The sequence below is a fragment of the Cricetulus griseus genome, chromosome X, assembly GCF_003668045.3.
Source record: "Cricetulus griseus strain 17A/GY chromosome X, alternate assembly CriGri-PICRH-1.0, whole genome shotgun sequence".
Lineage (NCBI taxonomy): Eukaryota > Metazoa > Chordata > Mammalia > Rodentia > Cricetidae > Cricetulus > Cricetulus griseus.
The window spans coordinates 20,950,697-21,238,125 of record NC_048604.1 but is presented as its reverse complement, the minus strand read 5'-3'; the positions used below and the strand labels follow the sequence as shown (position 1 = coordinate 21,238,125).

Genomic DNA, 287,429 nt, shown 5'->3' with positions numbered 1-287,429 from the left:
AGAAGGGGAGCCCAACCTGGGAGAAGAAAAATTATAATCCGTCGGGAAAGCAGCGACCGGGTTCAGAAGCCGAGTGTCAGAAGCCAGGGCTGTGCAGCGGGCTCGGCCTCAGGAGGCCCGCCCTGCCTCCGCCACGCAGCCGACCACCGCCCCAGGCTGCCTGGGACGCGCGCCACATCCACACGCACACGCGTCCACGAGCTCGTACACACTCACACACGCCCCGCCACGTGTAGTCACCCCGGGCCAGGGGCTCGGCGGCTGGCGAGCGGAGCAGGGCGGTGCCAACGTCCCTGGGTCCCAGCGGAGCTGGGGGGCTGCAAGCCCTCCAGACAGCAGAGCCCCGGGGACCCCCCACCCCCACCCCTTGTTACCTGAAAGAGGGAGACCGAACTCGGCCGGCGACTGAGGGCAGCAAGTGCACTGTCCCCGGGGATCCCGTCAGCCGCCAAAGGTGGTAGCGACTTCTCCCTGACAGGGAGGGTGCCTCCTCCTGACAAGGGGCCCCAATGGTCGGGGCCCTAAACCAGCTGTGGCAACCGCCCACCGCTGGCGGAATGGAACGCTCCTCACGTCACCAGGTCGCTCCAGTAGTTGCCCGTCCTCCATTGGCTACACGGTCACAGAGACTCCATCCCGCCCCCACCACGTACTGCCATTGGCGACTCCTAGTGCCACTCGGTTGTGTCTCCTCCCACTCCCCCACCCATCTCCTTGCTATCAGCCCACCTGCCAAGCTACAGTCAGCCTCTCTCTGGGGCCTGAGCGCCAGCATGCGAAGTGCTCCCTTCTATTAATATAGTTATGCAAAAGCGGAGGCGAAAGGTAGTGAGGACCGGGCAGGGGAGGAGCCAAGAGCAACCTCGCCACAAACACGGCGAGATGCTGAAGCAACACTAGCTCACAAATCCGGACCCTCACCCTGAATTAGGTCTCCCCTGGACCCCTCCAGTACTGTTTGCCTTAAAATCGACCAAGGTCTGCTAATGAGCGTCTTTATGTGAAGTTCTCTGCTTCACAAGTCCCATTCAGGAGCCAGGGACTCCGACACAATCTCGAAGGCTTTGAGAAGAAAACAAAAAAGAGATGAAAAAGAATCACTGTCTCTGAGAATGTTGTTTTGTGATATTGAAAACAAGTAATTGACATTATGGGAGTTGGGGAAACTCCACTGAGACAACATAAATACTTCCAAGTAGCTAATGAGGTGAAGATTGCCAAAAGGTGGTTAATTTCCATTAGAACTTGAGATCTTGTTGGGTGTGGTGAGGCAGAAACATGTAGGTTTCTGTAGATATGAGGCCAGTCTGGTCTACAATTTGAGTTCCAGGCCAGACTGGTGCTACACAGTAAGATCCTGTTTCAAAAGAACAAAACAAAAGAACTGGATATATTATGATAATTAAGGGAGGGGCATCCAAAGCACAATTTTCATACATCAACCAGATTGGTTCTTTCCTTCTGATGGCTCCTCCGCAGTTACTGCCACTATGAGCCTCTCCTGTGGATTGCAGTGAACAACATGTCTTAGAATTTGAGACTGGAGTGAGGAAAACAGCTGAGAACCACAGCATTGTATTATAGGGTGGATGTTACAAGGCACCAGGTGTGTTTCTATGAGTATGACTGGTTCTTCCCTTCCAAATAATATGAGGGACGATTTAAAGTGGGTCTGTTCTTGCCTACCACACTCTCTAAGTTATCAGCCCAGGTTTTCTAGAGCTTGACCAAGGTTTCCCTAGGGTCACAGTAGTTGGAATTAGTAAAGAAGTGGCTGCCAATGCTTCCCAAAGGCAGCTTTGTGACAGTTTTAGTGAATGACTACATATATGGTCAAGAATTAGTTTTCCATTATAGCATTTTGGTCCCATACAATAAAAAATATTTATGATGATAATTATTCTTTTTTAACCAACTTATTTACTTTTATTTCACTTGCATTGCTATATTGCCTGCATATATGTCTGTGTGAGGGTGCCAGATCTTAGAGTTAGAGACATTTTGTGAGCTTCCACGTGGGTGCTGAGAATTGAGTCCTCTGGAAGAGTAGTCAGCACTCTTAACCGCTGAGACATCTCTCCAGCCTGATAATTATTCTTGGCACATTTATGACATCTTCCAATCAAAAATTTTAAAGGATTTAAAAATCACGACCCAGTTGTCTTACAAGAGAGATATGTTATAATTAATTTGTAGTTGAAAGTGTGTCTTTATAAACCTATTGTTCCTGAGTACTCAGGCTGACTGTAACCATCGGTTTATTCCCTATGAAGCATATGATCGACATTATTGCCTCCAGTTCCTGAAGGGAACTGGTGTTATTACACACTTGTCAAGGAAGGGACAGGAACTTCTCTTGGCCCTGTCAACTCTCTGAATTCCCACGCCTTTGCATATGAGGTGCTCTTAGGAATTGCATGCTCAGCCCTAGCTGCCATTCTTGTGAGTGTAGAACCATCAGAATGAAGAGACCAAAGCAAAACATGCTTTGGCCATTGCTCAGGTGCAGGTGAAGCCTAGGAAGTTCTGGAATGAACATAACCTGGCAACGCATTCCTGAGCTCTGCCCCTCCCTGATCTGGGTCACATTCCCTCTGGGATTAAATGGTTTTGTAAATTGGGCTTGTTTTATTATAATTTGTTACTAGGCTTGCTTACTGAAAGAAAATGAAGAAAATTGTATATGGATAAATATTTCATTGCACTCCTTTCTAAACAATAACATCATTTTACATAATCCTTAAAGTCTTAATGAAAAGTATAAAGTGGGAATGGGCTTTCCTTCCCTTTTCCCTTTCTTTTCCTCCCTTTGCTGTTTTCAACAAACTTCCCTACTTTATGCATCCAAATTAGTGTTGGCTCTTTTGAGGAGGTGTTGCAGTCATCCAATAAGCATGAGAAACACTACTACAACCAAGGGGTAGCCTTCCATTTTATAAGACAGCTCATGATTTAACGGTGTATGTTCTGACATGCTATTTTTTTAAACAATTGTCTTCATATTTATGGCATGTGTGTGCCTGTATATATGCATGTGTAGGTGTAAAGTAATGTTGAAGGGATTCCGATCCTGAATGCCACCACTGTATTGGACACTGCTTGTCAATGTTGTACCAGAAACCATCCAGAGCCGTGACCAAGAACAGACACATCAAGTTAACTCCAGGGCACATTTGAGCTCATGATAACTCCCTTTTTCCTCTCTGTACTCAACCCTATACACATGTGCCTCTTCTCACCCCACTTGTCTGACTTAATGTTCCTCTCCCTACTTCCTGGCTACTCCCTGGCTACAAATAAATAATAGTAAACAAATCACAAATGTCCTGCCCACACATGACCAGCTAGTGATCCTAAGCAAGATCTGCTTCTTTGGGGACAATAGAGAAGAAGAAGGAGGAGGAGGAGGAGGAGGAGGAGGAGGAGGAGGAGGAGGAGGAGGATGGTATTTGGAAGAGAAAGAACATAAGCCTTAAGACCAGAGAGAACTAAGTTCAAATTTGGGCTACTTAATATCTGGTGTAACCCTAGCAAGCAACTTATGTATTCTGTGCTTATTTTCTCATCTATAAAATAAAGCTACTGCAGATAGCCCTCCATATCATCCAACTACAGATATTTGAAAAAAAACTTCAGGAAAAAAATGTGCCTCTACTTAACACACAGAAACTTCTTTTTGTCATTATTCTCCCAAACAAAGCAATGTAACATCATTCATATAACATCTACAGTGCAGTCAGTATCATAAGTAATCTGTATTTAAAATACAATAGAGAAAAAAGTAAAATAAAATACATGGGAGGATTACAAAGGCTATAGGCAAGTACTGTTCCATTCTACATGAAATATTTGAGAATATATGCATTTTCATATTCATGGGGTCCTAGAATCTTTGGATAATGAGGTACAACCATACCTACTGAATAGAATTTTAAAGGGTTTAAAGGATATTAGAGGTGATATGTTCTAAATGTTTGGTGTATGGGAGAAACAATCCATGCCAAATGTCACAGTCATATATATGCAACCTGTCATCTCCCATCTCCCTCCTTCAGTCACGCTGCTGACTAGGGATAGAGAGTTAAGAATGAGATTTGCTACCATGTTTTCATACTCTCTGCATTCACCACTGAATTTAATCCTTATCTGACAGGCTGCTTGGTTTCCAAGTCCCACGTTTCACTTTAACCAGGTAGTTTGCCTGGTACTCTTAGTCTAGACATCTGTTCTTTAGCTCCATCTCTGTTTCTACAGGTGAAAGAGAAAGGGCAACTGCTTTCATTAAGCAATTCCCATGTTCACAGCACTACACTTAACTTGTTGGCTCTTCTCTGAGAATAAGCAGCACCATTAAGATGTCCACACATAGCCGGGTGTGGTGGGGCACGCCTTTAATCCCAGTACTTGGGAGGCAGAGGCAGGCAGATCTCAGTGAGTTCAGCCTGGTCTACAGAGAGAGTTCCAGGACAGCAGGGCTGTTACACAGAGAAACTCTAACTCAGGAAAAAAAAAGATAACCACACATGAAAGCCAAACATAAGAAAATCCAATAAAAACTCCCTGGCATGTCAGAGAAAATCTTCATCCATAATGTAATTGAATGTCTATTTCAGGTTCTAGAAACTGGGCGTCACCCCATATTTTCTTCTTTGTTTCTGTTGGTGGTTTTGTTGTTGTTTTCACACAGGGGCTTGCTGTGTGATGAAGGCAGTACTCAAACTTTAGATTCTCCTGCCTAAGTCCCTCAAATGTTGGGATTATAAAAACCACACCACCATGGCCACCGTCCAAACCTGGTTCACCTCCGGCTGGTTCCCAGTTTGCTTCCATCTCTAGACTGTGGCTTTCTGACTTTACCTGGAATAGTTTTAGGTGCCATTCTTGAACTTTCTACTCCTTCTAGTACTACCCTCTCATTAAACAGGAGTCACCACCGCAAAATCGAGGTCTTTTATTAAGGAGCCTCCCTGAGCCAGGAATTGTGCTAGGTGCTTGATACAGATAAGGTTCACAGATTAGGGTCTAAACTTGTCCAAGTGAAAGCAACTGATACTGACTTGGCACATCTGTAGCCTCTGACTCTGCCCAGCCCTCTCATTCCAGGAGCTGACCTCAAAACATTGTGTAGTCCACAAATATAAACTGGTTTCTTAGTCATTCACTAGGTATGTATTGATCAGTTTGCCCAGCCTCTGCTGAGCACTGTGGGAAATACCAAGGAAGTGGATGGTAGATCCCAGCCTCCAGGGAACTTAAAATATTCTGAGGGAGAAAAGATGAGCATCTGAGTAGTCATTAAAGATAAATACTAAACAGTTCAGAGTCAAATTCTCAACTACTCGTACTGCTGAGTCTCCAATTAAAGAAAGCTTGACTCAAAAGAGTACTCTCTTAGACCTGGGGTACAGCTTGGGGATTAGAGCACTTGCCTAGCACACATGTGGTCCTAGACTCCAGCAACAGCTCTAAAACAGAAAGTTTGTGGGCTGGAGAGATAGCTTAACAATTAAAAGTGCATACTGCTCTTGTAGAAAACCCAAGTTCAGATCCCAGCACCCATGCCGAATGGCTCACAACTGCTTGTAACTCCAACTCAGGGGGATCCAATGTCCCTGACCTCCACTGGCACCTGCACTCATGAGTGTGTATGCACACACACACACACACACACACACACACACACACACACACACACTTAATAAAAATAAACCATAAAAAGTAAAGGCTGTACCCTCTCAAGTGCTGTTGATAGAAGAATAAACTGGTTTTAAAATCAGTTGGGCTATTTGGAAGGATCTCCTAAAATTTATATTCTACTTAACCATTGATCCAACAATCCTACTTCTATCTAGAAAAAAAGAAAAACCAGTAAAAATGTTTGAAAAACAATGCTCAAATACAATCACTAGAACATTGTGTGTAATTGCAAAAATCAGTAAACAATAAATCCACTAAACATTGTACAGAACTACACAACTGTTAAAAATTAACGAGATTATCTGGCTTCTCAGTAGCCTGAGGAAGGAGAATCACTGGTTCAAGGCTAGCTTGGACAACATGGCAAAAAATCTCAAAAATAGTAGCAAGGATAGGGAGATAACAGTTTGTCAAAGTGCTTGACTTCTAAGCATGAAGACCCGAGTTCAATTCCCAGAACCCACATGAAAAAGTCAGATATGGTAACCCATATTTGTAATCCCAGTACTGAGGAGATGGCAACAGTTAGATCCCTGGGGCTCACTGGTCAGCCAGTCCATCCTTCTAGGTGTCCTAGGCCAGGGAGATTAGCAGGTGAATAGCATCTGAAAAAACCTTAAAGTAAGCCTCTGGTCTCTACAAATACAAACATTCATATGTATGTATACCTGCACAGAAGTCCATCTTCCTAAACATGCATACATACATTGAAAAATAATAACAATTATCCCAATAAATCATCAGATAATGACATTTGCCACCAAGCTTAATGACCTGAGTTAGGAAGGAGAGAACCACACACCAACTAAATAAGTGTAAAAAAAATACACAATATAGGCAGAGTTTTCCTGTCCTGGCAGCCGTTTCCCAGATAATCAACACAGAGACTTAATATAAATCATAAATGCTCGGCCAATAGCTCAGACTTGTTACTAACTAGCTCTTACAACTTAACCTATTTCTATTAAAGTAGGTGCTGTCCTGAGGCTCACGGCTTTTTACCTCTATCCCATTTTGTGTGTCTGCTTATTCTCCATCTAGCTGGAGACTCTTGACTCTGCCCTTCTTCTTCCTCTCATTCTCAGTTTGGCTTTCCCGCCTAACTTTATCCTATTCAGCTATTGGCCAGCCGGCTTTACTAAAGCAATCATAGCAACATATATATTCACGAAGTGTACAGAATGATTATTCCACAGCAACAAAAAAATAAAAATAGCATTGATAATTTAATTGTAATACACATACAAAAGAGCAGAACATCATTTTTGTATCTGTGCATAGTTCAATAAAAACTTTTACATTAAAGACTGGCAAAATGGCGCAGCAGTTACGTCACTTGCCTCTTAGGCCTGGCAACCTGAGTTCAATCCCTCGAACCTACATAAAGGTAGAAGAACCAGTTCCACAAAGTTGTCCTCTGATCTCCACATGCAAACCTTGGCACACACGTTCCCTCCACACACAATAGTACTGTAAAATAAAACAAAAAAGGTGTGATAAGAGATTAGAATAGTGTGATCTCATCAATGGAAATGAAGGTCATTAGCCTAAACTTTGCCTGGAAATGAAGATCATTTCCCAGGAATGGCCAGAGGTTTGCTAGTAATTGTCAAGCTAAGGAGGGTCTTGAAGTATGATGTCATACTACAGGCTCCAGCTGGAAAGGGGAGAGTTCCATTTTCTAAACATTCATATTAGGCTGGGTGTGGTGGCACAGGCCTTTAATCCCAGCACCTAGAAGCCAAAGGCAGGCGGATCTTTGTAGTTGGAGGCCAGATTGGTCTACATAGTGTGCCCTTTTCTAAAAACAAAAACAAAAACAAAAAAGGAGACATTCAGTATTAAATTTATTAAATAGAGTTGAAATTTTATAGCAGACAGAAAATCGTCATTAAAATGTTTTGCATTTATTATTTTACTATTGTGTGTGGAGAGGTGTGTGTTTGCGCATAATGGAGTGGGTACTTTTGTGTGACTGCATACATGTGGAAATCCATATGGCGGTCAGAGGACAAGTTTGCAGAGTTGGTTTTCTCCTTTCAGGTCACCAGGTTTATGTGGCTTTTATCTGTTGAGCCATCCTGCTGAACTTACTTGTTTATTTTCCTATACATACTACATTTTTTTTTAATCAGGAGGCATTTCTATTATCATAGCACTCCTGTGGAAGTCAAAGGACAACTTGTAAGAGTTGATTCTCTGCTTCCAACATGTGAGCCTAAGGCTTGAACTCTGTTCCTCAAACTTGGTGACAGACACCTCTGCCACCTGAGCTCTATGGCTGACCATCATTATTTTTCTTTTTTCTTGTCTTCTTTTCAGAGGCAAGATCTATTTATGTAGTTCTGGCTGTCCTGGAACTCTGTGTAGACCAGGCTGGCCTTGAACTCAAAAGATCCACCTGCCTCTGCCTTCTGAGTGCTGGGATTAAAGGCATCATTACTTCTTAATAAGGCATTGTTTTACCTCAACAGATTTGAGCTCTATCATTATTCATCCAAGTTTAAACAAGGCTTGGAAGTATTTATTCATGGATAGACTGGTTTTCTCTTGTCAGCTATAATACACTATACTTAAAACTCCTGGTCGGCCAGGCGTTGGTGGCACACGCCTTTAATCCCAGCACTCGGGAGGCAGAGGCAGGCGGATCTCTGTGAGTTCGAGGCCAGTCTGGTCTCCAGAGCGAGTGCCAGGATAGGCTCCAAAGCTACACAGAGAAACCCTGTCTCAAAAAACCAAAAAAAAACCCTCCTGGTCAATTAATTATATGTCATGCATTAAAATGTAATTAAAATTTTGTCACTGAATTTTTTCAGACCTCCAATTATCCTTACAGTTGATGCATTAGTGATACATATGAACACTACTGTGTAGGTCAATTGTCTTCTGCCTATTTTCTTATAATGTAAAGGAAGTCTTATCAACAAAGAACATTATTGCAGACAATTTCTTTTCTATTTTTCTCAGTGTGGGACTCAGAGTCTAACAAATTGCCAAAATACATGTTTAATATCTCATAAGAAGTATGATAATTGCCGGGCGGTGGTGGCGCATGCCTTTAATCCCAGCACTTGGGAAGGAGGCAGAGGCAGGCGGATGTCTGTCTGGTCTACAAGAGCTAGTTCCAGGACAGGCTCCAAAGCTACAGAGAAACCCTGTCTTGAAAAACCAAAAAAAAAAAAAAAGAAGTATGATAATTATACCTTCTATTTTTTTAAGCAACCAGAGTTTTTCTATCCTGTACAGCCTGAACTCAAACATGCAGCTCTTCTGCCTTGGCATCCTGAATGCTAGAATTACAGGTATGTATACGTCACTGTATCAGAAACATGATTATATTATTTCCAGTTGTAGCTGGGTAGAGATTTGGTTTAAAATCCAAAATGCTGCAGTTCTACATAGCATACTGATATAAAAATAATATTTTTGCATATCTAATATATGCACATAGAACAAAATCTTAAAGTTATATAAGGATGTACATTGACAATCAGGCCTCCTCTTCTCCCTCATCTCAATATTCTCCAATTTCTCCCTCTGAAGCAAACTACTGTTGGCAGTCTTATGTGTTTCCTTTGATAGGTAATTCCATGGTGCTTTGGCTAGGAAACAGGGTAATTGCCTGTTCCCTAGCAAGCTCTTAGTACCTGGCAAAGCAAAAATGTAGCTTTAAGGCAAAACTCATGTTCTGGGTATTGGGATGGAACAGTGTCTGTCCTTGAGTTTTCTCAACTTCATCTTCAGAAAGCATATTCTCAGAGCAGGTCTCAAGATATTCATTGTAAGTACTTCTAGTTGGATAAAATAATAATGGACACACTGACCATGAACATTCAGTAGCCAGTACATATCACAGATCCAGACATTTCAGTAAATGCTTTGGGAGGATTGTTGAGCAAGGAAGGGGGTGCACTTTCATGCAAGATGGAATTAGTGAGAAACTGTTCACTATTTTCTAAGTCGCTGGAGATTTCCTCAAGGAGGTGCTGTGTAAATGACAGAAAGTTGGCCCCTGGCTCAGTGATGAACAGACGGTGTTCCAGCAAGATTTGTGGTCCAGGGGAAATCCTGGAATTGAGATTTGGGATAAAAGGAAAAAAGGCAATATTCGGTGTTTATTTATAAAGATCAGAGAGGATAAAATTAGAATGCCGGTGAGAAGCAGTGCTGTGAGTGTGTGGCAATATGGGCTAAACCACCCGTTGCATTTGTGGATAATGAAGCCTTATATAAACCTCTGAGGGAGAAGTCAGTCTCCCTATATTTACTATGCCTCCTACATTCCTAGTGCTGTCATGGGAATATCATTGACTTTTGAATTTCTCTCAGAGGTACTAAGGAATGGATTATGGGGAACAACAGCAAGTTTTCTACATTTTATCCATCTCACAGGTTAGCCCTATTTAATAAATGGTCATGAATTTATTTAATAAGTTGTTGCAGCTATATCATTTGTACATTGCTATATAAATGTGTTCTTTTCTCCACGGAGCTGTCCTGTGCAGTTTAAGATGTCAAACGGTGTCCCTGGTCTCCACAGGACTACCCTGAAAATGTCTCTAAACATTAGCAAGTGACCCATGGAGAACTACTAGCCAAAAGCTTCACAAATCTTTCTTGTTTTCTTTGGTCTTCTGAGGCAGGGTCTTGCTGTATCAGCCAGTCTGGTGTATCCCTACATACCTTGATGAATCTTTTTGTTCTATAGAAACTTTTAAAATTAATATTTAAAAATTTTATCAAAAGATATCCCTAAAGGTGCAATAATGGCATTCATATATTGGTACTACCAAACCAGCTGTCTAATTGGACTTAAGACTTACTTAACAGGAGGAAAATCATGCCTACTACAGGAAACCTAGTTAACTACCCAGGGCTAGTAAGGTATTGGACCTTAGAGAGCAATCTACTAGTGCCACTTGACTAAGCCAGTGTAATTCCTAACTGCATTCTAAATACTTACCTTATACCCAGAGATAAGTGGAATTCTCACCTTCTATCAAATAATTTTCCCAGTGAAGTAGACAGAGACCATTAGAGAAAACCACAACCAACCAAAATGCAGAGAACAGCTGATTGTGGGTTTTCTGTCCATCCACAACACAAGTACCATACCTAAGTATGGGAACATGTGAAAGAGGGAATTTAAAGACTGTAAGAGCCAGAACCAGGAAATCTGTGAGATTGTGTCTCCTGGAAATGTCTGGGAAGCTTCATCCATGATACCTTAACAATATGGCTGCCTAAACAAGACCTGAACAATAACAAGGAAGGGTAAATCTCACAGGGCTCACCCCCAGACCAAAAAAAAAAAACAAAAAACAAAAACAAACCTATAAGCAACTAAGGACTGCTGATAGACGGAGAATTAATCTTCCCCAAGGATGAGCCCTCTAATCAATTGCCCACTATCAAGTGATCAGCCCTGAAATGACAAACATACAAACAACACCAAATGGATTCAGCAGGTTGTAGTTACAGATTTATGCACACATGAAACAATAATAATTAAAGCAAAAGTGTTCATGAATTTAAAAGGGAACGCATGAGTGGGGAAAAGTTGGAGGGAAGAAATTGCAAACAAGGAACTATTTCTAGGTTACAGAAAATGTAGATAATACAAAAATATCCTGCTATGGAAAAAAAAACCTCATCATTATAGAACAATTTATCAAAATGCTATATTCACACACATAAAGATTAAATAGTACCAAAAGGCTTAGAATGAAAAACAGTATCTCTTGCCCCATTCCTTCATGAAAGTAGTCTTACTCTCTAAAGACTACCACAATTGTTTTTGAGACAAGCTTAATGTAGCCCAGGCTGGCCATGTGGCTGGAGATGACCTTGAATTCCTGATCCTCTGCCTCTGGCCTTAGACTTGTGTCATCACAGCAGGTTTTCTGCAGTAGAGGGGATTGAGTCGAGGGATTTTTGCACACTAGGCAAGCATTCTAGCAACTGAGCTTTACCCTCAGCCCTGAGTTACCACTTACAAGCGTTTCTGACTTGGGTTTTTCTAATGGTTCGTGCCATATCCATTAACTTGTGCTATAATTTGGATATGGCTTTTCTTCCAAGTTTCATGTGTTGAGAGCTTTGCCCTCACTGTGGTTGAAGCTGTGTTGAAGGTGATGTTGTAAAAATTTAAGAGGAGATTAAGCCGGATGGTGTATCAAACGCCTTTAATCCCAGCACTTGGGAGGCAGAGGCAGAGGCAGAGGCAGAGGCAGAGGCAGGTGGATCTCTGTGAGTTCGAGGACAGCCTGGTCTACAAGTGCTAGTTCCAGGACAGGCTCTAAAGCTACAGAGAACCCCTCTCTCAAAAAACTAAACCAAAAGAGGGGGGAGAGATTAAGTCATTTGTTCCATACCTCTTGGGAGAGATTAATGTAGTTCTCAATGGACTCTAGTTAGTTCCTATGAGAACAGTTTGTTATAAAGATTGAGACTAGCCCCTGAATCTCTTTGGCTTCCCATCTTTCCATTTGATCCCACTGTGATCCCATATGGTACATTATGATAGAGTTAGAAGGTCCTCAACAGAACCCAGTAGATATTGACACCATGATCTTGAATCTCCAAAACTGTGAGCCAAATAAATTCATTTCTGTATAAAGCACACAGCCTCAGTCATTGAGTTATAGCAATGGGGGCTAATACATCCTGTTTATCCACTAATTTAAACAAACAATTTTAAGCATTCTGTTTGTTTGATAAGGTTTCCATAACAAAATACCACAGACTTAAATAAGAGGAATTTGCTCTCTAGGTTTGAGAGGCTTCAGTCCAAGATTAAATGTTATCAGGGTTGGCTTTCCGTAGGCCATAAAGGTAAGAACTGTCCCAGACCTCTGTCTTTGGCTTGTACATGGCTGTTCTTATCCCATTTCTTCACAGGTTTGTCCTACAAAGTTTGGACTTCCCTGATATCTTTTCCCCTCTTTTCATTTTTTTGTTCATTTTCAAACAAGATCTCACTATGTGGCACAGGCTAGCCTCAAAGTCATGGGAAGCCTCCTGCCTGAGACTCCCAAGTGCCACCATACTTAGGTACAATTCCCTTCTCTCTTTTTTTTTTTGGATTTTTCGAGTCAGGGTTTCTCTGTGTAGCTTTGTAGACCAGGCTGGCCTTGAACTCACAGAGATCTGCCAGCCTCTGCCTCCCAAGTGCTGGGATTAAAGATGTGTGCCACCACAGCCTGGCTACCTATCTCTTCTTCTGAGGACAGCAGTTGTATGAAACTATAGGTCTACATTATGGTTTCATTTTCATTCACTCACTTCAGAAAAGGCATCTTCGGCTACATTGTAAGGTATGAGGTGGTTCAACATATGCATTTGGGGAGATATATGCTAGCCCATACCAAGCACCTGCTGTGTAATAGTCACAGTTGCAAGCCCTATGAACAGAGCAATGAATGAAACATGAAAATCTTTGCTTTTTTTTTTTTTTTTTTTTTTTTGGTTTTTTTGAGACAGGGTTTCTCTGTGGCTTTGGAGGCTGTCCTGAAACTAGCTCTTGTAGACCAGGCTGGTCTCAAACTCACAGTGATCCTCCTGCCTCTGCCTATCGAGTGCTGGGATTAAAGGCGTGTGCCACCACCACCTGGCGAAAATCTTTGCTCTTAATGAAGCTCCTGTGAGAAAGAGAAGCAATAAGAAAGATAAATAGATAAAATATTGTCTTAGTCACTGTTCTATTGCTGTGGAGACACCATTGACCAAGGTAATTCTTATCAAAGGAAACATTTCATCTGGGGCATGCTTACAATTTCAGAAACTTGTCAGTTGTGGTGGCACATGCTGGTAGAATTTGCTGAAGAAGGCAGAGGCAGGAGGATCACAATTTAAAACCAGTCGATTTTTATCATGGTGAGGAGCATGGTGGAATGCAAACAAGCAGAATCTAAGACCTTTATTTCCCGATCCACAGGCAGAGACAGAACCTGAGCTTTGCATGTGCCTTTGAGTCCTCAAAGCACACCCCCGGTGACACAGTTCCTCCAACAAGGCCACACCTTCTAATACTTCTAATCAAAACATTCTACTCCCTGGTGTCCTTCAAATATATGAACCATATATGATCCAATGGGGCCATTCTTATTCAAACCATTACAAACATGCAACATAAAAAATATACACAATACAATAAATGAGGAGGTGGCTCGGTTTGCTGCCCTTGCAGACTTCTCAAGCTTGGTTCCCAGGACCAGTGAATCAAAACTGACTGTCACTCCACCTCTAGGGGATACAACAACCCCTTCTGGTCTCTATAGATACACACATACACACACACACAACACACACACACACACACACACACACACACACACACACACACACACATACACGGCACACACAGAGAGTCACATAAACATGAATAAAATTTAAAATATTTTTAAAAACAGTAAATGTTATGGAGGAAAAATCAGAGAAAGGAAATAGAGAGTATTCAGTCAAGGGGCTGCAATTTGAAATCCAGTGGCCAGAGCGAACCTGAGAAGTAGGTGTTTTAATAAGCGCCTGAAAGGAGATGATAGCGTGAGTCCTAACAATATCTGGGGGAAGATAATTCTAGGTAGAAAGCATAGCTGCTTCCAGCATCCTAAAGTGGAAACAGGCTTAGATCACTCAGGGAACAGCAAGGTGGCCATTGGACTGTTGAGAAATGAACCGGAGGACTAACAAGAATTGTAGGGGTGACAATTGTGAGGCAGACAATTGTGTAAAACTCAGGTAGCCATTGTAATGACACGGTCTTTTGTTCTGAGTGAGCCATGGTGACAGAGTTTAAGTTTTAAGAGAATCTCTCCGGCCGCTGTGTTAATAATAGATTAAAAGGGGGCAAAGGTGGAAGCAGAGAAACCAGTAACAGGAATATTGCAAGAATCCATTTTCTCTAAATCATTCCTTGGTTTACCAACTGTAAACAGTATCCATTGCTTCCCAGTGTGATAGATGGGGATTTAGCCCTTAACACTACAGCACCTCCCTCCTTCTCTTCCCTCTAATACATTACTATCTTTAGTTCAATGTTTAGTTCCCTCCACAACAGACAGCAGATGTAATGCACATCTTTATGTTTGTCTTAAAACAGTCTTATAAAATCTATTTCTCATTCACCTGTAGAAAGTGTCTCTGGATTTCACACTTCTTAAAATTAGAAAATTGATGTCTCTATATATCCTTATACCTCCTCTAATTCTGCTTTCTGTAAGCTTTTACACTAAATTTGTTAGCAATAAAAGCTGTTTTCACTGGGTAGTGGTGCTGCACACCTTTAATCCCAGCACTCAGGAGGCAGAGGCAGGTGAATCGCTGTGAGTTCAAGGCCAGCCTGCTGGTCTACAAAGTGAGTGCCAGGACAGCCAGAGCTGTTACACCAAGAAACCCTGTCTCGAAACACAAAAACAAAGAAACAAAAAAAAGCTGAGTTTTCTGTGATTTCTTTTCTTTAGCTTGGATTCCAAAAAGCCAATAAAATAGTATTTAGCTTATAATTATGTAAATATTTCTCAGTATAAAACCAAAGATTGTGCCATGATTGTATTTTCTTCTTTGCAATTGCAGTAATATAACCTTCTCTGCCTTACCTCAGCTTTCAGCTTCTTTTTCATTTTACATTTTTTTAAAAATGTATTTCATTTATTATTACTATTGTGTATATGTCTGCATATGTGATATGTGTGCTTCAGTATGGATACATTCATAACACAGCACATACAAAGTACAACTTTGTGTAGTTGCTTCTCTCCTGTGGTTACCTGCACAAGACCAGCATAAAGTCAATCCAGTCAAAATTCCATCATGAAAGAGTATACAAGTCCCCAACCCTAGCTGAGGAGATATTTGTAGTTGATGGTTATTTAGAACCAACTCTCAAATGTTGTCCTCTAATCTTCAAATATGAGCTCCATCCTTGGGATCCATGAAGCAGAAAGGCAGGACCAACTCTCAAACGTTGTCCTCTAATCTACAAACAAACACACACGCACACACATGGACAAAAGTAAAAATAAATTAATTTAAGCCAGGCGGTGGTGGCACATGCCTTTTATCCCAGCGCTTGGGAGGCAGAGGCAGGCAGATCTCTGTGAGTTTGAGGCCAGCCTGGTCTACAAGAGCTAGTTCCAGGACAGCCAGAGTTACACAGAGAAACTGTGTTTCAAAAAAAATTAATTTAAATTTAAAATTCTTTTCTGCCATAGAATTTCTAACTCTCCCCAGTAACTGTAATACTGAATATCATTTTTTTAAAATCAGAATTCTCCCCTTTCCAACTGTAATATGACACACCATACTTCATCTGACCTCCAGGGACCCCCTGGATTTGAGAATAACTAAGAAACCTCTGGCCATTCCAGGAAAATGATTCTAGTTTTTATGTACCTTCTCTGGGCAAATTTAGGATATTGGCCTTGATTCACCCTGCTGTCATCTCTCATCAGATTTTTTTTATTATTGTATTATTGTATGAGAGAGAGAGAGAGAAAGAGTGAGAGAGAGAGAGAGAGAGAGAGAGAGAGAGAGAGAGAGAGAGAACACATGCCAAGGTATAGAGGTCAGAGGACAATTTGTAAATTGTCCCTCTACACTCAGGAGGATTCCAGGGATGAAACTCAGGTTGTCAGGCCTATGCAGCAAGCAGCTTTACCTACTGAGCACTCTAGCCAGCTCTTCCCACCACATCTTGTTTGTAACCTTGAATTTATTTGCACAGAAGCTAAGCTGAAGAGTAATTGTCAATGGTAATGTGATTATGGTTTTTTGAAAATGTTACAGCTATTACATTTACCTATAGAAAGTTAATCACTATAATTTTAAAATTCAAAAGCTATCCTTTTTCTCATACAGGGTTTATTCCCATCTGACAATAACTTAAAACTTTAATACCATAAAAGTATGTGGCTAAACCAACCACAGTTTTAATTTCACACAATTCTAAAAGCTAAAAGTCCCAGGTCAAGGTATTAGCCAATTTGGTTCCTGGTGAGACCTCTCGTCCTTCTTGCTGAGCTTTTATGACCTTTCTTTCCTTTGTGGTGCTCTGAAAGACAGAGATCTCCTATGTAAATTAATTCATTCCTAGTCAATGAGAGCATTTTTTAAATTTAAATTTTATTTATTTATTTTTAATGTGTGGGTGTTTTGCATGCGTATGCATGTATGTGCACCACTTGCATGCCTGGTACCTGTGGAGGTCATAAAAGGGTGTCAAGCCAGGCTTTGGTGGTGCATGCCTTTAATCCCAGCAATCGTGAGGCAGAGGCAAACAGATCTCTATGAATTCGAGGCCAGCCTGGTCTACAGATCAAGTGTCAGGATAAGCTCCAAAGCTACACAGAGAAACCCTGTCTCGAAAAACCAATAAATAAATAAATAAATAAATAAATAAATAAAAATAAATGTGTGTCAGATCCTCTGGAACTGGAGTTACAGACCATTGTGAGACACTATGTGGGTGCTGGGAATTGAACCCAGGTCCTCTGGAAGAGCAGCACGTGCTCTTAATCACTTAGCTACTCCCCAGCCCCAGTAAGACTGTTTTTAAAGGGCATGGAAAAGGGCAGAAGAAAATTTACATATACTATAAAATCTATGCACACCACTAAAGCTTCTACTTTTTGAAGATAACTGGGAATCTGAAAATTCAATGGCAAAATATTAGAGTTCTATCTGATGAGGACTTGCCTATACAACCTCCTTATTAGTTCTATATTCAAATACAGTGACATGGTGGTTTGAATAGGTATGACCTTAGACTTTGTGTTTGAATGCTTGGCCCATAGGGAGTGGCACTATTAGGAGGTTCAGCATTGTTGGAAGAAGTGTGCCACTGTAGAGGGGGGCTTTGAGGTCTCATATATGCTCAAGACACACCTAATATCTCAGTCTCCTGCTGTCTGTGGATCAAGCTGTAAAACTCTCAGCTCCTTCTCCAGCATCATGTCTGCCTGCATGCTGCCATGCTCACCACCATGATGATAATGGAGTAAACCTATGAAACTGTAAGCTACCCCAATTAAATGTTTCCTTTTATCAGAGTCACCATGGTCACGGCATCTATTCACAACAATAAAAACCTTAACATAGACAAATGACATTGGGCATCAAGACTTAAACCATGTGAAGTGTGGGAGTACAGTTCAGTACATAAGAACTGGTTTAATAGTAAAGCAGAATTTCTCACTTGTTAGTAAATTAGCAGGTTCTGATATGGATATGAGAAGAATGTGTCTATCTACAAATATACAAACCATTAGAACTGGCCTAGCAGACAAGTAAGCAGTTTGCTTTGTAGTTGCTAGGAATGATGTATAGAATGCATCAGGGAATCAAGAATGATGCTAGAAATGAATAGGCAAATCATCTGTTAGAATGGGGAAAAGGGGGCAGCAGCATCCTGGTACTCATAAACTTTAACCAAGGCAGCTGTGAGACGCTAGCAAAGTCTTTTGTCAAAGAAAACCATTCAGTAAAACTAAGTAGGCTTTTGTGAATCCCCATTCTTCAAAATATCAGCTGGGTCAAAGCTCTGCCCAGCTGACTGGAATACCAACATCACCTAACCTGCCCCATCTTGATTGCAGGCTCACAGAAAAATGGCAAGTCTGTCCATTTAACTCACTCACTATGGTATTGTTGGACAGAAGTGCATTTAAATGCTTTTGATGGTGATGATTATAGAGCAAAATGAAATATAAATGGCTGGTGGCAAGTTTCATTGTAACAACTTTTATAACCCCATTATTAAGGAGATGAATATCTTCATATTCCTAAACAAGAGGTAATCACATGTCTAAACCTCTTTGCCCCTCACTTATTTTGTTAAAATGCTATTCTCATTTATTTTCTATCTTTCCCTCTTGGTGTGCATTAGTTACTATGGAAACATCAGGACATCAGAGTTTGAGTATCTCAACATTCCCAAGTTCTATTAGAGTATGAAAGCGATTTCTATCATGGTATTGGGGGAGGGAGTTACTGCCATTATAAATGAATGCAGGACAAAAAAAAAATCACATTACCAGACAAGCACAGTCTTTATTCAGACAACACAAGACAATGGTTAGGCTTCATCTTACCTGTCCACACTATGTACCAAGTCCAAAGTAGGAGGTGGAAAGAGGTCCATTTGAATGTACTATACATCTCCACCAGGATGTATCACACATTTTTAAAATTGAACCCCCATCTGTATTAGCAAAGGCTTTTCAAGGTACCCTAGAAATTATATATGTATGCATATACATATAACTTTGTAGGCAATTCCCTCATACAATTATGGACTCTGATAAGTTCAGATATACAGCATCTGCAAACTGGGGACCCAAGAGATCCAAAGTACAGTTCCAGTCTAACTCCCAGGTCTCAAAACCAGGAGAAGCAATGGTATAAATTCCATTCTGGGGGCTGGAGAGATGGCTCAGTGGATAAGAGCACTTGTCACTCTTTCAGACAAGCCCAGTTCCATTCCCAGCACCCATATGGTATCTTACAATTATCTGTGATTCCAGTTTCGGGGGTCCAACCCCCTTTTCTGTCCCCAAAGGCACCATGCGTACACATGTCACACAAACATATCCACAGGTTAAACACCCATACACATAAAACAAAACTGAAGACATATAAGAAAATGTTAATCCCATTCCAACTTCGGTAGACCAGTGTCACAGCTTGAGAACAAACAGAGGAAAACGAATTCTCCTTTCTTCCAACTTTTGTTCTCTTAGACCTCTAACAGACTGGGCATGGCTTACCTCACTGAGAATGGCCACTAGTTTCACTCAGCCCATTTTATTCCAATCAACTTCAAATATTAATTCCATCCAAACCTTTCACAGTCACACCTAGAATAGTATTTAGCCAAAACCCTGAGCACTTTGAGTTCCAATCGGGTTGACATGTACAACTGACCACCTTCCCCTCTTCCTGACTCACCCGGCTACTACTCTGCAGTCTTTCCTCGTTTGTGATCCGGCAGCAATTTAATCGCGCAATCTAAAACCCTCCATATTTACAATATAAATACAGGAACTACGCTGTGCAAAACTTACCTCTGAATAAATTCTTCAGCTGTGTCTCAGTCAGGGTTTCTACAGCTGGGACGAAACACCATGACCAAAAAGCAAGTTGGGAAAGAAAGGGTTTATCTGGCTTACACTTCCGTTTTGTTATTCATTATTGAAGGAAGTCAGGACAGAAACTCAAACAGGTCGGGATCCCGGAGGCAGGAGTTGATGCAGAGGCCATAAAGGAGTGCTGCTTACAGGGTTACTCATCATGGCTTGCTCAGCCTGCTTTCTTAGAGAATGCAAGACCAGCAGCCCAGGGATGGCCCCACCCACCATGAGCTGGGCCTTCTTCCATTGGTCATTAATCAAGAGAATGCCTTACAGCTAGATTTCATGGAGGCATTTCCTCAACTGAGGCTCCTTCCTCTCTGATGACTCTAGCTTGTGTCAAGTTGAAACACAAAAAAGCAGCCAGTATAATCTGTATTTCTTCTATTGTTGTTGTTTTTGTTTGTTTGTTTGAGACAGGATTTCTCTGTGTTGCCCTGTACTGGAACTCACTCTGTAGGCCAGGCTGGCCTCGAACTCAGAGATCCACCTTCCTCTGCCTCCCGAGTGTTGCAATTAAAGGCATGAGACACAGCCTGGCAATCTGCATTTCTTTTTTAACACCATCTATTAAATAATACTGTGGGATCTGATGTTTGAGCTGTCTTGCAGCACTCCTTCCTCTAATCTGACCTTTTCCCTTGCCAATATATTATTTATTTTTATTTCTTCTAATTGTTATGTTTTTATTTTAAATCATGTGTATAAACTTGGGTTTTAGCCAGGCGGTGGTGGTGCAGGCCTTTAGTTCCAGCACTTGGGGGGCAGAGGCAGGTGGATCTGTGAGTTTGAGGCCAGCCTGGTCTACAAAGCTACACAGAGAAACCCCATCTCGATAAATAAATAAATAAATAAATAAATAAATAAATAAATAAAATAACTCTAACCATTAAAAAAAAATCTTGTTTTTTATTTAGTTCACCATATGTCATCTCTCCTAATTTCCTATTTTACAACATGAAATCATTAGTGTACTGTTTCCTTCAACTTCCTCATCCCTTTCTCCAAACCAGTATCCATTTCTTCAACTCTCTATTTTCAGCCTTGTCCAAGCCACCATTTTAATAAGCCTCATCCTTCCTTATTTCCACCCATGCCACCTTTAAATTCTGCACAAATCTCAAATCAATACAATTTCTTTATGGCATCATTAAAAGACACAAGTTGGCTTGATAATCCAGAATCTTGTTCTGTAGCTCAATAAGTTAGATCTTATTCACTAGCCTGCTGTGCTGTTCCTTGTACAGAAACATATGTGTCCTCAAAAATGTTCTGATAGCCTTGTTTTTTAATTGTTATGGCTCGCTGTATGAAAGCTGCTGGATTTGAAACAAGTTCAATATCTTTTCTTTCAAGAATTAATGTATTTTTCTGAGCTTGAAAAACAGAAAAGGCAACGTTTGTCCTCAACTGAACCCTGTAGATTCTTTTTTCACATATAGAATTTCAAATTTCAACAAGAGACCCATTATCCTGAATAATAATATTGATACAGAAGTAAGTTTGCATGGACCCCATCCTTTAATGGAAGCCCAGTCAGTGCAACACCATTGATTATATTCTGTGCATGGCCGTAGATACCAATTTTCTTTCCCTATCATTTGTCAAGCCAGAGCCTCTTTCTTCTCTTTTCAATGAGACTGAACTCTATATTGCTGTGATTCAAGATCCACCCAAAGGCATCCTTCTTCTAAGGCCCTTCACCGTAACTATGCACCACTACAGAGTGGTGCCAATAGTTTCTGGAATATCCATGGTGTGATTGCTTAGAATCATTTTTATTCTCTCCATAGATGTGGCAAAAAAGACACACTAATCATTTAAGAACATAAATCAATTTCTTCTGGCAAAGGCAGACTTATTTCTGATCAACCATCCCATAGAAAATAAATATAGAAGCCGAATGACAAGGCATGGGGGTATTCACCCTACAATCCCAGAATCCAGGCAGTTGAAGTGGGAGCTCTTGAATATACAGTAAGACCTTGTCTCAAGAAAAAAAAATGTTAGAACGCACATATTTTTTTTTACTTGATCACACTGGAGGGCTTCCAAGATATCAAGGAATTGACAAGCTGAAATTCTGGACAGGAGGGAAATGCAGATCAAGAAATAGATGAGCCAGATAGAGATCTGGTTACATCTTTGCTTCCAAGCAATTTGCCAGTTTGAAATCTATGGATGAAATGTTAAAAACCTGTGAAGATATGGTGAAAAAATAACAGTGTCAGATGTAATAGAACTTGCATAAAGAAAATAGAGCAGAGGATCCACGAAGGAAGAGTAATCAGTAAACGCCACAAAAATCTCAGCCCATCCACTCCTAACTATTTGCACCTTATCATTGGGATAAGAGTGAATGAGAGCTAGACCAGCCTTATAAAAGCTATAAAAACCCCAGTCTCAATCTCTAATCTGATTAAGATGGCTATTTATCAATGCCTTGTATTCTTGCCAAAGGAAGAAAAAATAAAAATAAACACCATCTAGAAGAAAAGAGTATCCACCAGCAGCTCTTCTACATTTTATATTGTGTTCTCCACTCAATTACTAATGATGGGCCATACAAAAAGACAACCACTGCCCAAAATCAAGAGAAAACGGACAATAAACACAGATTTAAAGGAGATTCAGGCCAGGCAGTGGTGGCGCATGCCTTTAATCCCAGCACTTGGGAGGCAGAGGCAGGCAGATCTCTGTGAGTTTGAGACCAGTCTGGTCTACAGAGTGAGTTCCAGGACAGGTTCCAAAGCTACAGAGGAACCCTGTGTCGAAAACAAACCCCGAAAAATAAAAAAGAAGGCCGGGCGTTGGTGGTGCACACCTTTAATCCCAGCACTCTGGAGGCAGAGCCAGATGGATCTCTGTGAGTTCGAGGCCAGCCTCGTCTCCAGAGCGAGTGCCAGGATAGGCTCCAAAGCTACACAGAGAAACCCTGTCTTGAAAAACCAAAAAAAAAAAAAGAAAAGAAAAGAAAAAGAAAAGAAAAGAAAAGAAAAGAAAGAAAGAAAAATAAAAAAGAAGATGAGATATTAAAATTCTCAGTCATAGATTCTAAATAATTATAATTAACCTATTGATAACATAAAGGATACTTTCAGCAATGTATGATTGGTTACATGCTGTATTAGTTACTTCCCTGTTCTTGTAATAAAACGCCATGACCAAGGCAACTTATACAAGAGGTTATTTGGACTGTGGTTCAAGAGGCGTAAGAGTCTGTCATGGTAGGGAGTCATAGAAGCAAGGAGCAGATATGGTGGCTGGAGCAGACGCGGAGAGCTCACACATTGAATGGCAAGTATAAAGCAGAGGAGGCAGGGAGAGCACTCGTGCACTTGTGCCCAGAGAGAGCACGTGTGCGTGAAGCTTTAAAACCTCAAAGCCCACTCTAAGTGACATCTTTCCTCCAGCAAGTCCACACCTCCTCAAACAGCGCCATCAGCTGGGGACTATGCCTGAGGCTTTGGGGGACGTTCTCATTCAAACCATCACACATGCAGAAGGATTGCATTAAGGAACTGGGTTTCTTACTGTTAATCCATTGAGAAGGCCTCAGAGTAGCAACATATTAATAGCAATGAGAATAATTGGCACCTAAATCTTTATCTATAAATAACATTCTCCCCGAAAGGAACCAAGAATCTTTGCTGAAAACACTAATTCCTGAAACCCAGGAGGCTGGACCCGAATTCTCAAGCACGGATCCTGCCTTGGCCTCCCAAGTTGCTGAGATTACAGGCATGAGCCACCACACCCGACCTGAAAACACTAATTCCAAAGGGTTTAGACACCAAATAAAATAGGCTTGGAAATTCTTTTGTCCCTAAAAATAATTGTTCAAAGAATTATGGGAACATGTTAAAAAGACACAGGAGCAAATTTAAAAGGGTTCCCTCTAGTAAATTTGAACATCACAGTAACAGACTGAGAAATATTAAAAGAAGTAGAAAGCATGAGTCCACATTGACATGAATGAATGATGAGTCACTTACCTGCAGGGGAGATGTCATAATTATGAGGGTGATTTTCTGGGGATGAAGCTCATCTGTTGCACTCTGGGTGTGCTGTCTCCTGTGGTTCTTCAAATGTGGAAAACTTGACTGTATAATTTGTGGTAGTGGCGAGCTATGCTCACACTTTTCCCCCAAAATCAAAACAGTAAGTTTTATGAGTATATGCACGTGTGTGTGTGTGTGTGTGTGTGTGTGTGTGTGTGTGTGTGTGTTCATTAGCTGTAGAGATGATTGATAGACAAACACAGATAGAGTCAAAGTTACTTTGTGCCAGACATTTAATGTTGACAAAGACAAGAAAGTAACTTTACAGTAGAGAAAATCCAAAAACTGTCCCCTTAATCAAATGAACAAAGAGAAAATCACCAATAATAAAACACCGTGAGCTGGAGAGATGGCTCAGCAGTTAAGATCACTTGCTTTTCTTGAAGAGGACCTGAGTTCAGTTCCAAGCACCCACATCAGGTGTCTCACAATGAATGGCCTGACTCCAGCTCCAGGGGATCTAACACCTCTGGTCTCTAAGGGACTTATTTCAACACAAACACACACAACTACACATAATTTTAAAAAAAATAAAAATAAATGTTTTAAAAATAATAAAACAATAAATAATAACATGCCCCCTGGTAAGATGCCATGAAAGAAGAAAACATTATTTCTTTGGTGTTAATGCTCAAATTTCATAGCTAGAATATAATCATGAGGAAATGTCAGAAAAAACCCAAGTGAAGGGGCATTTCACAAAATAACTGGACTATTATCTTCAAGTGTTGAAAAGTGAAGGACACTGAGTAGACATTGAAGCAAAATGGAGCACTTGGTGCTGAATTGGATTCTCTGGCTTAAGGACACTACTGAAAAACTGGCAAAACTTGAGTGGGATGGTAGCAATACCAATGTTATAATCTAATGTGGATGTTATATTAGAGCTTTAAACAGAACATTCTTGTATTTTAGAAAATACACATAGAAATGTCCAGAAATAAGAGGGGATGGGTGGGTGGTATTCTTTGTACTGTGCTTAAAACTCTTCTGTAGGTAGATAGATACGGATCTATTTGCATTCTTCTACTTGTCGACATCCAATTATGCCAGCACTATTTGTTGAAGATGCTTTCTTTTTTTCCATTGTACAATTTTGGCTTCTTTTTTTAAAAAAAATCAGGTGTTCATAGGTATGTGGATTAATATCAGGGTCTTCAATTTGATTCTGTTAGTCCACCTGTCTGTTTTTATGCAATACCATGCTATTTTCATTACTAGAGCTCTGTAGTTGAGTTTGAAGTCAGGGATGGTGATGCCGCTCCCCCCACCCCCCCCCCGTGATCCTTTATTGCTCAGGATTGTTTTAGATATCCTGGGTTTTTAGTTTTTCCATATGAAGTTGAGTAGCCAGGCGCTGGTGGCTCACACCTTTAATCCCAGCACTCAGGAGGCAGAGGCAAGAGGATCTCTGTGAGTTCAAGGCCACCCTGGTCTACAGAGCCAGTGCCAGGATAGGCTCCAAAGCTACACAGAGAAGCCCTGTCTTGAAACAAACAAACAAACAAACATATGAAGTTGAGTACTGTTCTTTCGAGGTCTGTGAAGAATTGTGCTGGGATTTTGATGGGCATTGCATTGAATCTGTAGATTGCCTTTGGTAAGATTACTATTTTTACTATGTTGATCCTTCATATCCAAGAACATGGGAGATCTTTCCATTTTTTAAAATCTTCCGGGCTGGAGACATGGCTCAGATGTTAAGAGCACCGACTGCTCTTCCAGAGGTCCTGAGTTCAATTCTCATCAACCACATGGTGGCTCACAACCATCCCTTATGAGATCTGGTACTCTTTTCTGATGTGCAGATATACATGAAAGCAGAATGTTTTATACATAATAAATAAATAAAATCTTTTAAAAAAATCTTCCTCAATTTCTTTCTTCAAAGACTTGAAGTTCTTATCACACAAGGCTTTCATTTGTTTGGTTAGAGTTACCCCAAGATATTTTATGTTATTTGTGGCTATTGTAATGGGTGATGCTTCTCTGATTCCTTTCTCAGACCGTTTATTATCTGTATATAGGTATACTGATTTGTTTCAATTAGTCTTGTATCCTGCCACTTTGCTGAAGGTGTTTATCAGATGTAGGAGTTCCCTGATAGAATTTTTGGGATCACTTATATAAACTATCATATCATTAGCAAATAGTGAGAATTTGACTTCTTCCTTCCCAATTTGTATTCCCTTAATCTCCCTTTGTTGTCTTATTGCTGTAGCTAGAACTTAGAGTACTGTATTGGATACATATGGAGAAAGTGGACAGCCTTGTCTTGTTCTTAATTTTAGAGGAATCACATTGAGTTTCTTTCCATTTTAATTTGATGTTGTCTGTTGGCTTGCTGTATGTTGCCTTTATTATGTTTAGGTATGTTCCTGTTATCCCTGATCTCTCCAAGACCTTTATCATGAAGGGCTGTAGGATTTTGTCACAGGCTTTTTCAGCATCTAGTGAAATGATCATGTGGTTTTTCTTTTTCAATTTGTTTATATGGTGGACTACATTGATAGATATTCATATGTTGAACCATCTCTTCATTCCTGAGAAGAAGCCTACTTGATAATGATGGATGATTTTTCTGATGTGTTCTTAGATTCGGTTTGCCAGTAATTTGGGGGGAGGGGTTTCAAGACAGGGTTTCTCTGTGGCTTTGGTGACTGTCTTGGAACTCACTTTGTAGACCAGGCTGGCCTTGAAATCACAGAGATCTGCCTGCCTCTGCCTCCTGAGTGCTGGGATTAAAGGTGTGCACCACCAATGCCCCGGCACTGTTTGCCAGTATTTTATTGAGTATTTTTGCATCAATGTTCATGAGGGAAATTGTTCTGTAATTCTCTTTCTTAGTTGTGTCTTTGTGTAGTTTGAGAATCAGGGTAACTGTAGCCTCGTAAAAAGAGTTTGGCAACATTCCTTCTGTTTCTATTGTATGGAATAATTTGAGGAGTATTGGTATTAGTTCTTTTTTGAATATCTGGTAGAATTCATTTCAGTATATATTCAGAAACAGATTGACAGTGTTTTTTTTTTTAAAAACCAACTGGAATTTTAATAGTGATTTTATGTAATTTACGTATCACTTTGGTGTAAATTGCTATGTTTGCAAAGCTGTTTTTGAACTCATGTATCTGGAATTCTCTCCATTTCTGTAGATCTTTTTAAATTTCCTTATGTATTACTTCATTCTGTTTACATTTCTTATTTATTCATATCTATGTGCTTGGGTGTGGGCTTGACAGAGGACAACTTTCATGAATCAGTTATCTGTTACGCCATGTGTGTCACAAGGATGGAACTCAGATCATCAGCTTGGCAACAAGTGTTTTTCCCCCACTAAGCCATCTCATGGTCCTCATAGTTTTTGTGAACAGGTCTACATGATTTTTATTTGCTAAATTTATTTTAAAACATTTAATTTATTTGGGTATTATTGTGGGCAGAGTTATCTTTCCAATTTTAATTTTTACATTTTTGTTGCTATTCTATAGAAATATAACTCATTTTTATTTATCTTTTCCCACACATCTTTTTTATAATAAATTCTGGCTTTTTACATCAATAATCATCAACTAGAAATAAAGTTGGCTTGACTCCTTTCTTTCCAATTCGAGTGGTTTTTATTTCTTTTCTGCTCTGGATACACTGGCTTAGATTCCATAGTACAGGATGCTGAAGAGATGGCTCATGTTTAGGAGTACTTGCTGCTTTTGCAGAGAAGCTGTTTGGTTCCCAGCACCCACATCAGGCAGCTCACAACTGTCTATAACTCCAGATACAGGGGATCTGAAGCCTTCTTCTGGCCTCCACTGGCAATGCCTTGGTTATTCTGGAACTCATTCTCTAGACCAGGCTGGCCTCAAACTCACAGAGATCCACCTGTCTCTGCCTCTCAAGTGCTGAGATTAAAGGTATGTGCCATCACCACCCAGCAATTAATTTCTTTAAAAACAACATACAGGACAAGTAGCAAGAATGCATACTATAAATTCATTTCCAGTCTTAGCTAAGAGCACTCACTTTTTCATCACATGCCTTTAATCCGAGCACTTGGGAAACAGAGGCAGCTAAGGCTGTTACACAGAAAAACCCTGTCTCAAAGAAAGCAAAGAAGAAGCAAGAAGAAGAGGAGGAAGAAAAAGAAGAAGAGGGAGAGGAAGGAGATAGCTGATGATAGTAGATAATGTCTGGGCATGGAGGCACAGATCTTTGATCCCAGCATTTGGGAGGCAGAGACAAATGGACCTTTGTGAGTTCAAGGCTAGCTTGGTCTACACAGTGAGTTTCAGGCTACCAACCAAGGCTACACAGTGAGACCCTGTTTCATAAGAATAATAACAAAATCCGGGCAAACAAACAAAAAATACTAGGAAACCTAATAAGCAACCTTAAATTATTTCAGCATAAGTCAGGCCTAGAGCCACACATCTTTAATTACATACAGTAATCAGGATGCAGAGGCAAGTAGATTCCTGTGAGGTTAAGAAAATCTAGCCTATATAATGAATTCCAGACTAGCCAAGGCTATATAAGAGCCTGTCTCAGAGAGAGGATGGGATTGCAGGATAAAAGAAAAATATGCAAATGAAAATTTTATTTCTATTCATACTAATAGCAAACAGCTGGAAATGTAAAATTTAAAAGCAATACAATTTAAAACAGTGTAAAAATAATAAAATGCAAACAAATCTACAAGACCTGAAAGAGTAGTGCAATTAAAGACCTAAATAAATATAGGTCAATTCGTGGTTCAGGTAACTTGATAGTGTTTAATAGAAATTGTGTCTAGGCTAGATAGAGCTACACAATGAGATGCCATCTAAAAAACAAAAGAAGAAATTGCATCCAAATTGATCTAGAAATTCAATAGAATCCTGATGAAAACCCCAAAAATCTTTCTTTTAAAACCTGTATTTAAATGCAAAAGCATGACTAACAAAATAACGGAAAAGCACAGCAAAATCAAAGCTAGTACTTTCTAATAGTATTCTGTTACATGAAGGAAAGAGCCGGACATCCTAACAAAAATGGCTAATTTTAGGACGGGAACAGGAAATATACAAGCTCTTATAACATTTTGTGGTGCCAGAAAGTAAGGAAGTGCCCAAACAAACCAAGTAAGACCACTTTGATGAGAGTTCCTGTCTCAAAGAGACACAAGAACCAACGGTAAGCATTCCTGATGATCAAAGGCAAAATAACTTCAGCAACAAAATAATGCATGGATTGCATTGGATTATAATCAACGCATAAAATAAATATTTACAAGTTAATAGTTATAAATTTATAACCAAATAACTTAAGATGAGGTACAAAACCTCACATTACTTTAAGAATCCCAAATAATTTATAGCAATAGTCAATTCTCAAAGAAAGGTAGCATTGCTGTATGGACTATAGAGACAGATGTCCTTCCAAACAGTACAATAGGGAAAACAAGGGGAAAGAGTCAGTTAACACCAGATAAAATTTGACAAACTACTACCCAAGGCAGGGGTTAAGGTCTCTATCAGTGGTGAAAAGTCAAGCTGATAACTGTAGCTTGGATGTAATATGATGAAATGGCATTCTACCGCTGTAGTCTTTTTAGAAATACTGAAATCTATTCATGAGGAAAACAATGGCTAGGGTGGACAAGCCTCCAATCCCAAAACAGTGGAAGCTAAAGCAAGAAAGAGGATCATACACTCAAGGTCAATCGAGGCTGCGTAACAAGTTTTAGCCAGCTATACTGCATAGTTAGACTCTATCTCCAAAACAAAAAGAAAGCAACAGTTAAATTCCAATAAAGAGATATTCTACAAAATACCTACCTGATCAGTACTCCTAAAAGTATCAAGGTCACTGAAAGCAAATAAAGTCTGAGAGACTGTCACAAATGAGAAATCTAAAGACAACTGACAACTAAATGTAGTTTGCAGTCTGCATAAGATTCTGGAACAGTGCCCAGTGTTGCACTCCTTTGATCCCAGCACTTGGGAGGCAGAAGCAGGGGAATCTCTGTGAGTCTGAGGCCAGCCTGGTCTACATACAGATTTCCAAGACAGCCAGAGCTACATAATGAGATCCTGTCTCATAAAAATAATAAATCAATAAATAATTTTAAAATCAAAAATAGAGAAGTGAGGCATGGTGGCATACACCTTTAGAGCCAGCACTTGTGAGGCAGAAGCAGGTGGATCTCTGTGAGTTCGAGGCCAGCCTGGTCTACAAATAAATTTCTAGGACAGCCAGGACTGTTATACAGAGAAACACTGTCTTGAAAAACCAAAACACACAAAAAAAATAAATAAATAGAAATAAAAATAAAAAATAAAAAGGTGATGTTTAAAGATTCTGGAACAGAAAAAGGATAAAAACTAAGAAAATATGAATACAATAAATAGGTAAAAACTAAAAATAGGGCTGGAGAGACGGCTCAGAGGTTAAGAGCTCTTCCATAGGTCCTGAGTTCAATTCCCAGCAACCACATGGTGGCTCACAACCATCCGTTATGAGATCTGGTGCCCTCTTCTGGTGTGCAGATATACATGGAAGCAGAATGTGTGTACATAATAAATAAATAAAATCTTTTAAAAAAACTAAAAATAATACAGATACAGTATGAATTTTGGTTGATAACAATGTATCAACTCAGTGTTACAATATTAGGAACTCAGATGTAGAAGTATATTAAAAGGAGTAATAATCAGATGGGGTTGGAGTATAATTGGTAGTAGAGCCCCTATTTAGCTTCCTTCTGAAGCACAAAACAGAAATCCTCAATGTAATTAACCACTTTAAGAAAATTAAGTAAAAATTCAAATATTCACTTTACTAAATCCAGAAAATGCTTGGAAAAAAACATATCCATTATAGCCAGGCGGTGGTGACGCATGCCTTTAATCCCAGCACTCGGGAGGCAGAGGCAGATGGATCTCTGTGAATTTGAGACCAGCCTGGTCTACAAGAGCTAGTCCCAGGATAGGCTCCAAAACCACAGAGAAACCCTGTCTCAAAAAACCAAAAAAAAAAAAAAAATCATATCCATTATTTAGAACACATACACAGAGAGAGTAAGTAAATAAAATGTTAAATAAAAGAAAAATCTTAACAGCAAACACATTTCTTCGGTGAATTATTGAAGCTTTCTCCAAAAGGACTGAAGGCAAGAAAAGATGTCTGCTTCCTTTCAGTTCAAGTTTGTCCTGAATATCCTAATCAGTGTGATAAAGCAAAGAAAAGAAATGAAAGCACAGGGCGTTGGTGGCACACGCCTTTAATCCCAGCACTCAGAAGGCAAAGGCAGGCGGATCTCTGTGAGTTCAAGGCCAGCCTGGTCTCCAGAGCGAGTGCCAGGATAGGCTCCAAAGCTACACAGAGAAACCCTGTCTCGAAAAAACAAAAAAACAAAAAAAGAAAGAAAGAAAGAAAGAAAGAAAGAAAGAAAGAAAGAAAGAAAGAAAGAAAGGAAGGAAGGAAGGAAGAAAGAAATGAAAGCCACTCATTTTAGAAAAGAAGAAATGACGTTTGTGTATTTCTGGGGATTGAACCCATGGCCTTGTACATGCTAGGCAAGCACACTACTACTGAGCTGTAATCCCCAGCCCATTTTAAAATGTATTTTTTGGGCTGAGGAGATTGCTCAGTGGTTAAAATGCTTGCCATACACAATCATGAGAACCTTAGTTCAGATCCCCCAAATCCACATAAATAGGGGGTGGATATGGTGCCTGCAATTACAGTTTTGGAAGTTGGAGACGGGATTGATTCCCCAGAGCAAGCTGGCTAGTGGACTAGTCATGATTGATGGAGAGACCCTGACAAAGTGAATGAATAAGGAGAATGGTTCCTAGCATCAAACTTGGGCCTCCACATGCACTCAAACTTATGTTCACACATACCTACACACCCATGCAAACATAGGAACACATGCATGCATACTTACTGAAAGGGGGAAAGGAAGGGAAGTGTGTGTGTGTGTGTGTGTGTGAGAGAGAGAGAGAGAGAGAGAGAGAGAGAGAGACAGGGTCTCACTGTGTAGCTCTGGCTGCTCTGGAACTCATTATATTGGCCAGGGTGGCCTCGAACTCATAGAGATCCGTCTACTTCCCAAGTGCACCTCTATGCCCTGTAGAAAATGATTATTTTATTTTGATACAGGGTCTCACTAAATTAGTTAAGCTGGCCTTGAACTTTAGAGATTACAAATTTGCACTACCGGATCTAGAAAAATTGTGTTCACTTAGAGATGACATTGTTATCCACTTAGAAACAGTTATCCTCAGGGGACTTCAAAACAAAATACCAGAACTAGTGAGCATAGTGATATCACAGGTCACAAGGTAAAGTATTTATTTTTATTATTTTAATTATGTGGATTTGTGTGTGTGTGTGTGTGTGTGTGTGAGAGAGAGAGAGAGAGAGAGAGAGAGAGAGAGAGAGAGGAAGAGAGAGAGAGAGAGAGAGGTATCTGTGGAGGCTGGAGTTACAGACAGCTGTGAGCTGCCTGACTGGGTGCTGTGAACTGAACCCTAGTTTGCTGGAAGGACAGCAAGTGCTTTTAATTGCTGAGCCATATTTCCTATCCCATTTGCATTTTTTTGAGAGAGAGGGTTTGCTATGTAGCTCTGGTTTATCTGACACTGTGTAGCATGACCTGGCCTGAAATGCTTTGAACTTGAGTCAGTCCTAGTATCTCATCGTCGGTGTCCTGGGAGCTCAGCTTATCTTACTCTTTAAAAAACCAGCTTGATATGTGATCCACATATATACTTTATTCATTTAACACATACAGTTCAACTGGGCACGGTAGTGGAGCAACCTGTTATCCTGGCAACTGGTTGGGTTGTTTGGATATTTCTATAGGACTACTTTGGCCAACAACTCAATTGAATGTCACCTTCTTTTGGTGACAGGAGATGACCAATTGGGGCTCTGTCTTCCTCACTACTTGCAGACTTCTTTAAGATCATCTTCATATACTTTAGAAAGTTTCCACTGCACTAGGTTTCCATACCACCCCTCAATTCAAGCTGGCTCTCCACACATTCCCTCCCTCAATCCCAACTCTCCTCCAGCTCCAGGCCCTTCTGGCTTTTAGAGTCTCCATTAAGAAGTCGGGTGTCACCTATGATCACCTTATTTTTGACAAAGATGCTAAATCTATACAATGGAAGAAAGATAGCATCTTCAACAAATGGTGCTGGCACATCTGGATTCGGACATGCAGACGATTGCAGATAGATCCATATCTGTCACCATGAACAAAACTTAAGTGCAAATGGATCAAAGATCTCAACATAAATCCAGCCACTCTGAATCTTCTAGAAGAGAAAGTAGGAGATACCCTTGAACAAATTGGCACAGGAGACTGCTTCCTGAACATTACGCCAGTAGCACAGACATTGAGATCTTCAATTAATAAATGGGACCTCACCTCAAGATCCAGCCATTCCTCTCTTGGGTATATACCCAAATACTGCTTGTCCATACAACAAGGACATATGTTCAACCATGTTCATAGCAGCATTGTTTGTAATAGCCAGAACCTGGAAACAACCTAGATGCCCCTCAACTGAAGAATGGAAAGAGAAAATGTGGTACATTTATACAATGGAGTACTACTCAGCAGAAAAAAGCAATGGAATCTTGAAATTCGCAGGCAAATGGATGGAACTAGAAGAAACCATCCTGAGTGAGGTAACCCAATCACAAAAAGACAAACATGGTATGTACTCACTCATATATGATTTTTAGACATAGAGCAAAGGTTTACCAGCCTATAATCCTCTACCCCAAGGAAACTAGAAATCATGAATGACTCTAAGGGATAAATGGACCCCAGGAATGGGAAATGGCATGAACTCCCGAGCTAATTGAGAGCATGAGGGTAGGGGAGTGGGTGCTGCCACAATAAGAGCACAAGATGAAGAGTAGAGGAGAAGAAATGGAGGAGCAGATATATTGAGTTGGGGAAGAATAGAGGAGAGAGAGCAGGATGAGAGATACCATATCAGAGGGAGCCACTATAGGTCCGAGAAGAGATCTGGAACTAGGAAGATCTCCAGAGACCTATAAGGATGACACGATCTGACAGTCTGGGCAGTGGAGGAGAAGTTGGCCTAGAAACCCTTCCCCTAGAATGAGATTGATGAATACTCTCTATGCTATTCTAGAGTCCTCATCCAGTGGCTGATGAGAGCAGAGACAGACATCCACAGAAATACACTGAGCTGAAATCTGGAACTCAGTTGAAGAGAGGGAGGAATGAAGAACGAAGGGGTCTGTACCTGGTTGGAGAAACCCACAGAAACAGTTGGCCTGAAAAAGGGAAAGCATATCGACCCCAGATGCTCTTTGGGAGGACAGTACAGGACTAATCCAGCCCCCTGATCATGGATGCCAATGGGGAGGCCCCTGCACTCCTGGGAGCCTCTGGAGGTGGACTGGTGTTTTGCCCTGGTGGGTGGGAGGGACTTCGAGAGCCCATCCCACTTGAAGGGATTCGCTCTGTCTCTGAACACATGGGGAGGGGCCTAGGCCCAGCACAGGAAGATTTGGTGGACTTGGTGGAGCCCTGGTTGGGGGCCCTACCCTGCCTGGGGAGTGGCGGGTGGATGGGGTGGGGGGTAGGTTGGAGGTGGGGGAGAAGGAATGGGGGTGGGGGAGGGAGAGGGAGAGGGAAAGTACATGTGAAAATATTAATAATTTAATTAAAAAAATATCCAGGAAAAAAAAACAATATACCAAAAAAAAAAGTTGACAATATTTACCTGCCTTTTTTCTTGTCATTTTCACACTGATACTTTCATTCTTCCCAAAATATTTTATATATTTTTGATTGTTGTACTTTGTGACAAGTTTATACCTCATATTATGTGAATCTCTGTACTGATTTTTTGTAATGTATAATTTAATCTATTTATATACATTTACATAAAAATGTTGGACCTTCAAAAAAAAAAATGGGACCTCCTGAAATTGAGAAGTTCTGTAGGGCAAAGGACACAGTCAGTAAGACAAAACAACAGCCAACAGAATGGGAAAAGATATTCACCAACCCCACATCTGACAGAGGGCTGATCTCCAAAATATACAATGAAATCAAGAAGCTAACCACCAAAACACCAAACAATGAAATTAAAAAGTGGGTGCAGAACTAAATAGAGAATTCTCAACAGAGGAATCTGAAATGGTTGAAAGACACTTAAGAAAGTGCTCAAAATCCTTGGCCATCAGAGAAATGCAACTCAAAACAACTCTGAGATACCACCTCACACCTGTCAGAATGGCTAAAATCAAAAACACCAATGACAATCTATGCTGGAGAGGATGTGGAGAAAAAGGAACACTCCTCCATTGCTGGTGGGAGTGCGAACTTGTAAGACCACTCTGGAAATCAGTATGGCAGTTGCTCAGAAAAATGGGAATCAGTCTACCTCAAGATCCAGCAATTCCTCTCTTGGGCATATACCCAAATAATGCACGTTCATACAACAAGGACATCTGTTCAACCATGTTCATAGCAGCATTGTTTGTAATAGCCAGAACCTGGAAGCAACCTAGATTCCCCTCAATGGAAGAATGGATAGAGAAAATGTAGTACATTTATACAATGGAGTACTACTCAGCAGAAAAAAGCAATGGAATCTTGAAATTCGCAGGCAAATGGATAGAACTAGAAGAAACCATTCTGAGTGAGGTAACCCAGTCACAAAAAGACAAACATGGTATGTACTCACTCATATATGAATTTTAAACATAGAGCAAAGGATTACCAGCCTACAGTCCTCTTCACCAAAGGAACTAGGAAACAAGAAGGACTCTAAGGGAAAAAATGCATGGACCCCAGGAATGGAAAGGGGCAGGAATTCCTGATCTAATTGGGAGCATGAGGGTAGGGGAGAGGGAACTGCCAGAATGAGAGGAGAGGAGGAAATAGAGGAGCAGAAATATTGAGTTGAGGGAAGAATAGAGAGAGCAGGATGAGAAATACCATATTAGAGGGAGCCGTTATAGGTCCGAGGAGAGATCTGGCACTAGGGAGATTTCCAGAGACCTACAAGGATGACACGAACTGACATTCCAGACCATGGTGGAGAGGATAACCTAAACGCCCTTCCCCTAAAATGAGATTGATGACTACTTTTTATGCCATCCTAGAGCCCTCATCCAGTGGCTGATGGAAGCAGAGGCAAACACCCACAGATATACACTGAACTGAACTCTGGAACCTAGTTGCAGAGAGGGAGGAATGAAGATCAAAGGGGTTGGCACCAGGGTGGTGAAACCCACACAAACAGCTGGCCTGAACAAGGGGGAGCACATGGACCCCAGACTGCTGTCTGGGAGGCCAGCATGAGACTGATCCAGACCCCTGAACATGGATGTCAATTAGGAGGCCTCTGCACTCTAGGGGGGCCCTGGTAGTGGATTAGTATTTTTCCCTGGTGTAAGAAGGGACGTTGAGAGCCCATCCCACATGAAGGGATGCAATCTTGGCCTGGACACATGGGGTAGGGCCTAGGCCCGGCCTAGGATGATGTGGTGGACTTTGGGGAGCCCCCGTTGAGGGCCCTACCCTGCCTGGGGAGTGGAGGGTGGATGGGGTGGGGGGTAGGTCGGGGTGGGGAGGAGGGGTGGGAGTGAGGGAGGGAGAGGGAGAAGGGATTGATATGTGAAACAAGCTTGTTCCTAATTTGAAGTAATAAAAAAAATTAAAAAAAAAAGAAGTCAGGTGTGATTCTAATAGGTCTGCCTTTATACGTTACTTGGTCTTTTTCCTTGCAGCTTTTAATATTCTTTCTTTATTCTGTACATCTAGCGTTTGGATTATTATGTACCAAGGGAACTTTCTTTTCTAGCCCAATCTATCTGGTGCTCTGTATGCTTCTTGTATCTTTATAAACATCCCCTTCTTTAGGTTAGGAAAAATGTATTCTATGATTTATTTGAAGATATTTCCTGGACCTTTCAGCTGGGAATCTTCTCCTTTTTTCTATTCCTATTATTCTTAGGTTTTGTCTTTTCATAGTGTCCCAGGTTTGCTGGATGTTTTGTGTTTTCGCATTTTCTTTGAGCAATGTATCCATTTCTTCAGTCAGATCTTCCACACCTGACATTAGCTCTTTTAGCTCTTATATTCTGGTGGTGAAGCTTTCCTCAGTAGTTCCACTTCAAAATTCTAAATTTTCATTTCCAGAATTCCCTCAGTTTAAGTTTTATTTATTGATTCTATTCCCATTTTCAGGTCTTGAACAGTTTTCTTCATTTCATTTCACTGTGTTTTCTTGGATTTCTTTAAGGGATGTATTCACTTCCTCTTTAATAACTTCTGTCATAGTCATAAAGACTGTTCTAAGGTCTTTTTCTTGTGCGTCAGCTATGTTGGAATATTAAGGGCCTGCTATGGTAGGGTTGTTGGGCTCTAGCAAAGACAAATTGTATTGGCTGTTATTGATTGTGTTTTCACTCTGGTATCAAGGCTTCTGGGGTTAGAATGATTGTAGGTCTAGGTTCTGATATCTGGTTTTGTGTTTTTGTTGGGTGGGTGTTTTGTTCCTTGGTTTCTGTTTCCTCTCTGGATTTTTAGAAGAATGTAATGGCTGTGTGTTTCCAGGTAGGAAGTTTTCGGTGGACATGATAGGTGTGGCCCAAGGGGGGCTCCAGTTAAAATGTGTTTCAGGGTATTGAAGCTGGGTGGTGGTGTGCAAACCTTTAATAAAGCACTTAGGAAGCAGAGGCAGGTGGATCTCAGAGAGAGAGGCGGGGGGAATATCTCAGCTTCCTGTTTCCATGCATGCCACTTTGTGCCATGCATCCCTGCTAGGATAGGTCCTTTATTCTTCTGGAACCATAAGCCAAAATAAACAATTTCTTCTCTAAGTCACGTCTGACCATGGTATTTTATCACACCAACATAAAGTTGACTAATATAACACTCAAACTATAAAAGTACAAGACTGAATTTTTAGTCTCACTCCACAATTGCCTCTACCCATTCCCTCACTAGTCTTCTGCAGCTCACAGTAAGTAGCCTACTACCCAGTCACTTGATGAACCCAGTCAGTATTTTTGGCTTAATCTTTCTCTTTCTCCCCACATTCTTCTGATAGGTCCATCAACGACTCTGTCTTCACAGCAGTTACCTTATTCCAAAACATCACCTTCTCTCTGGCTGCATAATAGCTTCCTGGCTGCTCTCTGATCCTTTTCTTCCTTTCTTTTTTATTTTTATTTTTGTTTGGTTTGGTTTTTCAAGACGGGGGTTTCTCTCTGTAACAGAGCCCTCCCTGCCTGTTCTGGAACTTGCTTTATAGACTGTCCTCAAAGATCTGCCTGCTTCTGCCTCTCGAGTTCTGGAATTAAAGGCGTGTGCCCAGCTTTGTTTCTGCTTCTGTTCCTGCCCATATCCAAACCATTCTCCACACAGCAGGTAAATGATATTTATAAAACTCAAAAAAAAATCACTCTCCTACATAGCTGCATATTTGCGACCCATTTTACTTGGAGTAAAATTCAAATTCTTTCATTATCTATTAAGTCCTGCCTGTTATTACCCTCTTATTCACAGGGATGCAGCTACACCGGCCTTCTATTTATAAAATATAGTAAGGTCTCCCTGACCCTGAGTGACTGTGTGTACATTATTGATTCTGCCCTGAACATTCTTCCCCATTCTTTGCAAAACTGCTTCTTTCTCATCCTTTAGGTTTTAGTGACAATATGGCATTGGTATTCCTATAATCCCACATTAGAGGGATGGAAGGGTCAGGCATATTGGCACATGCCTTTAATCCCAGAACTCAGGAGGCATAGGCAAGTGGATCTCTGAGTTTGAGGCCAGCCTGGTCTACAGAACAAGTTTCAGGATAGTCAGAGCTACACAGAGAAACTGGTTCTCAAAAAAGGAACAAAAAGTCAATGTTTTCTAAAATGCTCTTATTCATATTGTATATAAAATATCTATCTATAAAAACATAATTTGAAGTGTCTTAGGCAGGTGGCAAGTAATACAAAAAGGATAGAGTAAACTTGCACTTTATTTTTATCTCCTTAATAATAGCCTCTTTGCATCTTTTAAGTACATAATTGGATGGAGAGACTAGCAACTGAAAAACTGGTTGAAACAATTGCCATTATTATAGCTAATTATTGAGCCTTTGATGTATGACCGGCTACTCTAAGTGTTTTTTATGTATTTGACTGTTTCATGTACATGTTAATTCATTTAGTTTTCACAACTACCTAATGTAGCATTATCCTTATATTTTGAGAAGTAGTCTCATGTAACTCAGGCTGACCCACTATACCGGCAAGGATGAGCTTCAACTCCTGGTCTTCACACCTCTACTTTCCAAATGCGACAATTATGGGCATGTTCCTCAGACGCCTGCCTGGTCTTATTATCCCCATTTTAAAGATAACAAAACAAAGACACAGAGGGTCTAAATGACTTAAGGAGTACAAATCTTGGACCAAGATCAGGAGGTAAAGGTGCTTGCCCCCAAGCCTGACAACCTGATTTCAACCCTTGGAAGGAGATCAGACTCCCACAAATTGCCCTTTGACTTTCACATCCAATATGTTATGAGTACCCCTAGCAGACACAAAATAAATTTTAAATATGTAAAAAAGTAATTACCAAGTTAATAAGCGACAGAACCATTTCAAACACAAATAATTTAGCTTCAGAACTCATATTCAAAATGTTCAATAGTCCCCTTTTCTATAAGATTACTGCAATACCACAGATCTGAAATTACAAGAATCTAAGCTAATATAAAGACAATAATGACAGAAAATGTGGAGATAATTGAGAGAATCAGGAAGTAAATGTGACGGGGTTGAAATAACCATGGATTAGTGAGTCTAAGATGACTCTCAAACATCTGACTTGATTGGATAGTTTATTGACCAATTATGGAAATGAAGAATAGAAGAGAATTCTTGTGGGAAAGGCAAAATCACTGGTTATTTCTATTGTGCTTTTGGGAATAAAAAAGGCAACCAGAGATACTGCTTTATAGTTTAAGAAAGACATCTAAGCTACAAGTATACACTTCGGAATTCACATATTAGTTTTAAAAGCAAGTTACCCCACGATGAACATATGGAACAAACAAAGAGGGCTTAGAGTAGAATTCTAGGGAACACCATCATTTAGGGAATAAGTATATAGAAGTATTCAGCAGAGAAAATTGAAGATCATCATAGAGCTAAGATATCAGGAAAAAATAGTCAGGGAACTCTGGGGTAGAGTTTTAACAACATTAAAATTGCACTAAAGCCCACTGGAAAATAGTGTCTATGAAGCCATAGAATATATCTGTTTTATTCACTATTATATCAACAACTCCTAAAAGCCTAGCACATACTCAATGGTCTAAAAAGAATTTACTGAATGAATAATGATAAACAAAAACAGCTATCAAATCCCATATCAAATTCTGGGAAGACAAAGACTAAGAAGTATTATTTTACTTAAGAATTTTAGAGTGCCACTGATCATAAGAAATTTCAGTGGAATCGTTGAGAAAATGTAATGGAAATGACCTAAAAGAAATGACAAGAATATGTTCATGCAAGAAGTCTCAGGCTGGCAATGTAGCTCAGTGGACAAAAGCATTTCACCTCAAGCCTTGCAACCTGAATTTAATTCCCTGAAGCTAGATGGTGGAAGGAACTTCCACAAGATGTCCTCTGATTTCCATATGTGTACAGTATTGTGTACACACACGCGCGCGAGCACGCGCGCGCACTCACACACATAGATAGCTTTATATAAAAAAGAAAGAAATATTGGACCAGATGTGGTGCCACAAGCATGTAATTCCAGCAGTTGGAATGGTAAAGCAAGAGGGCCACCAATTGAAGGCTAGCCAGAACTATATACAGTTTGTCTCAAACAAGAAGAATGTTTGCAAAGAGGTGAGAAACTGCAATCACAGCTGAAACTGTGAATAGGACCTTGTGCCTCATGCCTGTGAAGTAAGCACTCTACCAGTGAGCTACAGCTCTGATGAAATAACATTGTGTGTGTTAGGCTCTCATTATGTAGCCCCTGAGGAAATAAATGTAAGGTATCTTCCTGCTTCTGCCTTCCCAGTGCTAGTAATAATTCAATACCTCATTTTTGAATGACATTTTGTTGCATAGGAAAAGAGAACGTCGGGCTGCAATCACAGGTATGCAGAATCAAAAGTGATCCTTTTCCCTTAAGACGGGAGGAAACTTCGGATGGGGCATGGGAGGACGGGAGGGAGAGGGCACTGGGATTGGTACGTAAAATAAGATTGTTTTCTATTTCAAATTGATTAAAGAAAATGATGGGAGGACGCTTGCTATGTTCATGTTCCCTCGATCCTTCTGGTCCTATGCGCACCACTATGCGGGACTTCACCACAGCTTGGGGCTGGCAAGTGATGAGTTTGTGTGGCACAGTCCAGTGGGGTTTGGTCCTGGAGGGTTTGTGGACTTCTTTAGCTTTCAGCGGGGCTCGGACACCCTCGCCCTCACCTCACCCATCTTGGACAACAAGAAAACCAAGGACCTAAAAAGTCGCCACCGCGAAATTAAAGAGCTCTGCAAAGAATGGGGAATGCAAAGTCCCGCCTACCGTCATTGCCGCCCACTGCCAGGCAAGCGGGTTTTTACGCCCGCCAATCCTAAAAGGACTCTTAATTCTTCATCAGCCTCTCCCTGGGCGGAAATGACGCTTCTTGCCGCGTGTGATTGGCGGAAGCAAAAATTGCTTTGCGGCAGGCTAGTAACTTGCTCTCTTTTTGGTTTCCGCTCTTGACCCATGTGAGAGACAGGCTACAATGATGAACACGACCAAAGCTGCGAAGGGGTAAGAAGTAAAGGGAAATCCCGGGTCTCTTTGAGGGCTGACTTTCCTGGATTAGGGAAAATAGAAGCCACCTTCTGGAAATCATCCCAAGACCCTGCCAGTAGTTAAATGTATCTGCGATTCATCCTTTAAAATCCGTTAATTTAAGTTGATTTTGTGCCTCTGTTTCTCGGCTCTTTAACTGCATCGCTGTTTAGACTGTCTCTTGACAAAGTTAATGTTGGTTTCCCTTTATTTGTCACGTGCCCATTTTCTGCCTCTGCCATGCGCGACCTGCGCGGGCAGTGCCAAGTTGTGTGAGAGTCATCCACAGCATATCCTCCCCTGTGGTATTTCATGGGTTCTCTCTCGACGTTAGAAAATCTAATGTAGTCCATTTGTTAATGTTTGCCTAGTAAATGTTGAGATAAACTAGACTCTTTCTAGAAAATTGTCAATCTCCTTCGTTAAAAACCCGTACTCAGTTGTTTTCAGTATGCTCCCAAGTTCTTGACAAATGGTCAAGATTACATTTTGAATAGGCTGCGCTTATCAAGGCACCTGACTGGTACAAGATGCAGAGAAACGCTAATAGAATGTTTAAAAGGCTAACTAGGAAACTGCCTTTACCTCAAAGGCATCAACGGGAAATGCGGTGCCGGCATCAACGGGAAATGCGGTGCCTATCACTAACGAATCTTGCGGATTTGAATGGCGTCATCAATTACTATTAACCTTGGAGTTGTTGCTTGACTTCGGTCAAAATGTAAGATCTTGAAAATTACCAAAGGTGCTCTTAACTGTTGCGCTTTTACACCTTTTCTCAGATAAGGCTACTCAGAACTGAAAAACAAACTGAATGCATTGCTTTAGACCAGTGCTTCTCAACCTTTCTAATGCCGCGACTCTTCAGTGCAGTTCCTCATGTTGTGGTGACCCCCAACCATTAAATTAGCTTTGCTGCTTCTTCATAACTGTAATTTTGCTACTCTTTTGAATCATAATGTAAATATCTGTGTTTTCCGATGGTCTTTAGCGATCTCTGTGACAGGGTCTTTTGACAACTTGAGGGGGGCGCGACTTACAGGTTGAGAACCCGCTGGTTTAGACGTTCAATAGGGTTATTTCACATGTTAATATTTCTCTTTTTTTATTTTATTTTATTTTATTAGTTCTAGTTAGGGAACAAGCTTATTTCAAGTTCACATGTTAATATTTCTATGTTACCTTTTTAAAGCAGCCTTCTGGCTTTGAGCCAGCAGGAAGAACTAGTGGATTTGCCAACCAACTACCCCTTGAGCGCCAGTGAAGATGAGGTGGGTGACAAATGTTGAACTCACTCAAAGTTAGGGTGAACAACACACTCCTGGAGAGGAGAGGATTGAAGAGATGTATGCAGAAGGGGGGTAACTAAAACTCCAGCCAATGCTATCTGAATTTTAAACCTAATTCCCCGACAAAGCTACTTAAATTGCTTTACCTCCTGTGTAAAATAGTATGGATTTTAATGATAAGGAAAGACCCTCAGGGATGGAGGTAGTCATCCTAGAACTTGGGAGGCTAGGGCAGGAGGACCTTGAGTTTGAGGCCAGCCTAGGCTGTGAACTGAGAGCTTGTCTTTGTTAGTTTTTAAGGGATTTTATTATGAAGGTCTGTGTGACACACACTTTTAACCCAATACTTGGTAGGCAGTGGGTCTCCAGGATCTTAAGGCCAGCCTGGTCAGCATAATGAGTTCCAGGCTGGCCAATGCTACATAGTGAGACCCTGTCTCAAAAGTAGGGGATACAGTATTTTCTCCTAAGAAAAAGCCACTTTGACAACTGTGGTTATGACTTGAATGGTTAATGTTTCTGTATGAAAAAAAAAAACCTTCATGCAGAAACATTATTTTCAGCTTATTTCTTTTGGGGGATTCAAAACAGGGTTTCTCTGCAGATGATAACTAAAATAGCAGTAGATTCCTGTGCAGCCACTAAGCTACCAAAAAAAAAAAAAAAAAAAAAACACCATGGGGGATACAGTTTCAAGACAGGGTTTCTCTGTGTAACCACCCTGGCTGGCCTCAAACTCGAGATCTGCCAGTGCTGGGAAGCTGTTTTCTTTCTATTTATTTGTTTACATACCAGCCATAGTTTCCCCTCCCCCCTCTCCCATTCCCTCCCCTAAGCTGGTTTTGTTTTTGGGGGTGTTGTTTGGGAGAGGGGGTTATTTGTCTGTTTGTTTTTTTGTTTTTATTTGTTTTTTTGGTTTTTCAAGACAGGGTTTCTCTGTAGCTTTGGAGCCTATCCTGTCACTCGCTCTGGAGACCAGGCTGGCCTCGATCCGCCTGCCTCTGCCTCCCGAGTGCTGGGATTAAAGGCGTGTGCCACCAATGCCCAGCTTGGTTTGGTTTTTTGAGACAGGGTTTCTCTGCTTAATAGTCCTGGCTGTCTTGTAACTCACTCTGTAGACCAGGCTGGGCTTAAACTCACAAGTGCCTCTCAAGTGCTGGGATTAAAGGAGTGCACCACCACCCACCCACCCACCCCACCTGCCGGCAGTTTTCTTAAAATCAGTTAGGACATTAGCCAAAGTACTAGGATCCAAGTTACTAAGGATCTACATTCCTTATATAGTGTTTAGATTTTGAAACAATTCCTAATTCCAATTCCAGCTTGGGTTAAAGTGGTCATATAATATCTCATCTGATTCCCCTGTTCTCTACCAACCATAACCAAAATGTTATGGGGACTTGGTTCCAAGTTGTCTTATCCCTCTTCTCATTGTCCTAATAGGTTTTCCTTTTCTGAATCTAGGGGGACAGTGATGGAGAAAGAAAGCATCAAAAGCTTCTGGAAGCAATTGGTTCCCTTGATGGAAAAAACAGGTAACATCCCTGTCAGTCTGCCTGCCTGCCTTCCTGTCTTCCTGTCTTCCTACCCTCCCCCCTCCCTCCCTTCTTCCTTCCTTCCCTCCCACACTCCCTCCCTCCCTCCCTCCCTCCTTCCTTCCTTTATGTGGAGATATACATATGCAACTCAGCACAAGTGGAGGTCAGAGGGCAACTTGTGGAAGTTGGTTCTTTCCTTCTACCATGTGGGGGATTCAGGGATCAAACTCAGTTTGTCTTGGCAGCAATGGCCTTTACCTCTTAGGCAATCTTGCTAGTCCTATAACTAGCTGTTTCCCTGAGATGTCTACTGATGTCTCATGTAACGATCCTAGTTCCTGTGTGTCGAATATAGTAAAAAAACTGTATGATTGCTGTTGGCTGTTTTCCTTATTGCTGTTACTGTATTAGAATTCACACATTGGAAGTTTTATTTAATTCACACCTACAGTCTTTTGAAGGATTGAATACATATTAATTAACCCCATTAAAGAACTTAATTAAAATTTTATCTCGTGGTCAACCATTTATAAGCGGCAGGTCCTCAATTTATATCCATGTGTGCTTAAATCATTTGCAGTATACTACATTGTATTTTTTAAGGGCTGAGTCTATATGAAAAGATGAGAGGTGGATTAGATTACTAAGTTTAAGTTTAGGAACATTTTGGTTACTCTGTGACAAAAGTGGGCCTTTGGGTGTGGCTGCCTTTGAAGAAAGAAGTATTCTTCTTAAAGATGTAGTTCAGTGGTAGAACACCTGCATAGCATATATGAAACCCTAGATTCCAGCATCTTAGAAACAAAACAATGAACATAAGTGCTTATGATACTCGTGCAAATTTGTCTGTTTCTAGTATATCATTTTTTCCTAATTTTAGGTGGAAATTGCCTGAGAGATCTGAGGCTAGTCTGAAAGTGTCCGAGTTTAATGTTAGTTGTGAAGGTAAGTTTTAAAAGGGCATTTATGCATGAAGCCATAAATATTTACCTGAGAGAATGCATAAAGAGTAGTCAGATGAAGAAATACTAAGGTCAGTATCTCCCATGGAGCTCAGTGGGATGCTTATTTCATAAAGTGACTTGAGGGATGGTTCCTTGCATCTCTTACTAGCTTAACTGTCATGTATGTATAGCTCTTTAATGTTCACAATTGCCTTTGCATTTCAGTTCTCTCGTGATGCTTTGAGTTAGGACACATAGATATTCAGTTTTATTGGAGCCTTTTTAAAATTGTTTGGGCTGGGCAGTGGTGACACACACCTTAAATCCCAGCACTCGGGAGGCAGAGGTAGGCAGATCTCTGTGAGTTCGAAGCCATCCTGGTCTACAGAACGAGTTCCAGGACAGGCTCCAAAGCTACACAGAGAAACCCTGCCTCGAAAAAAAAAAAAAGACAAAAGCTGTGCAGTGGTAGCACACATCTTTAATCTCAGCATTCAGTCAGGGCAGGTGGATCTCTGAGTTTGAGGCCAGCCTGGTCTACAGAAGGAGTTCCAGGACAAGTAGGAGTACACAGAAACCTGTCTTGAGGGAAAACAGGAAAAAAGTAAATTACTGACTTTTTAGTCAACTTTTTCTCCTTACTTCTATGCCCAAACATTTTTGGAAATGTACAAGATTAGTGGTGTCACTATGGCTAGGGATAAGGGATTGAAATAAGAATTATTTATACTTCCCTGTACATTTCTGAGGCTATCAACATATTCTGTTCAGGCTACTCCCTGCATTATATTGAGATTTTTGTCTCACTTCCAAACTGACCAGAAAGTTGGCCTTTCCACAGGCTCTGGAGAAAAATTGGCCCTTTCAGATCTGCTTGGACCTGCTAAACCTTCACCCTCATTGGCTGCTGTAAAAAAGCAACTGAGTAGAGTCAAATCAAAGAAGACTCTGGAATTACCCCTTAACAAAGCAGAGGTTGACCAGGTAAGTTATATGAAAAGTGGCCCATTAAAGGAAAGAACTTGAACTGAGCAGGGGTAAAGTAGAAGCAGCTGAAGTCTTTAGAAGTAAGCAAGAGTTCATATCTAGGCTTCTGATTATTGGGGTGGAGGCCACCAAGAAGCACTGCCACCTGGTTTCTTATTATTCCTTTGAGTTTGATGCCGAATTTCATGCCCCTTTCCTTTTCTGTCCTTTGCCTGGTTTAGATCCACAGAGAAGTGGCATTCAGTAAAACTTCACAAACCCTCTCCAAATGGGATTCTGTGGTTCAGAAGAATCGGGAAGCAGAGCAGCTGGTTTTTCCCATGGGAAAGGAGTCATCTTCCTTTGCTCCCATTGAACATGTGTTTAGTGACTGGAAGGTGAGTGCAGCGAAATGCAAGCAAGAACCTTCACCCAGTTTGAATGAGTAATTTAAGTCTGAATGCCAGCTTATGTCATTTTCGTTTAGTCAGAAAAAGAGAGAGGAGATGGCATATCTTAACTGTCAGTCAGATAATAGCCAAGCCACACAGTAGCTATGTAATCATTCTCTTTGTGCTTATGGTATTCAAAATGTGGCTTTATTATAAGTTTTAGTGTTAAGACATCTGATGACAAAGATTGGGACTTGGTGATACATGGCTATAAATCCCTCATTTGGAAGGTGGGAGCAGAAGAATCAGGAGTTTGAGGCCAGATTGAGCTAGCTACATGAGACCCTGCCTCAAAAACAATTTTAAAAAGTGCGTTGCCAGGCATTGGTGGTGCATGCCTTTAATCCCAGCACTCAGGAGGAGGCAGGGGCAGGCGGATCTCTGTGAGTTCAAGGCCAGCCTGGTCTCCAGAGCGAGTGCCAGGATAGGCTTCAAAGCCACACAGAGAAACCCTGTCTCGGAAACCAAAATAAATAAATAAATAAAGTGCATGTATGTGAGTCTGCCAAGATAAAGGACACATGTAATTTCTTTTATATAATTTTATTTTATGTTCGTTGGTGTTGTGCCTGCATGTATGTCTATGTGAAGGTGTCAAGATACCCTGGAACTGGACAGTTGTGAGCTGCCATGTGGATCCTCTTAACCACTGAGCCATCTATCCAACCCCTGTGTTTTCTTTCTTATCCCCTAGTTCTATTTTGTTGTGGTGCTACCACATATATATATTTGTTTAATGATGGGAACTTTCGCAAATAACTCATGAAGGGGGTAAGGAATACTTGAAATCTGTGTTAACCAAACCCTGACCCCTGCCACTATGCCTAATCATGAGTGGGTTTTAATGTACAATTCTTCTTTATTATTAGGTATTCTTCCACTTTGGTGGTTTTGAAATCTCCTTGTATGAAATGATGCTTAGTAGTGAATGATGTGGCAAAATTGGTCCCTAGAGTCTCTATTTCTTACTACACGAACAACCCCTTCAAAGCAGCCAGCCTACTTTTCTAGAATGATCTGTCTTAAAGAAAAATAGTCAAAGAAAACTACTTAGACGATAGATAGATAAATAGATAGACAGACAGACAGACAGACAGACAGATCTGGCCACAAAGATGTTACATTCTTTGTGCTTTCTAAAAAAATTAGTGTCTTATGTCAGAATTTGAACTCATTAAAGCTAACTAAAATTGCATTGCTTGCCACCATGACTAAACAAATGTCACTTATTAAGGGATTAAGCTCTGTTTTCTTATAGTATTTTTGAAGTCACTACCATTCTCTTTCTAGGATTCTTCCTTTTCTACATGAAAAAGAGATCAGGTATAAAGTGTGGCTGAAGGATGAAGGGGGACTTTAGGAAAAATTGAAGAGGTAATAACAATTTACAGGGTTCAAGAACAAAGTATTGAAGAAAAATAGTGATATCTTACCCAACTTCATCTTCCTTCTGCTCAGTTTTACTTCCATGCCTGCCCCCCAAATAACCAGTTTTATAAGTTTTTATTGTTGATTTATAGTTTTATTTATGTATTCATGATTTCTACCCGATTTTTTTGATGGAGAAAGTAGTAGTTTATATGCTGCTGTGCACCTTGCTTTTCCCAAATGATAACGTAATCTGGGAGCTAACAGAAGAGTACCCTGTTAGTAAAGAGGCCCAGCCTCATCAGTGAGTGGGGCCGGTATGGTATACTTTGAGAATATTGTGCCATTCATTCTAAGATTTATCCCTGAGAAACTATGCTAGTGTGGCAATTTAAGAGTTCAAAGTACCAAAGAGGATAATAGAACAGGATTTCTGGAGGTGGACAATCAAAAAAGCCTGCGCTGTAGTTTGGGTTTTGTTTCCTAAATTAGCATTTAACTCTAGCTGAAGAGAGTTAAGTGAGACAAAGCAGGAGAAAGCATTTGTGAACTGCAAAGTGCTATAAAGGATATAAGGTAACCTATGCCCCATCTCTCCTTCCTTTCATTCAGCACCCACATTTTCCAAAGTGTTCCTCTTTAAACCTTTGTCTCAGTATGCACTCAAAAAGGGATTTCATCATTAGAAATTGCTGCATGAAGCCCAGATATGGTGACACACGCCCTTAATCCCAACATTCAGTATACAGAGGCAGGTGGATCTCTGAGTTCCAGGCCAGCCAGAGCTACACTGTGAGACTCTGTCTCAAACACAGAAAGAGGAAAGGGGAGAGAAAGAAAATAAATGCTGAGTACCCCTATGGGAGATTAGAGGTTCACAGTGTACACTAGCTGTTGTGTTTTGCTTTGAGGTAATATCTTTCTTAGGCTGGCCTTGAGTCCTCTTTCGGGAACCTCTTAGGGGCCTAGAATAGCAGTCATGTACCACCATGCCTAGTTCCTATACCAGAATTTTAAAGGCTATGAACAAAGAATGAATACATCAGTTGGACCCAATCTGAACCTCTAACAGATCTTGTAAAAAGTGAAGTGATGGGCTGTGTGTCATAGCACTTGGGAAACTGGCAGAGGACGATTGATTGCCTTGAGACCCATCTCAGAAAGGGGGGTCTGCCTAGGCATGGTGGCTCATGCCTATAACTACTGCACTTACAAGCATTAGACTCAAGGATTTCCAGTTCAAGGCAAATTCAGGGGACACAGAGCTGGGTGTGATGGCACAGATCTGAAATCCTAGCTGTTTGGGAGACTTGGGTAGAGGTTTGAAAGGTCCAACCAGCCAGGGCAATTTAGCAACATTCTGTCTCCAACTAAAATTTTTAAAAGTTGATGATAAAAAAAATTGCGAAGTTAAATTGTGTTTTAAGTGTTTACAAAATAAAGCGAATCTTACTATAATCTAATGAGGAATGTTCTTTGGGAAGAGCTGGCCCCCACTGCTGTTTCAACTGTCTCCTCTTGTCCTTCTCTGCTTGTCTCAAAGTACATTAGTAATTGACCTCCAAATTGCCTTATCCTAAGCCCTCGGAGTCTTGAACCTATCTGGCAACAGCATTGACACACTGCATTCTTAAATAGTCTCCCATCCTTGGCTTCTGTTTTATTTCTCCGGCTTTTCATGGGGCTTTTAATTCTCACCCTGTAAAAGCTGAGTTGGCTGTCACTCTCAGTCTCTCCCAAACTCTAGTCTCATAGCCTGTATAACAAAACAGGCATTCCATGGGTCTCCATGTCAACTGTCCCAACAGAGCATCACATTTCTAGATTCCCAAGCCTTAACCACCACCTTTATTCATTTTAACAGCCTAACTCCCTATTTGGTCACCTGGGTTGAAAACCTGGATCATCTGATCCCTACCCATTCCCTTAGCTGTCCCCTCCCTAGCACATGCAGTGGACTAATCTTACAAATCCTGTTATGGCTCCAGGTGCCTGATTTCTCATTTTCATTTTTGCTGCCTTTGTCAAGGTCCGCACAACCATCAGGATTTCCATTCTGAAACACAAAATAATTTGTGACTCTCCTACTTGAAATCCATCATGGGCCAGTGAAATGGCTCAGTGCTAGGGAAGCCTACTGCCAAGCCTGACTGACAACTTGAGTTCCATTCCCGGGACTCACATGGTGGAAGCAATTAACTGGCTCCCAGAAGTTGTTCTATGACTTCCACCTGTGCCTCCTCCTCCTCCTGTGTGCCATGGAATTAAAATCCATCAAAGACAATCCACTTAGAGGGCAAAATAAAAGCCTAGTGTTTTAGCTGTGCTGAACAACACATTGTTCTCTTACATACTGGTAACTAACTCATTTCCTGCTACCTGTGTTTTTGTTTATGCTCGTCTGTTTAGACTTTTCTCGATCTTGAAAGCATTGTGCATAAGGCTCAAAGCCCAAATCTAAGAGTTCTTTCCTTCCCTCTCTAACCCACCCACCTCCTAATCAGAATTAAGGCTCCTTCCTGTGTGCTTTACCTTTATAGAAAACATTTAACCCATTAATGTTCCATTGTTAGTAGTGCCTGTGTCTCTTAGCTCTGAGCTCTATGAAGACAGGATCTATCTTAATTAATTGTGTAGTCCTAGCACCCCTCACAAGTGCCTGGAATGTAGCTGAAATCAATAAATGTTGGCAAATTGAATTGAATTTGAAGGGCGATTACAACATTGTAATATAAATCACTTTGTAGCCGGTGATTGATCACTTCTGCAGATACTAAAAATGGAAGAACATGCACCTTTACCATTCAGTAGAATAGGTTTATGGCTAAATCAATAGCACCATGTAACATGTGATGATGGGTATTTATGCGTTTGCTCAGATATTTGTAAGTTTAATACTGACCATGATGCATGTGGCTACTGAAGAAAAACATGCATAATATGTGAGGTTTGAGACTGGCTGTTGCCTAAGGCTGTCTTTGTGCTGTGTCAGGATGGAGCGTGGCCTGATTGGCCTGATTATTTTAGTCATTCTCACAATGTCAGTCAAGCAGCAAATGGGTTTTTTGATTGACATGTGGAATAACTAGTGCACAGTTTATTTCATAGACAGCACGTATCATACAAAAGTAAATGGAAACTCAGGAGTTAGAACCAAAATTAGAAAATGAGTAGAGTTAAATTTGAGCTACAAGGTAGCTAGATGATTCCAAGAAGGTCCTATTTTTTTAAAAAGACAACATTTTTTATGGTCACAAAATTAATGCACATACCCTGCCATAAAATAAATTACTAGGCAAAATGTAACTGAGAATTGCTGTTCTTGTCTTGGTAACAAATAAAAAGATGAGAGCCAGGCATAGTGGCACATACCTGTAATGCCAGCACTTGGAAGGCCAAGGCAGGAATAAGTACATTAAAAAGTAGAGTTCCCTTCTGGTTTTCCCTATTGAAATATAAGACTGAGATTCCCATCTATAAGGTAATTAATTGGTGTTTGCTTCAAATAAATACATAATATTGAAGGGAGTTTTTTAACTTTTGTTTTCTTTTTTTTTTTTTTGAGTCAGAAGCTTGCTATATCACCCAGCATGGCCTTGGACTTGCAGCTATCACCCTGCCTTTGTCTCCCAAATGTAGGGATTATAAGCATGTATCACTGTTAATTCTGATAATTTTGGACTTTTGAAATTAACATGACAATTTGATGCTGCTTTCTTCCCAGAATTTGACTTAAGAGAAGCATGCTTAGATTCTTAAGAAAATGGAGTTCTGTTTTCTCATCATTGATAACAGAAAATGATCCCCCCAAGTAATATTAAAGAGTACCTGAGTCCTCTTGTGGAAGTTGTCTTGATTAGAAATTTTAGAAACCCAAGCTGAGTGTAGTAGTATAGCGCTAGGGAAGCTGAAACAGGAAGCTACAGGGGCAACCTGGGCTATAGTGAGTTCCAGGCTAGCTAGGTCTAGATCTTATCTAAGAAAGGAAGAAGGAAATAGAGCCAATCTTTAAAATTCAGAATAAAATAAGGTATTGTCTATTGCTCTGAACAGCTAGACTAGAACTTAACATTTGGCATGTTTTGTTACTTCCTTAAGGCAAGAACCCCTCTGGAACAGGAAGTTTTTAACCTCCTCCATAAGAACAAACAGCCAGTGACAGACCCTTTACTGACTCCTGTGGAAAAAGCCTCCCTCAGAGCCATGAGCCTGGAAGAGGTAAGTGTCATGGACCATTTCACATACCCAGGCAAGCTAAGGTTCTCCCAGAATTTGACTTCAAGTCCAGGAGTTACTGTAAATGTCATTCATTGTAGGCTAAGATTCGCCGAGCAGAGCTTCAGAGGGCCCGAGCTCTGCAGTCCTACTATGAAGCCAGGGCTCGAAGAATGAAGAAAATCAAAAGTAAAAAGTAAGGAAGCTGCGGATCTGTAGAAGAAAATGGTGTGGTTAATCACAACTTCTTTGGAGAGAACTTTTAGCATGACAATTAGGGTCACATAAAAGAAGTCCCAAGTATGAATGAGTAAACCAACTTCATGTAGTTGTGCCTGCTTCATTAATACACTCTCCTCTGGCTTTAGCATTTATACTTGACATTGACAAGAAGAGGGCTGTTTGGTTACTTTCTCTCCTTCCAAAAGAACATGGAGTGGTTCTGCAGAGTGAGCTCTGAATTTGCACAGCTGTGGAATCCACCAGACTTCTCTTTTGCCGTTCTGCCTCTTTGGAACCTGTTCTGTTCCTTCTTTGAGCTATAGAAACAGGAGAATCTGTTCTGCACAAGTCCAAAGGGTCGGAGAGTCCTGTCCATCTTCTCAGGTTCCGTATTGGCTCCCTATGAATCAGCCAACTCTGTGGTAGCCATTCTAGCACCTGCATAAGGAAACCCCTTGGATACCCTGGGCACTTTTGCATGCAGTGTTCAGTGTTTCAGATAAAACTAAGTTGCCACACCTTCTCTCTTACCCTGTAGATACCACAAAATTGTGAAGAAAGGAAAGGCCAAGAAAGCCATAAAAGACTTTGAACAGCTGAGGAAGGTCGATCCAAACGCTGCACTGGAAGAACTGGAAAAGATTGAGAAAGCCAGAATGATGGTGAGGTTGCCTCTTGCTTTTCACACCTTTGCCAACAACTATCCCCGGATGTTGTTAAAGATCTCATTCTGCCCTTCCTTTCTAGGAGCGAATGAGCCTTAAGCATCAGAACAGTGGCAAATGGGCCAAGTCAAAGGCAATTATGGCAAAGTATGACCTAGAGGTAAGAGATGGACAAGAAAAAGGAGATGGAATTGGAGGGAAAAAGAAAATCGGTTCACAAGGATGGTAGCAGAGATAGAGCTGGGGGAAAAGCCAAGCCACAAGGATGAATGAAAGACAGAAATATAAAAAAAAAAAACATTAGAAAAAAGTTTTGGGCAGAGAGGGAAAGGGTGGGAAAAGATCAAAGGAAAAGAATTTCAAGGCAAATCTAGTAAAGGAGGAGGGGAAGCTTTTTGTTTTTTATCATTGTATTTCACCTGTTGCTTCCTTAAGGATATTTTGTCTTTCTGTTTTATTCCATGACCACAGAAAAATGTATATGTACTGTTTAAACATTAGATACCAGTAAGAAATACTAAGTGAAATGAAAAGCTGGGTTTGTAGCTTATTGGTAGAGCACTTACCTAGCATAGTGAACGCTTGGGGTTCCAGCCCAGCACAATGAAGAAAAAAATAAAGCAGCAACTTGATCTTAATGTTGTGATACATGCGTACAAACCCAGTGCTAGAAAGGCTGAGGCAGCAGGACCGCCCATTCAAGGTCAGACTGGGCTACCTAGTGGGACCCTGTTGGAAACAAGAAAAGAAAAGAATGGAGGTTGCTTTAAGAAATGAGGGGAGGGCTGGAGAGATGGCTCAGAGGTTAAGAGCACAGGCTGCTCTTCCAGAGGTCCTGAGTTCAATTCCCAGCAACCACAAGGTGGCTCACAACCATCTGTTATGAGATCTGGTGCCCTCTTCTGGTGTGCAGATATACATGGAAGCAGAATGTTGTATACATAATAAATAAATAAAAATCTTTAATAAAAAAAAGAAATGAGGGGAAAGGTATTACTGTGGTCACTAATGACAAAGCTCCTGTGCTGGGGGACTCCTTCCTCTAGGCCCGCCAAGCTATGCAAGAACAGTTGGCTAAGAACAAGGAACTGACTCAGAAGCTCCAAGTTGTCTCAGAGAGTGAGGAAGAAGGAGGCGCTGATGAGGAAGAAGCCCTAGTTCCTGATGTAGTGAATGAAGTACAGATGAATTCGGATGGAGCCAATCCATGGATGCTCAGGAGTTGTAATCGTGATGCGAAAGAGGATGAGATCCAGGCAGACTCTGAAGAACCGTCTGAGCCTGTGGTCCATGAAATTTCTGAAAATGAGGGAAATGAAAAATCAGTGGAAGAGGAAGATGTTTTGTTGAAAGAATTTGAGGAAAGGAGATCCCTTAGGAAAAGATCTAAGTGCAACCAGAATGCTGAGCCAGTGAGTGGCCAAGAAACAAAAGGTGAGTGGTGATGAGCTGGAAGGGAGAATTTCTTGCTGCTGTAGATGGACTGAGAGAAAAAAGGAATGTCCACCCACACATGCTACATAGTCATTAAACTCTAGGGACTTTGAGGAGTGTGTGTACTAGGTTCCTGAACTAAAATTAGATTCTCAATAACCATTTTTTTTACTCTAAGGCATTTGATAAGCAAATGCAACATGCTCAAACACATTTTCTGCTCTTGAGGTTTATAATCTTCACAAAGCCATTACCAAGCTAGCCTTGAAAAGGTGTGGCTTAGCATTCTTGGTGCCTACAGACTTGCATCTAGTAAGATGGTAAAGGTCAAAATCTACACCTACTTGGAGACATCAGGTAGATTTGGAGAAGTTGTTAAACTGCTTCACATGTCTAGAGTCTATAAAGTGAGAAGGTGTCTGTATTTGGGTGGCACTTCCCTAGAATGAATAGTTCTGCATATAAGTTCATTTATTTATTGGAGTGCTGCAGTGCTAGGGATGGGATTCCAGGGAATATTCTAGGCAAGTGCTGCACCACTGCCCTATATCCTCCGTTTCCCTCCCTCCCTCCCTCCCCCCCCCCTCCCCTTCTGTTTTTTGAGACAGGGATTCTCTGTGTTGCAGCTCTGGCTGTGCACACCTTTGATCCAGCACTGGAGTCAGGCAGAGGCCTCTGTGAGTTCAAGGCCAGTATAGCCAGAGCTTTACTGGGGGGGGGGGGTACCTGGTTATCTAAGACAAGTGTGCTACATGCCTACAATCCCAGTACTTAGGAAACTAAGCTAGGAAGTTCAGGGCCAACCTAGGCAATTTAACAAATTTGAGGATAACCTGGGATACCTTGTAAAATGCCTATTTTCAATGAGGGAGCTGCACTGATGGAGTAGCTGGGCAGAAAGATAAACCCAGCTAGTGTCAGGTAGCAGATCACAGAATTTCAGGGATAACCTGGATAACACAGTGAGACCCTGTTTCTTACAAAATTTTTTAAAAGGAGGGAGGAGGATGCCAGTCATGGTGGCACATACCTTTTTATCTCAAACAGAGGTAGGTATATCTCTATAAAGTCAAGCTCAGCCTGGTCTACGTAGCAAGACCCTGTCTCAAAAAAGCAAAAATAAACCAGGCAGTGGTGAGGCATGTCTTTAATCCCAGTGCTCGGGAAGCAGAGACAGGTGGAGTTGAGGCCAGCCTAGTCTACAGAGTGAGTTCCAGAATAGCCAGATCCACACAGAGAAACCCTGTCTCAAAAAAAAGCAAAAATAAATGAATGAATTATAACAGGGGTGGTCATCTGACTAGATAAATATTTTGAAGCTGTTGGTTGTGGTATGGCAGTATAAAGGTAGAGTTTTAAGAATAAATATGAGCTTCCCCAAACTTTATAAAGCATATTATAAGAAGTGATACCCTAAAATATGAGGAAGCCATGGATGTTTCCCCCAGTCCATCAAAATGAGCTTGAAAATTTATTTGTGAGAAATACTGGTATACCTGTCTCAAGGAAGGCCTGATCTAAAATGATACAATAGCTTCAAGCCACAGGGAAGGAAAACAACTTTAGTTATCCAAAAGGGCACTTTAGGAGAAATAGTATGTTGCTGTTGTTTCCCTCAAGGCTCTAAGGCTACAGATTTTTGGCAGTAGCTGCAAAATGGAAGCTTACCTCTAGTATAAAAAGCAGCTGCTTCATTTTTTCTTGACTGGGTCATATAGAACAGGTTATATAATCTGCTTGAGATATGTAGTGAAAGGGAGATATGTTCAACATACACACACACACACACACACACACACACACACACACACACACTTATATAGAAACATAAGTTTAAGTAAAAAGTATGAAATGGGGGCTGGAGATACGGCTCAGTGATTAAGAACACTAGCTGATCTTCAGGGGTCCTGAGTTCAGTTCCCAGCAACCACATGGTGGCTCACAACCATATGGAATGAGATCTGATGCCCTCTTCTGGCATGCAGGAATACATGCAGACAGAACACTATATATGATGAATGAATCTTTTTTTAAAAAGTATGAAATGAGGCTAGCATAGTTGTACATGCCTGTAGTTCCAGCACTTGGGAGGTAAAGGTGGAAAGATCAGTTTCAAGGTCATCCTCAGCTACATATCAAGTTCAAGGCTCATATGAACTACATGAAAACCTGTCTCAAATGTGTGTGTGTGTGTGTGTGTGTGTGTGTGTGTGTGTGTGTGTGTGTGTGTGCGCGTGTGCGCGCGTGCATTCAAAAGATTATAAAATGAGGATTCTTGGGTCAGTCAATACAAAACCCTCCAGAGAAGCTGTTTTATAGGCCATGAAGCCTAAAGTACAATACTGTTTCATTCAGATGTGCTACCCATTAAAATGTCACTGATGCCTTTTTTTCTCTTTTAATTTGGAGATTTGGGATAGGAGTGGTGCTTGGTGGTAGAGTGTTTGCCTGGTAGGTGCCAGGCCTTGGGTTTGATCTCCAGTACCCTACTTTTAAAATAAATAAGAACTTCAGGTGATCTTTCCAAGTAGAGTTGACTATACGGGGAAGCTGAGCCCTAGTCCTGGTCCTTAATGGTCACCTGTGAAATAGGACTGTTTGTCCTCATTAGAGTGTATTTCGTGGTACTAAGCACTCGTTAACTGGGAAACTTCCAAGATTCTTCTCTGACAGCTTTTATTTTTTTCCCTCCAGATTCTACCAGCAAGGAGGTATTATCTGAATTGAGGGCATTGTCTAAGAAACTCAGTGAGGAAAATCATCTCTCCAAGAAGCAGAAAGAGAGTTCAGCAAAGACTGTTCTCCTTGTCCAGGAAGAGGAACCTGCCCTAGAGGAAGAGGAGCCTCTCTTGTTGCAGAGGCCAGAAAGAATACAAACTATGGAGAAACTAGAAGAACTAGGTAACGAGGACTGTCTTCCAAGTAAGGAGCCCCCTAGAGCTGCAGTAGAAGGGGAGCAGATGAGGAGGAACCCACAATATCAGTTGAAGGGGAAGAAGAAGGAGCAAATGATCAGTCTACAGAACCTCCTGACTTCAAGAACTCCTTCTGTGACATCACTGGCTGTTCCCACAACAGTAGAGGAGCTGGTGAGCAGAGCCAGGGTCTCAGGCTTGTGGGGGCTGGAGCTAGAACAGAAAAGGTCCTTAGACACAGCACAGTCTAGCAAAGGTTGCTTTTGCTGGGAATACATTTCAAGACTTAGGAGGTCCAGGTTACCATGGTGCCAGGCTGGGCCCAAGTGTCAGTTTAGCATATGCAGATATGTGGACACCACTGAGCCACACAAGCAGCCTAAATTCTGAACGACTAAAGCTCCCGAGGAAACTGTCAACCAGCCCTCAATGGAGAAGGTGTCACTGAAAGCTCTGGCTGGATCTCAGGCTCGAGAACTCAAAGGGCAGTTAGGTTCCTTCCCCTCAATTCTGACACCAGTCATCTGCCCTCAACCCCAGCCCTAGCTGCAACCCCAAATTAAGTAAAACTAGTAAGACAAGGCGCCACATCCACTTTTCCTGGCATATAAACTGTTGGAAGTTCACATTCTGGCCGCACTTGGAGCTTCTGCTGCTGACCCAGGCCATCCTTTCTCCCACCGTAAGAGTTCCTTATTGAAAGTTTTAAATTGTATCATGATGATGAGCTAAGGATAGTCACCCTAGAGAGAGGGAAATCCGAGAGCATGATTGCCTGATTGGTTCCTACTGCGAATCGGTCGTCCTTTCAGTACTTCCCCCTAGGGGGCGCTGAGATGTCACAACCCGGGATTCGGTCTTGTCATGAAGCACTCCCAAGGCAAGTTGCTGTTCTTGCTCTTGTTTCTTCCCAGGAGGATGAAGTGGAAAGAGAGCAAAAGCAAATGATAAAGGAGGCTTTTGCCGGGGATGATGTCATCAAGGAGTTCCTAAAAGAGAAGAGGGAAGCTATCCAGGCCAGTAAGCCAAAGGACATGGACCTGACCTTGCCTGGCTGGGGAGAGTGGGGCGGGATGGACCTGAAGCCCAGTGCCAAGAAAAGACGCCGGTAAGAGAATGGAAAAGACTATCAGAAGAGCACAGTTTCCCCAGCCCACCCTGAAGTGTGTGCCCCACACTTCTGTCTAAGTCCTGAATACTCCTTTTACTATTTGGCTTTCCAGGTTTCTTATTAAAGCCCCTGAAGGTCCTCCGAGAAAAGATAAGAATTTGCCCAATGTGATTATCAGTGAGAAGCGCAACATCCAAGCTGCAGCTCACCAGGTAGGTTCAGAGCACTCTCTACTTGTCTGATTCCCACTACCTGCTTCTCATGCTTCAGAGAACTACTGTAGTAATCGGTGGGATACCGGAGAGGGATTGTGATGTTTTCCCTTTTGTGGTTTGTTTACTATTTTATGCTTTTGAGACAGCTTATGCCAGGCTGGCCTTGGACTCCAAATCCCACGAGATGGGTGTGACCCACACCTTTAATCCCTAATCTCATCACTCCTTAAATCTTGTGAGGGCATACCTGCCTGGGATGTGTGATGATGACCAACAGATCAAATTTGTCTTTTCCACTGACTGGTTGTGAGAATAGCATCACCAGACAGGCTGTTCTGTTCTAACTACCTACAAGATTCAGGCTGAAAAGAGAATCCGCAAGCAGTAACAGAGCCCCCAAGTCACAGTTTCAACTGGTACCCCGGATCATTCTGCTCTAAATGAGTCTTGCCAAAGTAAAAATTAACCATTCTGCCTTAGGCTTGTATTTGTAGTCAAGGTAACATTCAGAAACCAGAAGGTTTAAGCCACGTGTTAAAAGTGATGACAAACCAGTATCTGTCCACAAATATGAAGGGATTTTCAGTTGAATCATATGATCCCAGCAGAGGCAGGTGGATCTCTAGTCTACAGATTGAGTTCTAGGACAGCCTGAGATCCTGTCTCAAAAAGCCAAATAAAAGTAATAATGATTAGCAAGGGGTGTTTTCACTGTCAAAAACTAGAGCATGCCCGTTGTCCTCTAGAATAGCACAGGCAATACTGAGTGTTGTTGCGTAGAGTTAGTTACATAAAGGAGACAAGTTCCGAAATGGGCAGAAGTTCCAGAGAAATTGGGATTCACTTGGGTTGAGCATGTGACCCCCCCAAAATTTCATTAGCTGCATAGCCTACCTGTTCCCTTCAGCCCTGAGGTTTGCTCCTCATGAGTACAATACTGAAATGAGGTATACTTGTCCTTCTAAAAGAAAAGAACTGTGTAGTTCAGTGGGTAAAAGCATTTCTTGCCAAGTCTGCCAACCTGATTTTAATCTTCAGGGGCCCACATTGTAGGAGGAATGTACTCCAATGGGCCAAAATCACAGGTGACAGCTAAGAGCGTGCTTCTCGTGGCCTTTTCCCGAAGTTCTTTCCATGTTTATTCACTACACTATTGTCACAGCAATTGAGAAATGAGTTTCCCAGACTCTTCGTTTGCTTTTTGGGGGGGGGGGGCAGGATCTCATGTAAGGCTTAGTTTGGCTTTGAATTTGTTGTGACCTTAGGAACATCTGTTCTTCCTGCCACCTCCTCCCAAGTGTTTGAATTAAGATATATGCCACATAGCTTATGTGGTCCTGGGGATTGGACCCAAGACTTTGTGTGCTGGACAAGCACAACCAACTGAACTGCATTCCCAACTCTGCCTCTTCTTTTTAATTAGCTCAGTGGTTCTCAACCTTCCTAATGCTGTGACCCTTTAATACAGTTCCTTATGTTGATGGTCTAGACAGTGGTTCTCACTCTTCCTAATGCTGTGACCCTTTAATACAGTTCCTCATGTTGATGGTCTAGACAGTGGTTCTCACCCTTCCTAATGCTGTGTCCCTTTAATACAATTCCTCCTGTTGTGGTGACCCCCAACGGTAAGATTATTTTCATTGCTACTTCGTAACTTTAGCTTTGCTACTGTTACGAATCACAATGAAACATTTGATATGCAAAGCCTGTAAAAGGGTCACTTGACCCTCAAAGGGGTCATGACCCACAGGCTGAGAACCACTTAATTAACTAGACACTATAGGAGCAATAGAATGAAGTGTGTCACGACGGGAGAGGACACCTGGAACTGACCTTAGTTTTCTTTTTATTTCATACCCTCAATAATATACACAGATAGAACATCAACCCAAATAAGACATTTTCTTAGCCTAAGGGGAAAGGAAGCCATTTTCTTTCGGTACTGACAGTAGGGAACACTGAAGGTAACACTCTGGTGGAGTGGAGAAGAGCACAGGCCAAGGACCAGGAAGCCAAGAGTTCTGTTCTCTCACATTGCTCTTACTTTACTTGGGGAAATCGTTTTCCCAGTCCAGACACATGTTGATGCCAAGGAAAATGAGTGATGCTATCAAGTAGGGCCAACCTACAACCTGCATCTTCTGGTGCTTTTAAAGAGGATGAAGCTGAGCCCAAGAACCTGGAGGCATTCAGGATTCAGAAGCATAACTTCGGTTTCCTTAAAACATCAACCATAAAGGGGAAAGGAAGGTAGATCTCTGAGTTTAAGGCCAGCCTGGTCTACATAGCAAATTTCAGGCCAGTAAGGGCTACATGGTTAGACCCTGTGTCAAAAAAAAAAAAGAAAAGAAAAGAAAAAGAAAAAGAAAGGAGAAATAGAGAGCAGAAAAAGAATAGAAGGGTCAGAATCCCTAAGGATGCACAAATACTCCAGGGCTCCTTGAAGGGACAGTGCTGTATAGAAGCACCTGCTGGTTAGCAGCCTTGGAATTACTATAGCCAGACTTCTGTGGTCTTCTGGGTTTTGGGTCCTAATACCAAACAGATTAGCAGTCCTAAGATTATATGGGAACACTGGGGTGCTTTGGCCTCTCAAAAGTTTACCTCTCTTGTGATTGTCACATAAAATGGAACTATGTGGACTGGGCTAGCCTTAAACTCTTGATCCGATGTCAACCTTGCAAATGCTGAGATTACAAGCATGAGCCATGATGCCTCCTCTAAGCTACCTTTAAACAAGTACACCCTAGGCCTCACACAGAACCCCTCTTCTTTCCCTTCCAGGTTCGGGTGCTTCCATATCCGTTCACCCACCATCAGCAATTTGAAAGGACCATCCAGAATCCTATTGGGTCCACATGGAACACCCAGAGAGCTTTCCAAAAGCTGACTGCTCCCAAGGTTGTCACCAAGGCAGGCCATATTATCAAGCCCATAAAAGCAGAGGATGTGGGTTACCGGTCTTCCCCAAGGTCTGACCTGTCTGTCATGCAGAACAATCCAAAACGACACTCCAAACATCAAAAACAGCTAAAGAAAAGTTCTATGGATTGAACTGTCAGAGGAGTGTCCTGATTGCTTCTCTGCTTGTACTTTGCTGCAAAATGAATCGCAAAACTGGTTTAATACACTTGTGTTCAGCCATATTTTAGAAATAAATGAATTTCTACCTTTATAACTTGACTGTCGTTTGTATTATCTCCCTGCTGAATCATTTTCTATAAGTCAGACACTTTGGATACCCCAGCTTTGTACTTGTCTACCTAGCACTTTGTAAGAACTTCATCTCCTTTGCTTACCAAGACTTGTAAGCTGGTCATGAAAATGAAGAATTTGGCGGGTGGTGGTGGTGGTGGTGGTGGTGGTGGTGGTGGCAGGAGCGGCAGCACACACCTTTAATCCCAGCAAGCAGATCTCTGTGAGTTCGAGGCCAGCCTAGTCTACAGAGTGAGTTCCAGGACAGGCTCCAAAGCTACACAGAGAAACCCTGTCTGGAAAAAAAAAAACAAGAAAGAGAGAGAGAAAATGAAGGGAATTTATCCATGTCTCTGGTTTACATATGTCACCCAATACCAATTTATAATCAGGGACTATGTGGTTTAACTCTGATTCTGGAAGCAGCATGTACAAACCACAGCGGGATCCTGTTTGGTCATGGAACCAAGCTGAAGTGGGGTCTAACCTGGGAGTTGTAGCTTATCTTTTTACATCTGCGAGCTTCCCAGCTCATTCAGGTTGCTGTGTGGAGTATAATTTTGGGGAGATATAGCTCAATGGGGGGTTTTGTTTCCTCCGAGAAATAAAACATTCTATCCTGCAAGAAGCTCCTTAAGCATTAAAGTAACAACTCAGAATAGCTTTAGGAACTCCCTGCAACGGACCAGATTTCACTTGTTCTCCTCCCTGCCAAAGTAGTAAAAGTTGGGAGCCCCTCTCAGATGGGGAGAGTCAAGCTGCTCTCCCCAGACTCTTAGACTAGACCAGCCGCCTGGAGGTTTACACCAACTGAGTAACCCCGGGAAAGGACACTTTAGCCTGTTGAGCTGCCTGCAGGCTGTGCCGTGTGCTCCAGGTTCCCAGCTTTGTGAGCTGCCACCCATGCCAGGATGGACTTTGGTGATGCAGCTGTCTTTGAGTCATTTCCCTCCTGTAAGTAACCCTGATAAAACTCATTGGTTCACCAAGTTGGACTTTGGTGGTATGCCTACTTTGGTCTGTCTTGGGCTCCCTATCTGGAGTGAGTAGATATGTGTGTGTGCTGTGTTTCCCCAGGAAAAGTTTTGTCACACAACATGAGTGTACCAACCTACATACCTAGAAGGCCCAGATTTGATTCCCCTGTCAACTCCTAAAAGTGGGGTCATGGAGGCATACTAGGTTGGTAATGTAATCCGGGACAGTCAAGAGTGGAAGCTGGAAGACCAGTATCATTTTTGTATGCCTGCATAACAAGCCCATGAAGCTTTATCCTCACTTGACAGGTACACATGGGAATTCAGAAGTAAACCTGTTTCCTGGCTACCTCACCCAGTCACTTCCTCATCATTGATTCAAGCAATATTTAGCCATATGGACTTTTGCCTCCTTTTGTATCACAGTACCTTAGGCTGGAGGTGTAGCTCAGTGGTATAGCAAGTGCTTAGCATGCCTAAGGCCCTGGGCAAACCACACTGCATGCACTACACACCCTCCCATGAAGGCTCACCCCTCATAACCTTATGGTAAGTTTGTCTCACAGGATAGAAACACTGTGAATGTGCTGGTAGTTATGAACCCTTCTGTTACAGTTTCAGCTCTGGACCTATTGCTACTGTGTCTTTTTTGGTTTTTGCAACCCCTCTCCTCCATCTGGACCTCTTTATCAAGCATGCTACTCCAAATCAGTTCTGAAATGTTTAGACCTCAAAACTTGGGGGGCAGGGGGCTAGACCCCCTCAATACCTTGGTTTTTACAGGCAAAAGATTTCAGTGTATAGTGGTAAGTCCTATGTCACATGGTGAATTAAGAAACTAGGACCTTAGGCTAACTTGGAAGCCAAAAGCCATAGTTGGTTTTTTTTTTTTTTTCTTTTCTGAATTTCTGAGCGGTAACTGTGTGGGCTCTTACCAGCCGTTCTCAGGAAGTACCTGGGACTGGCTGTCAAGGGAAATGAATATAATGAGTAGTGTTCTTTGCCCAAAGGCATTTTTTAAGTTATGCACTGGTTTGAGATTGTCCATAATTGGCTCTGCTAGTAGCCATCGGAGGGGAATGAGGAACCTCTACCTCCAACTGCCTCTATTTAAGATAACTTAACATTCTTTCACTCTTAAGCACCACCTCTGTGCAACCCACTCCCCAAATCAAAGCGCAACCAAAAAGTGACCAATTCCCGATCTACTTTCTTGGGACCCTCCTGAGCGCCGTTCGCGCTGCACAGCAGAAGAGTGATGCAAGGCACCCATCCTTCAAAGGAGAGGGCAGACACGAGAACATGACATAAACGACGCCCACTCCCCGTCTTCCAAGCCCCCAAACGGATTCGATTGTTGTTTCGTGGGGCTTTTTTTTTTCCTTTTCTTCCTCCGAACCTCCGAAGTGTTCTTCCTTCCCATTGGCCGAAGCTGCCCCTTGACGCCACCCAGGCTTTGCTTGCTGATTGGTCGGCTGTGGATGTGCCCAAGCCTTTTTCCCAGGGTGTGGCGCCCCCCTCCCGCCCCCAACAGGGTTCTGACCCCTGGCTCCTCCCTTCCCCCCCAAACCCCCCTTCTCCCTTCCGAATGGTACCGCCCTGGCTCGGCTCCCCCACGGCCAGGCCGCTGCCCTTAGGGCCCCCGGACGGGGCGGGGCACACAGGGGACGGGCAAAAGGCGGTGGTGGCGCCTTCCTGCCCAGCCCGAAGCCACCCCCGCCACCGTACAGCAGCTTTCCTACGTTCCACTTTCCCCTGAGCAGTTTCGTAGTGCCTTGGTAGCCCCGTCCCGTCTGTTGCAGCCCCCACTGGTCTTTTGGTCATCCCAAAGGGCAGCGTTCTGCTCCACACACGCCCATCCGCCTCCACCCTCGGGTTCTCCGTTCGCGAAAGGCTCCTTTCTCCCCGAGTCTGTACACCCTTCCCCTCCCGGTCCCTCTTTCTAGCGGACTGTCCATCCATCCCGGGACCTCCCTCCCTGTGTGTGGCCGTTCCTCCCAGCGGCCTCCACTTCGCGCCGTGCCCTCCCCTTCGTGGCCAGCGTGGTGGAGCACTCCTGGCCCCCCTCTTCTCTGTACCCCCGCGCTCTCTTATGTTGTCCCTTCACATCCCACTCTAAGTCCCTCCCACGCCACCCCCCCACACACTCACACCCCTCCCTGCGAGGCGTCCCCCGGCACCCCTCCCCTAGCCCCGCTTGTCTATGCCCCTCCCACACACCCGGTCCTTTTGTCTCCTCTTTGGTCTCGGAGTCCCCCGCCCCCTCCCTCCGCCCGCCCTCGCTCCCCGCGAGCACACTCTTATCTTCCCCAGGTCCCGGCGCCCCGCCTCTTGGCCGCACCCCGCCGGGCCCCCCCCCTCCCTCCCGCGGCCCCATCTCCGCCCTCAGCGCTCCGCCTCTACCCCCCCCCCCCGCCCGCCCCCGCTCCCGGTGGCTCGGGCTCTCCAACCCGGCCCACCTCCCTAGTTCCCTGGTTCTCTCCTCCCGCCACAGCCGCTGCGGAGCCCAGACCCACCCTTCCCGGGCCGGCGGCTCGCGCTCCCGCACGCTCTCCCCACTCACGCACTCCTCCTCCCCCCCCCGACCTGCCTCGCTCCCTCGCCCAGGCCCCAAAGCGGTCCGGCCCGGGGCACCGTGCAACCCACCACCGGAGAAGCCCCTCTCTTTGAGGCCACGCTCGGGCACCTCACGAGCGGACCCACAGCCCAAGAGCGGGAACCCAAACTGGGCGGGCCCGGGCTGCCTCTACACAGTCTGGCCCTTGCAACCCGCCCGGGACCTGGAGCCCGTCGGAAGTGTATAGGGACCGGCTGAGCGCCGCTCCTCTGGCCTGCCCAGCGCGCCCAGGGGAGACGCTGCGACCAGAATGCCAGGGATGTCTTTACCCAGAGCCTCCTCCCCGCTTCCACCCCAAACCTGTGCCTTCAGTATATTGCTCCCACCTGAGGACTCGCTCTTAGCGAACAGAGGTTAGTTCGCTGTCCCCAACTCCCCCCCCTCCAACATTAGGGGGTCTTAGTCAGGGACAATTTGGCCCCGTCATTGAGAGCCAGTGATATGTCCTGACCACCCAGGGAGACAGGGAGAATTCACATCCCATCCTAGTGTTTGACGAAGGGGACACCTCCCTGCCCTGGTTTCTGGTCCATCAGAGACACGGTGCCTGTGGGTATCAACCGTCTGCAAGTGGAGGGCATGGAACTAAACTCTTTCATCTCAGGTGAGGGATGTGTCCTAAGTAGAAAACCCAGCCACAGGCCAATAACTGCTTAAAAACATGTCTGTTCCGTAATGCCCACGTTGACGGTATCTCTCGCCCAACCCTCTGCTGCCAAGACCTTATTTACTCACCAGACTGGAAGCTCTTTGAAGGAGGTCCCTGTTCCTTACCCTAGCTCACTCAATGGATCTCTTGTGATTGGCAGATAACTGGATGTGTTTGTTAACTGCCCGCCTTTTGTGACTTAAGGTTGTACACTGGCGAGGGCCAGGATCAGATCGGAATTACTAGCTTGTGCCAGGCACAGCATGGTGCCCAAACGGTTTTTGAAAGAGCAACCAATGTTTTTTGCAACTGATGAAAGTAATTATGCAGGAGGCAAACGCCTACCTCTGGGTCCCCAGAACTGTGGATGCACCTGAGTGAAGGAGAAACTAAGGAAGCTACTTGAGCTCATCTGCAATCCAAAGCAGAGCTGGTTGTGCCAGGGATAGCTCCAGTCACCAACTGAACACAATGAGTGTTGGAACTATCTGCTACTGGGAGTGGATTTTGCAAGGAGACAAAATCATCAATTCCAAGTTTACAACTGAAACAGGAAAAAAAGTAAGTATCCAGCATTGTCTCACTGTGAAACAAACTGTCCCATATAAGGAACAAACCTGTAGCTCTCCATCTGCTTGTCCCAAGGTCGAATTGAACCCCAACCTGTCAGAAAAAGAAGACTGAAACAGACTGGAATCCATCAACACCAATTACTTGGGGGGGGGGGTTAGGGGACAGTGATGCTTCCTCCCATTTATGGATATATTCACCCCGTGTTTTGCAGCTCATTTGTAAGCTGGTCACTTTAGGGTTAGTAAAACTCCCTGCCCACCTCATAACCCCACCCCCAGTTGGTCTGTGTTCTCTGTCATTCCTCAGCCCTATACTGTCTTCACTCAAACCAGCCTGCTCTAAATGGACGTGGTCAGTGATCCAAGCAGAAACTGAAACAGTAACAATCAGACAGTGTCAAGAGACTCCGGCAGAGATGCCTCGGATCGCCCGGCCTCCTCCTCTGCCTTGGCACAGATGTTCTTATTGTCCAGGAAAGAAATACCAAATTCCCTCTTCAAGCTGGAGAGGGGATATTGCAAGGCTATCCCCAGGGCCCAGCCCAGTTCCTCTGCCCCCTGATTATTCATCAACTTGAGATTGTCACCATGTCACCTTTCCCCATGCTAACCAAGATTTCTCCCCCTCACCAGAGATTAAGGGGACTGGGACTGGAACTGCATGAGATTACTGAACTGTTCTACAGTTCTCTTTAGGGACTGTTAGCACATCAAAATACATATTTGGAAAATGTTCACAATTAACACTGGGGAAAAAAACAGTAAACACAGTGTCACTTTGCCAGGCTCAACAGTTTTGTTTTGTTTTGTTTAAATGCTAATGGCCTCAAATGGGGAGCAGCATCCATCAGTTAAATAAACAAGCCATTAGACTGAGACTAGAAGTGTCAACACATGACTAATCTACTAATTGGGAGAAGCCATAGAGTAGCGAGGAGCAAGGCAGCAAAGCACGCTGGAGGCTGTGTAGTGGACAGCTCAAGAACTTAGCATGTGGGGCTTAGAGCCAAGAAGACTTGAATTTGAATCCTGCCCTCAAACAGTTCATAGCACTGTCTTCCATGAGCTGTTTCATTTCCCCTGAGTCTCTGTTCCCCATTCTGTAGAATGGGCATAATAACGGTACCCATATTACAGGATTATTAGAGGCTGAACTGAGGTGACACCAGTAAAGCCGTTGATACTGGGCCTGCCATATCATCAGCATTCCATGCCTTGTTGGCTGTACCTGATAACATGATGTAACTTGCAAACAGTGAACACTTGAAAAATGAAAAAGGATTGACATTTGTCTGTAGGTATGCATGTCTCTTGTCTCCAGGTCCCCCATACCTCACCATAGATCTGGCAAAGGCATGCTTTTGGTCAATTCTAACATGTTTGCATTGCTTGGTTGGGAGTTTGGTTTTTTTTTATTTTTTTAATTAGTATCTTATATAGTCAGAATATCCTCAAACTGGCTATATAGCTGAGCATGGCCTTGAACTCTTGATCTTTCTGCTCCCACCTACCAAATTTTAGGTCTGTATCATAAAGCCTACCTGGTTCTAACTTCCTTTCTTTGTTTCAGAATCTCATTACAAAGCCCTAGTTGGCTATGTAGAGCAGGCTGGCCTTAAACTCACAAAGTTCCACCTGTCTCTGCCTCCTGAATGCTGCAATTTAAAGGTATTGATCATCACACTATCACACCTTGTGACTTCTTAGGAAGATCATTCCTTTAAGCTGGAATTCGCTGTAACTCTTGAGGACCTGATGTCCTGTTCCAAGGTTGCTGAATTCTGGGGCCCTCTCTCTTAGCACCTGCCAAAGAAACTTGGGGTAAGATGACCCTCCAGATGAAGACCATCTTAGTGGTATCCTTAGCTTCCTTCTCTAGCCAGAGAGGCCCATCCTCATAGTGCTATGGACTGTTCTTGCTTACCTTTTTCTTATGGTATGTGGAGACAGGTGGTGCTGACTGTATTGACCGGGGCCAGAGTACAGAAGGAAAAGGCAGAGACAGGCGCACAAGACTTCCCAGAACATATAGAAGTTGCTGATCTTTGCTGTCTTATCCCATCCATTTCTCTTTTTAAAATACTACTTAGAAAAGAAGACAACATCTCACTATGTAGCCCTGGCTGGCCTGGAATTCACTGTATAGACCAGACTAGTCTCAAAAGACTCCTCTGCCTCCAAAGTTCTGGTATAAAAGTCCAATGCCACCAAGCCTGGCCCTGCATTTATATATTTAGGTGCACAGGGAGCACAAGTATTATGGAGCACTTGTGGAGAAGACAACTTGCAGTAGTTGGTTCTTTCCACTATGTGAGTCCTGGCTCACAGGGCTTGGAAGCAAGTACCTTACCACAGAGCTGTCTCATCAGCACCCCTTTCCTTTGAAGTCCACCTGCCTCTGCCTCCTGAGAGTCGGGATTAAAGGCGTGCACCACCACCTGGCGCATATGTATGTGCAGGTCAGAAAGCAACTTGAGGGTTCTGAGGTCATCAGTCTTGGTGGCAAGCACCTTCGTCCACTGAGCCATCTATCTCATCAGTCTTGTGTTCTTGCATGGACATTCACATTGCCTTTTCTCTTCTTTTTCTATTCTAAGAGATTTGGGGATTCCTTCTGTGTGATTAAGAAGTTAAGTTGGTTGTGCCTTAACCTTTCTTCCTCTTCCTGGGTCTTGTAGTTGTATGCTAGCAACTATTTTTTTTTTTTACTTGTAAAAATATCCTGTCTAGTGGTGCAAGCCTAGAATCCCAGAACTTGGGAGGCTGAGGGAGGAAGATCATTTTGGAACCAGCTTGGGCCAGAATGAGACCCTGTCTGAAACAAACAATAACAACAGGGCTGGAAAATTTTCTCAGCAGACAGATAAGAGCACTGGCTACTCTACCAGAGGACCCAAGTTTAATTCCCAGCGCCTATAAGGCAGCTCATAACCGCCTGTAACTCCAGTTTCAGGGGATCTGACACCTTCACACAAACATTCATTCTGCAAAAACACAAATGCACACGAAATAAAAGTAAATAAATTATTTTTTAAAACAGAAAAACACCAAACGTGTCTGGAAGCACCCAAAAAGAAATAACAATAGATTTGAGGGGATTTCTGGTCTATTAATAGGTTAAGGTGGTATGGAAGAGAACTTTCACACAATCTTCAATGGTTTATTTCATTGTCGTTTGTTTTTGTCATTATTAGAATTTGATTGGTTAGGGGACTTTGGTAGTTTTTACTTATTTATTGGAGGGGCATGCCCCAGAGGTCAGAGAACAACTTGCTGGAGTAGGTTCTCTCCTTCCACCATGTATGTTCTGAGGATGAAACTCAGGTTGTCAGCATGTGCCTTTACTTGTTGAGCCTTCCTGTCAGCCCAGTCCTGTTTGGGGGTTTTAACTTTTTTTTAAAGATCTGTTTATTTTATTTCACATGCATGAGTGTGTCACTGTATGTATGTATGTATGTATGTATGTATGTATGTATGTATGTATGTGCACTGCATGTGTGTGAAGCAGATGGTTGTGAGCCTCCACGTGATACCTCGGGGATGAAACCAAGGTACTCTGGAAGGGCTGCATGTGTTCATAATCACTAAGCCATCTCTCTAGCCCCTGGTTTTGCAACAAGGTCTTAAGTTGCCCAAGATGCACATGAATTCAATATGTAGCGGAGGAAAAGCTTGCCATTTGATCCTTCTGCCTCCACCTCCCCAGTGATGGGATTATAAACTTGTATGCTACAATACGTGGCTTGGTGAGGTGCTAGAGCTAAGAACCCAGGGCTTCCTACAGATTAGGTAAGCTCTCTGTCAACGGAGCAAACACCCCGGCTTCAGAATCTTTGGTTGCTTCTTTCTAAATTCTGCCTTGAATTTAGAGTCCCGAGTAGACAGACTCTCATTGACACCCAGAGACATTCTCCTCCCCAGCTCTGCAATGGAGTACCCCCACACTTGCAATGGGATTAGTTCTCACTCTCCCTTCCTTCAACTACACTTACAACTAAGGCTTGAATCAGGCTCCCTCCCAGCTCCACACTTTCGCTTTTGCTTTTTTTTTTTTTTTTTTCAGCCCTCTCACTCTGTAGTCCAGGCTGGTCTCAAAGTCTCCGAAATGCTCCCACCTCAGTTTTCCCAGTGCTAACATTACAGGCATGCATGCTGGAGTCCTGGCTCTGCGAATAACAAGCAAAAGATTCACCCGAGGTAGCCCTCCTCAGGGATTAAGGGTTTGTGTGTTGTCACTTCTTCCTTCAACAATTCAGGTGCACTTCTCCCACCCCCCTTCTGCTCCAGAGTCTCAACTGCTGGCAACTGCATTGTTCTCTGCAAATCAAATCATCTCCCTTAAAGGACCAGCTATGCTGATTACGCTGCAGGAAGCTGCCCACAGCGCCCCAGGTGAGTTCATCTTTCCACTCCCTAGTAGTTCATAACATGGTAATCTCCTTGGAGAGCCTCCTTGCCAACTATCTGGCATAATTTTTTTTTTCCTGTTAGACACATGTAACAGGACTTCAGAGGACCTGGTACCACACGCCTTTAATCCCAGCACTTGGGAGGCAGAGGCAGGCAGATCTCTGTGAGTTTTAGGCCAGCCTGGTCTCCATGTAGTGAGCTCCGGGACAGCCAGGGCTGTTACACAGAGAAACCCTGTCTCAAAAAAAAAAAAAGAAAGAAAGAAACAAAACAAAACAAAAGAAGGAAGATGAAACCACAACTTGGTGGGAACTGGAGGGTGTTAGGATTTACAGGATAGGATCCTAGGGGTGACTTGGGATGATGGCACCAGGAACTAATTGGTCATGTGGTACCAGGCAAGGTGGCACACGCCTTTAATCTCAGTGTTCAAGAGGCAGAGGCAGGCAGATCTTTGTAAATTCAGGGTCAGCCTGGTCTACATAGCAAGTTCCAGGCCCATCACCTAAACAAATTAAGAGGTTATCAATGCTTCCCACCTTCAACGCTTCAGGTGCCTCCCAGGGTAATCCACTTCACATTCAACCACAACTATAAAGAACAGGCAGTTATTTTTTGTTTTTGTTTTTGTTTTTTCTAGACAAGGTTTCTCTGTGTTGCAGCTCTGGCTGCCCTGGAACTTGCTCTGTAGATCAGACTGGCCTCCAACTCAGAGATCCGCCTGCCTCTGCCCCCTGATCACTGAGATTAAAGGTGTGCGCCACCACTACCGGACGAATAGGTACTGTTACTGTGCTCATTTGGCAGATGAGAAAAGGGATACAGAAAACTGAAGGGATATGCCTTGGTTGCCCAGATAAGGCAATATAAGATCTGGGGTGCAAATCCAAGTCCAATGCCCTTCTCCCTATCCTGCAGCTTCCAAAGGTACCCAAATGAGCCTAACCACCTTCTCTGCTTGCACTCACAGCATACAAGACATACTTTGTGCAGGCCCTTGGAAGTTCGGTATGCTCATGCACACAGGGACCTGCATGTTTGCAATGTGATTGTAAAATACACTGATTTTTTTTTTCTTTATGAAATTACTGCTAAATCAGCTCAACCTGGTGAGGGGTAGAGGATGGCAGGGCACAGCCTTGTACTTCTCAAAAGGGATACAGAAAGCGGGGTGGGGCTGCACACACCTTTAATCCCAGCACTTGGGCGGTAGAGGCTGGCAGATCTCTGTGAGTTCGAGGCCACCCTGGTTTACAGAGCAAGTTCCAGAACAGCCAGAGCTGTTACAAAGAGAAAACCTGAATTTATTTTCTCATGCTCCTAACTGTAGAACATATAACTTTACAGTGGCGTTGGAACTTGTACTCTCCTTTTCAGTCTAACTGGCTTCTTGCTGTCTGTCTTGGTCTTTGAAACTTCAATTGTCTTATCTGAGTATTTGTTTATTTTTATGCCAATATCTCCAAATTTTCAACCCACCCCACACACATACGAGTGGATTCCTGATGTTCCAATACCCTCCCCCACCACTCTCCCTACAGAAATTCTCCAAGTCAATGTTCCACTTTCTCTTCCTTCCAGATCCCTCCCAGACTCTGATCACCTGTCAGCTAATTTGATCTGGTCTGATTTTGCTATGTCCCCATCTGCTGCACGCCCTAGAGCTTCCTGTCTCAACCAACAGAGCACTGATCTTACAAGTTTGTCACCACTACACCCAACTCTCATGTTTCTTTTAACCCAAATCTTCATTTTTATCTTGATTCTCTGCTTCAGTTCCCCATCTTTAGTTGCTTCCTGGGAGCTGTTTTCTTGACCACACCAACTCCTTGAGTTTGAAAGGAAAGGCCTCATCAAGTCCCTTTCCCTTGCCTACGACCCTCTTGCTCCCTCTAACCTCCACACAAACACAGATAAGGAAATAAATGTGTTTTTTTTTTTAAAAAAAAAAAGGCCTAGACCAAGTCAGGCAGTGGTGGCGCACGCCTTTAATCCCAGCACTCTGGAGGCTGAGGCAGGCCGATCTCTGTGAGTTCTAGGCCAGCCTGGTCTACAGAGCAAGTTCCAGGACAACCTCCAAAACTACACACACACACACACACACACACACACACACACACACACACACACAGAGAGAGAGAGAGCAGAGACAGAGAGAGAGAGAGAGAGAGAGAGAGAGAGAGAGAGAGAATACCACCTTTGAAAAAAGTGGGACATTGCCAGGTGTTGGTGGCTCACGCCTTTAATCCCAGCACTTGGGAAGCAGAGGCAGAGGATGTCTGTGAGTTCGAGACCAGCCTGGTCTACAAGAGCTAGTTCCAGGACAGGCTCCAAAGCTACACAGAGGAATCCTGTCTCAAAAAACTTTAAGAAAAAGAAGAAAGAAAGAAAAAGTGGGACATCTGTAACACTTCTGAAGGCTCAGAAACCTCTAGAAAAGAAGAAACTGAAAGTTGGGTGGTGATGGCATACATCTTTAATCCTAGCACTCTGGAGGCAGAGGCAGGCAGATCTCTGTGAGTTCCAGGACAGCCAGGGCTACACAGAGAAACCCTGTCTCTAAAAACCAAACAGAGACAGAGACAGAGACAGACAGACAGACAGACAGACAGACAGAGAGAGAGAGAGAGAGAGAGAGAAGAAAATACAAAAAGGAAAGAAAAGAAAAGATGCCTTTGCTGGGAGTCGTATTTTGTGCCTGTAATTCTAGAACTCTGAAGACTGGCAGAACACTTGCTTCAACTTTGAGTCTAGACCATCTTTGGCTATAGACTGAGACCCCCCCCCAAAAAAATAATATGGCCCTGAGCTAGAGATGGTGCCACATGCCTCTTATCCCAGGACTTGGGAAATGGAGGCAGCAAGATCAGGAGTTCAAAGCCAGCCTCATCTATGCAGCAAGTTCACTGTTTGAAGCATGTGACCTGTTTCAAAAAAAACAAAAGTACCATCTTCGATCATTTATTTATTTTTAGTTTTTTGAGACAGGGTTTCTCTGTGTAACAGCCCTAGCTACTGTCTTAGAACTAGCTCTGTAGACCAGGCTGGCCTCAAACTCACAGAGATCTGCCTGCCTCTGCCACCCGAGTGCTGGAATTAAAGGCATGCACAGCCATGCCATGCCCAGCCTCATCTTTGCCCCTTAAAGGGGGAAATTAATGACCAACCCATATTCTGCTCCCTATGTAACTACTCCATACAGCTTGTTTTGCTCCCTACTAACTATGTTATACACTTTGTTTTGAGTCAGGGTCTTATTTTATATTGGCTGAGCCAGTATTCACCATGTTGCCCAGGTTGGCCTTGAACTTGAAATACTTCAGTCTCAAATTTTTGGGGATTACAGATGAGTACCATCACACTAAGCTCCCCATTTCCTTTCAACCATAAATATTTATAATATGGAAGTAAGGAGATGAAAAAAAGACTTATTACACACCACAGATGAGGAGTCATGCTTGGGTCAGGTTCTGAAGATGGGTCTGTCTATGTACTTGAAGACTTCCCTGTGGCTTAGAGGAAGGTGAAAATTCCGTCTGTTGTTAAAACCAGGATTAGAAGTCAGGCTGCCTGTCAAGGCCCTGGGGGCATACTTATCAAGATAGCAATCAGAGGGCTAAGGGTATGACTCAGTAGTGGAGTGCTGCCTAGCACAGATGAGATCCTGGATTCCATCCCCAAAGTGACAAAGTGTCAGGAACTGTGTTTACTTGGAATCCTTTGTTCTTTGAGGCAGTTACAGGTTCATGAAATCAGCCTCAGGGGCCAACTTCCATTCTGACTCAGGCACTACTTTTCTCCTGGGCCACTAGGGAACTCATTTCCCCTCTCTGTTCCAGAGTCCTCATGTCAACAATGCTAAAATGTAGTTTTAATCTCTAGGGTTCCATAGGAAAATACAAGAAAAGAATTGGGAAAAAGTAAAGTAGCAAAACCAAATAAAATACTAGCTTCCTCCATTAAAAAATGGTTCTAGGGGCGTTGGTGGCACACGCCTTTAATCCCAGCACTCGGGAGGCAGAGGCAGGTGGATCTCTGTGAGTTCAAAGCCAGCCTGGTCTCCAGAGCGAGTGCCAGGATAGGCTCCAAAGCTACACAGAGAAACCCTGTCTCGAAAAAACAAAAAAAGAGAAGTTTTCAAAATACAGGGAAATATAAAACTTGCTGGGTGGTGGTAGTTAGTCCCAGCACTCAGGAGGCAGAGACAGGCAGATCTCTGTGAGTTCGAGGCCAGTGTGGTCTACAGAGTGAGTTCCAGGACAGGCTCCAAAGCTACACAGAGAAACCATGTCTTGAAAAACCAAAAAAAAAAAAAAAAAACTCATTTGTAATCCTACCAACATAAAGCTTTCTACTGTTAACATTTTGTTATTTTACTTTTAATTTAGCATTTATTGACTACATACAAAATTACTGATAGCATGTTAAGGATAGCACATTGCTTTGAACATCATTTTTTAGTTTACATATTTAGTGTGTGAAAGTACATGTGTATGCATGCATACATGTTACTGTGTGTGTGTGTGTGTGTGTGTGTGTGTGTGTGTGTGTGTGTGTGTGTGTAGATCAGAGGACAATTTGTGGGAGATGGTTCCCTCATTCTATTTTGGGTATTGATTAAACTCCATTGTGGCAAGTGACTTTATTCACTGAACAATCTTGACAGCTCTTTTTATTTTTAAATTTTGTCTATTTATTTTATGTACATTGGTGTCTTGCCTACATGTATGTCTATGTGAGGGTGTTGGAGCCCCTGTAAGTGAAGCTACAGAAAGTTGTGAGCTGCCATGTGGGTACTGAGAATAGAAGTCAGGTCTTCTGGACCAGCAGCCCATGCTCTTTTTTTTGTTTTGTTTTGTTTTGTTTTGTTTTGTTTTGTTTTGTTTTCCGAGACAGGGTTTCTCTGTGGCTTTGGAGGCTGTCCTAGAACTAGTTCTTGTAGACCAGGCTGGTCTCGAACTCACAGAAATCCACCTGCCTCTGCCTCCCGAGTGCTGGGATTAAAGGTGTGTGCCACCAACGCCTGGCTTTAAAACATTTTTTAAGGATTTATTTATTTATTATGTGTATAATGTTCTGGCCTTCGTGTATGCCTGCAGGCCAGAAGAGGACACCAGATCTTACTACAGATAGTTGTGAGCTACTATGTGGTGGCTGGGAATTGAACTCGGGACCTCTGGAAGAGCAGCCAGTGCTCTTAACTGTTGAACCATCTCTCCAGCCCAAAGTAGGATTTCTTTTTCTTTTCTTTTTTTCCCTTGGTTTCTGAAGACAGGGTTTCTCTGTGTAACAGCTCTAGCTGTCCTGGCATTCGCTCTGTAGACCAGGCTAGGCTTCGAACTCACAGAGATTCACATGCCTCTGCCTCCCGAGCACTGGGACTAAAAGTGTGAACCACCACTGCCAGGCTACTCGGACATTCTTTCAATCCCTTCTTCTGCAGTGGTCACTGAGCCTAAATGTATAACTTAAATGAACTCAGTTGGGCTTGGAGCATGTATTTAATTAATTTTTTAGATTTATTTTTATGTTTTATGTGCATGGACTTGGAAGGCAGAGGCAGAAGGATAGCCATGAACTTGAAGCCAGTGTGAGAAAAATAGTGTCATATTTCTTTTGGCAGCACATATCCTAAAACTGACATGATACAGAAAATATTAGCACAGTCCCTATGTAAGGACATCACAAAAATTCATGAAGCATTTCATATATGTATATAAAGAAGTCTGTCTACATTAAAAGAACTTTTATTTTTGTTATTATTTTTATTTATTTATTTATTTATTTGGTTTTATGAGACAAGGTTTCTCAGTGTAACAGCTCTTGCTGTCCAGGAATTTGCTTTGTAGACCAGGCTGACCTTGAACTCACAGAGATCTGCCTGCCTCTGCCTCCAAAGTGCTGGGATTAAAGGCTTGCCACACCACTGACCTGGTTAGGAATTCTCTTTTGGGTTTATTTTATTTTATTTCATGTGTGTGGTTGTTTTGCCTTCATATATGTCTATGCACCAGGTGTGTGCCTGGTGCCCATGGAGGCCAGAAAAAGGTATCAGATTTCAAGGAACTGGAGTTACAGACAGCTGTGAGCTGTCCTGTGGGTGATAGAAATTGAACCCAGATCCCCTGGAGCTGTAGTTAAAGTCAGTTGTTAGCTGAAAGTGCTCTCAACTACTGAGACATCTCTCCAGCCTGAGTTCTTTAAGACATACATAAACTGTTTTTTTAAAAAGGCTTCCCTAAACTCTCTGTCACCAAGTATAAGTGAAACAAATGCATATTAAAATGTATAGCTCAGTATTTAAAATAGCACTTCTTGGGCTGGGAGTGCAGCTCAGTTGGTAGAGCCCTGCCCTGGCATGGATGAAGCTCTGGATTGTGTCCCTAACACTGTATAAACTGGGGATGCTGTTCTATGTCTGCACCCCCAGCACTTGAGAAGTGGAGGCAGGCAGATCAAGAGTTCAAGCTTGGGCTCGAGAGATGGTTCAGCAGTTAAGAGCACTGACTGTTCTTCCAGAGGTCCAGAGTTCAATTCCCAGCAACCACATGGTGGCTCACAACAACCTTGAATGAGATCTGGTGCCTCCTGCTGGCATGCAGGCAGAAGACTGTATACATAATAAATAAATAAAATCTTTAAAAAAGAAAGAGTTCAAGGTCATCTTGGTTATACATCAAGTGTAAGATCAGCTTGGACTACAGGACAGTCTATCTCAAAAAGACAAAAGACAAAGGACGGACAGAGGATAGATTTCTGTTGTCATGTTGAATGTTTTTCTCGTTTATTATTCACTTGTTTTTGTTTCATTTTTCAACTTTGCTGTTACCATGTGATTGTGTGTGTGTGTGTGTGTGTGTGTGTGTGTGTGTGTGTGTATTACAGTATATGTGTGTAGAGGTCAAAGAGCAACAACTTTTTATTGGGGGGAAGGAAAGGGATTGGGGAAAGAGAAGAGAGGGGAGAGAGAAAAAGAGAGAGAGAGAGAGAGAGAGAGAGAGAGAGAGAGAGAGAGAGAGAGAGAGAGAGAGAGCTGTCTGACTCCTCAGAGAAAGAGACCAAAGAACAACTTTGTAGAGTCAGGTTTTTCCTTCCACCTTTACATGGGTTCTAAGGGTTGAAGTTGGGTTGCCAGGCTTTCAAATCAAGTGTTCTTACTTGCTGAGTCATTTCACTGGACTTCTTTTGATTTTTTTTTTTTTTGAGACAGGGTCTTGCTACATAGATAAGGCTGGTTTCAAATTCACTGTGTAGCCAGGTTGTCCTTGAACTCAAGATAATCCCCTGCTTCAGCTTTTCTAATGCCAGGATTGGAGGCATGTGCTACCCCTTCCAGTTTGCTAGCTATTAGAATTTATTAGAAGCCGGGCATGGTGGCACACAACTTTACTCCCAGCACTCAGGAGGCAGAGGCAGGCAGATCTCTGTGAATTTGAAGCCAGCCTGGTCTACAGAGCAAGTTCCAGGACAGCCAGAGTTATTACACAGAAGCTGTCTCAAAAAAACAAAAAAAAATTAAATTTTTTATAAATGGCCAATTAGTGTCCTTTGACTGGTTTTCTTTGAGGTGCTCATCTTTTCCTTGTGAATTTGTAAGACTTTCTATTTTTTTTAATTAAGATATTCTGAGCTGGAGAGATGGTTCAAAGGTTAAGAGTATTTGCTTTTTTTTTGTTGTTGGTTTTTCGAGACAGGGTTTCTCTGTGTAGCTTTGGAGCCTATCCTGGCACTCACTCTGGAGACAAGGCTGGCCTCAAACTCACAGAGATCTGCCTGCCTCTGCCTCCTGAGTGTTGGGATTAAAGGCGTGCGCCACCAATCATGCTACTCTTTGAAGGGAACCTGAGTTCATTTCCTAGCAGTTCCAGGCAGATCTGATGCCTCTGACATTCCCAGATGCTCACATACATATGTACATACCCACATGTGCATCATACACATAATTTAAAAAATTTAAAAGGTTTTAAGTTTTTACATAGCCAAATCATTTTCCTCCTTCCTTGTTCCATCATTTATCTTTATGCCTAAAACAACTTTCCCTACTTCCAAGATCAAATGAAAAGCATATTCACCTATTTTCTTCTGGATTGTTTATGGCCTTATTTGCACCTCCCCCCTTTCTTTGGTTTTTTTGAGACAGGGTTTCTCTGTGTAGCTTTGGGTATCCTAGAACTCAATCTGTAGACCAGACTGGCCTTCAACTCAAAGATCTGCCTAGTGAGGCCATTCTTGATCACTTTAGTACATAGTAGACAACAACAAGCATTAGCTTTTATTTTCTTATTTTATTTATTTATTATGTATACAACATTCTGTTTCCATGTATATCTGCACACCAGAAGAGGGTACCATATCTCATAACGGATGGTTGTGAGCCACCATGTGGTTGCTGGGAATTGAACTCAGGACCTCTGGAAGAGCAGTCGGTGCTCTTAACCTCTGAGCCATCTCTCCAGCCCCATTAGCTTTTATTTGAGACAGGATCGCAAGTAGCTCAAAAGGGATTTGACTTCACCAGGCAGATAAGGATGACCTTGAACATCTGATCTTCCTGTCTCCACCTCCTAAGTGCTGGGATTGCAGGCATGGCCTGCAATATCTGGTTTATGGACTGTTAGGGATCAAACTTAAGACTTGGTGATGATAAGCAAACACTTCTCAGACTGAGTTATGTCTCCAGCCCAAGAATGGCCTGTAAAGTCAAACGAGGCTCGAACCAAGTGTCAGCTTCATCCTTTTCTTACTAGCTGTGTGATCAAAGGCATCTTCAACTTTGTCTATAAAATGGAGATCCCGCCAGGCATTGGTGGTGCACACCTTTAATCCCAGCACTCGGGAGGCAGAGGCAGAGGATCTCTGTGAGTTCAAGACCAGCTTGGTCTACAAGAACTAGTTCCAGGACCGCTTCCAAAGCCACAGAGAAACCCTGTCTCAAAAACACCAAAAAAAAAAAAAGGAGATCCCAAGGCCTGTGAGATGGTTCTGAAGGTAAAGGTACTTGCTACCAAGCCTGATCTGAGTTCAATTCTGGGGACCCATGTGGTAGGATGATAAAACAGACTACCAAGAGTTGTCCTTTGATTTCCCTGTGTATGCTGTAGTACACCTCCATGAATAAATAATAAATAAATACTAAATCCATAAATAAATGTTATTTGAAAGGGGAGATAGGCGATGAGCATAGGGTACACACGTGTAATCCCAACACTGGGGATGTGGTGATAAGAGGATCAGTTTTTCTTTTTATTTTCTTTTTTGTTGTATTTATTTTTATATTTATTTGTTTTTCAAGACAGGGTTTCTATGAGTGAACAATCCTAGCCATCCTGGAACTTACTCTGTAGACCAGGCTGGCCTTAAACTCAGAAATTTAGCTGCCTTTGCCCTACTAGTGCTACAATTAAAGATATGCACTACCACCGCCCATCGTGGATACAATTTTCAAGATATTATCAGCTACATAATGTTTTCAGAGCAGCCTGGACTATATATGACACCCTGTCTCAAACTCAGACCTCCCAATTAAGATACTAATAGTTTCCAACCTATGGCATTGTTTTAATAACTAAATAAATTTTGTAACACAGCACAACTGTGTAGGTTTTGTTTGTTTGGGGTATTTTTGTTTGTTTGTTTGTTTTCTTTCTTCTTTTTGGTTTTTTTTTTTTTGAGACAGGGTTTCTCTGTATTGCTTTGGAGGTTGTCCTGGAACTCGATGCGTAGACCAGGCTGGCCTGGAACTCACAGAGATCAGTCTGCCTCTGCCTCCCAAGTGCTGGGATTAAAGGCATGAGCCACCAATGCCCAGCTTGTTTTTTGTTTTTCATTTTTGAAGTCAGGTTTCTCTGTGTAACAGCTCTAGCTAGCTGTCCTGGAACTTGTTCTGTAGACCAGGCTGGCTTCAAACTCACAGAGATTCACTGGCCTCTGCTTCCCAAGTGCTGGAATTAAAGGCATTGGTAACCACCATCTGGTCAGTTTTTTTTTTAAGGCAAAGTCTTAAAAGGCAACTGTCCCTGGCATGGTGGCACACACCTTTAATCTCATCACTTGAGAGGCAGGCAGATCTCTGAGTTTGAGTTCCAGGCTAGCCTTTATAGTGAGTTCCAGGTCAGTCAGGGCTCCATAGGGAAACCTTTTCTCAAAGAGAAAGAAAGAAAGAAAGAAAGAAAGAAAGAAAGAAAGAAAGAAAGAAAACAACAACAAAAGGTCAGCAACTGTACTTAACAATTTGAGGGTTTTTTTTAAATATTTATTTGTATTATTTTAAATTAAATGTATGTGTGTCTATGTGTGTGTAAGGTGGACTTGGTAATGCATGCCTTTAAACCCTGCAGTTTAGAGGCAGAGGCAGGCATATCTCTGTGAGTTCGAGGCCACCCTGGTCTACAAATTGAGTTCTAGGACAGCCAGGACTGTTACCAGAGAAACCCTGTCTCAAAAAACCAAAAAAGAAAAGAAAAAAGAATGAAAGAATGAAGGATGAATGAATGAATGCGTATGTATATGTGCTGGGGTGTGATATGTGTACACGAGATGCCTTCATAGGTGGCTCCAGATTTCACTGGAGCTGGAGTAACATGTAATTGTGAGCCACCAAACTCAGGTCCCATGCAAAAGCTGTTTGTGCTCTTAACCACTGTCACTCTCCAGCACTGACATTCTTGGTCTTGATTGCTCAGCATCCCAATGCCCTGGTGATTTAAAGTAAACCCATGTCACCCAGAGCTTGCCTAGCCTGATGTTATAGCTCCCTTTGGACTTTGGGACTTTAGCTTTACTGTGCTTGAGGGGAGAACAGCAATGAATCCTGGAGTTATCTATGTCCAGGTGTACAGAATAGCAGCAAGTCTCTGGAAGGAACTATAATGTCACAGCATCCTATGCAAGTTAGGCATGTGACATGGACCTGACTGATCCCCTAATCCCTTTTTCTGAGGCTGAATCTTACGGTTTTTGTTTGTTTGGTTGGCTGGTTTGTTAGTTGGTTTGTTTTTGAGACGGGGTCTCATGTAACTTAGACTGGTCTCAAACTTGCTTTGTACATGAAGACAACCTTGAACTTCTGGTTTTCCTGCCTCCAATTCTTGCTGGAATTAGAGGCATGTGCCACCATGCCCAGTTTTCTCTAGCGATGGTGCTAGAACACAGGACTTCATACATATTAGGGAAGTACTCTACTGAGCTATTTTTCAGTCCTGATTCTTCACAGTTTTAGTCACAACGAGATCCCAGATCGTTTTCAGCCAAATGTTTTTATGCTTTCATTAGGATTAGACGCTGTAGCTAGCATCCAAGAGCATGACTGAGCAGCTCAGTGGTAGCACACATGATTAGTATGTGCTCAGCCTTAGGCTCAGTCCCTGGAAGGAATCACTAACTGGTTATCATTATGCCCTGTTATAATTTTCTTTGGTGATGACATGAGGTGCTAACTTGATTTCCTCAAATATTCATGTATCTCAAAACCATTGATTAAATAATGCATTCTTCTTCACTGATTTGAAATGGGTGAAATTTCCCTTTAAAATTAACTCTTGCTCCCAGGATTGTCCCTTTGACCCTGTTCCCCCTAGAACTCCAGTGGGTTGTTATTCTTTTCTGGTGTACCAGAGCCTAGACCTGCCTGCTCCAGACCAAAGCTTCTGGCTAAGGACTAGTTACAGCCTCCTTCATCCTGAAGCTAGAGGGCTGCCACTGATGAACAAGCCTTCTGAGCTTCATGTCCCGCATAGTAAACCACATACTTGATGGATCTTTTCTCAGATGGGAGAAACTCAAAGACATGATTTTCAAGAGTTTGCCTAAAGAAGAAAGAAATGGCCTAGGGAAAGCTCTTGCTTTCTTCTCCATCCTCTCACTTGTACCTTACATTTCTTACACTCATCGCTACTCAGCTGGTATACAGTATCCTTCCTCCAGACCTGACCCCCTAAGGCCTGGCAGTGGCTATAGTGCTTACTTACCACCTGGCTTACTGTTTTGATGACAGAAAAACTGAGTTTAAAGCTGGACCTGGTGGCACACAGTTGCCTCTCTAGCATTCTGAAGACAGAGGCCCGAGGATCTCAAGTTCCAGGTCAGCTTGAAGTAGCAAGAAGCTGACCATGCCCTCACATACACACCAAAAACTGAGTTTATAGGCTGGAGATGTCGTCAGCTGGTAGAATACTTGCCTAGCATGCGTGAAGTCATGGGTTCCATCTCTAGCATCATATAAAAGTAGGTATGGTGGTACATACCTGTACTCCTAGAACTTGGCAAGGGAGGGAGAGGCCAGAGGACCAGAACTTCAGTGATATCTTTAATTATATCTAGTGAGTTCTGGCAAGTGTGAGATTCATGAGCTCTATCTCAAAAACAAACATGTGAGAGTCGCCTCAGCATTGGAGGTGCTAACTCTGCCTGGTAGAGGAGAAACATAACTAGCGTCCAAGGACTTAAGGAAACTTCCATTTGGACATGGATTCAGAAGGCAGACTAGAGCCTTGGAACAGGAAACGTCATGAGCTGAAAGGGGGATGGTCCTCTGAAGCTAAGGTTATGCTGGTGTATACATGGCACCAAAAGATCCGAGTATGCATTAGCTTTCATTCAGTATAAGGACAATGTTCCACAGCATATGTAACAAAACTGAAACATGGAGATTAGCACGACCCCTGTGCAAGAATGACAAGCAAATTTGTGAGGCATTTGGTATTTTTATTACTTTGTATGCTAGGTTAAAAATTAACTTTTCAAAGGGTAAGGACAGACATCTGTGGAAATGCCTAAGTAAAAGTAGAGATTCCAATCAATTTCTTGGGAAATAATTGGATATGAACATGGAGGATGGGAAAGCGGTGGTTCTGTAATTGTCTTTGGCAAGGATCTCTGTCTTTAAGGACATTGCTGAGGTGGTCATGGGTAAAGAACAAAGGAAATGCTAAGCCTGGGAGCTTTGAAAAAAGCAACAAGAATCTACACAATGAGCAACAATGTGATCACTAAGATAATGTTTACAAATATAAAGGAAGTTACTATTGCAATTTTAAGTTAAAAATCAAGCCATAAAATTATGTATTAAGTTTAATCACAAACTATCTAGCTGAGGAAAATATGCATTTACAAAATTGACTGGGGGCCAGCGATGTAGCTCAGTTGGTAAATTGTTTGCCCAGCATGCATAAAACCCTGGGTTCAATTCCCAGCACTATATTAAAAAAAAAAAACAATGTTGCATTGCCGTAATTCTAGTAGTGAGAAAGTAGAGGGGGTATTGGAAGTTAAAGGTCATCCTTGGCTACATAGTAAATTCCAGACCACACACTGTCTTATATGAGACTGCCTCCCCAACCTCTCTAAAAGGGAAAAAGTCTAGAAGTAGTGGTGCACACCAATAATCTCAGCACTAGGGGTGCTAGAATAAGAGGATGGAGAGTGTGGGAATAGCCTGGGCTATACAGTAAGACTCAGAAAATAAAATGCAATGAAATAAAAACTGGAAGAAAATGCACTAAAATGTTGTAGAAGTTGATTGTCTTTGAATACTGACTCCGTAATTACATACCCACAAAAAAGTAAGAGAACTAGGTTCTGTGTTTGGCTTTTTTGGCATAAATTCTCAACACATCTGTGCATAAGGACCCTACATGTGTCATTATTATTCCTACTTTGGGGGGAGGTGTGAGATAGCGTTTCTCTATGTTGCTTTGAAGTCTGTCCTGGAACTCTCTCTGTAGAGCAGGCTGATCTTGAACTCACAGAGATCCACCTGCCTTTGTCTCCCAAATGCTGGGATTAAAGGTGTATGCCACGACTGCCAGGCTATTATTCCTACTTTACAAATGAGAAAACTGAGGCTCCCTAACTAAAATTCACACCTCACTTTCAGCATTTGGAAAGCTGAGGCAGGGGTATTGCTGTGAATTCAAGGCCAACCTAGACTGTACAATGAGTTCCAGGTCAGCATGGGCTAAAGTAAGACCTCATCTCAAAAATATAAACACATATACAAAAATCTCCATAATTCACAAGTGTCAAAGATAAAATTATTGACTATATTTTGACTGGGGCTATAGCCTAGTTGGTAGAGGGTTTGCTTAGTTTGCACAAAGTTCTTCATAAGACAGGCAGGACATTGCATGCCTATAATTCCAGCCTTTGGGAGGATCAGGGATTCAAGGTAATTCTCAGATACATATGGAATTTGAGGACATCCTGGGCTACACACTGATTCTCTGTCTCAACAAGAACAATGAACAAATGGAAGCATTCTATCCTACTCTATAGAATTTGCAATCGCTTCCTTTAAAAAATATTTTGAGGTGGGGTCTTACTGTGTAGCCCTGCTGGCATATAACTTGCTATATAGACCAGCTGACCTTGATCACAGAGATCTTCCTGCTTCTGCCTCCTGAGATTTTATGGCTTGTGCTGCCATATGGCAGGTTTCAATGTCTTTCTTTTTCTTTTCTTTTCTTCTCTCTCTCTCTCTCTCTCTCTCTCTCTCTCTCTCTCTCTCTCTGTTTTTTTTTGGGGGGGGTGGTTTCCAAGACAGGGTTTCTCTGTGTAACAGCCCTGGCTGTCCTGGAACTTGCTCTGTAGATCAGGCTGACCTCAAACTCAGAGTTCCTCTTGCATCTGCTCCCCTCCTGACAAACGCTGAGATTAAAGGCCTGTTCCACCATTGTCTTTCTTAGTGGAGCACAAGTTCCTGGTGGGAAAGGATTCTCTGCCTAGTCCTGAGTACAAAGGGATACTCAATTGTGACCAGACATTTAAGGAATAAAAAACAGATAGGGCAATTGAGTAATGACCCCTAAATATTTGATTTGGTGAAAGGATAGCCCTTCCACTAGAATGTGGGAAAGGATGCCATTGGGTCTGCAGCCTGTTTTGGAATTTGGTCCCATTGCCCTGAGAAATCCAGCCAGCCACTTCTCAAAATGACATCTCTAGCCTTGAGGATGGCATTTTATAAGTCAAGACCTAAAGTTTGGAGCTGTCATGACCTTTTTGCAGTGAAATATGGCCTTGTTTGTAAGACCTCAACTTCTAGTGCAGCTGAGGGTTGGCTAGAAGAAAGGCTGTAAGGCTAGAGAAATACTGGGCTCTTGGGGACCTTAGTAAAACGCCTGTGGACAAATAGAGAGTAAGACTTTTGTTTTGTTTTGTTTTCCGAGACAGGGTTTCTCTGTGTAGCTTTGGAGCCTATCCTGGCACTCTCTCTGGAGACCAGGCTGGCCTCGAACTCACAGAGATCCACCTGCCTCTGCCTCCCGAGTGCTGGGATTAAAGGCATGCACCACCAATGCCCGGCTAGTAAGACATATTTTTGCAAACTAAGCAAGATATCAGATAACATAATTCATATGATTAAGATGTCAGGAAGAGAGAAGTAGGGTATCTAAGGAATACCTGGCCTGCTCATACAGACCCCCAGAGTCTGAATTTAGAGACACTGTCTAGTTGTTCAATCCTAGCAAGGAATGTTAAGGCCATGTGTGTGATGAGAAAGGATGGCAATGCCAGGGCAGAGACTTTGGTGCCTTTGGGCCATATTCACTGAGTGGGTGGTCACCCCCTACCCTTGTGGGGCAGGGGGACTGGGGACAGACAGGATATTGACTTCATTTCCTCCTGGCCCGCACTTCCTCAATGGAAAAAGCAGGCTGAGCAACGTTTTCATTGAATTGGTAGTACTTTGGAAAATTATAGCCAATTCCCAGTAATCAGCACCAACAAGGGGCCAGCAGTAGGGTCTGCAATTAGATAAAGAAAAATAGCCATGTTTATAGTTCAATTTGTTTTAAAATGACAGATTTCCCTTTATAACTGTGAACCAATGAAGGTTCAACTAGAAGGGGTTGGTCTTTGCTCCAGCCCTTCTGCTCAGAGCAATTCCTCCACCTGGCCCTACATCCTGTGCTTTCCAGAACTCTTCTTAAGCCCAAATGCCTTGCTCAAATGTTACCTCTTTCTAAAAACCTTCCCGTTCTTCTGTTAACCTCTCCATTCTCCGTATTCTCTCTGGCATTTGGTATAGCCTCTCTGCAAGCCAGCTTTTTTCTGCCTGTCTGTGACCTGTCCCTTTTCACAATAAAAGCGTCCAGAAGGCAGGCTGCATTGTTTTGTCCATTTCAGCAAGTCCTTGCCCTTAGCACTCTGCCTGGCACAGTTAGGCTCCGACCCAAACCTTCGCTTGTTGTCGCTCAGCGAACCCTGGGTCTCACGTCCCAGTGGACTTGAGGGGGTACTCTAAGGTCAGGGGGATTCCAGATTCCAAGGGCCCGGAGGACCCACCCCTCAACCCCCACGCCCCGTGTGCGCAGATAACAGAGAATTGCCCGTATTTTGCAAGCTAAAAAGGAGTGGTAGTTACCGGGCCGATCACAGCTCATTTTGTTGTTCTGGGAGTGGGAAGTGTCAAACCTAGCCCAGTAGACAGTGTGATCTGGAAGAAGAAAGACCTTCTTAGGCGCGCGATCAGACCCTGCAGTCCCCATTTGGTCACAGGCCTCCCTAAGTGTGAGACCAGAGAGTTGATGTGAGGAGAGGAAGGAAAAAGAGGGAAAAGGGCCGCGGCACGGAGCTCCTCCTTTCTGCTGTTACTCCTTTCACCTCGGGTCCATGTCGGCCTCCCTCTGGTCTCTTGGGCTCTTTGTTGATCTGTCCGTCTGCTTTATTCTCCTCCTCCTCGTCCTCCTCCTCCTCGTCCTCCTCCTCCTCCTCCTCCTCCTCGTCCTCCTCCTCCTCGTCCTCCTCGTCACCCCTCCCTCTCTTCTCTCTCTCTCTCTCTCTCTCTCTCTCTCTCTCTCGCTCTCGCTCTCTCGCTCTCTCTCTCGCTCTCTCTCTCTCTGTTCACGTGACCGCCTGCTCTCAACCGCTCCAGCTCCGATCACCTCTTCCTGAGGCAGCACCTTTCGTCTGCTAACAGGAGATACTCTGTGTCGGAGGCAGGATGGGTTTCCTTCCTCCGCTGCTTTCTTCCGTGCGTTCTCCTGGTAGCTCCGAGACTCCTTGCTGCTTGATCTCCGGCCCTCCACCTCCCCAGCCTCTCCCAGCCCCCATAGTCCTCTCGCGCTCTCCTTTCCCCTCCGCTGCGGGGCTTCCCTAGGCAGCCAGCCCCTTTTGGGGAGAGGGCTTCTGATCAGGGGACAGATAAAAGGGCCTGTACCGACTCCGGAGCACCCCTTCGCAGAGACCCACCACGTGGCCCTCCCTCCTCACAACGGGCAGCCTTCTCTCGTTCTCCCCTGCCAGAGGACAGGAGTACAGCCCCTCTGGCAACCTTTCTGGCCCGGTTCGCGCCAATTGCTCTGCCTTGGGTCCTGAGCCTCTGGGTGCTTCGAATACCAACGAATGCATAGGGCACCAGTCCCCGAGATGCTCCTGAGTACAGAAGCAGCTCACTTGGTTCCTCAGGACCGAAAATACCCAGCTTAAAGGAGGAGACTCGGGCTCCAGTTTCAGAAAGCTCCCAGTCCTGGGTGGGGAAGCTTCGGGAGGGGTGTGTGACAGTATCTCCAGCCTCAGGAGCCCCGAGTCTGATGGGAGATACGTACTCTCTCCGCTTTGCAGTCTTAACCGAATAAGGATGAATTCAAAAGTGAGATGATTGAATAGCGACCCATTCCTGTAATCCCAGATCTCTGGGGGCTGAGGCAGGCAGGTAGAGAGTTCCAGGCCAAGCTGAGCTACATAGCAAGACTCTGTGTTTAATAATAAATAAATAAATAAATAAATAAATAAATAAACTGGGCTGAAAACGCCTTGTAAAAGCCCAGCTGAACCTACATATTGGTGAACTCTTGGTAGAACCATATATTTCGTTCCCCTGCCATTATGCCTAGCACTTACTAAGGTAACCTTTCATTCTACCAATAGCAATATCACTTGAACCCACTACCACAATTTGGAATCAAAAGTGAATCCCCATTATGTAGATGGGTAAATTTTAAACAATAGGCTATTGAAGATCAAGTGCACCAGGCAAAAACATTTCTACAGCTGCGCTGCTGTACATGTGAGCTCTTAACTTAGAGGCTACTGCCAGGGTGTTGCCTGGCACTACCTACCAGTAGTAGGCATTTTAGATACTATGGTGGGACTGTTTATCTGAGACACACACACAGCTGGCCACTCAATGCTATTTTAGTCAATAAAGCTAAGTCCCCTCAGGGGATATTGCCTGTAGCCACAGCCACATTTACTCTACATTGGGGCATAGCCCTGGCCAATCCCATATCAAATGACCCAAATGCCGTGTGGGGAGGGGTGCCAGAAGGAACTCCATCTCTCCAGGATCATGGGGACATGACTTGACTTGTGAAGCCCCAGGCCTGCCTGATATGCACCAAATAGAATAGTACTTGTTTGCAACAAAAACTAATAAAAATGGTCACCACGGCTACTATTTTTTTGAGCTCTTCCAAAGTGCCAAGTGTATAGCACATACTACATTGAATCAAACAACAGTCTCACATGGTAGTAGGTACTATTATTATCCCTGTTTGGCAGATAAACTATGGCTCAAAGAAAGCAACTTAAAGAGGTTGCATGGTTGGCTAATGGCAAAGCTGAGTTTGCAATCCAGGTCTAGCCAATGCCCAGCTCCAGGTGTTTAACCATTATACTATCCTATCTGTTTCTTGCCTGGAATGATTGTAAGACTCCTAGAAGGAACATCATAAGTTGGGAGCATTTTCTGGAAACTGGCCATTTAAAAAATGTTCAGTGGAGGAGGGAACAGAGGGCAAAGTGATCTTGCTGGCTCTTTAAATGTCATAGATTCTCGAATGAAAGTCCAAACTCCTAGGTTCCTAACCTAGAAAGGAAAGGAGATATTCTACCTGCCCAGACCCAGAGACATCACCCCACTTCTTGTTTCTGTCTCCTGGGTAGTAGTGAGGTTTGTAGGAGCCAGAAGCTTCTGGGAGGCAGTGTTGTGGGGGTGGGCATGATAATAGACCCCCACTGCCCTACCCCCAGTCTTACCCAAAGGGAGGACAAATAGGCCCATTGATTGGAAACTCTCCCAAAGGGCATTAGAGTAATGACTCTGGACTGTGTGATGCCCACACCCCCTTTGACCTCCTGACTGACCCCTGCCCTGGGAAGTTCCAAAGGCCACAAATCTCAGTCGCTTGTGGGCCATGTGGTTTGTGGCTGCTTGTAGTTTTGGAGGGGTCAGGGAAATAAGGGGGGTAGGGGACACTGCTTCTCACTGTGCTGGACTTTCAAGGGAACTAGCAAAGGGAAGACAGGGCTCCTTCCAAATCCTGCCAAGACACACTGCAACTACTGATATGGGTTCCATCATTTATTTTTAAAAGCAGCGGGGCTCTGTCCTTATTTGCATAAATGTTTGCACTGCCTGCCATATATTAGGTTGGGAGAAGGGTACCAAGGTCCAAAAGGTACATAACAGACTTATAACTAAGCAGCTTAATCCTGCCTCTGAATGGGTACACTAACCAACCAAGCAAACATGGCCACTCACACTCTGTGTTTACTTTTAAAAGTCCCTCAAAGTGCAAAGCCCAGCATCAAGGCTATGTGGCAGTAGAAAGATGTTACCCCTAAAAGAGTCCATGCAGGCCAGGTGTGTAGGTGGATAGGTAGATAAGGCAGCATTTTGACCAAGAAAAGCTTGGCGGTCTAAACTCCTAATTTCTAGCAATAGAAAAAGAAACCCGAATTGAGTACCTTCTGTATGCCAGCACTCTTGTAGTCACTAAGCTGAGGTGTCAAGACCATCTACGTCATTTGAATACTTATAACCTAACACAGGTGACAGAAACAATAAAATATGCCACCAAAACTAAAATAACAGAGGATTAATAAAGTAACATTCAGCCATTTGAAGTGGGGATTTGAGGGACTTGATGGGGAATATGGCTGCTTAATGTGATCCTGAGCATCAACCCCACCCCTTTTTCTAAACCACTTTTTAATCTCCATTACTATCTCCCTGTGTGAGCTCAGCAAGTGATTACACTCTCTGTGTGGCCTTAGTTTCTTAACTTTCAAAATGGGAGCAATAAACTGAGTGAGGTTGCTTCCATTGAAAAGCTGGAAATAAATAATACCAAAAAAATTAAATAACGCCCCCTAAAGAAAAGCTTTAAGCCGGGCGTTGGTGGCGCACGCCTTTAATCCCAGCATTCGGGAGGCAGAGGTAGGCGGATCTTTGTGAGTTCGAGACCAGCCTGGTCTACAAGAGCTAGTTCCAGGACAGCCTCCAAAAGCCACAGAGAAACCCTGTCTTGAACCCCCCCCCCAAAAAAAATTAAATAACGCTAGGTGCCTGGACAAAGTAAAACAACAGTTAAAAGAGGGAAATGAGCCAGGTGTTGGTGGTGCCGCCTTTAATTCCAGCACTGGAGAGGCAGAGGCAGGCGGATCTCTGAGTTCAAGGCCAGTCTACATGGCTAGTTCCAGGACAGTAGCTAGGGCTGTTACACAGAGAAACCCTGTCTCGAAAAAACAAACAAACAAAGGCTAGAGCTGGAGAAGCTCAAGTTCAAGGCCAGTCTGGGCTCTGAGGTGAATTCCAGATTAGTGCAAATTACAAAGCAAGACTCTGCCTTAATAAATAAACAGAAAATAAAACAAACGGGGACAGTAATCTGTGAAGCAGGCCCCTGTGTGTCTTGTGTACCCTATTTCTCATTTTGCCTGGCCCGGTATTCAACATCGACCCCTGAAGTGAGTTCAGGGAGCGCAGAACACCTATTTCCTCAAGATCCTAAGTAAACGTGTTGCAGAGCTGAAGAGTAAGGGAAGTTGAGATTGAGAGGGTGACAGGAGTTACAAGGGAGGTTCCGTTTGCACGGGGTGTGTGTGGCCCCAAAGGAGGATGAGAGGTAGAGTTCGGAGTTAAACTTCTCTTCTGACTTAACCATCTCTATGTATCAAATCATCCTTCCAAAACCTTTCCTCTCCCCCACTGCCGAAGCAACAAACCTCAGCAATTTATCTTGAAGACCAGGGAACAGAGCTGCCCTTTCCGACCTCTTCCCCTCATTGATTGGCATCGCCTTGGCTTCTCTGCGGAGTCAGGGGAGCATTTGCTAGCCCTTTTTCGGTTATTAAATTCCAAACCCACTTTGGGGGAGAAAAATTGCCAGCTGCATTAAGTTTTGTCTTAGCTGAGCAAAGACAGACTTCTTTTTACTGGCCCTAAACTATTACTCCCTTTGGAGCTCCAGCGGGACTAGAGAGCTAAGGTCCTGGATAGAGCCAAGCAGGCTGCGCTGCCCCTTCAGGATTTCCTGCACTTAGCAAGGCGAGGTCGGCTCGAACTTCGGCCTGTGAAGAAAGCAACTCGGCTTCCCTTTAAAAAGCAGAAACTCCCCAGCCCACGCCCCTCGGGCTACCCCCACCCCGCTCAGGCTCCTCCCACAGCCCTCGGTGTTGGGGGCCTCCCAGCCACCTGCCCGATGCCCATCCCACAAGCAAAGCGTGGCCGCGGGAGAAGGAAGCAGAGCTCGCGCCCACACCGGCCGGGCGCCTGCTGCTGCTAGCAGCTCGCCTACTCCGGCCCGTCTGCGCTTACCCAGCATGCACTTCCAGGCCTTGAGCTATCTCGGAGCCGCAGCCCTTGGGGTCAGAGCGGCCTGAAGAAACAGGAAGTTTGGGACGGTCTGAGTCCTGGGGCCCCGGAGTCCGAAATGGCAGGCCCTTCGCTCCGATCGTGCTGCCCGTTCTCCCCCACCCCACACCCATCCCCCGCCCTCTCCCTCTGGCTCGCTTCCCTGGGGTCCGTTTCGGGGGCTGGCCTGAACTCGAAAAATCCAGATGTGTTAGGGGGTCATTCAAGGCACAATCCCAGGATTCCCTTCGCGGTAGCATCCTTAGGCTTTACAGATCCAGGGATGTACAGGAGGAGAGAATGCTCTGGTCCTGATGAAGTACTAGTCCCGAGGGTAGGGAAAGGGAGGGGCGAAAGATGCGGGTGAGGGTAGGGACTGGAGATTCATTTTCCGCGGGCCATCTCTTGGGTGAATAGGGCAATGGTTAGAGCTTGCTGCAGAATCCAGAGACCCTTCCTCCTAACCTCCTTCCAGTTATAGTTAGCTTCTCCCTAACCTGTCCCCCATACTAGCTGGAGCCTCCCCAGCCCATCGGGAACTACCTCACAATTCAGCATTGCCATTCAGTAGGAGTGCCTGGTAAGATAGAGGGGGGACCCAAAGCTGTTCTCTGCACTACTATTCTTAGTGCAGAGAACACAAAAGATAGGCCCGCTGAAGGTGATCTCTATCCACACACTATTTGGACAGGCAGGAAGGACTGGATTGTCAGTCCCTGGGCCTCCCTCTCAGTCTCCACCCCTACCTCCCTATTAGCTAAACCAGTGACACAAGCAACCTCAATTGTCACCCTCCACAGACAACTTGAGCTTCTCTCTGACGTAGAGCTGAGAGGGGTATGGGCGGCAGTTGCTCCCAGTGAGCTGTTTTGATACCAGCATGCCATTTGGCCATTTCCTTTCTGGTTGTGCAGACAGGCCATTTGTGCAGACACACTGGTTCTCTTCCCTTAGCCCCATTCTTCCATCCAGGGGCTTCTTCCTTGGAAACTAGAAGTTTCCCAGTTCTCCTGGTTGATTTCCACTCTGAATCTTCCTAGCTTTGTCGAGAGGAGGGGGGCAGGTCTTAATAGTTTGAATGTAGGAATGTGAAGGTGATAACTCAGGGATTGTAGAAGATTTGTAAAGCGAGACTTTCACTGGCATAGTTTCTGCCCCAGACACTCCTGGGCAGAATTAGTCAGTCCTATCTCCGTGTTCCCATAATGCAAAGTTATGCCTCTATTATTGCATGTATGGTAATTATTTATGTGTTTGTCTGCCCCAGAGAAGGTGAGCTCCTGGAGGGCAGAAACCATATCTTATTTATCTATAACTCTGAGTTCCCTGCTGGTGAATTCCTAGATTGTTAAAGGGCTGTTGAATAAATGAACTAGAAATGGAAGGGATTCCATTAGATGACAGACTCTTGTTTGTCTCTTCTCTTCTTTGATGCCACTTAAACGTGCATCCATGGATACACCCACTATTGGAAATACACAAACACAGCTGATACACAAAACCCAATGCACCACACAGTCTGGTGTCAGTGTAAGATCACTCCTTGTAAAGTAAGCAGATGCTACCTCACATCAAGTAACTAGCCTTTTAAAAGTCGAGTCTTCAAACCTAACCACCTGACGAGTCAACAGCCGACAGTCACATCTGCTTTGGCTGATGTTTTTCTATTGGCCTGGCTTTTAAAGTAGCCACAACTCAAAGTGTCAAAACACTGAACATTGGAGCCACAAGGACTTTCTGAAAAGCTCTAGAAAAATCCCTTTTACAGATGAGAAGTTTCTCAGTCTAAAGCTAGGCTGGAACTGAGATGCCATTCCTATGTTCTCGACACTCAGGGTATACGCTTGTATGGTACACGTTTGCATGTAGACACCCGCCAGAATCTGCATATAGGGCTGCTGACATTCACAGCCATAGATATATCTGACACCTGTGTCATCATTACACAAAATCTACCGAGTTAGTGAGAATGGTCTTATCTGAGTGTAGGAGATCAAAGAAGGGAGCGCAGGGGTCAGCGGGCCAGGCAGCCCTTACCAGAGTGCAAAGGGGATAAAGAAGCCCACAGGTCAGGTTTGCAGCTGTCATTGAGTGTGCTTGGCTTGCCCAGCTCCCCTCTGTCCCCCAACCCCCTGTGCCCCATCTGCAGAGGGTGAAAGAGCAAACATTCTCTCCTCATTCCAGGGAGCATGTACATGCTGCCTTCGAGGTATGTGAGTAGCCAACTTTCAGCTGTTGTCTTACACTCGGAGGCCCTGACAGGCCAACTCCTCCCCACAAATGAAATTCATTACCCTCCACCACTGCCTTTTCACAGGGTGACCAGGGCTCAAAGGGGAAAGATAGCATGGCTTCTTTCTCTCCAAGTCCTCAGGAATTTTTTTCTTTCAGAACCAACTCCGACTGGGAAGTCTACCCAGGCTTAACCCCTACCTATGTGTGATAGCCTCTTGCAGCCTGCTCCATTGGATGGTCTGCACCCTCATCCTTAGGGCCTGTTCGTATTTCCCCACTAGGGTCCTCTCATCTCTCTCTAGCCCGTAGACTGCCATTATCTGTTCCTTGCTTTTGCTTAGTGCTTTACAGCTTCCTAAGCACTTTCCAGTATCTGTCTTATTTTACGTTTGTCACAAGCTCTAAGGCATGGGTTTGCAGCTAGCTTCATTTTACTCACCAGGAGAATGGAGCTCAAAGAAGATAGGCAAGCTGCCCAAGGTCATATAGTTAACACGTAAGGGTGGGACAGAACTGTGTCTCCATCTTTGCTACAAATTATACCTCAACTACCAGCCACTCAGATGACTGGCTCCCTAAGAGGAGGCGAAGGCAGTGTCATCCTTTCTTCTTTGGCAATCTCAGGATGCCTTCAGAAGAACATGGTCTCTGCACTCTTGAGGTACTGCAAGGACTGAGGAGTCGGACAGCATATAAACTGATAGTGGATCCCGGAAATTCCAGGTAAAGAGGAGGTGTAAACTGATGTTGTGCACCACTAGGGTCTTCAGTAACACTCATTTTTTGCCTCTCTTCTGCACTCTAAATTGCTCAGGACAATGGTCCTGGCCTGGACAAATCCTTCACGTAGACCCTGGCTCTCCAATCTGCTGGACTAGCATGATTAGAGCTGAAGACTAAAGTTAGCATTGGTACTCGTTATACCAATCAGAGACACTGTGATCTAGATCCTTCCTTGCCGGGACAAGTTATGCCAATAGAATGCCTCATGCCCCTTTAGTTCTGACGGGCTCAAAGGGCGGGCACCCTCCCTAGTCCTTTTAGGAATCTCAGCTGATTTCCCTTAAAGGCAGGCTGCTAGACAGCGCTTTCCGCCCCCACCAAACTCCCTCACTGTACCTGGGCCCCGCCCCGACTGTCTTGGGGCGGAGCCAGCCCTAGGGCAAGCTAGGGCAGGAAGTGGTTGCAATTACACACTCCTGCCCCTACCGGGAGCGACATTGCTAACTGGACTAGCCCCAAAAGTCCAGGCCAGCGCTGGAAGAGGGCTTGGCAGGGGTGGGGTGGGAGGCTCCTAGGCTAGAAGTAATCTTCTTTCTTGAGGAAAAGTTCAGCCTGTTTCCAAGGCTGAACAGGCTTGAAGCCTCAACTGACTGATAGTCACATCCAGAGATATAGGAATGGGCTTGGGAGTCTCCATCCCTACCCTTGTATGGCAGCCACTCTTCACTATTGTCGATTTTTAACCAGGTTTCTTCCTAAAAGCAACATTCCTCTGCTGTTTGGATTCCTTGCTCCAAACTGCCAAGAGCTTTGAATCTTCCTAGCCAGAGAGGACAGGCTTTGATCTTCTGCTACTGCTAACCACAGCACAGTGGTTTTATAATTCCCAGTCACTCCCTCATTCCCATTTCTTAGACACTCTCCTATGGGGCCAGGGCTGGGCCAGGTGAAGAGTGGGACAGGTGTGCTCACAGCCATGGGGTAGTAGAGAAGGCTGGCTGGTGGCACTTGAGGCGATTTGCCTGATAGCTTTGGAAAACTCTGGGTTTGGGCTTTCACTGAAAACGTCTTTAGCTCAGAAAATGGGTTACATTAGAGGCATGGAGATAAAACACTGCTCAGCAAAGAAACTAGACAATGACCCAGACATGGGGGCACATGCTGCAATCTCAGCACCTGGGAGCTGGAAGCAATACCAGGATCAGGAGTTCACAGCCATCCTCAGCTTCATAGCCAGTTTGAAGGCTGCCTGGATTATATGAGAGCCTGTTTCAATAAGAAAAGAAACTGTACAGTGACAAAGATATTGGAGTCTGTGAGGAGATGGGAATGGTTGAACTAGCTTTTGAGCAAGAACTGAAAGTTGAGCGTGGTGTGTGAATTTGGGATCACTTTGGAGGCTACGACAATGAGATTACGGTGAGTTCAAAACCAACCTGATCTACATAGAGACCGAGTCAGCAAAGTGCATGGCCAGGAGCATAAGGATTTAAATACAGTTCCTCAGTATCCATGTAAAAAGCCAGGTGCCTTTGACTTTAATCTGTAATCCCAGTGCCGAGGAGGTGGAGACAGAAGGTTCCCTGGTGCTGCTGAATCCCAGCAGTCAGGTGGCAGAGGCAGGTGGATCTCTTTGAGCTCAAGGCCAGCCTGGTCTACAAACTGAGTTCCAGGACAGCCAAAGCTACATAGTGAGAGCCTGTCTTGAAAAATCAACAAAAAATGTGGTAGAATTAACTGAGGAAGGGGAACACCCCCCCCCCCCGTGGACCTCTGGCCTCTAGGCACATGCACACACATGTAAACACACAAAACAAACAAAAAACCCCAAAGTCTAGATACCCAGTGAGCAGGATGGAGACTCCTCTGATTTTCAGTAGCATCTTCTGCAAATTTGAGTTCCTTTAGTACGGCAGTACACCACAAACATGGTGGCACACATTTTTAATGTCAGCACTTGGAGGTGGGCAGCTGCAGGCAGATCTCTGAGTTTGAGACCACCCTGGCCTACAAAGTGAGTTTGAAGTCAAACAAGGTTACATAGCAAGACTGTCTCAACAGCAAAAATAAAATGTCTACATTAACCATACTGCTGCAGCTTCTGAACCCCGTTCCACATTCTCTTTAAAGCTTCAGGACACTCTCTTTTCCTTGCCCTATTGAAACGGCTCTTCCTCCCAAGCCAGGCTTGCCTAATTTCCTGAGGTAAGCCTGGGCTTACTTTGGGGCTGCCCAAAGAGGAGGGCCTCCTCATCCTGGCTGGAGCCGAAGCAAAGGCTTTGCATTCCACTTCAGGGGGCTAGCTGGCCAGCAGCCCTTTCCCTAGAGTTCCAACAGCCCCCTCCCCATCTGACTAGGAAGCTGAGTCACAGGCGATTGCAGGTTCCACAGACAGCACAGCAAAAGAGAGAAGAGAAAAATAAAAGGTGGAAAGAAGAAAAACCCAACATGATGTCTTTTACCAGAGGGCAGAAGGGCCTCTTGGTTCCACCTTAGTCTTGCTTCACTCGCAGCTGGAGATAGTGATCAGAAGGCTGTCTTTGAATATGTAGGATGACGACAGGACACAGGATCAAATAAGTGAACTGGGATGGAAGTGTTTTTGTAAACTATTAAGTTTCACGGAGATGTGAAGGATTACTGTTATTGTTACTATGCGTTACAAACTTTAGGTTTTCTGAATAAACCATGAATCTGGTTTATTCAGTACTGTCCCTAATATGGGAGCATTGAAAGAGCCAGTTTGAGCCCTGAGGCTTTGGAGTATAGTGTGTGTGTGTGTGTGTGTGTGTGTGTGTGTGTGTGTGTGTGTGTCAGGGAGGAAGGGAGGGAGGAGGGAGGGAGGGGAGGAGGGAGGGTGGGAAGGAGGGAGAGAGGGGAGACTAGAGAAGAAGGAAGGAGAGAGAGATTTGTATAGAATCCCTTCCCTCAACATTTGAACTCAGGTAAAATATGCTTCTGTAAATAAGAGGGAGGAACTTGAAGGGAAGAAGATATCACAGATCATACAGCAAGAGAGATCTAAGAGATGGTCTTGTTCAACACTCGGTTTAGAACAAGCTGAGGCAATGAACTCAAGCACTCAGAGTCTGCTGATTGAATGACTGATGGAAAGAAACCAGGGAAGGGCATTCCAATCGTCTGGCCTCTTCTGTGGCTGCCACAAGTAATAATTTTGTACAAATGAATCTCATCTCTTTTTAGCTAAAGGAGTGGCATCCTACCAGCCCAGTCCCTCAAGATTGGTGTGTCCCTGGAAGTTTGAAACAGCAAGTCATTACATCCTCTGAAGAGGCCTGGTGTTTAGGGGCCACTCACATTACATACACCATGGCTCTTATGATTCTTTAGAAGGTACCTTAGAATTTTCAGGACCATTCCAAACATCAATCAACAAACGAGTTTGTGAGTAGGGAAGTCTTTTGTCACCCCCTGAGCTCCACACAAATAGAAGAGACTATTTTTGAACATGATGGGATATTTGGATTTTGACTAAAATTTGCTGTAATGTAAAACTTTGTGTTTGTGTCTGCTCCATGTGTAAGTTTACTGTCTTAGTTTATAGATAAACATCTCCCTGGCCAAGTGGCATATACAAGGAATAATTTAGACCTCATAAATCCAATATTCTTGAGTAAACTGGAGTTTCCTGCCCATCCCTTTTTGAGATAGGGTTTCACTATGTAGCCCTGGCTGTCCTAGAATCCACTCTGTAGAACAGGCTGGCCTTGAACTCACAAAGATCTGCCTGCCTCTACATCCCAAGTTTTGGGGTTAAAGTTGTGTGCTACCACTACCTATCCCATCTATCTTTTAAAATATGCTTTTACATAGGTGTCCCCCACAGCAGTATACCACTGCTAACTCCCTTTGAATTGCATTCAGAAGACTAGAATAAAGTATACAGCAAGCTCAGAGGAATCTGCATTTCAGGCTTGCAGTCTCTAAGGACTTTGCCTGTGAGAAAATTTTAGACAGAGACCAACATGGTTCATGTAGCTCCTGACAGAACCTTCCACTCTCCATTTCCACAACATCCCTATAAACATCTGCAAAACAAGAAGAAGGCCTCTTTAGTCATCCAATCAACAAACTTGTATCTAGCTCTTTCCCATTTGTAGCAGACCTTCTCTTGGGCCCCAAGGCTATCATGGTGAAGAAGTCTTCACTACTCACCTTTTGCCTCTTAAGCAATGTTTGGTAGAATCTTTCTCCCTTCAAGGCCTTCCATTGATGTCCATTTTATTCTACTGAGCTAACTCAGGGCTAGTGGTTTTGAATCCAGTATGTTTGTCTGGTTCCTAATTACTTAGCAAGAGATATTTCTAGAGAGGGTGATACTCAGAACCTCATTCCTGTATACCACTAACCTCCAGAGAAGATGTAAGGTAGGATCCCCACACACACGTTGAGTCCACCTTTGAGAATTCAGAAGAAAAAAAAAGTGTGATTGGTGTTGTGTTGGGATAGCATCCTCATGATTGGTATTGTGTTGGGATAGCATCCTCACCTAGGGTTCTGTCAGAGAGAATACGTCAGGTCTAAAAGGCCTCTACAAGACAGATTAGGATGTGACCTTCCAAGGGGCAGTTAGGAGCTGTTATTGGTGTCAGGTTGTTAGTGAAGCTATACTTAACAGAACACTTTGGCCCTTAGCAGATTTTAGAATTTTCTTTTTCATACTTTTGCTTGTATTTAATGAGTTAATGAATTAGGTGTGTGTGTGTGTGTGTGTGTGTGTGTGTGTGTGTGTGTGTGTGTATGAGAGAGAGAGAGAGAGAGAGAGAGAGAGAGAGAGAGAGAGAGAGAGAGAAAGAGAGAGGGAGAGGACAACTTGTGGAAGTGGGTTCTCTCCTTCTATTATATGGGTCCTGGGGGCTTGAACTCGGGTCACCAGGCTTGGTGGCAAACCATTTTTATGAATTTTAAATTATTTATAGGTGTGTAAACGCACGTGCAGTGCAGGTGTCTGTGAAAGCCAACCTTTGAGTCTCCTGGAACTGGAGTTACAGATGGTTGGGAGTCACCATGTGGGTGCTAGGAACTGAACTCAGATCCTCTGGAAGAGCAGCCAGTGCTCTTAACCCCTGAGCCAGCTCTCCAGCTCTTCCAGAAAATCATCTTTACTCACAGAGCCATTTCACAGTCCTTATTTAAATTGTTTCTTTTTTTCTAAAGGTATTTATTTTTACTTTATTTCTGTCTGTGTCTGAATTTAGGTAAGTGTTCTATGTGCTTGCAGGAATCCTCCTAGGTCAGAAGACAGTTTCAGATCCCCTGGAACTTGAGTTACAGCCATATTTATGCTGGAAAACAAATTTGGATCCTCCGTAAAAATAGTAAGTGTAAGTGCACTTAATTAACTGCTGAGGTATCTCTACAGTGCCAGATTTTTAAAAATTCTAAATAACTGATTTTGGAATTTAAAAAATTATTTATCTATCGTATGTCCATTGGTGTTTTACCTGCATGTATGTCTGTGTGAGAGTGACCCATGCCCTGAAATTGGAGCTACAGACAGTTGTGAGGTGCCACGTGGGTGCTGGGAATTGAACCTGGGTCCTTTGGGAGAGCAGTCAGTGCTCTTTACCACTGGGCCATCTCTCCAGCCCAGTAGAATTTTTTTATTTACTGAAAACTAGCCTGCAATTTTTTTCATTTCCCTTTCTTTCTTTCTTTCTTTCTTTCTTTCTTTCTTTCTTTCTTTCTTTCTGAGACAGGGTTTCTCTATGTGGGCCTGACTGTCCTGGAACTCGTTCTGGAGACCAGGCTGGCCTCACACTCACAGAGATCCACCTGCCTCTGCTTCCCCAGTACTAGGATAAAAGGCGTGTGATGACATTGTTAGGCTTCTTGCCTAAATGAAGCCCTGGGTTCCATTCCCAGCACTACACAAAACCTCATGTGGTGGTGTATGTCTGTACTTCAGAATATGAGAAGTTGAGGCAGGAGGATCACAATTTCAAAGTCATCTTTGACTTTACAGCAATATTGAAGCCAGGCTGAGATACATGAGAACTCTCCCCTTCTTAAGAAAAAAAGATAAAAGGGAGCAGGCAGGAAGGACAGCTCGCCATCCTTGGCTAGTCACCGAGCCTGACTGACAACATGAGTCTGAGTTAGTCCCCAGGACCCACAAGGTTGACTTCTGACCGCTACATCTGGTTGATGGCACATGCAATTATACACGTGTACACACATGCACACACAGAAATAAAAGTAACTTCAAAATGAAAAAAAGAAGACGGGTAGTGGTGGTGCACTCCTTGATCCCAGCACTCAGGAAGCAGAAGCAGGTGAATGGCTGTGAGTTCGATGACAGCATGCTCTATAGATTGAATTTCAGGACAGCTAGAGCTACACAGAGAGATCCTATCTTGGAGAAAGGAGGAGGAAAGGGAGCAGGAGGAGGAGGAAGAGGAAGGAGAGAAGGAGAAGAACCCCAAACAAGACAAAACAAAAAGGAAGAAAGAACGGAAGAAAGAAAGAAAGAAAGAAAGAAAGAAAGAAAGAAAGAAAGAAAGAAGAAAACTCACTAGGTGAAGTACTCAGGAGAGCTCCAGTCTCAAAAGCAAGGTAGGTGTGACGGCACACATCGATAATCCTAGTACCCAAAAGGCAAAGGCAGAAGAATCATTGCAAATTCAAGGTCAGTGAGTTCCAGGCTGTCTAGGACTATATGGTGAGACATTGCCTCAAAAACACACATCTGGGTATGATGTCTCATGCCTGAGGTTGAGGCAGTAGGATCAGAATTTCAAAGTTAGCTTTCCCTATTTAGTGAGTTCAAGGCCAGCCTGGGCTATAAGAAGCTTTTTCTCAGAAAGACCAAACTATTGGACACTATACTTGTGCACCCAAAAAAACACAACAAGCAAATACAAACATGAACACACAAATAAAAATCAAACAAAGAAACAATAAAATACCATGAAAACCAGGCACAATGACACTATACCTGTAATCATACAACCTGGAAGGTTGCGGCAAGAAAATTGGGGTACATAGCCACTTCCACAACAGCCAGGGCAACATAAACAGACCCTGTCTCAAAACAAACAAAAAATAAAAAACTGAGCAAGCCTATAATCCCACCACTTGGGAGGTAGAGGCAGTAGGATCAGGAGTTCAAAGCCAGACCTAGCTACATGAAACTGGATCCACTAATTAAAGAACAAAACCCCAAATTAACAGCTATAAAACCTTACCAGCAGGAAATAAATAAATTCGTGTCTATCCATACGATGGAATATTATTCAGTCATATAAAATGGAAGACTGGGGGCTACAGAGATAGCTCACGGGCTAAGAACAATTCCTGACATCTGGCTACTAACAATCATCTGTTACTCTACCTCTAAGGGATCTGAAAATTCTGGCCTCCTCAGGCCCCTGAATGCATGAGCACAGACACATGTGTAGACACATACTTTCAAAAAACGGAATACAGACACATACACCAACATGGATGAATCTTAACAACATGATGAGTGAAAGAAACCCAAAGCAAAAGGTTATCTTGAAATACCAAGCCAGGTAAATCCATGAAGCAGAAAGCAAATTAATGGTGCCGGTCGGAGGCTAAGAGGAGTGGGATGTGAAGAGCCGCTGTTGAGCTTCCAACTCAGATGGCACAGGCCTTTAACCACAGCACTTTGGAGGCAGCATGAGGTGGATCTCTGAGTTTGAGACTAGCTTATTCTACATAGCAAGTTTCATGCCAGACTGGGCTACATATTGAGAGCCTGTCTCACATAGATAGATACATGGATAGATAGATGATGGGTGGGTAGATAGATAGATAGATAGATAGATAGATAGATTTAGATTTGATTTTAAAAAATAAAGAAATAAAAGAAAAAGGCTCAGTGTCATACAAAGTATAGTCCAAAGATGTCATTGTGCACAAGTGAAGCTACTGATGTGGAGTATGTTGGCATACAACCATAATCCCAGACCTGAGGAGGCTGAAGCAGAAGGCTTGCCTTGAGTTTGAGTTCACCCTGGGCTACAGAGTGAGTTCCAGGCCAGTCTGGGTTAAAGAGTGAGACACTGACTCAAAAGCAAAAGCAAACAACAACAACAAAACAAACAAAACAAAACAAAATCCCATAAAGGAGATAACCCAGATGGTGAAGTGCTTGCCATACAGGTATAAGGACCTGAGTTCAGTCCCCAGGACCCACCTACAGAGGCGAATGTGGTAGGTCCAGCACTGAGGAGGCTTAGACAGACGGATTCCTAGAGCTTGCTGGCCAACCAGTCTGGCCTAATCAACACATTCTAGGTCAAGATCCTGTCTCAATATACAGGATAGATAGCCTCTTCGAAAAAAACACTCAAGGTTCTTCCTACATACACGTGTACACACACACACACACACACACACACACACACACACACACACACACACACTCATGGCTGAGTTGGTTGTCTCCCAGGCAGGAAGTTTTGTGTTCAATCCCCAGGACCCCATAAACTGAATACAGTAGCTGCAATCCCAGCACTTGTGAAGTAGAAGCAGGAAGGTCAGAAGTTTAAGGTACTCCTCAGCTATCTAGAGTCTGAGGACAACCTGGAGTATCTGAGGCCTGGTTTGAAACAAACAAACAAAAGAAGCTAAGACCACAGTTGATCATAGAGATTTTTAGAAATGTAGAGAAGGGCCAGGCAGTGGTGATAGTGCACGCCTTAAGTCCCAGCACTCAGAAGTCAGAGGCAGGCGGATCTCTGTGAGTTCAAGGCCAGCCTCGTCTATAGAGGGAGTTCCAGGACAGCCAGTCAGAGCTGTAACACAGAGAAACCATGTCTTGAAAACAAAATAGAGAGAAAAGAAGAAAAAAGCAATATAGAGAAGGGGACACCATCTCAGACCAGTTCAATATAACACTAATGGGGAGAGGCCCTTGGTATGTGAATTGTTTTGGTGCTGAGTTTCAAAACCAGAGCCTGGCACATGCTAAGCACATGTTCCACCACTGAGGTCCACCTCATACTGACGATTGAAACTTTTATCAGATTTCCTGTCCTCACCCCTTTGTGATCATGATGTATATTAAGTTTTGAGAAAATACGGTGTAAAAATATAGACTGGATATGTACTGAAGGCAGAATATTCATTATCTGGATTTTGAAAATAATCCAAATTCCAGAGTTTTATTTGTTTTTAAATTGTCTCCTTGCTTTCCTCACAAAATGGGCAATGGATTTTTCTAGTATCTCTTGCAGTTCAATCGGAAATATATATATCAGAGAGAGAGAGAGAGAGAGAGAGAGAGAGAGAGAGAGAGAGAGAGAATAATGTCTTTAATGAGTTATCCAAAGCAGCAAAACTGTGCTTATCCAGTGCTATTAATGTTGGAAGTTCTAGGCTGGGGCATGTGGAAGACACAGCAAAACACGGTCTTTGCTGCCCAGATACTTAGAAGGCCTTCTGCTGGGTGTGATGGATTATGCCTATAATCCCAGCAATCAGGAGTCGGAATCGGGAGGATTATTGCAAACCTGGGGCCAGCCTGGGCTATAGACTGTGACCCTGCCTCACAAAACTAACAACAAAGACCAACAAAAGCCATGAATGTTTCAGAGAGAAGATGGCCACTGAAAAGCCTCAGCATCATCAAGCTGGTAGTTGGTTTGACAAGTGGAGTGGGAGAAGGGTTGATAGGCATGGTAGACAAGATTTGAGGGCACCCATGCCCACATTGCCCCTCACAGAAAAGGACTTATCAGTCAATTCCCAAACATCCATAGAGTGCTCACTTGTCAAACACTGTCAGAATGCTGTCTTCTACAAGGTTCCGGTATCAAACTTAAGAGACAAGGCACAGGAAAGCCTATGTAGCATTTAGTTGTGGGCCAAGAAGAGTTCAAGAATGAGTAAGCGTCACAGAGGCAATGGCAGTAGGAGAAAACTTCATGGGGGTAGGGCTTAAAGCTTTGTTCAGGTAGACAAGAGGTTGGGTCATAATGGTTAAGAATGGGATATATGGGAATACCAGACATTATAGGCTTTTGGGGGGGGGGTTCGAGACAGGGTTTCTCTGTGGCTTCGGAGGCTCTCTTGGAACTAGCTCTTGTAGACCAGGCTGGTCTTGAACTCACAGAGATCCGCCTTCCTCTTCCTCCCAAATGCTGGGATTAAAGGCGTGTGCCACCAATGCCCAGCGATGTTATAGGCTTTAAAAAATGCTATATGTTGCCAGGCGTTGGTGGCGCATGCCTTTAATCCCAGCACTCGGGAGGCAGAGGCAGGCGGATCTCTGTGAGTTCGAGGCCAGCCTGGTCTCCAGAGCGAGTGCCAGGATAGGCTCCAAAGCTACACAGAGAAACCCTGTCTCGAAAAAACAAAAAGAAAAAAATGCTATATGCTTGTTCACTAGAGCACTTGAATTTTAAGCTTATAAAGGAGATTCCTTAGGTACAGTGGTTCCTGCCTGGAAACCCTAATACTCAGGAGGGAGAGGCAGAAGATGAAGAGTTTGAAGCCAGCCTATACTGCAATAGCAAGGCAGGTCAACCTGGGATACTAGAGGTGAATACTGCCTCAAACAACAACCACAACACCCACCTAAATCTAGATAGAACCATTGCAACAAAAAGAAAAATGGAAGCCAGGCAGTGGTGGCTCACGCCTTTAATCCCAGCACTCGGGAGACAGAGGCAGGCAGATCTCGAGTTTTGAGACCAGCCTGGTCTACAAGAGCTAGTTCCAGGACAGCCTCCAAAGCCACAGAGAAACCCTGTCTCAAAAAACATGGAACCACCCAAAGTCTGTGAAATTCGGTTACATAGGCTCCCTCTATGAATGCATTTCTCAATATTCTTTAGTACCTTTGTGGGGAAGAGGTAGTAATTTTGGAATTCACCATGAAGATCAAGTTGGCCTCCTCAGTGCTGGGATTAAAGGTGTGGGCTACCAAATTTGACTCGTTAGCATCTTTATGGTAAGTGTTGGTCGGCTTTATCCCATTCCCATTGCCAAAAATATACCATTCTTATTAAAAAGTTTTTATGGGCCAGAGAGATAGCTCAATGGTTAAGAATTCTTGCTGCCCTTCCAGAGTTCAAGTCCCAGCACCTGAGCCAGGTGGCTCACAATTGCCTGTAATTCCAGCTCCAGGGGATCAAATGGCCTCTTCCGGTTATGCACACACATCCTCACTCACAACACACACACACACACACACACACACACACACACACCCTATAAATCCTAATAAGACCAATTATCATTGTGTGTGTGTGTGTGTGTGTGTGTGTGTGTGTGTGTGTGTGTGTGTGAATGCAGGTGCATGTGGATGACAGAGCATAACTTTTGGGAGTCTGTTCACCTGGGAATCAACTCAGGTCATCAAACTTCATGCAAGAACCATCTGACAATCCCACTGTTCTGTTCTTCCTAAGAAATATTTGCTTTTATTTTTAATTGTGTGTATGTGTGTGGGGGTATACACACGTGAGTGTGTGTGCCAGTGGAGTCCAGACGAAGGTGCTGGATCCCCTGGAGCTGGAGTTGGAGGTAGTTGTGGGCAGCACAGTGTGGGTCAGGTGTTGGGAACCAAACTTGGATACTCTGCAAGGACAGAAGAGCAGAAGCACTATTATCCACTGAGCCTTTTCTCCAGCTCCTTACTTTTTGCTTTTTTATTTTCTTTCTTCATTTTCTTTCTTTTTCTTTCCTTTTCTTTCTTTCTCTTTTGAGAAAGGGTTTTGCTATGTCAGCCTGGCTGGCTTGGAACTCACTGTGTAGACCAGGCTGGCTTAGAACTCACAGAGAGCAGACTACTTCTGCCTCCTGAATGATGGGATAAAAGGTGCACACCCCCGCATCCAGCACATTTTTTTGTTTATGTTCAGGCTGTGTGTTTATCCCTGTGCTCAAATGAAACAGATATTCTCACACTCTGAGTGACTTATTTTATTATTTTATGTGCATGAATGTTTTGCCTGAATGTGTAAGTGAAAGCCACATGCATGCCTATTGCCCCAAGAGGTCAGAAGAGGATGTTGGAATCCCTGGGACTGAAGTTACAGACAGTTGTGAACCACCCTATGGGTGCTGGGAATTGAACCTTGGTCCTCTGAAAGAGTAGCAAGTGCTCTTTACCGCTGAGTCAGTTCTCCAGCTCTTCATGACACCTACTTAAAAAAATGATCAGGGGGCCCAGAGAGATGGCTCAGTGGGTAAGAGCACTTGTTCTTGCAGAATACCTGGGTTTGGGTTCCAAAAGAAACATGGCAGATCACAACCATCTGTAACTCCAGTTCCAGGGACTCTGACACCCTCTTCAGAACTCCTGGGCATCAGGAAAGCATGTGGGGCACAGACATACATGCAAGCAAACCACTCACACCCACATACAAAAGAAAAATTTAAAATCAGTCAAGCGTTGGTAGTTCACACCTTTAATCCCAACTCAGGAGGCAGAGGCAGGCGGATCTCTGTGAGTTCAAGGCCCGTCTGGTCTACAGAGTGAGCTCCAGGACAGGCTCCAAAGCTACAGAGAAAACATGTTTCAAAAAAAAAAAATCTATTCTTTTTGAGTCAGGGTTTCTCTGTGTTACCCTGGCCCCCTTTATGCTCGTATTAAAGGCATGCACCACCACTACCAGACTAATAAATCTAATTTTTTTTAACAATATCATGGTCCTGGTGTGGTGGTATATGACTTAAATCCCATCGTTCAGAAGGCAGAGACAAGCATAGGTCTTTGTGTTGGAGACCAGTCTGATGTACAGGGAGAGTTCCAGACTAGCCAGGGCCACACATTAGGACACTGTCACAAAACTATCATGGGGCATCTAGTAGCTGCCAGGCTATGTTTTAAGTGGTTAGAGATGAATAACCCATTTGATTCTTAGAGCATTCAAGAGGTACTTATTTGTTCACATTGTCAAGAAGATAAAACAGAAACTTAGAGAAAAGTTCAATATTCAAGATGTTATCACCAATAAAAAGGGCAGAGTTAAAATTCAAAATACCTGCATACTTGTTTAACTTCAGAGGTCGTGTATATAACTGCTAAATGGGAAGAGAAAGGTTCAAAAGGACTCAGTAAGTAAATGCACTTCCTGTTCTTTCCAGAGGACCCAAGTTTAACTCTCTCTCTCTCTCTCTCTCTCTCTCTCTCTCTCTCTCTCTCTCTCTCTCACACACACACACACACACACACATTACATATATACACATAATTAAAAAACTCTTTTATAAAAGATATTAAGATTGCTGGGCAAGGTGGTGAATTGCTATGATTCTAGCAGTTGAGATGTGGAAGCAGGATCGAGAGTTCAGGGGTCATCCTCAGCTCTATGGTGGTTTTTTTAAGTCAGCCTGGGTGTTGTGAAACCCTGTCTCAAAACAACAAAACAAACAGACAAATAAAAATTAAAAAAGAGACCAAAATTTGAAAATGATTTTTTTTGTTTGTTTTTCGAGACAGGGTTTCTCTGTGGCTTTGGAGCCCATCCTGGAGCTCACTCTGTAGACCAGGCTGGTCTCGAACTCACAGAGCTCCGCCTGTCTCTGCCTCCCAAGTGCTGGGATTAAAGGTGTGCGCCACCAGCGCCCAGCTGAAAATGATTTTTTGACTAAAAGGGAAGTCAGATATGGAAGTGAGCTCTCTCCCTCATTCATTGACTTACAAGTATTTGTTGAAGTCTCGATGCATGCCAAAGTCAGAGATGGTTAAGGGAGAGGAAGAGAGCTGATACAAGGATGAGGCGCTTCTTCATCCAATACTTTTAAGATGTATTTGGAAAAACAAGTAGAGAGAAGTGCTAACTAAGAGGACAAGCTAAGTATGGTAGCAGTGGCCTGTCAGGAGCAGGTCACAAAAGAGCAGTATGAAAAAGAGCTTGAGAGAAGTTGCAGCAAGGCAAAAACAGTGCATGTACCGCCTAAGAAATGACAAAAAGGCCAGGTTTGATTGGAATAGAGGGCTTGGGATGAATATGGAAGAAAGGAGACCAGAACCTAATTAAGAGAACCCTGAAAGCCAAGTGAAGTTTCGTAGACTTGATTTTGTCTTCAGTGAGTAGCCACAGCTAGTTTTTTGAAGACTGTTCATCATTTCTTTTTCCATGAGATTTATTTTTAACTCTGTACAAGTATGTGTCTCTGAATGCACGTGAATGCTGGTGCCAGGGGAGACCAGAAGACAGTGTTAGATCCCCTGGAGCTGGAGTTATAGATGGTTGTGACTGCCTGCTGTGATGTTGGAAACTGAACTCAGGTCCTCTGCAAAAGTAGTATTGACTCTTAACTGCTGAGCCATCTCTCCAGGTCCCATCTTCTTTTTAGGATCCTTTTTTACCTTTAGTGCCGCATGTTTTTAGGTGTTTTGTTTTGTTATTGTGTGGTTTGTTTTTTGCAGACAGGATTTCTCTGTGTAGTCCATGATGTCCTGGAACTCACTTTGTAGACCAGGTTGGCCTGGAACCCAGAGATCTGCCTGCTTCTGCCTCCTGAGTGCTGGGATTAAAGGTGTGTGCCACCACTGCTCATTAGTTTTTTTCTTTTTCCTGACAAGGTCTCAAGTAGCCCAGACTGGGGTTTTGAATGCATTCCTGCTTCAGCCTCCTGAATGTTGGGATTACAAGTCTGTGCTACAAGGTTTAACTTTATTAAAAACCATGTTAAACCAGTTGGGTGGCACATGCCTTTACCCTCAGCATTTGAGGGGGCAGATGCAGACAGTGCTCTATGCAGGCCAGATTGCATTACATAGTGACCTTCAGGTCACCCTGAACTATAAAGTTAGATCCTGTCTCAAAAACAAACAAAACAACAACAAAACAACAACAAAACAATTTGCTAATCTAGTTTTAGGGGAAATGGGGAGTGGTTAGCGGATTGAGTGGCTCGCCCTGGTGAGGCCTCTGAGGTGATCTTAGCATTCTTCTTTATTTTCCCCCACTTTGGCAACAAAATCTAGAAAGTTTGTTGCCTGTTTAAGGAGTTAAGTTTAACCAGACACGATGTCTCTGTGCTGAGACTAGGAGTGCTGAGAGGACAGAGACCTGACCTTCCTCAAGCATGTTTGTTCTGAGGGAGCTAGCACTGAGCCCACAGCACTCAACCTGCTGCTGGAGTACATCTGCAAGCATTAAGCTTGCTTGCACCTGGGTTTGTTATTTGTTATTTACTGAGATTTGCAAATGACCAATCAGGGCAAGAACCCCTCCCCAGCCCTACCTGTCCCTGGCACACAAAGTGAATCAGGATGGAATGCTGGCTGAGAAAGTGAGACACGGATGGAAGCAGCCACGGATGGAATTTGGAGGGAAAGGAAGTGAAACACTGGAGAACTCAAAGTGATACATCAGTGCCCACCCAAGGCTTCTTATGTACCTCTCCCTTACTTGACCCTCCCTTTCAACCGGGGTGACTTACAACGAACTGTCCTGCTGTCCTGAGATGCTGCTTTCCACACCTGATTTAACCTTCAATAGACTGAGGGGCTGACAAGGAAGGGACAAACCAGAAGCTCCCAATTTGCTTCATTCTGATAATTCTAAAGATTTCAATCAGTAGGATTCTTTTTTTATCGTAGGACTATGCTGTTTTACTAGAGAGACAAGGCTTTTGATTGCAGAACAAAGCAGAGAATTAACATAATTATCCTTGTGGATTTAGTCCAAGGTTGGTTTGGAGCCCAAATTATCCTGGGACCCTCAAATGCCCTGCTTTGTCTGCTAAGCGTCAGGAGGGCAGGACCCAGTCCAGTGTTGTTCCTGAGTCTCTGTGCTACACCTAGATAGCCTGTGGTGGGCCATTGTGGATAACTCTTGCGTGAATGCAGTGGTTTATGGTGCTCATAGGGTGTCCCTGTGAAGATAATATAGCATACATTGGTTCTGTATTTTAGGGTTGGGGGAAAGGACACACAACGAAGTACGTGGCATCAGGCTGGCACTACTTCTTAGTCAAATATTAGGGCTTGCTTGAGGCCCTGCTGCTAGTTATCAACAAGACAGGACTAGGCTATGGTTATTATCTCTCTCCTAAACAATTTTGTCTCTATTGCACCATGGTACCTTGCTGAGTGTTCTGTCTGGGTCAGTAGATGTTAGGGATGGGAGAATAGAGAAAGACAATCTTCTTGAAAAAGGCTGTCTTGGCATTTAACAAAAGTGTTGTATTATTATATTGAAAAGAACTGTGGATGTGGAGGCAGGACTACTAGGATTCCTGGCTCCAAAACTCACTAGCTGTGTGACCTTGAGCAAGCCACTCCTAGATGCTTAAGAGATTCAGTTTCCCCAATAACAAAACCAAGAATTGTCGTGAGAAACAAATAGAATAACATAACTGAAAGGGCATTATACACATTTTGATGCTGTACAAAGGTAAGGTATTCCTATTATGGCTATGTTGTAGTGCTAGCCTCAAATAAAATGATCATTGGTATCTACACACTTTAAAGGTTTCCTACGGCTCCCCCCACACTCATCCTTGGTTTCCCATCATGTCCTGTAGGGCAGGAAGTCTGGCCCCCGACAGGAAAGGGCTCACAAAAGCTAGTTTCACCCAGGAAACAACCAGCTTGCCCCAACCTTCATTTTGCCAGATAAATGATGCAGCCAAATGGTAACCAGACTAGTGCAAATTGATGTGTCCAAAATTCATTTCAGCCTCAAAATGGGGAGCAGAGTAACCCTAAGGTCCTAGGGCCTTAAGATTAGTGGCGATTCAGTAATTACCAGAACAATTAAAATCAGCGAAAACAGTCAACTTAAAGCAGGGTCTGCAATATCAAGCCACATGGAGGTGATTTCCCTGTTAAGTAATGCATATTGAGTTCATATGTTGATTAACTTAAACATTCTTCGTTTTTGTTTGGTGCAAAATACTTTTTTGAATAGGTGTGTGTATGTGTATTGGAGAACAGGTGTGGCTAAGTAAAAGAACTAGTGAAGAGATTCCCAAAGCAAAATATGATGGCCCTATTATGTCTACATTGCTGGCAATTAGTGTTGAGGTTGGTGAGGACAGGCGATAGGGGTAACCGAACACTAGATCTTAGACAATAGCAAAGTCATCATAGCCTTAGTTAGCTGCTCTTATATTCATACACATCTTTTAGACCAGGTGAGGGAACATAGCAGGCAAGTCTCAACTGCCATCTGTGAGGTCTTTACAAAAGGAAAGAAAAAACACCCCCTATCTTAGAGTTGGAACTCTAGGCCTAGAGGGGTGGGTGTGGGGGTGGGGTGGAGGGTAGGGAGAAGAGAAAACTATTATTCTTATAGGGTTTCCTTCTAGTTCGAATGACCCTCCGGTTTCCTTAGCATAAATATATAGTAAATAATTACCACTATATCTGGACATAAAGATTATTTTTCTAGATTCTTGTTATTTATTTCACATTCTGCTTAGAATCCTCTAGGGATTGCTGGACATGTCCCCTGATACCCGCTGGGTTGAGACAATGCGTTCGAAGTCCGCGTCACCAGATCAGGGTTGGAGCTGCTAAGAAACAACCTAAGACAGAAAGCAAGTCAGCCAGCAGCTTCATCTCTTTCGCAAAGCCTCTCTCCCTGGAGTTAATGTAAAGTCATCAGAGTTCGAACGTGGACCACAAGCTTCTAAGCCCTTCAAGTTCCAGGGGATGGCCTGCGATATAAACACAGGAAGGATTTATTCCCTTGGCCAGGCGGGCTGTCCTTAGGGTAAAGGGGAAGGGTCAGGGGGCTCGGATTGGTGTCTCAAGAGCCCAGGGGAGAAGCAAGCAGAAACCCAGCCCTCGGTCGTCTTCTAGGCAGGTTTTCCTCTCCAAGTCTTTTAAGCTTCTCTCTTTATAGACCTTCCGTTCCCCCCTTCCTCCCTCGGGTCTCCCCGGCAGCCCAGTTGCTTCCACAGGCAAGCAAGGGCTGTCCACTGAGGGTGACCCAAGGTTTTTGCAGCCCGGGAGGTTGCCACGAAGAGTGGGCCGAGCGGGAGTCGCGAGACGAGGCGATGAGACCAGGCATTTTCCTTTCCCTAGCACCTGTCCCACTTCGGCAGCCGGGCTGGGGCTTCGCCGGAGCGCGGCCTCAGTTCTGGAGCGCCAGAACCACGCACCGAGGTCGCCAAGGGTGGGGGGTCCGAGGAAGGGCGGGGTGTCTGGCGGGGGCGTTCCCTTCAGGCAAGACCCCCTCCCTCCTGCATAGACCGAGTCAAAAACGGGGAGAGCGTGTTACATACAAAACCAGAGCGAAAACGATCGCTCTCCGACCCCGAACGGCGTTGCGGCACCCCCCCCTCCCTTCCTGGAGCGGAGAGCTGGCTGGGGAAGGTGGCTCAGTTCTTCCCCCGTGGCCAGTGCGGGGTCTGCGGCTGCCCGGCGAGGTTCCGGCTTCCCCGGGGCTGGTAGGGGGGAGCCCCGAGAACTGCAGGCCCGCCCCCTTCTTCCTCCTCCTTCCCCTCCTCCCCCACGTGTCCTCCCGGAGCCCAGCGGCCTGATCCCAGCACCCCCCTCCCGCCACCTCCCTGCTACTCCCGCTTCGCCCGCTTCCCGGGCGGTGTAGAGAAGAGCAAAGTTGCGACAGCAGCCAGGGGGCTCTGCCCAGGTGAAGGGGGCGCTGTGACGGGGGCGGGAACGGCGTGGCCCTGCGGCGGGGGTTGTGTGTGTGTGTGGGGGGGGGAAGGATAAAGAAACTTGCTTTCCGCAGCCCCCACCCTGAGCGGGTTCGGATCTTGCGTGAACCGAACCCTCGTGGAGACGCTGCAACGCCGCCCGGACCGAGGCCGGCACCCCGACCCGGACCGCGCGCTTGGGCGGGCTAGCGAGGGCACGCAGGCCGGCACCCAGGCAAGGGCGGGGTGGGTGACCGTACACCGGACCGAACCACGGACTCCGGTGGCGTGGGCTAGGGCCGAACCCGGACCGGGCCGAGTTGGGTGGCGAAGTGGGACGTGGATTCGGGGGGCGGGGCGCGGCGGGAGGGGGGGAAGCAGGCCTGGCCTGACTGGCCTGGGCGTGGGGCGGGGGGCGAGTTCGGGGGCACTTGCTGGGCTCTGGACCGAGCGCTAGGGCGGGGCGGCGCTAGGGGCTGGGCCCGACCGGCGAGGAGAGGGCGAGGGGAGGGAGAGCAGGGGGTGGAGTAGGGGCGTGGAGTTGCGAGCGGGGTCTGGCCTCGGCCGGGGGCGAAGGTAGATCTGCGGCCGAGAGGAGCGGAGGGAGGGAGGGAGGCCCGAGGCAGCGCCGGCGGCGGCGGCGGCGGCGGGCGGCGGCGAAGGCCAGCTTCCGCGGAGTTTGTGCCCGGGCTTCTCGGCTGAGCTCCGGTCGCCTTATGCGCACAAATGGGGTTAGGGGACTGACTGGTAAGCAACTCCCAGTGTTAGACGGTGTTCCGTGGCGATTCCCGGAAAACTGAGGAAAGACGCCGTCTGCAATATGCCGCACCCCCCACCCACCTCTTAGCATCTGGATTCTGCTCTTTGGGGGCCGCGGACCCTCCCCACCACAATCCTTTCACTCTTTCAGCACCCCTTCTTCTCCCCCTCATCCTTGGCCATCTGGATCTCCTAGGGGTATGCATTTGAGGGGTGGAAGGCGTCGGGGGTTGCACTTTTTCCTCCCTTGGGGACAGCCTAGTTTGTATCCTATTCATGTGAGGTAACGTCGCTTGGCGTCGTGTGGACACTGGGGTTTAGATAATTTCACCCTCCCTTCCAGGGTCTTTGAGGGCTTTTAAGGAAAAGGACGGATCCCTGGATTTTCCTGACTAGAATGGGGTTTGAGGACTGGGATTTACTCTCAGCTCACTTCCAACACCAACCTCTTTACTGTGAACCATGTCTGTGGAGACTCGAAGGTGGAGGGTGGGTTACGGGAGCATTAATGTGCTTCTATATCTTTCTACAGGGTCGGCGTGGCGAAGGACAGCTAGTGTCAGAGGAGAAGTAGACGCCAGTTCAACTCCGCTCGCCCCCACTATTACTTCGGTGAGGGGGACAACGCTAAGGGGACGCTGGTGGGTTGGGGCCCAGGATAAGAGTAGGGGCGAGTAGTCGCCTTCCCCCAACGGATTCTTCCCTGTTAGGGGAGAGAAAGGCGAGCCCCAGCTTCGGGGAGGGTTCCGGGGAAGGAGATGGAGGGTGGCGACGACGGTGGGGGGGTGCGGGAAGAATGGAAGAGTCACACCCTGCTTGCAAGGGGAGCCTCCCTCGGGCTCCTGGGAAAAGGGGACTGAATACGTGTGCTCTGTGGTACCGGGGCAGGGGAGGTCTGGGGATGTGTTCAAAGAGTCATTTGCACACTGGTTCTGTCACTAGTGGCCTGAGAAAGTCAGGTCGGGGCATAAGGTGGAGAACGTTGGAAGGAAGGCAGACAACCGACGCTCTGGCCTCAGTACCCCGATCATCTCCCTTCCTCAACCTCCCTCTTGAGGGGCGTCGGGGTGGGGGGCGTGGAGCTCTTGGAGCCCCGCGGATTGAGTGCCTCCGCCTTTCTTGGGAGTCTATCTTTTTGCCCAGCTTGCTACAGCTACCACTGCCTCCCTCTCCGGAATCCGCTGGGTTCTCTCAGCGATCCCCTCCTCCTCCTCCTCCCCTCCCCTCCCCTCCCAGTGTCACCGGGGCTGCTTGGCTCTGCCCCCTTCGCCGCCGCTTGCTCCCAGCTTTAGTCCCTCCCTCTCATGCTTGCTCCCTCCCTTCGCCTCCTCCTCCCCCCCCCCCCCCGCCTAGGGAGCATTCTGGGAGTTGTAGTATCTTTCAGCGCTGGCTGGCGCCGCCCGCGAACAAGGCCGGACTCCACTTCCCGTCGAGCTCTGCGACCGGCACCCACTCCACCAGGCTTCTCTCACACACACAGGCACACACACACCGCTCTCCCCCTCACTCTTTCGCTCGCCGCGGCGCTGCCAGTGTGTGGCTCTGTCTCTCCTCGGCTTTGCTGAGCCCTCCCTTCTTCCTCTCAGTTCCTAGAGTCCGACCGCCGCCGCCGTGAGAGGAGAAGGAGGTCGGTGGCGATAAGGGGCGGAGGGGGGCATCGGATCCCAGCAGTGTTAGGCGGGTGGTGGTTCAAAGAGGGTGAGAGGGAGCTCGGGTGGCGGCCTGAGCCTCCCTGCGGAGCCGACCCGGGAACAGGTGCGTCTTTTTTCTCTCTCCCCCAACCCCTCCACCCCTTTTGACTCCCCGGCTTTTTCGTATTTCCCCACCCGCTTCTTGCTATCCTAAGCCTTTCCTCAACCCTGTCCGTTCCTCTGCCCTCAGCCTCTCCGCTTGCCCCCCGGGGGCGCCGTCCTCTCGGTGTCCCCGGACGTAGAGCTCCCTGGAGCTCTCTCTGTGCTCGCCCCTCCCTTCGGGACAGCTCCCCTCCACTTCCCACCTTCGTACCCCATCCGTGCCCTGCCCTATTCCCTTTTCGACCTCCTTCTCTTTTAGCCAGGTGAGACTTGTTCTCCACGATCCAAGAGAGTCTTCCTCTTGGCTGGGCGGGGGTCTCCATGGAAACGGGGGTCGTTAGCTACTGTAGGGGGGAACCATAGGAATTACCCCACTCTACAGAAAGGGAGGTGGAGGCTACGGTCTTGGAAGTACCTGGCCCCAAACCCTGATCCAAGGATCCGACGATCCGAAGGGAACCTGGCCAACAGGGTAGGGCGAGAAAGGGCTTGCTATTTTTTTTTGGGGGGGGGGGTGTCCGTGATGAAGTCTTGAAGAGACCGGGAGAAAATGCTCTCCAACCTTAGAGATGGAGGTGCGACGGGTGCTCTCAGGGTTGCTTTCTCCCCTGTTCTGGGGTGCAGGAACCATAGGGTAAGGGGTACCCCTAGGTGGCGGCGGGGCCTGGGTTCGGGAGTGGGAGTGCTGTGATGGGGGCAGGGGCAATTATCCGAGTCCCTGGAAAAAAGGCGGGGGATGACTTCGGAGCGCCCAGGCTCCGCTGCCCTCGCTCTAGGGGCGGGGGCTACCGGGCCAGGCGAGGCGGGGAGGGTGCTCCAATTGAAGGAGGATGAGATGGGGGCAATTCATACTGGCCCCGGCAAGCCTGGTGGGAGACTCGGCTTGCAAGCCCTCAACCCGCTTCGCGCCAGGCCTGAAGGCAAGGGGTCTGAGAGGAAAGCCGAGGGCTGGAAAGGAGGGAGGCTCCGGTTACGGGGCCGGATTTCGGGATCAGGGGCAATCCCCTGGCCCCTGGAGAAGGAGGGAGAGGGATGGCCGCGAACCCCAGGGTTCCCCCACCCTGGTTCCTAAGGGGCGTGAGGAAGGGACAGCAGGCCCAGCGGAGCTGGATTCGAGCAGATCGTGGCCCGGGAGTGGGGGGGCTTAGTGGTGGTCTTCAGGGGGGAGTAGTCCGGCGGCGGGGCGGGCGGGGCGGGCGTGGGGCTCCGGCGGGCGGCGGGCGGGGCCGGGGCGGCGCTGGTGGTGCCGCCGCCGCCGCCGCCGCCGCTGCTGCTCCTGCTGGGGCCGCCGCCGCCGCCGCCGCCGCCGCCGCTTCTGGGCGGGGAACCGAGGCCAAAGAGAGTCCCGTGCCGGGGCAGAGGGCGCGGGCGGCGCGCGGTGGGGAGGGGGCCTTTCCGCGGGCGGGGGCAGGCTGGGGGTGGAGTCCCCGACGGGGGGCGGTACGAGCCAGGACGACGACGACGAGGAGCCCCGGGGGCCCGGTGCGTGGAGGACGAGGTGCAGGGAGAAGGAAGGGGGAGGTGGGTCCCGCGACGGGCCTCGTGGGCTTGGCTCCCGGAGGGTTAGGTGTCGGGACGGAGCCCTGCGGGGACGCCCGGAGGCCAGGAAAGGGATAACGAGGTGAACTGGACGGTGGAGGGGGCCCTCCTTGCCGGGGTCCCGCGGAGAGGAAGGCTGGGCCAGAGGGACGTCCGGGCAAGGCTGGGAGGAGCCGGCCGCACCAAGGCTGGGGTTTTCGTGTTATGGAGGTGCAGGAGATTGTTGTATCGAAAGATGTGGTCGAGGGGAAGGCGGGAGAGAAGCACGCTACAAACGCAGGAGGCCCAGCACCAAAGGCCGGTGGGGGTGTCCTTCTGTTCCACTGAGGCTCCCCTCTCCTCTCCGTATTAGAAGCACTGGTTTTGTTGCATTGTTTTGAAATTTTCAAGGTTGCCTGATCAAACTGTCGACGTGGTGGTACTTTCTCATTCTTGCTGTTTTCTAGAGTAGACAGTAAGGGCAGCCTTCACTTGGTGAGCATTCTTCTAGCCCAGCGTTTTGGGGCTCTTTGCGTGAGTGCGGGAAGGGGGCCTGTAAAGCAAGCCCCAGATGAATACTTTCAAGGCGATTTGGAGGTCGTCCCCATGACACAGAGGGTAGAGTCCAGTTGCAGATAGCTTTGATCAGACTTTCTGGGGTACGCTTGAAGACTGCAGGGGCTAGTCCCATGCTTCTTTCAACTTAGAAGGCTATTTTTCATAATCACACTGCAGAAACATTTCGTGGGGAAAGAAATGGGGCATGAATTTGGAGTTGAGTTGATTAGGTTCATAATAAAATTCTAAGGATGGAAGGGAGTTATTTTTTTTTTAGTGGCCATCTTGTGCTGTTCTGTTTAGTATGTCCTGCTCTTGAATGTTGGGATTGAGGGCCCTTTCTTATTGGGGACACTGTGTAAGTGGCATAGCTAAGGATGTTTTGGCAGAGTTTTAGGGTACTTGAATTGAATGTGATGTCACCATGTGGTACTGAAGATGACAGTCTGTAGGAAAGAAACTTACAAGATTCCAGTGGGGATTAAACGAGGTAATCCCATTCCAAGAATCACCCAGAGGCTCCAGAAGGAAGTGGAAGGTTGAGAAGCAAAGGTAGCAAGAAAGACTGGGGGAGCAACAGGGGATTTAGTCAAATTAAAAGAATCTAAAGTTCCATGATCTACTTGAGGACTGACATGGCCATGTTGAGTAGTTGAGGATATTGGTAGCACGTACTTTTTGCACCTGAGGACACTGTCTTGAGGTGGATCTGAGAGATGAGAGCCACAGGTCTTCTTAAAAGGGATTTTTCACATATACTTAAGCACAGGCATTAATGAAAAGAGAGGCGGCGGCGGGAGGGGGGTAGTGGGGGGGCGGACAAGATACAACCACATGGGCCAATCAAGGGAAAGTCACTCTAAAACTGACTTTTAAAAGTCTGTCTCTTGCTGGATGGTGGTGGTGCACACCTTTTCTCCCAGCACTCAGGAGGCAGAGGCAGGTGAATCTCTGTGAGTTAGAGGCCAGCCTGGTCTACAGAATGAGTTCCAGGACAGCCAGTGCTGTTACAGAGAAACCCTGTCTGGGGCCGAGGGTGTGTGTGTGTGTGTGTGTGTGTGTGTCTGACTCATACCAGCTTTGCAGGATGAGAATGTAAGTTTCTTTTTGTTCTGACTCTGAGATGAAGAGAACTAGATACCTACTTGATAGAGGAAGGGATGCAGAAGACTGGGTTAAAAGTAGACTAGTTCTCTGAAACAGTGCAATAAGGAAGGGGTGGTTAATTGTTGGGATAGGGCAGAGGAAAGCTAAGTGAGTCCTAGCCTGCTTGGCTGGAGTCCGTATTGTTCAAAGTAGAGGGAAGTTCTAGAAGAAATGGGGGCTGAACCAAGAGCACTCATGGATCTGGCTGTTTGTTTTGATTTTCCAAGGAAGGTGGGGGGGGGCAGGGAAAGAGATCCTTTTCTTCCTCACTGACTCAGAGGCTCTTGGTAAGCAAAGGGGGCTTCTCTGGGAGTGTGTACCTGTGCCTTATTGGGGATCCAGTTCACTACACACGCAAGTAAATGCTTGGTAATGGTGGCAGAGGACCTCAAGGCATGATCAGTCCGTACTATGAGCTGTAGGGAAGAGCTTTGCTGACAGAAACAGAATCACAGGGAGAAAGAGTTTTGCCACTAGAAAGAAGGAAGGCAAAACAAGTTGGAAAGAGGGTCTGCAGGACAGTGAAGGGGGAAAGGAAGGTGGTGACCATCACCGTTCTCATGTCAGGTCTAACTAAAGAGAAAGCAGCACCTCGAAATCTCCAGGGTAATGTTTTCCAAAGAGTTTGAAGAACCCTTAGGGCTCTTTACCCTTTAGTGCTAGAATTGCTGGAGCAAGAAAGAAAATCTTGGATAAAAATAGGGCTAGGGAGAAACTGGATTTAGAGAGAAGTATAAATATGTTTACTCATAAAGAAGTAAAGGTAGTATACATGTTAAAACTTTTAAATGCACAGTATGGGCTGGGCATCTAGAATGCTTGCCTAGCATGTGTGATGACCCGAGTTCAAGCCTAAATGTTGAAACAGAAAAAGACTCCACAATGTGAAAGAAAAGGAGAGTAGTAAAGAGCTGTAGGAGAGAAGCATTCAGATGTTGTATGGAGCTGGTATTAAGGGCTGTAAAGATTCACTTTTGATAGCCACTACTATGGGAGGACTCAGGAATCAGAGACTTGACATTAATTAAGCTGAAGCCTTTCTTAGGAAATCCTGATGAATATAAGGATTCTGAATGGGGAAAAGGAGTCTTAGTCTCAAATAGAATGGAGAATAGGAGAAACTGGGAATCCACCACTTTTTCCAGTCTGGAAGTGGGAGGAATCCTAGACATAAGGAGGCAAGTGATAGAAATTCCAGAGTGAAACAGGATGAAGAAGAGGGTCCTGAGAGCCTTGAGCCAGAATTGGAGGGTGCAGTTAAGGGCACCAAGAAGAGGTTTGACTGGACATTTACACTGGTTCATGAATTCTAGTTGGAGCTGTCTGGGACTGATTGGGTTGACTGTTAGATGCATAGAGCTTTTTCCCAGGGCCAGCTATCCTCTGAGAAACCATGGTGAAAATTCCATGTTGAGTTTGGGTGGGAATGAACACTAGGGAACGGAGAGAGCAGGGCAAGTGAAACATGTTACTTAATTAAACTGAAGGAGAATGAATGTGAAGGAGAGGGGAGCACTTAGACCTGAGGGGTTTTTTTAAAGAAGGAAAGGAGATTTCTTAATGTTAGCATTGGAAATCAGTTTGAGTCTGTATCTGCTTGAGTGTTTAGTGTCAGGACAGTTAAAGAGGGAGGAAATGAGTAATCTACCTTTCTGTCACTAGGGGATTCTAGGGCAGTATTTTATATGATCTCTTATATGAGCCAGGCATTATTCATGCCAATTTATAAAATGTAGGAAATCATCCTCTTTCTAAATCATATCCTTTCTTGCTATTCATAACTTTAAAATAGTCTTTTATGTTGAAAACATTCTTCAGTGAACTAAAGTTGTGTTCTGGTCAAGGGGAAAACTTAACTCTGTTACTTCCCCCATAATCCCAATAAGCTTTTGTAGATTTTCCTTTTTTTTTTTTTTTTTTTTTTTTTTGTAAAGCGGTAGCAACTCTTTCCTCATAAAACATGTAAAAACTGATCTTTTTTAGCAGAGTAAGAGTAGATTTGTTAAGGAACAGTGAAAAAAAAACTCCTCTGAGTGTGAGTATGTGTGTATGTGTGTGTGTGTGTGTGTGGGACGACTCCAAGAGAAGAATACCCTGGATCTTTTGAGGGGGGGATTTTAGGTTTTTGATTTTGTTTTGTTTTGTTTTTGTGAGACAGGGTCCCTGAAGACCAGGATGCCTGCCTATGCCTCTACCTCCCAAGTGCTAACTAAGATTAAAGGTGTGAGGTACTAAGCCCCACCTCTTTTTTTTTTTTTTAAAGTAAACTGCAGGCCGAATGTCAAGGTTGTATTTTCCCTGGTAGATGAATTGTGATGAATTTGAAATTGTGGCTTTTTGTTAGTAAAATGCAGTAATTTTTAGATTTCCCCAATAGAGTTAAATAAGGCAAAATGTGACTTAATTTGAAGTAGAAGAGTTTAACTTGGGCTAAAGATTTGGGAAGTACTGAATTCTACGGGGCAGTAGCTTTGTGTTTGAGGCTTCTTTACTATCTGCTAAGAAACAAAATTTGCTTACCTCATTACTAAGGTGTGTCTAGAAATCTCAGTGTTGGCTTCATTTAAGGGTACAGTAGAATTTTCTTAATGAAGGGGTATGAGGACAGCAAGAAAATTTTCTTTTTCTGAGTTTTGTGAAATGTGTAATTCGACAAATGTAATCCCAGGGAGAAGATGCACTGAATACTTGGATCTGTGAGACGATTGAATATATTTTCTCGTGAAGACTCTTTACTCAGTTGAACTTGGCTCTACCATGCCCAGGTGAGCTTGCATCCTAATTAATCTACTGCTTCAAAGACAGACCTGTGCTAGAGTCCTTGTTCTTCAGCTTCCTAGTAATACGGCAGGAAACAAGTCGCTAACTTTCTTGAGCCGAGGTGTTCTCATCTAGATAATGGAGATGATACTAACATTGTAGATGATTAAAATTATATAAGAGAAAATGTATGTAGTAACTGCTAATATACTTAACACGTGGGATCTATTTTTAGAACTAAAATTTCTTATTGTATCTTATGGTGTTACTTAACATATACAGTGGCCGAATAAAAACAAAAATTCATTCTATTACCCCCCTAGTATCTTAGCCCATTGTCATTTTTCTCTACAGTCCTCTTTAATTAGTATACACCCAGCATTTACTACGTGGTAAGAATTAACACCTTAACTCATTGCTGCATTTACCTCTGAGGTGAGAGTGGTAGTTGCTTTAACAGCTGTGCCATGACACTACTTACTATTTCAGGAGAGGAACTGAAGACTGTATATCCAGTTGAAACTTTAAGGGATCTTTTGGGCTTCAGGTAACCTTTATTTTTTTAAAAAAAGGCCTTGGGAGATGGTCCAGTTGGTAAAGTGCTTGCTGCTCAAATATGAGCACCTGAGTTCAATTCTTAGTGCCCATGTAAAATCTGGGAATTGTGATGTGCCTGTAATGCTAGGGCTGGAGAGGTAGAAACAGTCAGATCTCTAGGTCTGCTACTGACTTCTAGGTTCAGAGAAAGACTATCTCAAAAAAAGTAGAGAGCAATTGAAGATGACACTTGACATTGACCTTAAACACATATGCGTGTGTAGTGAATGCATGTGCACACGATACCACTTTTTTGTTTTTAGATTTATGCATTTTCAAATAACCACTTAAAAATGTTTATTTTTAGAGATTTATTTATTTTTATTTATGTGTGTGAGTGCTTGCCTGAATGTATGTGTGTGCACCATGTGCATGCCTGGTGCCATAGTATCAGAAGAGAGCATTGGAATCCTTGGAACTGGAGGTACAGATGGTTGTGAGATGTCATGTGGGTGGGTGCTGGAAACTGAACCCAGGTCCTCTACAAGAGCAGAAGATGCTCTTAACAGCTGGGCCATCTCTCTAACCTTTCATCTATTTTGAAATTTCATTTTGTGTATGTGTGTGTTTTGCCTGCATTTATGTCTGTGTGCTGCTTGCATGCTTGGTGTCCTGGAATTGGAGGTAAAGACAGTTGTGAGCTGCCATGTGGGTGCTGGGTATCAAACCTGGGTCCTTTAGAAGAGCAACCAGTTCTCTTAGCAATTGAACCAACTCTCTAGTCCCCTTTATTTTTAGGTGTGTGTGTGTGTGTGTGTGTGTGTGTGTGTGTGTGTGTGTGTGTGTGTGTGTGTTGTGTTGGGTATGTGTATGTGAGTGCAGGTGCCCATGGGGTCCAGAGGTATCAAATTCCATGAAACTGCATGCTGTCAGTGCTGTGAACTTAACTAGGGTCCTCTGCAAGAGCAATATATGCTTTTAACCACTTAGTCATGCCTCCAGCCCAAAGTGAAGGGCTGTTGTGTTAATTTATGGCTAGTTAGGCTTTCTAGCTGTCTCTGGAAATTCTGTGAAAGCTGATAGAACCTGGAGCCGATGTGCTTTTGTGATAAAGATGCTCATCAGTGATTGAATGGGAGGGAATAATACTGAAGAAAGTTCTGGGTTCCCCAAAACGAACTTCTGGGTAAAGGAAAAACAGTGGCCTTCAAAGTAGATCTCTCTGCAGCTGGAGTGGACTTTGGTGTCAACAATTGGTCTCTGTTAGCTATGCCAATATAGGGAGAGACTGATGACAGGCCAATTGAAAATAGCAGATTGGCTGACAAATTAACAATTTCTCTTTGACTTAGAAAATGCATTGTTATTCTCTACCTGTCTCCCTACCCCTGAAATTTACCTGCCTATTTTTATTCTGTTTAGGCAAATATTATGGTTGTTCCCTGAACACACATCTAGTGGTATTCCATAATTCACCTGGGTTTCAAAACTAGCTGCGGATGCATCACACTGAGATAGTTGGGAGTTGATTTTATTATTTTGCTTCACAGTTTTATTTTAGTTTTGTGATTATCTACATTATAGAGATAAAGCAGAAAGAAAGTTGATATGAGAGCAAGGCAGTTATAGAAATGCTTTCATCCCGTGCTGTTTTTTTTTTTTTTTTTTTTTTTTTTTTTTTGTGTGTGTGTGTGTGTGTGTGTGTGTGTGTGTGTGTGTGTATACGTACATGGGTGTGCAGCATGGCTTGCAGTAGTTGGCTCTCTCCTTCCACCATGTGGGTCCCAGGGATCAAATTCAGGTCATAAGGCTTGGTGGCAAGTACTTTAACCCATTGAGTCATCTCACTGGCCCTGTTTTGCTTTATTTTTGAAACAAGGTCTCATTGTATTGTCCAGGCTGGTCTTGCACTTGTGGGTTCAAGTGATCTTCCTGCCTCAGTATCTTAAATATTGGGGACTGTAGGCATACACCATTGTACCAGAGTTAACTAATATTTTCTACCAGGGTGCCTGGTTTGGTTCTCTAACAGTTTAGCAAGCTATTTTTTGACCCCATATTATGTGCCTTATATCATGCTAGACCCTACTGGGATGGGGCTAGTAAACCTTTGGATGGGTAGTAGAGTGAATCATTATGTAATTTGAAACTCTTTGAGCAAATACTGTGTAATGAAAGGGATAAAAATAAAACATAGCTTCAAATGAATTATATACATGATCTATATGTAGTTATAGCAGAGTCTCATCTCCGGTAAGAGAACAGAAAAAAAAAAAAAAACCTTGATAACAGTGTCTCCAAATATGTATGAATGTGCATGGTCTAGGGGAGTTTTACAAAAGCAAAACTTGGAAGAGGAGGACTCCCTTTTTCATGGAAAAGTTTATATCATAAATACAGTATACTAAAATGAAGACAACAGAGGACCACTGTCATAGTCTATGACAAGAAGGACATAGACTCATCGAAAAAATGATTCAAGTCTTCATATTGGGAATGTGAAAGATACACTAACATTCTCAGGGATCTACTGAAGATCAAGATGGAGGGAAACCAATGCTTAAGTTTTCTAGCTATTTGTGACATGTAAAAGTTGTGCAAAATCTTTTTAAAGATTTATTCTGTGCATGTGTGTATGTCTCCCTCTCCCTCTGTGCTTGCATGCGTGAATGCTTTGAGTGTGTGTGTGTGTGTGTGTGTGTGTGTGTGTGTGTATACAAGTGAGTGCAGTACCTACAGAGGACAGAAGAGGGCATTGGACTTCCTTGAGATACAGTTACCAGGCAGTTGTGAGCTGTTTGACATAGGTACTCAGAAAGGAACTCCAGTCCTCTGGAAGTATTCTTAACTGCTAAGCCATCTTCTAGCCCGAGTTATACAAAATCTTATTGCTAGAGCCCAGGTTTGTTTGTTTGTTTATTGGCTTTTCAAGACAGGATTTCTCTGTAGCTTTGGAGGTTGTCCTGGCACTCGCTCTGGAGACCAGGCTAGCATCGAATTTACAGAGATCTGGCCTGTCTCTGCCTCCCGAGTGCTGGGATTAAAGGTGTGAGCCATCACTGCCTGGCCTAGCCTGGGTTTAGTATAAAGTATTAATACAATGATATATTTCCCTTAGATAGAGTAAATCAGTTTCTTTACATCAGGAAATGGAAATGAGTGCTTAGAATAATAGGGGAAAAATCAAGGCAGAGTGTAGATAAACTAAAACAATCTCATGGTCTGAAAATGTAAGTAAACCATGACAACTTTTGTTTTCCTCATCCTCTCTGGTCCTTGTAAACTGCTTCTGTGCTATACTCAGTTCTTCATAGAGAGTACTATGTGTTGTTTGGTAGATGTGGTGATAAATGAATATAGTGGGATGGTCTTGAGATGGCTGAACAAAGGGAGAGGGAACTGTTCTCTAAGGTCTACCACAGTTTAGGCTATTGCTCCTGGAATGCATCTGTTTAATAATGCTGCTATCTGATTGCATCCTCTTTTCCCATTTTTTTGAGACAGGGTCTCAGTATATGTCACAGGCTGTCTCTGAACTAGCCATGTAGCTCAGGCTAGACTAAAACTAGAGATCCTCCTGCCTAACCTTCCTAAGTTGTAGCTTAATACCTCCACACCTATGGTCTTGAATGGGTTATGGATGTCCCTGAATATCAAGTCACCACTAAAAACATGGGATTCAGTACCTACATTAGTGAAGACACTGAAAGGATGTATATGTAATGCTCTTAGAATTCCATGTTAGTATTCTCAGGAGCTCTGTAGAAAATTGTAAGCCTTGGTCACCTAGTTACTGAGATGGCTATCCAGCCTCCCAAGTTGATTATATTGGAGATAACTAAATTCCATCAGAATGAGTAAGCTCTCATGTGTTTAATAGACAGTTAACATTCCTTTGTATCCAGCCTTATAAATGTTTATAGGTACAGTTTTTAAACATGGTGGTACCCAAAGAGTCTGTGAAGGTATCCACACTAGAATCATATACAGGCAATTCCTTAGCCTTCTTGTTAAATACAAGAATTAAGATATCTTGGAAGCGGAAGCGGAAGCGGATGCAATATGCCTCGTAAGTCTGATCCATGGTGGTGGACACCAGTGCAAATATTCAGATAGGACAAAAAACAAACAAGGGAGCTAGAAGGTGTTAGGATAGATTTAGTCAGACAAAATGAAGAGCATAAAAGGTCCCCATTCCTTGATTAATTACTGAGTAGATACCTTCTAGTTGATCTTTGTGTGTGAGCTATCACATATGGTGGTAGAAGGACCTACTTTGTATGAAGGGAAGCATAATAAAGCAATTGGGACATGTCTACACCACTTGAGTTTCACGTACTGATAGCTGATAAGTAGCTAGGAAAGGTGAGCAGATATAGATACAGGGGTCAGGGAGCAGAATAAAAGAATGCCCTTCCATAGGAAGTCACTAAAACAGAACACTTTAAATGGGAAAAACATTCTCATTGGTATTAAAGTTTGGGGTATGTATTAATGGGCAAATGTGTTAATATCCTGTTCAATATACATGGAAGGAGGCAGAACAATGATGCTGCTTTTCCTAAAGTGCTTCTTTAAAGGTTTCTTCTCCCTTATAGGAGTGCTACCTACCCAAAGCTCTGCATTTCTTTTTCTTTTCTCTTTTTTGGTTTTTCAAGACAGGGTTTCTCTGTGGCTTTGGAGCCTGTCCTGGAACTACCTCTTGTAGACCAGGCTGGTCTCGAACTCACAGAGATCCGCCTGCCTCTGCCTCCCAAGTGGTGGGATTAAAGGTGTGCGCCACCACTCCTGGCCAAAGCTCTGCGTTTCTATTGGAGCAGTAGGAACCGAAGTTGGTTTTCTTTCTTTATTAGTCACCACTGACCCAAACCTCCTTAAATTGTCTACTAGCCACACCTATAGTCCCAAGGACAGATGTAAGGCCAGGCTTCACAATGAATATTCAAGTCAGCTACATAGTGAATTTGAGGCCATCCTGAGTGTAAAATATTTGTCATATTCTTGCTCTGTTATCTCCCTTAATGTTCTTCTCTTCCTCATAAACAGTGATGACAATTCTTTTGCTTTTAATTGTTGTGAAATCTACTTGTTTTGGCATCTTCGTTTCAAAGCAAAATTGTGCCCTTTTGTAAAATCTTTGCATTTTAGAGCTGCGCTTAGTGCCCCCAACCATGGATTGGGCTATAACTTGTTATATATACATTTTCTTCCCTGTGTTGATAACATATTCTCTCTAACCTTTTCTAAAAAGCTACAGTGCTTCCCCACAGTATTTCAGTTTGGCCCATGATGGTGAAATATTTCAGGTTCCCCTATTTCACTTTTCCCGTTTGATTGCTATATGCCATGGGCTTCTCTTTTATGCCTTCTATACCTGCTCTTATTTTCTAGCACATTTTCTTTTCTTTTGGATCTGTTTCTTTCTTTTTCCTTCAGATCTCTACATCATGGTGTCCCTTCTATTACCTATTCATCTTCAGCTTAGCTGCTATTTTCACAATTTTAAAGTTGCTTCTCTCCCATTAGTCTGCTCTCATCTTGGTTTCCACTATTCTAGTGTGACCATTACGCTGACTACACTCTATGCACCCTACTTGTTAGATGCGTTTCCTAGGATCTCAGGCAGTCTATCTTCATCTATCTGCATAAGCCTTCCAAATGGCAAAGCTCTTGTTTTTTTTTTTTTTTTCAGACATACTTGCTGCTTTGAGCTTGTGGAACATGTCCTTCTTTGTCCTTAGCATAAGACTTTTTAGTTAATTGGCTCAAAGTGAGGAGAGTTTACAGTGGTCCCACTTACTGCTTTCCAGGCAGTGACCAGTATTTGAATTGTGGGTCGTGCAGCTGTTCTTAATAATTGCATGGTTGTGGTACCTGGGAAAATCCTTTGAGGTATTTCATATCCTTGTACCTGTGATTCCTGGGTCATTCAAGATTACCAGGGTTCTTCCAAGTTCCTTTATGGGAGTTTGCCTTCTATATTATCGTTCTTATGGGGGCAGGGAAAGAGAAAGAAGGTGCAGAGGATGAGAATATCAATGTGGGTACTTCGAGTGAAAACAGGTTGGTGTGAAAGCGTGTGTGCTATGTGTGTCTGTAAATTTTTTTCTGTTCACCTCCCTGTGTGCTTTATAGTGAGCACAACTTGATTGGACAGGATATAACAAAACAAAATCCTAGGCTTACTCAATCAGAATGTGTGGTGCTGAGACCCAAGATACTATTTGGAAACAGTGTCTCCGATTCAAGAAAGTGTTCAATTTTCAAGATTTCATGAAGTAAGAGTGTGTGTACTGCTCTTACAGAAAACCAAATTTGATTCCCAGCACCCAAATCAGGTGGCCAACAACCACCTCTCTCACCCCAGCTCCAGGGATTGTCGTCACCTTCTGGTCTGTGTGTGTGCGCGCGCGCGCGCGCGCGCGCACACACACACACACACACACACACACACACACACACACACACACACACGCAGAGTAAAATTAAATTTTGAAAATGATTTCCAACAAGTAGAGACATTGGGTGTCAGCTTTGCTCTCTAGGTTGTCATACACTACATCATGAACATGTTTGTTTTTATCTTCTGTTTTGTCTTGTTTCTACCTTTCCTTTTATGTTTTTGTTGAGCCTAAACCTGCTGCTTACAGATACTTAGGGTAGCTATTAAAACTTTTACTTGATGTTGAAATTCATCTTCCAGCAAGAATAGGTCCTTCCATTGCCTGATTCCTCTAATAGTTCCTAGAGAAGAAGATGAAAAAGTATTGGGTATATTAGCCAGCAAGCTGAATCATTGTTCCTTTTTTTTTCCTTTGAGACACTGTTTCTCTGTGTAGCTCTAACTGTCCTGGAACTCACTCTGTGGACCAGGCTGGCCTCAAACTAGGATTAAAGGTGTGGCGAGGCAACATTGTGGGTTTTTAAATTTGTTAATTTTTGTTTGCTTTTTTTAAGACAGGGTTTATCTGTGTAGCCCTGGCTGTTCTGGAACTCAGTTTGTAGACCAGGCTCAAACTCAGAGATCCTCCGGAGTACTGGGATTAAAGATACACCACCACTGCCCTACTAAACCATTTGTTTTTTAATGTAGGGATATTCCAAAATACTCTAACAAATGACTATATCTTCATTAGCAAGGACTTTTAGGGAATTGACTCATATTTTTTGAGACAAGGTCTTCCTATGTAGCCCAAGCTGGCCTTGAACTCTCTCAGTCCTCTTTGGATTATGTGCACTACTAAGCTAAGCAGATGGGGTCTTTGTTCAAATTTTTTCTAAAATCACCCTATTACTAATGTTAAAAGATAACCTTCAAGCCGGGCATTGGTGGCGCATGCCTTTAATCCCAGCACTCAGGAGGCAGAGGCAGGCGGATCTCTGTGGATTCGAGGCCAGCCTGGTCTACAAGCAAGTTCCAGGACAGGCAAAACTGTAGAGAAACCCTAGACCTCCCCCCAAAAAAAATAATAACCTTCAGAGAAAGGTGAAGCATTATGACTATACAGATTGAAAAATGAACACATATTAAGGATTTCATTTTTCTTAATTAATGAGAAAGCTAGACATGCTATAGCCAGTGTAAAGAAAAAGTCAAAAATCATGAATGTATATGGAGTAAAGGAATAGGATGGTAAAACTGGTTTTTCCACAATGAGGGGAAGGTGGGAGCAGGAGGTCAATTCTGACTTTATGGGACCATGACAGAGTTTATATACTTGCCAGCTACTTGGAATTTAGAGATACAAAATAGGACAAAGAGTGAACTGAGGCAAAATCAAGCAGCCTTGAAAGGTGTACTATAGAGAATTATGGGATTGTTTTGAAAGGTGTACTCTAGAGAATGTATGGGATTGTTTTGAAAGGTGTACTATAGAGAATGTGTGGGATTTTTTTTGAAAGGTGTACTATAGAGAATGTATGGGATTTTTTTGGTAGTATGGCATAGTAGCCACTTTATCATTTTTGTTTATTTTGCTTCTTGTGATTTCTCAGGGTCATTACCTCAGTTCTCATCTACAATTCAGCCCCATGTAACATGTATTTCCTGAGTCCTTACTATGTGTAAAGTATTAGAGAGAAACTAAAGGCAAAGAAGGATGTTATTCCTTAGCTCTAGTAACTGTAGTGGAAAGACAGACTTGCCGTGTCCCCAGGTGCCTCACAGCAGTTGAGAGTCAGTGGTAGGACCTAGGACAGAAGGGAATGTTTGAGGAGAACCTGAAAGGGAGGAGCTAACGGTTCTTGGGCTGAGGCAGGGGAATGACACAATGGCGTTTAAGCTAGGCAAGAGGGACAAGGAGGCACAGGGGGCATTTCAGAGTGAAAAAGCAGCAGAGTCCTGAAACTGAATTGTCAGGAGCTGGGGGTGACAAGGACGGCAGGCAAAGGGCAGGATGTAGAAGAGGAACATGCAGAGGAGTTTTGAGGCCAGGTTCTGAGGGACCCCGAAGGCTGTCTGTCCTAAGAATTCTGGCTTGAGTGCTAGCTTGATTCTGATGGCTTTTGACGAGAGTAGGGAGGTCTGATCGAAGCAGCATTTCAGAAGATGAATTGATTGTGGAATCAAGCGATGGGAGGCCGAGAGAGCAGTTAAGAGGCCAGTATAATATTCCTGGGGTGAGATGATGAAGGTCTGTACCAGGGCAGCGGCAAGAGGGGTAGAAAGAGGGAGGGGGATGGCTTTATCAAGACTTGACTCCTGATTTCACCGGAGAAATGTCAAGTGAGAAGACAGTAGTGCTAGTGACTAAGGAAGCATGCTGTGACTGGGCATGGCGAATGCTCTGGGGACTACATTTATGGGGACAGATAATGAGTCCAGTTTGAGATATGTTGGATTTGAGAGGCTTAGTGGACATCCAGTTAACAGCAGGTTCCTGGCATCTGGAAATTCTGGTCCAGGCCTATGGAGAGAGGTCAGGATTAGCGAGATAGATGGAGGACTCGCCAGTACATCTAGGGGTGAGCTGAGATTTTGACTGCTGAGTGAGATGGAGAGGCTGCCATACACACCAAGGAGAGACCCAGAAAGAGACCCCAGAATGAAGAAGGCGACAGAGGAGGAAACAGGGGAACGCTGCGGACGAGATAAATTAAGGGAGAGGGAGAAGACAGGCAGGAAAGGAAATTGGAAAAGGCTGTGCTCAGAGAGTTGTCAGAAAAAAGGAGGGGGCATAAGACATCTGAGAGAACCACAGAAAAATGAGTGAAGACAGAGCAAGGAGAGGATAAGAGAGAACAAGGAGAAAAAAGAAAGGAGGAAGAGAGGAAGAGAAGGAAGGGGTAAGGTGAAGGCTCATCTTCAATGAACAGCCAGGTTTCTGGGGTGGACAACAGAAGGACCACAGACAGAGAAGCCAGCTAACACTGAGCAGGGGAGGGGAAATGTAAAGGCAAGGGGTGTGGACAACAGAACCCCTTGGCTGGTGCAGAGATGGGATAAGATGAATTCAAAGAGAACAATGGGCAGATACATTTCCAGAGTTCTTTCCTTACCACCTTCTGTGAATCCAACCATGATAGCCTCTTGGCTCTTCATTGCTCTGAACAGGCAGCCTGCTCCCGCTTTAAGAACTTGGCTTGTTCACTCCTTCATACCCATTAGGTTGTTGAAGTGTTTTCCTTTTGGTGAGGCCTATGTTCATCACCCTATGATGAATCATAGGCCCTCCACTTACTCCCCCTGATATTGTGCCCGTGCTCCTGAGTCTGCATTGTGTAGCTTGGGATGTACTATGACAGAACAGTTTAGTATGCTTATTGTCCTTCTTGTCACCAGCCCTCTAGAATGTAAGCACTCGGCCGCTATGAATTTTGTCAGGTTTTATTAGTTGTTGAACCCCTAATACCTAGGACAAATGTTTGTTGAATGAGTAAGTGAATTATGTTGAATATGAACAATTTGTGAAAATTGAAAAGAGGATAAATGGAGCAAATCTCTGATGTGACTGTGCATTACTGTGACTTCTTTGGAGCACAGACAACAGCAGAAAATTCTGATCACCATAGGGCTCTGTTCAGTTGAACTTTGGTGAATGATGATTTTAGCTAATAGGTTAGCAAAACAGGCTCACTGGATAAAGCTATTTTCCTCGATGCCCTTTTTCTGTCAAAGATGAAATGACTGTGCAGTGGTCTTCAATAGCAAAAAGTAGACATTGGCTCATGAAAGGGTTCATAAGCCACGACAGGGCAGACAGACTAATAGGAAAGGACAAGGACAGAAATGCATGGTTCTTGATGCAGGCTTGTTTTTGTTCATTTGTTTTGGCCAGAGTACAAGAAATATTGCACCTAATTTGGAGGGAGCTTTCTACACCTTACATACATGCATTGTGACCAACTTGGAAGCAGAGCAGAGTACTTTTGAAAGGCTTATAAACAAAGTGTGTGCTTCCTCTGGAGAGCCTAAATTGGCTGTGTCACTCAGATCCATCCCTATCCAAGGATTAAAGAACACTATGAAAAAGACCCCCAGTCATCTTTCACTGCACTTGCTGCTCAGGTATGGATGCAGACTCTAACAGGGGTTGCTTAGGCTAAATGTATGTGGAAAACATACTGTCCCTCAACTGCATACAACTGAATTTCCTTGAATATTCAAGCATATGTGTCTTTGAAGATAATTTAAAAATCACTCAGGGTGACTGACATTGTCCTCATCTGCATCCTGAAATGTGGATTACTGGAAAGCTGGTGTGATCTTTTCCTTATTTGGACCTTCATTTTCCATAGCAGGCTGGCTTGTGAGAGTGATCGCTTTAGCATTGTGATGCCATGATTACCTTAATTGAAATGTTTCAGTGTAAAAGCTGGTTAAAGTAACCGTGCTTGTTCTCAGTTTTCATTTTTTGGTATTCTTTTTCAACAGGGTGAGTGGCCACAGCAGATTCTATCTGGCAGGGAGTGGCTGTCATGATCTCTACAGCACCGCTCTACAGCGGGGTGCACAACTGGACCAGTTCTGACCGGATTCGCATGTGTGGCATCAACGAGGAGAGGTTAGTTTTCAAAGGTGGCATCCAGTAAGCTGTATCACAGGATGGGGGTAGGACAAGTTTATTTCTGATTTGCCTCAATCATGGGAGTCACCTGCCTGTCATACTGTCCCTGTTCCAGTGAAAATGAGGAGGCCATCAGATGACCTTTGCTGCCTAGTACTATCTGTCTAGTGATTAAGAACTGTAAGATTGCGGAGTAAAGAAATGCTCAGGTGCTTGCCATTTCTATTTTTTATGTCTAAGTTGGGTTCTCAAGACTCCATGTAAGTTTTTCAATTCTTGTTCAGGGCTTGGAAGAAAGTTGGTTTGGTCATGTAGATATATATTTATATTTATATATTTTTATTATTTATATTTCATGTACAGTTGTGTTTTGCGTGTATCTATGTCTGGGTCAATATGTCGGATTCCCTGAAACTGGAGTTACAGGGAGTTATTAGTTGCCATGAGGTTGATGGGAATTGAACCCACGGTTCTCTTGAACAGCCAGTGCTCTTAACTGTTGAGCCATCTATCTCTCCAGCCCCTCATCATGTAACTTTAAGGTGGGAACTGGTCATCAGAATTCTGGAGGCCAGTACTTCCTGCCTCAAGAAGCTAGCAAAAATTTGTCAGGAAGACCTTTATCAAAGGAAGATGTTGGTGAGGCCTGCTTGGTTTGTGTATGTGTTTCAGTTTTTGGATATTTGGTTGACCGAGAGAGGCCTTTTTAAAATTACACATCGTACTAGGGATACCCAATTGTCCTTCAGAGTTTATATTTTCCTTTCATAATCCCTGGCCAAATTGTTCTGTGTGGTGGTTATGAGACCTCCTCTAACTTCAAGGCATTGTTCTGCCATGCTTGCTGGTGTTTGAATCTATTGACTATTTAAATTCATATATGTCAGAGGAATTACAATAGCATTTTCCTCCCAGTTTAAGATCTGGGGTCTTCAAAAAGAAAACAAAAAGAGCCTGGTTTAGGTCTGTTGAGAAGGTTTACTGGGTAAAGATGCTTGCTGACAAGCCTGACAGCCTGAGTTTGACCCCCACAACCTGTTAGATACAAGGAGAAAATGAGTCCCACAAGTCCTCTGATCCCCACATGTGTATACCAGGGCCACGTTACACCCCAAATAGATAAATGGGTCTAAAAAATAGATCTGGAGTTTCTCGGGTAAATCTAAAATACATTTGTGTGTTGGGAGAGGTAATGTTGATAATTTTGAAGGGAAGAATGGTGATCTTTGCTTTTATATGTGTTTTTGTGGCTCTAGGTATGGAATACTGAGCCTCATGAATGCAAAGCATGTTTCTACCAATGAACTACTCCATGAGGTTCATGTTTGGCTTTTGTGGTATTTGGGGGGGGGCTGTTTTGTTTTGTTTTGTTTTTTGAGACAAGGTTTCTTTGTGTATCCCAGGCTGTCGTGGAGCTCGCTCCATAGACCAGTCTGGCCTCGAACTCACAGAGATCTGCCTGCATCTGCCTCTTGAGTGCTGGGATTAAAAGGATGCTTTGTTTTTAATGATTTTTTTCTTTAATTCCTTACTAGAGAAGTATGTACTCGTCTGAGACTAAGGTAGGAGAATAGACCTTTTTATTTTCTTAATCCATTAGCACCTGATAGCTTAATGGTCTCTGTACTGAGGAATGCGTTACAGATGGACTTAAAAAAGGAATTTAATTTTAGAATACAAAAACCAAAACCAATGAAAATAAAAGGAAAATTCTTCTGGGAGACAGCAGAAAGAAAAAGGGTTTCCCTTTGTGTGTGAGGTCTATTCTCAGATGGTTTTAAGAGATGATCTTTGGCAAAGCAAGGTAGTGGCCATGATTTGTTAGTATGCACTGGTAGGCTGTGTTCTAGTTAAAAGTAGTTGAGGCTGATTTAGAGCTGTGAACCTGAGCTTTCAAGAGGCTAGTGCACAAGCTGGGTGTGGTTACTCACATCTATAATCCCAACACTGGGAGGTTAAGGCAGGAGGACTGGGGATTTGAGACCAGCCTGCGCTACCTATCAAGTTTTAGGCTAGCCTTAGCTATATAAGTAAGACTCTGTCTCAGTAAAACAGGGCATTTTGTATGCTAACCTGAGAAATTAAAAAAACAGTGGACAAGTTACCTTGGTTCACTGTCTTTGCTATATCCTTGCCAAGAAGGGAGTTAGAAGTAGATGTGAAATACGATTTTCTCTTTCTTGGGATGCTAAATTAGCAAATGTGCCCAGTGGTTAAGATGACCTTTTAAGTATTGTCGTTTCTGATGATATCCACCCTTTGTCACCTTCTTACCACAGTCTAGACTATGTTACAGCTGATTGCCAAAATACAATCTCACCCTATGTGCTTGCTTTTTTTTTGAGACATTGTCTCTTCTCTCTGTTGTTCAGGCTGACCTAGAGCTTACTATTATAGCCTAGGTAGACCTGTAACTTGTAGCAGCCCAACTGCTAAAATGTCATGTATGAGCAACCATGCCTGGAGATAGATAGATAGATAGATAGATAGATAGATAGATAGATAGATAGATACATACATACATACATACATACATACATGGAGATAGATAGATACATACATATATACATACATACATACATATGTATGTACTCACTCAATTACATATAATACACATGTTTTTCTCTCTATATAGATACATTTTCTATGTGTATGGGTGTTTTGCCTGCATGTATGTCTGTGCACCATGTGTGTGCCTGGTACCCAAAGAGGGTATCAGATCCCCTAGAAATGGACTTGCAAATGGTTGTGAGCTGCTATGTGAGTGTTGGGAATCAAACCCAGGTCTTTTGAAGAGTAGCAAGTTCTCTTTACTGCTGAGCCATCTCTCCAGCCCCGCCCCCACCTCTCCCCCATTTTGGAAACAGGGTCTTGCTATGTAGCACCGGTAGAAAGTATTCTTGTTTTAGCCTCCAATATACTATGATTATAGGCATGTGCCACCAAGCCCAGATTTACTCTATGTAAAAACCATCTTCCCCCATCCTTTCCAACTTGTAGACCTTACAAATTTGAGGTATAAAGCTGTATTTGGGGATAAACTTAAAATTATGTTGTAGAAGTCTGCCCAGCTTCATCAAATACTTTGAGGAGTACAGAACAGAAGGCATTGCCTTTTTGACTGTTCCAGGTGGTTGGTCAGCTTTAGTCAAACTTCCAGCTAAATCGGCTTGCTTGCTTCTAGCATTTAATTAAGTATTTATTCAATACAAGAGCAAACTGGTAGTACATCGTAGTACATTGCTGGTGAGTGCTATGGAGTGGTGTGAACAGTTCCTATGGAGTCTAGATGCAAGAATGATGTATTTTCATGGGAATATCAGAGGACTGTGCCATCTGAACCCAGGCTGGAGAGATGATTAGGAGATTGGGGTCAAGGCCAATATCCATATTTCCTTGAGTGTTTGGGGAAGGCCTTGGCTGGAGTAAAGGGGTCCTGGTGGAGCAGTGGGACTTCAAATAGGAAAAAAATCTCAGGGGCTGGTGAGTAAGGGACTGGCCTCATGCATTCTAGGTTGGATATTTCTCTTAGACATTGTCCCAGGCTCAATAGGAACTGAAAAGGCCCAGTGTGACAGGCCCAGGTGTTAGCCTTTAATAATTAGGAAAATAGCTCTGGGAGGTGGTGGCTCAGTTTTGGTTAAGTTCAACAAAGCCTTGAGCATACCAGCTGTTTTCTAGTGGGAAGAAACGGGCTGATTTCCTGTCCTAATTGGAGTCTTTTGGCTTTCCCTCTCACCTATATCCCTATAACCTTGTTGGGTTGACCCAGCGCCGCCCCCCTCCCCACTGCGTTTCTGATCCCAGGCTCCGCTCTCAGTGGAGCGTTTTTTTAAATATTTGTTCAGCTTTGCATCCCCCTCAGAGGATTTGAAACATCACTGCACACATTTTTCCCAGAGCTTGGGGGCTGGTGTTGAAGCTTAGGTATGGCTGAAGTGGTCAAAAGGGCTGCTCCTGCTGCCACCACCACTTTCTCAGCTTGGCTCTAGGCTTCCCTGGTAACTGCTGGCTTGCAAGAACATAGCTTTTTCTTTGAAGCAGGATTTCTGCCCAAGGAAGAGCCCACCAAATGGAGAGGGAGCCTGGTCAGGAGGGGAAGAATGTAAACAAATAGTGCCTTCCCATGTGAGTTTGGAGGGAGGGACTGCTGTTTCCCCACACCACCACAGCCCTCCCCCTAAGCCATCCCTGGTGATTCTAGTTGGAACATGCTCCTTCAGCCCAAGGCTGGGTACATAGAGGTCCTGCTTTTCTGGTCTCTCGGGAGTTGATGGTGAAGTCTGTTTTCCCTTTCCTTGGGGCCCGCCCCTCCCTCAAGACCCCCAACTGCCTCCAAAGCCCTTGCCTCACAGTCATTCTGTTTGTTACCAACAGCCCTTTTCCAGCAGTGGCGCCCTCCTACTTCTGCCACCCTAGCTGATTTTTAAAGGGGACAAGCCTTTCCCTCTTGATTCGCCCCTTTTGGAGCACCGAAAAGATGGAGAGAGGTCTGCTTTGACCCCCCAGTTTTGCTTCTCTTGCCCCAAGTACAATTTGGGAGTCCCTGTTTCAGTCAGTGGGGGGAGTTATTTTCAGGTAACTCCTCCTTGCTGGAGTTGGCTGCAGGCACCTCAAATACCCCTTAGACTAGAGTGGTTAGTGAGGCAGGGGCTGACTTTTCTTCAAGGCCTCTATTGGATCTCTGGCAGGGCTCCAAAGATGGCAGGCAAACCCAAACAAAGAGCAGGGAGAGCAGTCCTATGCTTTGCCCACCCAGAAAACTTGCTGCAGCTTTGTTCTTTGACACCCCCCCTCCCCTGCAGCCACTGCCATCCAGGCGGCTGCCCTATTGATATGCTCCCCAGTACAGGGGCAGTGTGTTCCTGCTGCACTACAGCACTGACCTTTGAGTGGGTGTTTGTCCTGTAACTTTAGCAGTCTGATCCTTTTGTTTATTTGTTTGTCAGATGTAACATTTTTATAAGAGTCTTACCTGAATTTAGAGAATTCTTTTTGAGCAAGTGGAGGATACAGTTGCATTTTTCTTGTTTGAGACCCAGCTTCCTGGCCTTAAACCTTTACTTATGGCACATACCAATGTGAACGTGGAGTCTGTGGCTTTGAGGAACTCCCTTTTGAGGGGAGAATATGGTGGTACAGAGAGGCTGAAGGGAAGGTGCTCCCTGTGTATTAGGAGAAGGGGAGGTCCTCCCTGTGTATTAGGAGAAGGGGAGGTGCCAGCTGGAGCCAGGTAGAGTTCCAGAACTGTTCCTTTGGAGAGAAAGAAGTGTTTGATTTTTTGTTGTTGTTGTTGAATTATTTTGATTTGCTGTTTTTTAATTAAGATTGGGTCTATGTATCCTTGCTGGCTTGAAATTCCTGTGTAGACCAAAGTCTAGTCAGGCCTTGAACTAAGAGAGATTCATCTGCCTCTGCCTCCTGAGTACCAGGATTTAAAAAGATGTGCATCACCACATCCATTCCATTTTGTTGTTGTTGTTGATGTTTGAGACAGGGTCTCCTGTAGCCCAACTAGCTTTGAATTCCTTATCTTCCGGTCTCCACTTCCTAAGTATTCAAATTACCAACACATGGCAAATGCTTGGCTAAATGTAGTATTTTTGAAGAGCCTCTTAGTGTCAGTGACCGGATAGCCTCAAATCAGTGTTGCTGTATGTGTTGGTAAATGTGAAGCTGTATGGACTACAGGCATGCCCCACCCATCAGACGAACAGGTGATTTAGATTTGGACTTGACTTAAACTTAATGGGAATGGTGATTTGTTTTGGAGGAGATTTACCCTACTATGGCACTTCCCATTTAGACCTGAATGGGGTTTAAAATAAAACTAATTTCATGCCTTTGAGGCTTACAGGCCACATCTATCTCTGTTTGAGTGATGCCCTGTATATACTAGATTGAATGCTCACCTTGAACGGGAAGCTCCAGGGAAAAGGAAAAGGTGCTAAGTGGGGTCATCCATACTTTTTGTGAGAACACTAGAAAGCAGAATAAGTAACCCCCAAATTCTGCTCAGACAAGGGTCCTATTCAAGAACTTGCAAAGTTGCGTGCAGAGGCTCTGCTTGGCATCCTTGAGCCTCCTAATACTCTGCTATCCCCTGCCGCCACCATGGGAATGAGACATGAGGGTTTTGTGGGAAGCCAGGCAGGCAGAACCTTCTAGAGAAAATGTCAGTGGCCTAAGTCTGAGCCTTATGTCCCTTTTCTGGTTGTGTCTTTCCTGCCAGAAGAGCACCTCTTTCTGATGAGGAGTCCACGACAGGTGACTGCCAGCACTTTGGATCTCAGGAGTTTTGTGTCAGCAGCAGTTTTTCCAAGGTAAGGAGTTGTGTGCTGTCACATGCTGCCCATCAAAGGGTGAGTTTTCTGGGGCCATCCATGTGGCTGCTTTGGCCATTCTGAGAATGGGAGCAAGAAGACAGAAGTTGTTCTAGATGAGATAGAACTTGGTACATACGTGCCCTGTCCTTTGTAGTTGGTTGAGTTGCAGAAAGAAACAGCAGTTACTTCTCAGAGGCCTCGGGATACTTGGACCAGCTGGGGAGCTTGCTAAGATGGGCATACTGTTCTTTCATTGCAGGTGGAGCTCACAGCAGTTGGAAGCGGCAGCAATGCCCGGGGGGCAAACCCAGATGGCAGTACAACAGAAAAACTTGGGCACAGGTCAGAAGATCAGCCTGATGATCCTCAGCCAAAAATGGACTATGTTGGGAATGCAGGAGAGGCTGAGGACCTCCTGGTGCCACTGAGCAGCCCAGGAGACGGACTTAAGCTGTCCACTCCTGATAGCACTGAGGCCAGCCATAGCAGGGCCAATTGCTCCTGGACTCCCCTAAGCACCCAAATGAGCAAACAGATTGACTGCTCGCCAGCCGGGGTAAAGGCTTTGGACTCTCGGCACAGTGTTGGGGAGAAGAACACTTTCATTTTGGCAACTCTGGGAACTGGAGTTCCTGTGGAGGGAACCCTGCCTCTAGTTACCACGAACTTCAGTCAGCTGCCGACACCTATCTGCCCTCCTGCCCCTGGGTCGGCCTCTGTGACCCCATCGGTTCCCGATCCATTCCCAGTTCCCCTTTCTGTCCCAGCCCCAGTGCCCCACTCAGGACTCGTTCCAGTCCAGGTTGCCACATCGGCTTCGGCTGCATCTCCTCCTCTAGCTCCAGCTCCGCCCTCGGTGCCTACTCTCATCTCTGATTCAAACCCTCTCTCCGTGTCAGCCTCTGTCTTGGTGCCTGTGCCGGCGTCTGCTCCCCACTCAGTCCCAGCGCCACTGTCGGCTCCGGCTCCTACTCCTCTCACAGTCTCTGTTTCTGCACCTCCCTTGGCCCTGATCCAAGCTCCTGGGCCTCCTTCAGCTCCCACTTTGGTCCTTGCTTCTGTCCCAACTCCAGTTCTAGCTCCCATGCCAGCATCCACGCCTCCAGCAGCTCCTGCCCCTCCATCTGTGCCGATGCCCACTCCAACCCCATCCTCTGGCCCGCCTTCTACCCCCACCCTTATCCCTGCCTTTGCTCCTACACCGGTGCCTGCACCCACCCCAGCCCCAATCTTTACTCCAGCCCCCACTCCCATGCCGGCTGCCACACCAGCTGCCATCCCCACCTCAGCACCCATTCCAGCCTCCTTCAGTTTGAGTCGAGTGTGTTTCCCTGCAGCTCAGGCACCAGCTATGCAAAAAGTCCCCCTGTCTTTTCAGCCAGGGACAGTGCTGACCCCTAACCAGCCGCTGGTATACATCCCACCTCCAAGTTGTGGGCAGCCACTCAGTGTGGCTACACTGCCAACCACCCTGGGAGTCTCCTCCACGCTCGCGCTCCCAGTCCTGCCATCTTACCTACAGGATAGGTGTCTTCCAGGTGTGTTGGCCTCCCCAGAGCTCCGCTCTTATCCATATGCATTTTCTGTGGCCCGGCCTTTGGCTTCAGATTCGAAGTTGGTCTCTTTAGAGGTGAACAGGCTCTCCTGTACTTCCCCATCCAGCAGCGCCAACACCCAGCCTGCTCCTGATGGGGTCCCTGGACCTTTGGCAGATACCTCCCTCACCACCGCTTCTGCCAAGGTGCTTCCAACTTCACAGCCTTTGCTGCCAGCCCCCAGTGGGAGCTCGGTCCCACCACACCCCTCCAAGATACCAGGTGGCACAGAGCAACAAACAGAAGGGACTTCTGTTACCTTCTCTCCTCTCAAGTCACCTCCACAGCTGGAGAGAGAGATGGCCTCTCCACCCGAGTGCAGCGAGATGCCTCTTGACCTCTCTTCCAAGTCCAACCGCCAGAAGCTTCCATTGCCGAACCAGCGTAAAACACCTCCCATGCCTGTGTTGACCCCTGTGCACACCAGCAGCAAGGCCCTCCTTTCCACAGTCCTGTCTCGGTCTCAGCGCACAACTCAGGCTGCCGGCAGCAATGTCACTTCCTGCCTGGGCTCTACTTCTTCTCCTTTTGTTATCTTTCCTGAGATGGTGAGGAATGGAGACCCAAGCACCTGGGTAAAAAACTCAACGGCTCTGATCAGCACCATTCCTGGCACATATGTGGGAGTGGCCAACCCAGTGCCTGCATCCCTGCTGTTGAACAAGGACCCTAATCTGGGCCATAACCGAGATCCTCGCCATCTCCCCAAGCAGGAGCCTATCTCCATCATTGATCAAGGAGAGCCTAAGAGCATTGGTGCCACTTGTGGCAAGAAAGGCAGCCAGGTTGGTGCTGAGGGACAGCAAAGCACAGTCAAATCCCGTTATACCCCAGCCCGCATTGCCCCTGGGCTGCCAGGGTGTCAAACCAAGGAACTGTCTTTATGGAAATCTACAGGGCTGACAAATATGTACCCACGGTGTTCCGTCAATGGGAAACCCACTAGCACCCAGGTCCTGCCTGTTGGCTGGTCCCCATACCACCAAGCATCTTTGCTTTCCATTGGCATTTCCAGTGCCGGGCAACTAACCCCCAGTCAGGGGGTGCCTATCAGGCCCACCAGCATTGTTTCTGAGTTTTCTGGTGTGTCATCTCTTGGCTCCAATGAAGCTGTTCATGGACTTCCTGAGGGGCAGCCACGGCCTGGGGGCCCCTTTGCGCCAGAACAGGATGCTGTCACAAAGAACAAAACTTGCCGAATTGCTGCCAAGCCTTATGAAGAACAAGTCAATCCTGTCCTCTTGACTCTCAGCCCTCAGACAGGGACCCTGGCGCTGTCTGTTCAGCCTAACAGTGGGGACATTGGAGTGAATCAGGGACCTGATGAATCTGAGAGCCACATCTGCTCTGATAGTAGTCCTAAGATGGAAGGCCCCCAGGCAGCCTGTGGCCTGAAGCTGGCAGGAGACACAAAGCCTAAAAACCAAGTGCTAGCTACCTATATGTCCCATGAGCTGGTCCTGGCCACCCCCCAGAACTTGTGCAAGATGCCTGAGCTGCCTTTGCTACCTCACGACAGCCACTCTAAAGAACTCGTTTTAGATGTGGTTCCAAGCAGCAAGAGGGGCCCCAGCACAGACCTTTCGCAGCTTGGAAGTCAGGTGGATCTGGGGCGGGTGAAAATGGAGAAAGTGGATGGTGATGTGGTCTTCAATTTAGCCAGCTGCTTCCAGGCTGATGGTCTCCCAGCAGTTCCCCAAAGGGGCCTGGCTGAAGCTCGGGCTAAAGCTGGGCAGCCTCGAGTGAAACGGGAAAGTGTTGGGGTCTTTACTTGCAAGAACAGTTGGCAACCAGATGAAGAAACAGAATCTCTGCCCCCCAAAAAAGTGAAATGTAACAAAGAAAAGGAAATTGAGGAAGAACCACAGCAGCAGCAGCAGCAGCAGCAGCAGCAGCAGCAGCAGCCGCCGCCACCGCCACCGCCACAGCCGCAGCAGCCACCGCCCCCACCCCCACCACAGTCTCATGATAAACCTATGGCCCGGAGTTCCCTGGGATCCAAGGTGGGTTTCATTGTATGGCTGAGAACTGAGGGTCTGCTTCACTTGTGGGTGTCTGCTGCGTTTGACCTCCTCCCTCCCCACTCAAGACCGTGTTCTTGAGCAGCCTGGCTGTGTGAACAGAGCTGATGAATGAAAGGCTTTCCCCTTTTAACTCGGGGTCTCTGTATGTATTTTTACCTGAAATGGGCCTAACTCATTCCATAGGATGTAGGAAATGATTTCATCCTTGGGGCCAGGGAAGCCATTGTCCTCGATAAAGTTGGGAAGCAGAAGGAAGGTATTGGTGAAGGAAATCACTTAATCACAGGCTTTTCCCCAAGGAACAGTTCTTCCTGATTCTTCAAAGATGATGGACTGTAACACGAAAAATAAAAACCCAGAGACAGATATTGGGGTTCAAGCTGAAGGTCAGAAAAGCAAAGTAGCCAAGCCAGTAACTCTTACCTCTACCCAGGCTGAAGCAATCCTGCCTTCAATGTGGCTGGAGACTCATTGCCCGAACGTGGCTAGAGACCAAAATGCCCCAGACTGAATATCTGCTCCTATCTTATATACCTTTCTAGAGCTGCTATTTAAAGGTGTGTGAGATCCCTTTTGTGTGAGCTGTTTTCTCTTTTAGACTGAGTCGATCATGTGTAACCCTGGGTGGCCTTGAACTCTCAGAGATCCATCTGCCTTTGTCTCCTGAATCCTAGGATAAAAAGTCTGCCAGCACTGCCCAGCTTCTATAGCTAGTATGGCTAGTGTGGCTGCCTTTGCCTTTTGATCCTCCAGGCATTCTCTTTTTGATTTTTCGAGACAGGGTTTCTCTGTGTAGCTTTGTAAACCAGGCTGGCCTCAAACTCACAGAGATCCACCTGCCTCTGCCTCCTAAGTGCTGAGATTAAAGGTATGTGCCACCACTGCCAGGCAATTTTTTATTAAATCGTAAATATCACCACAATGGACCACTGGCCTTGGCAGTTTGGGGCCCAAGGAAGGAAGGAACTTTTTGATAGGGTCATTTTGGCCCCAGTTCTTCCTAGCTCTGTGACATTAAGCTTGCAACTTAATCTCTATTACCCTCAATTCTGTCATCTTTGAAATAAGACAAATAGTAGTACTTATTCAGAGGGTTGTTGGAAAGATTAAATGAGATGTTGATATGAAATATCCAGAACAGGCAAATTGATAAGAGACAAAGTAGCCTGATAGTTGCCTGGGGCTAGGAGATTTGTTGAGTAACCAATTAATAGGAGTAGGGTTTCTATTCAGGGTGATGAGAAAGTTCCTGTATGAGACCAATGGTGATAGTTACACAATTCTGTGTTTATACTGAAAACAATTGCATTGTGCATGTAAGTAAGTGAATTGTACAGCATAGCTCAGTAAAGCTGTTACAATTAATGAGATGGTGTACAAGTGCTTAAAATAGTACTTGGCACATAATTAAGCACTCAGTTGGTGTCAGTGGCTGCTTTTGTTTTTCAGTTTCACAAATAGAATGGCTCCTGCCCTCATGGAGCTTATGTCTTGCCATGTTGACTTAATGACAAGTAGGCATAGCCCTTCCTATAAGAGATGAGTAATTCAGTAGGCCAATTGAGAAATGAAGGGAACAGAGAATAAAGTTACAGGAGAAGGAGATGACAAACAGCACTTCCAGTTTTTTTTCTTTGGAAACCAAGTAATCCAGGTGTTTTGTTAGGTCCCATTTTGTTGAGAACCATGTGACTGATAACTAAGCGAAGATGAGGTGTTAATTCAAAACAATCCATTGCTGGGGGTGGTTAAGAGGCAGACTAGGCTCCTGTTCCTTGTTTGAATTACGTTTCTTTGAAAAATTTTGTTACATTTATATTTGTTTTCTGTGCTCATGCGCATATATGTGGTACATGCATGCTACAGCATCTGTGTAGAGGTCAGTGGAGAATTTCAGCCGTTCCCTTTCTGCTGTGTGGGTATGAAGGATCGAACTCAGGTCATTGTATGTAGCAGCAAGCACCTTTACCTGCTAATGCATGTTGCCTGCCAAAGAATTATGTTTCATTTAATGCTGCCTATACTTCATTCTTGTTCTTTGAAACATATTTCAAAACTCTGTTAACCTGAACATTGATCTTGATTTCTCCATCCTCCCAACTTCTGGTTAGAGTGCATCATATATTTTTACTTTCACTGCTGCCCTGGCAGATGATACAAGCAAAAATCTCTCCTAGGTGTTCTGTTATGTCTATCTTAGGAAGTAAAAGTTAATGATCTATACTCAAGAGAGGCAGCTAAAAACAATATTTAGAAATAAATAGGACATGTTCAAATTTTATGTGCATTTAACTTTATTTCTCCTGGCTTAAAATAGTTGTTCTTTGGATGTACCTGGAGGTCACATTTTAAGCATCATCTTCCTCTTTTCTCCCTAGTTCTTTGTTTTCTAACACTTTGGTTCATAGGAACTCATAGTAACTTGAATTTCATTCAGCTTAGTCCTCTGCTGAGTAATGGGTAATGGGTACTCCCTGTGCATGGAGAATTGAGGGTTCTTTCCCCTCACATATCCCATCAGTAAGATAGCTGCCATCCTGTTTGCTGGAACTAGAATTTGATAACCGTACTGGAATGTGATACAGATGTGATTATGGGAAAACACATGTGTTAGTCTTCATTCCAGTGAGTAGGTACCTGAGAAAATGATGAGAGAAGCATAGTTTTGGCTCACAGATTCAGAGATTTCAGTCCCTCATAGTGGGAAGAGTGTAGTGCAGTAGAACAACAGCCAACAGCTTGTGTTTTGCTCTGGTGTTTACCTGAATAAAGAAGTCTTACCATCATGGACTACAGTTCATCTTTGAGCGCACACAGCAACCCTTAACAAAACACCTTTAATCCCAGCACTCGGGAGGCAGAGACAGGCAGATCTCTGAGTTCCAGGCCAGCCTGGTATACAGAGCGAGTGCCAGGATAGGCTCCAAAGCTACACAGAGAAACCTTGTCTCGAAAAAAAAAATCAACTTTGGATGCATGTTCAGGGGCCATGAATCCAGATTCTGCAGACATCTTTAAAGTTACATGGATGCCTGAAGTGACCAGCAAGGGCATTTGACTCAGCCCGAGAGCCTTTATAGCTGAGTGTGCCCTATAATACTGTGACATACACATTCACATGTGAGTAACAGGCACATAACTTGTCCCTGGGAGAACATTCTTAAGCAAAACTGATCTCAGATATAACTCTTTCTACCTTTTTACAGTGCCGGAAGCTGTCTGGAGATCCCCAGGAACCCACCAAGAAAAGCCCCAGAGGGGCTTCAGATTCAGGAAAAGAGCACAATGGCGTCAGGGGAAAGCACAAGCACTGGAAGCCAACAAAGCCAGAGTCACAGCCTCCAGGAAAACGAGCTGATGGTCATGAAGAAGGTAGGCCCTAAAGGCCATGCATGACCTTAATAGGCTGAGCTCCAGAGGGATGCACTGGAATTTTGGTGGGGAGAGAATGGCTGAGAGATTGAGTAGAAAATGGATTCTTCTCTGCCGTAGAGTAGAGATAGAATTAGAACCTCTGAAGTCAACAGCCAGGGAGGGCGGGTGTGTTCTGGCCCAATGCCTTAGAGTACCACACATTCTGAAGTCTTAATGTTGAATAAGGTGGTTTGCAAACAGATAGATAGGAGTCCTACAATAGAGTCACTAAGCCATTTCCATGAGTTGGGATTAACGTCTAAAGAAGCAGCTGTAAGAATACTTAGACAAAAAAAAAGCAGAATTGGGATTCATAAACACTGTTTTTTCCTCTACCTTTTGGTATGTTGGAAAACTCCCATTCTAAAAAAAAATAGCTGACTAGTTAGCTTGCTAGAAAGGTTTACAGATGTCTGAAACTCTTATCAGTTAAGGATACCTAGATGTTTGGTTTGGGTATGGGGTATACTTGAACTGTGTGTTATAGATGGTCCCTCGGTGCTTTCATGGGAGATGACCAGGCATTTCTGGCTACAGAAGTCCATGTTCATGATCTTGCTCACCAGACACGACCCACCTCTTCTACTTTGCTCTTGTATGCCTGTTTCCATGTGTCCACTTCTTCTGCCTTACCTTGCTAAGGTCCAGTGAGGTTGCTATTGTATGGAATAAGCTACAGCTCAGAACGTAATGAGCATCCAACAACCTTTGAGTTATGTAGGCAGATAACTCTACTTTGGGGCATGCTGTTGAATTGATTCGGTACATTCCCTTTATTGATGCCAGTAAAAATGGCCCAGCCCCCAGTTTTCTAAACCACCATTCCCAAAGAGATGGGTAGTGATGGTGGCATAAGGAGAATCAGTTGGGTTAAGCCAGGCTTACTGCAGGGTCAGCACAAACCTTTTAGTTTTCCCATTTGAACATCCCATGTGGGCTCTCTGGTTTATAGATTTGTTTTTCTTTTTTTTGTTGTTTTGTTTTTGTTTTTTTCGAGACAGGGTTTCTCTGTGTGGCTTTGGAGGCTGTCCTGGCACTCGCTCTGGAGACCAGGCTGGTCTCGAACTCACAAGAGATTCGCCTGCCTCTGCCTCCCAAGTGCTGGGATTAAAGGCGTGCGCCACCAACACCCGGCTGATTTATAGATTTCTAATTGTGATATTTCTGCCTTCTTCCCCTAAACCACACATCACTCCAGGTTCTTTGGAAAAGAAAGCAAAGAGCAGTTTTCGTGACTTCATCCCTGTGGTTCTGAGCACTCGGACACGCAGTCAGTCTGGTGAGTAAGACTAAGGACTAAGAGTAAAACCCTGCCTTGGCTTCTTTGAAAAGGTAGACATGTGGGTTGAATGATTTTGCCATCGGTGCAAGTAGACAGTTGGGATTTTGCTTCCCTGGGCTAAAATGGCAGACTCCTTAAAGGGACACGAGAGTCCTGGGTGGGGGCAGAGGGATCATCTACAATTTTAGGCAGTTTGCTTAGCTATGTTAGATTAGGGGTTTGACACTATCTCTTAAGAGCCAGTGATGGAAAGAAGAAAGGCCCCTGCTGCTCAGGAAATTTGTTTGCATTCCAAAGTTTTGCATCTCATTATCATTGGGGCCCATCTCAAATACAGAAATCAACCTTTAGGCTTTAATCTCATCACCCTATGTGATAGGAATTACCAAAATTGGAAAGGCCATTGAATGTTCTGGGCAGGCACAATAGCTTTTGGTCCACTGACCTTGTCTAGGGTCTAAAGAAGATAGTTTCCAGCTTGTGTTCATTTCTGCTGGCTCTCTCTTGGTACACAGAACAGAGATGGTTGCCTCCATTCACCCAGATTTCCTTGCAAATTGGAAGGAATGGAGAAACATGGCCCAATGAAAAAAGTCAGTGATCTGACATCCTGTTAACTGGCACCTCAGCACATGGCAAGCTCTATGGTAATTGAGGCTTATAATGATGGCCTGGAGGCCTTGAAAAGTCCTTAAGTGTCTTCTGAATCATCAAAGAGCGATTACATTATGGCCAGTCCCATTTTTGTGTTAAACACATTGTGCTGTGTTTGATTCTTTGGAAATTGGTGATTTCTGTGTGATCTCTATGGTGATTCTGTATTAAACATAATATTAGATTAACTAGAACACTCTGTTCTCTGTCTGGTCCATATAATGCAAACTTTAGTGGGGTAGTCGCTATCTTTAAGCAGTCTGACCAACTTAAGCTTTGGGCAAGGGCAGCTTTTTCCCTCTAACCATTTCTGTCTCCTGCTGACCTCACTGGGGTTGAGGGCTTTGTTGAGTTAACAGCTGGGCTTTCGGAGAAACATGGTAGTGTTGCTTCTTAAGGAAGCTGTTAGATCTCTACAGTGTAAAACCAGACCAATTTAGAATTGTGCTTTTATTGTTAGCAGAGTTAAGGGTAAGTGAGGAGAGAGAACATAGCCTCTTGGCAAGGTGGCCCAGGAGAGTAGGAGAGATGCTATTTGTCCCAGGGTGATCAGGAGTGTGTGTGTGTGGGGGGGGTGCTTTCCCAGCAGCAAGGAAGAGCTGCAGTGGATGGGCAGATGGACTAGAGAGAAAACTCCACCCTTGAACTTCTGGCTACTCTGTAGGAGGTGGGATCAGTTTAATGGAAACAGCCCTGCTGTGTTCTATTGGGGCATGCCTGAGTCAGGCTGTGTCATAGGAAAGAGACTCCTTGCTTCTCTGTTAGAGATACTCTTCTTTTGTGATGATTCTGCTTGGTCAGGGTAGCTCTATTGGCCATAGTGGTGGAACCAGAGAGTTATCGGGGCCTAAGTTCTAATACCAGAGTTATCGGGGCCTAAGTTCTAATACCAGGCTTCCTTACTCCCTTGCCTTCAATTCAGATCATCTTAACAAGCAGAGAACTGTAGCTCTCTCCTACCCTTCATGCTATGTTTAGCTGCTGTATAAACACTAAGCAATGTTTTTGTGAAATGAATTCAAGTGATTGTGTCATGGGTGAGTAAGGATGGTTTTTAGTACTTCATAATTGTATGCTATTTTGGACCCTATAAAGTAAGTACTTCAGACTGAAAGACGTCATTTGAGCCCCAGAATTGTCCTTTGAGGTAAATGTACCACCAGTAACTGACAGAGCCTGAACTTGAACTCAGGTCTATGAATTCCTACCCCAGGACAGTTGTATCAGTACCATACTTAATCCCTTGAAGAAGCACCTGAAAGTCTTCTGTCCATGTCATCCGCAGGAAGCATCTGTAGCTCCTTTGCTGGTATGGCAGACAGTGACATGGGAAACCAGGAGGTCTTCCCTACAGAGGAAGAGGAGGAGGTGTCTCCCACCCCAACTAAGAGGAGAAAGGTGAGAAAGACCCAAAGGGACACCCAGTACCGCAGTCATCATGCCCAGGACAAGACCCTGCTGAGCCAAGGCCGCAGACATCTGTGGCGAGCCCGAGAGATGCCCTGGAGGACAGAGGCTGCCCGGCAAATGTGGGACACCAATGAAGAGGAGGAAGAAGAAGAAGAAGATGAGGAGGAGGAGGGCCTGATGAAGAGAAAGAAACGGAGACGACAGAAGAGCAGAAAATACCAGACTGGGGAGTACTTGACAGAACAAGAAGAGCAGCGGCGGAAAGGGAGAGCAGGTAAGATTGGCCGTGGGACTCTCATTCCTGTTGTGAAGTCAGCTGGGAAGCTTCAGGCACAGTGGCATTCATACCACCTATTCACCAATTCACCAGTTGAAGGCCTTAGGACTGATAGGAACCTGGCGCTATGGTCTTCAGCTGTCACAAGGGGGTCACTCAGGTCCACCTGGAGTATGTGGCTTTGAATCTAGAAGGAATGAATTCAAACTAACCTACAGGAAAGCTGGGGACGTGGGGACCCTTGCCTTTTGGTTTCTTGCAGACATCTGAACCTGTGGTCCATGCCATGGTGATATTCTTGGCATGGGCCAGTGTTATACTAGGGAGTTCTGGTTGGCTTGAGTCAAGTCGTTGGAGAATATAGGTTCTCTCTTTTGTAATCTTGGGTTTAAAAAGAAAGAGGAACCAGGTGTGGTGGTATAAGCCTTGTCCTCAAAGCACTCAAGAGGTTGAGGTGAGAGGACAGTGAGTTTGAAGCCACCCTGGCTTACATAGTGAGACCCTGTCTCAAAAGAAATAAGGAAGGCAGTAGCTGTCATACCTGGGATGCCTCTGCTCATAAACCAACATGGAATATTCCCTAAAGGCAACAGAAAAACGTGAAATAGGTAAACCTGATTTCTCAGTTAAAGCCACAGGAGCTTTTTAGAGTCTGAGCAAAGTCTTGAGGTGACATACATAGCAGAGTGTTTGTTGGTCCTGAACTGTGAAAGCAGGCAGTTCAGAAAGAAAACCTTCTGTGGCCATGTCTAAGGACATGTCTAAGGACACAAGCCAGTATCCTTCATTTAGTACAGTTTAGGGCAGTTCCCATAGTGGGTTTTTAATGGAACAAAAAGCTCATCTCTGGATTCCATAGGAACATGTTTGCCTTTCCTTATTTTCTGACAGCGCCCCTGGAAGCAACAATCAATTGTCTCTTACAGTATATTTACTTTGAGCTGCTGATAAATATGTATAGTCCCCTTATTAGCTAAAACAAAAGCAGCTCACATTGAGTAGGCAGTAGATCCTGGGTGTACTATGATGCAAAGAAGGCTTAACCTCATTTCTGACTCTGTAAGTGGAGATATTTATACATGATACCTATCCCTACACTTGAGGGTAATTGAGCTCATTTTCATCAACTATCTGAACAAGTGGGGCAATTTTCCCCTTCTTTTGCCAGAACCGTAATGGATTGGTCATGAATGAGTTGTCAAACCATTGGCCTCCGCCTCTTGTTACGATGATGAGAAGCTTTTGTATCACCCAGTCCTCTCTAATGAAGGTTGCTTTCCTAGCTTGGGAGTTTCTCATTGAGTTATCAGCTCTTTCTTTTTATTTTTCTTCTTTTTTGCTTTTTTTTTGGAGGGGGTCTCTTTATTATGTAGCTCTGGCTGTCCTGAAAATCTCTATGTAGACTAGATTGGCCTTGAACTCACAGGGGTCTGCCTGCCTCTGCCTCCCAAGTGTTAGGATTAACAGGGTGTGCCACTACTCCCAGCTTGAGTTATCAGCTCTTTCAATCAAAAGGATCTCTTTGGAGTTGCTTGGTCCCATTTGTTACCTAGTACACACATAGAGAAGTTGCCACAGCATTGTGATAGGGACTTTGCTAGCCTTTTCTAGAACATCTACAGTAAACATGGAGAACACCAGTGATCAAGGCAAACAAGGCTGCTTGTTTGCAGGCAGCCAGGACTGTTGAAAAGTAGATTGTTCTTGGGTATGTCTGGGAGCTTTGCATTGAGGCCACTGGTGTTGGCACATCTCTTTATGCAGAAATTTCTTTTCTAAATATATTTTTATTAATTTGAGGGGATTTCTTTTTTTTTGTTGTTGATGAGTACTTTCCTTGTATGTCTGTCTGTTCACCGCATGTGTGCAGTTCCTGAGGAGGCCAGAATAGGGCATGGTATCCACTGGAACTGGAGTTACAGATAGTTGTGAACCCATGTGGGTGCTGGGAATAAAACCTGTGTCCTGCAAAAGCCTCTAGTGCTCTTAACCACCGAGCCATCTTTCCAGCCCATGTGGGAATTTCTCAACAGCCATCTCGCTCCTCAGAAAGCTCCAGTCTCCCTTACCTACTTACTATCTGGCTTTCAGCTCAATGTCAGAGAAGTAGGAAATGGACCAACTAAGCAGATCACCCTATTCCTATCGAATTCTCATAACGTCTCCTTTCACTCTGTGCTTGGTTGACTGGTTACATGTGCAGCAGCAAATGAGACACTCTGCCTCAATAGAAGGTGAAAGGACAGGACTGACACCTGATGTTGACCCCGACCTCCATATGCTCACTGTAGCACACATGTGCCCACACTCATACACAACTGCATACGTATACATCCACACATACAAACCATACAACTCTATTGTTAATAGACACAAGGGAATGGTTTATGTCACCTATACAAGAGATTTAGGACAGATCCTATGATGTGAGGCTCTTGCTAGTGGAGTTTGTAGCAGACCTTTTTGAAATTAACAATTCTAGATACAGATGTTGCCATGTACCAGTGATACCAGTGACTTTCAATCAAGGAAGACAGTAGCTTTCTGCCATTACACTTAAGGATGCCCATAACACCTTCTGGACTGGGGAATTTCTGTTGCGTTGATCTTGGTGTCTTCAGACAGTGATAAACAGGACAGTTAGTTGGGGAGAACTGAGATAAAGTCAGCCTTCTACTTTGATCTTACATCCCACTGTACTTGACACTTCAGCAAAACTGCTAAATTGGTTTTCATTTTGGAGAAAGAAAGGGGATGAAGAAAAGGCTGAAAAGAGATTCGGGTTTGATCTGGGCTATGGGGAGATCTTTTTAAATGACCCACATTTGGGGAGCCAGCCAGATCGGCTGCCTCCTGCTGGCAGGGCTGGGAACTGTTTCTTGAGGATAGAGGAGGGATTTGTATGGCAAAGCTCTGAAGGATGGTGTTCCATTTGTCTTACAGTCATTCTTTCCTGTTTCTTGTTCAGATTCAAAGGCCCGTAAGCAGAAGACTTCCTCCCAAAGTTCAGAGCACTGCCTCAGGAACAGGAACCTTCTCTTGACCAGCAAAGCCCAGGGGATCTCGGACTCACCAAACGGTTTCCTCCCTAATAACCTGGAGGAACCAGCCAGCCTTGAAAATTCAGAAAAGCCATCAGGAAAACGAAAGTGCAAAACTAAGCACATGGCAAACGTCTCAGAAGAGGCAAGGGTGCGTGGTCACCAAAGAGATCAATGTGGGGGTGGGGCATATGGGCTATACATTTTTCTCCACTCCCCTTCCCTCCTCCTCTCTTCCCTTCTACACCCCCCCCCTCCTGCCTATGCTCCCAATTTACTCGGGAGATCTTGTCTTTTTCCCCTTCCTAGGCGAATCCATGTATGTCTCTCTTGGGGTCCTCTTTGTTACCTAGGATCTCAGGGTTGTGGTCTGTAGTCTGCTTGTCCTTTATATGCACTTATGAGTGACTACATACCCTGTTTGTCTTTCTGGATCTGGGTTACCTCACTCAGGATGGATTTTTCTAGTTCCATCCATTTGCCTGCAAATTTCATGTCATTGTTTTTTACTGCTGAGTAGTACTCCATTGTATAAATGTACCAAACTCTCCTTATCCATTCTTCAGTTGAGGGCATCTAGGTTGTTTCCTGGTTCTGGCTATTGCGAGTAATGCTGCTATGAACATAGTTGAGCAAATGTTCTTGTGGTATTGTGGAGCATCCTCTGTGTATATGCCCAAGAGTGGTATAGCTGGGTCTTGAGGTAAATCTATTGCCAATTTTCTGATTTCCAAAGTGGCTCTACAAGTTTACACTCCCACCAGCAATGGAGGAGTGTTCCCCGTACTCCACACGAGAGGCAGACTTTCTACCAGGTACCTCTAGAAGTAATTTCCTCAGTGAGGGTGAAGGGAGCAAGTAGGGGAGATCAACTGGTATGTGCCAAAGTATTCTAAACTAGTTTTAGAAGGGTTGGCACAGATTTGAAGACTAGAAACAAAAGCTATATCTAACTATATGGTTTGACCCCTGATTTCTTTTCCCCAATAATCTTTGTATCTCCTTTGAGTTACAGTATGGTGAAAGGGTATGGCAGGGTGCTATCCTGATTTGTAACATCAATCAAGAAGCTTTTGTCTGAGTTTAACTCACTAGACACTTGTCATGGAGCTTTCTGAGACAATCAAGGTAGAATACAACTTGTAAGAAGCCAGGATTTTGTTCTCCAGACCAAGGTTTTTTGAGGGTCCAGGTTAGCTGCTACCCTCACCCTGTGCCCTGTTCTTTGCCTCTGGAGGAAGCCTAGGTTGGGTGCTCACCAGTTAGTCAGGCAAGCATTCTTTGAATCTTTTTCAAAGTCACCAGTTCATTTGGTTCTGAAGTTCATAACAACTGGTGTTGGTGTCAGATTCTTCAAGGTACCACTAAAGAAAATAAGACAGTCCTCATGTTAGGTGACTTTTACATTTAAAGGAAGTGAAGATCCAGTGTGTACCTGATAGGTATCTGTCATTGACAGCCCAAAATCAAAAGGCCACATTGGGCTGGTTTGGTTAGTTACGATTCTTACCCTTCTGTCTAGCTTTCAAGTAGGAATTCCCGAGTGATACTAGCAAAGAAAGGATGGATGCTTGCCTTCCCCCACCGCTTCTTCCTCCCTCCTTCATTGAATCCTAGTTGCAGTTTAGACAAGACACTCAAGTCTATTTGCTCATCTTTAAAAAGGGAGCCAATGCTCCTTGCCCTTTCTGTCTCACAAGGGTGCTTACAGGGAACAAAGGAAGCAATGTCTGTGACAGGCTTTGATAACCATAAAATGTTCTCTGAGGGCTGGTATGCATCCTTGCACTTCAGACAGAGACGGGAAGGAGAGAACCAGAGGTACAGCATGACAAACTGTAGCCTGGTGTGGCAGGATGTCCGTTCCCTGCAACACATAGATTATGAGAAAGATAGGTGCCCACTGAAGAGTACAGAAACCCGATTTGCACTAAGAGCATCTTTCCTGTTGTCGCTCTTTGTTTTTAATATATGTGTTCGTGTCATGGCATGTGTATACATTCATGTGTATAAATGCAGATTCATGTTATAGCACAAGTGTGGAGGGCAGAAGACAACCTTGACTTGTTTGAGAAATTATCTTTGTTGTTTTCCTGCTACACACACTGGGTGAGCTGGCAGGAAATGTTCTGTGGATTCTTCTGTTTCTACCTCCCATCTTCCCACAGAGTGCTGGGCTTATAGGTACTTGTGCCACAACTCCAGATTTTGTATGGATTCTGGGGATTCAAACTCAGGTCCTCATGCTTGGATGGCAATTGCTTTTACTTGCTGAGCCGTATCCCAGCTCTCCTGTCACTTGTAATTCCTGAGTGTTTCTTGGAGGTAGGCACTTGTATTCTAGTCATTTAAAGGACTTGTATGAGGTGACTCAGTGGTCCTGCTTGCCAGAATCAGGACATGAAACACATTTGTCTGCCTCAGGGGGAGCTCTGGTCAGTGTGCCTTGCAGTCTCTGAATAGGTGCTTTCTGCCTATTTCTGGGACATCTCTGGGTAGTGGCTAAGTAGACAGAAAACACTGTCATCTTGAAGCAGTTTTGAGAGAGAGAGGTCCCAGGGTCTTGCTGCCTCCTCCCCATATTTCCTGGACACTCAGATGGCCCTATCCCACACAAAGGTAGCCAGCCGCTTGCCACTCAGCAGCACACTCTTACGCTTCTGTCTGGTTCTGTCTGGCAATGTGTCTGCTAAAACGTTCTTGTGGAGAGGGTTTTGTCTCTCCCCAGGGCCTCCCTTTCTCCCTCCCGCCTTTCTTTCTCTCCCAGTCATTACCACCTGCTCCAGTTGCCCCCATGGCACGGGGCTTTGTAGTAGGAAGCAAGGCAGGGGGAGGATTGGGGGATGATCCTGCAACACTAAAGCGGGGCATTGGCCAAGGGCTTCTTCCCACAGGGGCTCGGAGCCAGGGGGAAGAGGAGAGGGGGAGGGGTCTCCCTACTTGTTCTCACTCCTCCCCCTCTCAGGCAGCCTTCTTGCTTGCTCTAGCAGCCTGGCCTCCAGAAACTTATCCTTTGGAGCCTGGCTTAGCTTACTATCATATCCTTATTGGTTGGTGCTTTCTTGCTAGGGACTGTACCTCCACCCCTATTAGTTTTCGTGGAAACTGATCATTCCTTCTTATGATCTTCAGATCTACCAGATTCCCTGAACCTGCTTCTTTTGTCTTAGTGTACCTTTCTTGACTTTATGTAACTCTCTAGGTAACTTTTCTGACTACTCAGGGCTTTGTACTCAGACGGACAGCTTGGATCAAGTCAACACATAATTGTGACTGATGATGTACCCAGCTATGACTTTAGTGCTGGAAGCATTAAAAGAGAAGGTGACAGACAGTATGAACTGTGCCCCTAATGGCATAAGAACTAACCAGAGAGCCAGGCATAGAGGGTAAAGAAAGGCTGAATGATCCCTGAGTTGGAGGTCAGCTTAAGAAATGTAGTGAGACACAGTCCTAAAGAACATTTAAAAAGAAAAGAAAGCCTTACTAGGGGATGCAAGGCTTACCCATAGAAAACAGCAAGAAAATAAAGAAGTGAGGTGTCAGACCATACGATTGTAAGTATGCTCTGGATATGCAGAAAGAGGCTTTGGGGCTAGAGTGTTGTAGAATATTGTAGAAGACATAGCTTAAGTGAAATCTTGATCTGAGGGCTTTGAGTAAATATATGTGTAAGCTCGATTGTGGCATAATAGATTACTCTAAAAATCTAGTGGCTCTACACAACAATAAGCATATGTCTCATAGTTTCTGGAGCCCAGGAATTCAGGAGCACCTTAGCTGAGCCCAGTGTGGGGTTTTACATGAGGTTTCAGTCAAGGTGTTAGGGCTACGTCTATTTGAAGACTGGGAAGCTGTGCTTCCAGTGTAGTTCGTGCACAGGGCTGGCATGATGCAGCTGGCTATTGGCAGAAGGTCTCTTGTCCTTTCCTCATGGGTCTCCCCAAAGGGCTGCTGGCTTTCCCCAAAGAAACTGATTTGAGAGAGAACCATACAGGAACCACAGCATCTTGGGGCCTGGCCTTGCAAGTTACACTCCCCCCTTTGTAGTCTCCTATTGATTACTTAGATGAGCCTTATCCTGTGTGGAAAAGGAGCGACATAAGAGCTTAACTGTCAGAGGTAGGGTCCTCAGGGTCCATTATGGTGGCCACTGCCTTAGTCATAATTCTGGCTTCTAGTAGATTCATGTCTCTCTTGTATGCCTGCTGTACTTAAATCCTGCTAACCTCCCTCGGTTATCATTCAGTTTCATATCTTAGACTTGCAGCCATATGCAGCTGAGGCTGCTTCCATCTTTGAATACAGTGGTTCCTTGAATACAGTTACTTCAACACAGTTATTGCTCATCTAGAACTCAAGTTTGACATACAAGTGACCTGTAAAAGTACAGACCAAGAAAAGTACAGGAGAACAAACATAGGAACCTTCTATGTCCCTTCAATTCAAAATGGGGGCAAAAGGAAGCACCCATGGGTCACTTCTGAGGACAGAACTCTTAGAACATTGTGGTCCATTGCCTTTGTAGTAGTTTGTTATCTCAAAGGTCCTCCAAGGGAGAAAGTAATGCTCAGAGGAGTTAGGCTGCACTTCAGGTGTGGTAACTGGTAGATGGCAGAAGCAAACTTCAACCCCAGCCCTGTCTGGTTCCAGAACCTCACAATCCACTGGCCTGAATGGGCCTGAACATAATCTTAGGCCATGGTGTGATGAAAGATGGGGAAAGCCTGTAAGGTTGGGTATGGGGCATGTTTAGACAACCAGAGTGAAGGTATTGAAAATTGTGGCCAGTCAGGCTGCTGTCTCTTGTGTTTCTTTGTTCTTATTATGTACAGACACTGCTTATCCAAAACCTCAACAACAGGTAGAAGACTCATGCCAGGTGCTTTAGAGAAGCTCGGCTGTCTCTGCCCAATGTTGAGTCCTCCTGCCATGCCATGGTTTGTGGGACTGAAGATCTTACACTTTTAACATCCACCCCTGGAAATGTAGAAGCCTTCTTCGTTTTGAAAATGACCTTACATGGCTAGTGACTAGCCTAGCTTCCAGTCTCCAAGCTGACACTGGGCCGCTTGGCACACTGTCAGTAAAGTACAACATGAGTGCAGATGCTGAGGGGGCTCTGGCACGGCCATGATGAGTTGTATATGCTGCCTGGCTTGACCTAGAACTTCCTTTTTTCTTTCTAGAGCAAAGGTCGTTGGAGCCAGCAGAAGACACGATCTTGCAAATCTCCCTCTCCAGTGAAGCCCACAGAACCATGTACACCCTCCAAGTACCGAAGTGCTGGCCCAGAAGAGGCCTCAGAGTCACCCACTGCCAGACAGATCCCCCCAGAGGCACGGAGACTCATAGTAAACAAAAATGCTGGGGAGACCCTCCTGCAGCGAGCAGCTCGCCTGGGCTATAAGGTGAGTAAGAGCTCCCTGAGTGACAGGCAGTGACAGGATGACATTGGCCTGGACCTCAGGGAGGAGCAGCTATGCCAATGGCTCCTCTGGGGCCCAAGTCTGGCTGGTCTCCCTCTACTGTCTACATTGCCTCTGAGGCTGCTTCGCCCCTTGTCTTATCTCAGTATGTGGGAAGGTAAGCTCATTGAAAAGTCAACTCAGGATAAATGCAATTGAAATAGTAGCATAATATCATCTCGCTACGTCCCTAGACTAGCAAGGAAGGGGATTTTGGAATTTTTACTTTGCCTTAGCTTGCCTGTGTAGTGGTTCCTCCAACCAAAAGGAACATGGAGGTGATAATCGTTCACACTGTTATCTCCTGTAGTTTCTCCTCATTTTGACTTTCATGTAGAAGGGACAAGAGCATGTTCAATAAACAAAGCCAGAGCTAATTCCCCTTCTTTATACATGGGAAGGAAGACAAAGAAAGCAGTATCTCTTGTCATTTTAAGGACTTTAATGTAAGCCTATTGAGGTTGATCTTATTGTAAAGAAAAGCCTAGAGTTAGCAATATTAAATGATATGACAGCATGTGTGTAGTGGATTCCCCTGGTAGGAATCCCAACCCCTGGGAAGTAGAGGTAGGCAAACCTCAGCTACATAGTGAATTCAAAGCTAGCCTGAGTTACCTCTGATTACCTAAAAAATAAAATAAAAATTAAAAAACCCCACCTGGCAGTGGTGGCACATGCCTTTAATCCCAGAACTCAAGAAGCAGAGGCAGGTGGATCTCTGTGAGGTCAAGTCCAGCCTGGTCTCCAGAGCTAGTTCCAGGACAGCCAGGGCTACACAGAGAAACCCTGTCTCAAAAGACAAAAAATAAAACCCATAAATTGTGTCGTCTGAGTTCAGAAAATCTTGATTTGCAAGTGCTGAGGAGTGGAAGGACTCCTTATTTACCCAATGAAATTGACCTGAGGCTCAATGTTGTTGGAGTGCATTTTCATCCTTTTCTACTTTTGGTTGACACAAATACACTTGACTATGTATCTTTGCCTCCTCCATGATTTCCTCGGGATTTACTTGTGGATGTGAACTTAACTGCATTCCAGAGTTGGCCTTCATACCTATAAGTGTACAGACTGCTCTGAGCATGGGGTCCCTATCAAGCAGCCGCTTTACCTTTCTTGAATACTTAGTGTGGGCATCTGCATAACTCTCAGGGAGATCTGAATGTGCACTGATCACCAATGCAACAGGCACATATTGGAGAAGCAGAGACCAGAGCTGGCACTTGGTCTGGGCAGGAGTGGGCACACCTATATTAGTGAGGGCATAGGAGTTCTACGTAAAGGTGGCAGAGTGCTTTCTGTATGCAGGCAGCAACAGCCATAGCCCAGCCCCACAGTAGCTTTCTCCACCTGCAAGTGTTGACAGCAGAACAATGGTGGATACCACATTCTGGAAGCCAGTGAGTCAATGACACTGCCAGCCTCCATCCCAGTTTATTCATAACCTTGTCTTAGTCTAGCAGGAATGCCTCAAGTCATTTGAGTTCTACATCTGGTCTTGTCACCTTGTCACCTCAGCCCGTGGAAGGTAGGCATGACCTGAGGCTGAGTGACAGAAATGTATTGTGGGGCTGGAGACATAGCTCAGATGCTTTGCCTGGAAAGCACAAAGCCCTGGGCTCCATTCCCAGCATGGCATATGTTGGGTGGAGTGGTACATGCCTGTAAGCCATGTACTCCGGAGGCAGAGATAGGAAGATCTGAAATTCAAAGTCATCCGTGGCTACATGGGTAGTTTAAGGCCAGCCTGGGACCTTGTCTCAAAACAAGGAAACAAAATGGAAGTTGTGCTTGGTGCAGTGACTGGAATGTATGACCCTGTCAAGAACAGGCCTCCCCATTGGTGTCTCGTAAAACTCACAAACATGAGCTCTGGGCAGCAGGGATCACCATCTAGATGAAATCTCTTCCTCCTGTCAAGGGAACAGCTCAGAGATGGGTGGGGCCCTGGCAGTGGAGACCGAGGGTTGACTTTGTTCACAGGGGATATTGAAATGTATCTTTTGTTCCCTCATATAGAGGACAGGCTATGAGACTTGTCAGACACTTGTGGAGTCTAACAGGGATGACTCCAAAAATCAGACTTCTCTTTGCTCACAGAGCTGTCCCCATCCCCACAGGACGTTGTTCTCTACTGCCTCCAGAAGCATAGTGAGGATGTGAATCACCGTGACAACGCAGGCTACACAGCCCTGCACGAGGCCTGTTCCCGGGGCTGGACTGATATCCTCAACATCCTCTTGCAACATGGGGCTAATGTGAACTGCAGCTCTCAGGATGGCACAAGGCAAGAAAGCTGTTCCTCTGCTAAGTCTCAAACCTCAGTTCAGTTCTTCACTGTGGAGGTCTTACTCCAGCCTGGATATTTGCAGCATGTCCAGCTGCTAGCGTCAAAAAGGCCTTACCAGGAAGCCTTTTGAAAGGATTTCTGTGGGCTGAAGAGAACCAGCTTAGGGCAGGAGCTAATGAGTTCCTCGGTGGTCAGTCCATACTGGACTCGAGAAAGGCTGAGGTTCTCCAGGGTTCATCCTGTGCCATGCCAGGTCCACTCAACCTTCCTGAATGTCATCCTGGTGGGCCACTTGTCTCATGTGAATTGATGCCTTAGGGTGCTCAGGGAGCTAATCTTGGGGTGACATTCCAGATTTGGTTTTGTAATTTGGTCTCTGTGCACTTAAACAATGAGCTACCTGGGTGTGGGAGATTGGCTTGGTATGTAAAGGCACTTGCCATCAAGCCTGGCTATCTTGAGTTCCCATGATGGAAGGAGACAGCTGATTCCTGCAAGTTGTCCTCTGACTTCTGCACACATATATTCATGCGCGCGCGCGCGCGCGCACACACACACACACACACACACACACACAATAAATAAATAAATAAGTACATGCAATAACATGTCAATGCACACACAGTGACAAGCATAAATACTTGCTGTGTTTGGAGAAGTTAAACCAACTCTCCTCAAAGGACCTACTTCAGGAAGGTTTCAAGGGTTCAAGGGATGCTGCATACCAAGTAGAAGGACCCAGATCAAAATGTACAGGCTCTGCTTGGCTGCCACCTGGTATGGGAGCCTCCCTACACATCCCTGCCCTTGAGCAGTCGTCTGGGTCCTTCTTCAAAAACCACCCTCATTTAACTTCCACCGGGGACCTGTTCTCTGCTGAACCAGTAGTAGATCTACATTGTGCTCTAGATGCTGTCCGAAGATGCAGGGGGGACATTAAGGAGAGAGAGAGAGACATGGAGAAGAAAAAGAAGATAATGTCATGGTCAGATACAGTAAAAGTTGCAGGACAGAGGTGGCTTCTCTGCTCTAAATCTTACCCATGTTGCATTGTGGGTACCCCGAGGTCACTATGGTATTGTGTCACCCCCCTCCTCCTAATATGGTAGCCCAAAGCCTAAAATTTTCCCCCATTGAGTCCTGTCTCACTGACCCTATTCTGACCTCCACAGGCCAGTTCATGATGCTGTGGTCAATGACAACCTGGAGACCATCTGGCTCTTGCTATCGTATGGAGCTGATCCCACACTGGCTACCTACTCGGGTCAGACAGCCATGAAGCTGGCCAGCAGTGATAACATGAAGCGCTTTCTCAGTGGTAAGCATAGAGCATAGAGCAGAATTGCAGCCAGTATCCTCAGGTTGGCCTTGGACTCCTCAGCCTGTGGTGGTGGTGGTGGCAGCGGCGGCAGCAGCAGGGGGTTGGGGTGAGGAGAGGCTCTTCAGTAACTGTCCTAGACAGCCCCCATGAAGGGTGTCCACCCTCTCCACATATTCCTTCACTGTCGCTGGAGTCTCCATCTATTTTAAAAAGGCCCTTGCTTTTCACTACCTCTGTTAGGTCCTAACCTCCTACAGGGAGGCCTTCCAGTGGGAGACTGGCTATACTCTTATCTGGGAGCAAGATATGTTGACAGGTGCTCTGAATGCAGTGGCACTGGTAGAGAACAGATAATCCCCATTTTGCTGTCTCTGCCATCTCTCCTTGATTGTAATTCACATGGTACCTCTGAGACCCTTTCTGAAGCTTTATTCCTCATGGCCCTTCTCCCATGGTAACTTTGCTATTCCTTGTTGTGCATTCCAGTATTCCCCTTCTCTCCATTCTTTCTTCTCTCTTCCTCACACTCCATCTTCTAGTGGCATGTCATGTTCAGGCCCGTGGCCAGAGCCAGAAGCCACTGCACTGATTTTCCTCCCTAGTCAGTAGCACTGAGTGCCTGCAGGTAGGCAGGTTACTCTGCCTGAGTTGGGCAGGTGGACGGAGGAATGAAAGAGGGGAATCTAGTTGGATTATGCTGTCAGTCCCTTCTGACTTTATCTCAGGGCATTAGAACCTTCAACTTTTTGTGACAGCATGGCTTAATCCTTGAGATTGCCTGAGTGATAGATGCTGTACTTGGGATTTGCAGCTGTGACCCTCATCACAGGCTTCAGCTGTGGTAGAACAGTCTGTTCCATCCTGCCACCTAAGCTTTGGCCCCATTAGTCACCAACTACCCCTATCAGGGTGCAGTCAGTATTCAGTTCCCAGGTAGGGAGTCATGCTTCCTTAAGACAGGTTTGCTGAATAGCTATTAACGGAGGAAGTAAGAGAAACTACTTAAGGTTCTCACGGAAGGGGAAAGAGGTGGGCAATACTACCTTTATATTGTAGAGGCTACAGGGAGGAGACGAGGGGATGACAGGTTGCCTGGGGAGGTTTTGACTTGAGCCCAGCCAACCTCCAGACAGGCCCTTCAGTCTGACTTACCTCGGGCTGGGGGACTGGAAGCTTCCTTTTCCATTTCTTTTCCTTTGCTCTAGGTCCTTGAGCATCTGGTCATTAGGAGACATCAGCCACTTAAGGATTTCTTTTCATTAATTAACCTGGTTCAGTGATGACTGGTACTCACTTTAGCAGAGCCACCCCAAGGGTACAGCATCCTTCCACATGTGCACTGTCTTAGATGCTGGCATGGCCCTTTTGCACTCTGGATTCCCAGGACCATGTATGGACCAACATCTAGAGTAACTAACATTATAATGAAGGCTTTGTGTGGGAGGGGAACTCTCTGGCTAGAAATTGCTCTCTACAAAGTAGAGGTCAAGTAAAGTAATATTTCTAGTTAGTTTATTGAGTAAATGAACTCTCTTTTCTTTCCTGACCTCTTCTCTAAAACTCCAAAGGGGTTTAAAATTTGATACTCTTTTGTTTTTGGTTTTTGAGGCAGGGTCTACACAGCCATGCAAGTCTTAGAACTTGCTATGTAGACCAGACTGTCAGAGATCTGCCCAAGTCTGCTTCCTGAGTGCTAGGATTAAAGGCATGCGCCTCTACACCTAGTTGACACTTTTTATTGGCTAAAAAGAACACTTCTTCCCTTTTATTTCTACAAATTCATCCCATTCTCTTAGGTAATCTTTTTAAAGGGCTTTTTGAGACAGAGTCTCACTATGTGGTTCTGATTGGGCTGGAATTTCTATGTACACCAGGGAGGCCTCAAACTCAGAAATCTGAGGCTTTCTCTTAAATAACATCTACCTGCCTTTGCCTCCTGAATGCTAGGATTAAAGGTGTGTCGTCAGGCTTGCGCAGCAAGAACTTCTATCCACCAAGACATCTCACTGACATATAGCTAGCAATTTGACACCCCCTTTCCTAACTAAAGTGCTTGTTGGTGCTGTAGAATCCAGAGGAGACTTCTCTAAACTCTAGTATTCTTGCTAATGTGGGCAGAGCATCTTCATTCAGGGCTTGGCACATGTTTCCTTATTCATGGGTAGGGAGGTTATGCTCCAAGGAATTGTTAACAGACTGGGGCAACACTTCTCCATGTAAGGGGAGGGATCTTGTTATTAGGGAAAGTTCTAGCAGCCTAGACCTTGACATAATCCTCCAGTGGAGGCAGGCATTTGTAGGAGTCAGCAGGTTCCCCAGGCAGGGAGAACTTAGGCTCCAAAACTCTTCTGATGAAAGGGTGATAAACAGAGCTTTTTAAAAAATGTCATGTGTGATAGCTGTGTGTGGTGGCACACAACTTAAGTCCAGCACCAGCCAGAGGCAGGAGGCTAAGGTAGGAAGATTGCTGCGACGGCAAAGCTGTCCTGGGTTACATAGTGAGTTCCAGGCTAGCCCATACTACTTGGGTGAACAGCAAGACCCTGTGTTAAAAAAGGAAATGGAATTCATCTAGTGTCACAGAGTTCAAGTGGCTAATTCAGTGACATGGAGTGCATTCATGTTGAGTAATCATCATTGGGGGCTGTCGGTGACTCAGAGTGAGCATTGAGTCTCTTGTCTTTCATCCCTGGATAATACCTCACTGGTTCTCCAGGAAGCACAAGGTAGAGGGCCAGATGTTCACAAGGCGGGAGAGTAGGGAATCACTCTTCTGATGCTAGACTGCATATCTAGGTACATATGCATGGAATTCGAATGGATTTATTTATTTATTTGGGCCTTTTGAGATGGAGGTTGTTTTGGTTTTTTGATTTCAATTTCAGCTCACCTGTCTGGCTGCGACATTTAAAAGTGCTCTCCTTTTCATCTTCAAGCACTTGCTTGGCCAGGTGCTCCAGAGATGAGTTGACTTCATCCTCCCCTAGCAGACGCCTCACAACAGACAATGAAGCAAAGCTATGTGGGGTGCTAAGGGCTCCTTTTCTGTGGTCGTCTGACTTGCACCTCATGTATTGCTTTTCTCACTGTGCAAGGCTCTGCTTCTGGAATGGTTGCCTGGGACTAAAGTCGTTTAAGTCCCCAAAGGGACAACACTATTTACAGTGTTCCTGGAGTGAGTTAAGTAAAGCAGAGGGTGATGTGGACTTCCTTAAGTTGGGTTGGCTCTAGCCAAGGCCGGTTTCCCCTGAGCTCATGGAGGATAGTATAGCACTAATTCATTTGCTCTTCTGCCCATCCTTTTATTGACCTTCTGAGCTTCTGTTGGGTTCTGGATGCTAAAGGCCAGATAGTAAATCCTTTCTACCTTGTTGTAGGGCTTGGAGTATGGAGCTGTCCAAACCCCCAAGAGATCTTGAAAGGCTTCCCCCTTAGGGCAAATTACAGGCCTTTTACTCTTTTATCATTGACACTGGAAAAAGGAGCAACATCCAATCTAGCTGAGAAGGAAAACACTCCTGTTTTCCCTCCTCCGTGAGCAAGAACTCGGGTTAGAGGGAACTGTGGATTTGGATTGAGGCACTGGAAAAGGTATGGGGACTTCTTTTCCTTTCACTGATGAAACCGTTAGCCTTTGACCATTCAAGGTCACTGAAACACAGATTTTTGTTGTTCCTGTCAGAGACCTCTATGGTGTGACCCCATCTCAAAGACATCTCATTTCTTAGTTTTTCTCCTTTCATGTCCCTCAACCGGTGACTTAGCTGGTCGGTGGGGTGTGATAGAATGCTAGAATCTAGAGAAACTACTGGCTGCCACTCCATACATGGGAACGAGGGACTCTGTACTAACAATGAGGTACTGATGGCCATGTGGTGGTGGCCCATACCTTTAATCCCAGCACTCAGGAGGGAGAGGCAGACAGATCTCTGTGAGTTCGAGTTCTATAGAGCCAGTTATAAGACAGGCTCCAAAACTACACAGAGAAACCCTGTCTCAAAAAACCAAACAAACAAACAAGCATCAACAAAACAATGAGGTACTGAGAGTGCTTTCAGACAAAAGGTGTTGAGGAAAGATTCTTGTAACATCAAATTAATGATCACAAAGTGATCAGTTCAGTGACTTTCAGTACATTTATAGCATTCTCCAGCCACTACTCCTCTCTAGTTCTGAAACGTTATCATTCTCCTGCATAGAACTGTGGACCACCTAAGTATTTGTTTCCCATTACCTCTTCTTCTCTGATTCTAACAGTTATCACTCTGCAATCTTGTCTCTGTGGATTTACCTATTCGAGACTTCATATAACTGGAACACTGCAACCTGCGACTTTTGTGTCTGGCATAATCATGTGGATCATATAGATAGACTAGTGGTTCCATAGTCCATCTATATGCTAGCATATTTCAGGACTGTATTCGTTTTTTAAACCCCTATGGTGTGTGTGGGGGTGTCAGAGGATGAGTTGCGTGAATTGAGTCCGCCCTTCTACCACATGTGGCCCTGGGATTGAAATCATCAGGCTTGAGGCACCTTTACCCACTGAGCCATGTATCTGGCCCTACATTCTTCTTTATGCCTAACCAATAACATGCCTCTGTGTGTGGGGGGGCGGGGGGACAGAGAGAGAGAGATTTATATTATCTGCTCATTCATGCATAGCTATTTGCACTGTGTCCATCTTCCAGCCTGTCAGTGGTGCAGCTCTGATCATACATGCACAAATACTTGTTTGGATTACTCATTGTCAGCTCTCTTGCATGTATACCTAGAAGGGGAGTGGGTAGGCCCAGGGCACATTCTCACACCAAGGATAAAGTCTTGAAAGTTTTGATGGGGGTGGAAGAAAAATAAAAAAAGAAAGGTCACTCATTTTGATGGTACTGCCATCTGAAGAGTGTGCATTAAAGCTACACCATCAAATGACTCCCCCCATGTGTCTGTCACTCATAGGCCTGTTCCAACTTTAGCTTCTTTGCTCATGACAGTTAACTTTGGGCTGTCTCAAAAAGGCAAGTTCACCTGTCCAAGACAAAGCTTTGCAGACAGTGGAGAGAATTAGAGGAATGTGCCCTGGGCTCCGAAGGCAGTTCCTAGTGAGGGGCCCCAGGAATGTGATGAACTTGGCCTGCTCTGATGGAATCCTTGTATGACTCCGGGGTAGGGGGGACAGGGGCAGCAGAGTGCATATGTTTTGGCATGCTGCTTAAGCAAGCACTTTGGTGTCTCACTTTATAGTAATTCTTTCCTTTGTCCCTCTTCTTCCTCTTTCTCCTTTCCTAGTCTGTCTATTAAGCTCTTTTTAGGTACCAGGCTGTGGACTTCCAGCACAGGAGAGATAATAGTGAACAAAATAGACTTGGTTCCTCCGTTTTTTGTAAATAGGGGTCTCCATTCCTTTATTTTCCATGACACAAAGCACAGGACTAGACTCAAAATAGGCAAACAACTACCCAGAGACGCTTTTGGGAGGAAGTCCTGTCTCAGGTGCTACCGTGTATAGAAGAGTGGGCACTGTCAGCAGGGTCTCAGGTGTTATGTGTGGTGTGCAGAGTTCTAATCTACACAACTTAAGGTTCCTCACTCTCCTCTTCCTTTGAAAGCTGTTCCCTGGTGCCTTTCCAATGGGAGCAGCTCTTCATGTCCCAGAAGATGGCTAAGGAAGGGAAGTGGATTTGGTGACTTGCATTAACAGACAGTTCTTGCTGCTGGATTGGCCCAGAAGGGAGGCGTTGTGTGGCAGTGGTACTTTTCAGTGGAGGAAGCAAACTGCACTCCTTGGGGAAATAATTGCCAACTTCCTCCTGGGATTGGCTTTGCAGGTGGTCACCCTTGCCTCCTTGTGTTCTTTGGACTCTCTCCTTTCCTGTTGCCTAGGTGCTACTTGAGAGCTGGTGGCAATCACCCACAGCTCAGTCAACCTGCTAACTGTACTGTTTGGCACATTGACACCTTCTGAACTGTGCACTCAGAGACAGCACACTTAAGTTTGTCAGGAAAGCCAATAGGCCTGCCTGGTGTCTGTGGAAATAGGTGAACCTGTTCACTAACTGATGCCTAGCTAGGAAACAAGGAGGGTGTCCTGGGGTCCATTTTGAGAGTAAGGAAACAAAAGGTAATAAGCTTTTAAGTTTTCATTGTATCTCATTGTATTCCATTTCATTCTATCAAAGATAGATACATTTCTATCTTTGACTTTAGCTGCTTTAGACAATAGAGTGATGCAATGTTCTCAATTCACCGTGTTGTACTACTATCACCACTATTTGGTTTCAGAACATTTTTATCATTGCCAAGGGAAACCCCAGCTCTATTCTCAGTCACTGCCCTCCTGTCTCTCTCCCCAGCACTGACATAATCTGATTTCTTTTTTTGTTGTTGTTTTGTTTTGGTTTTTGGTTTTCGAGACAGGGTTTCTCTCTGGAACTTACTGTGTAGACCACACTGGCCTTGAACTCACCTGCCTCTGCCTCCGGAGCACTATGATTAAAGGCATGCACCACCACTGCCTGCCTTAAAATGGGAAGGTTTACCATGAGTTTTTTTTTTCCACCTCAATTGTTTATTCTCTTATTGTCATGTTTTAAGAATTTCTGTGTATTTTTGATGAATCCTTAATCAAACATTTGTTTTGGATTAATTTTCTGAGAGTTTGTGGTTTTCCAATTAATATCTCAATAGAGCACATTTGAAGAAAGTCCAACTTAGTGTTTTTTTTAAGAACACAATTTTATGTTACATCTAAAAGTTTACTATAAAACTCAAGCTCTCTGTCGTCTTTATTTGCCCTGATGTCTACAGTTCGTGACATAAGTGTTTTAAAGGGCTTCATACCATGAGTTTTTGTTTGTTTTTATGTTTTTTTTTATTTTTTTTTTTGTTTTCTGCTTACTGGCCTTGCATAGTATGCACATTTCCTTGAAATAGAATTATATAATATGTGGTCTTTGGAACTGATTCTTACACTTAGCATCATGTTTTCAAGGTTTATCTATGTGACATAATGGTACTCTGTTCTTTTATATGGCCTTTTGTGTCTGGCTTCTTTTAGTTACCATCCATGTTGTTCCTTTTTATGGATTAGTAATATTCTTCTGTGTGGACATGACCTCATTTTGTTTATCCATTCATTGGACATTTGGGCTGTTTCCAGCTTTTGACCATCAGGAGTGTAAAATTTGTTTGAACACCTGTCTTCAGTTCTTTTCAAAAATTAATTTATTGTATGTATGCAGACGTGCGTGCTTGCGTGCCTGCATGTGTCTGTCTGTCTCACCCTCTGCAGGTCACATCGTGTATGTAGAAGTCAGTGGGCAAATTGTGGGGTGTTTATTGAACCTTGTAAAGCAGGATCAGGTTTTGTTGCTGTGGACTCCAGCCTAGCTGGTGTGTGAGCTTTCACTTGATTCTCCATTTCCGGTCTTGTCATTGCAGTTCTGAGACTATAAATGCTTAGTGTCACACCCAGCTTTTTCCATTCCTTCCAATGATCAAACTTTTGTCACCAGGCTTGTACAGAAAGCGCTGTTCTCTGCTGAGCCATTCTCTAACACCTTGTCTTGAGCTCCTTTGGACAGAAGCAAAAGGGCTTTTGTTTTGTCCTATTAAGACAGGGTTTCTTCTAGGTGGCCCAGGCTGACCTCAAACTTGATTCTCTTGCCTCAGCCTTCAGAGTAGTAGGGATTGTATATGTGTGTGCTGCCATGCCTAGCGTTATGTGTTTGGTTTTTGAGCTGTAAATTAAGCTTAGAATCTTTCACATGCTAAGCATGTGTTCTACCACTGAGCTACGCCCGTAGCTACTTACCTTACTTTAAAGAAGATAGGTCATGACTGGGCACCTTCATAGTGTGATAGGCATAGGATTCTGCTTGTAGAGGAATGCCCTGTGCCCTTTGAAGCTGAGGTCCCCAAGCTACATGCCTTCTGGCTGATGTGTAAAAAAGAGTAGGTCCAAGGGGACTGGAGACTGTACATGTCACAGCTTCCTCCAGCCAACTGTTAACATATGGGAATGCAGAAACAATGCTGCCAGATCTTTGGATTTTTATCTATTTCTTAAATAAAAGTTGGAGATCTAACTTTTAAGTGAAATCTCCCTGTTTTAAAATACTGGAGGCTGGTTTTTATTTTTTTTTCTTTTATTAAAAACTAGGCCATATATCGGTGGGCCACATGGGGTTTCTGCCTGCTTGCATGCAATCTGTTGTGAGCAGGAAGTGGACATCTTTCCTGTCACCCCTGGCTTTTCCCCCTCTTTCCCTCCCCCAATTGCACCGGGATAATCCTGGAGATTTCCTCCTCGTCTCACACCTCCTCTTCTTTCAACAGATCACCTCTCGGATCTTCAGGGCAGGGCAGAGGGTGATCCTCGAGCGTCCTGGGATTTTTACAGCAGTTCTGTGTTGGGTAAGCTCTAAGTGGGAAGAATCACAGGGGACTGGTTCTATCTCACCAGCTTCTTGGAGGTAGGGGCCCAGCTGTGGAGGCATCCCTTCCTTAGCTGGTGGTAGCTTATAGGCCCTTTCAGCCTATCCCCCTCAGACTCCAACCACTATAATGAAGCCTGAGATGCCACAAGGATTTGCATGAAGTCATCCTCCCCTGCCAACCACCTTTCCCCACCCAGGGTGCTTTGTAAACCCAGGTGTTTACCTCTTTTGGTCCTGCTCAAACCGAGTAGGAAGTATCAACCCCTCACTTGGCAACTTTCCTTCACTCCACTTGGCCCCCTTTGTTTTCCCCTGCTTTGTTTTTCAGATAGGGTGTTACTATGTAACTCTGGCTGGCCAGGAACTCAGAGATCCTTCTGCCTCTGCCTCCCAAGAGCAAGGAGGTGTGGACCACCACACCAGTTCAGCCCTTGTTTTTTGAGATTGCTGTGGTCCTGATCCCTTAAAACCCTCTGGCCCAGACATCATGCAGCAAGAAGATCATCACACTTTTGTCTGTGATCATCCTGTTATTTGTCCAGAGTGAGCCAGGGGCTGGATGTTAAGAGCACGTTGGGCTCAAATGCAGTGGGTTACACCCAAATGATTGCTTGGGGAAGGGAACCTTCTGAGTCCCTGGACTTCAGGACCAGGCAGTGAGCTGGCTTGGGATGCTATAGTCAGAGGACAGGTGTTTTACTTTACTCTAGCTCTTGATGGCTGCTAGTATCTTCTCTTCCATCTGGAAGAGCTGAGCTGCCATCCTTTCAGAGTATTTTGCTTTATCCAATCAGAGGGTGGAGAAGGATAATGGACTCTGGCCATAGCATATTTCCTTCCAAGACTAGAACTTTTATATGCCCTCTCAAGGAGGGACTTGTGGCTTTGTATTTATCCCCTAAGCATCCCCTTTGTATCCCTTTATCTGGCCGGAGCTTTCTCTTCAGTTTTATGCTTGTAGCTGATCCCCTGGGTACTTACTTTACAGAGAAAAAAGACGGGTTTGCCTGTGACCTCCTCCATAATCCTCCTGGGAGTGCTGAGCAAGGAGACGATTCAGAACAGGATGACTTCATGTTCGAACTCTCAGACAAGCCTCTTCTCCCTTGTTACAACCTCCAAGTGTCAGTGTCCCGTGGGTAAGTTTCTGAGAAGTCTACAGGGACTGTGTGACAGTGTCCTGGCAACCCCTGGCCCGCCTCCTAGGGAAGGAGGAGCTTTCCAGGAGGAGGTAAATGTAGCCTGGGGAATGAGTGCTGGAGTAGAGAAGAGATGCCCTGCTCCTCCAGTCCACATGGGCTGTAATTTACATCCAAACTCAAGGTTCACAGATCTCTACACCTTGGCTACCAACTTGTATTTCCAGGCATCCAAATCTGAAGAATTTTTGCACTGTTGCTATGTGTAGTTGATAATCTGGGGAAATATTTGGGACGATGAACTATTAGAATCTCTGGAACATTTTTTGTGGTTTCTGGGGACAGCTAGAACAGAATATTTGCAATTGAGATTCTTGGAAAAGCCAGACATATGGTTGCCATAGCTTTGGATCCACTAGGCTCCTTAAGCAATCCACAGCAAGGCTCTCGTAGCCTTAAAATCAGCACTCCTGGTTCAGGCAACTGTGCGTACTACAGGGGAGCCCCATTCTTTGGAAACTAGAGTATACCTGACACCTGGTATTAGACTGAGCCCAACTGACTCCTCGTTGATTCAGAATTGGCTGAATTGTGACTCGAAGGGAGTTGGTTAGCCTTCAGGAGCACACACTTTGGTGGGTTTTCCAGTGCGTCGGGGGGGGGGGGGGAGATAGAATGCCGGATCAGGACACTAAAGAGATGGCTCAGCAGTTTGGAGCACTTAGAGAGGGCCCAGGTTTGAATCCCAGCACCCACATGACAGCTCACAAGCATCTAACTACACTTCCGAGGGATCGGATGCCCTCTTCTGGCCCTCACAGACACCAGTCACATCCATGGTGCACATATATGCATGCAGGAAAACCCTCATAATATGAAATAAATACAGTTTTTGGAAATGCAGCATCACTTGCCCCTTTGTTGTTAGCCTCCTTGTTCTGGGCAGAAGCTGATCCCAGGGGGTGGGGCTGAGCCTCTAGGATATGGCGTTGCATGGTTAATTAATTCTTCCAAAGTATTCGCACCTCCTCTGAAACAGGGTCTTGTGTTACAGGCAGTAAAAGAACGACAGTAGTTTGCTTTAGGTACAGACAGAATATGGGTAACCGAGGGCCGCATGCCACCCCATAAGCCAGGGGAATGGGTGATTTGCCTGCAGAAGCCAGAAGAGGGCATTGGGTTTCCAGAACTGGAGTTTATAGACAGTCGGGAACTGAGTCGCATGTGTGCAGGGAATTGAACCCAGGTCCTATGGAAGAGAAAATAGTGTTCTTAACCACTACACTATTTCTTCAACCCTTTCATCATTCTTTGAAAGGAATTGTTCAAGTATATGGTATTGATTGTCACTTTCTCTTAGCCTAGAACATCTCATTCCCTAATTTTTAATGTGACAAAGTTTGCCATCATGTGGAAGAAATGTCCTTTTATAGGGAAAAGGACTATGAGTCTAAATAGGTGAGGGTGTTGATACAGGGTCTCTGTGTAGCCAGGGCTGGCCTAGAATTTACTAGGTAGACCGTGTTGACTTCAATCCACCTGCTTCAGTCCCAAGTACTGGAATTAAAGACTTGAACCACCGTGCCCTAAAAACTCAGCCAAGTGTAGTAGACAGATAAGTATGCAATCAACTTTAATAAAAGACTAAATGTTCTAAGCAGGTGTATTACTGTAAAAAGAATGTCAAGTGAAAACTAAAAAGTTCAGTCCATCTTGAGCTCTCTTCATAGGCACCAGAGAAGACTAGTTTATGTTGCTTTTGTAGCCTTTTGGAAGTATCATAATAGGGCTGAGAACTAAGTGTCATAAGGCCATAGATGGACTGAACACTAAGCTTCTTTGAGGTGTTGTAGGTTTAAAAACGGTATCTGAGCTGGGCTAAAAGGAGAGCCATAGGGATGGCATTAGCAAAGGCATTGCACATTGCAACGGCAGGCAAAGCCAGGCATGATGGTACACACCTTTAATCCCAGCACTAGGGAGGTGGAGGCAGAGGCAGGTGAATCTCTGTGAGTTCGAGGCCCACCTGGTCTACGTAGTGAGTCACAGGTTAGCTAAGGTTACCATAACGAGATCCCCCCCCCCCTCAAATGGGGGCTGGAGAAATGGCTCAAAGGTTAAGAGCACTGCCCTCTAGGACCTTTGTTCAATTCTTGGCATCTACATGACACCTAAGACTGCTCACAACTGTCTGCAACTCCTGTTACAGGAGATCCAAATCCACTTCTGCAGGCACCAAGGGTGTACATAAATCACAGACAGATGGACATCAGGCAAAAACATCTGTACACACAAATGTTTAAAAATTACATTTCTTTCTCTTTTTTTGGTTTTTCGAGACAGGGTTTCTCTGTATTGTTTTGGAGGCTGACCTGGAACTTGCTCTGTAGACCAGGCTGGCCTCGGCAGAGATCCGCTTGCCTCTGCCTCCCTAGTGCTGGGATTAAAGGCCTGTGCCACCAACTCCCGACTCAAAGCTTCCATTTCTTGTAGGACAGGGGATGCAGTGTGGGTGAGTGTATGTAGGGCAGCTGGAGATTAAGTTGAGGAGGTTGAATTGGGGTCATCTTTGGATAGTCTGTCTTAATATAGTGTTAAAGAATTAGCACTTGCTAGAAGACCTGGAACTTACTATGTAGACCAGCCTAAACTCAGATTCACACAGATTTTCCTGCCTCTGCTACCCAGGGGCTGAGATTAAAGGCATGTGCCAACATACTGGCTAGTATTTTTTTTAAAGATTTTTTTTTATTATATATAGTGTTCTGTCTGCATGTATGCCTACAGGCCAGAAGAGGGCACCAGATCTCACTGTGGATGGTTGCTTGGAATTGAACTCAGGACCTCTGGAAGAGCAGCCAGTGTTCTTAACCGCTGAGCCATCTCTCCAGCCCCCAGTATTTTATTTCTAATTATGTGTATATGTGTCAATTTGCATGTGGGTATGTCACATAAGCGTGGGTTCCCAAGGAGGCCAGAGGTGTCCAATGTCCTGAAGCTGGAGTTACAGTTATGAGGCACACGATATGGGTGCTGGCAATTGAATTTGAGCCCTTTAGAAGATGAGTATATACTTTTAACCACTGAGAACCAAGTTGGTATATTTTTGCTGGAAGCATGGGAGAGCCATTGAAGGCTGTGAGGGAATGGAGGGTCGTACTTTTATTTTAGAAAAGAGCATCCAAGGGACTCTGAGAAACCTATACCTATGTTCTTGGGTATGTCTTTCTGCTTAGCACCTCTTCTTTTTTTTAACCTACATACTTAAGCCTGTATTAAAATAGCTTTATTAGTCCCCACCCCCATCAAGAGAAAGGATTCAACAGCAACAGATGGAAGACAACAAGAATAAGGCTGGTGCAATGCCACAAAGACTACAAGAGGCAAAGGCTGGAAATGCGATAGTAGAGCATGTATGAGGAAGAACTGTGAATTGGGACCACTAACTAGTGGACACTGCAGTATTTCTTTGTGGTGGAAGTCCATGGAAGTGCTTGGCTGGTGACCCGGCCTCTGCAGCACCCCTCCCAGCTGTCCTTAGGCTGCCGCCCAGCCCAGTAGGATGTGCTCCACAAGGGCAGACTGGCTGTAATGTGAGCCCTGGGCCTGCAGAAACATTGGTGCTGCCGCTGCTGGAGGAAAAAAAAAAGTTGTCTCATGCATTCCAGAGCCAAAGAGAAATGCCTTTTGGATTACCCACAGTTTAGGCCTTTCTCCACAGCCCCACCTCTACTAGAGATCTAGGGAGACAAGCGAGCAGGAGTGAGATCAGGGTTGCCTGGAGTCAGGGTCAGGAACAAGTGGCCCAGTAGCTAGTAAATGGCAGGCCATGGGGTGGGTAGCAGGCTAAGCCACAGGGAAAACCCTAAGAGGCCTATTTTCCTCTGGCCTGCCCCTTGTGGAAGAGCTAGTGCATGGTCTGAGTACTCCGTGATGTTCAGTTAGAAGCTGGTGCAGGTGTTGTGTTGTCCCAGCCTCATCCCAGAAACTTGTGGAAGGTACAGCGAGTCTCAGTAAGAAGTCTGGGTCTGGGGATGGACTGTGGGGGTCACTTGGTCTCCTGGCCTTCTATAGTGCTTCTGGGGCCCTCACCGTTCCTCCTGAACCTGCTTCCCTAACTCCATCTTTGCTTTTCCAGACCCTGCAACTGGTTCCTCTTCACCGATGTCCTGAAGAGGCTGAAGCTCTCCTCAAGAATCTTTCAGGCCCGGTTCCCGCACCTTGAAATCACCACCCTGCCCAAGGCCGAGTTCTACCGGCAGGTGGCCTCGAGTCAGCTGCTGACCCCTGCCGAGAGGCCTGGGAGCTTGGAGGACAGATCTCCCCCAGGCTCTTCTGAGACTGTGGAGCTCGTGCAGTATGAGCCAGAGCTGCTTCGGCTCCTAGGGTCTGAGGTGGAATATCAGTCTTGGAGCAGTTGACAGAAACGGCCCCTCCCCGTTCTTCTTTCTCCTCCAAGTTCACCCTCCCCCACCGCCCGTGTCTCCCCCACCAAGCGCCAGACTGCAGAATGAGGCAATAATACGGACCAACAAGAAGCCGCCTTATCAATGCCAGCATTAGTGACTGGATTTGGGGGGGGGGGTTACAGTTAGTTCTCATCTCCCTGTTGTTGTGGTTGGTGACGGGGGTGGAAAGTTGAACTCCACTTCTGAAGACAGAAGGTCTGGAGATGGTGGAAGGTGGCACCAGGGTCCCTTGGACTGGCTTCTGTGCTTATGACCAAGACCAAACGTGGGCCTGGGTGGCTGTGGCCTGTCCTAAGGAGAAATGAGAAGAGCCCAAATCTCTGAGTGCCCCTCCCTATCTCCCTGTACTCTTCTGTCTTCCATAGTATTTATTTTATTAGTATTTAATTTGTATTGTTTCAATGGTTTCTGCTAAGTCTGTATCACTGTGATGATTTGAGACAGCTTGTTGTATTGAGGGACTTTCTTTACCTCCTTTCCTTTTTCTTTCTGGAGAAGCTTTGGGGGTGCTCCCTTCTAAGAAAATTGTCCCCAGCTTGTCTTTCCCCAGTTGGGGAGGGAGCAGGGTGAGGAAGATGGGGGACATCACCAAATGATGGAACATCCTGGCTGCTGCTGGCCCAGAGCTGGGGGGCTGGGGGCAAATCCCTGGCCTTTGGTGCTCCCCCACCCCCTGCCAGTTTGGCCCCACCCCTGCCCTTTGTAGCCACTCTGCCATCTTGAGGTTAGTGTTTACTAGGGCAGGGGTTCCCAAGTTACTCTACTAAAGGCAGGTTGAGAATGGGCCGGGGGGCTAAGGGTGCTTCCCTCACACTGCTCCTCAGAGTGCTCAGTATGAAGTTATCCTGGCCTCTTTTGCCCTGTACCCCTCCCCTCCTTGCCTCGCCCTACCTACCCTGGGCTCCCCATCTTGAGATAGTGAGCCTTTCACCTCCCAGCCTTTGCCTTGCCATCCCTACCACAGACTCAGCACCCCCCCCCTGCTCTCCTCCGCCTGCCCCTGATTTTCCTTTGGAACCTGTAAAGGGCCCTGGGACTGACTAGGCTAGGGCAGGGACTAGTCTCTAGTCTGTCTCCACATCCACTTGGGGACTTGTGGCTCAGTGAGTAGCTTGTGGGCCTTCAGAAGCCTAGTGTTAGATCTGTTACAGGAGCGAGCGAGTGAGGGAGAATGAGCTTGCCCTGTTTCCATGACCCCACCCCTCCATGCCATTGTCTTTCCCGCTCTTCTTATTTTTCTACCAATTGCTATTTTTCCGAACAATCCTTGTAGAGTGTGTGTACCATCCAAAGGCAGGAGGGCCTTGCCGTGGTTGGCTCTGGATGGAGATGGTACAGTTTTATTGTACAGGTGCTAAACAACAACAAAAGAAGAAAATGGGAAAAAAAGACACAAAAAAAAGAAAAAAAAAAGCCAGTTTGGGGATGGGACAATCTGTTCTCTGGAGGCTCCTGACCCATTTAGGAGCATTGTTTCTTTTAACTGTGTGATTTTTGTTCCCATGGGGATTTTCTGGGCCCCCTTCTGTAGGACAGTTCCACCATCCTGCCCAATTGGTTTTGAACAATTGTTTTCCATTTTTAACAACAAATTATATATATAATATATATATGTATACATATATATATAAAGTTGAGGGGGTTTGGATTTCAATTTTCTTTGTTGGGATTTATGATACTGTGTGGTTTATTTTGTTTTCTGTTTGCCTTTACTTTGTTTTGCATTTTGGTGTGTACTCTCTGGCTGCCCTTTATGTTTCGTTTTAAACAACTGGCTGTGGAGTCAAAAAATGCATACTGAAAAACTTGTGTCAGGGCCTTTGTTTCCTGTCCTCATTCTTTTCCCTGTGGTTTTGGGGGAGTTAAGTGGTCCCGAGGGACACAGTGGGTGAAGGCAAGGCAGAATATAGAGTTTTGGGTCATTATGTTGGGGTGGGAATGTAGAAAACACAGGGGCATGTCCCAGGGCCCCCGTCCACCTGAGGGTCAAATCGTCCAACTTGGGGTTGCCTTGATTTGGAGATGTGGAAGGAGCATCCCTTGTTTGCAGCTGGAGTAAGAGGAACAGGGGAGCCCCCCTCCCCCACTGTGGCTGCTGGGTGGTGGTGGGATCTTCTTCCCTAACACAGTCAGAGAGCATCTGCCTGCTGATCCTCTTCATGCCCAAGACTGTTCACGCTGCACTGTGGAATTCCCCAGCCTGTCTTTACCCTTGCCAGCACCCTCGCTCTTGTACCAGTGCCTTACCTGCCCACCTAAGCAGTGCTGGCTGTCCATGGTGCTAGTTTCCAGTGACCTAGCTGTAAAGGTGAGACACCTGTCCCTAGTTTTACAGTTACTCCCACTTTTCGGTAAACACAAGCTCAAATCCTGTCTGCAGGCTCCAGAATGTCTGCTACTCTTTGAGTGAGAGATTTTGTGAAGGTCTGGATCCTACAAACTTTTAAGCTCTGTATCTTTGGGGCCTCTCACTGCGGCTTGAGTGGGCAGGCCAGAGGAATATGTCTGGCTTCTTGGGAGTCCAGTCATTCTCCAGAAGTAAAACTTAAGCCCCTCTCCTTAACCAGACCTCGGAAATTCGTCTCTGCTTGAGACTGCCCAGATACAGGAGCGGCATCTTTTTAGAGGCCCAACACTAATCTACCTCACTGCTGTTCCCTTCCCCACTTTCAGATCACACGTTCTCCCAAACAGCCCATAGTGCTTCCAATTTCAGGGCCATCCTCCATCGGAAACTTGCAATAAAATGGCAAGACCCTGTCCCCAAAACAGCAGCAAGGTATGACAATGTATGCCTGTAATCCCACTTCTCTGAAGGACAGGGGTGGGAAAGTTTGAGGTCAGCTTGCACTACGCAGATGAGACCTTTTCTCAGAATAGCAAAAAGGAACTTGCATTTCAGAAGTCCAGCATGTCAATAAATTACAGACGCTATGGTATGGCGTAACAGTATTCAGATAGGCCCAGGATGCTGTCGAAGCTCAAAGGGCAGGACAAGGGCACCTGGGTGATTGGAACAGATGGTCTGGCTGGTGCATACTTAGTATAAAGAGTTATCAGGGAATGGCGTTTGGATTGAGAGCACAATTTGAGATCCCCTGAAATTGAAGTAATAGACAGGTGTGAGCTGCCATGTGGGTGCTGGGAATTGAACCCCAGTCTTCTGGACTGGAGTAACAGCCAGTCCAGCTCTTAACCATTGCGCTCTCTCTCCAGCCCCACCTGGTGGCCTCTTAAAAAGTTCTTGGAGTTCTTTCCTGTGTGGGGTAGGAAAGAGCTAATACTGCTCACTGTGCACCTTGCTTGAGAGCCTGATCTTGCCGGTTGATGCTCAGTTTACCAAACTCTGGATAGATGAGACTTTAGAGAACAAAATAAGGGTTTCGCTGAAGTTAATTCTGCCTCTGTGCCAAGGTCAGTTAATGTCGATCTTGCCGGGGTGGTCCTCTGCTGGTGTTGAAAGCAGCCCTACCAGCCTCTGGATTCTCATACCTGATCCCTAGATGATATAAAGTAGAGGAGGGGTGAACTGGGCAGTAAGTTGCCCCTTTCATAATCTGGTCTAATTAGAACGTCTGTTGGGCATTTTATTGTGTCGGGTCTTGACGCGTTTTCAAAGAGTCAGGTATGCCCAAGGCATCCTGGACGCGTTTTCAAAGAGTCAGGCATGCTAGATTCAGGAGGACAGGCCTGGTTGTATGTACCCCCACCTAGAGGCATAGTTTCCACTGGGGGCGGGGGACGGTCACCGCAATGATGTGCCACTGGGTGTGTGCTCGCTCCTCCCAGGCTCAGGACCCCTCCTCCAGGAGCTTGGGTTCAAGCTGCAGGCAAATGGCTGTAACAGATGCCTCGATCGTTCTCCCATTTCAAGGGAAAAAGTGGTAGTTCTTGAAATTGTCGCTGAAGGCAGGCCAAAGAGAGGAGCATCAGATCTGGGGTCTGTCGAGGGGTTGGTGATAGCCCGGGGCATGCCTTGGCCGCTCTAGACAGGCTTCAGCGAGCCAGGGAGGCCAGCAACCTCTTGCTCACCTGCGAGTACGCGAGACTAGAGGCGGGGCCAGAGAGCTGTTGGCCAATGAGGAAGAGACATTCCGCGGACTTCGGGACTCTCTTTGGGAAGGGAGGGGGACCCAGGGGGACGTGCGAAGCTCCAGAGCTAGGGAGGTTGTCGGCGGGAACCAAAGCCTCCCAGAAGTTCGGAGTCAGGGAGCATGTTCAAGGGACAGGAAGACGCCTGCCTAGTCCGCTCCTCTGGGAGAGGCGAGCCACGCCCTAGCTGCCCCTCCCTCCCAGGCTCCGCCTGGCCGAGCCACTGTCGCCGGCTCCACAGCGCCACCTGCTGGCTACTGGCTTCTATATCGGCGCACAGGGCAGACGCGCCAGGAGGCTCCTGTGGCTGGGAGCCCAAAGGAGTTTGCTCACCCTGGGCCGAGACTCCAAAGCCCCAGGCAACTAACTGCCTTTCTGAGTACAGTCAGCAAGCTTGTGACCGTCAGAAAAACTTGTTTGTCCCCGCCCGAGGAGGGTGACATTTCTACCTCAGTTCCACCCAGGGATGAGGAAATAGTGCTGATGCAGTCGCTGGAAGGGAGACAGTGGCAGTTGTTTGGGAGTTGCCTGTCAGCAAAGCGCAGTTGAAAGCAACATGAGCTCCTGGTGAACCCAATGGTAGATAAACACGTGGGGAAAGGGAGTAGCTGCCTGAAATGATACACGATGGGTCAAAACGCTGCGGTAGGGGCTAGGAATGTAGCTCAGTTGGTAGAGCATTTGTCCAGCATACAGGAAGTTCTGGGTTCCATCTTTGGCACCAAATAAATGGATTTTAGCAATGAATGTGTGTAATCTCAGAACAGGGGAGGTCATATGTGGTCACATAGTCAGCTTGGGGGTACATGAGATCCCCTGACACACCGCCCCCCCTACATTAAAACAAGAAAAACACTGTGATGGCTCCAGAGTACATCTTGGCCTACCTGTCTTCTTCCTGCTGCTATGTAGGGCAGAAGGTTGCACAACTGGAATCTGGACTCATGTATCCTTTCAATAAACATTTATTGAGCACCTACTGTGTGTCAGGCACTGTGGCTAGGTGCTGGGGATACATCACTGACTAGCACACAGCCCCTGTCCTTGAGGAGCTCACAGTCTATTGGAGGGGAACCATACATAAACACAATGGAAGAACTACATACAATGTGCTACAATGAGAGGTATATACAAAGTGCTGTGGGAACCGAGACAAGGGAAGACATCAGCTGCTGGCAAATGTGGATCATCCCTTGCCTCCTGACTCACTAGACCATCACAAAAGCAGGGCTATTGTTGCCACCTGACTCTGCTTAAAAGAAAGTTGTGTCCTGAGGGTCTCCTCTAGCCTCTTCCATAACTCTTGTCAGCCAGGGTTAGTTAACCGGTTAGCTAGTTTAACACTGTGTAGAAAAGAACCCGAGCAGAGATCTTTAAGGATCAGATGTTGAAAGTCATACAAATCTTGCGTGTTAAGATAGGGGACAGGGTGTACCATGGGGCGCTGAGCCAGGAATGGCAGGCCCAGGGCAGTGAAGCACCTGGGGAAACTGTCTGAGGAGAGGAGGGGAGGGATCAACTACCTCTCCGCTTGGTGGCCATCTCTCATCAGGTCCACACTAACTACCCATTGATGCTCTTCTACTTGATAGTGTGCCCAGTTTTGTGGGTGTCACAGTGACGCTTATCCCTCAGGAGGTAACACACACACACACACAGCAGATTAAATACATCCAGATCTAAATTTAAAGTCTACGTAACAGTTTGTGATTACAACAGAGATGTCACAGGCTGTTTATAGTCACCTGCCCATCACATGGCAGTTACAAGTCTAAGAATTGAACTTAAGAACTGGCTGCTTCCACTAAACTCAGTCTCGAGACACAATCTTTAGTTCTTAGTGAGGAGAGGGAACATTTCAGTTGAACAGAACCCAGAAAAAAAAAGAGCATAGGTGGGAATGTACGGCAGTAACAAGTTCAAAGACCATGGAATCCTTTAGGAGTAGTACCTTGGAGTGGGATGGGGAATATTGGATAGGAGCCAATAGCAAAGGGCCACAGACTTGAGCTTTGCTTCCTGGTAGGGCTGATACCAAACTTCAGATCTTTCTAGAATTACTACCCACAGCTCTCCACATGCTCCTCAATTCCTGCAGGACCCCCTGGGACATGTCATGATTCTGGAACTAAAGGATTAATGCTAGGCCTCTAGAAAAGCCTGGAGGATGAGTGTTGTAAATACTTGCCCTACCTGCAGGCTAGGACTCACTGAAGGCCTTTTAGCACAGGAAGGACAGAGTAAGTGGCCTGCGAGATGGGACGTGCCGAGAAGTCACATTGGACAGGGTGCTGACATGTGTTGGGAAGGGGGAAGCTGAGCAGCATGAACCAGGCTGGACGCTCTGGGAATGAAGACAGGCCAGATGTCAGGAGATGAGAGTGTCAGGAGATGAGAGGGACAGGGTCAAGTGCAGGTAGCCACTGGACAGCTCGGAGATTTCCAGTCTAGACAATCAGGAAGCAGCTCACTAGGGTTCTGGATTGAATAATTCATCTCAAATAACCGGCCCATGACAATGGTGGGACCCTTGGAGAACACTCACATAGAAAGAGTTGGTAAGGAGCTCACACTGTAGAAGGGCACCGCAAGTGTGGGCTAACAGGGGCCCGAGAACTGTGGAAAAGATGATTTGACTATTAAAAACTGTTGGTGGCCTTAAGACAATTTCCTTGGAGTTAGGAAGTGTATACAGACATTAGGTTCTAGGTTGCTGCAGGATCACCCCAACTCACACTGTGCCTTTGTGCTCATGAAAACTGTTTGAGCTGGGGGTGTAGCACAATTGTTAAGCATACTTGTCTAGGTTGCACAAAGTCGTGGCTTCGATCCAAAGAAACACATGAACTTGGCATGGTGGTACACAACTGCAGTTCTAGCACTGGTAAGGTGGAGACCAAAGAACCAGAATTTCAGGGTCATCTTCACCTACATAGCAAGTTCGAAGCCAACAAGGACTACATGAGATACTGTCTCAAAAAACTAACACCCAGATACAATGACAACAACAATAGCAACAACAACAGCAACAATTGTGACCTTTTCTCAAGATGCTTATTTCCAACCATCAAGAGATTGTCATCATAAGCTGATTTTATTAGCAAAGACATTTCAGTGCCAACTGCCGGGAACGTAGCAAACGCACCTGCATAACCACAGATGGTTCCTTCCCCCAAGGAAGGAGATAGAACAGTAGGGGAGAATGAAGAGCAGCCAGGGAGGTAGTTAGGTCAAATAGGTGCTTTGGCACAGAGGACATAGCAAGGGTCCTGGAGCACTGGTTCACATTAACCAAATTCACCAGAGCCTAGAGTTGCTTCTGGGCCCAACATCTCTCAACATTGCCCCTAAAGCTGTTAGGAGAGAGGCAAGCAGATTCAAGGAAGGGAGATGAAGGCCCTCAGCTGAGAGGCTGACTTTAAGAGACATTAGGAGAACCCTTTGCAGAAACAGAAGAGAAGCAAAGAGTCAAGTCATGCCGATAGGAGCTGTGGGAACTCGTGCCAGCTCCCGTCTTCTTGGTGAAGAAAGAACTGGGTTAGGTGTGATAGCTGGAAATGAAAAGCAACGGTCCACCAGAAGTCTTTCAGGGACACTGTGAGAGGAAGAGGGTGGGATAGAGTGTGTGGCTGGAGCTGGGTTGCCACCCCACTAGCCTCAGCACCTCGTAACAGGTGGAAGATCTCAGGGCAAACAGACTGAAGAGGGAACCTGAGATAGGGAATGAAGAGCACTGTGCCAAAAAAGGCCATTGTTAACCATAAGGCCGATCTTACACAGTCAAAAGCCCTGGTCCCAAACATTCAATCCATTTGGGCTGGGCTAGGGACTTTATAATTGGGGCTAACTATAGGTAAGTGCTTTGCCCCACAACCTTCAGCAAAATACTCCAGGTTTCAGCCTGATAGCAAGATGACTATGACAAGTAATTGCTCCCAAGGCTAGGTGTACTCCTTTCCCCTCTTGCAATGTTGTTAATATATGTGGCCTCTTGTCCCTTAGCAATGTCCTCAGTGTGTCCACCCATTGAAACTCTCCTACCTAGACCTGTTCCATGTCTGTGACATGTCTCCAGACTGGGGGCATCAAACTGGTATGTTCTAGTCTCAGAATGGCACTGTGGCTAGGAGAGAGCAGATAGCGAGAGCAGAGAGCAGATAGCGAGAGCGAGAGCAAGAGCGAGAGCCAGAGCGAGAGCAAGAGCGAGAGCGCTTTCTCTTAAAACTGCCTCATGTCTGTGGCTGACCTAGGAATGGATGGGGACATACACAGACACACACACACATACACACACTTGAAGAAAAGACCTGACATCTACATCCCATCCTCCTCAAAGAAATGAAGACCCACAAGTACACACAAAGACATACGAAGATATTCACATATGGATGGTAAGTTCCCTGTGTCGGGAATATAGACAACAAAGTATGACCAGGCTTAACTTCTCATGTGGCCTCTGACCAGTTCTGTCCACAAGCTATTTCCTGGCTTGGGGTTTTACCCCCATCACTAAGTTAACCCATTATCCTTCTAAGAGCGTATCTAGTCCCTAGTGCCCTTGAAGGCCATGGGCTGAAGCCAGGAATGCTTGAGCTGGGCATAGTTTGATCATGGTGATGTCAGAACAAGGCCTGCGGGACTTGGTATCAAATGTATCACACCCCACTAGATGTAAGGGCAGGTATTCTACTTAAGGCTACATGAAAAGGCTTCACACTTTTGCCTGGTAGGCCATACTTTTGTTCTCTTTGTTTATATGTCATGAGGCTCCATCTTAATGAGTGAAGTAGGGTTGAAAGGGGAGAAAGAGGCTGGGGTTGGAGATGTGGTCAGCAGATTCCCGGATGTGGTCACACTAGGCTCAGCTACAAACAGAGACCCTGAGCCTGACGAGAGCTCAAGTTCAGCCACTGGGGTTAGCCCAACAGTGGGGCGGCTAGGGGGAGAGAGAGTCTGACTCCCCACAAGGCTCAGGTTATGGGAACCCCTTGAAAGCACCTGACTCTGAAGTGGCTGAATATGAGCCTGGTCTCTCAGGAGCTCTCTCAGGGTCTCCTCAGGAACCAACAGGCCCTCCACAGGGGCCCCGGTCACCACACCCTGCACATATGAGGGGGACCTCAAGGGCCCCTCCTTTACCCCTGGCACTGATGTGCCACCGGAAGTCCTGATAAAGGCAGCAATGACAGTCCCAGGGGGCTGAGAGCTAGGCCCTGCTGAGCCAGCACCTATGACCTGGGTTGCTACTGGGTTGCTCGGACGGTTAGCCCCAGCCAAAAGTTGAGGGAGGCCACTGAGGATCAATGGGGCTCCCTGGGTTGCAACCTGACTCTCCTGGAAAGTGGTGTTCAGGGGGAAGGAGGCCTGCAAAGTGAAGGTGTCCTTGAATGTTGACACCTGTGGAACACTCTGGAGAACGAGTTGAGTAGGAGCAGTAGTACTGGCAGGAGGCCCATTGGTCAGCACCGTAGTCAGCGGGATGGTCTGCAGGGTGACAGTGGAGCCCGGTCCCACAGGGGCTACTCCTAGGTGTATGTTGCTGGGCACTGAAGAAGTGCTGAGAAAAAACAGAACACAGAGCTGGTTAATGCAGGAAACCCCCCCGAAATGGCTAGGAATGAGGCACAAGAGCAATGAAGTTGTACAATGCGGTGGCTCTTAGTATTGCAGCCAATATTTATCCATTTGTATAGGTCAGAGAATATTCTGCAAGATGGACATTATTCAAACTTCAAAACCACCCATGAACTGAATAAGCATCATCTACTTGTAGAGTTTGAGGAACATGAGGCACACAGTTTACAGCCACAGAAGTAGTAAAGCCCGGAGCAGGGACTTTGCATGGAAGCCTTGGGAAACCTGGCTAGAGCTCATGTTCCTCAACATTCTACTTGACTGTTTCCCCTCCTCTGAAGAGTGTCCCCATGACCTAAACCAGTGTAACAGGAGGTGCAGACATGACCCCAAATCCAATCTTTTCAGAGAGAACTGTGGGATCCTTAGTGTCAACAAGAGTGAGTGCTTCCCCAGAAGTATGGAAGGTAGTGTTGTGAAGTGAGAGACTTAGTGGCATGGGCCCAGATGGAGAAGCCCCAGGTGGCTCCTGAGGACACACTCTGGTGTCACAACAACAGCCGTATCTTGTAGCAGAAGCGCTGGCTTTGGATTATTCTGGTATGTGACCTCAGGCAAGTCATGTCTCCCCCCCTCTCCCTCTCCCTCACTCTCTCTCTCTCTGTCCCTCTCCCTCGCTCCCTCTTTCCCTCTCTCTCAAGATCTATTTTAATTACATTTTTTAAGATTGAAAAAATTACTTTGGTAATTATTTTAATGTGTGTGTATGCCATCCCCAGTAAGACCAGAAGAGGGTGCCAGGTCCCCTGGAGCTAGAGTCACAGGTGGTTGTGAACTACACAATCTATGTGCTGGGAACCAAACCTGGGTCCTCTGCAAAAGCAGTTCACACTCTTAACTGTTGAGCCATCTCTCCAGCCCTATCTTTCCTCTCTTCACCAATAAGCGCCCTGCTTGCTTCTTAGGGGGCTCTGTTAAAGCTCCCACAAAAGTGGGAACACAGCAGAGCTTCAGAGGAAGGTGACAACTGACCCCCTACACCCAACATGAGGGACTAAAGGAAGACTCCAGTTACTTTGGTGTCCTTACCTCACAGTTTTGGTGAGCGTGGCCTGGCTCTGTATTGGAGAGACAAGCAAGGTGGAGGTAGTGGGGACCTCGTCATCCACAGATAGTCCTAACTCCAGGCTTGCAGATGGCTGGAGACCAGCGTGTTGAACCTTTGGCTTCTCCCAGGAAAGGCTATCCTTGTCTTGGGCGGAAGCTCTGTTTGAGGCCCTGGAGCTGGCTCTCCGGATGGTGCTGGTGGAGGGCGTGGAGGAAGTAGAAGCCTGGGGAGGTGGCACTTCTGGTGTTTCGGTGTTCTCATCATCATCTTCAATCACCACCAAGTCCTTAGGCATCTCCTTAAACTGGTACACCAGCCTCTGCCCTTCCACCTTGGCCAGAATTCCTCTTTGGTAGTAATATCTGGAAGGACAAAGAGGGGATTGGTGAGTTTACCAGAGGTTGAGTAAGGAGGCCATCTCTCCCTCTGTCAACATGCTAGTCTCTAGGGCAGGGCAGACTGGGGTGGAGCAGTCCAGGAGTGGGTGTGGTAGGGAGGGATGGCCAACTCTTGAACACAAAACACTTTGTATGACATTTTAAAAAGTTTTTTTATAGTCTAACAGATGTACAAAAAGGGTCTTCAGTGCCAAGCTCATACTACTTTGGGGCTGAGGACAGTGAGTGAGTGAGCCAGCGAGCAAGCGAGTAAATGAGCAAGTGAGGAGTGAAGAGTGAGTGTGTGAGTGAAGAGTGGCAATGAGTGATGGAAGGGATGAATGGAAGAGGTTCAACAATCCTCTGGCCTGAGACGCCATCGGGGACGACCCAAGGCCATCTCTGGCTTCTGCAATGTGAGAAGACTGTGTGTGTAGAGCTGAAGTACCCTTTCAATACAGAGATGCAAGAGGAGTCTTGAGAAGGAAGAAGGGCATGTTACATTCACACCCTGGAGGGGACTGACTGGTCAAGCCTTCCTTCAAGTGGGAGTGTCTCCTTGGCCACAGGAAGAACTTGGTAATCCCCGTGGCCGGAATTTATGACCCCACAAGTCCTACCTGAGAGCGCGCCCCATAGTCTCATAGTTCATGTCAGGCTTGTTTTTCTGCTTGCCCCACAGCTTGGACACAGCCTTGGAATCCACCAACTTGAAGATGCCTTTTTCTCGCTGGGTCCACTTGATGTACTTAGGGCAGGTGTTTCTGTCTTGCAGAAGAGCCAGGAGGAACTCCCACAGATAAATGGTGCTGCCTGTAGAAGGGTAGGCAGTGAGGGGCAGCTCAGGCCTCTGAAGTGAAGGCGCACTCTGCCCACCTCACCTGAGTACCAACTATACCTTTGCCATCCTTGGATTTCTTCCGTATGGGGATGCTGGGGTCAGTGACAGGTGAGGTACTTCGGTTGTTCTTTGTCTTTCGGCCTGTGAGGAGAAAGTGGGAAAGCAGAAATCTGAGGCCAAAGTTAGCTGAGCAAGCTGGGTATGTCAGGAACAACCACCACAGGCAAGCCAGGTCACTAAGGCAAGAGGTCCAATCCTTCTCCATGGTGAATGCACCATCCACTTCAGTACTTAAAGGTAACTAACTCCACATCAAGGCTACCACATTGGGAGATGCAAGGTTTGCAAAAGAGATACCTTTAGAAAAACAGCTAGGCCAGACATTCCTGCCCTAACTTTTGGAATGGGGGACAGCCTAAAGGTGTTTTGTGGTGCAGATCCGTGTACTCCAGAGATAAGAGTAGGCATACTGGCACAGTACCAAGCAGCCATCTCCTAAGTAAATCAATAACACAGGGGCTTGGGAAAGCCCAAAGTCCTTGCATAGATGGTCCGTTTCATAAGTGCAATAGAAGCTAGATAAGCATACAGCATGACTCATTTTTATAAGTGAAGGCCCCTAAAGTCCAGGAACTAGCCAAGAGTCTAGGCCTGGTGTCCCAACACCCAACCTAGGATCCAACCAACTGAGACTACTGGCATTGCTAGAGGACTTTATGAACATGCTAAGCAGATAGGAACAGCATGAGAAAGGCCAGCTTTGGGATGGACACCTAATGAAGCCAAGAGTTACAAAACTCTAGTCTACCCGTGCTGGACCAAAGAGATAGCCTCAATCCACTCAGTCCTTGGGCCTCCCAGTCCCCCGAGGCTTCCCCCACCGGAGATGCGGACAGACTCTCGCCCAGTCTTACTTCTCTTCCTTGTCTTCCCCATCTTCTTAGGACTCTCATCTCTGGAGACCCTCTCCTCCACAGGCTGCTCCTTCTGGTCACCAGTATCACTTGTCTTCTTTGGGTCTTCAGGTTCAGTGGCAGAAAACAGGAAGTTGGGCAGATTGATGGCCTGCACAGAGTCTGTGTCTGCAAGTATTTCAGGTGTGCTGACTGCAAGAAGAAAGAGCTGTGGTGGGCAGAGCTAAGGGCAGAGATAGCCTTCCTCTAGTGCTGTGGCTCCAGTGTGAAATGGTCAGCATGGGGACAGAGGGTGCCATTCTACATAGCCCCAGATATAGGATACACCTAAAGCTACCTCAAGGCTCTCGCCCCGTGAAAAGGGGAAACATCTGTAGATTGTAGACATTGATCGGCTCCAATCACAATGGCTACATTTATCACTCAATGCCAGGAGTGGGGAAGGTCCAGGCTGCATTCGGATAAGGGACTTGAATGATTTAGTCTCCCACTCATGACAACTCAAAAGGACTTCAGAAATCACTAAGCCCAATTCCTCGCTTCCTGATAAGGAAACTGAGAAATGGCAAGTCATGTGCCACGGTCACACAGCAATAGTGGCACATGTTGGCATTTAGTCAATATTTGTTGAGTCCTGGCTGAATATTAGTGAGAAGCAAGGCGAGAAATTTCTTTCAGCTTCAGAGTTTGTTTTGTTTTTTTAAAGATGTATTTATTATGTATACAGTGTTCTGCATGTCTGCCTACCAGAAGAAGGCACCTGGTCTCATCTCCAGACCCTCTCAGAGATTTTTTTGTCTTTAATTATGTCATAGTACCCCCTTGGGCAAGGGCAATTGGGGGGGGACTCTTTTGAAGCATTAGAATAGCTTCTGGAGAGGAACTGAGGTGCTGCCTTGGAAGTGGGGGTCCTCTAAAGAGCTACGGACCATGGAGGGTCAACAGGCATCTGTGCCCTCTCAGACTATGGCTTTCAAAAACAGGCAACAGGGGCTGTAAGATGGTTCTATGCTGCCAAGTCTTACGATCTGAGTTCGATCCCCAGGAATAACATGATGGGAGGAGGGAATGAACTCCCAAAAGTTGTCCTCTGACCTCCACACTCTTGTCATGGCATATGCACACACACCCCACACAAAATGTAATTTCAAATTTATCTGGGCGTTGGTGGGGCACGCCTTTAATCCCAGCACTTGGGAGGCAGAGGCAGGCAGGTCTCTGTGAGTTCAAGGCCAGCCTGGTCTACAGAGAAACCCTGCCTCGAAAAACCAATAAATAAATAAATAAATAAATAAATAAATAAATAAAATGTAATAAAAATATTTTAAAAGAGCAGCTAATAGACTATTCATTCAATAGTATCAGATGGTGATGATAGCTGCTCAACAATGTGAAAGCACTTACTACCGCTCAGTTGGACCCTTCAAAATGACTAAAGTGATGCATTTTGTTGTATATATATTTGCCAAAAAAAGTTGGTGAAATATCACCCTTGTGTCTAGTGCCTTCCTGACCCTCTCTTGTCAGTGTGGTCTTGAGTCTCCTCCCACGTATACTGATGGATGGGAGTACCTAGACCTAATGCACATGTGCCTGAAAATCCAATGTATGGATGCCAAGTGGACTGTTTTGTCCACTTGAAGTCAGGTACTCAAGTTCAAACTTACAGATCTGCTTCTCATCCAGGACATCGTTGGGAGTTTCCACATTGAATAGGACTTCAGTAGGTGACACGTTTTGTGAGGTGGACTCATTGTCATCTGGTTCCAGGTTCCAAGGGGTGGGGGGGAGAAAGGACAGTTCTGTCAGGCTGTCCCGAGGACCACCCCAAGGAGGTACTCTGTGGTACAGATAGCTGGGCAGGTACCAGAGTCCTTCCCCCCCCCCCAACCGGGTTTCCGTTCTTTGTACCACCCCACCTGAGGAGTTCATGAATGGATTGAGATGGTCCCCCATTTTGTGGGAAGGCTTGCCCATTATGAGGGGTTACTAGCAGCCACAGTGGGCTCCTGTTCCCTTAAGGCAGAAGTCCTTTCTCCACCATACCTCTTCCCCGATCAGAAAGGAACAGACCTGCCAGCAAAATACCGCCTTCTAGGATCTGATCCTGTGTCATGCACACGGTCCTGTCCCTTATGATGCCATTGTGGACGTCATCCAAATCAAGTCCCGAGTACAGATGCAGTAATTCAGGATAGGGGACCTGCTCCACGATCACAGCTGGGAACACTGAGGGATCTTCCAGCTATGCAAAAGAAAGAGATGTGGGCCAAGGCTCCCCACTTCTTCTGAGAAGCCCACCCTACCAGATGCCAAGGCCGACCTCACTCGGTGATATTTTTATTCCTTTTTTAATTTGCTTCTTTTTACAGGTGGGACACACCACAGCACATGCATGGTGGTGGTCTGAGAACAACTTGCTAGAGTTGGTTCTCATCTTCCATCATGTGATCATCAGACTTTGCCACAGGCTCCTTTAATTGCTAAGCCATCTTGCCAGCCCCTTTAAGGTATCACTTAAAGGTGATACTTTAAGTGGGATCTTGATTAATAGAGATAGCTTAGCTCTGCAGGACCTGCACTCAGCCAAGTATCTTGTGTATGTGCAGTACTGGGGATAGAATTCAAAGTCCTGTACATGCTAAGCATGCATGCACTTTGCCACTGATCTATATAGCCCCAAGCTGGGCAAACGGGTTTTTGATTTGCTGGGCTAGTCCATGGTCTGAGGTTAGAGCTGAGTCTATGATTAGAGTCACTAGTGGGGAGGGATTGATTGATGGCAAGGGTGAGAGCTCAATGTACAGCCTTCTTGCCAGGTAGTCTGAAGCTGCATGTGACTAGTGGTCGTATACTGCACTACACAAATATAGAGCATTTCCAGCATTCCATAAAATTGGATTAGATTGCACTGATCTAGAGCCAGACTGCCTGGATTTTAAACTGTCTGCTATTTTGTAGCACTGTGACCCTAGGAAAGTTTCCTAACCTTTCTGTGTATCAGTTGCCTTATTCATGAAGCTGGCTACCCATATTATTGATCCTATAGATTGTTTAAACTGATCAGTAAGTTTAATACATTCACAACAGGCCCTGGCATGGAATAAGTTATCATTAGGTATCTGGAGCTTCTAGGAAACAAATACTTTGTTTCTTTTAAAATTTTCAGTGTTTGAGAGCTGGAGAGATGGCTCAGTGGTTAAGAGCACAGCCTGCTCTGCCAGAGGTCCTGAGTTCAATTCCTAGCTACCATATGGTGGCTCACAACCATCTGTAATGAGATGTGGTGCCCTCTTCTGACCTGAAGAGATACATGCAGGCAGGACATTGTATACATAATAAATAATCTTTTGTTTCAGTGTTTCGCCTACATGTATCTATGTGCAACACTAAGTGTCTGGTACCCAGAGAAGTCAGAAGAGGCATTGCAAGGAACTGGAGTTAGTTACAGAAGTTGTGACCTGCCAGATGTGGGTGCTGGGAACCTAACCTGGGTTTTCTGCAAGAGCCATAAGTGCTCTTAACCACTGAACCATCTCTTCAGTCCCATGTTTTGTTTCTTAACCTAAATCCATTCATGTTCCTTTCCTGTCTGTCTGTGTATCTATCATGGTTTATGTGTTTTCATATTTCTGACATTTAACAACAATGATTGTTTTCTGTAGAACCCAAGGCAGATGAGAATGAAAAAGCACTGGGATGGAGATTGTTGCGTGGGGAAGCTAAGAACCTGGTATTCTGGAGGGAAGATTTAATTTCAGGGCTGGGGACATCTTAGGGTTATATCTGAGAGGTGTGAAAGATGAGAGACAGGGGGCCAGGGTAGATGACAGAGGGAAGGAGGGAGGCAGGAGGAATAGAAGAAAGCAGAGAGCAAGGAAGACATGGAGAAAGGGAGAGAGGAAGAGAGAAGGTGACTAAGTTTCGAGATCTCGGAGGCAGGTGAGAACAGATAATATGAAAGGGCACGGAAGAGGGATACTTCCTTTTCCTAGGCCAATGAGATGGGAGTAATAACAGGATGGTAGAGATAAATGGGAGAAAATAGGGCAACTGAGGGCAGCCTTGGCTTTGAGTGTCTCTCGATTGGACCAGAGGCTGTCCTGCACTAATGGTAGAGGGGTGCTTGGAGTATAAAGAATAGCAACAGCTGTTGAGTGGAAACAAGTGAGAGATGAGAAATAGCCACTGAGAATCCAGGTAAGGTTATTTTTTTCTTCCCTTCTTACCTGACAATGCCTTCCACAAGACTGCATTCCCCAGTCAGAACAGACAATCAAGCTGAGTTATAGCAGGCCAGAAAGTACAATGTGCTCAAGGTCCACTAGAGGGCAGACTTTGGTAAAGACAATAAGAGTGCCTCCCCCCCACACCCTCTCCCCTCCCCAAGGAGAGCATCTGAATCCACGGAGCTTTGGAAATATTCAGCAGCATCTTCTCTTGGAAAAGGTTTGGGATGTAGCAGCTAGATAGGGCAGGGAATAGACTTGGGTAGGTTACATTGTGTTCCAACTGAGATTAAAATCCAGCATTTTTTAATTTCAACTCTCCCTTTACTTCTTCCACACATGACTGCCTCATCTTTCTTCTTGTGAGAGAGCTGAGTGGAAGGCTGTGGACCATCTAGCAGCACAGACAATGCATCCTCTTGGCTTCAGTGTAACATAAGGGATAGAGCAATGGGGACCAGTATACCAGGATCCTATCCTATTTTCCATCTTCCTCCTGCCCAAAGACACTATTTGTGTCATATCCTGAATCCTCAGGCTGAGAAGATATTTATGGGTGTGCCCACCCATCTGTGTAGAGCCATGGATCTGAAGATGCGAGAACTCCAATTCCATGTTGTAAGTCCAGCTGCCAGTGCCCTCTTTGCTATGTAGTTGTCCCAGAGGTTTTCTTGCTATGACACTGGGCTGAAGGGAAGTAACAGACACCCTACATGATGTTCAGTACTATGTAAACATCCGCTCAGTCCCATTTGCCAATTGACTCACAGCTCAACCAGTTTGCTTAATAATTACTTGCCCATCGTGGTGATTGCGTGTGCTGTAATGCCATGTAGCCAGCCAGCTCACCAAGTGACCATCCAGTGACACCTAGGAGTGCACAGGCTGGCTGGCTGGCAGGCCCAGTGCTCTAACATAGCAGGTGCCTGATTGTTATTTGCTGACTAGTTAGCCATCAATCCCCCTAGACTCACAGGCTGGCTGTTTGTGTGTCTACATCCCCAGGTTGCCCACATTGGCTGACTGTGTTTTATTCCCAGAAGCCATACCTGGTGGATGTCATCCATCCCGTTGCTTGCGAACTCAAACACTAAATCACTGGGCTGCAAGGCAATAGCCATACTGGCTTCTGCCAGAGCTGACAATGACACTCCCCCGGCTCCCTGGAGCTCCGGTGGTTTCTTGATGAAGAGATGTTATTCCAGAACCTTAGGATCAATCTATTGCCTTCTCTGAGCCTCAGTGGAGGATATCCACAGCTAGAGTGGGTGTGGCCTACACCAGGCTCAAGATTGCACGCTGGGCTAAGCCAACAGCAAGAGCAACCTAAGGAGAAGGGAGACATGGAGACAGTGAGTAAGTCAACTTCCTTGACTCCGTGACCAGATCAGCTGGTGAAGTTGAGAGGATCTGCTGTGCCCAGGCGGACTTCCTGTGGAGCGACAACAGACATGGACCTGGCCTGCCACAAGGCAGTAGCAAGAAAAATCTCCGTAACTGTCCAGGCTTGAGAGTCACGTAGATTTGGGTGTGAGGGGCCCCACGCTGCTCATGGGCTCGGTTTACCTTAGAGCTGAGGACCAGCTGGCTCAGAGGAGCACTCTGCAGAGGAAGAAACGCCTCACTTGGGGTGGAGGGGAGGGGAAGGGTGTCGTGGCTGGCAGGTCATATGCCTTGATCATTAGCAACCCTACTGCCCACTACAGGGTGGCCCCCCTCGGTGCTGTGCTTCATGTGGGTTTGTGTTCTTGGCTTAGCTTTGCTTTCAGTTTCAATACTGAACTGTCACCCTGGGAACTTGTGAGGAGAGCCCTGGCTGGGGGAGGGGCCAGCAGAACCTTCCTCATCCTCTATGGCTGGCCCAGCCCCCATATTCCAGGAAATCTGTCTGCTGAAGTCTCTCCCTAGTGCCTCTTAAGCTAGCAAGGCATTGCTACTGCCTGTTGCTTCCCCTGCCTCTACTCCTCCACTGCCAGAGTCCCATGGTGCTTCTAGAATGATCACACCCATGGCCAACTCCCAAAGACTTGATCTCCAGACTTCCTCCGACAGCCTGCTCTGCTCTTCCACCAAGAACACAATGGCCTTTGCACTTGTCCAGGTACCAGGTCTTTTGCCCTTTGGGTTCCTTTCAGTGTGTGATGTGTTTGCAATGTATGGGTAACTAAAAGCAGGCTGACTCAACCATCGGAGCCAGGGGAACACAGGCTACCCACAAGAGCATACATCCCAACTCCTTGCCAATCTGTTAGCAGTGCCAGGGCGGCACTCCCTGGATGGGAGATAAATGAAGAACAGATTGGGGGGGTGGCAAAGAGGGGTGCCACAAGTGACCTCTCTGATGACCGCTCTCCTCCACAGGAGACACCCAAGCCTCTCCCACTTCCTTTCCGTTAGCCCACAGGGCTAGCCCCGCCCAGTCTCCGCCCCCACACCTTTCCACCTACTCCATCGAACATACTGGAGAAGTTGCTCAGCTCAGCTTTAGCCACGAGACTTGTGTTTCCCTTTGGATGGAAGAGAGAACTCTGCTAGGTCCATCCCCAGTGAAACTGTGGAGGTGGGAGAGTGGGGTGGCTGTGACAATACCTTTGTTCTGGTTCCATGGCTCCACCTTGCCCCACCCAAACGCGCATGTGACCCTATGCCTCAGTGGCCTGCAAGACCTTACAGTACCATGTGTCTTGCTCCCCTAGCTTAAGTGCCCTCAAGGCCTGCATTCCAATGCTCCTGCCCTCCCACAGGGCAGTCTGTCTGCCCTTAGGAAACATTCTCATGGTAATCTAATGAAAGGCCATCACTTTCATCTAAACCCACTTCGTCCCAGAATGAAACTTCTGCATCTGCTCCTGCCCCAGGTCATTCACTCACTGGGGCCCTTCCTTTCAGGTTTGTTTGCCTTCTTGTTTTCTCTTCCTAAACCTGCGTTTCATTTTCAAACATTCTGCTGGTGCTGTTTGCTTAGGGTACCTCAATGCATTTACCTTACCTCCCGTATTAAGACACTGGCGTGTGCTGGGTTTATGGAATGAACGCAAGAAAAAAGGAGCAGTAGTGAGCATGGTGGCTCATGCTTGTAATCCCAGTACTTGAGAGGCTGGGGTGGCTACATCATGTGGCTTTGAGGCTAGCCTGGGCTACAAAAAACAGGTTCGGGGAGATAGCTCAGTCTTTACAGTCCTTTCCACAAAAGCCTGTTCACTGGAGTTCAATGAAAAAAGCCTGGCCCAATGGAGCTTGGACAGTGTGACAGGCAGATTTCTAGGACCTGCTGGCTTGCTAGCCTATTCAGTGAGCTCTAGGGTAATGGAGATCCCTTCCTCTCAAACAAACACCAAGGAGGACAATTCCTGAGTGGTTGACCTCTGAGTCTCTATAGGCATGATATACACACATGAGGGTTAGAATCCTACATATGTACACCCATATGGACACACTCCCCCCATACACATGCATACAAAATCAAACCAAGCAAAATAGATAGATAAAAATAAAAAAGGAAGAAGGAACAAAAGAGAACAAATGGGTGAATGAATGGTACTGGCCCAGAGCATCTATTGTAAATTTGGGGAGCCGTACATAGCTAAATGTATACTGACTGCAGTTGAGGAGACATGTGCAAACTCGGAAGTTAGATTGATAATGTGTTTTGCATTTCTAATGCACTATCTGTCCGCTGTGAGTGTGCAAACAGATCACAGGTATATTTGCATATTCAGGGTGTGTGCATGTGTGCCAAGTGTGGGGACATATGTGTGAGAGCCTCTGTGTGTCAAAGGGCTGCTCTGGTCTGGCCAGCTGCAGAGCCACAAGCTCAATCATAGGTTCCCCCTCCTGCTCCCTCAGGGCAGGTAGCCTGAGGTGCCTGGGTGACAATGACAAGCCCAAGCAAATGCTGTGCAGAACATGGGGAAGGTTGCACAGGCCAGGCTTCTGCTAGTCCACACGGATGTATGACTGTGCTTCCCAGGGGAAGAAAAGCAATCCTAGCATAGGTATGGGGCCTAGGGGCCCTCGGGTGAGTGGTCTCCAACCCTAGGCCCACTCTGCTAAGAAGAAAGGTCCCTTGAGCATTGTGTTGGATTGTAAGGAACCTTTAACCATCAGTAGAAAGTCGAAACAAGTCTGAAATGAGAGTGGTAATTCCAATAGCATTCTTCTACAATACCCGCATGTTCAAGTATCTATCTCCTGCTGGAAGATCTTAGAAAACCATCTCCGGTGATCTGGTTCTGCCTGAAGCTAGGGGAGAGGGGAAAGACAGAGACAGAGACAGCCTGAGAGAGGCGGGGAGGGAGAGAGAGTGTGCTGGGGGAGCAAAGCTAAGAAACCTACCATGGAACTTTTCAGTCCAGAAACGTTCCCCTCCCCCTTTAAAAGTTTGAGGATTTGAAAGTGAGAGGTGGAAAAAGGCTCATTTGCATGCTCACTCACTCTCCCCCAGTCCCTCAAAATAACCTCCCTCTCCCAGGAACTTGAAACCAAAGAAGCCACCACCACAGAAGGCACACCCTACTGGAGGTAGGCAAGAAACACAGGACTGTTCTCCTGTCTGGGGTCCTCTCAGAGCCATTTGGCTAGGCCACAGCTTCGACGGCGTATAATCCCCCTGGACACTGCCTTACTAGTGAGTGGAGGTCAGAAGACACAAATGGTTCCAGAAAAAGTCCATTCCCAAGTCTATCTTACTGGAGTGGGAAATGATGCCTGCTTCAGACACTTAAAGCTGACAGGCATAGCAAGGGTGTGTACCACAAGACGGAGCAAAAAGGCCAGGGTGCTTGTAAACACACACCTCTGCGCTGAGGTTCGTTCGACTCCACTTCCAAACCAAAGGAGCATAGAAGTGGTTTGGGCTGATTCTGCATCACAACTCGGCCCCCTTCAGAGGTACAGACCCTTCCTGCCTGAGACTGTCACTGGCACACATCAAGCAGCATCCAGCGGCCACCCTTCTAGACCTCCCCTACAGGGGCAGCTCTACTGGGAAAGCCACATCCACAATCTCTACCAAGTGAGTTTAAATCTAGGCTTGATCAGCTAAGTCAATGGCTCTCAGAATTGCTGGTAACACCCATGGCATTTTCACCCATGCCAAGAAACATGGAGGCCAGATGGTCAGCTGGGCCACACAGCACTATTCTCCTCCAGTTCCTCATCCTCTCTGAGCCAACTGTCACTCCTGAAATACCTCGTTCTCCATGAAACCTTTCTGGAATTCTTTGGAAAGGAAATGACAATTTCCTACATGTCATTTCCCACTCCTTCACCATCCTCCCCCAACAGCCACAAACAAAATGGAAGCTGCCCCAGGAACAGAACAGCTGGCCCCTCTATGAAAAAAAAAAAAAAACAGCCTTTCCTCTGGTTAAACTCAGCGGAGATTGTGCCTGCTGCACCATGTGACCAGTGGCCTGTGTTTAAAAGCCAGAGGGTCACAGTCAGGAATTGAGTCTGCAGTCCTGGACACAGCAGAACTAAGCCATCTGCAGAACTCCAACCCGCAACCCCATCCCAGTGAGGCCTGCACTTCAATAAGCCAACTGAATCCTCTTTCTTGAGCAAGTGCCCAGTAAAGTGGCTCCAGCCACAGCTATGTTGTCAGCTCCTTCTTCTTTGTCCCTTTCTGTCTACTGCTACCTCCACTGGAGATGAAATCAGGAAGGGGGAGGGGGAAAACGGTTTTGTAAGGTTGGGGTTTCTCTATGCTTATTTGCAAGAAAAAAATCCAGGTTCTAAATTGGGTGTGGTGGCAGCATGCCTTTAGTCCCCATACTTAAGAGGTTCAGACTTGAGGATCCTCAGTACAAGCCAGCTTTGGGCTACAAAGCAAGACCTTTGCCTAAAAAAAAAAAATAACAGTCAAGGACTGAAGATGTAGCTCAGCTGGGAGTGTCTGCCTAGGATGCTAGCTGGGTAAAACTGGGCACGGTGAGACACACCTTTAATCCCAGCACTTGGGAGGCAGAGGTAGGTGGATCTCCAGACCAGCCAGGTCTACATAGCGATTTCCAGGCCAGGGCAGAAAAAAAGCTGGAGTTTTAACTCCCAGCACTGCATAAAAACAGGCTTGTTTACACTTGTTATCCCTGCACAGGGGAGGTTGAGATAGGAAGATCAGAAGTTCAAGGCCTAGGCTACATAGCACATTGAGGCCACCCTGTGCTGGACAAAACAAAACAAAACCCTTCACCAAACACAACAAGAAATAAAAAAATCGAGACATTAAAAACAAAACAAGAAAACCCACAGAGGAAACAAGGATGAAAACCGGAAAGCCATCACACAGAGCGTAAGCTTCAGGTGACCTCCAGAGGGCAAGGGTGGGCCCACGGTTATCCCCTCTACCCTCCACCCCAGGGTTGTAGGAGCTGGAGGGTTCCAGCTGTTGGCTGAGAAGAAACTCCTCTCCTGGGCTGGGGGGGGGCCCTTCGGGGTGGAGTGCTCTGTCCCCCACCAGCGTCACCCCGCCCAACCCTTTGGGTTGTGGTTATGTAGCAAGAAAAGCACTACAGGAGCCCTAATATAGGAGAGGAAGGGGAGAGGCAGGGGGAGGGGGACTGACAAAAGGAACCAATTTCCTCAGTCACTCTGAGAAAGCTCACTGAGCGCCCTCTGGGGGTGGCCTGGGGCCACCACATCCTTGGCTCTAGTGTCTCAGGGAAAGAGGCCATGGTGGGAAAACAGATTGCAGGAAGGGAGCAAGACTAAGTAGGGATAGCTACTGAACTCCTGAGTGATGGGATTGTGTTGTTGCCAGTTACAGCCTAGAAGGGGCAACAGAGGCCTCTGCAGACCCTAAGAGCATGGACCTTTCAGGTAGAAGACCTAGATCTGCCTTGGAACTTAGGCAAGTCACTACTCTATGCAAAGTGGGCCTACCTAACTAGTTCTAGGTAGGGGCTGTTGCCAAGGCCTAAATGAGTTAATGTAGGCAAAAGCTCCAGTACATATCATTTATTTCTTTTCCCTTCTTTATCCTTTCCCCCTCCCATTTTTTAAGCTTTAGCTTTTGTTTTCTTTTCTTAAGATAGGGTTTTTTTCTCTGTGTAGCAGCCCTGGCTAACTCACTCTGTAGACCAGGCTGGCCTCGAACTCACCTGCCTCTGCCTCCTGAGTGCTGGGATTAAAGGTGTGCGCCAGCACCACCTGCTCTTCTGAATTTTTGAGCCGAGGTATCAGTGTGTAGCCCAGGCTGGCATGTTACTCAAAAAAATCGTCCTGCTTCAGCTTCCTGAGTACTAGGGTTACAGGCATCAGCTACCATACCTGGCTCTCAACGCACTTTTCAATTTCCTGCTCTGACTTACCATTTCTGGGGCTTGGTCATTCTGCTTGTTAAGTATTCCAAATGGCAGGGCAGTGGTGGCACACACCTTTAACGCCAGTAGTCGGGAGGCAGGGGCAGGTGGGGCTCTCTGAGTTTGAGGCCTGCCTGGTCTACAGAGTGAGTGCCAGGACAGCCAGGACTACACAGTGAAACCCTGTCTCGAAAACAAAGAAGCAAAAAATAAAGTATTCAGAATGTTTTACCTAGATGGAAAGGAAGAAAGGGAAATGGATGCAGTGGAATGAAATGAAAACGGAGGGCCATAACCAACAATTACTACTAAATTCATGGAAAAGCCAGGCCCAGTGACACACCTACCTATGGTCCCTGTTAGTTGGGAAGTTGAAGCAGGCAGATCTGAGTTGAGGGGTTCAGAAAACATTAGCAAGACCTTGTCTACTCCCAAACAAAAAATAATAAAATTTATGGTCAAGTTGGGAGGTAGTGGTACATGCCTTTAATTCCTGCACTCAGGAAGCAGAGGCAGGCGGACCTCTTGAGTCTACAAAGTGAGTCCCATTCCATGACAGAGGGTGCTATACAGAGAAACCCTATATCAACAAAGGAAAGAAAGAAACAAAAAAAGAGAGAAAGAAAAGAAAAAATATGGCAGAGAAAGGTTAGTAGTTTAACCTGGAAGAAGAGAGAGGATTGGTTAGGAGTTGGGTAAGTCAACAAGATATAGATCCAGACAGTGGAATCTGAACTTCATCTGGGGAGCAACTGGGGTGCTCCTGCTGAACCCAAGGAAAGGCAGGGCATGGGAAAGCAATTACTTAGGAAGAGTAGTTTGCTCTGATTATAAAAGAGTCCCTGAGTGGGGGAGATGGAGCTGACCAGGCAGGGCAGCTGAAACCAGGAGATGGATCCCATAGCCACCTCAGGGGAAAAGACTAACAGATTGAGGGCCAACGCATAGCTATAGAGACCCCAAAGATGTGTAGTCTGTTGTCGATGGAACAATGGTAAAGGATATGGGGCCAGGGAGATGGCGCCGTGGAACAAAAAACACTTCCCATGAAAGTCTGTCCACCTGTGTTCCATCCATGGAGCTGAGCTCATGGTGGAAGGTGAGAACTGACTCCCCAAAGCTGTCCGCTGACTTCTATCTGTGTTCATGCCTGTACATACACGTATACACAGCAATAATTACAACAATGATAACAATGACGTTAACAGCTATGGAAGAAATAAGGCTGGGCAAAGAATTCAGCCTGAACCCTTTGAAGTAGGGATTATTCTGAAAACCACCAAAGTTAACGGGAGAAAAGATGCAGACGGACGATTTCAAAGCTACTGTCTTTTTGTCTGTTTTTTGACTCAAAGCTTTCCTGTGGAGTCGAGGCTGCAAACTCACCATCCTCCTGCCCCCGCTTCCACTTATGCTAGGGTTTCATATCACCTCTGAGCGGCTATCTTGTCTAGGCTAGGCCACAGGGCAGAAGGAACCTATGCAGGTGCTCATTGGCTATAGGAGTCACCTGACCTGGTACAGAGGAGGAAACGGTGGCAGAGAATTGCACATACTGAATGGATAGTAGAAGTTTAGTACACCATGCCCAGTCTTTAGAAGTCCTGCTTGCTTCCATTGTTGGGGAGGGGGAGGAAGGAACAGAAGCATGGAGCAAAGACTAATTAAATTCATTAGTGCATTTTTTTTAGAAGCCAGGGTAATCTGTGACTGCGCACCGACAGGATATTAAGTCAGATAACTTTTATTGAAGGGACAGTGTTCTTTGTTAAGGCCCCTGGCAGAGTGTGTCCTAGAAACTGATACGGAGGCTCCTTGTTTAGATCTGGGCCCCTGACTAGGAGGGGCTGTGGTGGGTATCCTGGAAGATCCCTTCCTCTACTGGCCATCCAAAATAAAGGAAGAGTGCAGGGATCCAGGCACAAGTCCACTGCACTAGATTCCCTACTCGAAATGGATGGTGCCTAAAGGCTGAGGTAGGAAGCATCCCAGTGGTAACTGAGCAGACCAGAGACAGGCAGTTTTGGCTCCAAAAGTCATGGAGAACACCTACCCTGGGTTTTGCCTTTTCACCCCCCACACTACTGAAGCATCTCCTGAAACCAGAAGGTTAAAAGATCACTCCTGTCTCTTACCTGAAATGCTGAGGGGAGGGGGAGTGCTTGCTTGAGTTCACACTGACTTTACTTACTCCTCTCCTCATCCTCTCTGCATCCTCAACAGAGCTAACCCTTTCCTCTAGTAAGCACAGCGGTGGCATCACTGCTGGAGTCTTTAATCCTAGCACTTGGGAGGCAGAGGCAGACAGATCTCTGTGAGTTCAAGGCCAGCCTGGGCTAAAGAGTGAGACCCGTTCTCAAAAGTAGAAAAAAGCACCAGTGGCTGGCAAATAACACTGCAACCACACATGCACAGAATACATTTAGCTTCCACAGTGACTCCCTACCTCCACGCCTTTGTTCACACTGCCCCTTAGGCCACCCATGCCTCTCCTCAACTTCTGTGAGTTTAATTCCCTCCTGTCCTTCAAGATTTAAGTCAAATGTTTCATTCTTTCTGAAGTCTTCCCCACTTCCTCCCCACCTGGTTCTTGACAGCCCAGCTTTGCTTCTTAGATCTGAGCAGCAACTAAAAGGCTAAAAAACTACCAAAGAAGGTCCACAGAATGGGATTTTATGACACATGAAAATACAATGAAATTCAAATTTCAGTGCTCATCCACAAGGCTGTATTGGAACATGGCCATGCTTATTAGTTTGGTCACTATATGAGCCCCAAAGCCTGAAATATTTACGGTCTGGTCCTTTACAGAAACCTTTGCTGATTCCCTGGACTAAACACTCCACCCCACTTCGGTGTGAATAGCTCATTTCTGAGAATGTCACAGAACCCTGGGGGGGGGGAGGCACCTGGGGGAGGTGTAGGATGCTAAATACAAACTCAGCAGATTTCCATCAGAATGAGTTAGAGCCTAGAGTGCAGGTCTTGGCTCTGCCCATGATGCGACCTCAAACAAGACACTTCTGCCTTGTGTGCCTTGCTTTCCTCAGCCTCACACTGAGAGGTTGGAGCTGGCTGATCGAGGCCATTACTAGCCCTGTGAGCTAAAAGTCAGGGGCCCACAGTTTCTGACTTGCTGCTGACATAGTCCTAGTCATTTGCCCTCAGAACAAGGACTCAAAGGGTTCCACTGCCCAGCTGTGCTTTTCTGCTGTCCTGGCTGGTGGGGTGGGGTGCCTCACCCCATACTCACCTGCCCAGCTGGCCTTTGCTTTCTCTGCTCATCTGTCAGCCCTGCTAAGTGAACATGGCCTCCTCTGAAGAAGCTTTCGCCTTTACCCACCCCCACTCCCAGTGGGCTGCATGGAAAGAGGCTTTTGGAGAGAAGGGAGGTAGGGGAAAGGACTGTCACTTCTTCCTAGTCTCCCAGGGCTCACAGTAGTCAGGCATGGGCCAGGACACAGGCAGCTCTCACCGCACCCCTGCTCTGTGAGAGGAAGCAGCCCCTCTCTACCACTTCCTGTCCCAGGGGTTTCAGCAGTTTCCCCTTCAGGGCCTGGTGGCCCTTGCAGCCCCGCCCCTGCTCTGCACAGGTCAGAAAGTGCACAGAGGGGAGGATCCCTCACAGGAAGGCAGAGGAGACAGCTGTCTACACAAGGGGACGCCCAGCAGCAATTCCAGCAGCCTGCCTCGTGGTGGGAGGGGGCCAGACAGGGAAGTATTACCTGGTGAAGGGACAGCTGTTTCCACACCCTGGCTCATCACTTTACGTAGCTGTGCTCTTCAGACATCAATAGGGTATGCCTGGTCTTTGAGGACCTGGGTTAAAACCTGGACTACAGGGGCCAAGACCACTGTCTGGTACAGACTAGTAAGGGTGACTACAGATGGAGGGACAGGTCAAAGCAAGAGGATCTAAGGAAACCAGACCAAGGACTGGGGGTTGGGTTCATTTAGATGAGCAGGTGACACCAAAATCACTGTAACATCATAATGTGTCAGGGCTTATCCTTAGTGCCAGTGGGCAGAGGTAACGATCAAAGAGCAGCAGCTGTTCATGGGGAAAGGAAAAGAAGAGTAAACTCTAGAATTCCATGAGGGCTGCTGTTTTACCCGTAACTTCCACCTAAGCACCTCCCAGGAGTCCACACAAGGTGGTGCTCCCAGTAGTAGGGTCGGGTACCTGTAGCCAATATCTTTTAGACATATGACCTACTCTGTGAGATATCCCCAAGGCTGTGGGTCAGAAAACATTAGCAGCCCAAGGTCCTGCAGTGCACAGCTGCCAGACCTTCAGGCCCCAGGCTAGTACTGCAGGATGATGGTTCCAGAAGCACTGGTGCCTGGTGTGAGAACCTAGCAGGAGATGGACACCAGTACCTAAATCTCCTCGGTGAGGTTAAAGTAGCTGTGAGAGCTTAGGAGACTCCAAGAGGTGACGCCCATCCATGACCAGCAGAGCACATGTAGGGATGACTCTGAAACCCCACTCTGCCAGTTCATCTTCCTGTACTGTTGGTCCAGGACCCTACTCAGGCCAGGCCTCTTGTCAAAAGATCAGGACCCTTCGGATCCATGAGATGGGCCAACAGGTAAAGATACAACCCCTGCTGCCAACCCTGACGACAAATTCAGTCCCTGGAATCCACATGGTGGAAGGAGAGAACTGACCCTCGGAAGTTGTCTTCTGATCTCCACACAGGCACCATGGCACACACATGCCCACACACATTCCTACACATAAGACGTAAAAAGTAAATGGCACACACATGCCCACACACATTCCTACACATAAGACGTAAAAAGTAAATGGGCAGAACAGATGGCTCAGTGGTTAAAAGCAGGTACCGCTCTTGCACAGGACCAGAGTTCAAGTCCCAGCACCCATGTTGGGCAGCTCACAACTAACAAAAACCCATACATATACTCAGAATTTTTTAAAAAAATCTAGGGATGGGAAAGATGACTCAGCAGTTAAGAGTACTGGCTGCAGAGGACATGGGTTTGGGTCCCAGCACCCATGTAGTGGTTCACAACCATCTGTAATTCCAGTTCCAGGAGAGCCAATGCCCTCTTCTGGCCACTTCAGACACTGGGTTTGCAAGTAGTTCAGCCATACATGCAAAACACTTATACACATTAAGTAAATAAATCTTTTTTAAATTAAAATATAAAATAAATGAATTAAATGTGAATACATACAAACAAATATATATATATATATATATATATAGATAGATAGATAGATAGATAGAGAGAGAGAGAGAGAGAGAGAGAGAGAGAGAGAGGCAACAGGTCCCTGATTTTTCTTCTCTACATACTCCCTAGGACCAGTTTCCCTAAGTCAGTACCCCACTGTCCTTGAGGGGAGCTAACTGCTTCTTCATTCCCGTGTTTTGCAGTAAATGCTACGTCACAGCTGGTCCAGGGAGGCCAAGAAAGCCTCAGAGGCAACATCTGGATGTGCACCTGGGCTCCTGCCAGTCCCTCCCTACATCTGCAGTGCAAACCAGGGCCAGGGTTTGGTTACAAGCCGACTCAGAGCTGGAGGCACGTGTTTGGGAAGCACATCAAGCCTGGGTGGAGGGTGGTGGAAGCACTTGAGGTCGATGCCAGCTCAAGGCAAGCACTTGTGGAGTTGGCACCAGAGCAAGCACTGGGGCCTGGGTGGCGGGTGTGGCCACTGTGGCCTCAGTCACAGCCTGCTGGAGGAGGAGCAGAGGGGTGTGGGTGCTTGTTTAAATGTGGGCAAGATTTTCTCCTGCACTCTCTGATAGCACTTCAAGTTATTTCCCCTGCTTCTGGAGAGAGGGGCCAGACAGTACAGATTATAGAATGACAGGGTGGAGCACAAGAAAGATGGCAGGGATTTACAGTTCTGGGCTAGGGACTGTGGGCTGCTGTTTTAAGGAGCAGTCTATGAGCACTAACCCTTCATTCTCTTCTCCTCTCTTCTCAGTGCTTCAGACTGAACCCAGGGCCTTTCACATTTTCACATGCTAGGCAAGTATGTGTCTACCACTCATGTCCCCAGAACGCCAGCACCCCCTCTCTCTTTCTCTCTCTCCACCATCCCCCAGACAGGGTCTCACTATACACCCCTGGCTGGCCTGGAACTTGGTCTGTAGACCAGGCTGGCCTCGAACTTACAGAGATCTGTCTGTCTCTGCCTCCCAAGTGCTACAACTAAAGGTATGCGCCACCACACCTGGCTCTGCTTGGTTTCATGAGAGGGTGTCTCAATACGGAGTTCAGGCTGCTCTGGAACTCAGGATCCTCCAGCCTTGACCTCTCCAGTGCTTGACTTAGAGCTGACTTAGAGCTATGTGTCACCATGGCCAGGTTTCCTTTCATTTTTTTCTCCTTCATTCTTACACAGTGGCTCGACAGTAGAAGAACTGGAGCTGGAATCCAGGGTTATTTACAGTAGCTATTCTTTTAAACTTTGCTTTTAGTGAAATCTATTTTGGTGATAATTCTACATTAACAATTCTATTTATTTATGTCTGACCCTGTCTGGCTGGTCTTGAACTCACTTCATTATCCAGGCTAGTCTCAAACTTGGGGTGATCCTCTGGCCTCTGCTTCCTGTGTGCTGGGACTACAGGCCTGTATCACCAACCTGGCTAAGAGATCCACTTTACAAACTGCAGAAAAGCTCATAAGAGATTAGGTAACATAACCAAGGTCATATTACTTGTCAAAAATGAAGACAGAACTCAAATCCAGGCTTATGTGACCTTGATCTTAAAGTCTGTACTGTTTCCTCTACACATATTGCTGGCCATCTGTTGGGACTGAAGGCTCAGAGCACAAGGAAGCCCTCCTACAGAAGTTGCTCAGACCCAGGACCTATACCTCTTAAGGCCTCAATTCCAACTGGAGGTCATTTCTAATAAGTCAACCCTAACTTCCCAGACCAAGACTGTCAAAATGGTGGCAATACCAACTTCGATAGCTTGCTTCAATCTCTGCTCAACTTCTGTATCTCCATGAGCTGTTCTTACCAGAAAAGTTGAGCTCTAGACCTAAAGCAGTCATGGCATGGTCCCTGCCCCATAAACATACAGTTACACTCAGCTTACACATAATTTTAAGTCTAGGTTCTTATCGTAGGGTGTTGGTTCATGTGTTTATTCAAATATTTATGGAAAACCAGCTCTCAAATATGTCAGACCCACAGCCGAGGGCTTGATCACCTGCTCTATTTTTTGTTTGTTTGTTTTCTGGTAGGGTCTCTGGATAGAAGGTTCCAGTAAGCAGAGTTAGGACATCTTGATCAAACTGGCTGGACTTTCACCTCAAAACACAGTATAGCATCTCTAGGAAGTATTCCTTCAGAACTGAGGCCCTGGAGCTGGAGGGAAATTGGAAATGACTCTAATGGATGTGGTATTTCTTCTGGGGATGAAGAAAATAATGTGGCCCCTACTGATGGATGTGCAATTCTGTGAATGCTAAAAACCACTGAAATGCATGTTTCTAGTGGGTGGCTTATTATTTTACAAATGCTTTTACTTATTATTGTGATGTGGGTGTGGAGGGCAAAGGACAACACTGTAAAGTTTGTTCTCTCTGCCGGCACACCTTTAGTCCCAACACTTGGGAGGCAGAGGCAGGCAGATCTCTGTGAGTTCGAGACCAGCCTGGTCTACAAGAGCTAGTTCCAGGACAGCCTCCAAAGCCACACGGAGGCAACCCTGTGTTTAAAAACCAAAAAAAAAAAAGTTTGCTCTCTCCTTCCATCTTTACCTGGATTCTCGGATTTAGCCCGGGTTTCCCAGCTTGCACAGCAAGCTGTGCCACCTCACAAAGACAAGATATATTTTAATTATTTTTTCTAAAATTTTACTAGTTCTTTGAGAATTTCCTATGATGTGTTTTGATCATATTGACCTCTAAAACTCTTCCAAGATTCACCTCTTCTTTCCTATCCACCCAACTTGGTCATTTTTTTTAACACATCAAGACAATATTTGTGCTGCCCAAATATTCTTGGATGTGTGATCCACTATCAGGAGTTAGTACACACTTAGAGACATTTTTTGCTTGTCTGTCTGTTTTCAAAGAGGGTCTCATGTAGTTCAGGTTGGCCTCAAACTCACTGTGTAGCTAAGCTTGGCCTTGAACTCCTGATCCTCCTGCTTCCACCTCCCAAGTGCTGAGATTCCAGGCACACATTACCATGGCTGGTGAAAACTTTTATCTTTCTAAAATTTTTAGAAATCTCTGCGGCCCAGAGAAGGGTCTACCAAGGACACATACAAGCAGATGACTTCTGATTTATGACTCTGAGTCTCTTTCCTCCTTCCAGGCATCCTGTAGCCTTCAGCAAGGTTAAGTACAGGTCCAGTGAGTATGCAGGGCACATCCAGGCCTATGTGGGAGGGCTGGGGCCTGGACCTCACACACTAGGGAAGATGGTGGGAGCAAGGGCTTGAATTTCAGGTCTGCCGTTCAGGTGACCCAGCCCCTTTGCCTCTGAATCCCAGTTTCCCCATCTGGAAAGTGAAATGCACAGGTCTGCTGATCTCTGCTGAAGGCTGCACCAGATCTGACCCTCTGAGGTTCTAATTAAAAGGCACTGCAAGACAGAGCAGAAGAGCATCAGGCACACGACTCTTCTTCACGGAGGGCCGCAGGAGGCCTTTGACACAATTGACACAATCCTGTGCTCCAATCAATGCTCCTCACAGACAGCGAAGGTGATGATGTTTCCCGTGAGAAACAAATTCTCGGACAATTGTTCTGGACAGTTTCTCCATAGGGGTAGTTTGGCTTTAATCGCCCCCCCACCGCACACACACACACCTTCTCAGCAGTGCTAGATGGTACAGCTACCCATAACAGAGACCCACGAGCAACCCACAACAGAGACCGATTGATCATGCCCCTTTGCGATGTCAGGAGCCAAGATCCTGGCTTAGTGCCCAGGCAAGCAGCCCCACCTTGTACTGAGTTTGCCTTCCTATGATAGTGGAGGGAGCAATCACTGGTGGCCACCTCTCTAGCCCCTACTGGACAGGATGTTTCCACATCGAGCCCCACTTCCTGCAGCTAGGCCTGGCCTCCAGTTTCCCCCCTTCTTTTGCCATCTGGTAGCCTGCCCTCTGCCTCCCCACCACTTGCTGGGTGTTTACAGGCCGCCTTATCAGCCTGGGGAATCTGGGCCTCACCCAACCAGGGCCCCGCCCAGCTCAGACAGCCTGCCCAGAGCTCTACCTGCTCTTTGGGCTGCCCCAAGCCCCCTGGCAGGCAAGGGGTGTGGAGGAAGGCTTGCTGCCTGGCACTGGCTCTTAGTGCCTGGGGCCCTGCCTGGTGGGTTAAAACCTGACTATGCATAGTGCTTTATCCAGCTTGCCCAGGCTGGGGAGGGCAGGCATTCTTTTTCCAGTTGGTATCTCTATCTGCAGGCCATGGGGACAATAATAAAATGCCTGCAGTGCTGAGGAGATTCACCTTAGCCTTCAGTGCCTTAGCCACCACAAGATAAGCCAGGGCAGCTGAATACGGGAAGACTCTGCGTAGTCCAGGCAGACTGCTTCCAAACAGGAATGATACTAACTCTGCACTCTGAATAATCCAAACTAAACACGGGGCTGAAGGCTGTATGGTAGCAGGGGTGAAGCTCAATAATCCTTTCAACAGTCTTGGTCTACACCCAGGCTTCAGAGCCCCACAGGTCCCAAAGTCTCTCCATACCACTCCAAGATCTGGTCATGCCCAAAATGCCAAGATGAGAGAGAGATAACCTCAGAGCAAGTCAAAGAGTCTCTCCTCAGAACGCAAGGGTCTAGCAATTAGTTCTCAAAGTGTATTCTAAACGGAGGAGAAAGAGATGGGGGTGGCAGGCAAATGAAGATACTGCAGGTGATAGGATTTTCCCTTCCAGTCCTTTTCTCAAAAGTTAGGCTCACACCTACCTGTAGGCAAGGCCCACAAGGACAGGGCCTTTTCCCTAAATATGAGCAAGTCTCCCTCTAGGAGTCAAAGCTATGGTTCAAACCCAACTCATCTTCAAAGGCTTCTCTGTTTTTTCATTGACAAATGATTAAAAATCTATTTGGTCCAGTAGATTGAAACATTCACACTTAAAGATGAATACCAGACAGGTATGGTAACAAACGCAGCCCCTGGGAGGCAGAGGCAGGTAGATCTCTGTGAGTTCCGGGCCAGCCAAGGCTACAAAAGAGTGAATATTGTATTTCAGGGCTGGGATTGCTATGCAATTAGTGGAATGCTTGCCTACCATGCTTGGAGCATTAGTTCCATTCCAAGCATCCTATAAACGAAGTACTGTGGTGCACACCTATAATCCCAGTACTGAGGAGTTAGAAACAGGGGATCAGAAGGTTAAGCCCACTCTGTTACATAATGAATTTGAAATGGATTTGGTCTACATGAGACCCTGTCTCAAAAACAAAACAAAACAAAAAACTAGGTGCTGGGTGGTGGTGGCATACACCTTTAATCGCAGCACTCAGGAGGCAGAGGCAGGAGGATTTCTTTGAGTTAGAGGCCAGCCTGGTCTATAGAGCCAGCCTGGGCTGTTACACAGAGAAACCCTGTCTGAGAAAACAAAACCAAAAAAAAAAATCAATTTAAGCCGTTTGCTGTGGCACACTGGTACTTTTTAGTTCCAGCATTTGGCAGACAGAGGCAGGTGGATCCCTATTGAGTTCAAGATCAGATAGGACTGCATGGCAAGACCCTGTCTTTATATATATACTTTAATAGTGTAGGGTACTTGGGTGGTGACAGAAAAACTCTGCTAAAACAGTTTTGCCATTAGTGTCACACGGTTCTTGAAACCTCAGGTTCCCATTCTCTAAGGGGACATTTCATGGCTCTCAGGGCTTCTTACAGGCTTAGTGTCTGTGCCACATTTCTTCCCTCTATCAAAACATTGGGGCTGAAATGTCATCTCTACAAAAACTGCCTTTCCTACAGTTAGAAGTGGAAGGAGGAGAAGCTTTGCTCGGGATATGTTATATGAGAGAAGAATAAAAAAAGAATAAAGTGACACATAAAAATAAATAAAATTTAAAAAAGAGAAAACTCATAAAACAATTAGCATTGATATGTTGGCAGCTGATACTGTATAAATGGATCATTTCTCCCCTGAACACATTTCTTTTTTCTTGACACCAGGTCTCACTGTGGAGCCCAGGCTGGCTTTGAACTTGCAGTCTTCCTGTCTCAGCTTCCCAAGGGAAGAGATTACAGGTTTTTGCTGCCATAGATGGTTTTCTCCCTGTTGTTTTCTGTCTTTGTTGTTTCTATGTTGAGACAGCATCTAGTTGTGAGGCCCAGGTTGGCCTCAATCTCCTGTACTGAGGCTCAAACAACCCTCCCTTCTCAGCCTCCCACATTGGGGAAATATAGGCATGCCCCAGTGCACTGGCTTGCATTCTCATTTTCAGACACCATCTAGAGCTGCTAGGCTTTTACCTAAGGTGCCAAGGTAAGTAAGTAGATGGGTGGGCCAGTCAGTAGGCGAGCTAGAAAGTGCTTGTTGGTAGTGCTGTCTCTTGTCCCATCATCTACGTCCCTTGCCAGTGATATCTGTTCTAAAGCTATAAGGGAGGAAGTGTGAAAGCCTGGAAAAAGCCAAAACAAAAAACAAAAACAAAAAAACTGTGCTCCTCTTTACTGGGAGTAAGAAAGATCAAGTTCCTGTCTTGGTCCTGCCTCCACCTAACTCCTCCCTCAACCTCTGAGATGGTGCCAACTTCTTCAGGACACACATTGAGATCTGTGGCCGTGGCCACAACCAGCTGGACTCCGACTCAGCACAGCTCTAGAGTCCAAACTCCTCTAACTTGGTTTCCAAAGGTCCTTAGCAGTCTGACCCCACCCTACCTACTCAGCCTCTTTCCCATGATTTCCCAACTCAAGCTGGGCTTCTAGCCCAGTGGTCTCCTCATGGTCCCCTGAGGGAACATTCCAGCCTCATTCATGGAATTTCTCAGGCTTGCCATCCCTTAGTGATCCTTTTTGTCTAATCCAACAGTACCCATCTAGCAAGGTCCCAAACATGTCCCCTAACCTCACAGAGCTGTTTATGTTCTAGTAATTACAGGCCACACCCACAGACCCCTCTACTTTAAACTCCCCAGAGCCTTTAAGTTCTGTCACAAGATCTATTTTGGCCCACGTGGTCTTGAATTGCCGATCATTTCGTGTGTATCTTCCCTTCCTCCAGCAGGCAGTAAAATCCATGAAATCAAGCTGTACTCCATTTTCTTTTGTTTCCAACCTACATCTAGCATCCATGAATTAAGCCCACGTAAATTGTCCAGGTACAGGTTCTAACTGCTTTGAGGGTTACAGTCTAGAAGAATGGTTGGCCTGCAGTTGGGAGACAAAGGGCAAGAGGAACTCAGACATTATTTTTCCTCTCTTGCTGCAAGCCCCTTTGAGAGGGACAAATGCCAGATGGAGTTATTTACCCAAAACACCACTGAGGAGGCAGCTGATGATCAGGTTATCATAAAAAGCATTACCTTTTTTGTACAAAAGCACAGCCCCACCCTGGGAATACTGGGTTCTAGTTACATCACTGTGCCCTTGGGAACGGTGTCATGATTCCGTACCAGGTCTAAGATCCAAAATGATTTGAGAGAATGGGATATGAGAAAAACTAAATGAGGCGGCCAGGTGGTGGTGCATGCCTTTAATCCCAGCCCTCAGGAGTCACAGGCAGGCAGGCGGATCTCTGAGTTCGAGGCCAGCCTGGTGGAGGACAGGCTCCAAAGCAAACCCTGTCTCAAACAAGCAAACAAAAACTATATGAGGTCAAACTTTTTGGTTTTGGTTTTCTAGAAGGGTTTCTCTGTGCAGCCCTGGTTGTCTTCAAACTCACAGAGATCAACCTGCCTCTGCCTCCCGAGGCTGGAATTAAAGGTTTTTGCCACCTCCGCCCAGCTTATACTTTGTGTGTGTGGGTGGGGGGACTTCAAACTCATCATTCTCTACCTCAGCATCCAAATAGTTAGGGCTACAGGCATGTGCCACCACGCCCGGCTAAACTTTGATTAAGGAGATCTGCTGTCTTGGCAGACATGGTTGAGAAGGGCTAGGCTAGGCATGTATACAATGATGTATGGAACAAATCTTGCATTTGGACACCAAAACCGGGCAAAACCAAAGTCCTATTCTACAAATACGCAGTAAAGTTAAGGTACCCTTTAGCTACAAAACATCAGTAAAAAGCATCAACTAAAGAAACAGTAATATCAAGCACACACCTGATTGTAAGATTCGAAAGCAAAGCCAGGAGTAACTGTTTCAATACTTAATGGAAATAGGGTATATTCAAGTATTAAAAGAAAATTATACAGACATTTTTAAACTTCATAGGGTATTGCAAAGGATTTAAAGTAACCAAAATCTTGGCTTGCAAGAGGGCACAGCAGGTGATGACCATTCCCAGGAACCTCCCATGGAAGGAGAGAACTGACACCCAAAAGTTGTCCTCTGACCTCCACATGTATTTGGTGGTGTATGTATCACACACACACACACACACACACACACACACACACACACACACACGCATACACACACACTAACATTTTTACATGACTTTAAAAAGTAGTCAAAATAAGTCTGGGAGAGTTCTTGCCTAGCCCACACAAAGCTCTGAATCTCTATACTGAAAAATTAACTTAAAATGTGTCACAGACCAAAATTCGAAGCCTAAAATTATAAAAGAAAACATATGAGGAAATAGTTGTGATTTAAGCCTGGGCAGAGTCCTTAGATGTAGTCCTGAAAGCATGATCTATAAAAGGAAAAATGAAGGCTTAGGACATAGTTCAATGGCAAGGCACTTGTCTAGTATGAAAAAGACCCGAGGCTCAATTCCCGGCTCAATAAGGAAAGAAAAATAGTGATTAGTTGCATTTTGGCTAAGGCTGAGAGCAAAACTAAGACTTCTAGAACTAGACAGTAGCATGCAACTGTAATCCCAGCACTTGGGAGGTGGAGGCAGAAGAATCAGAAGAGACATGTTTGTAAATTGGGAATCTAATGGAGGTCTTGTATCTGGAGTCTATAGAGTACTTTCTGGGCAATAGACTTTAGCAGACACTTCACCAAAGAAGATTGAAATTACAGTGTAACACAATGGCACATTTATGAAAATGACTGAAGGTAGACAGGACACCCACCCTTACATACCAGTGTTAGTGAAGATGAACAACTTGGGCTTCTCATCCTTTGGGGGATGGGGATGTAAAATGGTAAAGTCATTTTGAAAACAGTGTAATAATAGTTTCTTTAAAAGAATCTTCACTACTGTTACTATCCAGTTACTTCTTTTCCAGGTGGTATTTAACCAAAAGAAAAGGAAACATATAGCCATAAAAAGATTTGCACACAGATGTTCAGAGCAGCTTTGTTTGTAATCGTTTTTTTTTTTTAAAAAACTGGAGGAAAAAAAAGCATCAAATGTCCACAGGCTGATGAACAGATAAACAGCGTGTGTTTTATCCATGCAAAGGAATGCTACTTTGCAATAAAAAAGAATGAAACATCCACCAGGCATGATGGCGCAAGCCTTTAATCTCAGAACTCCGGAGGCAGAGGTAGGCAGATCTCAGTGGGAGAGAGCCGTCTGGTCTACATAGTTGAGTTGCAGGGCCAACCAGGGCTACAAAGGGAGACCCTATCTCAAAAGAGTAAGGGAGGGAGACCGGGAGAGAAAGTAAGGGAGAAGAAACACTGATATATACAAAAACAAGGAAGAGTTTTAACATAAATATGCAGAGAGAAGCCAGACCAGAAAAGACTGCATGATTCCAATTATATGAAACTTTAGAAAATGCAAACTAATCTATAGTGACAGAAACCAGAGCAGTAGTTGCCTTAGGATGGGAGGTGGGATTGCCAAAGGGCACAAGGAAACTTCCCAGGAGCTCCCCACATGCTAGCTCTCTCTTGAATTCGGTGATGGTTTCACGGGTCTATCCATATATCAAATAGTATCAAATTGCACACTTGGAAATATCCGTCATTTATTGTACATTGATATGACTTCAGTAAAGCTGTTTAGTAAAAATGAAAGAAAATGCGCCCTGAATTGTACAAAATAATAACCACTGAGAGAACTATAGAAGTCACCCTGACAAGAGGCAGAGGCAGGTGAATCTCTGAGTTTGAGGTCAGCCTGGTCCAGGACAGCCAGGGCTACACAGAGAAACTCTGTCTTGAAAAACAAAAATAGAAGTAAGTGTAAAGGCAAATACTGACTATGGCTTTGTCACGATTTGACCTTTCTATGTGACTTTACTGTGTCATATTGCTTTTCGGTAGTAGTGAAGACAAAAAAGGCAATGGTCTCATGCTTCCCTAGGACACATATTCTTTGTTGCTACCAGTGGCGTCAGATTCTGAACCTGGGATTTATCACACATGCTGATTGTGGTGGGCTTATGGGGTTGTACCTCTGGTTTTCTCAATGTTACTTTGTCACCCAGCTTGGAATGTCCCTAGAACATAGTCAATGGTCTATCTTTCCTCTTTTGAAAGGCCATCTGTCCTCTCATCTCCCGGAAGCCTTCCCCAGTGAAGCTAAGGAAGAAAAGAAATCTTTCTCGAGGCCAGCCCTTAGCCCCACATCATGCAATTTGCAAATGTGAAATGCTCCCACCTGCTAGTAATACATACACACATGTCCCTGACACTCTAGAATGGGGTTTGGAGTCTCTAAGAAGGGATCTGGGCCTTTTCCCTCTTCTTTTCTCTTGATTTAGATCACTGTGGTGTTAAGAACATGGAAACCGTGTGAGCTTGTAAGGCATCTGTTTTCTGCACAGGGATTTTCACACTCACAAGAGTTGAACTAACCACTATTAGCATAGAAAACATTGGGAAAACACAGATTATCACCTCAGTCTACACCTGAGTACCTCTGTTATCAGGTTATCAGGCATTTAGGGAGATTAAGACTAATTGCCCACTCTCCCATTGCTCAAGGCCTAGCTTTCTTAATTTGATGGGTGGGGACCAATGGAGCCAGTAGCACACTTCACTCAGGGGTGGTTCAAAGCTAGTCCCCTATATCCTGGGCTCAAGTAGACAGAAGTCCAGACACAGCAGATGCCATCTCCAAAGTAATCTCTGAGGGGCCTTTGGTAAAGGTTCTCAGCCCCTAAGATCTCCTGGCAAAAGGCAGTGTCCCGGCCTCAAAGGCCTTTGGGTATTTGCCCAACAGGCACCCAACATCTCTGTACACTGAAAGGAGGGAAAACCAAGTCAAGCTGTGGTAAGCACAGCATTGGCCGACTGACTTCCAGAGCTCTACCCTCAGAGGTAAACAACAAACTGATGTTTGCTAAATAGTTCCCAGGGGTAGAATGTTATGCCTTCTCTCTAAGGAACAAACTTCCTCTGATTTCTTCTTTTTTTTAAAAAAAGACAAGGTTTCAATTTGTATCTGAGGTTGGCCTAGAACTTGCTATGTAGGCCAGGCAAGTCTTGAACGCCCCATCTTCCAGCCTCAGCCCCCAAAGTGCCGAGATGACAGCTGTGCATCATCACACCTAGCTTACTTTTGATTTCTTCAGTGGACATTCAGGATGAAAATAATGACAACATGCAAAAATGGCAATATTAGTACAAATATTAAAAACTTAAGCCCAGCTCTTTAAAATGTTGTTACATTTGTGTATGTGTGTGAGTGAGTGTGTACTCACACACGTGTGGGGGAGGGTGTAATGGCTCACAGGTGGAGGTCAGAGGGTAACTCGCAGAGATGGTTATGTCCTTCCACCATGTGGGTTCCAGGGACTAAACTTAGGTTGTCAGGCTTGGCCGCAAGCACCTTCACCCACTGAGCCATCTTGATGGTTCAAGCTTCACTCTTTAAAAAAGATTTACTAGTCACTAATGTGAGCTGTGTGAGTGCTCATGTGAGTGTGTGTGTGTGTGTGTGTGTGTGTGTGTGTGTGTGTGTGTGTGTGGGAGGGGTGCCTGCAGAACCAGAGCCAGAAGAAATCATCAGATCCCCTCAAGCTAGAGTTACAGGCAGGTGCAAGCTGCCCGATAAGAGTTCTAGGGACTGGAGGTTCTGGCCACCTCAAAGAGCAGGCAAGCTCTTATCCATGGAGCCATCTCTCCAGCCCCTCAAGCTCCACTATTAACTGGAGGACTGGCTACCACTCAGAATGGCTTTGTAGATAACACACACACACAGGCAGGCACACACAAGTTGGAACATGCAGCTTCTTCCATATTCCCCCTTTAGCCTTCATGATGGCAGAGTTAACAAAAAGGTTAGCAAAAAAATCTGTAAAATCAACCTGGTGTTTTCAGAAATGGGGTGGCATACGCACTCGGTACTTCTGGCAAAGTGGTTAGTGCCAGGATCTTGGCGAAGTCTGGGGTATATGTATGGGGAAAGGATTGCATGCCCGGCAACAACAATCTCAGCCCAGGACTCATAAACTGATTATACCGGGGAATACTTACTGGGTGGGTACAATATGCATGGCAGTATGTTCAGTATTTTACATACATTATCTCATTCATCACTCCTTTCTGTAACATGGACAGTGACACCCAGAGAGGTTAAGTCAATGAGTCCACTGTCACAAAGTCAGAACCTGGCAGATCTGGAATATGAATGCATACAGACCACGCTCCCTCCTCAAGACAGAAATGCTTCTTGAAGCGGATGTTGTGTCAGACTAGAAGAAGACAGGAAGCTTCCAGAAAGGCAGGTAGACTAACAGGCAGGAAGTGTCTGCACTGGACAAGAAATGGTCTACCCAGAGGTAGGAATTTAAGGCAAAGCTTGTTCAACTTGGATCGCCTAATTAACCTCTGATTTTTTGTTTTGTTTTGTTGCAGCAGGGTCTCTATACTATGTAGCCCTGGCTGCCCTGGAATTGTCTCTGTAGACCAGGCTGGCCTCACTCACAGAAATCCACCTGTCTCTGCCTCTCAAGTGCTGAGATTCAAGGTGTGTGCCACCATACTCTTCTTTCTCATTAGCCTCTTTGAGAAACGTTCCAGAACTTTCCGTGAAGACCCTGGAGCTTGAAACACCCTTCTCTGCTGCCTGAGCCTCCCCCTTCCTCTCCAACAGACTGTGTCCCTTTGTCAAGAAATTCACCATATGACACATTTTCCCAGTCCAAGTCAGGGCATTCTAGTAGGCCCCTTTAGATGTTTAAATGCACTGAGAGGCAAGGCCAGGGAGGGACAAGAAGAGAAGAAACCAATGCTGAGTGGAGGTAGTCCAGGTGGTTTTATCCAATTAAACCTAACAAGAGCCAAAGCCCTCTTCCTATCCAGCCATGGAAGACACACAAGTAAAACAAACACGTGGTGAATTTTTGGCTGGCTGGGTGGGGCTCAGTGATGAAAATCTCTGCTCTCTACCTTCAGGGTTCCAGAGAAATCTCAAAACCCGGGGAAAGGTGGGACCGAGGCAGCTCATTTCTTCTGTGAACAATTGTGGTGCGTCAGCTTTGATGTCGTCTACCTCTCGCTTCCCCTACTTCCCTCCCTCCCTTCTTTCATAGCCTGCCTGTGTTGGAGGGTGCAGTTCATAATGAGATCCTCTCAGCTTGGGTGGCGGGGAAGCCTGACCACCCTTTGTGTATTATCAATGCAGGCTGGCTCACTGTCTAGGCCAACCATTTTGTATGTCCTGAAGTGGAGATCGAGGTCTGCATGAAGCCACCCACACTCACTGACCTGCTCTTTTATGTGACATGCATTTAGCAAACAATCATCCAGGCTTCGAAGGTCAGTCCGTGGCTGGGGAATAGAGAGAAAGGCGTCTTTTCTCCCTTTTCTACCCGAGCCACATCTCCCCCTTGCTGCCCCCGCCCCCTTTCAAGGTCTAGCTCTCACCCGAATCCCTCACAAAGCCGTCCCTCCCTCCTCTAGCTGTTGCTGACCTCAGAGTCCTGGCCGTGCTGGCCTCTGCTCCAAGAAGTACAATTAGCACCTGACCAGCCCCTGGCCTGGCTGCTTGTCCTCGCCTCTGATTGTTTCAGTGTCTTAGTCATCCGTGCCCCACAACCTCCTTCCCTCAGCTCCCCAACAGCTCATAGCACAGGTTGGGCACACAGTAGGTGTTAATAAATGTCTGCTGAATTGAAACTCCGCAGCCCCTATGAGGTCAGAACCCTCATAAGCACCCCGACCAGCAGTTTCTTGGCAACCAGCGCTGGGGCCCGAGCTACAGGGCATTAGCAGCAGAGCCGCTATTACAGGACACACGAGGCTCAGCAGCCAGAGATTTGCAGGCAGGTTGGTGTTGATGAGAAAAGACCCTGACCCCTAGGAAAGCGCCCGTGGGATTCTGGGTACCTTTCATGAGTTTCTTTTCTCCCCTGCAGAACTAGTTTTCAGTCTGAGAACCACAGAGGGAATAAATTGGCAGTGAAGCCAGAAACCTTTTTGCAGCTTAGAGAACCAGGAGTGATAACCAAGGCTAGGTTGGGGTCAGGCCCAGAACAGAGAAGCGAGGATTGCCCAAGGTTCTTCCTGATGCAGCAGGGGACCCTGGGATGTGAAGGAGGCATGCCAAGTGTGAGTCCTTCCATTCCCGAGGGCTTTAGGGGTGTTTGGGAGGGCCCCTAAGTAATGCCATCCTGCCCTGACACCCAGTAAGCCACAGTCTGAATGCCTGCCTCTTGCAGCCTGTGCATGAGCCCATTTCTTCCTTCTTTCTCTTTCACTGAAATCTAAGGGCAGGCCTGAGGGACAGATAGCATCCAGACCAGAACTGAATCATGGTCTCCAAGAAAAGAGAAGCCTTTAGTCCGGGGTGCCTGGCCCAGGAATTTGAGTTTGGCTTTATTTTTATTTTGTAAATTTATTTTGTGTATGGGTGCATGTAAATCAGTGCATCACATGTGTACCTGGGCTCAAGGAGGTCAGAAGATGTCAGAATCCCTGGGACTGGCGTTACAAATGGTTGTGAGCTACCATGTGGGTGGGAGGACTCAAACCCGGGTCCACTGTGAAAGCAGCCAGTGCTCTTAACTGTTGAGCTGTCTCTCCAACTCCTTGAGTTTAGCTTTAAACTACATTATTTATATAGACAACCTATCCAGTCTCTCTGGACTGTTCCTACATTCTACCACCATTTCAGCCAACATGCTACCCTGGAAGGCAAGTGGTTTCTTCATAGCCATATTGTCTCCACTGATACTTCCCTGGGGCCAGCTCACTACTAGGACTAGCTCCCAGCAAATGTTTGCTGAGTTGAATCTTAGGCACTGTATTAGCCAATATCATAATGCCAGTGTCTGTGTGCTGTGGACCACTTCACAGTGTTCTAATAAGCAGCCTATATGTATGAATATATTTGTTCTCCCCCCCCAACAGTATAAGGTGTTTCTCTTGCCACATAAGGAAATTAAAGCGTACAACTGATTGGGGGTGCATAACCAGTAAATGACAAAGCTGGGATTTCAATCCCGACAGGCTAGCTCTTGTGACTGGGAGCAGAATGAGAAAGTTGGGGAAGCCCAGGAGTAAAGGGCTCCCTGGGAAAGCCATATTCTCGGCCAGTGACAGAGCTTTTCTGGGTCTAAAGGCCTAAATCTTTGCAGTATTAGAGGCATTTTGAATATGTTAGCAATCAGGTCCAGGACATGTTATAGGGCCCTCATTTTAAGGTCCCAATATATAGCAGAGGAGACTGAAGCTATTGTGCCATCAGTTAGCACTATGTGAAGAAGGCTGGATTTGGGGCCCCCAGATTGGCCAGGGGTGGGCACTAGTTCCTGAGGAGCCAGCAAAACAGTCCAGTGGAGGGAGGAATGCCAGGCATAGTTGCAAACAAGCCACTCCTTCGGTTCACAGAGAGAGGCTGGCTGAGGGTGGCAATGGTGGAACCTGCTTCATAGACGCCCCCCCCACCAACACACACAGACAACACAAGGTATCATGGACTTCCAACCCAAAGCCAGAGACACCCATATACAAGCAGTCTCTTAAGGCAGCGAGCTCCACGTTGTCACTGATAATCTTAGCACACCCAGAGACAGCTCCTGCGAGCCTAGCTTTTTCTGCACTGGGTCAAGGAAGCACTTTATAACTGGGGAAATCCTGGAACTGACTGACATTCTTACTTGGTCTACAGGTTTCCTGGGCATTTTTGATGCCAAAGCACCCCGGCTCCCCAAAGGGGAGAGAGATAGATGGGTTCCCTTCACCTCCCTCCATCCTGGCATTTAGGCCAAGCAAGGGTCAGCTCACAGGAGCTGAATCCCTAATGGGTGTGCCCACCAGCTGTTGGAGCCAGCTGTGGTGGCTCAGGCCAGGGGTGGTGACCTCACTTCCGCTCTTACCTCCTCAGAACTCCTCCCATTTGAGGCCCCACCAGGCCAAAATCGAGAAGTCCAAGGTTAACTGTTACTCCCCACTTTAAGAGCTAATTAAAATGATTAGCTACAATGAACTGTCAAACATTAACTAGAAGAAGCTGCAGGACCAGACAGGCCTCTATCTCAAGCAGAGGGATGAGGGGAAGGAATCAAAGGGCCATCAAATCCCTGGGCTCCTCAGCTGGGGTGCGGTGGTGGTTGGGGGTACCCAAGAGAACCCCGCTGGGCCGAGGTGCCAAGGGGTCAGGAGGTAACTCATCAGGAAGTCTAAATCCCAGGCCCAATCCGGAGGAAAGGGCAACGAAGTATAGGGGTACCGTGGGGTGGGGGGGGGAGAGATAGGAATTCATAAAGTGGTTGCCAGCTCAGCAGTCTCTGAGCCGCCAAAGCCAGACTCTGGCATTAGGGGACCTTTGCGCTGTGCGGTTGCTGAGTCCCCTCAGAATATCAGGGGAGGAAGCCAAGAGGCGGGAGAACCTTGGAGAGCGGGAACTCGGGAGCGGGAAGCCTGGCGGCTGGCTTACACGGAAACTCCAGCCCCTGCCAAGAGGTCTCTATTTTGGCAGTTCAGGTCTCCAAGTCATAGGTTTACGTGCGAGCCTGTGTGCGAGCGTGTGCGTTCACGCGCGCGCGCGTGCGCGTGAGTATGTGTGCGTGTCTAAGTGCCTGGTTGTGAAAGCCCTAGGGGCCACCAGTTCAGCCTAGGCGAGTCGCTCCAGTGTGCTCAGCCTCCTGCTCTCCTGCTCTCCTGCCCTCAGGCGCTGAGATTAGTTGGGGGGGGGGAATGGAGGGGCAGTCCCTAACGGCCCTTCCGTGGAGCCTAAGCTGCCCCGGGCTGGACAGAAGTCCCTTCTCGGCCGGCTTCTGCCGCTCAGTTCCACTTCTAGTGGCATCAGGAGCCCGGGCTCCTCACAGTACACACAGTGGAGCCCCATGAAGGCAACACTCCACCAGCCGAGCCTGACACACCCTTCTCGGTCATCACACCCCCCCACCCCCCTCACCCCTACTCCCCGGCCTCGGCGCCCTTCATTCCCCACTCAGGCAAACTTTTCGAGGTCTCCCCCGCCTTTTGAGAAGCGGCGCCATCGACGTACCTGAGGTCCACTGGTTTGCCGGTCGCGTTCGCTCCCTGGCCTCCTCAGGTCGATGGGGAGTGGTCCCCTCCCGGTCCCCGGGGTTGAGACACGAGTTCCCACCCCCGCCGGGGCCGTCTTTTCCCCCCCCCTCACCTCACCACCACCTCGAAAGCGGGGCTCCGGCAAGTGGCGCCTAGAGCTCGGCGCCGCGGAAAGGAGAAGTGGAAGTTGAGCGCGGCGCCCGCTCCGTCCTCGCGGCCGCCGGGGGCCGCCGTCACCCGCCCTCCTCCCCTCCCTCCTTCTCTCCTCGGGGCCGCCTGCCCCCACCGCCCCGCGCCCGTGACTCACCTCGGCGCCGGGGCAGGCTGGTCCGGGCGGGCGGGTGAGGCGCAGGGCTCTCCCACACGTCGCGCCGCCGCCAATGGCAAAGTTGGAGGGCGAGATGCAAACACCAGGTGAGACGGCGGCGCCCGGGCTGACGAGGAGACCGGGTGCCAGCTGTACGATGCCAGTCGAGGGGCGCCGGGGAGGCCGGGCCGCGCCGAGGGAGCGGCGGCGGTGGGCGCCCGCGGAGGGGCCGCGAGCCTGGTGGAGACCTGAGCCGAGGCGAGCGAGAGAAAGGGGAAATCGCACTGGAGACACACGTCCCCGCGGGCGGAGGCTGGGCCGGGCGCGAAGGAGGCAGGGCGAGGAGGGACTCAAGAGCCGGAGGGAGGGACCGACGGGAGGGACCACGGGCGAGCGGGAGGGGTGGAGAAGGGGGGTTGGGAGGGACTAGGCACCGCGGTGGAAACAGCGCCCCTCCACCCTAACCCCGCCACGGTCGCCAGCACGGCAGGGGGAGCCTTGCCAGGGGCCCGCACGGGCTCTCCTTCCCCTAGAAGCTCGCTGCCCACCCTACCTCAGAGAATACAGACAGAGCCCCTCCCGAGCTCACGTCTCACCAGCCGCTTCTCTAGCCCGCACCCCCCACTCTGCTCATAATTGGCGGGCCCCGGGGCCCTCAGCTCTGACTGGGCGCCTCTCGGCGGGAAGTCCCACACAATATCCCGTGGAGATATCCTGGGGATTCTGGAAGGCGGTATCCAGCCACTCGGCCTGTGCACGGCAATCACTTGATACCTCCGCCGCCCCCCACAACACTCCACATTATCAAGCATCTGCCGCGTGCCAATCAGGCGGCCTAGCGGTGGGTGCTACCCAGAAATGGGCAGAGGGTACATTTTGCAAACAATGTCAACCCCCACCCCCACCCCGCGGAACTCGGGCCAGACATTTCCTGGATTGGTGTGACTGGAGAGTAGCACGGACTTCTAGGGAAGTCGGACATCGGGCACTTCAGGGGGCCAATACAGCAGGTGTACGGACAGCCAGAATTGGGGTTCTGGGAGAGAGCCCACGCCCCATATGTCTTCAATATAAAGCCAAGTAATAAGTGTACTTCAACCCGTTTTCTGTTTTCTTCCCCCTTTGCCCCTTTTCTGCCTCTGTATCCACCTCAGTCCTCATCTGGTACTACAACCAGAAGGTCCCGGGAAGGTGTCTAGTAGAGATTGTCACTTCTCAAAGCTCTGTGCGGACTGAAGCGAGGGTGGGGTGAGGGAGAGGCGCGCGCGTGCGCGCGCTGAGGGGGGGGCCGGCAACGGTGGGGGAGCAGCAAGACTTGACCATAGCAGAAAAGCTGCTGAAGACGCTCCGGGGAGGAGGGCCCTCTGAGAGGTGGCCAAAGGGTCTTCAGTTCAGGACCTACTCAACCATCTCCAAAAACCTGCTTCCTCAGCTTTGGGAAAGATGATCCCTAGGACTAGGGGACAGGAGTGGTGGTGGGTGACATCATCAAAGATGGTTGTGGATCATAGGCTAACAGTAAAAAAAAAAAATAATAATCTAGTGGCTGCACTGAGGTACTTACTAGCTCCTGAAACCTCCTGGTTACCCACAGACAGATCAAGTCTTCAGAACAAGGACTAAGAGCAAATTTTCACTTCTTTTTCTTTTACAAGTGAGCACATTGTCTTTAGGGGATTCTAGATCCTGGAAAAACACAGCTTTCTTTCTGCTGGACTATTGCCGGTGAGGCTCTCCTTTCTAGTTTGGAGTAGGTCCTGGACAGCTTCAAAATGCACTAAGGCCTAAATGGGTACAAAAATTAAAACAGCAAGCCCCTCGCAATGCTGCAGGCCTTTAAACCCAGATCCAGGGATGCAGAGGCAGGTGGATATCTGTAAGACCTGCCTGGTTTACATAGTAAATTCCAGGCCAGCCAGGTCTACATAGTGAGACTCTGTCTCAAAAACAAAACCAAACCACAAACCAAACTGGCTGGATGGATGGCTCAGTTGTTAAGAGCACTTGCCAGGGGTTGGGGGCTGGAGAGATGGCTCAGTGGTTAAGAGCACTTGCCAGGGGTTGGAGGCTGGAGAGATGGCTCAGTGGTTAAAAGCACTGGTTGCTCTTCTAGAGGACTAGGGTTCAATTCCCAGTACCTACCTGGCAACTCACAACTGTCTGTAACTCCAGTTCAAGGGGATAACACCTCCACACCAATGCACATAAAATACCTTTATAAAATAAACTGGTATATGCCTTTAGTCCCAGCACTCAGAAGGCAGAGGTAGGAGGATCTCTGTGAGTTCGAGGCCAGCCTGGTCTACAGAGTGAGTTCCAGGACAGGCTCCAAAGCTACAAAGAAACTCTGTCTTGAAACACGCCCCCCCCCAAAAAAAGCACTACTCTAGTAGAGGACCCAGGTTTGTTTCCTAACACCCACAATGGTGGCTCACAAGAGTCCCAGTGGATCTGATTCCCTCTTATGACCTCTGAGGACACTAGGCTCACATTCGGTACACAGATGTACATGCAGACAAAACACTTCAGCATAAAATAATAAAAATAAAGAAATGAGGATGAGTTGGATATGGTGCAGGCCTTCAATTCTAACATTTGGGAGGCAGAAACAGAAGGATCTCTGAGTTCAAGGACAGCCTGATCTATACAGCAAGTTCCAGGCCAGCCAGAGCTACATAGTAAGACTCTACCTTTAAGGTGGCAGGACTAGAGAGACTGTTGGAGGTTAAGAGCGCTTGTTGCTTTTCCAGAGTATGCGGGTTCAATTCCTGACACCCACGTGGTGGCTCACAACCATCTGTAACTCCAGTTCCAAGGGATCTTATGCCCTCTTCTGACCTCTGAGGGCACCAGTCACCCATTTGGTACACAGAATACACCCAGGCAAAACATTCATACACATAAGACTACAACAAATCTTTAAAAATGTAACAGAGAATGATAAGACCTACCTCAACAAAGCTGTGGTGAGGACTGAGTAAGATGTAGTCTATGGCAGTGCCTCCAGAAATCGTCAACCTCCGTTTGCTTTCTCAGACCAGTTCTTGGAAGAAAGTGTAGCAGGACCAAGGCTGCTGAGCACTTACGGTGGATTCCTTCTGAAAAGATATGTAGTTTCAACCAAGGCTGAAGCCTCAAGGCAGAGTATGAAGCAAGCTCTTCCTCTTGGGAAGGGCAGGGAAAGAGGTCAACACTGTGGACCACTCAACATATCTGGCTGTATTGCCTGCTGGTGACCTGCAGCCCACAGCTTGTGGGAATCCCGTAAGTTACCACCTTCCCCAGCCACTCAGAACTAACCACAGCTCCACACCCTTCTAGTTGAAGTCAAAGCAAACCCTACCCCACCCCCAACTTGATGAAAATCTTGGGCTGATCTCACCTTGGGAAGCTGTGGGCCACCTGAATGACCTTTCTGGCTGCCTTTCCCTATGACCCTTTTGCTCCTCAGCCTGCCAGCCCTTACCGGCTTGCCTCCCCATGTTCCACGTACCCATTGGGTAAGCCCCCACCAGGTGGGGCCAGTCAGACTGATTTCACCAGTCCCCAGGGGACAGCCACTGTCTCTGGCAATGGCTCATTCCCTGACTTGGCAGGAATTCCCCTTCTCTTATTGCCTGTAGATGCCCAGGAAGAGGCATCCAGCAGCGTTCTCTCAGTCTCTCTTTCCTCCTTGTTCCCTGACTGGCTTGCCCTGACTGGCTCTCAGGCCTCAGAACCTGATTCCTTCCAGGAGCTGAAGGATCTCTCCCCCCACCAACTCCACCCCCCACCCCCATCCGGCCACCACTGCCTCCAGTATGTACAGGACCCCTTCTAGCCTTGTACTCCCATTTTGCCCTTCTCCCTCCCTCACTTAAATCAAGCAGAACAAAATACCGCAATGTCAGTTCCTGTGGCCTTTGCTTTCTACCACACAAACATGCTAGAAAAGTTGTGAATCAATCAATCAGATTTCTGGAAGGAAAAGCATATTCAGAATCAGGGAGAGAAGTTAGTTTCAGAGGACCCCCCTTGTCCCACTCTAAAGCCTAAGGCCCAGAAGCCCCATTAGCCTTTTGTAAAGCAAGCCATCATTTTTCAATTGCATTTAGTAACCAAACATGTGTAGTCATAGGGCTTCCAGAAAGGCTACGTATCCAAATGACAGGTAAAAATCTTGCTGCTTCAGATTATGGCTAATCAGCATAGGCAGTGTTCCTTCTACAAAGCTTGTTGAGGACTTGGCAAGATGGCTCAGTGGGTAAAGGCACCTGCTGTTAAGCCTGAAGACCTGAGCTTGATCCCCGGGACACACATGGTGGAAGGGGAGACAGAACTGAATCCCAAAGATGTCCTGATTCCATTCACAAACCATAAAGCATGTTCACACTGATACAGATCTACACACACACACACACACACACACACACACACACACACACACACACACACTTTTGTTAGGTTTTCCTGTAATGACATTTTTAAAAGCTTGCTGATTAGCGCCAAAATCAAGATCCTTGAAATAGATGATACAAAAAAGATCAGTCTTCCATTCTTAAAATGGAGCTTCCTAGCAAGTTGCAAGTAGCTTTACTGCTGTAATCCTAGCATTCAAGAGGCCGTGGTAGGAAAGTTGCTAGAGATTCAGGGACAGCCTTGGCTGAAGAGTGATTGGTACCCGTCTTAAAAAAAAAAAAAAAAACTCTTACCATACAAGCCTGACCAACTGGGTTCAATCCCTAGAACCCACACAAAAAGAAAGGGATGGTGCGCATCTGTAATTCATGCCAAGATAGCAGGAGGAAACAGGTAACTCAGTGACTCGGGGATTTTCAGTGGCAGAACAACTAGACAGACCCTTCCTCAAAACAGGCAGAAGGCAAAAACTGACTCCCAAAAGTTGTTCTCTAATTTTCACATGTGTGTCATGGACGGACACACACACACACCTATTTTAAAAGACTAAAAACTTTTTAAAAGGATGGCATGCTTGTCTTCCTGACAGTCCCTGGGGCACTGAAAGCCCCTACAGAACTTTAGGGGAACACTGTGTCTCAATTCTTGGGAGGCTAGACAGCAGCTCCAGAGGCTGCTGAAGGAGTTTGGCAGCCTGATAGCTGATGCTATAGGCCTTGAGCTGGGACCCAGCATGTCAATCCTAGAGGGAGTGGCCACATCCAGGATCCGTGTTTGAGAACCACCCTGGCACCACAGGGATGCTGGCAGGGGGGTTGGGGGAGTAGGAAGGGAAGAAGAGACAAGCCTATGATTCACCTGAAAGAAAAAGAAGTGGCTTCAGGCAGAGCTCAGAAAATTAGGGCAAACTCCCTCGAGTCTCAAATACTTCGGGTCCCCGGTTTTTGCTCTGGGAATCTACCAGAGGAAGTACAACATCTAAGGGTTCAGGGCCACTGCTCAGTGCAACCAGAGTTCACCCTTCACTTCTCAACAGCTTCTGGCCTAACACTAGTCTGTGTCATCTTTTTTTTTTTTTCCAAGACAGGGTTTCTCTGTGGCTTGGGAGGCTGTCCTGGAACTAGCTCTTGTAGACCAGGCTGGTCTCGAACTCACAGAGATCCTTTGCCTCCCAAGTGCTGGGATTAAAGGTGTGCGCCACCAACGCCCGGCCTGTGTCATCTTTTTTTTTTTTTTTAATATTTTACTTATTTATTATGTATACAACATTCTGCTTCCACCAGAAGAGGGCACCAGATTTCATAACGGATGATTGTGAGCCACCATGTGGTTTCTGGGAATTGAACTCAGGACCTATGGAAGAGCAGTCAGTGCTCTTAACCTCTGAGCCATCTCTCCAGCCCCCTGTGTCATCTTTTAAATAAAAATTATAATTCTTTTATGTGTGTGCATGGTATACACGTGGATATGTGTGCACGCTCTCATGCATCCCTTTGACTTCTGATGTGTTCTTAGAATGAAATTGGAGATACGTGAGCCTGACTAACCTGCCATAACACAGTGTGAGTAGACCAGGATATCAAAACATGGAAAGGTTGTTTTTGTTTTGTTACTTTTGTCAGAGGGGTGCTCTGGGGCTTAGAGACACAGTAGCCAAGAAGACGGTGTTCCCTCCCATGATGGGGAAAAGTATCAAGGAAAGGGCTCCAGTCATACATGAGACTGTCCATATTTTATAAGGTGAATGTGTTCCCCTACCCCAACTTGTGCAACAGTAAAGACAGACCTAGCGAAGCTGGGGAGAGAACCTGGATAGGAACGGCGATTATGGAGAGCACCAATTGGATGCAATGTGAGGGATGGACCCAGTTCCCAGAGATTCAGGACAGGGGATGAGGATGAGAAAGAGGCTAGGGGCGCATTAGCATCCACAGCACATCCAGCAGAAGGGTGGGTCTAGGTTGGGGTAGTGCCAGGAGGTGAATGATTCTGTTCTCTTTGGATTACCCCCATGCCATGGGAAATCAAGGACAAGCCTGAGACATTTGCTAGACAGAGGCAAAAGCCCTAGCCCGTCCTCAGTTTCCCCACCCTGACACCACATCAGGTTTTGAGTGTTGTTGTTGTTTAATGCAATATTTAATGTCTATAAAGGTGCACTATGAGTCATTTCATGGAATGTCTAGGCCCCTTCGCTGGCAGAAAACAAACTTTCCAGCCCTCTTTTGAGGAAGCCATCCAACTCGGCTGCTGCTGGTTTGTGTGTGAAAGAATGAGTATGCCTGTGGCTCTGTGTGTGGCATGGGTCTCAGCTAGAGCCTTGCTTGCTTAAGTGTGCCTCTGTGTGGGTCTCATGGCTCTCTCTCTCTCTCTCTCTCTCTCTCTCTCTGTGTGTGTGTGTGTGTGTGTGTGTGTGTGTGTGTGTGTGTGCATGTGTCTGCAAGGCAATGTGGTGCGTGAGCTGTGCATCTGAGGGTGACTACGTGTACATTTTTCCCTCGTTGCTGGCAAATTATCTCCCCATCTCTCTCTCTCTCTACAGAGTGAAGGGCTGAGGGAAGGAAGCAGTCCAAATGGGGGAGGGGGGTAGCAGGGGAGGGGAGGGAGGCTGGAGGCAAACCAAAGCAATTCCACTGGACAGAGGAAAGTATCAGCCAAGGATGAAACTGAAACCGAGGAAGCTCTAATGCACTAGCACCCAGGGATCTTCCCTGGCCTTGGGTTTCTCCACTCCCCTACTCCCCCATCTGGTAGTGGAGATTAGTCAGCCCCAGATTCCCAGATTCCCATCCCTGCAGTCTGGACTTGAAATTGAGGCAGAGAAGCTGAGCTAGAGTTTGATTCATGGTTAGCACGTGACACCCCCCACCCCACCCCCGTTAAGCACCCATTATCACATTAACACAAATTAGTATATCAGATCATCTCCCAGTCACCTAGTAGGGCATAGGGCCAGGTTGGAGAGAGACAGACAACATGGTGATATGGGGGCCGGGGCTAGGCTAAGAACTAGGAGTCAGGTTGGGGCAGAATCCTAGAGGTAGAAAAGAGAAGCAGGGAGCATCAAAGTTTGGCTCATCTGATGCTTTTCGGTCATGGTCTGGGAGAGACACCTTGGGGAGGGGGCTAGTAGAAGGGAGGGACTTCCAGGAATAGCTTAGCTGGGCACCAACCCTAGGAAAGAGGCCGGGCTTCTGAGGTCTGGGCAAGAGACAGACTGTATTTCTCCTGGCACACAGTGAAACCTGGGAACGTTTAGGATCTTTTTCAGTTTTTTCCTCTTTCCTCTTCTTTATGGAAAATCTTTAGATAACTTTCTCAGATGACTGGACATCCGAAAGCACAAAGCTGGAAGGACTGGCAAGGGAAAAGGGGCACCCAGAATGCTGTGGCAGGATCTGAGTTTGTTTATTTTTGGATCAGCAAAGAAGGAGTTTCTCTGCCCATATATTTTATCTGTAAAGTTTTGTCATGGAAACTGGCCCTCTAGCCCTTGGAAAGGATGAGGCTGTTGTCCCCAGGCTCAAAGGTAGCTGGCCACAGTTTTGAGGCCTTGATAGTCTCCATTGGTCACCCCAACGGTCACCACATAGCCATAAACTACAATGGGAGGTCTAACCAGCATTATGGCTCCTAATTCAGGGCCCATGAAGTTAGGACCGAGCTGTAGTTATGAGGCTGGAGAAACCGCTTGGCAGTTAACTGCCCCTACTGCTCTTCTGAACGACTAGAATTCAAATGTCAGAACCCGGATGAGGGGTAGGCCCTCACAGCCAACTGTAACTCTAGCTCGAGCGGATCCAACGCCCCCCTCTGAACTCTACCGGCAACTACACACACACACAAGTCCACAAGCAGACACACATACGTAAACATAATTACGACTAATAATAAATCTTTGAGAAATTAAACTATCCTCAGGCAGCAGCAAAACTGCCGAGTTTGTGTCCCAGGATGAGCCTCAGCCGTTTCTTCCTCTATAACTGTAGAAGACTGAATTGCTGAACATGGAACCCTAATGTTGGCCCTAGCTTCACAGTCTCAGGCTGAATCCTCATCTAGATTGAGCCGTACTCCCAGGCTGCGCCCACGTCCTAACCACAATCTGGAGCTGGAGTGCTGAAGCTCTGTGGTCTCACGGGAGCCAGGCTAAAGAGTAGCTTTTCAGGGAAACCCATCCCCAGCGTCAGAGACGCGACTCAGAGTTTCCATTCTACGGCCTACAGGTCAAAAACACCATCCCCAGATTGCCTCAGAAACTGCGATACCTCGGCTGAAGTAAGCAACGGGCCTCGGGCCTCGAGCTCTGCTGGGGCCTTTGAGGTGGCCCGAGGGAATACGGAAAAACTTCACTTTTCCTCAACAGTAGGAGCAACTCCCCTTCTACTTGAGAAGGAGACCTTCTTTTGAGTCGAAACGAACGTCACGACAAGCGGCGGGGGCTCGAGTCACCCGTCACGCTTTTCCTCCCCATCCCGAGAACACCCGGTGAGGAACTGAACACTCCCACCCACTGTCCACGCGCAGGGCACCTCTGCAGCGCCACCTACAGGTCAGAACGAGTATGGCGCTGTGCCTCCTGCAGCCGTTGACTCTGGCCACTGGGGCTGCTGGATCTAGCGTCTCGGGGAGAACAGAGGTCTGCTCCTCTGCCCCTTAAATTCTCCAGCGTTCCTGGATGGCGTATTGCCTTCCCTAAGCCTCTCCCCACCCCAAGTGTCCTGGCCAGCATGGCCACAAGCTGGAGCCCTGCCGGACTCAGGCAGCTGGTGCTTTAACCTTTCCACTTTTACTGCTGTACTCTAAGCGGCCTCCTGCCCTGGGGCGCCTCTTCCTGGGAAGCAGTGAAGTCACGCTGGGCCCCTGATCCGCTGACTCAAGAGAACCAGAATCCTCCGCCCTGCCGGCACACCCCTTGAAACTTTGCCTCAATTCTTTCTTTCTTGCTCCCGCCCCTCCATCTCCTTCCTTTCAGCCCCGGGGCTAGTAGGGGCGGCTGAGCTCCTGGGGAAAGAGTCAATGTGGCAGCTGGAAGAAAAGTGTCGAGTGAGTCCACGTGGAGACCTCCCGCATTCCATTCCAGCCCCACCAAGCCCGCACTGTGTTGAGGCTCACGGGGTGGCCCAACTGAGAACAGCAGCATGTTTGCAACTTTGGGCAACAATCCCATTAGGTACCCTTTTCCAGTTAACCACTGCCTATGGGAAGGGCCTGCTGGAGAGCCCTCTCCCCTCTTCAGAGTCTCAGGATCGCCTAGGAAATTCTCCTGAAAGCCTTATCTTTGGAACCCCCTGTACTATTGAACGTAGCTTGCTGGGGTAGGGGTGACCCAAAAAGGCTTGTGTCACCAAGGGGACCAGTTTGGAGTGCTTTGAGCTTTGAACTGTCCTGGGCCCATTCATCGAGTCAAGATGATTGCCTGATGTGTCACCGTGGCTGTTCCTTCTGGAACCTGGTACTGGACAGGTTCAGGTTGGGGTGGAGGTGACTTTGAGGTGCTTTTCACCACATCCTTTTGTGCCATTATATGAGAGTAGTGGACAGATAGGAAAATTGGCTTGTCTTACTGGGTGGAAGCCAGAATTCCAGTCTGTTGCTTGGAATATTCTTTCAACAAGGTAGCTGAAGGCCTCAGGCACAGGTGGGGTGCGAGTGTGTGGAGGGGGTGACTGCTTCAAGCTGGACCTCTGATACCTGAAACACAAAACCTGCCCTTTCCTTCTTGAGGGCCATAATCTTTTTTTTTTATTTAAAGATTTCACTTATTTTACAGCTATAATGGTTGAGAACAACCATGTGGGTGCTGGGAATGGAACCTAGGCCTACAAGAGCAACCAGTGCTCTTAACACAGAGCCACCTCTCCAGCCCCAAGGGGCATGATCCTTAAAACATAATTTCTTACTAGCAAATCATGGGACTAGATTGTACACCCCTCCCCTGCACGCACAGGCTCCTTTTGCACATGTGTATGCTTAACAGCTCAGTACAGAAGTTTACAAGCTTCCTGGCTCTCGCATCGCACTGTACTTCAGGGCATGGTGCTGCCAAGGCCATAGTTAGTGTGGAAATGGCCATGGACAAACAGCAAGAGGGTGGTGTAAGGGCAAGGCTTTAGGATTATATGGCATGGGGAGGTTTTCTGAAATGCTATATTCACATCAAATTGAGAACTAGGTTGGGTTATGGTAGCTTTCCACTGACCATCTGTGCAAGGTGTTTTCTGGGGATTGGAGCTCTGAAATGACTGGATAGGAATGTGTGTGCACTGTCATGCCTGAGAAGAATTACACTCAGCTTTCTTGGTTCTGGGTCTGAAGCCAACCATTATTTTAGAGGCTAAAAGGATGTCCTATTTCACAGAGACCAGGTTTGAAGCTGTCAGGATCTCCATGGAGGGAAAATCAGGCAGGATGTGATTTCTAAGGCTTCCAGGTCCAGATGTAACTTGCTAGGTTAAAAAAAAAAAGACTCAAAAGCCATAATCTGAAAATAAGATAAAAAGCTAGCTAGGTATGGGGATGTATGCCTGTGTCAATAATGCTAGCACACAGGATGCTGAGACAGGGGATCACCATGAGTTCAAGGCCAGTTACTTAAGTAGTAAATTCTAGGCTCTAATGAGACCCTGTCTCTGAAACAAAACAACAAACCTGTAAGTCTAGTTCAGACAAATGGGAGCAGAGTCATGGTGAGGAGGTCAGGCTCTCTTCGTATTATCTGCTCTGGGCCTCAGGAATGACAAGTGATGGAGACCATGGAAAGATGAAACACGAAGATTTTTTTTTTTTTTACGAAGGATATTTGTTACGTTCATATTGTTCATGCGAAGGCTGGTGCCTAGGAGAGTGGTTACCCAAGGCCATGCAAGGAGGGGGTAGCACAGCAGACACTCAACTCCATCCTCTTTCCACTATGCTCCACTGCCTCAGCAGAAAATACAGAGGCAGAAAGTACGTGCTGCAATGAGAGAAAGAAACATGCACACACACAGGGAGAAGGTAAACCTGTGTGTGATGCGGGAAGAAAGGTCAGGCGGCAGGTCTAGGCCTGAAGGAAATGGAAGAGAGATGTATAAATAAGCACACTGGACAAAAGAACTTTAGACTCCGTCTTCTATTAAACATAGTTTACGCCATGTTTTGTTCATAGGGAATGACAGAGCACATGCAAACAAAAATGGTTTAGTCAGTGAAGCAGAAGCAGGACAATAAAGCAATGTGACAGGCAATGAAGCTGCATTTGACATTCACACAGCATACTCCCAGCACTTGGGTTTCACTCCTAGTCCCTTTTGGCTTGTCTACGTCTGCCACCAGGTTATAAAGCCACTGAAGGCAGGGCCTATATATGAGTCATCTCCTTATCTCCAGGAATTAGCATAGGACCATGATAGGCAGTGGTTGTCAGAAAAGGTTGAACAAGTGAATACAATTCTGCAAATACTTCCAAATTCAACACCCATATTAACTGCTTCCACGAAGTATCCATGGGGAAGTGCTACCAATGCCAAGACATTCTAGATGGGAACGAACCTGCCTGGAGACGTGACTCCCGAGCTTTCGTTCCTCAACTGAGATGTACAGTTGAAGGCTCCTCTGGGACTATGTCAGGTGATTAAGAAGGGGTAAGACTAGGCAGAATTCCCCTGGGTCTCTGCCTGGTAGTTTGCTTTTTGTCTCTAAATTGTCAGTGTTTTCTAGCCAAAGCCCAAGAGAATACCCTCGTGGTGGAATGGGTTATGTTTATCGCTCATTGCATCAAGGAAGGTGGCACAGCGTGGAAGCCTTGGAAAGGCTCGTTAGAGGGTGTGGCAAGGGATTGAAAGGACTTTGGTTAATGAAGCTGGGCTTTGCCCAGGACTAGCTGCTGTCAGGAATCAGGAGTCATCCCATGATTAGGTTTGGCTTTATTGACTAATTTTTATATTTGAGACAGTCTCATTAGCAGCCCTGGTTGTCATGGAACTCACTAGTAGATCAGGTCAGCCTCAAAATCAGACCTACCTGCCTCTTCTTCCCAAGTGCTGAGGTTAAGGGTATACAACACCACACCCAGCCTGGGTAGGCTAGTTTAACAAATATTATTCAATAGGTGGGCAGAGGAGAGCTAAAGCTAAGATTGATAACAAAGTAACAATCACTCAGTTCATCCAGGCTTGGAGGTGGGAGGAGTATTTACTCTGTTTTGTTTTGTTTTGCTTTGTTTTCGAGACAGGGTTTCTCTGTGTAACAAACTGACTGTCCTGGAACACATTATGTAGACCAGGCTGGTCTAGAACTCACAGAGATCCACCTGCCTCTGCCTCCCCAGTACTGGGATTAAAGGTGTGCATTACTATTGCCCAGATTATTCGGTCATTTTTTTTTGTCTAGATTCATCATGGTCACACAGAACCCTGTGTGATGCCAATGTTCTATGACTTTATGTTCAAAAGAATATTTGGATCTATGCATGCCAGATCAGTTGCTAGCCATAACAAAGTCTTCCTGATAGCACCAAGCCAGATTCTGGGTGTCAGGAGTACTTTTCCTTCTCAAACTGTCTGTCTTGAGATGATCTCTGGTTTACAACCAGAGTTTGGCAGTCCAGTATCTAAGTATTCAGACCCTCCCTGTACTATGACCCAGTCACACCCATATGTAGAACTAGCCAGGCAGGGAGACGTCATTCCTGGCTTCCGCTGTGTGTATCTGTGTGTGGTATTGTATATACGTGTCTGTGCCCACCAGAAATTCCCTGATAGGAACAAAGCCAGAGGTAGACTTACTTCTACCCTGGTTCCAGCAATACTTTCCTACTTCCCAGAGAGTGGAGGTGTTGGGATGGAATCCCAACAATCTCCAGGACAGCGAGGGTACTCCGCTTTAGGTGGAGTCAGGGAAAGAGGGACAGAAGGGTTTTTGCAGCAGCCAGATTTGAGAGGAGCGGGGAGGGGAAGAGGAGGTAGCCTTGGAAGGGAGGGGAGAGTTCCTTTGTATAAATGGGTCTCTAGAGAAGCTGCTGCTTTTCCTTCAAGGAAGCAGCCTGCAGTAGGTCACTGTGTCTTCCCACCCCCATCCCTTTCGGTTGGCAGTCTCCTGGCTCCAAAACAGGCCTTGTTGATTAGAACAAAAATAAAAAAATAAAAAAATAAACGGCTTGTGTTGATCTCATCCTTCACACAGAGGCTTACTCTGACCTCTTTCCAATCAAGTGAATCTCCTCTTAGTTCCATCTTGCCAGTGTTAAAATATTGGGCCATCTCCTGCCATGCCTTAGGGGTAGCCAAGCCAAGGATAGCATCAGCATTAAGAGGTGTCAAGGTACCATCTGATAGCATTTGGAAAATGACTAAAGGAACAGGGCTGAAGTCAAGAGGGTGGGCTCCAAATCCTTCGTGTTCTGGCAAAGTTCTGACCGTTCGTCTCAGGGCATGTCTTGCCCTGTCCAGCATTGTGGTGTGGCCCTGCTAATGACAGAGCTGCTACTTGAGGCTAACCCTCACCTGGCACTGCTTTTCTGTGAAGTCAGAAATCAGACTCTGTGATTGTCCATGGCCTAGGCTGATTAAATGTATCCTGGGTAAGTGGCAACTTATGGCAGTGGGTGACGTGATGGGGGTTTGAACATCTTTTCATCTTTTCATAAACAATCTGAATTACAGAGTGGCTCATGTTACAGCCAAACCTGTTACCTAATATCATTCAACCAACCAAGAAAGGATTTTTTCAACACAACGCCTGGGTTTTCAGGGTTATGGCATGTGGTCAACATCTTGTGGCGGAGATGGACAGTTTGTGCTCTGGAATAGCTTGCAGACCAGTAGCTATGGGTTGAGAGTATAGATTGATGGCAGCCAAGATTCTGGGCTCCATATCTAGCATGGGAGCTGGGAAGAGGAATATCTATATCCTGATTTGAAAATTATACACAAGTCATAATCTTTGTGATATATGGACAGGAAAAAGTTAGTTTGAGAAAATTTAAAAGTGCTGAGCAATGGTAATGCACACATTTAATCCCAGCACTTGGGAGGCAGAGGCAGGCGGATCTCTGAGTTCGAGGCCAGCCTGATCTACAGAGCAAGTTCCAGGAGAGCCAGGACTGTTATAAAGAAACCCTGTCTCAAAAAACCAAAAAAAAAAAAAAAAAAAAAAAAAGTAAATGAGCAATAAATTTGTTCTATTTCTTTTATCTTTTGTTTTTTTCTAACCATTTTTTTATGTTCATTGGTGTTTGCCTGTATGTGTATGTGTGTGAGGGTTTCAATCAAATCTCCTGGAGCTGGAATTACAAACAGTTGTGAGCTGTGATATGGATACTGGGAATTGAACCTCGGTCCTCTGGAAGAGCAGATAGTGCTCTTAACAGCTGAGCAATTTCCCTACACCCCTCTTTTGGATTTTTGAGACAGGGTCTCATTACATAGCCGTGGCTGTCCTGGAACTTTTTATGTAGACCAGGCTGGCCTCGAACTCAGTGGTCCATGTACTTCTGTAGCCTCCCAAGTGCTGTGATTAAAGGTGTGTGTCACCACACCTGGCTATGTTCTAGATCATAGATGGAAGGAAGCTAGAAATAACTGGTTGAAAGTAGAATGATTACTGGCAGCTGGGAAATGTAGAAATGGGGAAGGGGGTTTTCATTTGATCTGTGTGTGCCATTGCATGTATGTAAAAGCCACATCAAACCATTTTAATATGATGCATAAGGCATGTTAACCAAAAACTAATAAAAATTCAAAGAAACATCCAGGTGAGAGTTTAGAAGGTGAAAGTGCTTGCTGTCAAAGCTGGCAACCGGAGTTTGATTCCTAGGATCCACGAGCTGGAGAATTGACTCCTGCAAGTTGTTTTCTGACCTCAAACACAAGCCATGATACGTTATATGCACAATAAATAAGGATAAGAATTTTTGAACCGGGTGGTGTGCACCCCTTTAATCCCAGCACTCGGGAGGCAGAGACAGGTAGGTCTCTGAGTTTGAGGCCAGCCTGGTCCACAGAGTGAGTGAGTTCCAGGGCAGCCATGGTGGCACAGAAAAACCCTGTCTCAAAAAAAAAAGAATTTTTGAAAAGGTAAAGGAACAATAAAGATTAAGGTAATAATTGCAACTGGAATTCAGAGATAAGAGAAACCATACATGGACACTAACTAGTGTCCATGGCTTACTTTGGCTTGAAAGATGAACAGGATTTGACTAGGTGAAAGGGAAGGGGTTAGGGCATTTCATATATGAAAGGAGTGAAGCAAGGGTTAGAAAGTCTAAAAAATCAGGTGTGTGTGTTTGTATGCACATGTGTGTATATTAAAAGTTATGAGAGAGGCCAGGGATGGTGGCAAGTCCCAGCACTTGGCAGGCAGAGATAGGCAAATCTCTGAGTTTGAGGCCAGCCTGGTGAACACAATGTCCCAGGCCAGTCAGGAGCTGTCTCAAAAAAGTCACAGGATGTAGATAAGAAGGGTGAGCTGAGATGATGGACTGTTATGATACTTTAGAATTGATGTGTTGGTCACAAACAGGCACTTCATCTCTCTCTCTCCCTCTCCTTTCCTCCCTCCCTGCCCCTCTCTGGTTTTTTGAGACAGGGTTTCTCTGTGGCTTTGGAGACTGTCCTGGTACTAGCTCTTGTAGACCAGGCTGATCTCGAACTCACAGAGATCCACCTGCCTCTGCCTCCCGAGTGCTGGGATAAAAGACATGCACCATTATGTACACCTCCTTTATATTTTTTAAGTGTGGTATTTGTATATATTCATATTTGCATATGTGTGAGTATACACACACGGGGGGTGTGCCTGTGTGTGAGTATGTGTATGGAGGCCAAGGACTAAAGTCAGGAATCTTCCTCAATCTATCTCTGTCTTATTCACTGGGGCAGGGTCTCTCAGTTGAACTCAGAGTTTGCTGATACAGCTAATCAATCAACTAATTTGCTCCAGAAATTCTGCCACCACCTCAAGAGCATTGGAATTATCACAATAGCTACCTGGCATTTACACAGGTTCTGGGGGGTCCAGGTCCTTAGGCTTCCTGCTTGTGTGGCAAGCACTTTAATAACTGATTATCACCCCAGCCCCACTGTACATTTTTTTTGACTAGCTAATGTAGAACTTGCTATGTAGAGCAACCGGCCACTGCCTGTAAGTACTGAGATTAAAACCATGTACCACCATGCCCAGCCATAGCCATATGTTAATGCATTTTCCAATTATGGCATCTACTTAGCTCATAGAAGGCAATGAACATTGATTACATGAAATATGTCACTTAATTTGTAGTTTTCTGCATTACAGAGACACAAAGACAACAGCTGCCAGAAAATTAAACTGAACTGTAAATGTCATGAAAACAAATCAAAATCTGATTTTTAAAAGATTTTATTTATTATGTATACAAGATTCTGCTTCCATGTATATCTGCACACCAGAAGAGGGTACCAGATCTCATAACGGATGGTTGTGAGCCACCATGTGGTTGCTGGGAATTGAACTCAGGACCTGTGGAATAGCAGCCGATGCTCTTAACCTCTGAGCCATCTCTCCAGCCCCCTGATTTTTTTTTTTTTTGAGACAGGTCACACTATGTAGCCCTGGCTGGCATGCATCTTGCTATGTATACCTAACTGACCTCTAACTCACTACCATCTGATTGCCTCTGCTTCCTGAGACAATGTGATGTTTTAAAATGACTTGAAATGTTCTACCCCCATCTATGTAAGCAGCAGTTATTACTGCATGATTCCTATTTCATAGGATACCGAAGAAGTTTCTACATACGAGTTGGGTATCTATGTCATGCAGGGGATCATAGTTCACTAAACCTGTTTCCACATAGTAAGAAGCTGTCCTATTGCAGATGATTTTTGCAGTCAAAATATGGCCTATTCTGGTATTCAGAAGGGAACCCAATTGTAAAAGTCCTTTAATTTTTAGTTTTTTTTAAAAAAATCAGACAAGCAGCTATTTTTTGCTTACAGAAATATTCATAATTGCATTCTCAATTCTGTGGTGCTGAGGATAGAACCTGGTGGAATTTTCTCTGGTAGAAATATTGACTTTATTTTAAATTTTACTTATTTATTTACTTCTGATGCTGAGGACTGAACACAGTTTTGCCTATATCCTAAGCATACATTCTACCACTTGGCTATCATTAGGACAAATGAGATTCAATTTTAAGTTACATAGTTTAGTAGGGCCTTGTGATATTGTCCTGTAATCACAGTTACTGAGGAGGCCAAGGCAGGAGGATTACAAGTTCAAAGCCTGCTTGGAATATAGAGTGAGTACAAGGGCGCCCTGGGCAATAGTCATGAGACTATTTAGAAATATAAGCAAAGGGGGGTGGGCAGGATGTAGCTCAGTTGTAGACTACTTGCTTAGATAACACACACACACATGAGCACGCGCACACACACAAGGTTAAGTACTTTAAAATGCCAAAAATCTTAGTTGACTTACAAAGCAAAATTCATTTTTAGGTTTTTTATGTGTATGGGTGTTCTGCCTCCACGTATGTCTATGCACTACTTGAGTGCCCGGCGCCCATGGAGGCTAGAAGAGATATCAGATCTCCTGGGGCTAGAGTTGCATCCTGCTGTGCCTCCATGTGGTTCTAGAAAGGTAACCCAGGTCCTCTGGGAGAGCAGCTAGTACCCTTAACCACTGAGCCATCTCACCAGTCATTTTCTTTTACAAGATCTCACTATATGGTTCAGGTCTGGCCTCAAACTTGTAGCAATCCTCCATCTCAGCCTCCTGAGTGCTAAGGTTATAGGCATGTGCCATCATCACAAGTGGCTTTAAAGCCTTCAATCTGCAAGGGTTTACAATTCTTTCTGTCCCCTGTAGGGACAGTTTGATTCTGGAGGAGCTAGGTGTTCAACATAATGCTAAGATTTTTATTTGCTCACTCATTCAAAGATAATTTATTAAGCACCTATTACAAATCAGAGCTCTTTTGCTTTTGCACATATAACCATGAGCACCACCTTAATGTCATGGTGCCTGCTTCCAGGAAGCCATATGTCAGTTAGTGAGACAGAAATAGGATTGGGTTTGGAAGGGTCAAGAAAGCTATCATCGAAATAGTGAACTTGCCTACAAAAGAACTGGACATCAGGCTAGGCATGGCAGTATATGCCTTTAATGCTAGCACTTGGGAAACAGAGGTAGGCAGATCATGGAGCCAACAGTCTACATAGCAAATTCCAGGCCAGAAAAACTAGTGAGACCCTATCTTAAAACGACACAACAAACTTTTTCTTATGGGACTGGAGAGATGGTTCCGTGGTTAAGAGCAGTGGTTGTTCTTGTAGGGGACCAGTGTTCAATTCCCAGTACCCATATGGTGGCTCCTAACAGGAAGTAACTCCAGTCTGAGAGGATCTACTGCCAATTTCTGGCCTCCATGGGCACCAGGCATGCAAGTGGCACACAGATACACGTGCACGCAAAACACCCGTACACATAAACCAACATCAGTGCTGTGAGCTGAGAGCTATGGCAGGCCAAGATTATAGGGTGCTGATGGGAGTCTAATGTGGATTGTTGAATACATGGCTGAGAAAAATCATACACTTGGTAGTAGCTGCAGTCGGCTTGCTGAAACACACACATTGCTTCCTTTATCTACCAATCCCCTTTGAAATAAAACAGCCAAATTTAAAAGAATCAGATTTTAATTTGTGATATGCAACTATATAGATGAAAATATTCACAGAGGCTTGTTCCATTCTTGCTCCTACATAAAGAGAAAGTATGCTGAATAAAAAATTGTTCTTTTACCCACCCAACCCCCTGTCAAGGATGGAAAAGTGCGTGTGTATTCCATGATGGGGCATCAATCTTCGTGAATGTTGAAGAGTTTGGCTACTTCATTGAGATCTTCATGCTGCTCACCGTCCTTAATGATCTGAGGGGAAGAGTAACAATAGGTTCTTAACTCATTCCATGTGCACCCAGCCCTGGCCCACACAATGCGGCTGCCTGGGCTAGTCTCCAGTTACACACTGGGAGGGGATTGTGGGAACAGCATTCTACTAACCCCAAATGAGAAGTTTGACAACTCTCATGCCACCCAGCCAAGTCTCAAGTCAAAAAGAAATGTTTCTGAGCCAAGGTTATGTCTTTGTTTCGCTTAAGTACAATCTGACCTTGGTGGACAATGCATATCAGGGCATGGTTTCCAAGCCCCACGTCCCATCTTTTCCTAAAAGCTCTGACAGGCACCTACCTTCCTTGCGATTGGCATTCGGTTAAAGACGTTCCATAGCACAATCCCCACGACTACTTTGTCCCTGAGGTAGAAGATGACACCTTTGCCATAGTCCTCCCCTTCCACAGGAGCCTGTGGGACTGTAGGGGTACTGGGAGGAATTGTGATTTCAGAGGCTTCTGATTCTGTCTCGCTCTCCGAGCGGATACCGGTCCCTGTGGCCATTCCCACAAACAAATACAAAACCCAAAATTCAGTTATTTTGATCTTGGAAAATTCTAGTCTTTGTATGTGTGTAGGTACACATGTGCATTTGACTACCTTGGAGGTCATTCTTCAGGATTTATTTTTAGGGTCTTTCTCAATGGCCTGAACTCAACAGGCTAGGCTGGCTGTCCAGCAAGCCCCAACAAACCTGTTTCTGGATCCCCAGTACTGGAATTAGAATCAGGTGCCACGATACTCACCTTTTACAATGTGCTTTCTGGGGACTGAACTCAGACCCTATCTGCAAAGCAAGTACTTTCATCAACTGAGCTATTTCCCCAGCCTAAAAAGTTTCTTTTGAAACTGGCTTAAAGCTACTTTTAGATAGTTTGTTTTCCAATATCCCTCAGCATATTCTCTAGCCACTTTTGATTAGCAAAGGCCAAAGGAAGTTGTTTCTTGCCATCTCCTGGGCACTTCAGAACCTGACCTTGGACTTTTCTACTTTACTCCTTCATTTACATTTATGATATAGACACTTCCAGGTATCTTTCCAAACCATGAAGGGTTTGCATCTCTCCTCTCAGAAACATTCATGATTGTATTGGTTAGCTCTTTTTTTGTCAAATTTGATACATGCTAGAGTGATCTGGGAAGACAGAAAAACATCAATTCAGGATCTGACTCCATCAGATTTGCCTGTACGCAAGTCTGTGGGGCATTTCCTGATTAATGATCGATATGGGTGGGCTCATCCCACAGCAAGTGTTGGGGGTTACCACTCCCTGGCTGGCGGTTCTTCCTTGTAGAAGCAGGCTAACCAAGGCATGGGTTATCCCATAAACATCGTTCCTCTATGGTCTCTGCTTTAGTTCCTGCCCTGATTGAGCTTCTGTGTTGGCATCACTAAATGATGGACTGTGACCAGGCCATTTAAACCAAATCAACCTGCCCCTTCACAAGTGGTATTTGGTCACGGTCTTTATCACAGAAATAGAAAACTAGGACAATGATTCAGGACAGTAGCTACTTGCAACATACAGCTATTTAAATGAAAATTGTTTGCAATAAAATAAACCATATAATTCAGGTATTTTTTTTTTCTTTTCGGAGACAGGGTCTTATGTAGATCAGGCTAACCTTGAACTTACAGATAATGTCTTGCTTTCTTCTTCTTAAAAAGTAACTTGCCCATGAAACATCCGGCAAAAAAAGACTGTTAAATAACTTAAGCCAAGGTCATGGAATAAGGCCAAGGAGCTAATGAAAGAAATACATGTAGGAGGAAAGCCCATTCCAAGAGTGGTGCCTCCCATCTGAAGCAAACCTGGCACCCAGATCTGACAACTGGAATTAGAGTCAGCTTAAGAACTCCTTAGCCCAATTCTTTACTTCCCAGGGACCATGGAAGACACCACTCCCTAAGAGGTTCTCACACCTGGTTCTTGAGATTATTATGAAGCAGGCAATATAAAGGAAAAAATACCTAACAAATTCAGGTTTGCTTCATCACTTAGGATTTTCTCAGCCCCAAGAGATAAACTGGAGTCACTAAGCAGGCTGCTGCCCACTGTCTAGAATGGATACCTAAATATCTGAGTCTGTTCTTTGACCAGTATCTTTGACCAGGACAGTCATGCCTGTCCTGGAACTCACTCTGTAGATCAGGCTGGCCTCAAACTCAGAGATCCACCTGCATGTGCCTCCAGAGTGCTGGGATTAAAGGTGTGTGCCACAACTGCCGAGTGGGTTTGGTTACTTTTAAAGCACGATACAGGGGTTTTGAACACCAGCTCCCTCTGGTCCATACAAAATCAACTTGTTCAGGAGAACTCAGATGTACCATTTCTTAACATTCTTCCTAAAGAAGTGGCTGCGCTTCCTTACCTGATTGCTCTGTGGCAGACTTGGGGTTGTCTTGTGCTGTTGCTTTTGCAAAAACACCAACTGTGGGCAAACTACTGTCCACAAGACCAATAGCTTCATAGCCAACATCAGGACCCAAATCACTCCTATGGGAAGGAAAGAGAAGAGACATTTTGTCAAAGGACCATAAGGAATGGCATAGTAGCACATTCTCTTAGTGACACTGTGCTTTCATGACAGCCAAATAACAAGGGATTTATAATAAGAGGAATGCCAAACTGATTTACTGTCACCAGGACACCTGAGGACATGTGTGAGGGAGCAGGATTTTTGCTATCTCAAATAGCATTTTCCCCCTCAAGAAGCTACTATACACATCATACACCCATATAATGATTTAAACTTCCTGATTTTTACTATGTTTTTACTCCGTGCAACATTTGGGGTAGGATAGCTTCCCACCTTTTTGTTTGTTTTTGAGACAGGGTTTCTCTGTGTAGCCGTGGCTGTCCTGGAACTCACTCTGTAGACCAGGCTGGGCTTGAATTCATTGAGATCTACCTGCCTCTGCCTCCCAAGTACTGGGATTAGAGAATGCCACCATTCCCAGCAAATTGCTGATCTTAAAGGTTACACATGAGCCAGCTGTGTCTTTCCCAGTATGTTGGGACCATCAGGGGTACTGGTAAAGAAAAATTAAACTACACAGCTGCCTACTCTAAATGCTCTATTTCTGTACCAGCCCCCACAGCTCAAACTCTCACTTTCCCAGAGGCGCTGCTGCATCTCCTACCATCTGATGCATGTCGACAGGGTACTTTTACTCAATGGCCACTTAGAGGCAGAAGGTATGGATATGCGGGTGTACCTTTTTCCCTTCTACAGAAAGGTATATTGACTACAAATCATAAACCAAATAAAAAAGCTGTATTTGGAGTTCATTAATACAGAGTTCCAACCAGTTGTGTCCCCCAAGGCACAGAACTATTACCAGAACATCGACTGATGCCAGTACGGCTTAGCAGCTCCAGTCATATTTTCTCCAGCCAGTCTTCCACTCACAACAGCATGGTCATGATGCTCTACTCGCCTTCGACCCAACTTTATATCATAGAAGCATGCAGCATCTCCTGCCTTTAGAAACAAATACATTATGGAAACAATACTTTTAAAAAACCAAGTTAAAACCAGAATATAAACTTTGGGCCACAAAGGACCATAGCAATGTTTACTAACATTTTCCATTTACAGGCTACAGTCATTCCTAATTCAGATCCCACTTTTAAAGACACTGTTTTAGCCGGATGTTGGTGGTGCACACCTTTAATCCCAGCACTCGGGAGGCAGAGGCAGGCAGATCTCTGTGAGTTCAAGACCAGCCTGATCTACAAGAGCTAGTTCTGGGACAGCCTCCAAAGTCACAGAGAAACCCTGTCTCGAAAAAACCAAAAATAAAACCAAAAAATAAAAAAGACACTGTTTTATCTATATGTGGTGGTTTAAAAGAAAATGCCCCCCCAAAGGGAGTGGCACTATTAGGAGGTGTGGCCTTGTTGGAATGGGTGTGGCCTTGTTGAAAGAAGTATGTCACTGTGGAGGCGGGGCTTTGAGGTCTCATATATGTTCGATCCATGCCCAGTGAGACAGTTCACTTCCTACTGTCTTTGGATCAAGTTGTAGAATTTAAGCCACCCAAATTGAATGTTTTCTTTTATGAGATTGCATGGTTATGGTGTCTCTTCACAACAATAAAACCCTAAGACACTATACTTCCATAAATTATCATATCCTAAATATTCTTTGCTTCAGTTTATGTTTACCTGTTTCTGCCCATTTTGTTCTAGCAGACAGACTACTTCATAATTGGGCACTAAAGTATATATTCTTTTCATTATTTTGGAGGTAAGTTCTTTCTTTCTATATAGCCCAGGCTGGCCTCAAACTAATGATGCTCCTGTCTTAGCCTCCCTAGTGCTGGGATCATAAACCTTTACCACCACACTCAACTCAGAATATTCTCTTCTCTATGTGGAAACCAGTTTTCAGCTGTGACTGCCTCTTATCTTTTCTAAGATAAGTGGCTCTTTTTTGTTATGTTTTTCCATCACTCAGTAGCCAGTCAACATGTATTTATGGAGTATTTATTATGTACAAATGCTTTTTTTGTATATCAGTTGGTGAGATAAAAGTGACACAAGTGTTTCCTATGGCTACTGTAGAACCTAGTGTAGAACAGAAAAGATACAGCATTATTCCTAACTACAGGGCAATGTAAACAAGTACTGTGCCCTAGAAGAGGCACAGATTCAACAAGCTAAGTGTTTCAGAGAACCCTCAGCTAGGGGTGAACAGGGCTAGCATCATGCAGGATGTGGTATTTGAGCTCTCTAACTCTTGTTCATTTTTATAGCTATTTGGACTCTCCCAAAGCAACCTAAAAATCCAATAAGTGCACAACAGCAAAGTAAACTATGAAGTCTATTTAATGGAATATTATGTAATCATTAAACTGTTTATAGAGTCTGAAGCAAGAAGGATAATGCTTACTTTTATATTAAGTGAGAAATAGCAGAATACAAATATTTATATATAGTAGGCTCACCATAACCACATAAAACGAAGGGGGAAAAAACTTTATGTTCAAGAAAACAAAGAGAAGGAAATAAACTAAAACATTTCTCGTTGCTACAGGTGACTGGCCCCTTTTTTTTCCTTGTCTGTGTTTTCTGCATTGAATGCACAGTACAATAGGCCAAGGAAAAAAACCCAGACTTTGAGACTTTAGGAAGAAAATATCCCTTCAGAGCACCTATGGCCTTAGTTACAGAATCCATAACCAAACAATACATTGTAATGTTCTAGCAATGGGGAAATTACCTCATGGTTCCTACATATTAAAGTCTTGGTTTTGTCATAATAATAGGTTTTAAAAATAACTGAAAATAGGAAGGACTCAAGGAAAATGAAAACAGTCACTTTCCTTTCCAGGGAACACAGTAGAAAACGACTTCATCCTACAGTCTCTGGACTTGTGTTTGAGCTATGGGAACAGGAGGTATGTCTGAGGGCTGTGCTCATTCCCAGCAACTACTATTAGCAGAATCCTAAGACTTGTATTCCGATGGCCATACACATTGCCCTTTTCATTCTCCCATAGCTTGCAGATGGAGCCATATGTGCTTTTCTAATTCAAACACTTCACAGGTTCCTAGGTTTCTCCTTGGCCATCAAACATTTTGACTTTATTTGGTAAAGCTACTAGTGAGCTGGGTTTGCTTGCTTGCTTACCTCTCTTCCTTCCTTTTGAGATTGGGTCTTATTCTGAAGCCTTGGCTAGCCTGTAACTTGCAGTGATCCCTCCTGGCCATGCCTCCAAAGTGTTGAGTTTATAGGAGTGAACTACCATGCCGACTGAGCTTTGGCACATGGCCAGACTCACCCACAGGCTGGGAGCAACTAATGGGTTATGCTGCAGCACACTTACCACCCAGATGTTAGAACGTGCTTGTAGTTCTGCATTGACCCGGAAGCCACCAAAATCTGAGTCTATTTCCAGTCCACCAGTCTTGGCCAACTCAACATTGGGCTCTAGGCCCACAGCTGTCACTATGTGGTCAGTTTCTACCTGAGAGGAAAAAGAGAATTTAGTCCATTATCACTTTTCACTGATGCTCATTCACATCACAACTATATCACATCACTAAGAATCAGACTTTCGAAAAGCTAAGGTTCTCAGGAACACAATGACTCAGGCTTTTCCATCAAGGGGCTGGGGTGTAGCTCAGTGGTAAAATGCTTGTATAGCATGCACAAGGACCTGGGTTCAATTCCCAGCACTGTCCAAAACAAAGATAAAATAAAAATAAAAAAAACAATACTAGAGTTTTAAAAATAATCATGGGATGGGGCTGGAGAGATGGCTCAATGGTTAACAGCAATGACTGTTCTTCCAGAGGACCTGGGTTCAATTCCTAGCACCCACATGGCAGCTCACAACTGTTTGTAACTTCAGTTTAAGCAAATGTGACACCTTCACACACACACACACACACACACACACACACACACACACACACACACACACACACGCAGGCAAAACACCAATGCACATAAAATAAAAATAAAACAAAAAATAATTGTGGGTTAACTTACCTCCAGTAAACATTTAAGTTCTGCTTTTATAAGAATCCCCCAGCCCCATACATATTCTATATCACCTGAACAGAAAGCTTTCGCATAGCAAGGACTAAAGTCTAGTACAGTCAGGAAGAGGCTAAGGGAAAATGGTTTACAGGTTTCCACTCTGGCTCTCATCATCCTATTTTGATGAAGGGATGATTAATGATGGTTGCTAAGAAAACAAATCAATGTCAAGTAAAGGAATAAGAATAAGGAAATGGGAAGAAAGGACTGGAAGGCCTTCTGACACTGTCTCTTCCTCCTTACCTTCCGTCCATCTTTCAGCTTAATGAGTAACTTGCCCCCACTGACTCCAACTGATTGCACAATTGCATTGGGCATCACTTTCACTCCCTCTGTAAAGAAAAATGAGATCAGAGACTTAACTCACAAGCCTGGGACCTCCATGAAGACTAAGGAAGGTCTCCCCTATAGTAAAATCAGTTATCCTCAGATGTAGGCAGTCTCGAGGAAGCCCAAGAACCTACACACACACACACACACAGTCCATCTTTAGCATGTCTGGGAATGTGGTGTCTCAGATTCTGAATGCCTGTAACCCTGTCTGATTGAAGAACTGTGAAACATTTCCTCTGCCAGGTGTCAGGAATTATGTAAAGGGAGTTCCCCAAACAGCCAACTTTGCCTGTAGTTCCTCTCAAAAGAAACGGAGTAGTTATGGACACAGTCTCTACCTTGCTTGACTTTTTCCATGGTCCAGTTGCTGAGGTATTCAGGAAGGATCTTCCCCATATTTCCTTTCTCAGGGAAGAGCTGAATCACTTCAATGCCTGAGGCTTGAGCTAGGAAGAAGAATGGGAACTAGTTATAGAAGGCATGAGCCAATCCCAGGAAGACAGGAGGGGAGGTACACGAGTTAGTCAATTATGACTAAATGCAGAGCAAGGAACCAAGCAGACCACAGCTGCTGACTGTGGGGCACTAGGGCAAGAGGGCCTTGATGGTTGACTTTATTCATTCAAAGGCAAAGACAGCAATCGTCAGAACTGCTGTCCCTGGATTAAGCTTCCAACAGTGAATTTAGTGCCCACCCACCCATGTGGTCACTTGAAGCTCACATAAGGGCTTTTCGAGCTCTGAATAGGAGTCACCCTCATCCCAAGAAGATGCCCTGAGTTTAGTATGTGCACCAAGGCATGTGCATTCTTATAATCACACCCCCATCACCAACAAAGCAACAAACAAAGAATTAGAATTTCAAACAGAAATACAGTGGCCATGAAACATTCAAATCAGATCTTATAGACCTGTTTAGCTGGGATCTATCATATTTCTTATTGAAGTGTTTGGCTTTTCACAACCTCGACAATTCATAAATCCATATAGTTCTCTAGTTTGCATGGCCCTTTTCACCCTCACAATCTACTTCTCTAAATATCTCATTTCTAAACAGTCTAGGCAGAGAAGGTACACGAAAGGAAAGGAGCCACTGCTGTTATTTAGGAGACAAATTTTTGGTCACTGGGGGACTGTCTTCATTGGTTTATTTTTGTTTGTTTGCTTTTTGTCAACTTGACAAAAGCTAGAGTTACCTGGGAAGAGGAACCTCAATTGAGAAAATGCCTCTATGACATTGTGTGTAGAGTATTTTTTTTTTACTAATGATTGTTATGAGTGGGTCTAACACCCTGTGGGGTGTAGCATCCCTGGGCAGGTAGTCTTGAGTTCTATAAGGAAGCAGGCTGAGCAAGCCATGGGGAACAAGCCAGTAAGTAGCACCCTCCATGGCCTCTGCATTAGCTCCTGCCTCCAAGTTCCTGCCCTGTTTGAGTTCCTGCCTGACTTCCCTCAGTGATGGACCGTGATGTGGAAGTATAAGAAATAAACTCTTTTCTCCTCAAGTTGCTTTTGGTCATGGCATTTATCATAGCAACAGAAACCCAACTAGCCTGGCGGTGGTGGCACACTCAGGAGGCAGAAACAGGAGGATCTCTGTGAGTTTGAGGCCACCCTGGTCTACTGAGGAAGTTCCAGGACAGCCTCCAAAGCTACAGAGAAACCCTGTCTCAAAAACCAAAAGAGAAAAGAAAAAAAGAAACCCAACTAAACAGAAATTCTTGTCCTGACCTTAGTACTTAGCTTTTTGTTCTATACACTTCGTTTTGCAGGGAGGACTGAGATAAGGGAGCACTTTTTGCTTTATAGCCCTAGGCTAGTCTTGAATCTACTGTGCAATCCAGTCTAGAATCTGACTCAAAATTTTCCTGCTACTGCCTTCAGAATGCTGGAATTATAAGCATGTGCCAACAAGCCCAGACTCAGTCCATAAACACTGTTCAAACTCCTTGAATTCCTCCTGGAAAATATATTTCTGGAATTTGTGATAGTGCACCAAGACATGCGATATATGACTAAAGAAAATGGAGGAAAGTTCTCCATACTCACATTTTCTGCCAAGAGCACAGGCCAGTTCACTGCCAAGGAAGCCCCCACCGATAACTGTAATTGACTTGACTTCCCGTGAGATCTTCTCCAAGGCTCTAAAGTCTCCAATCTGCAGGATCATACCAGTTTAATTCACTGATTTCCCAAAGGGGCACAAGAAAATAATCCAAGAAAATATTTTCCTCTAACTCAGCTGCATCAGATATTTGCAAATAGCATCTTGTTCAAAGTGGTCAATTACAGCATCTATATTATTAATGTGAATTTTTTCTCCATTGTAACATTCCTTCCAGCAACAGTGGCTGTCAACACTGGTAGTAGTTTTTCTTCCCAGTCCAAGGTGGCCATGTGGCAGTATCTAGAGACATTTTGGCTGTCAGAACAAGATGCTCCTGGCCTCTAGTGGAAGAGAAGCCAGTGATGCTGCCAACATCTTACAAAGCAAAAGACAGCCTCCCACACAAAGAAATTTCAGCCCAACAATTGAGAATTTAAAAGGCAGTATAAACTTCCTCCAATATCTCGAAGTGTGGCTAGAAAATTCCAGCAAGGCATACTGTTAAGAAGCAAACAATCTCCTTTCCTTTGTACTTAGATACTCTTGACCTTTTGCATCAAAGTCTTCACAAAGCACTCATAATGAAAAATGCCAAGAGACCACAAGGAGTTCTGGTGGATCAAATACTGCAGAAGAGTAGTCAGAGAACTACAGCAAGCAATAAAAACCAAATGTAGTTTTGTCCTACAAGCATAGAACCCTTGAGTGAATGTGAGTGAATGAAGTATTAGAGGTGCAGGGAGAAGTGACTTGCTCAAAGCTAGATAACAAGTCTGGAGAAGAGCTCTATAGAGAACTTAGATCTCCCAATTGGAGGAAGCACTCGGGGAACACAAAAGCGTGTTACCTCTTCAAAACAACACAAAGAAAACACTAAAGCAATTTACCTTTCTGAAAAGTGTTGTTCTGCTCTTCACCTCTGCTCCAGCCCTATCAATGGCAGACAGACTTCTTGGAGTGCCTCCTGGAAATAGGAAAGCCCTTTTAGCCTGACAAGCAGGAGCTAGCCCAAACAACACCTACAGGTAGATCTCTCTTTGCTTTGACTGTGGCTAAGTATACTTGGTGTCACAGCAGCAGCGGTGGTGGTGGTGGCTGTGGCTGCTGCAAACACTACCAAGGAGTGACTAGCAGGTAAGATGGCTTGCCTCACAGCAGGCTTCTTATCAATTTCCTTGAAGAAATACATCTGAGTCTCTTTTCGGAGGACCATGCCTTCTCCATGGCTGGTCAAATCAGAAAGCTCAGTTCCTTTTTCCATGGTGTGTGTCTGTCTGTCTCTGTCAATTTTCTGAGTGGGTCTTACTATGTCCACCAAGTTGGCCCAGAACTCACTATGGATCCCAGGTAGCATCAAGTCTGCTTTGATCCTTCTGCCTCAGACTCCTGAGTGCTAGGATAAGAGCTACTACGCCCACCTGCCACAGTAGCTCCAGAGTCTCAGGAGGCCTCACATGCTAGCACGGTTACACCACTCTCATTAGCTGCTTGTCTTCTCCCCTAATTTTGGATGAGAATTGGCAATAAACCCACAAAGCTACATATCCTTCAGACTAGGTACTGAATACCATGCACAGAGGAAAAAGGAGCAGCTTCCTCAGGTCGTTACCAGAGGATTATTTTTTAATAAAATGTATTATAAAAATTGCAAATAGGTAAAAACATTACACACCCAAATTAACCAGACATCTACACCAGAGACTCTGGGTATCAGTTGTCTTAAGGATAAGCTGCAATATCTTTTCAAGAGAAGGCCAGACTCTAAAGGGAAGACAGCCACCTCCAGAAATACTCACCTGTTGCAATCAAGCATTTTTCAAAAGTTATCTTAGAGCCATCATTAAGTTTCACCATGTTGTCTCTTACATCCAACTGTACTACCTGGTATAGTCACATGCAAACATACAAAAAGTAGAAATGAGTAAGTTACGAAAAACTACTATGATATAATAGTCACCATTTTAAAGTACAAATTCATTGTTTTTTTAAGTTTATTTACCACTATCTAATTCTAGAACATTTCATGCCACAGGGGGTTGGGTGGGGGGGTGGGGGGTGTGGGGCTCTGAACCTATGTTGTCAACTCAATGAGAAGAATTAGTTTTTGACTGAAAAATTATCCTGAAGAAACTGTTTCTAATTAGTTATTAGGACCATAGTTTTTGGGACCCTGTTTCTTTAAGCAACCGAAGCTTGTATCAAGTGGATTCCCAAACAACCATTCTGATTTATAGAAACAGACACTGGAGAAAGTCTTTTCTATTTTGGAATTTGGAGTCATTATTTCTTTGCTAACAACTCTACTATACTCACAACATCTCTGTAGAATCTTTCTCCAACTTCTAGTCTTCACTGAAACTCAGCTATCCCTCAGGGATGTTATACTTAGAGACAGTTAATTTGACCACACCCCATATCACAAGGCCAGGAAGAAGTGTTCCAATCGTCCACGGTTCCTGAGATGGTTGTTTCCGATGTTTCTAGAGTCTTATACCTTCATCCTCCGAGTGATACCTACCTACATCCCTTTACATCACCGTTAATAAACCACTTCCTTATCTCTAAGGACCTTGGATCTTGGTTCCTATTTTCCTCTGGGCCACATTGACACTCTTATTATTTCCTAAACTGCTACTTCTACCTCAGATATCTTACCACAATTTTCTCTCAGGCTCATTGTTTTTTTGTGTGTGTGATAGGAACTTTCTAGGAACAGGCTGGCCTCAAATTCACAGAGATCCACTTGACTCTGCCTCTTGAGCACTGGGATTAAAGAACTCACCACACACACACACACACACAAGCTTAGCGTCAGTGCCTTCTTCCCACTGTTACTTACTCCTCCTTTTCTGTTTTGTTTGTTCAAGTGTGGAGAATGTGAGTAGGGCTGTGGTTATGCTGGACAAGCACTGTACCATGAAACTGCATCTTCAGCCCAGCCTCACTGTACTTCTTCCAATTTTCTGTTTATTCGGTTGGCAATTCCATTCCAAATGATCTGGATCAATAGTAGATCATTCAAATGGCTCTCCTGTCAATACTCTTAATTCCCTTGTCTCTACTTAGAGTTAAGAGCTTGAGCTTTGGAGTCTGAGAGATTAGTTTTCAGTATCTGCTCCATTCTTTACTAGTTATGAGACCATCCCATCAAGAAATACCTGCGCTGGGCAGTGGTGGCGCATGCCTTAAATCCCAGCACTTGGGAGGCAGAGGCAGAAGGATTTTCTGTGAGTTTGAGACCAGCCTGGTCTACAAGAGCTAGTTCCAGGACAGCCTCCAAAGTCACAGAGAAACCTTGTCTTGAAAAACCGAAGGAAAAAAAAAAGAAATACCTGCTAAATATGATGGTCTAGGGGCAGTTCTAAGTTCAGGGGACACAGTGATGAGAAAGGCAGATTGTCTTCTCTGCCTTCAGAGTATATTGAACAAAAACATCAAAGTAACAAACACTAACAATAAGGAGTGAAAAATATGAGAGACATAGGCCAGTGCCAGTGGGGGTGTTTGACTCCGGTTGAGTTGTGTAAAGCTTTCTAGAGGCACCAGTATATATCAAAGAGTAGCTTCTTTAGCCTCCTTTGCTTTGTCCTTGGTAAGCTCTCTCTTCAACGCAACCTGACCAATAACACCCAGGTTGCTCGTTCACTGACAAGCATCTTACACCTTGTCTTATTGTGAAAACAAGTGAGGCCTGTAACACAGACATGAGTGCACAGGTAGCGCGTCTATAACCCTAGTACTGGGGAGACAGAGACAGGCAGACCCCAAAGCTTGCTGGCTAGTATAACTGAATCAGTGAGCTTCAGGTTTAGTGAGAGACTCTGTCTCAAAATATAGGTGGAGAGAAAGAGATCAAGACACAGGATGTCAACACCTGGAGCCCGCATGTATACACACATGCAATGGTGCCTTCATATGCACACGCATATACCACATGCACATATATGCACACAAACTTTTACTTCATTTGTCCAGGTGTGGGATAAGGTGACCTTTCTATTCTCCTTGTGTGTCTAGCCATTCCTTTCTCCTTCAGATTCTTCACATGACAACTGTGCAGTATTTCTCTCCTGAGACCTTAGACCTCAGTCCATCATATCCAGTAACACAAATCTTTGATTCCTCTTCAAACTTCTATCCAATTGCCATCTCCCTCTGCTTATTTAAACTTTTAATTTAGGATTTTCAAGAAAGAAACACCCATATATCAACCATTCATCTTATTGACTTTTACTGTACTAAGGTTTGAGCCCAGATTCTTGTGCATTCCATGCAAGCTCTCTACCACTAAGCTACACCTCTATCCCTTAAAGATCGACTGCACCTTAACCCACACTGCCTTCAAAATTGTAGCAGTTGGTTCTCCTCCGCTTTGCCCCCTGCTGAGAGCCCTCATCCAGTAGCTGATGGAAGCAGAGGCAGACACCCACAACTAAACACTGAACTAAACTCTGGAACTTAATTGCAGAGAGGGAGGAATGAAGATCAAAGGGGTCGGGACCAGGCTGGTGAAACCCACAGAAACAGCTGGCCTGAACAAAGGGGAGCACATAGACCCCAGACTGCTGTCTGGGAGGTCAGCACAGAACTGATCCAGACCCCTGAACATGGATGTCAATGAGGAGGCCTCAGCACTCTAGGGGGTCTCTGGTAGTAGATCAGTATTTATCCCAGAAGAAATGACTTTGGGAGCCCATCCCACGTGGAGGGATGCTCTTTCAGCCTGGACACATGGGGGAGGGCCTGGGCCGTGCTCAGGATGATATAACAGAGTTTGGGGATCCCTCATGGAGGGCCTTACCCTCCCCAGGGATCAGTGGGGGGATGGGGAGGGAGTTTAAGGGGTGGGGGAGGAGGTGAGGGAGAAGGAGCTGGGATTGACATGTAAAGCAGGCTTGTTTCTAATTTGAACTAATAAAAAATAATTTCTTGGAAAAAAATTGTAGCAGTCTTCCTGACCCAGTTTCCAAAATACTGACATTACAGGGATGACCTATTATGGTCAAATTCCCTTCGAACTTTGGGGTGCGTGTATGTGTATTTTCACGTCTGTGTGGGCACATGTGCTTGTGCATGTAGAAGGCAAAGGACAACCTTGGGTATTGTTTCTCAAGCCATCCCTGTCCACATTTTTTTTGAGATAAGGTCTCATACTCACCAAATAGCCTAGAGTGACTGGCCAGCAAGCCCTTAGGGAATCCACCTGTCTCTGCCTTCTCAGCACTGTGATTACACGCATGCTCCACCACACCTGGATTTGTTTTATATGGCTTCTGGCTATTGGTCGCTGTAGCCCATTTCAACTTATTGAAAGAATAGTGTAGGGGCTAGGGAGATGGCTCAGTGAAAAAAGCACTTGCTAGGCAAGCATGAGGAACAGAGTATGGATCCCCAACACCCACATAAAAGCTGTGGAGGTGGAGCCACCCACATGTAATCCCAGTGCTGACAAGCTGGAGCCAGGGGATCTCCAGACTGAGCCAGCTATCAGACTAGCAGAACCAGTAAGCCCTAGATGCAGCAAGAGACTCTGGCTTAGTAAATAGGGTAGAGAGAGGTTCTTTATGTCAACCTCTGGCCTCTACATGAATGTGCACACACATGTGAGCATGTATATATACATACAAAAAAAGGGTAGTTTAACTTTATAATGTTATCTTCTGCTCTCTAAGTTCTCTTCTGTTGTTCTTATTGTTTGAGACAGGGTCTCATTATGTAGCCTCAGCTGGCCTGGAAATCTCTATGTACACCAGGCTGGTCTCAAACTCACAGACATCTGCCTACCTTTGCCTTCCAGGTGCTGCAATTAAAGGCATGCATCACCATGCCTGGTCTCCAAACTGATTTTTATCTTTCCCCTTAAGCCAGATCTTCCTCTTAAAATGTTTTTCTCAGTTAGGGGGAGGGCACTATTATCTACTCTGCTATACAATCTAGAAATTTCGTCTCCTCTCTTACCTCCCACCTTTATGCCTTAGGGACATCTGCCTCCTAAGCCTTCCTCAAGCATGTCCTTCACTCTGACCACATATTTTTTCCCCATGCTGGGCATCTAACCCAGTGCTACACAAGAAGCAATATATTATTAGGAAGTTGGGCTCTGGTCAGAATTTCAAGGTTCCAACTCTTTAGTCAGATAAGCCTGGGCTCATATTCTGTCTCTCATGTATTAGTTGTAAAAGTTTAGGCCAGTTATTTAAAATTTCTTTATTAAAAAACAATTTTTTTGCCAGGCATTGGTAGCTCAGGCCTTTGATCCCAGCACTCGGGAGATAGGCAGGGGGATCTCTGTGAGTTCGAGGTCAGCCTGGTCTACAGAGCGAGTTCCATGACAGCACAGCTGTTATAAAGAGAAACCCTGTCTCAAAAAAACAAAAAACAAAACAAAAACAGTGAAAAAAGCAGTTAAAGTAGGTACTATATAAATTCTTAGTCTTTGCATTCCTCTTCTTCATAATTATCAACACCAACAGCCTAATTTGGGCAATCATAATCTTTTGCCTGAATTATTATAATATTTTTTGAAATGCTGTATTTCTAGTCTTTAGAATTTTTTTTACTTTATATGTATAGGTCTTCTGTTTGCATGTACGTATGTGCACCATATGTGTGCCTGGATGGTTGGGAGATAATATGTGGGTGCTGGGAACTGAACTCATGTCCTCTAGAAGAGCAGCCAGTGTTCTTTTTTTCTTTTCTTTTTTAAAAAGTTTTATTTTTTATATTTATTTATTTTTAATTTTTTTTGAAACATGATTTCTCTGTGTAGCTGTGTAGACCAGGCTGGTCTTGACTCACAGAGATCCCCCTGCCTCTGTCTCCCGAGTGCTGAGATCAAAGGCCTGAGCCACCACTTCCAGTACTTTGTATCTTTGTCCAGAAGTGTCACCAGCTCCCTAGTGTAAGTCAAATCCAAGCTCTCCTACATGGCAAAAAGCCTTCCATAAGCAATCCCCCTACAATAACTTACCAGTTTAGCCTCTTCCTAACTTAAATTTTTTGTTTGTTTTTCAAGACAGGGTTTCTCTATGCAGCCCTGGTTGTCCTGGAACTCACTTTGTAGACCAGACTGGCTTCGAACTCACAGAGATCTGCCTACCTCTGCCTCCCGAGTGCTGGGATTAAAGGCATGCGCCACCACTGCCTGACCTAACTTGAAATATTTTTTAAACAATTTTTTTTTGCCAGGAATGGTGGTGCACACCTTTAATCTCAACATTCAGGAGCCAGAAAATGGCAGATCTCAAAATTTGAAGCCAGCCTGGTCTACACAGTGAGTTCCTGGAGAGCAAGGACTATATATAATTAGAGACCCTGTCTTAAACCAAGCCAAAACAACAACAACAAAAAAGTAAAGAAAAATCTTCTTATATTTATTTTCCAATCTATCATCATTTCTTCTGCCAAGTTGGAGATCAAACCTAGTATCTTACCTGTGTTAGACAAGTATTCCACCCTACACTACATCCTCAGCCCCCTAACTGGAAGTTTCTGTTCTATCAGTAGCTAGCTGCTTCTTTTCCTTGTACTAAATATGCTGCTCCATACTGCTGGGCACTTGCTTATTCTGTTAGTCCTTCCTCAAATGCCACTTTCCCAAATGTTCTTTGCTCTCATGTAGTCTGCACCTCTTCATTCTTGAATATTTTCCACTTGAGGGCTAGGGAGCTGGCTCAGTAGCTAAGAGCACTTGCTGGATGAGCATGAGGAGCTGAGCTACAATCCTCAGCACTCATAAAAAAGCCAGGCATTGCTGGGCAGTGGTGGCACACACCTTTAGTCCCAGCACTCACTTAGAAGGCAGAGGCAGGCTGATTTCTGTGAGTCTGAGACCAGCCTGGTCTACAAGAGCTAGTTCCAGGACAGCCTCCAAAGCCACAGAGAAACCCTGTCTCGAAAAACCAAAAGAAACCAAACAAACAAAAAAGCCAGGCATAGCAGTGTGTGCAACTATAAACCCAGCATGGAGGGGAGCCAGAGACAGGGGAGATAATTGTAGCTTGCTGGCCACCATACTAGATTCAGGTTGAGTAACAGACTCTGTAAAGGAATACATTAGGCAGAGTAACAGGGCAGGACACCTGACACCCTCCTCCTTACACTCCCTACAGCCACATATACCATACTCACACATATACACACCCAGAAATAGACAATTTTGAGTTTTCAGAGGTCCTGGGTTCAGTTCCCAGAACCCATGTGATGGTTCATAACTTTAGTTCCAGAGGATCCAACATCCCCCTTCCAACTTTTGAGGGCATTGGGCACACATACAGTACACATACATATCAAATAAATAAATCTAAAAAGAATATTTCAATGAGACTTTTAGGTCTATAGATTTGTTTTCTCCAGGAAGCTTTCTTTGCATTCATCACTGTACTGTAATTCCTCCTCCTCCTAACTCCCAGGACACAAATCTCTTACACATTTCAATGTTATGATTATCTGTCTATGCTCCTGCTTGTTTTTCTTTTCCCTCAGGGAATACGGCTCCAATATTCCATATTGGGGACATTTAATGTAATGTCCTACACTACCAGCTTAACCGCATTCTACAGCTCTGTTAAGGGAGAAGTGGTCAAAGGTCAATCCTTTCATTTGTGCACTTAGCCCCCTTTACTTTCAGCTTTGCTTCTTTAGAGAACACTGTCCCCTCTACTGGAACACTGCCAATAGTTTACAAGCATAGCCTACTGATTGCCATTAATAAAAATAAAATGCAACACAACAAACAAAGCCTTCCTAGGACCCCACCAACACTGCTCAATAACTGCTTTCTATACCTAAGCAACCACCCGAGTAACATCTGACGGTGTTTGCCATGCTGCATTATGCTGAAAATTAGCCTAACTCTTATCATTAATAATCCCAAAGAAAGGTAAACAAACAAAACAAAAGGCAATAGGAAGGAGGAACAAATTCAGAAGCATAAACAAAAGCACCAGTAGTTTTAGCATTAAAGTATCTGACAATCTGACTTGCCTGCCAAAGCTTAGCTAACTCCATGCTCAAGGCTTTACTATGGGCTTCCTTTATACAGACACACTAAACAGTATTAGTCCTAAAATGCTTTGGTTTGTCTTTGATGAACTACAGTGGGAGAGGAGACATGGGTTATAATGGAAAAGCACATCACTGGATTTTCTTGTTGGTAACTATATAAAGCCTGGCAAAGAAAGCAGTCTACTAGCTCACCTTCTTCCCAGTGAGGACAGCCACACCACCATTCTCAATATGAGGCAAGTCCTGAGCAGAGACATAGAAAGAAGGTGGCTGGAAATATATGCTGTATGAGAAAGAGAAGAAAATTGTAAGCATCTGGAACTACTATAGGCCCCCATCCTTTAGCTTTAGTAAAATGATATCCATCATGAAAAATAAATCCAGGTACATTTTCCAGAGTAAGACTCTAGCCACTAGCTCTTGGTGGTGACTTACTGAGAAGTATTATAGATCAGTGGTTCTCAATTGGGTACAACTTTAGCCCCATGGGACATTTGGCATTCTCTGGAGACATTTTGGGTTATAACAACTTATAAGGGAATGCCATTGTATCTGGTAGTAGCTAGAAACAAGGATACTGCTGAATAGCCTAAGCTATACAGGACAGCCCTTACCTCCATTAAGAATTATGTAGTCTTAAGCATCAACCAGTGGTGTACAAGCTGAGAAACTAAGCTCTAGATGTAGAATCATTTCAAATTAAGAACAAAGACACCCAAGAAGCTGATATTCACATATGGATTCACATTAATTTTTCAGAATGGTGCTGCTGGCCAATGGAGCAAGGTATTGCTCCTAGATGATTCTGCCTTAAACAACTAAGCTGGTGTGTTGGCATGTACCTAGACTCTCAACCACTCAGAAACATAGTATTGCAAAACCAAGAGTATTGCTTAAACCCAGTAGTTTGGGGCCAGCCAGGGCAACAAAGTAAGAACCCAAAGAAAAAGAAACTAGGTAAATATTTGCGATACATTGTAAGTGGAGATAACTTAATTCAAAGTATGCAATCTGCTTGAAAATGGAACATGAGGTAAAGACGAGGGAGGCAAACACATTTTGGCATTTAAATATTTCTGATTTATGTGTGTGGATGTTTTGTCATCATGCACGGCCAGAAGAGGGTATCAGAGTCCCTAGAACTGGAGTTAACAGATGGCTGTGAAACCACCATGTGATTGCTAGAAACTGAACATGGGTCCTCTGCAAAAGCAAAAAGTGTTCTAAAATGCTGAGTCATCTTTCCAGTCCAGGTCTGGAAGATTTAGTTCAACATCAAAGGACCATTAATGAGAAAAATACGGGAGCCCCAAGAGCACTACTGGAATTGAAAGACCTAAGGAGTCCTTTAGAAGACAAAAGTTGCACCTATAGCTCTAATAGTTGGGTTTGTTTGCTTGTTTTGTATTTTTGAGACAGAGGTTGTTATTCAGGCTAGTCTTGAACTCCTGATTGTTTTACCTCATCCTTTCAAATGCTGGGGTTTCAGGCATGCACCATCATGCCCAGCTAGATTCAAATTTCTTTTGTGCAAACATTCTGATAATGACACTCTTCATTACAGTCTTCCTATCTACCCCTGAAATTGTAAATGTTGGCTAGAGTGTCAAACAAAGTGCCATTAATGGCCTGGGGAGACAGCTCAGTTAAGTGCTTGCTGTCGAAGCATAAGGATCCAAGTCTAAGCTCAGAACCCACATAAAAAAGCCAGGCGAGGTGGCATGCACCTGTAATCCCAACACTGGAGAAGCAAAGACAGGAAAATCCTTGTGGCTCACTGGTTATCCAGTCTAGCCTATTTACTTGAGTCCTGTCTCAAAAAATAAGGCAGATGGCAGTTAATTAATGACAGCCAGGGTTGACCTCTGACCTCCATCTATATGTAGACATGTATGCTCATGAACATATACACACCTCAAAATAAGTAAGAATGCCAAAAAATCAGCTTCACTTGCTTTTATGTGATTTACCTAGGTATTTATTTAAAAATGACTATATTGGCTAAGCTAATCTCTAGCACAGAAATCTAACCTAAAGGTCTTAGAAATAGGAGCCTGCAGGGGAAGCTGTAGCCAGCCCCAGTCTGTACAGCAAGCCTAAATTGAAACCGAAAACCAGAAACCCACCCGCTGAACCACGCCCTCGAAGGCGTGGTCAAGCACACCTGTACCCGGCCCCTAAGCAGGCGTGGCTACAGCATCCCCTACAGGAGCCCTAATATTTCACAGTTTAGCATTAAACTGCTGATTGTTGTAGTTTGGGGAACAGAAGCTAGAATGCTCTTTGTTGCCTCTGAGCCTGACCAAGTATGTACAATAGCAGACTCCAATGTACAGCCTTCCTATTTATCACATGTGATGGTGACAAAATTTTAACCCCATTCCTCATGCTCAGTCAGCCCCATTTTGCATAAGCAGACACACACACCTTCTCTCTTTTCCATTCCACTGTCTGAACTGCAGTGTCTTTGTGACATTTGGATCATCTGAAAACCACAATTCTTTTGAAAGAGGAGGTCGCATGTATGGCAGCTCAGGGTCTTCAGATACAATCAGGACCTTTAGACATAAAGTGATACTTATTAGAGCTAAGCAATTTAAGAGGCAAATGTAAAAGTACGCACATTGGCTAAGTATTTGCACACTACACCTTCTATGCCAAGCAAAATAACATGCACCTTACCCTGGCCCCAGGATCTCGAGCCCGGATGGATCGGGCTGCAGCAAAAGCAGCAGTACCGCCACCAATCAGCAGGAAAGGAACATGACTTGGTATTCTGACTTGAGGAGCTGACTCCCCCTCTGCAGCTGTAAGTAACAGAACAAGCACAGTAAGTCATCTTAAAGGCTCTGATGACTCCTGTCCACTATTTCAAAAAGTTACCTTGCATTTGTCTCAATCTTTTACATAAAATAAAACTAGCACACCTGTACTAATCTTAAACTTACTGGGTTTAGGATATAGCTCAGTGGCAAGAAGCTTGCCTATCATGTCCAAGACACTAGGTTTGATAGCCAGAATTTTAAAAAAAAGCCAAAGGGAGAAAAGAAACCCAAAACACCAAACAATCATCATAACATCCTAGTGGGTGGGGGAAAAGCAAGTATTCCTTTCATTTTTTTTTTATTTTGCCAGTGTGGAAAAATTTTAAACAGATGAATGAGTTCATTGGTGTCTTTCATTCATCAGTTCTATTCTGAATGTAGTGCCTACCTTAAATATTAACCTTTTCCTCCCCTCCCCCTTTTAAGATACGGTCGCACTCTGTAGCCCAGACAGGCCTCAGCTTCCCATATGCTAGGATTACAGATGTATGCCACCATGCTTGGCTAATTATTTCTCACATATATTAGAAAGCATATATTAAAAAGGCCTCTGCCATTCTTATTTTTCTACTGATGACCAGGAAAATATCAAGTTCAGTTGCACCTTTTGTTAGCACTAAGGGGGAAACACCTAGGAGGTCAATTGAGGATTATTATACAATGTACACGAAGAAGGCATTATTGAAAAAAGCAATACAAACCGCCTACTCAGAGCTACAGGGCGTATTAAAGGATTAAAAACATTCCTCGTTGAAAATCCAAGTGAATCAAATGTTAGTGAAGGCTAGAGCTTTGTGCTATAGGAAAAGAAACACATCTATAACAACTCAAAATTCCAAAGATTCAAAGGAATAGGACCAAAAAGGTTTAATCATTGGATAAATGGCTTTCCTATCTTTTCCATAGTTTTTCTTATCAAGCTTGCCTTTTAAAAAAGCCTACATAAAGAAAGACAGGTATCCCAATAATTTTACTCTAAAGCCTAAAATGCCAACCAAATATTTTAGGAAACTGCTCCCTGTTGTAGGGTAAAACCATAATTTCCAGAAGCTTACGATCTCACTTTTATATAACAAGATATTAGTCAATCATAATCCTTAGTTACTTTCCCTTATTTAGTGTCAAATCATATAGAAGAGACACAGGGGGTACTTACCAGATGCAATGGCCCTTCTCTGTTTCTCTTCTGGTGTCAGCCCTAACCCTGATATCCTTTCATTATATCTTTTTTGGTCTTCTTTTATAGTCTTGTAGGCCTGTAGATCCAAGCATGGAGAAAGTTTATTTCATAATACAGTTAACTCATACCATGAGCTAATATACTTTCAATTAAATGAGAAGCTTTTGTCTACACTGAGGTTAGTTCCTCTATGCCAAAATCACCAAAGCTAAGTTTTCTTTTCCAGTACTGGGGATAGAACCCAGAGATTCATGCATGCTAAGCAAGTACTCTACCACTGAGCTACATCCCCAGCCCAAAATTCTTTTCTCAAGAAATATAAATATCTAGTGTACACATATTTGGTGAGGAAAGGATACTTGAAGGCAGATCAAAAACTATGTTTCAGATATTCTGAGACTCTTGGTAAGCAACTCTTTTGATACCAAACTCAAAAGAGAAGAAAAGGAAATGTAATGTTAATGTTAGTAAGTATAGAAATGGCCAAAGTACAAAAAGGGTTTGGACTATGCTGGCTGCTAGTTGTAAAATCAATCTGCATGGGGAATATATCTTCCTGGTAGATGGTTCAGAGTTTGCCAGGGACTAAGATATGTGGCTAGGTCTATCTTATTCTTAAAATGTAACTGATCTTCCTAGCAATAGCCTTTTCTTTTCCTAAACTAAGAAGGCATGAGTCTCACTTAGAAACATGACACATTAATAATTACTAAGGGCCAAACACCATCTTAACTAAATATCTGTTTTATTTGAAATACACTCTTTAAAAAAGATTTATTTATTAGGTATGCAGTGTTCTGTCTGCATGTCTCCCTGCAGGCCAGAAGAGGGCCCCAGATCTCATTACAGATGGTAGTAAGCCATAATGTGGTTTCTGTGAATTGAACTCGGGACCTCTGGAAAATCAGCTAGTGTTCTTAACCTCTGAGCCATTTCTCCAGCCCCTCTTTCCCCTACACTTTCAAATTGAGGAAAGATATCTTAGTATTAGGACTAGTTTCTGTTATTTATCTTTATTAACACACAACACCAGGGTTTATTAGTGACTTTTACCTTATTTTTAAAATATTTAGATGCTGGAGACCACCCATGGCCTTATGTATATCAGGCCACTGAGCTACCAGCTGTGGTAACACACTATTAATCCTAACACTTGGGTGGGAAAGGCATGCAGATATGTGAGTTTGAGGCCAACCTGGTCTTCATGAGTTCTAAGTCAGGGAGGCTACAGGGTGAGACCTTGATCTCATAAACAAACAAATAAATAAATAAGTGGAATTTAAAAATGGGCTGTGTGTGGTAGCACAAGCCTTTAATTCCAGCATCTGGCAAGAAGAAACAGGGTGGGGGCTTAGTGGTTAAGAGCACTGACTGCTCTTCCAGAGGACCCAGGTTCAATTCCTAGCACCAACATGGCAACTTACACCTGTGTAAAACTCTACTTTCGGGATACACTGACACTCAAGGTAAACACATGCACATAAAAATAAAACATAAGAATTTGAAAGACAGCCGGCGGTGGTGGCACACGCCTTTAATCCCAGCACTCGGGAGGCAGAGGCAGGTGGATCTCTTTACCAGCCTGGTCTACAAGAGCTGGTCAGGCTCCAAAGCCACAGAGAAACTCTGTCTCGAAAAACCAAAAAAGAAAATAAAAGAATTTAAAAAACAAATGCACATAAAAAATTAAAAAATATTTTTTTTAAAAAGGCACGCACCACTATGCCCAGGCATGCTCTTAAAAAAAGAGGCTTGTCTTTGTGCGTTGCAGACCAGCCAGAACTATATACAGTGAGACCTTGTCTCAAAGATTAATTAATAAAAAAATAGAAGTGAGCCAGGCGGTGGTGGAGCACAGGTGGATCTCTGTGAGTTCGAGGCCAGCCTAATCTACAGAGTGAATTACAGGACAGCCAGAGCTGTGTCACAGAGAAACCCTGTCTTGAAAAAACAAAAATGTTGTAGACAAGAATGACTTTTTTTGACACAGGGTCTCATGTAGCTTCGGCTCACCATGAGCTTGTGATCCCCTGTCTCCACCTCTCCCATTCTGGCATACTGACATTCATCACTATGTCTGTCTGACTAACACTTCTGGAGACCAAACCCAGGACTTCATATGTGCTAGGCCAAGCACTCTACCAACTGAGCTACAGTCCTAGCCCAAAGGTGTCTTTTTTCCCAAGGATGTCTTCTAATCACAATATTTTTGTTCTTTTATATCCTACGTGGTCAACAAGATAAAAATTTAAGTGACTATACCTCAAATGAAATCTCAGATTAATTAATTGTATAAGGAAAGACAACTAGAGCAAGTATCATAAAATGTATTTATTCTAAGAATATTCCTATGAGGCTGCGGATGTCACACAGTGGTGGAATATTTGGCTAACAAGCACAAGGGCCTGCTTTTGATTCCTACCATCACACAAAAATAAACTAATAAAGAAAAAAGACTTTCTATGACCACTTTACAGAGCAGCTCATTAGGTGACAAACTGCAATTGGGGAGCCTAACCTGTGAAGTGATTAAACAGATGGTTTACTCTTATCGACAGAAGTGAACAGGAAATAGACTGGGGCTATGCTCATATTGAGAGGGTCATCCAGAAATGGTTTGAGCCATTCTATACCTTCTGATGTTTTTACACATGAAAGGAGTGGAGTAGGGAAAGGGCTAAATTAAGGTTAAGTGTGGATATACAGCTTTTAAGCTCAATGTTCTAAAGTGAAAGTTAGTTTAAATACACCCTAAATAACAAATTATATTCTCCAAAGGGTTTCTGTATTCCTAGTTTGCAAAGATTTCCAATGGGGGTGGCAAATACATATTAGGCTAAGAAATATTACAAATTTATGAAAATATTAATGGAGGTAATCTTTCTAAACAGGAAGGAATTTGAAAAGAAAGGTCATTTTCTGAGGCAACATGATTCTATCATTTAAATAGTGGCAAGTAGCCCAAATTAATTATTCTAAAGGCCATTTTGGACTGGTTTACTGAAACTCTTAATATACTGAGATTAAAGGACCTACCTGAGGTACTAGAGGAAGTCACTAGCAAAAAAAGCTCACATGGATGCTAATCAGGAGTTTGTGTTTGTATCCCATTAGTGGGCTATGAGATTTAGTTGTAGGTTAGGATCAGCATTAGTAGAGGGAAAACAGAGGAGATTACTAGCTTTTATCCAACCCAGTAAGAATAACACTAGTTAAAACTTAATGCATTTTATGTATTTGTAACTTTATGGGTTGCAAGATAAATTGCATTTCTTACTGTTGATCATGAAAAAGTGTTTCTTTAAAGCCAGTGGGGCATAGAGGGCCAGGAAGGTAAAGAACCCTTAATACATGAATTACTGAAGAAGTAATTATTGTCAAATGAATGAAATGTCTTCAAATGAAAAAAGTTGCTGGAAGGGATATTGTTTTTGTTTGTTTGTTTGTTTGGTTTTTCGAGACAGGGTTTCTCTGTGTAGCTTTGGAGCCTATCCTGGCACTCGCTCTGGAGACCAGGCTGGCCTTGAACTCACAGAGATCCGCCTGCCTCTGCCTCCCAAGTGCTGGGATTAAAGGCGTGAGCCACCAACGCCCGGCTTGGAAGGGATATTGTTAAGGACTGAATTTCTCAATTCATATGCTAAAGCCCTCACTGCTAGGATGACAGTATCCAGAGACAGGAGTGGTGATGAGTTGGATAGGGCTTTTACAAAAAGAGACACCAGCACTTGCTCACTTACTTTCAACACTGCCCTGCCTCCATGTGAGGACACAAGTAAAGTGAAGGGCTGGCTACATGCATGCCATAAAGAAGCCCTGCATCAGAAACTTAACTTTGTCTGACAGTCACTCTCGGCTTTCCAGCCTTCAAAATTGAGAAAATAAATGTCTATAGTTAAAGCCATTTTGTGGTATTTGCTTATGACAGTCTGAGAAACAAATATAAGCATTTTATTTTTATTGTATTTGTTTGTGTGTCTCTATGTGTATGCTTCCATGCGAGTGTCACAGTGTTGCATGTGGAGGTCAGAGGACAACTTTAGAGAATTGTGTTTCTCGCTCTCTATCTTGTAGGTCCCAGGGGATCAAAGTCAGGTTGTCCGGCTTGGCGATGGACACTTTTACTGACAGACACCTTTACCTACTAAGCTATCTCATCAGCCCTCAACCATATAATTTGCAGCCAGGCAACTCTCACCAAATCTGGACACTGATTTTAAGTTGTTTCTCTTATGTCCAATATCAATTTCATAGAAACGTTTTAAGCTGTTTGATAGCAACTTTTCAACTACTTAAAACCTGAAACAAAAATAGACAGGGTACTTTCATAAATACAGACAAAAGCTTATCATTTAACCTGGGGTCATTACAATAGTTTTATTGCAACCAGTGTTAGACAAACATAGTGGGCAATGAAGCATTTAACTAATGACTTGAGAGAAATTTGGGGTTCTTAGAGATTTCAAAGACAGGAGAAAGCTACAGGGGGTGGCCCATCTTGTGGGGCTATCTGCAGGTGTGGTGTCTATCTGCATGATCAACTCTGTGGGGGCAGGCCATCCAACTCTGGTCAGCAACACAAACCAAAGGTTTGACAGATTTGAATCATTATCAACATGTCTAATGCAAACACTTTAAAATTAGTTTTGAATAAACGGGGTAGAAGTGATGAGAAAAACTGAAAAATGTGAAATGGAAAAGTTAAGGCTCAGAGGGTAGTATCTGAATCATCAATGAGAGGTGTTCAAGAAATCACCCTACATGAATGCTTCAGCCACTAGTTTGACCAAATTTGAGGTAACAAAAGGGACACTGCCAAATGAATTTAGTGTGAAGCAGAGCAGTGGTTTGGGAAAACACTCTAATCTTTATGGCTTTCAGGACCTTGTCAAAAGCACTCAATAAAATGCCTTTTCACAGTAAAAGCTGAGTTGATTGCATCTCACAAAACAGAAAAATTACATCTTACCTAAACTCACTCAAAGTTGATGGTGCTCAAGTTCCCTTTATTTACTTATTCAACAGTTACTGAGACTGTCTTGTTAGACATGCAGCACTAAAGCACAATATAATTTAGCAGTGTAAAACTACGCACAAATTAGACAAACATTTCAAAGAAAAGACTCATATAAGGATTTGGCTCTAAATGGATGGGTTTAGACAGGTCTAGTATAACTTCAGAGGCTTGAAAAATACGATGTGAGCACTCTGTAGTGACTGACAATGTCCCTTTAGCAAATGTCTATAGAAAGCACATACTGTGAATATTTTACTGTATTCTAGGAACCAAGTTATTATTAGTGCCATGGTTTCACCCACCCTATCCCCAAACATATTTCAGTATAAGCATCTTACATAATAAACTCCTGCCCCAGTCACTGTTGCTCCTACAATTAAGAAGTATACTAGGCTGCTGCCATCTTTCCCAGAAGCACCTGTAGACGCTAGTGATCTAGAAGGGGATCCTAGGAGATGACACTGCACAACTGTAGGTAAACATAAGGCCAAGAAGGAGACAAAAGGAAATAGAAAAGGCACTAAGTATTAATGAATAAACATTTAATGCAAATGCAGAAGTATTTTTAGTTACTGTGCTTAAAAAAAATTTAAAGGAAAAAACATTTAGAAGCTGTTCCAAGATTGGAGGTGAAGGTCTCTTCCTCAAAGTCTGTTATCAGGCAGCTTTTTATCTATTTCTTGATCTAATTTGACTTACAACTGGCAGGAGTTGGCTATTCTTTCTTGTACATTCTGGAGTCAGGTTAAGGTGTAAAAATAGGCCACCTATAGGTGGTGGTGGTGCACACCTTTAATCCCAGCACTCGGGAGGCAGAGGCAGGTGGATCTCTGAGTTCCACACCAGCCTGGTCTACAGAGTGAGCTCCAGGACAGTCAAGGCTGCACAGAGAACACTGTCCCGAAAAGCCAAAAAGGAAGGAAGGAAGGAAGGAAGGAAGGAAGGAAGGAAGGAAGGAAGGAAGGAAGGAAGGAAGGAAGGAAATGCCCTCCTTAACCTAGTGACAGAGGAACAAAAATAACTTTATTATTAACATCAGAGAAAGAACTAAGATTGTAATGGTATCCAACCATTTTTTCTTAGTATGTAAAGCAAACAGCTTTCTTTGATCAAGGATGTTAGTAGGCGTCATCAAAGTCAATTCACCCAACCACAGAGGGTTCACTTTTAGCGGGTCTACTTATAGTATACTCTGCCAAGCTAAAGAAAAACAAAACACCCACAGAATAAATCCTTTGTGACCTGCTAAGTTGTTCAGTTCTTCTTAAGGGATCTAACCATGCTAGCAGTATGGAGCAATTAAATACTGTTTCTCAGCTCCCCAAAACTCCATTCTATAATTGGAGATACTAGACCCATTTCTATAATTTAGTTTTTGAGTGAGATCCAGGGATTTAGTTTTTCTTTTAGGAATGCTTCCTATTTTTTATTAAAAGCTGTGTTTTAAACAGTCAATCTCAAGATAAGAAAAAAAGTCTTTAAAAATTGACAAATACATTAAAATCTAATATTGTGCTTAGGAGCTGCAATGAATGTTGACTTTGTTTACAGGTTACTTCATCACAATCAAAAGAACAACAAGTGCAATTTTGTGGGTTAGTCAAGCCTCAGGAAACACAGCAGTTTTCAAGCAAAGAATCAAAAGACAGGTGAAAAGAGCAAAGATGAATCAACACGTGAGTAAGTATCAGTCATTCCCAAGTCAGCTCCCATAGACATTTTAAAGAAGGCCTTTTTGGAACTTTGCCTACAGGAGAAAGCAGAATTAGTTGCAAAAGCTTCAAAGCAGAGTAGTACTGATCTACCAATGGGAGCTGTCTGGCAGCTTCTTTACACAGCTGCTTTTTTACTTACATATGCACCAGCTCCTATTGTTGATAAGCCCACAATAAGGACTAACACAGAATTATCGATTTTGCCCCCCGATGAACCAGAGCTAGCCATTTGTCTTGCCATCTGGAGTTCTAGAGGAACACGCCATCGCTGGAACAAGTTGCCTAAAGGAACACAATTTGTTAACACACACACACACACAAATAGAATAGTTAACACATGCTTATGATTAAATATCAATGTACTGTAGAAATAAAGAAGTATACCTTGGGCTGTATGCTGTTCACTGTTCTATGATCAAGAAAAATATAATCAAAACTGCACACAAATACTACAGATATTTATATATAACCTATGGTAATAGGACTTTTTTTTTGAGGCAGGGTTGAGCTTTGTAGCCCAAGCTGGTATCAAACTTTGATCCTGCTAAGCCTATACAATCATAGCAAGCTTAGCTGTTGGGAGTTCTCAAGAGAACAATTTAAATGCTATCCAATGAGAACGTTCATTGAATACCCAGCTTCCAAAAGGTTGGTTTAAAAAATAAGCAGTTAGTTCATCAAATATAAATAATATATATAATAATATATATAGTATCTTTACAACTTCACTATAAATGAAGTAAAAACAAGATCACTAGTTCAGTAGATAGTTATTCCTCGGTAGCTGTGGAGCTTTGAGTCCAGATCCCTAGAAGGAACTAACAGTCACACATGTTCAAGTCCCTTAGAACATGGTGCAGAATTTGCATACATCCTATGCTTATCCCCATATTTACTTCAAACTATGTCTAAATTACTTATAATTATTAATATAATGCAAATATCTGCTATACTATATTGTTTAGGGAAAATAACAGAAAGAAATAGAAAGCTTATTTATACATGTTCAGTACAGACAATGTTTTAAGTTTTATTCATTTATTTTGGTTTATTTATTTATTTAATTTTGGTTTTTCAAGACAGGGTTCCTCTGTGTAGCCCTGGCTGTCCTGGAACTAGCTCTGTAGACCAGGCTGGCCTCAAACTCAAAGAGATCTGCCTGTCTCTGACTCCCTGAGGGCTGGGATTAAAGGTGCATGCCACTACCACCCAGCTTTTTTTTTTTTTAAATACAGGGCTTCACCATGTAGCCTGACTGACTTGGAGCTCACTAAGTAGTCTGCTTCCCAAGTGCCATCGTGTGTGGTTTAAAAATACTTTTGATTAGTAGTTGGCTGAATCCATGGATGTGGAACCAACAGAAACTGAAGGCTAAAAATATACAAATTTGACCACAGGCTACCCGGGACATTATGAAACCCATCTCAGGAACAATCTATATGGCTCAAACCTTGCTAATTACAACCCTGAAACACACAGTTCTGTCTTGTGTGAGAAATAATGTGTCCCAGAAGAAAGAAACATTAAAGATTAAAAGTAAGTCAGAAAAAAATTTCATAATGAACTTAATTAACTTCTCACAGTAACTGAACTTATACTCTTAAGTATATTCCAGAATGACAAAATATAAAGTGTCTACCAATGTCTTGCAGTTTCTCGGACAACATAATGCAGTCATTTTTTTTATATTAGCACTCTGTAATAATCATCTGATCATGACATGCTATGAACATGAAAATGTGAGACATTTGCAGATTTCTTTTTTCCCAGTGGATGCTGACATTTTCAGATGAGGCATGGCATGGCCTTAGTGTCTTCTCAGGGTTTATACCTCATGGGTGTCCACTGCTGATAGGATAGTGATTATTTTCAGCTGTGCAGACAGGCTGGTCTGTGTGACAATTAATCCTGATGGTACAAAAGCAGCCCCCAAAATACACAGGTCTATGTTCCAATAAAATTTTACTTATAACTCGGGAAGCAGAGGCAGGCGGATCTCTGAGTTTGAGGCCAGCCTGGTCTCCAGAGTGAGTGTCAGGACAGGTTCCAAAGCTACACAGAGAAAACCTGTCTTGAAAAGTCAAAATTAAATTTATTTATAGCCACTAAAATCTAAGTTTTATATAATTCTTAAGTATCACAATATTGTCTGTTGCTAAGGTTTTCTTGGCCATCTAAAATATACAAACACTGCTGGGTATGGTAGCTCACACCTATAATCTGAACACTAGGGAGGCTGAAGCAGGAGCATTGCTGCAAATTTGAGGCCAGGCTGGATTGCAGTATAAGAATGTCTCAAAAGCACCTAAAAACTATAAAAATAAACAAATAAAGCCACGACATAGTGGGTCAAGCCTGTAATTCTAATTCTAGCCCTGGAGAGGGTAAGACTGGATGATTCTACATTGAAAGACAGGATGAACTAACTATGAAGAGGTCCTAGGTTAACTCAGGTTACAAAGTGAGACTGTCTCAAAAAAATATCAATAAAAAGTAAAATCCACTCCATTTGTGCAGTACACAAATTCAGGAGCTATCTGATCATGTTTAGCTGGGTATGTACGCTTTGCTTTAGAGCAGTGCCCCCCCCACTGTGGACTCCAGGGATTGAAGTTAAGTCTTTGAGCTTAGCAGCAAGTACCTTTAACTGCTAAGCCATCTCACTGGCTCTTTTGTGTGTGAGAGAGACAGTCTCCTTAGGCAGTGCAGAGGAATCCTTCGGCCTTGCCAATCTCCATTTCTAATAAGGTCCTGAGTGATGATGACACTAACCTTGCAAACAGGACACTACTTGGAAAAACCATAGGTCTAAAGGCTAATATATCATTATCATCCTGAGTAGGTTTTAAAAGACAAGGAGAGGCGTGGAATGGTGTACACGCCTTTATTCCCATCAGTTGGGAAGCAGAGGCAGGTAGACCTTGGTTGAGTTCAAGGTTAGCCTTGTCTACAAAAGGAGTACCACATTACCCAGAGCTACATAGAGAGATCTGGATCTTAAAGGAAAACAATACAGAAACAAAAACAAACATACAAAAAAAGAGAGAGAACAGAGCCAGGCCTAGTAGATCAGGCCTGCAATCTCAGCTACTCCTCCAAGACTGAGAGGAATTTATATTATTCATACTCCCAGGCCTTTCCAAAAACACATTGAAATGCCAAGGCACTTAGGAATCCCAAATGATATGCTCTTAAAACTTGATTCCTAAACATCAAACTAATTTTTCCAACATGGATAAAACACAGCCTATTTAATGTGCTTGCTGTAGCTAGATGCCTTTTTGTAAGTAATGCAATAACTATTTAATTTCATCACCCTCTAAAAAATTATCAACCCTTGCTGGAATTTTAGAAGAGTAAGAATGGTAACTATAGTACATTATGAACCATTCTTACAAAAGGCACAGAAGAAGAATAAACACTTTAGATAATAGATAAAAGAAACCATTCACTGGGAATTTAGTATGTGTCAAAAACTGTACAGGATGCTTAGGACACAGGAAAAGATAGGACAAACTCCCAGTCCTTGGGTTTAGGAGAGGGAAATAACCACTGTTATTCTGAATATGAGAAAATATGCTTGATGAAAATCACGAGAACCAAGGTTACTGAGTTTTTCATAATCCTTAAGTCAGTGGAAGAGAAAAACAAGAGTCACTACTCATCTAAGACAATTATTGCCCAAATTTACTTGATCATATGAATTCTAAGAGTGTGCTAAAATACAGATTCCAGGACTCTATCCAGGAGAATTTTATTCTCATTCCCAGGAGTCTCTTTTGTAGATTCCAGAGTAGATTTGGGATTTATCCTTTATTCAATTCATATAACCAAGTAACTTTGAGAAGCAAGACCTAGAAGAATGTTAACACATGCAGTAACTCCCTCAAAACATTTTTTAAAAAATCTAACTTATTATCGGATTATAGAAAAAGCTATCCTGCCAAAGATTTTCTTCTGCAAAGCCTTGATTAGGTAGTATGAGTAGAGGAGACTCATACAGGCTTTCAAAAGATGCCACCAAGCACTCTAAAGGCTAAGACAGAGGGAACAGATCAAGACCAAACTTAGCTACATAGTGAGTTGGGGGGAGGCTGTAACAACTGGAATACATAACAAGATCCTGTCTCAAAAAAGCAAAAATATCAGTGTGTCATTTAGCAATGTCCACAATCTAGGATTCTAGATCACAAGGAGTTAAGTTTCTTCTTTAACGATGAAAATATTCAGGCCAGGTGAATACCTAGTGTTGAATACCTTTAAACCCCAGAACCGAGGAGGCAGATCCAGGCAGACCTCTATGAGGCCAGCCTGGTCCACATAGTGAGTTCTAGGACAACCAGTGCTGCATAGATCCTGTCTCCAAAAAATGCTACAATTTCAAATAAAAAAAATCAAGCCATGTGGTGGTGGTGGTAGTGGTGCACACCTTTTATCCCAGCACTGGGAGGCAGAGGCAGGTAGATCTCTGTGAGTTTGAAGCCAGCCTGGTCTGTAGAATGAGTTCCAGGACAGCCAGGGCTGTTATACAAAGAAACCCTGTCACAAAAAAAGAAAAATAGTCAAATGTTTGAACTTTAAGTCAGGGAGTTAGTGATCAGTTTGATCACATTGGACAGCATAACGCTTGGGGAATAAAATATTACAGAACACAAAATATCTATTATCCATCCCTTCTCATTAATGTATGAAGACACAGAATTATGGCTTCGTTACCTTTAATCAGTTCTGGGACGAGGCAGAAAATCCAAATAAAGCAGAGTAGCAGCTATTGAGGTTTCAAGGGAAAAAAAGCAGAGTATAATGGAAATGAACCTAACAATGGTGACATGTAGATGCATAGTTTCAAGGCAGGCTCAAGGTTGACTAAAACAAGAATAATAAAAGCAAAAATGAGGTTTTCTATAACAACCTGGCAAAGTATTGGGGGAGGGATAAAAGAGAGGGAAGTGGTATATAAACCTTGACTCTTGTCCACCTTTGTGAAACCATGTGGCAGATGCTGCTATGTGAAAAAGAAATCAGATTAAAGGCAATAGGCAATTGAGCCATAAAACTATTAATTCCTCTAATGACAATATCATGATTTCTTTTTGAAATTGTAACCCTTCCCCCCACTCATTTTTCATGCAGGTGATGTCACCCTCAGATTCGTGGCCAAAGGACAAAGAAGTGTGGCCGTGTCAGGAAGCCATAGTATTTTTACTGGAGACTGCCTTCAAACAAAGCCATGCAGTGTGAAAACAAACCTTTAAGTCTGTAATTTTTCAGCAGTTCTAACACTGTAATCAAATGAATATTCAATTGAGAACTTTTGGTTAGACACCAGAATTCTGGTAAAAGCTATGCATCAAGCAAAATAAATACACAATATTAGAAAGGCTAATATCTTCAGGTTATCTGAATCTGTATAAATTTCATCACACTTTACATACAGCACTACCATTTCCTTGCACAGAATATTTACTAGGTTTTTAGGTAAACCAGAGGATTTTGTTGATGTTTGTCTGTTTGTCTTTGCTAAAACAAATTTTTAAGTTCTAAAAGCAGTACTTCCTAGGACATAACTCAGCTATCAATCTTTTTTTTTGAGAGAGGGTCTCAACTGTGTAGCCATGGCTGGCCTAGAACTCACTCTATAGACCAGGCTGGTCTTGAATTTACAGAGAGATCTTCCTACCTCTGCCTCCAGAGTGCTGTAATTAAAAGCCTGCACCTCCACACCCAGCAGATAACACCTATTAAGAGACATTTTCATTCAAAGCAAGTGGACAAACTTTCCAAACACATCTGCAAAGATCTTCAAAGTATTTTCCACTTCTTATTTCCAAATGACCCAGAAGGCATCTGTACATCACAAAAGCCTCAAGAATAACATTTGAGCCGGGCTTTGGTGGCTCACGCCTTTAATCCCAGCACTGGGAGGCAGAGGCAGGCGGATCTCTGTGAGTTCAAGGCCAGCCTGGTCTCCGGAGCGAGTGCCAGGATAGGCTCCAAAGCTACACAGAGAAACCCTGTCTCGAAAAAGCAAAAAAGAAAAAAAAGAATAACATTTGATATTACAAATATAATTACCCAGGATGATGATTTTTAAAAAATCATTGATTTTTAAAATTTACCTTGTAAAAGAGGGTCATTCATTCCCACACATCTATACAGGTTGAGAATAAGCTGACTCAAACCATGCTCAGATAAACCCATGAATATCAAAAGTACAATAGGCTAATTACTGGAATGGCAAGCGAACTTAATTCATGCGTAACTGTTTTAGGTCAAACTTTAGGAAGCAGGGTAGGGGTGTAGCAATACATTAGGGGCGTAGAGGCTGGCAGAGTAGCTTTAGTTCTACCTATTAATTATGTGACTTTCTGCAAGTAATTTCACCTCTCTGTTCCTCAATTTATTATCCATAAACTGAGTGGGCTGATGTTTACCACAAAATCCCTTCCAGCGCTAAAGTTTAATGAGACAACTTCCCAGAGAACAAATAAAGTTTGCTCTAAAAAACTTTCATTGACACGTGTAAGGCCATCAGGAATTGCACTGTCTGGGCGTCTCAAATCAATTCTGAGCTAATTCTCTCCATGTCTGGTGTACAACGGAGTCCTTACTGGTTGCTACACCATTTGCACTTCGTAGAGCATTCAGATCTACAACTCTCATTAGGAGTTTTGGAAGGTAAAGCGGATAATCTGATTTACAGGAGAAACTGGGGCTTAGGACTGCCACAACCAATAAATGACAATGTCCATCTGACCTCAGTGCTTTAAAAGGGCAAGGTGGCAGCGAGGGGCAATATGGTGTGGTCAAGCGTTCTATCATCCCCAAATTGCAGAGTCCCACAGAAGGCCTGACACTGACTTGTGGGGTTCAAATCTCCTGAAGGTCAGGTCGGCATAAATATGCTGATTCCTCAGCTTGCAAACTCTGGGTTCCTATCCCGCCAATTTGCAATTCTTGTGAAGTTTTTTGCTTTTTTTTTTTTCTTTTTTTGAAGGACGGGAAGCTCTGCAAGGGACGGGGATCCTATGGCACGTAGGCCGTTGGACTTTGAAGTAGGGTAAGGAATTGTCCCGGACGGGTCAGCTAGTCACCTGGAAGCCGGTTCTTCTGTCTCGACCTCTGGACGCACACTGTCCGCACCAAGGGCACCAGTTTCTGCTTGAAAGCACCCGCCAGGCCTCCACACCGGAACATTTTGGCAACCGCTACTCGGAACCGCTCCTTCCTTTTCTTCTCACACCCGGTAGAATGGGTCAAACACCACGGGCTCGGGCCCGCTCCCCCCTCCCGTCACACGCACACTACGCAGGCTCCGCCTCCCAGCCCCGAGTGGACATTGGATGGAGAAACCGGCCCGCTCGAGCCGGGAAAAAGGCAGTGAGGCTGGAGACCTATTGCGCAGGCGTAATACTCAGCGCCGCATTGCAATTGGTCCCACGGCAACGAGCTTTGCGCATGCGTTCAGCTACCCACGCGCTCTGCGGAGACCAGGGCCCCGCCTCCGGATTTCCAAGTTTCCGCGACTTAGTGGCATTGTATTAGGTTGAGCCGCTTAGGAAACCTGTCCCAGGAGAGACTTGTGCCTGGCGGCTGTGGGTGGTGCTCCCGCAGTGTAGGTGTAGGCCACTGGCTACCGGGCATTTAAGCCTTTCTGAATCTCTTCCTATGATCCAGTGGTCGTCTTTCCCCAAGTCAGAGTCACGGCACCTGACTTCCCGAGCCCTGAAAAAACTTGCATCTTTTACAAGTAACTGGCACTTTCTCGTGCAGCCCTTGCTGGGGTGGGGTGGGGGGTGGGGTGTACTTCCCCTGTTCTTTCTCTGTATCACTTTTCATATTCTGTATCAAGCGCCTTGGACAGTCTCGCGCTATTATGACTCGTGCTTGAGAAGGCTGACCAAACAAATTTGTGCCTGACCGATTTTCTGTGAGAAAAGTCCTAAGCAGGACTGAGAAAGTTGTGGGAAATAAAGAGCAAGCAGTGAGAGAAAATAGGTCTTTTGCTCTCCTGTGGGCAGAACACATAGACCCTTTGCAAAGATTTGCCTATTTGAATTGCATGTTAAGTTTCTGATGAAGCTATATGTGGTGGTGTAATGCCTGTCCTCCCACTGGGGAGGCAGAAGCAGAGACAGGCGGACAGCAAGTAAATTTGAAGCCAGCCTGGTTTTTATCAGGCCAGTCAAAGCTTCATGGTGAGGAGCCCCTGTCCCTTGCTATTGAACAGTACTTTGTATGAGGCTTTTGTGGCTATGAAAAGCATGGGGAGTGATCTCTGTTTAGCTGGGAAAATGGGATCTATTGGTCATTTCAATGATACCTACCACAAAGCCATTCTGAGAGAGGGTTTTGGGATGGAATCAGTAAGGGGAAACTTAATCTAGAAGTGTTATTTGAGCTATGTCTTGAAGGATGATCAGTAATTTTCAAATAGTGGAGGAGAAAGAATAGTATTTCAGATGCTGAATACATTGAGACTAAAAGTAATATTTTCAGGGTTTAAGCATGTTGACCTGGACTCCACAGGGACCTAGGTTGAATCCTGTCTCTGCTACTTGGACAATTGCTTCAACTGGTCTGGAGACAGTTGGACTTAAGGTTGCAAGCCTATAATTTCTCAGTGCATGGAACCTAATCATGAATTATAGACCAGGCTGAGCAACACAGACTGTTTCCAAACAATACCCTGGGATGGGATTATAGCTCAGAGGCAGAGTGTTTGACTAACCCTACAAGTCCTCCATTCAGTTTGAAGCACCACACACAATCCCCCATGAAATTTTAAATAATAATAGCAAAATAAATTTTTGAGAAATAAAGTTCAGTACATTTTCAGGAGACACTGACAGAAGACCTTCTGTATTAGGAAGTAGTGATAAGGCCAGTAAGTGTGATGGGGCCAAATTTGCACTGTCAAATGAATTTGGGAATTTGGGCCTAATCTATTTGTTGTTGTTGTTTGAGACAGGGTTTCTCTGTGTATCTTTTTTGGAGGCTGTCCTGGCACTCACTCTGTATACCAGGCTGGTCTCGAACTCACAGAGATCTGCCTGCCTCTGCCTCCTGAGTGCTGGGATTAAAAGTGTGCACCACCACCTCCAAGCCTGGCCCTAATCTTTTTAAGTGATGAAATTTCATTTTTCTTAGTGGAAGTGGATGGGGGCGTGCACTTTCAAAGGCATATTTTAGGAAGTTTAACCCAAGAAGCAGGATTCATAGCAAGAAAACATCTACAGTTTCATTACACATTCAGCAGATTAGATCAGTGTTTAAAATTGCAAGTAATGGAAACCCAGTCTCAAAAAAACAAACAAAAAATTGCAAGTAATGAAGACAGTAGTGGTGTCACATACTTGTAATGACAGCACATGGGAGGCAGAGGCAGGAGGATCAGTTCAAGCTCATCCTCAGCTACTTAGTGAATTGGGGAAAGCCTGGGCTACAAAAGACCCTGTCTCACTTTTTTTTAAAGGAAGAGAGCTGGGCGTTGGTGGCGCATGCCATTAATCCCAGCACTCAGGAGGCAGAGACAGGTGGATCTCTGTGAGTTTGAGGCCAGCCTGGTCTCCAGAGCGAGTGCCAGGATAGGCTCCAAAGCTACACAGAGAAATCCTGTCTTGAAAAAACAAAATAAATAAATAAATAAATAAATAAGGAAGAGAAAAACAAAAAGCAACAACAAAAAACACAACCAACGAAACAACAACAACAACACAAAGAACAAACAAGCTGGATGTGATGGCATGTGCCTTCAATCCCAGCACTAGAGGAATAGATGCAGGGGGATTTCTGTGAGTTGGAGGCCAGCAAGGGCTACATAGAGAGACCCTGTCTCAAAAACAAACAACAAAAAGACAGCTCGCCCAAATATAATTAATGAGTAACATTTTTTTAAGATTTATTTTTCCAGGGGTGTTGGTGGCACACACCTTTAATTTCAGCACTCAGGTGGCAGAGGCAGGCGGATCTCTGTGAGTTCCAGGCCAGCCTAATCTACAAAACTAGTTATAGGACAGCCAACACTACACAAAGAAACCCTGTCTCAGAAAAAAAAAAGATTTGTTTTACTTTATGTGTATGACTGTTTTGCTTGCATTTTAGTCTGTGCACCAGGTGCACACCTGGTGTCCTCGGAGATCAGAAGATTACATCATATCCCCTGGAACTAGTGTTATGGACAGTTGGCCCTGGAGGTGCTGAGAACTGAACCCCAGTCATCTGCAAGGACAAGTGCTCTTAACCGCTGACCCATCTTTCAAGCCCTCATGAATGACATTTTAAAAAAATCTAGATCTACTTTGAGGGATAAATATTGAAAACGTCAATGCAAAATAAAATAAGTATATCTTATATTTAAAGACAAATGTTTTGCTCCTTGTTATTTCTAGACACCCATATTATACCGAGGGACTGAGGCAAGAGGAGCACTTGAGCCCTGCAGTTTGGGGGTCAGCTTGGAATTACACAGTGAGATCCAATCTCTTAGCAACAACAGCAGGTTAATAACAAACATGCATTGGTTTACTACAAAGTCAATTATAACTGCTGCTAAAGACAGCTTTGGAAAACACTAGCAAAATTATTATAGTCAGGTGCAATTATGAAACAATTGAATATATTAAAATAATTTAATAATGTATAATTAAAACAAAAATCAGTGCAAAATACATTTTTTTGTTTTGTTTTCCAAGGCAGGGATTCTCTGTGTGGCCTTGGCTGTCCTGGAACTCACTTTGTAGACCAGGCTGGTCTTGAACTCACAGAAATCTGCCTGCCTCTGTATCCTGAGTGCTGGGATTAAATACATGCCACCGAACTAGAAGAAACCATTCTGAGTAAGGTAACCCAATCACAAAAAGACAAACATGGTATGTACTCACTCATATGTGAATTTTAGACATAGATTAAAGGATTACCAGCCTACAATCCACACTGCCAGAGAAGCTAGGAAACAAGGAGGACCCTAAGAGAGACACACATGGTCCCCTGGAGAAGGGGAAAGGGTCAAGATCTCCTGAGCAAATTGAGAGCATGGGAGGAGGGGGAAGCTAGGAGAATGAGAAGGGGAGAAGAGGAGGGATGCAGAGGACATGAGGGAGCAGAAAGGTTGAGTTGGGGAAAGAATAGAAGAAAACAAGAAAGGAGATACCATAATAGAGGGAGACATTTTAGGTTTACAGAGAAATCAGGCACTAGGGAAATGTCTGGAGATCTACAAAGATGACACCAGCCAACAATCTCAGCAACAGAGGAGAGGCTACCTTAAATGCTCTCCCCTGATAATGAGATTGATGACTATCTTATATGCCGTCCTATAGCCTTCATCCAGCAGCGGGTGGAAGTAGAAGCAGACACCCACAGCTAAACACTGAACTGAACTGGAATCCAGATGCAGAGAAGGAGGAGTGATGAGCAAAGGGGTCCAGACCAGGCTGGTGAAACCCACAGAAACAGCTGACCTGAACAAGGGGGAGCTCATGGTCCCCAGACTGATAGCTGGGACACCAGTATGGGACTGACCAGATCCCAGGAACGTGGGTTTCAGTGAGGAGATCTCGGAAATCTACAGGACCTCCTGTAGTAGTTCAGTACTTATTCCTAGCATAGGTGTGGACTTCGGGAGCCTATTCCACATAGAGAGGGATACTCCCTGAGCCAAGACACATGGGGTTGAGCCTAGGCCCTATCCCGAAGGATATGATAGACTCTGATGACCCACTATGGAAGGCCTCATCTTCCCTAGGGATCAGAAAGGATATGTGATAGGTAGGCTTTTAGTTGGAGGGGGTGGTTGGGGGAGGAGGGGAGGGAGAGGGAACTGGGATTGACAGGTAAAGCAATCTTGTTTCTAATCAAATAAAAAACATCTGCAAAAAAAATGCATACCACAACCTTCCAGTAAAAATGCATGGTGTGTGTGTGTGTGTGTGATAGGTACAATGAGGCATTTCTCTTGTCCTTTTACTTAAAACTGTATTTTATCCTAGCAATATAGTCACCAAACTAACAGGATAAAAACCCATTGTGAAATATCATATTTCTAGAAATCAAAATTTTAAACTTACAAAGGTAGACCCAGTGACAATTTTTTTTGCCAGAAGCATGGAGTGATTTTAGGTAAATAGAATTTTTTTTATATCTTGCAGTAAGCTAGCATAAATTCTACCCATAAGTTGTCAGAATCTCTTTCCACTGAATGGAAAGGGTCTGGCATTAATAGTTACTTCCCTTCACTCTTTTGGAGACAGTCTCCTATAACCCAATCTGACTTCAAATTCACTATGTAGCCAGGGATGACTTTAAACCTCTCATTCTCTTGCCTCTACCTCCTCAGGGCACACACTGTACCAACTGAGCTAGCCCTCCTCTCTTATCAATAGAGTTACTATTCTAAGGATATAGATCAGATGAGGCATCAGGGTTTTTTTTAATAAGAAATAATCGAATAATAATGTCTAATATGTAGAAAGCAGTCAATTGAAAAACAGAAGTACTATATACCATGATGATTGTTGGTATACATAATGATGGTCTTGGATTAACTAACTCTTCTCTGGATGGTTTTAATGCTGACTAGTATAATCAAGGGTTTTAGAAATGGGTGACCTACATGTATGATAAGGGATATAAATACATCTCCTAACTCAAGAATAAGATTAAGTAGAAGGCTTTATTTTGAATAACTTGAACTTGGCTGAGCATTCATATTCCAATATGCTCACACACACACATCACTGAGGTACTGAATTGTTTTATTTTTCCTTAGTGGAAATGGATTTAATCACATTGTCTCTTCCTGTAGATCAGCCTCACAGGCAAATGGCAGTTCAGGTGTGCTGCTGGAACCCCGACTTTAATGGGTACATTCAGAGGGTGGGTGCTCGTGGTGTGATGAGGGGAGGCTGGCGCCTGGTACGCGCCCCCTACATCTGGCAAGTCTTTGACAGAAACTGTAACACCCCCTACACACTCACATCCGTGCCCCGTGTCTGCCTCCTTTCAGCTGCGTGTCTCACATGCAATATCTCACATGTGGGTACTAGCGACATATGTTAGTGCTACCTTAGCCTATGAAATATGAGGGAGATCAGAAAATTCCTAAAAACAAATGTAAAATGGGTGCTCCTTATAGTATGCAAATTGTACCTAAATTGATTTCACACCAATTCTGAACTTGAAAGTCACTTTTGGGAGAAGGAATATGGGTCGTGACCAAGTTGTGTGATGGTTAACATGCCTTGGGAGGCTGCCCCCTGACATCGTAGGAAAGTTGTATTCATTTATCATCTTCCAAGCATAATCTAGGCTTCTGGCAAATTAGACCCAACCACTTTGTTCTACATTCACTTTCAGGGGGTGGATGAACCCTCCTTGGGATTCTCAATTCCCCTTGTAACTCCGCCATTCTGGAACAACTTATGGCTCTATGAAGGGCTCAGAGTGTCAGGAACTATGGGATTTATGCCATGTGCTAAATGCCCTCACCTGAACCTGTAATGGTTAGCTACGGAAACAAAGTCCCCTTTTGCTGGAGCTGTCCCCACTAGTTTCCCCCCTCTCCTATCCTTTGTATGGCCCTCTCCCGCAGCGGGCCTTCCCCATTGGCTAGCCAAACACAACCGAGTGTGGCAGCCAATGGGAGCCGCCCTCTTGAACATTCAGAGGGTGGGTGCTCGTGGTGTGATGAGGGGAGGCTGGCGCCTGGTACGCGCCCCCTACATCTGGCAAGTCTTTGACAGAAACTGTAACACCCCCTACACACTCACATCCGTGCCCCGTGTCTGCCTCCTTTCAGCTGCGTGTCCGCCCCCCCCCAAGCCACTGCGTGTACTGGTGTCCTGTCAGTGCCCTCCCCAATTTCTTAGGCTCCAAAGTGCACCTGCTTACTCAGTAAGACTGAACACCTCTTTATCCTAAGACTTGGGGGAGGCAGGGAATCACAACAGCACAGCTGTCAGCCGCGGTGGAGGTGAAAGAGGTATATCAGACCCCCCCACCTCCTAGTGCTGCACCGGACCCGAAGCTCTCCAAGTGATGCCTTAGGGTACAGCTCTCTTTGTCCTTCCCGGCTGTGCTCACTGCCCACTGACCCTGGGCACTCTAAGTTAAGTGGGGGTGGGAAGCCTGAAACCCACCACAGAACTGGCATCAAGAAGGGAAGGCTATTCTGAGGTGGCGTGTGCCAGTCGGCTCATCCCTTCCCTGTTCTGCTTTGGCTTTCTCCCTCCAGTGTGTCCCTGGGGTCCACACAGGGGAGGGTCTGGGCGAAGGCGCGGCACAGCCCGAGCCTGCAGTCCTGGAGCTTACACACAGGCAGAAGGAGGGGGCTCAAGGCTGCCCGGCTCTC

The 287,429-nt window shown here is 45.0% G+C and overlaps 5 protein-coding genes, 2 non-coding genes and 1 pseudogene across 24 annotated transcripts in view; 5 read left to right on the top strand and 3 right to left on the bottom strand.

The window, feature by feature from the left end:
- Positions 1-575, bottom strand: part of Zdhhc9 (zinc finger DHHC-type palmitoyltransferase 9) — a 35,497-nt gene extending 34,922 nt beyond the window's left edge. The window contains exon 1 of the mRNA XM_027433539.2: positions 375-575. The gene's annotated coding sequence lies outside the window, so the exon portion shown is untranslated. The remainder of the gene's footprint in view (positions 1-374) is intronic.
- Positions 576-23,810: 23,235 nt separating this feature from the next.
- LOC113836682 lies at positions 23,811-23,972 on the top strand. Its single transcript, XR_003488527.1, has one exon. It is a non-coding gene; the product is annotated as a U1 spliceosomal RNA (small nuclear RNA).
- Positions 23,973-41,559: 17,587 nt separating this feature from the next.
- Utp14a (UTP14A small subunit processome component) lies at positions 41,560-62,250 on the top strand. 2 transcript variants are annotated; one of them, XM_027433477.2, is made up of 15 exons: positions 41,560-41,714; positions 42,931-43,009; positions 44,492-44,562; positions 45,446-45,510; positions 46,351-46,493; positions 46,718-46,873; positions 52,394-52,513; positions 52,612-52,706; positions 53,271-53,394; positions 53,480-53,557; positions 54,444-54,831; positions 57,526-57,920; positions 58,661-58,854; positions 58,970-59,069; positions 61,857-62,250. In XM_027433477.2, exons 1-15 carry the CDS (start codon positions 41,686-41,688, stop codon positions 62,124-62,126), a joined length of 2,307 nt encoding a protein of 768 aa, XP_027289278.1. In that variant the 5' UTR covers positions 41,560-41,685; the 3' UTR covers positions 62,127-62,250. The 2 variants fall into 2 exon arrangements, with proteins under 2 accessions (XP_027289278.1, XP_027289279.1); XM_027433478.2 differs by having other exon boundaries at positions 41,590-41,714; positions 42,934-43,009.
- A 14,852-nt stretch (positions 62,251-77,102) lies between these two features.
- LOC113836686 lies at positions 77,103-77,206 on the top strand. The gene has a single exon (XR_003488530.1). It is a non-coding gene; the product is annotated as a U6 spliceosomal RNA (small nuclear RNA).
- Positions 77,207-84,100: 6,894 nt separating this feature from the next.
- Positions 84,101-84,196, top strand: LOC113836691 (annotated as a pseudogene).
- A 31,062-nt stretch (positions 84,197-115,258) lies between these two features.
- Positions 115,259-179,622, top strand: Bcorl1 (BCL6 corepressor like 1). Of its 14 annotated transcripts, XM_035450082.1 has the most exons (18): positions 115,259-115,332; positions 115,877-115,956; positions 123,028-123,124; positions 123,609-123,666; positions 133,934-134,163; positions 134,530-134,659; positions 140,895-140,985; positions 141,248-144,586; positions 147,814-147,979; positions 149,220-149,300; positions 151,243-151,641; positions 154,613-154,836; positions 159,875-160,096; positions 162,271-162,437; positions 163,613-163,758; positions 172,096-172,173; positions 173,185-173,335; positions 177,474-179,622. In XM_035450082.1, exons 6-18 carry the CDS (start codon positions 134,574-134,576, stop codon positions 177,754-177,756), a joined length of 5,433 nt encoding a protein of 1,810 aa, XP_035305973.1. In that variant the 5' UTR covers positions 115,259-115,332; positions 115,877-115,956; positions 123,028-123,124; positions 123,609-123,666; positions 133,934-134,163; positions 134,530-134,573; the 3' UTR covers positions 177,757-179,622. The 14 variants fall into 14 exon arrangements, with proteins under 14 accessions (XP_035305973.1, XP_035305970.1, XP_027289281.1 ...); XM_035450079.1 differs by lacking the exon at positions 123,609-123,666; XM_027433485.2 differs by lacking the exons at positions 115,259-115,332; positions 115,877-115,956 and adding an exon at positions 116,803-116,971.
- A 3,221-nt stretch (positions 179,623-182,843) lies between these two features.
- Positions 182,844-233,915, bottom strand: Elf4 (E74 like ETS transcription factor 4). 4 transcript variants are annotated; one of them, XM_027433487.2, is made up of 11 exons: positions 233,690-233,915; positions 227,975-228,121; positions 225,024-225,271; positions 195,989-196,265; positions 192,784-192,955; positions 192,378-192,470; positions 190,711-190,902; positions 189,854-189,937; positions 189,576-189,768; positions 188,560-188,940; positions 182,844-187,453 (listed from the first exon to the last, which is right to left on the bottom strand). In XM_027433487.2, exons 4-11 carry the CDS (start codon positions 196,058-196,060, stop codon positions 186,649-186,651), a joined length of 1,992 nt encoding a protein of 663 aa, XP_027289288.1. In that variant the 5' UTR covers positions 196,061-196,265; positions 225,024-225,271; positions 227,975-228,121; positions 233,690-233,915; the 3' UTR covers positions 182,844-186,648. The 4 variants fall into 4 exon arrangements, with proteins under 4 accessions (XP_027289288.1, XP_027289291.1, XP_027289289.1 ...); XM_027433490.2 differs by having other exon boundaries at positions 227,975-228,118; XM_027433488.2 differs by lacking the exons at positions 227,975-228,121; positions 233,690-233,915 and having other exon boundaries at positions 225,024-225,349.
- Positions 233,916-244,066: 10,151 nt separating this feature from the next.
- On the bottom strand, positions 244,067-280,377 carry Aifm1 (apoptosis inducing factor mitochondria associated 1). The gene is made up of 16 exons (XM_027433454.2): positions 280,174-280,377; positions 273,219-273,361; positions 266,324-266,423; positions 265,025-265,149; positions 264,770-264,900; positions 262,535-262,625; positions 255,133-255,217; positions 254,224-254,300; positions 253,279-253,387; positions 251,568-251,675; positions 251,140-251,228; positions 250,178-250,318; positions 247,685-247,827; positions 246,715-246,839; positions 244,639-244,835; positions 244,067-244,317 (listed from the first exon to the last, which is right to left on the bottom strand). Exons 1-16 carry the CDS (start codon positions 280,274-280,276, stop codon positions 244,246-244,248), a joined length of 1,839 nt encoding a protein of 612 aa, XP_027289255.1. The 5' UTR covers positions 280,277-280,377; the 3' UTR covers positions 244,067-244,245.
- Between the last annotated feature and the right edge of the window lie 7,052 nt (positions 280,378-287,429).

Bases quoted from the DNA above. Each gene is read 5' to 3' on its own strand.
- Utp14a (XM_027433477.2), top strand. From the start codon at position 41,686: ATGATGAACACGACCAAAGCTGCGAAGGG. The intron at 41,715-42,930 runs GTAAGAAGTAAA...ACCTTTTTAAAG, and splicing joins ACGACCAAAGCTGCGAAGGG to CAGCCTTCTGGCTTTGAGCC. The intron at 52,514-52,611 runs GTAAGTGTCATG...CATTCATTGTAG, and splicing joins GAGCCATGAGCCTGGAAGAG to GCTAAGATTCGCCGAGCAGA.
- Bcorl1 (XM_035450083.1), top strand. From the start codon at position 134,574: ATGATCTCTACAGCACCGCTCTACAGCGGGGTGCACAACTGGACCAGT. The intron at 172,174-173,184 runs GTAAGCTCTAAG...CTTACTTTACAG, and splicing joins TTACAGCAGTTCTGTGTTGG to AGAAAAAAGACGGGTTTGCC. The intron at 173,336-177,473 runs GTAAGTTTCTGA...TTGCTTTTCCAG, and splicing joins CAAGTGTCAGTGTCCCGTGG to ACCCTGCAACTGGTTCCTCT.
- Elf4 (XM_027433487.2), bottom strand. From the start codon at position 196,060: ATGGCTATTGCCTTGCAGCCCAGTGATTTAGTGTTTGAGTTCGCAAGC. The intron at 192,956-195,988 runs GTATGGCTTCTG...TCTTTTGCATAG, and splicing joins GGATGGATGACATCCACCAG to CTGGAAGATCCCTCAGTGTT. The intron at 192,471-192,783 runs GTCTGTTCCTTT...ACCTGGAACCAG, and splicing joins AGGCGGTATTTTGCTGGCAG to ATGACAATGAGTCCACCTCA.
- Aifm1 (XM_027433454.2), bottom strand. From the start codon at position 280,276: ATGTTCCGGTGTGGAGGCCTGGCGGGTGCTTTCAAGCAGAAACTGGTG. The intron at 266,424-273,218 runs GTAAGTAAAAAA...TTGGATCTACAG, and splicing joins CAATAGGAGCTGGTGCATAT to GCCTACAAGACTATAAAAGA. The intron at 253,388-254,223 runs GTAAATTGCTTT...ATGATCCTGCAG, and splicing joins GAACAACACTTTTCAGAAAG to ATTGGAGACTTTAGAGCCTT.